Consider the following 288358-nt stretch of genomic DNA (forward strand, 5'->3'; position numbering starts at 1 on the left):
CTAACCTCACAAAAACAAACACTCGTTCTAAGATAGTGTCCTTGCCATGAGTTTGACAGCTGGGCAACACGGGATGCTGATCTCTTACTGATATTCTCTGCTTTGTTCTCTCAAGACTCTCCCTCAGGAGCAATGCTTTCTTTGGGTGAAGTTATTGTCACCCTGATAATCCCACTCTGCACTCTATCTGAATTAACATATTGGCCAAAACACTCCATTGAAATACCAAAATACCCACTCTTGGGAGAAGAAAAGGAAAGACACCAAGCCTGAATGCAAGTTTTTGGTGCCTTCTTTGGGAGGCTTCTCCGAAAGCATTATTTAAATTGTGCCTTTGGTTTGATGCTCTAGAATAGCACCATCCAATAGAAACATACTGTGAGCCACATACGTAATCTAAAACCTTCAGGAATATACTAAAAAATTAAAAAGAAACAAGCGAAGTTAATAATGCATGTAATGTAATCCAGTCAGCCCTTGAACATCAAAGTTTGAACAGTACAGGGTGGGCTTATATGTGGAATTTTTTTCGTTAAATATAGTACAGTACTATGAATATATGTTCCTTATGATTTTCTTAATATTTTCTTTTCTCTGGATTACATTATTGTAAGAATATAGTACATAATACATATAGCATACAAAATATGTATTAATTGATTGTTTATGTTATTTCTAAGCTTTCTGGTCAACAGTATGTAATTAGCAGTTAAGTTTTTAGAGAGTCAAAAGTTATACTTGGATTTTTGACTGTGTGGGGGTTCGGTGCCCCTAACCTCCACGTTATTCAAGGGTCAACTGTATTTCTAAAATATGATCATTTCAACAGCCAATATAAAAAATTTAAAATGAGATACTTCACATTCTTGTTTTTTGGTCCTAAGTTCTTGAAATCCTATAGTGTTTGATACAGACAGCAAAGTTTTTTTTAATGTTTACTTATTTTATTTTGAGAGAGAGACAGGGTGCAAGTGGGGTAGAGGCAAAGAGAGAGAGAGACACACACAGAATCTGAAGGAGGCTCCAGGCTCTGAGCTGTCAGCACAGAGTCCGACGCCGGGCTCGAACTAATGAACTGTGAAATCGCGACCTGAGCCAAAGATGGATGCCTAACCCACTGAGCCACCCAGGAGCCCCCAGACAGCAAATGTTCATTCTGATCAGCTACCTTTCGGGTGCTTAATACCCACAGGCAGCTAGTATCTACTGCGTTGGACAGGGCAGCCCCTGAGGCCCACACTGTAGTAAGATTTCAGATGGATGAGAGATGTCTTCTGTTTCTGTGTAAGAAGACGGTGAACAGGAAGGAAGCAGCTGGAAAGGAGGACAAGCCTATCTGTGCCCTCATACAGCTTTGAAAGGTATCTTCGGCCCCAGGACTTTTGCAGCACAAATGCATGACATGGCCCTGATGTCCCCTGAAAATGAGAGGTACCTAAGTTAGAAGACCACCATTTTAAGGTAGATTCTAGCTGCCAAGGTCTTTGGGGATGATGCAATGATAATGAAACTACACATTTATGTCTTCTGAAGAAGGCCTAGTCAGCTATCCTTCTAAAATTCTGGACCAAGTAAAAGGAAAAATTCATGACACAGAATATTAGCAGAAGGTCCAGAAAGCGCTTGTTACTTTGTCAACGATGTGCCGGTATGAATTTTAGGGTAAGGTTCACAAGCTACCTGATCACAAGTAGAGAGTTTTTGGTAATGGTAGGGCGGCATTTTCCTCTCTTAGTGTGATGGAGATAAGATCGGGTTATATGTGAATCATTCACCCACTATCAGACTACTTGAGGAGGAGAAGCTTTCCTGTGTTACGGCATAGCAGTGACAAAGAATCTTTTCCTTACCTTAATTTTCTGGGGGAACCTCTACCGTTTGCCCCTTTGGCCATAAGTTCCAGTGTGCAATATGAATGAGGGGCTTGCTTGCCAAAGGAACCCATATTCTCGTCCTAAAAGGCAAGTATAACGAAGTAGTTTGTGATACTGTCCTAGTCTGCTTGGGCTGTCATGAGAAAATCCCACAGACTGGGTGGCTTAAACAACAGAAGTTTATTTCTCATGGTTTTAGAGGCTGGAAGTTGAAGATCAGGGTGCCAGTATGGTTCTGTTCTGGAAAGAGTTATCTTCTGGTTTGCATACTGCTGATTTCTCCTTGTATCCTCACCTGGCAGAGAGCAGCAAGGGGAAGAAAACTTTGTCATGACTCTTATAAGGGCACTAACCTCATTCATGAGCGCTCCAAGCCTCCTGACCTCATTTAATCTTAATTATCCCCCAAAGGCCCGCCTTCTAATACCATCCTATTGAGAAGTAGTGTTTCAGCATATGAATGGGAGAGGGGCACAAATATTTAGTCCATAACACCAAATATAGTCGCATTGGAGGTTAAGGGTTCAACATATGAATTTATGGGGGATACAATTCAGCCCATAGCAGATATTAAGGTATGTTAGAGTATGGAATTCCATTTCAGAAGCTCTCTAAATAAATTAAGATTCATCTGCCTGGATGATTTCTTTAGAATGAAATACTATTTAGCCGGAGGCCAATGACTAGTTTAACATCTTCCAGAATCCCAAGTCTTCATATAACATCATTCACTCTGTCATCTCCTTATGTATGAAAGTTTTATTTTCATGATAAAATAAATATCACCATAAGCCATACTTCTCCCAAGAAAAACTCTTGGGGACAGTTTTGGGGCTTTCCAGGTAAATTAATACTGCTGGAAGATATTTTTTCTAATGAACTATTTCCCCTATTTTTTTTTCTATTTAAAGTTATTTCTTCTAGTCTCAGAACTGCCAAGACACTAGTCCCCGCCCCCATCCTGTTTAAAAAAAAATGAGCTTTCCACAAACAAGGGGTGTGCTGGAAAAAAGGGGTCTTTCAAATACAACTTGGCTATTCCTAGAGTAGTTAATTTCTAAGTGAAACTAACAATACTTCCTTTCAAGACTGAGTACAGTACATAACCTATGAAACTAGAATAAACTAAAAAGTACCCTTCCTGTTAATACTTTTGAAATTGATGTACAGAATATGCTTGAAATCTATTTTTTATTGCTGTGACATTGGGAAATTCCATAGAGTAAAAATGGGGGGTGTTTTGACTTTGCTGTAAAATGTGATTTTATGGTATGGAATGGTGGGGGGCGGGGGGAATATGCCTCCAACTTGTAATAAGTTCCTTACAAATAATTAAATAATCAAACAAAGACACAAACACTCTAATGGTCCAACCCTGTTCTTCATGAACAGTTATTACGAGTAAAGGCTGTGTTTTCAAAGAAAAGGAACTTGGAGTCTTTCATGAATTAACTATTTTAGGCAAGGCAACTGAAGAAATGTTAACTGAATAGTTAACACTATTTCAAAGTGATTCCAAATGTTAGTTACCAAGTCTAAGGACTAACAAATTACAATTCCATCATATAGCTTTTCGTTGCCTAATTAGGAATGTTAGATTCTAAGGGGAAGCTGGAAACGAACTGGAATTGTGTACAGCAATGTTAATATATAGACTTTTACATAGGCTTATAGATTTTTGTTATTATTTATTCATCTCGACATAAGAATAGGCTAGTTGTAATTATATCACAGTTCATAGGCTTACTTTTCACCATTTCCTCTAAGAAACTCCAATTTAGAGGCTCCTGGGTGGCTCAGTTGGTTAAGTATCCTACTCTTGATTTCGGCTCAGGTCATGATCTCACAGTTGGTGAGTTCGACCCTCATGTCTGGCTCTTTGCTGACAGTGTGGAGCTTGCTTGGGATTCTCTCTCTTCCTGTCTCTCTGCCCCTCCCCCATTCTCTGTCTTTTTCTCAATAAAAATAAAAGAAGCTCCAATTTAATTTCTGAATTATTTAGTTTAACACACTTGCTAATCATTTAATTCTGTAACGTCAGTTAAAAAAATTTCACACATCTCCAATGTGTACATATGTATTACAAATGTATGTGTACCTCTGTGTTTATGTATATGTGCCCTATAAAACATATACAAAGTAGGAAGTTTAAAAAGGTTAAAGATGAAATTTAAACATTAAAAGTTTTCTACTGAAGTGCAAAATAAGAACAATATGACTAGATATTCTTCGCTATTTTTTTAAGTTTGTTTATTTTTGAGAGAGAGTGAGTGGGGGAGGGGCAGAGAGACAGGGGGACAGAGGACCCGAAGTGGGCCCTGCACCGACAGCAGAGAGCCCAATGAAGGGCTCAAACCCACCAACTGTGAGATCATGACATGAGCCAGTCAGATGCTTAACTGACTGATCCACCCAGGCGTACCAATATTCTTCATTATTTTGAAGATCTTGGTTTAACAGTTTGTGACATGTTGAATTTATTTTTTTCTACATAACAGACTTTATTGTTTTGAATAGTTTACAGTTACAGAAAAATGGAGGAGAAAATACAGAGTTCCTATGTACCCAAATTCCCTTACTGGTAACATCTCACATTAGTATGGCACACTTATTACAGTTAATGAACCAATATTGATAGGTTATTATTAAACGAAGGTGATAGTTTACTCAGACTTCTGTTTAAGGACACTTTTTGTTTGTTCCAGGATCCCATGCAGGATCCCACATTACGTTTAGTTGTTTGTCCGTCTCCTTAGACTCCTCTTGACTGTGATAGTCTCTCATTTTTCTTGTTTTGGGTGACCTTGACAGTTTTGAAGATTCCTAGTGAAGTATTTTGTAGGATGCTGCTCAAATGGAATTTGTCATTTGTCTGGTGTTTTTCTCATAATTAGACTGGGTATGGGTTTTTGGAAGATCACGGAAGTGCAGAGCCATTTTCATCAGATTACATTTATTAAGGTTCCAGTCTATCAACATGATTTATCATTGAGCTCAGATAACACGGTAACTTGTGACTCATGGATGGATACGCAGTCTCTAGTAAGTTCCAGTAGTAAGCCAAAAGCTGTTTCTCAAAAGGAGAATCATTTCCACAGAGGACAGCAGGGCTTTAGTCCCAAATCCTAAGGTTCGTCTTGTGATTCACTTAAACCTGCTTGCCAAAGACTTCAAACAGCATCTCTATCTGCCACTGACACTTCAAGCACCGTTGGATTTACTGGATCCTTTGACCCAAATGGCAGAGCAACTTGCACAGTAGCCTGGGAATGTGGCAGAAACTTCTCTTTTCTTACAAGGTGTTGTGCCTCTTCCTTTAATAACAACTTATCCTTCCCCTTGATACACTCCATACCACTGGACCCCTAGTGATTTCACTGAGGAAGAAAGCCCTGGAATTTTGGAGGATTTATTTCCCATCCTCTGAAGTGCAAATATCTCACCAATATGTGTACAGTAATTGCTATTTCCTGCATATGATCTTCAGTGTAATGGAACAGTGTGATTTTCTGTGGAAGGGAAAGGAGGTCTCCACAGACTAAATCATGACATAGGGCTGAAGAGTTGATATATCCTGTGGTGGGCTAATGAAGGTGAATCGCTGGCCTTGCCAGTTGAAAGTGAATTCCTTCTGGTAGTCTTTTTCAACAGGTATAGAGGCAAAAAGGATTTGCCAGATCAATAGCTACATAGCAAGTTCTAGGGAATGTGTTGATTTGCTCAAGCAATGAAACCACATCTGGAATAGCAGTACAACTAGAATCACCACATAATCTATGAAAATCCGTTGTCATTCCCAAGATCCCTCTGTCTTATACACATGCCAAATAGGCTGGTTGAAAAGGAATGTAGTGGGTATCATAACTTCTGCAACTTTCAAGTCCTTAATGGTAGTGCTAATTTTTGCAATTCTTCCAAGAATGTGGTGTTGCTTTTGGTTTACATTTTTATAGGCAGAGAGCCTATACATTTTTATAGAGAGAGAGCACAAGCAGAGGAGAGAGGTGGAGGTCGAGAGACAGAGAGACTCTTAAGCAGGCTCCGTACTCAGTGTAGAGCCCGACCCGGGGCTCGATCTCATGACCCTGGGATTATGACCTGAGCTGAAATCAAGAGTTGGATACTCAACCGACTGAGCCACCCAGGTCTCCCCATTTAGCCTTTTCTACCATAACAACCTTTGCTCTATAGCTCAGGGGATCAACTGGGAATTCTGCTAGTTGCTGAGCATGTCTATTTTGATTACACACTCTGGAACTGGGGAAGTAACCACAGGATGTGTCCAGAGACCCACTGGGCCTAATGTGAGATGAACCTGAGCTAAAACCCCATTAATCACTTCCATAAGACCCTACACTGTGCAGACACAATGATGTTTTGGGTTTCCATGAATCAGTGTCAAGTTAGAGCCATTGTCTCCTAGTCTCCCAAAGCCTGATTATTTCCTTTCCCCCAATGCGCAATCACCCTGGTAGATGGCCATAGGACCCTTTGGGGGAAGGGTAATATACATTTTTGGCAATGTAGCAAGGTCTTTCCTCAAGAGGATTTGGCCTAGAACACAACAGAGATCAAGATGAAGACTGATAAAATTTTATCAGGCTGAATTTATTGAAAAGGACCCACTAAATAGATATTCTAGATACAGCATGTTACCTCGAGGGTTAGAAAAGCCTAACAGTTTATTAATAAATAATATACATTTTTGGCAACATAGCAAGGTTGTTCAAGAGGACTTGGCCTCTCCTTCATTCAAAGAATTCTAAGTGTGTAAACTGGCTCAAGTATAGGAAATGATGGAGGGGCTGTGACTTCCTGTTTCGGTGATGCAAGTTAGGACTTCTGTTCACTAGGCCTAGAACTCTTCTGTTTATACCAAGTATGAATTTAGTAGATTGTCCATTTCTTCTTTTCCCTAGGGACACTATGATCAAGAGGGCAATGTCATAGGTCTCTACAAGTCAGACAATTCTAATTACTGCTTGGGTTCAGCTGTCCATTACAGTAACCACAGCCATCTAGCTTTTGGCAGCTAAGTGCCACCTCTTGGTTCCTGCTATCCTAGGATTCTATTATCCCCACTGCGTTTAGGAATCCCAGTTTTATGGTGGTAGTTTCTATTGTAAGATTTACCGGATTACAGAGAACAATTGCAGAGCCCTTCAAAGCTGCTGGGGCTCCCCTCATAGATTTACTTCTCACAGTCATGGTAAAGGGTAATGTCCCTTGGACCCTTCTGGGGTGGATGAGCAAGTCTTACACGGTAAGTCCGTTCTAATGTGTCAACTCCTTTACCTCCAAGCCTTTGGATACCTTCCCCGATAGTATCCTAGTCAGCTCTGTCATTTCATTTAGTGTCGGTACTTTGGGGAGGATGGAAGTCAAGAGATCAATAGGGTGTTGCTCAGGTCCTTCTCATCGTGGGCCCAGTGGGTCCCTACACCCATCTTATGATTATTTTCCCAGATTCACATGCATAATAGAAAAAGACATACTCAGCAACCATTCAAACAAACTGTTAAGCTTTTGCTAACCCTTGGAAACAACATCTTGTATCTAGAATATCTGCTTAGTGGGCCCTTTTCAATAAATTCAGCCTGATAAAATTTTAAGTCTTCAGCTTGATCTCTGTTAGTTTCCTAGCTGCCACAGCAAACTACCACAAAATGAGGGCTTGAAACAACAGAAACTTATCCCCTCACAGTTCTGGAGGACAGATGTCTGAAATAAGTTGTCAGCAGGGCCACACTTCTTCGGAAGACTCTTTGGAATCCTCTTTCCTTGCCTTTTCCTGCATTTCTTTGCATATAGTTACAACACTTCAATCTCTGCGTCCAACTTCACATGTCCTTATTTCTTCTGTGACTATATGCGGCAACCTCTCCTCTTACGTGGACACCAGTCACTGGATTTCTGGCCTACTCTAGTCTAGTAAGACCTTCCTCTTAACGGATTACATCTGCAAAGACCCTATTTCCAAGCAGGTCACACTGAGGTTCCAAGTGGACATGAATTTGGGGGGATACTATTCAGGGCACGATAATCCCACATCCTTAACAGCCATGGGAAATACAACCCGTCCCGATATATTCTTTTGTATGCTCTGAATTTTTTAAAGCATGCGGGCTTATTACTTTTTCAAAATGAAAGGAAAAAAAAAACCCACCCCATAGTTTTTCACCTCAAAGTACAATTATTGTACCCCTATTTTTCCAGCTTATTGAAAAATAATGGACACACATCACTGCATCAATTTAAAGTGTGTAACAGGGGCGCCTGGGTGGCGCAGTCGGTTAAGCGTCCGACTTCAGCCAGGTCACGATCTCGCGGTCCGTGAGTTCGAGCCCCGCGTCAGGCTCTGGGCTGATGGCTCAGAGCCTGGAGCCTGTTTCCGATTCTGTGTCTCCCTCTCTCTCTCTGCCCCTCCCCCGTTCATGCTCTGTCTCTCTCTGTCCCAAAAATAAATAAACGTTGAAAAAAAAAATTAAAGTGTGTAACACAATGGTTTGATTTACATATACCGTGAAATGTCTACCGCAGTAGGTTTAAACACTTACCATCTTATATAGATACAAGAAATAAATTCTCCTAGGATCTACTTTTAACAGCTTTCCTATATATCCTACAGCAGCGTCAGACATAGTCATCATGTTATACATTACATCCCTGGCACTTATCTTATAACTGGAAGTTTGTGCCTTTTGACCGCTCTCCTCCAATATTCTTGGAGGACAAAATATTCTCCCCATCCAGTTTCTCCCTTTGATGCCCACTACTATCTAGCCTCGCTACGCTGGACTCCCAGTTTTGCTCTTTTCCAATCTTTTCTCTAACTGCAAAGTGATCTTTTAAAATAGTCTCCACCTTCCCATCTTCCCGGAGGCTCAAGCACCAGCTCCCTCTTTAGCCTAAGGAAGCTCTTTCCCATCTGGTCCCTAGCATTCTTCTTCCAGTTTCATTTTTCAGTAAAATCTCCTGCTACCTGTTTTGTCCCCGAATAGTTGCGGGTTTCTGAAGTGCCCATGGGTTCCCTTCCTCCATACCCCGGTCCTGCACTCTGCTTTAGAAATACCCCCGTGCATTTCCCGACTGCTCATCTTTCGAGGCGACTCTATTTTCTCCCCAGAGATGAAACATTTCGCCTTCTTCTGATCTTTGAGGTCTGCTAATATTTTCCCTTTGCTCGTATTCCCTTACATCAGATTTCACTTTAATTTTTTGTTTAACGTTTATTCATTTTTGAGAGACAAAGCATGAGCGGGGAAGGGGCAGAGAGAGGGAGACAGAATGAAACAGATTAAACTTCACTTTAGAGAATACGGCCCATGAACACACTGCAGAGCTTGCTCAACTCGGGTAGAACCAGTTCAGCCTCCCGCCCTCGCAGAGAGGAGGGACCGTAACTCCCAGCCCCGGAGCAACAAGCCTGACCCCACGCCCAAGACCAAAGCTCTCCGGGCTCGGGGGCGGGTCGTGACGGAGCTGTCACTCGGGGAAGGCCAGGCGAGCCGCACATCACTCAGTCTGCCCACATCCTTCGTTTTATGGTCAAGGAAACCCCGCCCGGCTCGGAAGTCCAGAATGACACTGCAAGGCGCCCAAACACATTAGCATTCTTCACACCCCAGGCTGGCCTTCCTCGTCCTCGCGTTCCTCCGCTGGTTCAGTGTTCTTCCCCTCCTTTCACGCCCCGGAAGGGCCGCAACATCCACGGCAAACCTGACGCGCGGGGAACCCCAGCTTGGACCAGCTGTGTGGAGCATGCGCAGTGTCCACCCCATGCAGGTCTTCCACTCGACCGCGGCTCAGCCCGCGCAGCCGCAAGCTCAGGCGCCGCGTCGAAGGGCTCCCCGCCCACCCAGTCCTAGAGGGCCACGCCCCCTCATCGCGGGTCAGAGGGCTCGGGCCCGGCGGCGGTGACGCGTGCGGAAGCGTTCTGCGCAGCCTCGGAAGCCGGCGGGCGGTACAGCGGCGGCGGCGGCACGGCCGGGCGCCCCGACGGGAGGGGCCCCGGATCGTTGGGAGGCGGCCGAACCCCGGCGTCGCCGCCGCCGGCGGCGGCCCGATGAATCGGGGCACCATGCCCCAGCCCGGATCGTGGCCGGGCGCGAGCTGTGCTGAGGAGCCGGCGCGGGAGGCGGGGGCCGCGTCCCCGGGCCCCGCGAGAGCCGCGGCGCGGGAGGGCGGGAAGGCGGCGGCCGGCGGGCAGCCGCGGACCGCGGTGCGGTGCTCAGCCGAGCAGTGAGTCGCGGGGCGCAGCGGGGGCGGGCGGGGGCTCTGGGTCGGTCCCCTCGGGAACGCTGGGCGTGGGGTGGGCTGGGGAGTAGCCGGCTAAGAGCCCTTCGCAGCCTGTATTCGGGGTAAGGTCGTCGGCGACGGAGAGGAATTCGAAGACACTTGCATCCAGTGTCCGTACAGATGGTTTCCCCGCAGGGTCCGGCTCACAGTCCTGGTCACCCAGTGCCCTCTGTTTTTACATCTGCGTTGCTCCAAAGTTAAAACAGAGCTCCGGGAACTTGGGAAACAAACCGGAAAAGCGTATTGTTATAACTAACTCCCAGTGAATCTTTCCTTCGACCTAGTTGGGGAAGGAAGTAAGATTGCTTCTATCACGGCCAAGAGAAAACTGAACCATGCGACAAGTTTGTTCTTGGAAGGCAAGTTGCCGCTTGATGAACGCCCCACCTGTTGAATAGACTTTGGACCGAGTCTGACCCAATTCTCTTTTGCCCGTTAGTAGCTTAACAAGCTCTCCTCCTCCCCACCCCCACCCCCGTTACTTTTAAGCACGAGAGATAGTGCTGGTTAGAGCAGTTTTTTAGCGAACTATAAAGAAGGCAGCTTAAGTTGGAAGAGTTTATAGTTTTAGCAAGAGTCTGGGGGGAAGGTGGAAGCGAAGTGTAAACTTGAAGGCTGCAACTTTTTCTACACTTTCAGGTTCTAGGCACATATAAATGTCTTTGAATTTCAGAATTGATGAAAGCACTCAGATAACTATTTTGACAGCTTAATTGGCTGGCAAGTTGAATTGTAAGTGTTCAAATTAGATTTTTTTTTTGGCATTTCCTAAAAAGGGGTGTTTGGCAGGCCTGGTATACAGCTAGTGTATTATAATAAAACTTTCCTGTGCCTGGTTCTTTATCATGGGCGTTGACATTCTCATTTATTGAGCATCTAAACCCTCTGGGATGGTAGTATCCACACTTAATGTGTTAATGGCTATTGGGAAAGCTTTGCAATAGGCAGTCACAAACTCCCCCACCCCAGGAGCTATGCAGGTAACCTAAGTGAGTGAGGCTGGCCAGGTGTGGGCCATTGGTTCCTGGATAGCTGTGTCCATTGCTGTTGGGGTCAGAGTCCACTAGGTTCTATCCTCTGCTTGCTGGATTTTCTGTATTTAAAGAATCCCAGTACCCTGACTTTTTAATGGAATACCTTGATTTTTAAAATTGAAACTGCTCTACAGACCCACGTGTGAGCTGATGTGCTCTCTGGCTGCAGGTTTGCTCTCTGGGTTGGAGAACTACTGCAGACTCTGCAGAGGGTAAAGTAGGCTGGGGGAAGTGGGGGTGCCTTCTGCTTCTGCCCCTCCACAGCTCATGCTGGTTTCTAACTGCTCCTCCTTGCTTTTGCCCTGGTGGTCTGAGCCGTGACTCCCTGGTTAAAGACCCTGCCCCCAGAAGCTGCACCTTAGCCTTGGCCCCAGCATTCTCATGCCCCCGTGAGATGCAGGAACTTTGGAGCCAGAATCATGTTCCTGAAAGTATGCATAATTATTTGGCAAGCTTCCTGAGTCAGAACCTGGGGAAATAGGTCATGGTGAGGGGCACTCTTTCCCAAAAGGTTTTGAGGCACACCTCTTACTGCTGTCAGAATTACAGACTTGGTCTGAAAGAAATCTGGAAAAAAACCAAAAACAAAAAAACAGCCTAGGTTTGTCATTTTACACATTAGGAAACAGGTGCAGATTCCGGAGGTGCAGCTCGGCCAGGGAGACGGAAGAGGTTTGAGGGCCAGGTTCCCTGATGCCTCAGTGGGAACCTCACCCCCATCTCTTTCTGGCTTTCTCAGCAAAACCAGGCAGAGGAACATGATTTATAACGACCTCTCCTAGCTTGTTTGAGAGCTGTGGTTGTCATCCTCTGGGCAGGCCTTAAGGATGGCTCACAAGATGACTTAGGGTCTGACTTGAAGAAGTCTTAGATCAGACCAGATTTGGTTGACTTTTCTTGAAGCTTCCTCGCTGTTCCTATGAGCAGGTTGGCCGTGCTTTATCCCCTGCTCACCCTACCCCTCCATTTCAAGACTTAGGCTGTTATCGACTTCTTGCCCTTAGCTAAGGTAATCTTGAGGACCAAGATGGTCTTGGGACATGGTTGGTGGCCAGGCTAGACATGCTTAGGGAATTCAGAAGCAAGACTACTTCGAGGCTCTTCTTTGTCCGCCTGATGGTGGCACATGGTTTGAATTTAGGACTGTGTGTGGTGGAGAGCGTGTCTGTGAGCTCCTCTGAAATTGAAGGTGAAATTTTACGCGTATTTTCTGGGCTGAGCTTCTGATGGAAGCTGTGAATTTTCAAAAGGGCTGTGAACAACAAGTTGTTAAACCATCGTTCTTGGGTATTGCTATGTGTTTTCCCACCTGCCTCCTTACCTCCTGCGGGGTATGTTTGATAGGGTAACAGCTACTCCCTCCTGCGCCTTCTCCCACCTGGAGGTAAAGCTTGTTTCCAACCTCATTGTTGAGGATGTCTGGGCTGTCCCCAGATACCTCTGGAGTAGCATGAGCCAGTCATGGAAAGTCCGCTCGCAGAAGGGAGGTGGAATTTTGGCTTGGGTGCCGGTACTTTCCTGCATTTGATGTGTTGTTCACCCATCTCTACAGCCGCTAAGTGGTGGAGAGAGGCTGGGTTGAGTGGTCTTTGTTTTTCCTGTGCCTCTGTGGGAAGGTACATTGCTGTCCCATGGTTGACACCGTCTCACCAACACTGCCTGGGCCATTGGCGTTCTAGGATAGGCCAAGTTAAGCATGAACGGCAGCGTTCAAGTCCAGAGAGCCAAACAAAGTCATACTCAGTTTAGCCTTTTTAGGCAACAGAGGGGAACTTAATGCAAGTGTTCATAATGAGTGGGTAACATGCTGTCTTAGCTTTGCATAGAAGTTAGAATTGACTTTTTTTCATATAACCTGTTTACTTGTATCAGAAATTGAAAAATTGGCTTTGCAGAAATGTCTTGCTTCACTGACCGATGTATTTTTAGTTTATAGCTTTTGTTCTTGGCAATAGTATAATTTTGTCTGTTTGTAGTAAGCCTTTTTAAATTAAGTTTTCAAAAATTTATTGTTAACTCCGGTCTTTAAACAGAGCAAGAGAGATTATAATTTAGTATGCAAAGTCATGTAACTTAATCATGTATATTGCCTTAATATTAAGAATAAAATATTTCATCTCTAGCTTAGGAGAAAACGGGGGCTTGAAAATATACACTTTAAAATAACATTATGGTGATAAACTAAGAATTTCTAGGAATTTTCTAAGTGGAACTTACTAGGATTTTGGTTTTGAAATTTAACTGAGTTGTGTAATTGAGCATGATTCACGAATGCCATGGTCCCCCCAAAATCAAGTCACATTTAAGACTTTGTCTTAGTTTTCTAGCTATCGGTATATTTTCTAGAAGGAAGGCTTTTGTGGTGGTGATCATTTGAGTCGTTGGGCTTTGGTGGCCTCGTTAGTGCCAAATGGTAGTCACTCCCCATTCCTACTCCAACTTGACTCATAAACACAAAAAATTACCAAATTTCTGAAACTGACCAGCATTGACAATTTTATCTTACAACGTAATATCCTTTTTCTTTTCATTATTTCACTATCCTCCCTTCTCATAACAAAAATTCAAGCTTCTAGCTATTTAAATATAATTAATATACAACAAAAACATAAATAATAAATAATACACTTATAAATAGTACGTATGTATTTATAATAAATTGGTAAATGCTTCATTTGCCATTATTTTCAGCTTTAATATATTGAGTGAACTAATTTCTTAAAATTTTTATTTTTCTTGCTGTCACATCTCTCTCTCTTTCCAGTTGATTGTCCTTATGTTGGGGGACTATTTCATTTTGGCTGTTAAATATCTTCTTCTCTGACCATACTAATGGAACTTACTGCTTAAACTTAAAATTTATTCTGTCTCCAAGGAATTAATTAAAGGCCATATTACAATTTCCTTGGTGGCTTTGTGAAGTTAGCAAATGTCCTTGAATGCTTGTCCTTGGGGGCTAGGGACGTTAGCAAACGTTTGTGCACAGGATCTGAATGAAATCTGATTGTGGCTAAAGTAATTTGAATGTGCTCTGGCCTCCCATTTGTCAGTTTCTGCTTTGCTGGTTTTGTGTATCTTGACTCACTGCTTTTTATTTCCAATAATCTTTCCTTCTACTCTGTCTTCCCTTTGCATTTTGTTCTCATGTTGACTTCTCCTTGTTCCTTTCCTATTGGCCTTGGTGCCAATTTGTACGTGTGGCTGTCCTGAGAGATGCTCCTTTAGGGAACTTCCTCTGGGCACTGGTGTCCTGATTGCACTTTGGTTATTTTGCAGGGTAAAAAGGAAGAGGACAAAAGTAGACCCAAATGTGCCTGCGGCATAGCCACAGAATTCGCCCGAAGTACAGTTTTTTTTAACAACACATAGGTTGATAGTGTGTTAGAACTTAAGTCCTCGAAGAGGAACCATGTAGATCATGCGGATCTAGTCTACTCCTCTCGCTTTGAAGATGAGAAAACGGAGGCCAAGATTAGGGAAGTGGCTTGCCTGAAGACATGCTTCTGATGATGATCAAGAAAGTGGTTCACTTAAATGCTTGTCTTACAGGATCAAGTTCTCTCCTGTTCGATAAAGCTAGCAAGGAGGCCAGAAGTTACCACAAAATTATTGAAAGAAGAACTAACATATTTAGTCACTTTTTATTTTAGGCGTTTGATGTCTGGTCTCCGCGAATCTGGTTTCTGTTTGCTTTTACCTCTGGCGTGGGCTCCCTGGGTGACACCATACCTTTTACTTGGAATCTCACGGGGGTCAGAGCACATGGAAAGTACCTTTTCCTAATATGTCCTCTCAGCCCCACGGTGTTTTAAAAAAATAGGCACGCACACACACCATCGCCTTTATTTAGAAAGAAAAAAAGGAACAGGAAATGACCATCGGGCAAACCGTTTATTAATACTCTGCACCAGTGCCGTAGTATGAGAAGGAGAATAGCTAACTTTTTAGAGCGCTCGTGTTTTATATGTGTCTTTTTACAACAGTCTTTTGAGGAGAGTACTGTCTATTGTTCACAGGTAGTTAAATCTGGGTGCTGAGAGTTACAGCTAGTTTAGTTCCACGGTCCCACACACAGGGCTGTAAGGTGCCAAGGAGCGGCTAAACCCTGACATGACTTCCGGCCCCCACTCTAGCCATGGTGCTCTGCGGCGGGGCCGCCCGTGCTGTGTGTGTCCTGATGTGTTAAGCAGCGAGCCGTGCAAGCAGAGGGAGCGGATGGAGCCAGTCACAGGTGTAAAAGTAGAGGCTGGTGTTGGTCCCGTGTTTGGACTGAAGCGTGGCTGTGCGGAGAGGAATCGTGGCCTGCAGGCTAGATCGGCGGGTTAGGTCCACGTGTAGACCTGCCTGCTTATTGGGAGCCATCGTAGGGTTTCAGTGACGTGGGAGAAGGCGGGTTTGTTAAATTCCCCACTTCGCTCTGCTTCTCTCAGTACCCTTTCTGTCTCTTGCTCCCGCTCACCTCTTCCTTCCTCTTTCCCCTGCCATGCTGGGCCATGTGCTGGGAGCTGGGGTGCCGCGGTCACCGGGGATGGGAGTTTCTCGGGTCGGTCGCTTAATTCCTTGTTATTAACCTTATTAACCCCTTCCTGTGATTCATTGGCACCTGGAGCCTCTGTCTGGCGTGAGGACTGGGGCTGTGCTGTCACGGGGGGTGGGGGGGTAGGGGGGTGGGGGGGAGGACTGTAGGGAATTAGGGGTCTGCTTTCACCCTATGTGTACACCAGCCAGTTTCCTTGTTTTCAGCTCTGGGCGTCTCCTGCACCCTGAGAAGTACTTGGCACCTCTGGTCCCTGAGCCTTTATGGGGTCCTGCGGGTTTACTGGTCGTACCATCCACCGGCATGGAGGCTGTCCTGTCCTCTTGTCACTTACTCTTGGTCCACCTTGGGACTGTGGGGGCTTTCACATGTCTTGTGGTTTGAGCCAAGATAGAGCTGGTATTTCTGTTTCTCATCATTGTCAGGTTGTGGTTTATCTCGCGGGGCAAAGGAGGCACCCTTTTTCAATCCTCGTGCAGCACCTGTGGGGTTTTCTTCCTTCTCTAGTACATAGTAGGTTCTCGTTCAGTCACTAGATGAGACTGGAGACTCTTCAGGAACCTGTCGTGTAAGTCCCAAGTCAGTCAGATTTGCAGCAGTTCAAGTACGTGGGCCAGTAGGGATATGCGCCACAGGACGTGGGTGGCAACGTGAGCGTGGGGGTCAGGGAGCAGAGGAGCCTTGGGAGGGCTTTTAGCGTTGAGGACGTGTAATAACTGATGTTTTCCTGTCCTTGTTTTTAAAGTAGTGTTTGTAAAATTTGCTTGTGACATAAACTGTGGAGTGATAGCAACATGTGCAACCAGGATTTGAGAGCCACACTTTCTCAGTCATCATCACGTAACAGGAAAAAGTTAAACTTTTCGTGTCTTACAGATTTTTTAAGCAAGCGCATACTGTAATAAGAGGGAAAATGTCAGTGCAACAAATTTTTGAAATGTCTAATTTGGTGTGATTTCAGTGAGGAGGACATGTATCGTGACGCGGATGAAATAGAAAAGGAGAAAGAATTACTTATACATGAAAGAGGGTTATCAGGTATGTTTGGAATTGTTTTATTCATAGACTTCTTACTATTTATAGTAGAAAATGCAGTTAAATCGCTGTATCCGTTTCCATAAAATACTGAGACGTGCTTCCTAGGAAACATCCTTCTGCGTATGGCCTTAGCTGCGTCTCGTTATCCATTTTGCTGAGGTATGTTTGGGGAGTACTGGTTCCTGAGGTTTTAAAAATTTCATGCCAATATTCTCCCTGCGTTCTCTACATTCGTATCATTTTCGCAGCGTGCGGATTTGCTTAATCTCGTGACGCCACCTCCCTCATTCATGACCTCATATTCTTAGAGGGAGAGTTTGGATTTGAAATGCACGTTTCCTTTCCAGCAGAAGGACTTCTTGAGAAGCTGGCTCCATGCATCTTGGCATGCAGGTGGCCACGTGGATGCCACTGGCTTGTGAGAAAGAACGATCACGGGATCAGTAGCCCGAATCCTCTGATTGTTTCATGACTTTTTGTCCGTGTTTCTGCTCAGTTATGCCTGCTCTTCTCACCGCGCCCAGAACCCACGGGCCCGTTGCCGCTAGGGTGAGGCTTTACCCCTGGCCTCCTCCGCTGGGCGCATGGCCGGCAGGGCCTTCCCTGGCTGGTCCCCGTTGGGGCCGAGTGGGGGTGCTCCACTCGGGGGATGCTCCATAAACGATCCACCAGCGCCACCGTCTCTCTCATGACCTGTGTCATGTGAGTGTGCTGCCGGTCGGTTTTGAAAACTAACTGCTGTGTACTTTATGGTTAACAAAAATAATTGTCATGTGCGTGATTAGGAACAAATGATACAAAGCGGGGTTTTTGATCATGTTCAAGGCTTCCTTGAGTTGTCCTCACAAGGAGTTGGTGGACCTCTTTACCGTGCTAGCTCTCGAAGACGTTCTCTGTAGGCGTCCATTCAGGGGCGTTCCTTGGCCACACTGCTCCGTCCTCCGTGAAGTTTCCACAGGTGCTCTGTTTCTGCTGCTGCCGCTGCACACGATTCACTTTGGACGCAGAGGCCTTCCTGGTTACTCATATTCCTGAGGAGCAAGCGGTTCCTTCGTCATTGGGTGTCCCTGCTGCGTTTGCGGGGCCCGCTGGCTTGCTTTGCGGTGATTCGACTCTGACCGCCAGCGTAGCCCTCCACATGCTGCGGGTGTTTTAGCTTTTCAGTGAGCGGTGTCATTTCCAGCTTCAGTCCGAGGCCGGAGTGGATCCCTTTACACTCCTTCCTGCATCTCAGTCCTTCTGGGTTCGTTGCCCTTCCTGAAAGAAGATCCTTGGGAAGTGCCTCTTGAAGGGTCTGTTGGTAGGATGCTCTGTTTGCTGGAAAACTTCTCTATTTCACTTTGTTGTTGAATAACTCCAGACGATCAGGTGTTTTCTGTGACCTTTTTGAGGACTATCCCGTTGTCTTGTCGTTTCTGGGGGAGTGGCAGTACCGCGGTCACACCAACCCTTGGTAGATAATGTGTCGTGTTTTTCTGCAGTTTCTTTCTGATGTCTGTGAAGGGTGGACTTTTAAAAACGCGCTGCTTGAGGTCTTCTTCCTTTTGAATCCCTAGATGCCTAGTTTGCATCAGTTTGGGAGAATTCTCAGCCATTATCTTCTTGAATATTGTCTTCTTCTCATTCTCTCTGCTCACTCCTTCCAGAACTCTAAGTAGGTGTGTGCTGGCCTCCTTCAGTCATCCAAGCTCTTCATGACGTGCCCTTTTGTAGATTTTTTTCTTGTAGCCCCTGTTCCGTTCTGTACTATTTCTTGGGATCTCTTTTCTTTTCTTTCTTTTTTGGAGAAGTTCTGGGGGCGCCTGGCTGGCCCAGTCAGTAGAGCGTGCAACTGTTGATCTTTTGGATGTAAGTTCAAGCCCCACATTGGGTGTAGAGATTTAAAAATAAAATGTTTCTTTTTTAAAAAGTTCTGTCTTGCCTTCAGGTTTGCCTGGTCTCTTTTTGATAGTTTTTTGCCCTTTGCTCATGTTTCTTACTCCTTTTATTTCTTTAAGCATTTAAAACATAGTCTTCTGGATCTGAACAGTTCATTCCCTGAAAATCTTAGCAGGTCTAATTATGCCCTGTGCTAGTTTTGCTTGTTTCTTCGAAGTTTGAATTGCAAGCTCAGATTTTGCATTTCTGTATAGGGCTCGTGCGCCCTGCCTCGAGTGTGAGAGAGTTTGGCCTTGTTCCCGCTAGGCACCCGGGGTGCCACCAACCTTGGGCCACATTATGTTAATTTCTAAACTTGAATTTCCAGGGTCTTGGGGCTAATCTGAATTCCCGCCCTGTCCCTGTATGAGAGCCAGCCTGTGATTATGAATTCTCTGGGAGACTTCCTCTTTCCCAAGCCAGAGCCCGGACGAATGCAGAAAGTTTTCTTTTGCTCTCTCTTTATTAGTGAAAACACCTTTCATTAACAAAAGGGCCCTGGGGCTGGCAAACTATGGCTCCCTGGCCAAATCCGATGTGCCACCTAGTTTGATAAAGTTTTACTGGAATTTCTTAGTCTACATATTGTGTGTGATGGCTTTCACACATGGTAAAGTTGAGTAATTATGTCAGAAACCTTACGGCTCTCAGAGCCTACGTTATTTATTTTCTAGCCCGTTACAGAAAAAGTGTGATTCTTGCCCTAGCCTGCCCTTTGACTGAGAGTCCCAGCTTTCTGAAGTTCAGTTTTAAGTGCCCATCTTTCCAGGTTCTGACTCCTTGTCTTTGTTACCGTATGGGGGTTAGGACCAGACCTCTTGGTTATTTGAGCTCCTGGTTATCACCTAGTTTTCAGTTTCTCCTTTGGATTTTTTTTTTTTTTTTTTTGCCATTTGAAATGTTCTTTCTTGGGGCTCCTGGGTGGCTCATTTGGTTAAGCGTCTTAGACTTCGGCTTAGGTCACGATCACACGGTTTGGGAGTTCAAGCCCCACATCAGGCTCTGTGCTGTCAGCATGGAACCTGCTTTGGATCCTCCGTCTGTCTCTGCCTCTTCTCCGCTGGTGCGTGCTCTCTCTCAGAAATGAACAAACGTTTAAAAAACAATGTTCGTTCTTGGAAATAGTAACGGAGTCTGTAGTTTGCAGTTAACGAAAGAAAGAAAGAAAGCAAGCTGCTTGAGGTCAGGCACTGCCTGTCCCGTGCCTCTAGCTCCTGTCCTAGAGGAGGGCGTGCGGAGGTTGTTGGAGCCTTCCTCCCAAGAACAGCTGCAGGACGGGACTTAGAGTGTCACTTTGATGCTGGTAGCCGTGTGCGTCCTCCCTTTCCCAACCCTCATTGCCTCCCGCAGGCCTCTCGTTCAGCACAGGGTTGTGGCCTGTGACTTGTCCTCTCGATCTCGTGAGGTCTCCTCCTCCTCCTCTTGGTTTTGGGCCGGTGACCAGGCCCACCCTGCCCGGGGCCCAGGGCTTTTGCTGGTGTGGGCAGGAATGAGGAACGCGGGCTGGGAGAGCAGGAAGGCTGGACTTTGTTCCCATGATGTCCTTCCTGAGCTGGACGTGTGCTGTCCGGACAGGCTCACAACACTGCCTGGTGGAAAATTGTGGCCCAGTCAGTGTCCTCAACTCTGAATGTTTGCAGTTCCTTGTACGTTGTGGGGAGGTGAGTGAGAAGGCAGATACGAGGAACTCTTCCCTCCACTGCGTAGACGCTCAAAAAATGGTTTTTGAAGTTAAGCACCGATGGGTCTGCATTTGAGGATTGGCTGTGCAGCATCGAGAAGTGTGGTGTCTGTGTGTTATGCTTCAAGGTGTGTTTACGTTTAAGCCGGTCCTGACTTAGGCCACAGAGAATTGTATGTATGTTATCTGCAGAAAGGACTTTGTGTTCCTTACTCATGCCTCTACCCATCACACCCTGGATTGTGTCTTTTCTTCTTCCTGTGGTCTTTTCTTCTTCCGTCTACAGACCCATTCAGGACAGAGTCCGGGTCTTAACGGCCTTCGTGACCCCGGTTTCCAGCTCAGTGCTTGGCACATGTTAGACATTCAGTAAATGTTTGTTGAATTGGGCTGAGTGTGTTTTTAATTTACTCCTTCCTCAAGAGTAAATACCTTGTAAGGTACTTCTGTGTTTGTATCCTAATTTCCTCGCTGACGTTTACTTCTTCAATAATTTAAAAAGGAGATCGAGATGTGCCTGAGAATTTCCTTCACTTTCTTCCTAAAACACACACACCCATGCGTGTGCATACATGTATACTACAAATCAAACCCATACCTTATATTTTAAATAAGGCAAATCTAAAAGCCATTTTTTATTATATAATTTGTCTGATTGCAAGTCGTATTTTTAACGTATCGTTCGAGTCAAATGAGGTCTGTGGTTCAGCTAACATTGAGAGCTCCGTTAGCTTCTGGCTTATTGTCAGCAGCTTTACAGCCTTTTGGGATCAGGCAGAGTATAAATAAATAAAGACAGATACAGTTTTTGTTAAAGTAGCTGTTATCTCTTTGTATAATGGATCTAAAAACTAATTAAAAACCAGTAGATGTATTTTTTCACGGCTGAGACGTGCACATTTAATTTGATTAGAACAGTATTCTAGGACACCCTGTGGCAGTGCAATGCCAGGTGCTAAGATCACAGCTGAGACACAAAATAAGCCCTTGCCGTCAAGGAATTATGCCTTATTGTGTCTGTGGGTGCGGGTATGTGTGGGGGTTCAGGGGAGGAATGCAGAAAAAGAAATACGTCAGGTGTTAATCAGTGCCAAGAAGAACAAAACAGCGGAAGGGGAATAGAGTGAAGGTGTGCGGGGGGCGTTGGGACCTAGGGGTGTTAGGTGACATTTGAGCAGAGACTGGTAGGTAGGGAGCGACGGAGGCCCACAGGTGTGTCGGAGAAGTACAGGCGAGGCCGCAGGTGGGGTGGGAGCAGGGGCCAGAGACGCCGCGGTGGGGCGGGGGTGGGACCTAAGGGCCTTGGTAGGAAGTAAGGATATCCATTCCACTCAGGGGGTTCTGGAGCTCTCAGAACCCGGGGGTGATGGCTGTTGTCTGACTCAAGTTTGAAGTGTCTGGCTGCTGTGTGGAGAGTGAGGTATGGTGACGAGGGAGGCCCACTGGAACACCTCCAGGTTATCCAGGAGTGAGGTGATGATGGGAGGTTGGGGGGATTCTGGGTCTTTTTGGAATGAAGTGAGAGAAGAAGTAACCTCTGAGTAAAGCCGTCTGTTGTTTTGATTGTGCTTTGTTTCATTACCCACCCCTGTTTTTGATTCTTCAACAGAAGTCAGATTAAGTGTAGCTCCTGAAATGGACATCATGGACTACTGCAAAAAAGAATGGAGGGGAAATACACAAAAAGCCACGTGTATGAAAAAGGTACAGTGCCTACATGCACACAGTTCAGGCCTTTCAAATAGTCTGTCATAAGTAATTACGTAGTATGTCCTTTTATATTTTTAGACATAGTTACAACAACTGCTATTAGACGTTGTAAGTATCGCTATTCTAATTTTAGAGATGAGGAAACGGACTCCAAAGGTAAGGGACTTGTTTTGAATCATAGTATTAATACAGAGTCAGTATCAGTTATTCCGTAACTTAGTTTCTTGGAAAAACATATCTGTTAGGTGTAGATTTGTGCTGCTCAGAGTAGGGTCAGTCCTTGGGTGTCCTCTTGGGGTCATTTGGTCATTCGGGGCCAGGTCCTTCTGGCTTGTTGTGGTAAAAGCCGTAGGGAGGGGCCAGCAGATGCCATGCCTCCTGCTGTCCCCACCTGGGTTTGGTTTCATGCCTTCCTGTCTGAGGGGCTTGGGCTCTCCTGCACTCCTTATGCAAAGGGATCTGGAACTGCTCCCTTTATTTAAGGTGTCCCTGGAGCTGCCCCTCCTTGTCCCTTTGCATAGATTGATACCCCCTAGGTAGTGTCTGAGGCTGTGAGACATTTGGGATGCCCATGACGTGGTCCTGCTGTGACTGGCTGGGTTATTGTTCAGTTGGACCCTTGGCCCGCCGCAGTGCGTACTGGCCGACCACAGCACCCTGTTGGTTCTCCCCTCAAATGGACCCTGAGTCCAATATTCCTTAGTGTGTTGAACGATGTGGAATTGCTACTCTGACCGTTTCTGAGCTACTTAAAGCAGTTTCAACCTAAAACTTCCATCCCTTCTTATAACCTCTGGGTTTATCCTTTGGTCATTTTTCTCTTGGGATTATTTACATTATGACTTTGAATGTACTTTTGTACTAGAGGTATTGACCTGTCATATTTGATAGGAGTGTCTATTTTTGTTGTTGTTTAGATCTGTGTTATTTAGGGTTTAAAATTTAAAAATACTTGTATACATCTGTTCTTTTCTTTACATCTTGTTTTTATTTATTTATTTTTTATTTTAGAGAGTGCGAGTGGGGGAGAGGGGCAGAGGGAGAGAGAGAGAGAGAGTCTTAACGAGGCTCCGTGCTCACTGTGGAGCCCGGCACTGTGCCCGATGCCATGACCCTGGGATCATGACCTGAGCCGAAACCAAGAGTCAGACGTTCAACCGACTGAGCCACCCAGGCACCCCTGAGCTTGTTTGTATAGAAACGATTGTGCCTCTTCTACACGCACCTCAGCTGCTCATGCTTGCCCTGCAGTGGGCTGACCTTACTCAGAATGTAGCTGCTACTTTTAAAGCTCTGAGAGCCAAATTTAGCTCTGCTCCCTGCGAGTCTGAACTGTAGACTCCTCACGTCTCAGGCACTTGGTGGAGAGCTCACTCATGAAATATCTGGGACCATGAACATTTAAATTTGTGAGGCCATCTGCCGAATACGTGTATTGTCCGCTTAGAGGTTTTCCAAACAGCCCCATATCAAACTAGACAACCAGGAGGCTGGATACCTAACATATGTCTTCTCATCTTCCCCAGAAATGCTTTCCTTGACTTGCAATTTTATTTCATGACCTCAGACTCTTTAAAGGATCTATTCTAACAATTGGCACCTCTGGGTCCATAATTGAACGTATCTATTAAGGGTATCCACATATTCCATATTTTGCAACTCATGCTAAAATCGTTTCTTTGTGATTTTAGTTCTAGAGAAAGATTTGACCATGTAGTTGGACTCTTTCAGTGACCAAATAACCAAAGGCACATCAGTTAGAAAAGTGTCACTCTGGGACCCGTGGCAGTAATTAGAGCATCTCAGGGGCCTGGTAACAGTTGGGTGTCTCGGTTCTTTTTTTTTGCCCTTGTTTATCTTACGGTTTATTTTTGTTTTGGGTATTCTTTTGGAAGTAAGTGTGTATAAATCCAAATTTAGTTTTAGAAGTTTGAGTCACCTCTGAAATAGCACGAGTAATTGGTGCATTTGGAAAGATGCAGTTACTGCTGAGTTAGCCATCGCGAGTATTCCCGGGATAGCTGGGAGTCCACCGAAGGGAAGAGGTGCTCGGTGGGCCCTTACTGTGTTGCAGTGATTGGACCACTAAGTGAAAACGCAACTCTCAAAATTTTATTGTTGGAAAGAAATCATTTCACACCCACTTAGAACATCATCCTGTGACTTGCCCCTTGAAAACTAATAACGAGGGTCCCGTACTTGGGCACGGTCTGCATGGTGTCCACCCCACGTTAAGGGCGATGCTCCTTTTGTGTAAGTGCAGGGGAGGAAGCAGAGCTTCAGGTGACAACAGTCAAGGACGAGCGAGATGGGCAGCAGGGCCCACAGGACAAGGCCAGAGAAGTGCAGGAGGCAGCAAAGTGGATCCTGACACTCGAGCCTCAGGAGCAGCTTGGCCCGGTGCCTGTGGACCATTTTATGGGGGCTGCTTTTGGAGTAGGCTTTAAAATGGTCCATTTGGACGGCTGTGTTTGAGTGACTGAACACGTATGTCACTCATCATTTTCATTTCCTCGTTTCACTTCCAGACTGAATAAGAATGACACTTGAATCCACTTTTTAAAGAGTCTAATGGAATTATCCAGATATCTTCTAGCATGTGGACTTTTTTTAAGTATACCATGGAAGCTTGGGATTTTTATTTTATTTTATTTTATTTTATTTTAATTTAATTTAATTTAATTTAATTTAATTTAATTTTAATTTAATTTTTTGAGAGAGAGAGCATGCACGTGTGCGAGGGGGGCAGAGGGAGAGAGATTCTCTCAGAGAGAGAATCTTAAGCAGGCTCCACGCCCAGCACAGAGCCTGACACAGGGCTCGGTCTCACAACCGCGAGATCATGACCCGAGCCGAAAGCGAGTCGGACACTTAACCGACAGAGCCACCCAGGCGCCCCAAGGGATTTTTTTACTTTTTTAAAATATGGAGGTGGAAACTTAGTACGTTTCTCTCTCTATTTCTCTATAGGAAATATATCTCTCTATAGGAAATATAGGAATATATCTTTATATTTCCTATCTCTTCTTTAGAGCTAGGGTCCCTTTCAACACAGCTTAAACCCCTCAGAAGTTGGTTATCAATAAGTAAGTGTCAACAACAGTTGTGTAGAAAAGGGACGTCTAACTCCAGCTCCAGGGGCTGGAAGTGTTTTCATAATATCTGGTATATTATTTATATGTTCTCGTGTGTTGGATCTGTTACATATGCTGATGTTTTGTACAGTACTAGCATCTGTTAATTTCTTCGGATTAATAAAAACTGGAATGGGAAAAGTTCGAGGAGGCCTCTGCCAGCCTGTTCTCGTTCTTCCAGCAATGGGGTGGGGGTGGGGGGGCACGTTTTTTCCCACAGGAATAAAACTTTCCCTACCCTCCGAAGTCAATAATGCCCACTTTGAATTCTTTGATGCTTCCACCCAGGGCTACGAGGAGGTGTCGCAGAAGTTCACCTCTATACGGCGAGTCCGTGGAGACAATTACTGTGCGCTGAGGGCCACGCTGTTCCAGGCGATGAGCCAGCCGGCAGCGCTGCCGTCCTGGCTGCAGGACCCGGAGCTCACGCTGGTACGCTGCTGCTGCAGGTTTGAGTCCGCAATGTTTCCATCGTTTTCGTGAGAAAGAGCTCGCGCCTCGGCCTGGGCTCCTTGCCGGTGCTGTCCGCGGCGTGACGTCGGCGTGTGGGTTTCTCCATTCTCGTGTGGCCGGGATGATTTTGCATGCTAGAAGGACCAAGAACCGTTGCTGTTTCCCAGGAGAGAAGAGCCATCACGTTTATTTGAACAATTCAAGTAAAGAACGAAGGATTAATTGAGAATTGAGAATGAATTAAGAGAGCTGGTGTTTATAGTTTGTAAAAACTACGTACGGGCAGTTCGACTCGACGTTGGTGTCGGTAGGAGGCGGGCTGTATGTGGCACCATCTGAGAACCCGCTGGGGTTTTAGAAGGCAGGTTTCTGTGGTTCTAGCTTCAGTGCGAGAAATCAGCACCTTCTGCGGCGTTAAGAGGATCGGTGCCGCAGGTGGCCGTCAAGAGGCTTCCTGGGAGGCGAGGGTCGGGGGATGCGTCCAGTGCCTGGCCGTCTTTGGTTTAAATCTGCAGCGTGGTAGTGACACCCCAGAATGTCGTGTCATCGTGGCTTGTGCCTACAACACACAGCAGATGGAGTCACGTGATAGGTTGGATGCTAGAATGACCCAAAAAGAGTGTGATGGGCAGGAATGATTGGGCAGAACTGGTCATGAGGCATTAGTTGGAAGAAAATCAGAAGTCCCGTGCTTAAACGCCAACAGCAGTGGCAACAGACCACTAAACAAAACCCAAGAGGGCTCGCTGTGGGAGATCTGCCTTAACGGCAGCTTGGGAAGGACGTGAGGATGAATCGATCGCAAGTTCGGTCAGACCCCCCCCCCCCCCGGCCCCGCCCCGTGATGTGTGGCCGGCAGTGAGAATGAAGCCGTGTCCTCAAGGAACACTGCTGAACCACAGTCCCGTCTGGGACCGGGCTGGTCAGACCCCGTGTCGAGGGCGGTACAGCTCTGGGCCTGTGTCCCCAGTACCGAGCTGACTGCTCCCGTTCAGGAACTGTTGAGGCAGCTGGGGTATTTGCCTGGAATGAAGACGACTTAGAGGAAGCCGGGTGGCAGCCGAGCTAGAGATTAGGCGCGCGCGGGGTCACCTGGCCTCAAAGGGCACAACCTGCGGAGGCCGTTCCATTCCAGCTCTCATTCTGGCCCCTGCACCGGTCTTCCCTCGGAAAGTCCGCTCTGGCGGGAGCCTCTTTGCGGGAGCGAGGGGTGGCGCCGCGTGCCTGGAAGAAGGTGGGGTGTGACCAGGTGTGGCCTGGCCTGGTGGCCGGGGGGGGGGGGGGGGGGGCGGTGCCTGGGCCACCTCTCCTCGGAGGGGGGTTTGTCTGTCTCCACACACTGCTTGTATAACGGTGATAAGTCACCTGTTGACTGTAAAGTCCGAATGTGCGAGCACGCTTGCTTAAGAGAAGCAGATCGCGTGATATTTAAGAAGTCTGTTGCTGCAGAACAAGACAGTCTTACAGGAGTGTTGATACGAAAGTCGTTTCTCATGCATCTTCCTGATACGTCAGGATGACATGTATCCTGTCATTCTAAGCGAAACCCCGCTTGCCATTACAGCCTGGTCTGAAGTTCTTGTGTGCGAGATGGTGTGGGCTTGTGGTCGTGGACACGTGAGCAGAGCCGGTGACGAGTCTGTGTCCGTTTACCCTGCTCCTTGGTCTTTCTGACGCGCCCCAACCGCCTCTGACTGCCACCCTGTGTCCAGTGACAGTCATGTGTCCTGGTTTGTTCATGGCACCACCGCCTGTGGTTACCGTGTGTCCGTGGGGCTTTTAGGAGTGTGACAGCACTGACCACTTCTGGGGACACGGGTGAGCCGCTCTCAGCAGGCAGGTTCAAGGGACTCTCATGTCACATACTCGGCCTCTCCTGAACCGCACCGGCTCTCCCTTAACCCACCCCTTCAGCTTCTGGGATCAGAGAGGTCCTGGGACACCTAAGCTTGTGTGAGTCTGTGGACTGAGAACTGATGTCGGCCTCTGGGCCGTAGGCCGGGCACTGCGGAGCATCTCTTGACCTCATCCGGAATCCGGGCGAGCCCAGAGGAGCCATATGTTGTCACCAAGGGACATGCACCCTTTAGCTGGCTGTATCTGCCTGTTTGCAGATTGAGATCTGTTCTCTGTAGCATTTTGCCCTTTTCCCTCTTTCCTAGAACATACTCGTTTCGGAACGTAAAAGGGAGAGAGGAGAGCTGGACTGAGAGACCCTCCTCCCCTTAGTCCAAGCCCTTGCACTCTCCCCTGGCCTTGCTTTGGTCTCAGCCTGGGGTGTGAGCTTTGCCCTCACTGCCTCTCTCCCCCTACCCTGCTCAGGGCCCCTGTCTCCAGATCCCAGTCTCCGTATTTGACTACAGCTGGACCACCTGACCCTGACCCCAGTGTCGGAGGTGGCTCCGTCTGGCTGCTCTTAAACTTGGGGCGTGTCTTGGTCCCCGAGAGGGGGTTGTCCTTCAGGGCACCTTCGCTGAGTTTTAGAATGTCTCTGAACGGGTGGGACCTGTGACAGTGTTTGTACATCGGAGCTCTCTTCATGCGTTCGTTTTGGGGGTGCATCGTTGTTAACCTACAGTCCTTTTGATCATGGCAATGGTGCCAAGGACTGTGGACACTTGCTAGAGAGCGGGCAGTTGTGGAGTCACAAGTGGGACTCCTTCTCAGCGGGCCACCGACTTTATTCTGAAACGCGTCCAACCCTGGTTTCTTGTTTCGGTCTTGTTTTTTGCTTGAGTCTCCCTCATTCTAGCAGAAGTGCAGCGTCTGTGTACGTGGTAGAAAAGAATGGCTACTTCCCTGTTCCGTGACTCTGGGAAGCGTTTAGAGGTAGATCCATTTTTTCTTCTGAATAAATCGTTCCAGCTGCATTATTCTTTCCTCGTTGTTTCTTTTTCACACCTTGTCTCTCGGGCTTTCTCCAGGATCTCCACGTCTCCCAGAGGCATGCGCCCCTGAGCGAGGGCATTTCCTAGCAACAGTTCGCCCGTGCGTGGAAGGAATGAGGAAACGGACTTTTATGTCAGGGGTTCCCTGTGTGTAGTTAGAACGCTGGGGACTTTCAAGTAACTCACTTGTGTGGTGCCTGCTTTTTAGGTATGTGCACAGCGTCCTGTGCCGCTCAGATGGTCTCCTGGGCTTCTCTGTACCCCTTTTCCCAGTGTAGCGGGTATTTCCTGCTCTTTGCACTTCCTTGTGCCCCGTTGTGATTTCAACTTGTTGCCACTTGAGGGCATTTTAGGTTCTGGTGACAGATCTGAAAGCAGAACTGAAGCTTCGCAGCAAAACGGCGCACACGTTGCCCAAATGCTGGGCAGCGTGGGTGCGGAGCTGGGCTGCTTGGCGGGGTGGTCACAGGAAATGGGGAGAACACAGCCCCGCCCCGCTTAGTGAGTGAGTGTGGATCGTGGTCCCTGGGGTAACTTTACCTAAAGAGGAATTTCCCTGTGTGGTTTTGTTTTCTGCAGAAAGGAAACCACCTTTGGTTTACATGATTGCTGTAGATTGAGAAGGTAACATTGGAATGGCCCTTTGGGAAAGGGTCTTCAGGGTCTTAGATGCCTGGGGAACTGAGCCTGTGGCCTCATTTAAACCTGTGTTCAGGACCGTTAAACAGGCTCTCTCGTTCCACGTAGGATGTCATCGGAATTAATTCTCCTTTAACGATCCTTTGACTTGGAGGTGAACTGTCGTTTCCTTTCTGGGTTTTATAGCAGGGAAGCGACATGCCTGTGCCCAGCCTAATTAGGAATGTTCTTCTGACACACCCAAGACTGTTGGGAGTGTCGGGGTTCCCATGCCGTCATCGACCGGGTTGTGTCCCAGCTTGCCTCTCAGACTCCAGCTTCTGTTGATTAGGGGAAAACAAAATAAAACACCCTCCAGGAAAAAAAAAAAAAAAAAAAAAAAAAAACAGGCAAAGTAGTAGGTCAGCTGTCACTTCTTTAATGAGCTAGGCCACCGCGGCTGTTAGCTCTGCTCCTTATTCTCCATGGTGTTCTTTATCTTACGATATTGATCAGGCTTAGGTTAAACTAGATACACATTGTTTTTTTGAATATCAAAACTTTGGGGATATTTGGCAATACTGGAAATTAGGCTTTATATTTCTAATCAGGAAAGAATCTGGTTTTTACTTTATCCTGGACCATCTTGCGTGCCTGAAGCGCCTTCCTAAGTTGGGCATTAGGGACGGCAGGAGGCTGCCATTGAGCCCAGTAGCTGCCTGTGTGGTTTGTGAAGACACGATGTGGACCCTGCCTTCATGTGCCCTCACAAAGTGCTGTGGAATGTTCTGGCTGTGGTTGGAGCTGAGCAAGCTGAATGTTGCCTTTGTATCTCAACCAGAAGCACCATTTGACTCCAGCAGCCTCCTGGAGTTGGGGGAGGGGGGTGGTGCTTTCTGAGTTCACAATTCCAGATTTAGGTCCCTCCATCCCAAACCCAGACAAATGTGCAGGAATGAATTCTGGAAACAAAGGTAGGTTTTGTAGGCTTTGTGGTTTCTGCAGGATCCTGTGATGGATTTCTTGGTTCTAACACCTCTTTATCTCTCTGTTTCTTGATAATCCAGTTACCAGAAAAACTCATAAGCAAATACAATTGGATCAAGCAGTGGAAACTTGGACTGAAATTTGAGGGGAAGAGCGAGGACCTGGTTGATAAAATTAAGGAGTCCCTCACACTGCTAAGGAAGAAGGTTTGGAACATGTAGTTTTTTTCTTTTTCTCTGATAAGTGCAAAACTCTCGCTCCTGACTGCCCCAGCAGACCAATTCTCAGTCCTCGCTTAGTGGATTGCCAGATGCCCGTGGCAGGTTTTTAGGCAACATAATTTAAATGAACACAAACTCTTCCTGTGAAGTCTTTGGTAAGATGGGGAAATAACACCGATTATTATGTTTAGTGAAATGTTTAACTTTCTTCAAAGGAAACCTTAAACAAGTGTAGTCTTTGTTCTAAGTCATATTGACAAGCTTCAGGGATAGTCTGTATTTAGTCTGTATTTCTTACAGTATTATCAGTGATATAAGTGCATCTTTATTAAATTCTTCCCAATTTCATGTTTTAAGATTCTGCCCTGGGGTGCCTGGGTGGCGCAGTCGGTTAAGCGTCCGACTTCAGCCAGGTCACGATCTCGCGGTCCGTGAGTTCGAGCCCCGCGTCGGGCTTGGGCTGACGGCTCAGAGCCTGGAGCCTGTTTCCGATTCTGTGTCTCCCTCTCTCTCTGCCCCTCCCCCGTTCATGCTCTGTCTTTCTCTGTCCCAAAAATAAATAAACGTTGAAAAAAAAAATTAAAAAAAAAAAAGATTCTGCCCATATTTATTAGACTTGTTTTCATTCCTGAATGATTGTCCGGTGAGTAAATTCAATAACTTGTCTTTTGAAAACTGTCCTGAGGGTTTCTCTGAAACATAATTACAGGGAGAACTTGGTTGGCCTGATTCCCAGTGATTTGGTTAAGAAAATACTCCCGTTCTGGAGTATTCCGTGGGGTTTGGATGTCCTTGCACACTGTCCCACACTGTCCACTAGGCTGCTTGCTTGAGGCTTTCTTCACCAGGAACCCTGGCTTGAGGGCCTGCTAATGGCTCCAGGCTTTGTAGATGGGAGGGAGACTGGTTAAGGGGGTGGCAGATGTCTTTTTTTCTCTCTCTCTCTCTCTTCCTTCCTCCCTCCCTTTAAAAGTTTATTTACTTTGAGAGAGAGAGAGCGAGGGAGCTCATGCAAGCAGGGGAGGGGCAGAGAGAGAGGGGAGGGAGAATCCCAAGTAGGCTCTGACCCGTCAGCCCCGAAATCAAGAGTTGGAGGCTCAATGGACTGAACTACTCAGGCTCCGGTTTCCAGAGGCCTTTAGCTCCTCCACCAGGTGTTGATCTGTTTCCCCCAGTATAGTCTGCGGTCCGGCTAGACTTTGAGCTCCACGAGAGACTGTCCTGCTCGTTCCTTTTCACCCAGTGTCGAGTACCAAGCCCGACACATAGTAGGCATTTGGTAAATATATTGTGTAGTAAATGAGCTGAGGGCTTGACCTCCTGGAGCTTAGTTTTTATTAATAGACACAAGTGTTTAATGGAAAGTTCACTGTCAAAGGAAGTCTAGAGATAAAGAAATTGTGACAAGAGAAGGAAATAGGGATTCTGTTCTCTTTGCCTGTTAGAGTGGAGCTTGGGGTTTATAGAGCACAGCCTTTTTGGGGCAGGGAGACGTGTGCTTGCCCAGGATCTGGGTTAGGGGGAGGTCGAGAGCAGGTTTCTGGCTGTGTGAGTGAATGGGAAGGCTCTTCGGCTTGCCCACTTGTGACAATTTCCTTTTCGTCTCTTTTAAGGTCTTGTGAAATTGCAATTTTTGCTTTATCAATTGTGTCTGCTATAATTAGATCCTCATTTTTGGGAATGTTGAAGTGATTCCAGTTCACAGTGACATTAAAATTGTTCATTAATAATCTAAGCCAACATAACTGGTACCTCTCATGTGCCAGGCTGTCTGTGAAACACGGTTATTTAATTAGGTTATTAAATAGGTTATTTAATTCTCATAACTACCGAAATGTAGTTGCTGTGTTATTCCTGTTTTAAAGATGTCTGTTAATGCCACCAGCTGCTTGGTGGGAAGGCCTTCATTCCATCCTGACTCTCTGACTCTAGAGCCATGCTCTTGACTGCCAGCTTGGTTGCTTCTGGAAAATAGATGTTCCAGCTTTCAGCCACATATTCAAGAGAATCCTGTGGTACAGTCATTACCATTAAAATTTACTGTTGAATTTAGAATTTTAATGGTTTTTGAGAGGGGCAGTAGTTACCGGTTACTCATAAGGACTAGTTTCTGGGGCACCTGGGTGGTTCAGTCAGTTAAGTGTCCGACTCTTGAGTTCAGCTCAGGTCACGATCTAACTGTTCGTGGGTTCAATCCCTGCATTGGGCTCTGCATTGAAGGTGCAGAGCCTGCTTGGGATTCTGTCTCCCTCTCTCTCTGCCCCTCCTGTGTGCGCTCTCTCTCTCTCTCTCTCTGTCTCTCAAATAAATAAACATTTAAAAAAAAAAAGGACTAGTTTCACATCAGTATCTCATCTCATTTGCTTGAACTTAAAAGCACATATATTTATTGAGTTTTCTCACTCACTTAAGACTTTGCCACTGTTAGCTGAATACCTAGTACTCTGCTTTATTCTTAATCAGGAGTCAGTAAACATTTCCTGAGTGGATATATGCATTTGAAACTCCCAGGTATATTTTTAAGAAGTTAGAGGGAAGACCGTAGTAAATTAACGATCAAAAGACCTCATAGTCTTCCTTGCCCAGCTTCATTTTTGCACCTCGACTTGCTGTTTCTGGGTGGTCAGCGCTCCTGGAAACCCTTAAGGGGAGAAGTAATTTTAGCTACCCTTCACAGCTTCACATACCAGCCTCACATGCACCTTATTAGCTTCTCCAGACTATTTCTTTTTTTTTTTTCAATTAAAAAATTTTTTAAAATATTTATTCTTTTTTTTTTTTTTTTTAATTTTTTTTAACGTTTTTATTTATTTTTGAGACAGAGAGAGAGCATGAACGGGGCAGGGGCAGAGAGAGAGGGAGACACAGAATCAGAAGCAGGCTCCAGGCTCTGAGCCATCAGCCCAGAGCCCGACGCGGGGCTCGAACTCAAGGACCGCGAGATCGTGACCTGAGCTGAAGTCGGACGCTTAACCGACTGAGCCACCCAGGCGCCCCTAAAATATTTATTCTTGAGAGAGAGAGAGAGAGAGAACGCACGCGCAAGAGCGTGCAAGCTGGGAAGGGCAGAGGGAGAGGGAGACACAGCGTCTGAAGCAGGTGTCAGGCTCCAAGTGGTCAGCACAGAGCCCGATGCGGGGCTCAAACTCACAAACTGAGATCATGACCACCTGAGCTGCAGTTGGACGCTTAGCCAACTGAGCCACTGAAGTCGGACGCTTAACTGACAGAGCCACCCAGGCGCCTCCCTCCAGAAGTATCTCTGATTGGTTCAATTTCTTTCTTTCTTTTGTTTTTTTAATGCTTATTTATTTTTGAGAGAGAGCGCGCGCACGAGCAGGGGACTGGCAGAGAGAGAGGGAGACACAGAATCTGAAGCAGGCTCCAGGCTCCGAGCTGTCAGCACAGAGCCTGATGCGGGGCTTGAACCCACAAACTGTGAGATCATGACCTGAGCTGAAGTCAGGCACTTAACTGACGAAGCCATCCAGGTGCCCCTTGACTAGTTCAATTCCATTGTCTAGGATCTTAGGGGAGTTGAAAGTTCCATTCCATGGCCTTAAGCCTTCTTAGTGCCTTGTACTTTTGTTTCACATTAATGGGGGAAAAGCTGAATAAGGAATTTGTGTGGTCTAAAGAGTACCATGGTTTGAGCTAAAAACTTGAATGTTGTGAATGTTGGTGCATGATCCGTGGTTGCCTACTTGGAAAATAATTTTGTGCACATAGTATGGAAGTATACCAGGGTTTCTTAGAACAGACGTGTAATTGTTATGTACCTTTCTTGCAGTGGGCAGGCTTGGCAGAACTGAGAACTGCTGAAGCGAGGCAGATAGCTTGCGATGAACTGTTCACAAATGAGGAAGAGGAATATAGCCTCTATGAAGCTGTAAAATTTCTAATGCTAAACAGAGCCATTGAACTATACGATGACAAAGAGAAGGGAAAGGAAGTACCATTTTTCTCTGTGCTTCTGTTTGCTCGGGACACATCGAATGACCCTGGACAGCTGCTAAGGAACCACCTAAACCAGGTGGGACACACTGGTGGCCTTGAACAGGTGAGTTGTGCCTTCGGGAGTGTATTAGTCCAAAGCAGCAGCTTTCATCATCACACGGTATTTCAGAGCCTCTGTCGGTCAAGGGCTCCAGAGCAGCTTAGTTGCGTGATTCTGTCTCGGGGCCTCGGGAGGTTGCGGTCATCCGAGGGCCTGACTGGGCTAGGGGATCCACTTCCCACGTGGCGCACTCCCCCGGCTGTTGGCAGGAGGCCTCATTGGTAGCTTAGGAGGGTTTAGTTCCTCGACACATGGGCCCTTCTGTAGGGCCACTTGGGTGTCCTTGTGACATGATGGCTGGCTTCTCTGAGAAAGTGAAGTGATCCAAGAAGAGAGCAAGGAGGAAGCCACAGATGTGTTTTGTGATCTCATCTTGGAAGTTAAACGCTATTGTTTACACCGTATTCTATTTGTTAAAAACAAGTCACTAAATCCATCCCACACTCAAGGGGAGAGCATTAGTTCCACCCACCTTTTCAAGTGAGGAGTACAAGGGTACAAAAGAACTGTGGATCTGTTTTGTAACCACCACGTTGATTTCATCCGGGGCTGGCTTCTGCAGGATGCCGGACGGGATTAGTACCCTCGCGTCTGGTAGGCTACCAATACATGAAGCAAAGGGTCTTATTATTTAATCTTGGCAGCTGTAGCTGTATTAGGTAGCATCCTTTAAAAATAGAAATGGAGTCACCTTAGCCAGTAGAGACTAGCCTGCTCTTGGATCTTTTACAGAGATGCTAAGTTTGGAGTTCTACACGGAGACCCAGTGCAGTACTGTCCCCTGACTCACCATACCTTGCACTATGTTTAGTGCCCTCATTATATTATCCTGAAAAGCTTAAGTCCTTTCTGGTGGAACAGCCAGCCATTAAAGCAGCATTTAAGGCTATCCATCCAAAGGGCTCCCTTTGTGCTTATGAGACCCACTTGCCCACTTGCGCTTACCTTTTCCTGGTGTGTAAGAAAGAGCAAAGGCTGAAGGTCACTGCTGGGTCAGGCAGAATTGACTTACAAAAAGAACTGCTTACAAAAAGTATCTGCACTTGCAGTGTAGGCTGCTTACGTCTCCTGAACCGTAGCGCTTGCCTTCAGTAAAAAGTCTGGTGCAGCTGGTTTGCAAATTAGACCGAAGTTCGTTCTTTCTGAGTCCTCACAAAGTCTACTGTCATATGGCGAGTCCATTTTTAAAATATAACAGCTTTATTGAGACATAATTTACGTACCATCAAGTTTACCCTTTTGAAGTGCGTAACTCAGTGGTTTTTAGTATTTTTATAGAGTTTTGCAGCCATCATTGTAGTCTAATTTTAGGCCATTTTATCACTCCAAAAAGAAATCCTGTAATGATTGGTGCTAATTCCCCCTCCCCTCCAGCCCTAGGCAGCCACTAGTCTACTTCCTGTTGCTATAGATTTGCCTATTCTGGACATTTCCGATAAATGGAATCATACAATACGTGTTTTTTTGTGACTTGCTTCTGTCACTTAGCAAAACGTTTTCCAGATTCATCCATATTGTAGCGTGTATCACTAACAGTATTCCATCGTATGGCTGTATCACATTCATTCTTCAGTTGATGGACATTTGGGGTCTTTGTACTTTTTAGCTATTTTGAATGATCCTGTTATGAACGTTTATATGCAGGTTTTTTGTGTGGACACATATTTTCATTTCTCTTGGGTATGTACCTAAGATGTACTTCTTCTTTTTTTTTTTTTTAATTTATTTTAGAGAGAGTGAGACAGAGCGTGAGCAGGGGGAGGGCCAGAGAGAGGGAGACACAGAATCCGAAGCAGGCTCCAGGCTCTGAGCTGTCAGCACAGAGCCCAATATGGGGCTCAAACCACGAACCTGTGAGAACATGACCCGAGCCAAAGTCGGACGCCTAACCGACTGAGCCACCCACACGCCCCCCCCACCTTTTTTTTAATTGAAGTTCATATAAAATTAACCCCATTCTAAAGTATATAACTCAGTGGCTCTTGGTACATTTAAGCATTGTGTGACCACTACCTGTGTCGAGTTCCAAAACACGTTCATCACTCCACAAGAAAACCTGGTACCTGTTAAGTGGTCGTGCCTCGTTCTTACCTGTTTGATCCTAACTGTTCTGGGGGGTGTGAAGTGGTAGCTCAGTGTGGCCTCAGTCTGCGGTCCCCTGATGACTTTTCAGGTGCTCATTGCCCATTTGCATATCTTCTTCGGATTAATGTCTGTTCTTTTCACATCCTTTGCCCAATTTTTAAACCGATCGCTTGCTTTTTTAATTGTTGAATTATAAAAGTTTGTCATACATTCTGGATACAAGTCCCTGATTTACCGGACGGTGAGTCCATTTTTGATGATCTGCTGTTTGTAACGACTGTGGGGGAAAGGCCGGGGGCCGGGCCCAGGGCGGGGAAGGAGGGTTGCTGCCCGCAGCCTGGGAGGGAGCAGGTGGGACTGTGTCTTTCAGCACAGCTTCCCCCCCGCAGACCCGTTGGCTCTTTTCCCCAGGTGGAAATGTTCCTTCTTGCCTATGCCGTGCGCCACACCATCCGGGTGTACCGGCTCTCCAAGTACAGCACCGAAGAATTCATCACGGTCTACCCCACCGACCCACCCACGGACTGGCCGGTGGTGACCCTGATCGCCGAGGACGACCGGCACTACAACATCCCCGTCAGAGTGTGCGAGGAGACGAGTCTGTGAGGGACGCGTACCCGGACGGCCCGGCCACACGGCCGAGGTGCCCTGGCAGCTCCCTGCCGCGGCCCGCGGGCTTCCAGCTCTCTTCGGGTGACCCACGGGGACTGTCGGGCCGGGCGAGCCAAGCTGGACTGGGCTGTTCTGAGGACGGCTTTTGGTCGTTAGAACTAACCAGGGGTTTTCCCTCATCTTTGATGCGATATGTTTCCTCGGGGGCCTTCAGAGCACTTCTTTTGGAAGGTACAAACTACATCTTCTCCATAAAACAAACCTTTTGTATCAGAGGAGACGCCTCTCGGAGAGGAGTGTGTTCTTCACGTCTCAGAAGCAGACTCTCTAATGTAAACTGGTCTCAGTTTTTTCTCAAGGTAGTCATTTTTTGTTTTGGGGGTGATGGGTCTCCGGAGTGCCCGTCCTATGCAATTCGGCTTACGTGGCCTAACTCTGAGGCGGAGCCTGTTAGGGGCACAGTCATAACGTCCTCTGATAGTCTTCCTGAGCACTGGTTCGGGCTTACATGTTCATTAAAGCTATCCTAAGCAGACTGTCTCATAGAAGATTGAACACTGGGTCCAAAAATGAGATATTTAAAGCTGTAGGAGGGATGTGGTGGCACATCACTCCTGACTCTGAGAGCGTGACAGGTGCCTGAGGTCATGGCCGCGCCTGGCCCGGTGCTTCGTGCAGGTGGTGCGCTTTCGGCTGGGTGAGTTCGGGCGTTGGGCCGTTGGTTCTTCTCTGTTTCACAGATGCGCCATTGTATAGTCAGAACGGAGCTGAGATCCACCTGCTGTTTTAGAGAGGGAAACCGAGGCCAGACGGTGCTGGGCACTCGTCTGTGTTCGGAGGCGAGAAGGAGCGAGATCTCGACTGGCCCGTGTGCCCTTTTCATGGTGTGGTTTTGAGGCTGCCTCCGCTGCCAGAGTCGAGTACCTGGTGGGGGTGGGCGACAACAGCAAAGCGTCCGGGAGGGTCCGTGAGCAAGGTTAAGCAGAGGCGCGTACCAAAGCCGAGCGCCGGAGTGTGGCGGAGCCGCGGCTGCCTGTGGTTTGGTTTGGGAAGCCCGAGGGAGGAGGTGACGTTCCTGGCTCTCAGTGGCCGCCTGCACCGAGGCCTGGCTGGTGACCGGTGGGGCGACGGGCCTGGTTGCAGGCGGCGAGGGTCTGGATCACCCGCACGGGGCGTGGGCCGTGCACCGTGTTCGCGGGACCGGACGCCTCTAGTGCCCACCCAACGTTTGTGGGCATAGAGTTTCCCTGAGGTACTGGGCTTTATTTCATGGTAATTACCAGCTTATTTGGTTCAATTTAGCATAGTTAGCAAGCTAGCAAATACCTTTTGGGAGTGGCAAACCTTCTTTGAAGATTTAGTTTTGCTTTGTACTGAAAAATTAAAATTCTCATGAGAAAACTCAGAGGACACACAGAGCTAGGCAGACTGTTAGGTTAATAATCCCCCATTACTCCCTCAGTACTGTTCACCACACTTCGGTAAGTGTATTCATTAGAGTGTTTGAATCAAGCTCTGTTCTAAATGCGTGTGAATGTGTGGCAGAGGTTTTGTGGTCTTGGCTGTGAGACGGGATGGTTCCTTGAACAAGGAGGTACCTAGAAGCCAAATTAACAATAAGGACTTCTTAGCGGCCTCGAGGCTTCATTTTAGTATTTGTAGCTCTACAACAGGAAATGCTTACTCTTCATTCGTGAACATTTTTTAAAGCACACTTAACATGTTTAGGCACAGGGACGTGAAGGTCTCTGTCCGGGCTGCGTTGCCTCTGGCTGTTGGTTCATACCTGCTGTTGAATTTAATAATACTCATGATCCTGTGTCTTTGCATGTCAACAGTGTTTTAGTCTTCGTGAACTTGAACTGGATTTCTGGGCAACTTGTTTACATACGTCCTTTTTTCTTGTTCCTGTGTGTGATATTGTTAGAGTGCAGAAACCGTGGTCTTCACCACCACATTGATGAAAGTTTGAAACCATGTGTTTGAGTTGCTTTCTGTCCCAGCGCCTTACTGGACTCTGCCCTCAGACTGTTATCCAGGCTTAGTGGGATCCCAGCATCTGAGAAGCAAAACTTCCAAAGAAACCATATTTCAGGAAATACAGATGATCGGCCGACTTTAAAAAATAACATTCTTTGTTGCCACGTGCACCTTCAGTTGCCCAGAATCTTAATTCCATTAATCATTCCTGATCTCGTGCTGGTCGGGTGACAGCAGTAGAATAGGAATTGCGTTGAGACCAAAATAGATGCAGGATAATCTGCTTAGAGGGGTCTCTACAATGATAGAGCGTTCTAGAAGAAGAGAACTCAGTGGTGACCACACGGAGCCCACTTTCATCCCCAGAGTTTATTGAGAGACTTCAGGCGTTTTGGACCCTGTAGTCTTGGCGGGAAGATTATCTCCAGTTTAAGCAGGTGTGACTTCTACTGTTGAGCTCATTTAAGGTACATTTAAACCTGAAAGGATTTCCCTGTAACAAGTTCCCTGGAATTAACACTGCTTCCTCAGGACATTTTCTGGCTCCTCTCCTCACCTGCTTAGCAACATCTACATACACAACATACGCTGATTTCACTTGGACCCGTGGAACAGTGATTGTGGAACAGTGATTGACGACGGCCACAATGGGGGACGAGAGGCCAATGTGTGGTTTTTCACTTGTGATCTAGGCCTAGGTGGGGTTTGATCTGAAATGTTTGCAGTTCCCCTTCCTTAGAATATGGCATAGCCGGAAACGTTTTAGACATGCAGAACAGGATTGACCCGCTTTCTTTGTATAGGCCTTTACTTTTTTTTTTTTTAAGGCCTTTACTCTTTTATTAGATGTTCGCTGTCGTGTCAGGTAAGGGCTGATGAAAGTTCTCAGGCATTGCCTTTGTCTCCTTTCATTATTCTGTTCCTTCCGGTTGTAAGGATTATCAGTCAGGTAAAAATCTCAGGCCACACAAGTCTTAACACCTCCGCCAGAAGAAGCAACTTTTTGTGCTTTTTTATGTGCTTTTTTTTTTTTTTTACGAGGCTGTGTTTTCCCTCCTGCCCCGCATCTCTGCCCAAGTTGCTGGCTCCCCTCATGGTCTGCAGTCTGCTTCTGGAAGGTGTCCAGATGACACCTGTGAAATGCTCTATCTATGGCCTATAATGATTTAGCGCCCTTACTATTGCTGCCTTTGCGTAGGACTCCAGTAGACTTCCCCTGTCTCTTTCTGATGTTAAAACAACAGTTGATTATTTTTCCTCTCTTTATTAAGCAGTATTTTGCAAGGACTCCCCCCCTTGAAATCCCAGAAGTATAAACTTCCAGGGAATCTTATTTGTAGGCACAGGTAGAAATCTGTGACTACTTAAAACACCATGAAAAGGAGGCCCTCTGTGTGTGTGAAGTGAATCTGAAATGTGTGTGAAGGGCATAGAATCCCCAGACTGTTTAGCAAAAGGCAGAGCACAGTGTCACGTAACTTAAAAACAGCCCAAGGGGGGCGCCTGGGTGGCGCAGTCGGTTAGGCGTCCGACTTCAGCTCAGGTCACGATCTCGCGGTCCGTGAGTTCGAGCCCCGCGTCAGGCTCTGGGCTGATGGCTCAGAGCCTGGAGCCTGTTTCCGATTCTGTGTCTCCCTCTCTCTCTGCCCCTCCCCCGTTCATGCTCTGTCTCTCTCTGTCCCAAAAATAAATAAAGGTTGAAAAAAAAAAATTAAAAAAAAAAAACAAAACAGCCCAAGGAACTGTAAGAAGTGAATTGAAGAAGGAACTGATTTTAGGGTAAAAATGTCACTTAAAGACAAAACAATGGATGCCCGACATTCCTGGGCCTATGTTATACGTAGATAAAAATCTGAATGAGTAGAAGGACTTCTATGTATGGATTCTGCAAAGCCTTTTTCCTAAAATGTGTTAAATTTTGCTCGTGTAATATTTAATGCTTCACTCTTCTGGAAAACCTTGATGATCTCTCCTGAGGAGGTGGAGAGACCAGGGACCCAATACTGAGTTGTGCAGAGTAAAGACAGGGGCGATGGAAGATTAAAGCCTTTGTCATTCAGTTTATAACTTAGGGCCTGGAAGAGCACAAAACTAACCCTGTTTGGCTGTCTGCCAGCGCTGGTGGCCGCTAGCAGTGGGGGCGAGGTGGGCTCCTCTAGAGCCCCCCCCCCCCCCCCCCCCCCCCCCCCCGGCGGGGAGGGGCGAGTGTGCCTCGCCACAGCAGGGGACCCAGCAGCATTTGGGAGGGGGAAGGTGAGCCGTGCCACTTGTATTTTTTTCATAGAATATTGAAATTTATTACTAGGAATGGCGGAATGGGTTAGTACATATAATTAAACTATGCAGAACGGCCTTTAAGTCTGGAAATACAGATACGTTAATTGCGTTGAAATATCATATCAGCAAACCATTTATTATGGAATGTCACTGTTCCCAGGCATTATGGCCATCTGCGTATTTAAATATTTTTAATGATCATTACTAGCCAGGGCTAGAATTTCGTCTGTCATGTTGATTTCTTGGCTCTAAGTCTGGATCAGGAATGAAATCGCCAGAATGTGGTTAACACAAGGAAAGGTTACAGGGCTTGAAATATCTACGGTCTTAGCGGTCATTCTTCTAGTAACCAGGAGTGGTTGAGAGTAATTATGAACTTCAAAATAATATTTTGTACTTAAATTCTAGGAGCTTTTCTATAATAAGAAATGCCTTGATCTGTATGCCCATAAACGGTGCTAAAATCTGGTCCCCTTTACAGGAACCACAGCAGTCCACAGGAATGTTGATTACTTCTGAGTATTTCGATGGAACAACGCCAAAATGAATGTATCTAATGAGCTCCCTCCTCATTTCCGTTGTTTTATGAAAATATTTTGGTGGTGTTACCTGCACTGTAGCAGCTTCTGACTTTCAGTATTGTGAATTTGGAGAGGCTATCAGCCAACTTCTGCCTCTGGCAATGTGTGTCCTTCCCTGTGGGCTGGGCTGGGAAGGGGGCGTGGCCGGGAGCTCAGGCCCTACTCCTCTGGGCTTGTTTAGCAAAGTCTTCCTCTGTTTACACTGTAAAAATGTTAGCCTTTGTCAAAAACGTCTGCCCCAAGAAGGATGTTCCAGAGCCTTGGGTCAGTTTGGGGCTGTGCTCCGCCCCTGCCGCTGTGGCTGGAGGCCTGGGTGCTGGGGGCGGGGCGGGGGCGGGGTGGGCAGGAGCTCCTTCTGTGACTTGTTGAGTCAGGTCTTCACTGTTGGAGGCGGAGCTGACTCAGGGCTTCACTGTTGATCCCTTTAGCAAACCTGACCACTGAGGATTGTATGAATAAATAATCAGAAATAAACGTAGAAAATAAAAGATCAGAAGCCTGGCTGTGCTGCTGTGTTGCCTTTGAGGACCTGGGAGATTTGGGTCCAATACTGGAAGTTTCTAGAACCCGCCCCCCCCCCCCCCCCCCCAAGCCTGTGATGCCCAAGGACTTCACAGTGCCACGTAAATGCTGCAGAATAACGAGGTGCGTCGTTCCGGACTTGGGTCTAGATTCAGTACCAGTCCTGCCACTCCAGGTGGTGAAGTGAGGTGCACCCACTAGGGCCGCAGTCACAGTGCAGATCCGGCCTTGCCCTGTGTTTGCCGAGAGAGGTCCGTGGTGCGTGTGACATGCTAGGCATTCACGAGCCATTCAGGCCGATGGTACCTCACCCACAAGGATCACAGCAGGAACTTGTGTGCGCACCGTAGGAGTTAGACTGGCCTGAAGGAAATGAATAATCTGAAGATGGGGAAGGCCGGGCTTTCACAGGTACTCCTGGCGCCAGAGAAGGAAGTTTGAGGCCACAGAGACCTCCCTTCCTGGTGGTCGAAGAACCGAGTCTGGGGGTCTGTTTGCAAACTGATGCTGGGCTTCTGAAGAACCCTTGGTTAGGGGGCGGGCATCCATCAGAAAGCAGTGCCAGGCTGGAGATGGGCCGCAGGAGGACCTTCCTGGGATAAACCGCAACAATGAACTGTTTTCTCCTCCGCCACCCCGTTCAGTTGGCTAATCAACCAAACATCCGGTACAGATACACTTTGCCCTCCGCTTACCTGAAACACGGTGATCTCAGTTCTAAGGGCCGTGTGTCTGGCATTTCTCCATGACCTCCCCCCAGCCTGCAGGTGTAGAGAACGGGGATCTAGGCTGTGGGTCCTAGGGAAGCCCTTAGGAATATCTTTACTCCCCATCAAATGGTAAAAATACCAACTGTGCTATGTGTGTTCAAAATGAGCATGCATTTATACGGTATGCTTTCACTTCATCTCTTATCTTGCTCAAGACCTTCTGGGCATTCTTTCTGGAGGGTCTTGTAATTGTTTGTCTCCCCTCCCCCTTCCCCCTACTCCTGCCTCTTGTCTGGGCTCACGGTAGGTGGCCTAGTAATGACCTTCTGAACTCCGGGGTCTGGAGGGTTGATGATAGACCTCTAGCCCGGAAGAGGCAGAACATATTTGGCCTTTGGAGTGGAAAGCCCTGAGCGACACTACTGTCTCAGCTCCCCAGAGTGAGTGAGGATTTTTCTGTCCTTCCCCCCCGTCTGGCAGCCCAGCCCTCTGGTGTCCCAGGGTGGTTGAGAAGATAGGTGACAGTGGTGCTGGAACTTTACATACACTGTTACCAGTTTAGGTGATTTATGACCGCTTAGGACAGTGCCTTCCAAATACTCTCCTGGTGCCATCCCCCCAATCAAGAACCGGGACATAGCTTAAGGCAGATGAAATGCCACGCTGGTCATTTGGGAGATGGCACTCCTCAGAAACCTCGGAGAGAACACTGAGAATGAAAAGCTAACAGAACTGCAGTTGTCGGTTTACGTACATGAGGATTACACCCTGATTTTGCTAGGTTCGTGAGGAACATGATATACTGTTAAGGTTTTAAAAATACCTCTTAAAAACATTATATAGTTAACGCCACTGAATGTTTCCAGCTTTCATCATTACAAGTAGTGCTGTAATAAGCGTTCTCATTCACAAATCTTTTTAGGCATTTCTAGATTCAACATGTTTAAGGCTCTTGAGATGTGTTTCCAAACTGCCCTCCGAAAAAGTTGAAAGAATTTTTAGTCTCACCGGGAGGTAAGACTGCTTCGTTGTTCCCCGAGTGAGACGAGGTGTGATTTGATTTTGAACTTTGACAATGCAGCAAGGAAAAAAAAAAATGTAAAGAGAGACATCTAGTTTTAGTTGGCTTTTGATTCTGGTAATGGTGGACATTTTTCCTAGATACCTGTTGGTCATTAGGATTTCTTTCCTGCATTGCCTCGCCACGGTCACCCGTGACATTAATCTCTTTCCCTTGTTGAGTGTGTGCTTGAAACATCTTGCCAAATTGTCTGCTGAAGAGGTGCCATTAATTGACATTTCTCCTGGAGAGGAAGGGTGCCAACTTCCTCAGGCCCCTGCCAACGCTGAGCTCTATCAAAGTTTTCTTCACCTTTGCGGAGTTGGCAGTCGGATCTTCAGTTTGCGTTCCTGTACTTGAGTGAGGCTGAACCTGCTTTCATCTGTAGAAGCCGTTCACGGGTCATTCTCTGGGAGCGCGCGTCCTTTGCCCATCCGTCATACTTTCTAACTAGACTGTCATAGGTGAGGATACTTTTGGTTTTCGTTTCTGTTTCTGTATTTCCCAAAGAGACGTAGGGGAGGGAACCTCGAGAAGGGAAGCGTGACGGAGGGGTGAGCGCACGTCCGTGTTGAGCGCTTTTGGTTGCAAGTGACAGCTGGCTCAGGTTATCTGAGTTCGTGGAGGGCTTGATTTATCAACAAGAAGGGGCTGGAGGTGAGAAGGCCTCCAGAAGGGGGGCTGCTGCACAGGTGTCCTGGGGTTAGCTGTTCCAGGGAGGAAGGTGGGGAGGAAGGCGTGAATCGTTCATTCAGCAAAGAGCGCCCGCAGGCACAGTTCCAGACTCCAGATGCAAGGATGAGCCGGCCCAGTCTTCCCCTCCCTGTCCTTCCCAACTGTCCCCTCCCCGGCCCTCCCCAGCCCTCCAACTGTCCCCGACTTCGGCACAGCTCACGTGCACCGGTGACAGGTGAGCTGAATGGCATGGCTCCAGGCACACGGACTCACCAAGCGATTTTGTGGTCCACTGTTCAAGAGGTGATCAGTGGGAGAACTTCCCCTGCCCCTGGATGGAAACTCACCTGCAGGCATCCACCGCTTTCCTGCACACCCTTGGGGAGTAGAGAAACCGTGCAGTCATTTTACGTTGCCAAACGTGGTCCCCGTTCAGGAATTGGAATGCCGTGTGTCGTAGAAGAGTCAAAGCTTCGAGTGACCACTAACGGCACCGAATGCCGCCCCCCCAACCCCCGCCACCGCTCCCAGAGCTGGAGCAGGGGGAAGGAGGCCAGCGTGAGGGCGGGGGAGCAGACCTCCTACTCTTGATGGTCGCTGTCCTAAACCGGCCTCCCTCCTGGGCCTGGCCGGGGCTTAGCTCTTCTCTCATCCTGGTGGGGGACACTCGCAGGGATCCGTGGCGACCCCTCTGCCCCTCCTCCTCCCCCCAGCTCAAGGCCTCTGGTGAGCACTTCCGCATGCGCATGCTGTGGCCAATCTTCCCCCCTCCCACCCCTCCACCTTTGCAGCCCCTAGGAATCCAGTGATTCCCCCCCCCCCCCCCCCCCGCAGCTTCCTACTTCTGAGCCCTGTTCACCTGCTCAGGACCTCAGGAGGACCCCAGGTGGGCTTGTGGCCTGTGTAGCTCAGGTCTGGCTCAGGGGAGAGGCTTTGCAACTTCTGCCCTGTCAAAGTTGGCATGTGCCAGCCAGCCCCGGTGCCCCCTCCCCTCTGGCTCTCTCTTCTGGCAGATCTGACACCAGAGCTCTGAACCCCCGCCACTAGGGGCCCATTTCAGGCGCTCTCCGTGTCTCCGAAGAGCCTTATCACTAGGCTTAAGGTGTCGAGGGATCTCCCGCCACCCACCCAACACTCACACGTGATGCACACACAGCGCTGAAGAGGAGAAGGGCTCAGTACAATTCTCCAAGGAAACCATCTTTACAAATTACCTGTTTAAGTATCTGGGTTCTTTTATGCCCTTGCGGTGGGCGAGGATGAAAGAAGGAACAGGTTTTGGAATGAGGCCAGGCATGAAGACACCTGGAGCTGGGAGGCCGGCCACCTGCACGAGTTCCCATCTTGTGATGCTGCTTCTCATTGGATGCTAACGTCCTCCTTTCTGGCTGGGCCCGGTTTACTACACGTAGCCCAGGCTCGGCCTGGTGCCCACCCAGGTAAGTGTGAGGTCCTCCTTATAGCAACCCAATGCCTAGCGTGAGAGGAAGGGCTAGCCTGGAAAGGCAAGGGGGAGGTGGTCAGCCTGCTAGGAATGGTTGAGCAGGTTGTGCACTGCAAAACTCCAGAAGGAGAACTCATTCACCCCACAGTCCAGGAGGACCCATGAGCCTGAAGGCTACCTGAGGTGACCAGGAGCGTGTGAGCTAAGCCAGAGGGACTAAGGATGCAGAGGAGGGACAGATGTGACAGGTAGTAGGAGAAAGAGCTTCCAGGGTCAGTGGCTTGATTGAAGGAGGGGTGGGGCGTGGAGGAGGCTTCTGGGTGGGTGACCGTGTGACTCACCTAGATGGAAGTCAGGAGAACGCATGGGGAGGGTGGGGAGAAAGTGTGCAGGGAGGGGCCTAAGGCCAAGGCCTCTCTGGGACCCCTCTGAAAGAGGTTGGGAGGTGACTGGTCTGAAGCACAGGAGCAAGTCTGGGCTGGAAAAAGTGCTCTGGGCATCACCAGTGTGTATTTGGAACTGGAAACAGGCCCAGATTAGGTCACCCGAGAGCATGTAGAACTGGATTCTCAACTTCGGTGGGAGCAGGCTGGGGCGTGGGGGCCATTTTTAGTCTTTTCCTAAGAGGGCAGAATTCAATAGCACTGCTCAACACAGTTGTGGGGTGGGGGTGGGGGGCGGGGGCAGGCCAGAAGGTGGGCAGGGCAGTGTCTGGGGAAAGGCAGAGCCGCTGAGCTAGGATGTGGCGTGGCCCGGCACGGTGGAGGAACCACTTCTGACTTTTTGACGAATGGGCCTGTGAGCATGTGTCCTAACAGTGTCTGGGGCTGGGGGAGACCAGCTGACCGCAGCCGGCTTTCCTGGGCCACCTGCCTTCACGGCGAGAGAGCTTTTTACACGAATCAGATTGAGGGTTGGGTGGGTAGTATAATGTAAAGTCGGGCACCAGTTGTGCTCGTTCTATTTTGGTCTTTGCAAAGGTATCCGGAGTATCTGAACCAAAGACCAGATTGGCTGTCGTTCTGTTCCATGAACGCTGTGGTAGTCTGTCTCTGCTGAAAGCAGGCCGGCAGGAGTGTTTGTAGATTCCCCGGCTGAGTCAGTTCCATGCCACTTGGAAGCCTGGCCCACGAGCACCTCCGTCTGCCTGCACTGCCTTTGATCAGACTCTGCAAATCCTGATGTCGCGCTAGGCTAGAACTGGACAAGATCTCGTTCTAGAGCAGAGACGGCCAACCCACAGGCATCCAGTAACTTGCCCGACTCAAAGCTAATAAGCAGCCGAGATAGAATGAGGACTCCCAGTTCCTGGTTTTTCTTTTTCTTTTTGTGCAAAGACCTATATGTTGAGCTGGGAAATTAGCACAGTATTTATTGGCTTGTGTGGTCCAGGAAGAAGCCTGGAGCTCATTGTGGGCAGGATTAAAGACATAAGCAAAGTGAACCTTGCCCCCAACTCAAATGTTGCCTTTAAGAGTATTGAAAAGGATAGTTTGGGAGAGGGCATAGTTTTCTCCATGATATTAACCTAAAAGCCCAGTAGATCACATTTATAATTATATCCAAACCCAAAAGGGTAAACCTTTTGGAATTTTGTTACCATCGTATAAGGTGTGGGTGTGTGCGGTTTGGGATAATTAACAGTAAGAGGCAGTAACAGGGAAGCATAGTAGAAGTAGTACTGAGATCTGGGATTTTAACCCAAAGACACACGCTAAAGCTGCGCAGAAGAGAAGACAGTCTCGGGCAGGGTGGTGGGATTCTTCCAACCCTGTCGGTGACAGGTACGTAATAAAACCCTTTCTGTCTATAATCTCTCACGGGAGGTTTAAAGCATGAGAGCCATCCTTCTTCTAAGTTAAGACGTTCCATTTTAGAGAATTAGATGTGGAATTAGAATTAGCCTTAGATGTGGGCGGGAGGGGGTTTCAGGCTCTGGCCCTCTTCGTTTCCTGATGCCCATCTATGGTGGGTATCCCCATTCGAGAAGGGGTGGAGAGAAGCTGAGTACTTCAGAGAAGTACTTTCACTATTACTGCAATTATGGGAAGGAAAAATTCATTTTAATATAGAATACAATTTGAAGCAATAGGTCATATTTAAATAAGGGATTTTAAAGAAATATGCCAGTGGTTACAGATTTTAGCTACCGGGGCGAAGGGCAAAATTTTAATGCCTCGTGTACAACAGAAAAGGGAAATGTAGTTAGAATTAGGAAATCACGTAATTTGGGAGGTATAAACAGACTGATGGTTCCAATAAGAAAATCAAGAAACGAAAAGCAATCTCAGTCACATGCCAACTTTAAGCTTTACTTAAAGTAAAATTAGAGTATGAAAACTATTTGACAATACATGAGCATAAATTCTGCCCTCCCGAAAATGACCAAAAAAGAAAAGCATATGTAAATGCCCTTAACAAAAAGTTATGTCAGTGAAATACACATATAGCCATTGTTCAAGGGCAATGTGTATTTTATATTGACCTCTGCGGTCAGTTTTAATCAAAGGCTACACGGATATTTTGATGTGATCGGTTTCAATTAAACCCACAATTTTGATGTGAAATCGAAAAGCTGGTAAACTGGAAGCCACAGCACATGTGCAGCGACTCCCAGGAGACCTCATTTTGTTAAAAAAAATCCGGGATCACTGCGAACATTGAGATCTGAAAGGAAAAAGGAGGTAATTTTATCCTTTCCTTGCAGGATCCTGTACGGGGGTTCTAAATCCTAGATCATACACCGAGTATTGGCCCCAGAAGGAGCCTTAGCAGTGATGGCCCAAGCCTCTACTGTGCAGGCGACGAGTGTGAGGCCAGAAAGGGGTGAGTGATGTAGAAGGTCGTGCCATTTAAGCTGTCCTTCAACGAATGAGCACAGCCTTGTGAGTCTGGAACAGAACTCATGGGCGGCTCTGGCAAGGTTTCCAAAGTTCTCCGACTAGCTCCTTGGTCATTTCAGCTTTCGATATCTGCCCTCTCCGTACATCACTAAGCAAACCAAACACATCACAAGTTGCTGTGGATTCGCCTCTACAAGCGTGAATGTGGCACCGCTAGGGGAACGTGCCTGCTTTGTGGCAGCTGGTCCTGGCTGCGGTTGCTGGGCGACGTGTAGACGTGTACCTGGTGCCTCCTTTGTTCGACCAGGGTGGTCTGCACTTCACCTTCATAGCAGATCCATCCAGAGTGTGAGTCCCCTATGCTTGTGGCCCCATGCTTCAGGGAACGGAGTCCACCTGGCTGTGATGTGTCCCAGCTCCAAATGCACCATTTCTTGTCCCCGATTCATGGCTGTAGAACGTCTGCCTCTCAACTTTATGGTGCCAATCAATCTCCATATGCCACTGAATTTCCATGAAGACAGACAGTGAATGATATCATCTTAAGCTGGTCTGTCTCCAGCTTTCCTTAACCTGAGGAAACCACTTCCACTTCTGGACACAGGAAGGGGTAGGAACCTCTTGTGAGGTTTTGTTTTGTTTTGTTTTAATTTTAGAAAGAAAGTGCGAGGAAGGGAGAGAGGCAGAGAGAGAGAGAGAGAGAGAGACTCCCAAGCAGGATCCACACTCAGCACAGAGCCCGATGCAGGGCTCAATCCAATGACCCTGAGATCATGACCTGAGCCGAAATCAAGAGTCAGATGCCCAACCAAATGAGCCGCCCAAGCGCCCCTCTTCTGCATTTCTGTTTACATGCACGGACTGTGGAAGCTCATGGTGCACTTAAGCTTTGTAACCTAACTCAAAAAGAGGTGCAGTATAAGAAATGTGCTGAATCTATGTGTAGCCAACTGCCATCTACACAAGCACATAGATCTTACACAGACTTGGAGACCTGGCCGATTATAAATGAAGCAGGGAAAAAATCTTTCAGAACCAGTAGGACTCGGCAAAGAATGACTTAAAAAAAAAAGAATGCTCAGGGGGCGCCAGGGTGGCCCAGTCAGTTGAGCAGCCGGCTTCGGCTCAGGTCCTGATCTCACAGTTCGTGGGTTCGAGTCCCACGTCAGGCTTTGTGCTGACAGCTCAGAGCCTGGAGCCTGCTTCAGATTCTGGGCCTCCTTCTCTCTCTGCCCCTCCCCTGGCTCACACTCTGTGTCTCTCTGTCTCTCAATAATAAGCATTAAAAAAAAAAAAGAATGATGACTTAGGAGTTCCACCTTTGGTGCTCTGCTTAGCAGAGGCTAACAGTTCGAACTTTCCCTTTTGAGAAGAAAGTCAGCTCAGAACAAGCTCTCACCATCTCTTCTCCATCATTTTTCTCTTTTGAGATCAACACACACACACACACACACACACACACACCCCTCTTTTCTGACCTCTGAGCGGAGTTTGGGGTTATTTTGATTACATAATAAAATTCCGCTCATTTTGAACATTGGCGTAGTTCGCTTCAGAGGTGTAGCCTTCGAAAGGGCAGGGCCTTTTCGTACATTCGTCTTCAGATTGCTTCTACATCCTGTTTCACGTGTGGTTACATCAGCTGATGAGTCATGTGATGTTTTGCTATTTCAAATGACAGAAATAGAGACTCAACCCCACAGAGGGAGCCTTTCGAATGTTTACCAAACATGTGGCTCAAAAACATGCTTTTCTCTGGTTCAGACGCTTTTTATGAAACAGGTGTGTGAGGCTGTGCGTGAGGACAGCTGTCTACGGAAGGCAGGTGGGATCGACGGGTTTCATGGACTTGGCTGCAACGCACAGGTCTCAACACTACAAACTGCCCTGTCTCATAAAGCCCTGCCCATCGCAATGTTGGTTACAAAAAAGTGGCAGGACTTAGAACATAAAAGTCCCCTTTTTCTGGTCTGTCCGTCACTTTGAAAGCTTCATCATAAGTTCAGGGGTCAGCTGACCTGCAGAATAAGAGGCCAGAAGCTGTGGCTGGTTGAAACACAGCTGAAGTAGCAATTTTAAACATTTTATATTAGAGAGAGCGCGCGAGTGGGGGAGAGGGGCAGAGGGAGAGAGAGAGAATCTCAAGCAGGTTCCATGCTCAGCGTGGAGCCCGACGCGGGGCTTGATCCCACGATCCTGGGATCGTGACCTGAGCCGAAATCAAGAGTCAGACAACCTAACAGAGCCACCCGGGCGCCCCTGAAGTGGAAAGATTTTTTAAATAACGGGAAAATATTTCTCAAGATAATGTCACTTAAGTACAACAGCATAAATACTTCCTATTTTGCAACACTGGTTCTTGGTCTCTCCCACTTCAGTCTGAATTAAGGAAAACAACTCTAGTCAGAGAACCACTGAGTCTTTAAATTGTTTTGTTTCTAGAAACTAAGAGCACATACCGAAGCTTTACTTGGCCAATCTGATACATCTTGAACCAGCGTGGAAGCTACTCTTTCTGATGGAATCAGCCACCCGGGGACATTTCCAAAGCCAAACCACCCGCCAGGGCTAACACACAAACAAGAGGAGCCCAACACAGGCAGCGAGGGGCCGGGCCCCGGCTTGCACCCAGTGATGTCAAGCAATAGCCTCTCATGCCCAAATTAAGAATCCCAAACAGGTGAGGGGTTCTGGCCACTGAGCAGACCTGTCAGCACATCCTGAGCCTCACGGCCGACAGGTCCAACCCTATCATGACCTCCCCGGAGCCAGCCTCACCTGCTCCTTGGTGCTCAGTTCCTGGGCATCTGATGTCCAGTGCCACCAAGCTCCAAGCGGAACAGAGCACACGACACCTGCATTTTAGAATGACCCGGCATATGACCCTCAAAAAAGCAGGGAGGCCACAAAAGGAGCTGCTCTGACCTGGGTTTGCACAGAGAAAACCCTCAGTATAAAAAGGCTGCACTGAGCTGCCCTAACTCACTTCTCAGCATTCACGTTAAAAAAAGGCTTTAGATTGTATGTTTTCTACAAGTCACCCAACACGGAGAAAGTCACGGCAGGTCTTTTCATGGTCCTCGACATGGGACGTGGGCACCACACCCTTCTATAGATGTCAGCTGAGCAACTTGCAATAAAAAAGAAACCTGCGTTGGGGAACTCTTTTTTGGACGGCAGAGTCAAATGTGTGCCCCTCCTTACTCTAAAAAGCAGGAAGAAGTGTCTTCTCCTTTCTGGTTTGACCACCTTTCCTGTCTCTGTGGGTCAGCACAGAGCCAGGAAGCTGCAAGCATCAGGGTTTGCCTTACAAGTTTAAGTGCGTGTGTTAGGCCGAGAATTAAGCAGCCCGAGTGAAGGAACCATGTGAGGGATGGTGTGCTTCCAGACAGCAGTTTTTGGACACATCTTGCACAATCTCTGTCATCGTGGTCTGGGTTTGGGGCATCATCCCGTGTTCTCTGAGATGGAAGTGGCCCATTTGTGGCCGTGAATGTTCATCACCGACGAAATCTCTAAAGTTCTAAATGACACGTTCTAGGTGCTTAACGAAGGGTCTCTAGCTGATCTTTCCCCGACTTAGAAGAGGTGGCTTTTTCAATTTGATTTTTAAGCTCCAGGCCCACAAGCATGAAATAGTCACACGTGTTAAAAAATACTGTTTAATTTTCTAGTCACGTACTTTTAAAAAGCTGATACAATTAGACGTTTCCCCCGTCTTCTCAGATCTGCCCCTGAAACCACCCAAAGGCTGTGCATCTTAATTTCCAGCGCTCATATATATGGAGGAAAAGTCGCTCGGGGGAAGCACATGAAGATTTGTCCCCATGGTGGGCACACCCAAGGGTCACTTGTCCAGAAACGTGAATGCAACCCTGCGATGGTCATGGCTGACTTGCCCTTACATTCTTTCTTTCTTTTTTTTTTTTCTTTTTTTTTTTTTAATGAGGAACAATATGATTACACAGCACTGAAAACAATAAACACAAAAGGCTCACCTTTTTCCTTTTTTGCCCTTCCGGCAAAGTATTCCATTCCCACTATTGTCTATGCCAGCTGATCCCAGTTACACCCGTCACCCACCCAGAATTAAAAATAGTTCTCTTGTCATCTACTGATCCTCACATTTATATACAAGTGACTCTGTAAAACTGTAAGAAGATACAATACAATACGTTTCAACTGCAGTTACGTGGGGCACACAAGCAATCACCGTATTGTATTAGAGACGTTTTATTGAAAATGCGAAAATAGGAAATGTATTATAGCCTAAAATAAATTACATAACATATACAGTATATATTTATATCTTTAAAATATTTTTGTGTTTAGGTTCTTTCAGTCTAGAATTTTGACTAAATCAAGAATTTAGTGAACTGTGTCCATAATTTTTTAAAGAAAAAACCCGCTTTCCAAAACTTAGAAAAATATACTGCACTGAATGGATTTCAAATGTGTCATTTCAGGGAGTATCACATAGTGACTTTGCTATCGTTTATAAAATGTTTTATCGTGTGGCGTGAAATTACCTGCACCGCATGGTTATGACTAAAAGGAGCGGAGCCAGGTAATGAATCTACTTCAAAAGTTACGATACAGCAACCTGGCATTAGAATGCTAGATTATGACTTAAAGCTTCAGTTCACTGTAAAAACTAAGACCGCGAAGTTAGAATGCTCCATTTCACTTGCTCTAGCGCCATCTTCAGGAAAGGTGAGTGAGAAGCCTTCGGGGAAAGTCATGCCGGAGGACGCTGAAATTTGGAGATGCGCGTTTGTGACAACTTAAAAAAAGTTAGCTCATGTATGTACACGGCGGGGTCTGAAACGCGGGAGCTCGCTCAAACCTAGGACAATGCCGGTGAAAGGCGATCGTTCAGTCCGCGCGACTCCCCTGGCATCGCGAACCTTCCTACAGGGAGGAGGTCAGGCCCGTCCGTCTGTCCGTCCGTGCAGCGCGTTCACAGGTGCATTCCTCAGTGTGAACGGCCACTCCAGGCCGCAGCCTGTCGCGGACCCCCCGCACGCACGAGTGTGGCAGACAGCTTCGGGCTGCAGGGCGGAGGCCTCCGGGGCCACGTCTCTGTGTACAGCCGGGCTCCTGCTCCTGGGAAGCCGATCCAAGAAAGCCGAGTTGTAACCTGCTGATTCGTTAAGAGAGATGCAAAGGGACGGGGTCAAGTCTGGCCTGCTGGGCAGTGGTGGCGAGGGCGCTGATGGCACAGCCGCAGTCCTTTGGTTCCAAGTGGAGATTGTCCGAGGGAGGAGGAGACGGCCCGTTCTACGAGGCAGCCGCGTCTTCTGGATGTTCGGGAAGCGGGGGCGCGAACTCGGTTCCGTTGGTTTTTTACAAAGCGGTGGCGGAGACCGTCGTCGAGGTCCCCCCCAACCCCCCCCCCCCCCCCCCGCAGGGCGGGCATACCCAGTGTGCCCGGGAGTTTGCACGAAACCTTCCAATCAAGGCCTCTTCCGTTAAACCAAAACCAAAACCAAAACCAAAACCAAAGCCAAGAACAGAACAAAACACGACGGGAGAGGAGACGATGCTGCGGAGCCATCTCGAGCGCCCCTGCTGCGCCTGCGTCCCGGCCTTAGTCGTTCTCCTCTCGCATTTCCACGACGTCCGTCCCCTCCTCTGCTGGCGGGATGTCCGTCATCGCCGAGTCCTCCCCCTCGGCCGCAGTCTCGTTCTCCATCTTCTTTTTCTAGACCCAAGAAGACGCGTCAGTGTGGGGCTGGGACAGGGCCCCGTCGCAGCAGAGCAGGGAGGGGCCGCCAGGGTCTCCGGGGCGGGGGGGGGGGGGGGGCCCTCGCGGCAGACCTGGGTCTCGTTTATGGTTGGGGTGACCTCACCGAGGCTGCATCTCCGGGTACTGGGGCGGGGGGGAGGGAAGGGGGGGCCGCTAGGAGCTTCGGGGAACCCCGTCTGCCCCCTCCCGGCCGCGAGCGGGAGCGCACCGTCAGCTGAGTGCAGCCCCTCCCCACGCCTCCTCCTTCCACCACCTGCCGACTGCTCTCCCTTCCGATGAGCTTGGGCTCCCCTGCTCTCGGAGTAGGCCAGCCCCGGGTCTGTGTCTGTCTCCTGCCCTGCTCGTCGCCTGTCCCAGTTCCTGGTGACTGCACTGCCCGCCTTGCAGTAAATGGCCTCTCCCCATGCCCTGACCTCTTCTCCTTGGGGATCAGGTTCTCCAGAGCCACCCTCCGCCATTCTCGGCTCCCTGGAGACCCTGTCTTTATTAACACCCTCCGCACCACTGGCCCGCCAGCTTCAAGGGCCTGGTCCTCCACCTCCTGCCACTGTCTGGCCCCTCCTTCCAGGACCCTGCCCCCACAACCCATGGGCCTTCTGGTCCCTTCTCTCCTCTTTCATCAGCTCAAATGAAACGCTCAACAATTATAGTCACTTCGGTGCCTCTCTCTGCTGTAACCTCACTTGCAGGCAAAACCCCCGACCTCGGTTGGGTCCAAATCTCTGCCAATGTCCGCCTTCATCACCCAGCTGCCGTGGCTGGGGGATCATACTGGTGAGCCTGGGACATCCATTCTTGGCCCCTTTCCCTTCTCTACCCAACCTTTCCCTGGCTAATCTCACTCTCCTGCTCCCTAAGTGGTCATAATCTTAGGACTCTGCCTTCAAACAGGTAACCCTGCAGGATAAACGAATTACCTGGTAACAGAGTACGTTGTGTGTGTGTGTGTGTGTGTGTGTGTGTGTGTGTGTGTGGTGGGCAGCTAGGAAGACTTTCCTGTGGCATGTTATCTCAGGTTGAAGAGGGGAAGGGATTTGCAGAGGCAGAGAGTGGGGAGATCACCCAACATTTTCTAGACTTTCACAGTGATCAAGTCGTAGTTTGTAAGGATTCAGAGGATGGATCGGTCGCAAAGGGAATCACCTTTTCGGCATTTTCCTGTGTGGTCAAAGCATTATTTAGTTTCTACAAGGTTTAGTTCTCTAGAGGCAACACTAGGATGCAGGATTGTGTCCTCAATGTCCGTCCTGAGCAGGACGGCTGCCTTTTGAAACAAGGCAGGTTTAAGGAATCCTCTACATGATAGCATCATAAGGTATCCCCTTGTTGTTGAACCTGACCCAGGGCTGACATACTCTGGCCATGAGGTTCACCCACACGGGAGGGGCCCTGGAGTTCTGGTGAGCAGTGTGGACCCAGTGGAGGTAGGGGATGAACGTGGGGTGCCACCACCTTGCCGCCTCCTGCTGCGGGCCCTTGGGAGCCGCTCGGGTCTCCCTACACCTGGGGAGGCTTCGCGGCCAGCTCACCTGTTTCCGATAGACGTAGCACGCTGCTATGGCGACCATGGTGGATTCTCCCACAAACCCCGCCAGGAGGGAGCCCACGCCCAGGGTGGCTCCGTGTACCCTGGGGATGAGAACACAAAGGCCATCTGTCCGTTGAAGCCGTGCTGAGGCACAAATAGAGTGGAAACCCAGTGGAGAGCAGACGAGACAGGAACCAACTGCACTTGAGATCCGCCGGTAAGGGCTGCACCTAGTAAGTGGCCTGCCTGTGGGAGGGCACCTGGAGCTCTAAGGCGAGCTACCCCCCCCACCCCAAGGTCTTGGCTCCACATCTGCTGGCTGGGCCACGGGCCACGTCCCCCTTGCTCGTGAGCCCACAGCCCTTCCTGCCCTCGTCTCCACACAGAGACGGGGACTCTGAGGGTGGGGGGTGACGACTCCCTTCCTCCCTCTTGTTATTCCCCTTCTGCCTGCCACCCGCAGCAGGTGCTCAGTGAGTAGTGTGAATGGGCCTGACCCCGGAAGTATTCTTCTAGAAAGGAGCTGAGCAGCCTCCCACCTACTGGCTCGGCAGAGAAAGAGGGTATCGCTCTGCATTTCCAGCTCTAGATGTGCTCGGGGGGATGCCACGTGAAAATGCAGACGTACTTAGGTGGCAGAAGGACCCGCAGGACCCCCCCCCCCGCCGACAGCATACCCCAGGTAGGGCAGGACCACGAGGCTGGTGATGAGGACGATGATCCGCAGCACAGAGCTGGGGGCCAGGACAAAGGTCTTCTTCAGAGTCATCAGCCACCCGGTGAGATGGGCCCTCACAGTGACTGTGGGGACAGCAAAGGACTCGTCAGCAACACCCCGCTTCTCCCGGTCCTCAGACTCCCCCCCGCCCCCCCACCACCCCGCGCCTCGCCAGCCTACCCGAGGTCGCCGGGCAGCTGGTGAGGACCCAGGCCTTGCTGCTGCTGCCCTGGGCTGGCCTCCGTATCTCCCTGCCGGGGTTCCTGACCCTACTTCTGGGCCTGGGATAGCCCCGTCTGGCCTCTTCGCAGCCCTGAGCATCCAGACAGCCGGGTGCGGGCACCTGCCTTTCTCCACTCTGACTGCCGGCTGTCTTTGGCCGGGCCCGGCCTGCCCCTGGGACCCCCTGCCCACCCTGTCCCTGCCCCAACCCCCTGCCCTGCCTCCAGCCCCGATCTGATTTCTCTTCTCTAAAAAACAGAGAAAAGCGGCCACTTGCGGGGGTCAGTTTTGACTGTGGGTATGAGGGGAGCCCTGTCTTCCCAGGACACCTGTGTGGGGGATGTGGCGACCAGGGGTCAGGGAGGGAAGGATGAAGCTCTCCTGATCTCCTTCCCAGCCCTCCCGGCCCCTGGAACCCCGGTCATCTCTTCTTCTCCTTCCCTAACTGTGCCCCCTTTGTTTCGACACGTCACTGTTTCTCAAAGACCTCGGTGCATTCCCCGAATCGCCTCCCCATCCACGCTAGTGAACTGGGGCGCGGGGCAGGGCGCCCGGCCTGGGCACAAAGGAGGGATGTGTGAAGCAGGGACTGAATTTGGCCTTGGAGGCCACAGACACTCCTTGTCGGGAAGAGGTGCCCTGGATGTTTGGATCGATCTGAAAGTGCAAGCGACTGAAGGAAGCTGCGGCCTAGTCATCTGTCGCAGGGCGGGCAGCCCCGGGCTGGGGCCGAGACCTTCGTGCAGGGGGACGTGCTCACTCCTGGGGTGAAAGAAAACTCCCGTCCAGGATACATTCAAAGGGGGACTCTGCGGCCCTCCTCGTCGAACAGGGTGCCCTGCCTGCCTTCCCCGGGGGGGGGGGGGTGTTGTGTTTACACAGCACAGATGCACACTTGGGTTTGGCTGAGCGAGAGGGCAGGGGCGCACGCGGAATGCTAATGGGCTTGGCCCCCGCAGGTTGCAAAGACAGCCGGGGCCTGACAGCTGGCTGGAAGGCCTTAGACTGATAGACACAGAAGTGAGTTGAGAAATTAAAAGCCACTCCACCCCCGTCCCAGCTGGACCCCCGTCCCAGCTGGAATTCTCTGGGGCCCCCAGTCCCTCCTCCAGCTGGGCCTGGGGAAGGAGCAATATGGGCCCCAATCTCCAGCAGGGGGCAGCCTCCTCGAGGTGGGGTCGCCTGGCACAGCTTGGCTCCCCCAGGGTCCCCCCGCCCCCGACAAAGACCAGACACACCACCCCACGGCCACGATCTTCCACTCCTCCGATTTTGCCACAGCTGGGAAGGTGACACCCGAGAGACCCAGCCTCCAGGAATGCTTGGCATCTGAGAGCAGGAGTGGCTTGTGACCCGGTTCGGGGATGGCGCCATCAGTCCTGACCTCCTCTAGTTCGTGGCTCATTTCTTAACTCGGGCTTTGTCAATTCTGGCTGCCCTGCTGGATGATTCGGCGGATTATTTGGGCACTAAGTTTTTTGTTTTTTTTTTTTTTAAAGATTTTTAAGTAATCTTCACATCGAACGTCGGGCTCTAACTCACAGCCCTGAGGTCAAGAGCAGCACACTCTACCCACTGAGCCAGCCAGTCACGCCTGCACCATACATTTTTGACTAATGACATGCACTTGGTATAGAATTTAAAAGGTGCAGAAGGGAATGCAGCACAAAGTCTTCCTCCCGGTCCTGACTCCTGCCTTCCGGAGGCAACCACTGTTACCAGTTTGGTGGGTGACTTCTAGGAACAGTAAGTGGGCAGGCACACGACACGCAGACACGCAGACGTGGCGACACCTTCGTCGCGGGAGAAGCGGCACACCCACCGACCATTCTGCAGCCTGCTTCGCTCCTCTCGTAAAGAACCACCTCGCTCCCGTATAGTAAGCCTCCTCCTCCTGTATCCGCTTGGGAATTTTCAAACTGGCTTAGTGTTTAGCTGTGGACACTTGACTTTCTGGCCATACGCCATCTGGCCTCAACCCTGCCCCCAGATTTTTTTTTTTAACTTTTTTTTAATATTTATTTTTGAGAGCGAGAGCGAGACAGAGCGTGCGTGGGGGAGGGGCAGAGAGAGGGAGACACAGAATCCGAAGCTGGCTCCGGGGTCCGAGCTGTCAGCACAGAGCCCAACGCGGGGCTCGAACCCACAAGCTGTGAGATCATGACCTGAGCTGAAGTCAGATGCTCAACCGACTGAGCCACCCGGGTGCCCCTAACTCTGCCCCCAGAGTCTTAACTCCAGCACAACTCTTTCTTTGCACATCGGCAGGTTTTAGTCATCGTCCACCTTCCTATTTTTTTTTTTTTTTTTTGCGTGTTACTTTTTAAATAACATATTATAAAACTGACTTCTGAGCAGACAGTTCTAAGAATTCTAACACGTGCAAAGATCTGTGTAACCACCGCCACCATCAGGGCACGGAACAGTTCTATGGCCCCGAAGACTGCTCACGTTGTCCCTTTGGGTGTGCTGTTTACCGTGTGTGCGACCTCTGACCTTGGAGGAACAAATTAGGGCTGGGCTGTCTGATTTGTTTCTTAAACTTTCAGCCTACTGGATAAAATTGTGTTTGCACGTTTCCAATCCACTGCGAAATGTTATGTTCTGTTTCGGTTTTTTTAAGTGTCAGCTTTTTTTTTTTTTAAACATTTATTTTTGAGAGAGAGAGAGACAGAGAGACAGCAAGAGCAGGTGAGGTGCCGAGAGAGAGGGAGACAGAGAATCCCAAGCAGGCTCTGTGCTGTCACCACAGAGCCTGAACTCACAAACCACGAGATCACGACCGGAGTGGAAATCAAGAGTCGGACACTTAACCCTCTGAGCCACCCAGGCGCCCAAACTGGTTTGTTCTTGTTTGGGACGTCCTTGCAGACATTTCCCGAGAAGGAAGACTGAATCGGGTATGAGGGTAAACCGGAATGTTCCTTTCATTCTGTGTCTTTACCTGGCACCGGGAAAAAGGAGAAGATACGCAAGGGGACAACGCAGAGCTCTGCAAAGGCGAAGTCCACTCCGATGATGTCTATCAAAATCTTCTCAGAAACGTTGGGGGTCCAGAACATCACGAAACAGAGCTGGGGGCAGAGAGCACAGTCAGCGAGGTCATTAAGAGAAGGCACATGTGAGTGACGTGGCATCGGGGCAGGTGTCCCATGACCCCGAGGCGCTAGGAAAGAGGGCGAATGGTGCGCCCGTCCTCAAACCGCTGCCGTCCTGCTTTGTTCTCACCTTCAGACACGGGCCCCCGCCCATTTGCCACAAGTGCCCCAGAGGGACCCCAGCAGTGGGCAGATGTGGCATGCATCTGAGTGGGTAGCCCAGCTAGTGAGGGAGACCCGTGTGCTCTCGTGAGCGGCTTAACTACTGTGCTAAGCAGCTCGGTCAGTTCGGGGTGACCATGCTCAGTACTGTGATTTTTATAGGTTTTTAAAAAAATCTTTTTTTTTAAGTTTTAATTTATTTTTGAAACAGAGACAGAGCATGAGCAGGGGAGGGGCAGAGGGAGGGGAGACCCAGAATCCGAAGCAGGCTCCAGGCTCCGAGCTGTTAGCACAGAGCCCGATGTGGGGCTCGAACTCACAGACCGCAAGATCGTGACCTGAGCCGAAGTCGGACGCTCCACCAACTGAGCCACCCAGGAGCCCCTGTGATTTTTTATAGCTTTAACCAAAGAGTTAGAAGTGACCTGAAAGCATCTGGAATATTCTGCATGCACAGAGCCACACTGAATCAGCACACCTAATGAAAAAGGAAACAGTGACACTTAAATTAATGATAGGTTCTGGAGCTCTCCGAGGTCGAGTTGAGAGAATAAGAGACAATACCCACAAAATGTGCACCTTTGGAGAGCAGGTGGGCAAGCAGTAAACTGATTTAACAGACCCAAGAAAATGGCTTTTTTTTTTTTTTTTAAATATTACAGAGACAGCAAGAGTCGGGGAAAGGGGCTAGAGGCAGAAAGACAGAGAATCCCAAGCAGACTCCATGCTCAGCAGGGAGTCTGACACAGGGCTTGATTCCACAACCCTGGGATCATGACCTGAGCCGGGATCAAGAGTCAGCTGCTCAACTGACTGAGCCACCCAGGTGCTCTGAAAATGGCATTATCTTAAACTGATGGGGAGAAGCGAGCTGTCTGCAGCTCTTCCCTTTCCCCCCCGGGTCAGGAAATGTGGTGACAGGCCCTTCTGGAAGTGGGGGTGAAAGCGGGGCCAACAGCAGGCTGCTGAAAAGCCTAGTTAGTAAGCAACTTGTCCACAGTTGCTCTTACACAGCTCGTGACGGTGTCCCTTGAACTTGGCAGGGCCCTGGACTTTCATGTCTGGATAACGTCGGTACAGTGGAGGGCAGGTGCTGCCCAGGAAAGAGGGGGGTTAAGGGAGGACGACACTGAAGGTCCTGTCTTCTTCCTCTGCTCAGTTCCTGCAACACAGGAAACCAGCTGCATCCCTCCCACGGAGGAGACCAGGGTTCCTGACACTGGAGGCTCCTGATGAGTCCCCGCCCCCCATCCCCACCCGTCCAGCCACCAGCAAGGCCCACACAGGGGACAGGCCACCCCCACACGTGCACGGTTGTCAGTCGGCTTCTGAAGCCCACCCGTACAGATGAGGAGACAGCCAGGGATCACCAGGCTTCGAGCAAGGCCTTAGAGCTGAAGAGGCTAAAACAAAGGGAAAAAATTTTTTAAGGAAACACAGACAATGCAGAGACAGAAAGATGGACAGGTGTATGGGCATACATGCACAGGTACACAGTGCACACACACACACACACACACACACACACAGAGAGAGAGAGAGAGAGAGAGGCGGGGTGGGGGGAAGGAACTTTACCCCATTGACATTCCCAGAGTGATGGGAGAAGATACAACTACATCCATGAAACAGGGACCAAATGGAAATGTTATTTTAAAAGGACGAAGAACAAGACAGTCCTTCTGAAAAATAAAAAGATTAAATCAGAAATAAGAAATTCACACAGTCACAGTAAGAGAAAGGTGAAGAAATCTACAACAAAGATGGAGCCGGACAACGAGAATGGATTCAAAGAACAGAAATAAAGGACGAGTCTGGGACGCCGAACACTCACATAACAGGAGTTCCAGGAAGACGAACAGTGAAAGTCTGGAAGCTGAAAGCTGAGACTTTTTTTTTTTTTTTTTTTAATTTTTTTTTTTTCAACGTTTATTTATTTTTGGGACAGAGAGAGACAGAGCATGAACGGGGGAGGGGCAGAGAGAGAGGGAGACACAGAATCGGAAACAGGCTCCAGGTTCTGAGCCATCAGCCCAGAGCCCGACGCGGGGCTCGAACTCACGGACCGCGAGATCGTGACCTGGCCGAAGTCGGACGCTTAACCGACTGCGCCACCCAGGCGCCCCGAAAGCTGAGACTTTTAAGACTGTCCTGGGGTCCATCGCGAGGATGTAGCCTAGCGGATGAAGAAAGACCCACTGGGCACGGCATCAACGATGCTGGAGGCAGAGACAAGATTCTAGGAGCTTCCAGCTGTAGACTGTAGACTGTAGAAAGCTAGCACCAAGAGTTAGAAGACATAGGGCACTGAGTTAGGAGGGAAACTGGTTTCTGTCCTAGAACTCAGAATCGAACGGTCAATCCAGTGTGTTGGAAGAAAGACATCTTCATACGTTCAAGGCCTCAGAGGATTTCCTTCCCATGCATACTTTTTCAAGAAGCCTTTGGGGGTTTACTCTGCAAAGCAAGGGAGTCATGGATGAAGAAAAAGAAAGACACAGGATCGATCTTAGGAAAAAGGCACGGGGAATCCCTGAGAGGGGTAAGGAGAGATCCCGGGAGGGCCGAGACAGGCCCACGGGTCAGGTGATCTTCCCTGGAGCTGGTCGGAATAGGGTATGTAAAATGGTCTGAACACATGATGGGGTTTCTGCAATGAAGGGAAAATGGGGGAATAAGTTAGTGGCAAATACACAGAAAGCTGAGAAAAATTATAAATAGGACAGTGATGAGGTCCAGGAAAAACTACAATTTTTTTTTTCAAGAAATGGAAGGAATGAGGCTCAGCGGTCAGAGTTTGCCTTAGTCGGAGCCCATCTAAAGAGCTGCGGGGTCTGGGGCCTGGGGTTATGAAAAGTGGGGAGTGGGCAGCCTAGGGGAACGGCTATTGTCGGTGACAATCCCTAGAGAACCGACTTTTTAAAACTCTGTGTGTGTATAATTAACAAACCCTGAATTAAAAGATGTAACTATATAACTTTGGCAGAGAATGCTAAAAACCTGCCAATTCCATCCAATATTTCTCTTCCTTAAGGTGCAAGTGATTCCTCTTTAAAAGGAAGGTGAATACATTATAAAATGAATCACCATCATGTAAAAGCAGAACGCTGAGATGTCAGAATATAAGATCCTTCAGGCTTTGGGTAAATTGAGTTTCATGGAATTAGGCTGGTCCCATTAACCATGTCATGTTGAAATGTTTTCTCAAATACCCTGGAAGATCTATTCTAAAAATGTTTCACCTTATCATCATGTGCTCTCCAGCGTCTGGAAAGAATATTCCATCGCTTTTCAAAACTGACAGGTATACAATCACTTAACCCTACTGCCCGCTGTCAGCACTCACACCCCGTTTTTTGACATGAAGGGAAAAATACTTCCTTAATTCCAGTAACTCAGAGCTCAGAGACTTTATTAACCCAGCGGCCTGGACAACTGGCCATGTCATCTTTTCCCACTGCAAAGCCGCCAGCCTGAAGTGGTGAAGTTCACACCTCTAGTTCGGGGGCGAGCTCTGGGGAGGCGGTGGGGAGCAAGTGCACGCAATCACAACTTCAAAACCACACCGAGCGCGGGATGGGGACACAACTCACTTCCCTGAGGAAGAGGGGGGACATCTGCCCTTCCAAACACCTTCCGGTACAGCATCGCCCCCAAGTCTGGACTTGCTTTGTGCCTTAGGGCATATGGAGGGTAAGCCATCCTGGGTCTTGCTTAAAGGTTGGAGGGAGATAACCAGGGCATATTCTCCGAAGAACTTAAGCTTTCGGGAGAATCACCAGTATGCTGTATTTACGTGATGGTGATTATCTGAACGTGAGATAAAGCCAACCTCTCTGTTTTGTAAGTCACTGGAAGGTGGTCTTTAAGTTTCAACAAACCGAGGAGAAAGGAGGGTGTGATCGTCCGTCAGAGAGGACGGTACAAGCGAGCGTGTGCGGTAAGGGAATTCCTCTCTCTTGCTTCTCCACGTGGATAATGTCCACCTGGCAGCTTTTTACTGCCTTGGAGGAGATTATCAGTAACCTCTGAAGGAGATGACCCATCTGTGTCCGGAGGACACAGCGACAGGGACAAGTCACACGAGACACTTACGTAACTATCAAGTACTTGGACGAGTGGCCACAGTTCTGGTCCCTTGGAAATCAAACGTGCAGGTCTGGTGGATCTCTAATAGAGCCTCCCTGGAGGTGGCTTCATACTCCATTTCTAAAGTTCCGCTGCATTTACTTGGAATCACTGAACCCCTCTGGTCTCCATCCGGTATCTACCTGTGCCAAGCATATCTTACACGTCCCTATCAAGGTCACATGCCACAAGGAGGCGCCTCTTCGGGGTTTTCAGTCCCACACACGTAGAGCCTAGACTGGGTCTTCTAGAACAAGAACGCTGTTAGTCTGGTCTGGGGCTTCAGCAATCCCAGGTAACTATTCAAAGAGAAGGGACACTACGTATCTTGATGCTCACTTCTTCCCCCCTCCCCCGTCCCTGCCCAAGTTTATAAATACGGCCCTTTGTCTCTGCCCTGCTTCCAGTATGAAAATGCCCCTTGCCTTCCAGCAAGTCCCTAAAAAGGCGACTGTCTCCTGCACTGCCCAGAAGGGAATATGTGCAACTTAGAAGTAGGTATGGTGGTGGTTAAAAGCTGCAATATGCACCTGCACGTCAACTTCCCTTAAGAATACTAATCAGATCATGGGGTGCCTGCCTGGGTGGCTCAGTCGGTTGGGCGTCCCACTTCAGCGCAGGTCATGATCTCACGGTTCGTGAGTTCGAGTCCTGCATCGGGCACTGTGCGGACAGCTGGGAGCCTGGAGCCTGCTTTGCATTCTGTGTCTCCCTCTCTCTCTGCCCCTCCCCCACTCACACTCTGTCTCTCTCTCTCTCTCTCTCTCAAAAATAAAATAAAAATTAAAAAAAAAAAAGAGTACTAATCAGATCAGATCCGACTAGTCTGTTTCAGAAAACAAGAAGCTTCAGAAGTTAACCTAACAAAGACCATTTCAGGAAAAGTGTTATTCTAATGAGTTCAGCCAGAGGAGTCTTCCTTAGGAACACGCCCTCCCCGTTGACCATGGAGGCCGTGTTCCTCAAATATTTGCAGAGCCTAATGACATTGACTTTTCCAAACCAGAACACAAACCTAATAAACTACTGACAATGAACATGATTTGTTCTCCTTGGAGCAGCTGCAGGGTTGAATTGTTTTTTTTTTTTTTTTTTTTTTCCTGCAGAGCTGACTGTCAATATTATGTCATTAGGCAGCGGCCAGCAAAATAGAACAACCCACTCGGTGCCCAGATCTTGGTTTTTCTATTTATTCTCCAATAAAGGGAACCGGGCTTCTTAGAGAAGTGGCTTATTCTAAGATGAGGACAGGAAACATACGAGATGATCACCCTGGAGTAACATGTCAAAGAACATAGGAGCTCAGTGGAAAGAGCTCCCAATTGCCAAAGTTGGAACGATGTGAGCACCAAAATAATACAGTGTTGAATTATGACCCCCAGGATACCATAAATACCCATGCGTCCATACTGATATAAACAAATAAGGCTAAATCGGCCACACAGAGGTCCAAATAGTTTACATATTTGGATAAGGCCTCAGGGAGGTGACACATACCTGCTACTCCTCAAGTTGATCGCCTAAGCTTCCTTCTAAAGAGCAGCTACAGAAAGTGGGGTGAAGGACCCTTACGGTGGAGACGTGGCAAACACGACCTTGGCCAGGTGATCAAGGTCAACACCAACAGTGATTAAGTCATGTCGACAGCATGTATTCTTTTTTTTTGGTACGAAATTTATTGTCAAATTGGTTTCCATACAACACTCAGTGAATACCCTGTATTCTTGATACGACGTGAGAGAATAGGACCTCGCCTACGTCGGCTTCCTCCCCCCAGACCCGGAAGTGCGGTCTAACAGCGAAAACTCTCAGACAAACCCACGTGCAAGGACGTGCCACACAATACCTAGTGAGTATTCCTCCTCAAAACTCTCAAGGCCACAGAAACAAAGTTTGAGAAACTCTTCCAGACCAGAGGAGACTGAGGGAAAAGGAGACTAACTATAATGTGGTCACGCAGATGGGACCCAGAACACGAGAAGGAGGTGAGGACAAAGCTGGTGAAATCGGAATGAGCCGTGAGCTGAAGTCACGGTCGTGTTGGCTCCGCGACTCACAACTGCGTCAAAGGGGCCCTCGTAGAGCTAGACAGAGCGAGAGGTGGCTCTCCGAGCTATCTTTTTTTTTTTTTTTCAACATTTATTTATTTTTGGGACAGAGAGGGACAGAGCATGAACGGGGGAGGGGCAGAGAGAGAGGGAGACACAGAATCGGAAACAGGCTCCAGGCTCTGAGCCATCAGCCCAGAGCCCGACGCGGGGCTCGAACTCACGGACCGCGAGATCGTGACCTGGCTGAAGTCGGACGCTTAACCGACTGCGCCACCCAGGCGCCCCTCTCCGAGCTATCTTCACACAGCTTCTGTAAATCTAAACGAATGCTAAAAGGATATTAAAGAAGATCCATGACCCCCTCTTCTTGTATTTGACAGACGGAGTCTTCTAAGGACCAGACCATGGACTAGGACATTTCTATTATGAACTTTGAAAATACTTATTTGTGTTTCAAGGTACATTCATCTCTAGTCGAGCATAGACCACTCCAGACAAACGTTCTGTCTTAGGGGGTTACTGGCTTTTTCTTTTAATTGTATTAGCCTCTTGAGAAATGAACCACCCTTGGGCTGCAGCCCCCTTTTAAAAAAAAATCTTACTTGAGAGAGAGAGAGAGGGAGGGAGAGAACTGGGGAGAGGGGCACAGAGAATCTTAAGCAGGCTTTGTGCTCAGCAAGGAGCCTGATGTGGGGCTTGATCCCATAACCCTGGGATCATGACTTGAGCTGAAATCAAGAGTCAGACACTCAACCGATGGAGCCACTCACGTGCCCCTGGGCCACAGTCCTTTTATTCACAATTATAACATGAATGGTCATGGTTTCTAATGATGCTTTGGCTCCTTAGAGGCAACCTGTTAAGCTAAGGCTTCACCTGTATGTGGTTGTTCTGTGTTGGGGGCAGCATTTAACCTCTTGTTTCTAAGTCTGTATAACAATGATCTACATTATGACAAAGTTCTGCCATATATTAGAATCCTCAAACAGGCTGACAGCGTGCACAAAAGACGAAGGAAGCCCTAAGCCTCACAGAAATAACACCCGTGGGTCTACGATGCTATCGTCTGAGTCAACGTGACTAGAACCTTCCCAAGCCTCGCCTCGTCACGCAGAGTTAGTCCCTGCCCTGCCTGGGAACAAGGATTCGGGATTGGGATTTGAAGCAGCCAGTTGTCTCTGTCAGCATCTGAACTCGAGAACATACAAACCCAGCCACAGTGGGGCAGCCGTGTCTGCACGTCCTGGGGAGATTCCACTGTGTCCTGTGGGGATTCCGTTCCACAAAGAAATCTGTGGAGCTCCATTGCCAAGAGCTCTGGGTTTGACTTAATTTCCAGAAGCTGCTGACCATGCTTTTGAGGAACTCAAAACAAAGCTGTCTTCGTTACCCCGAAGAATCAGGATTAGTAGTAACTCTGAGATTCTTATCCTCTGCAGTTAGAAAAAGTAAAATTCATCCAGCTGTTTTTGGTTAAAATTGTCAGCCCTGGGCATTATTTTTGTTTGGAGATTTTACTTAGAAAGAAAGGGTCAATAGCCTTTTAATCGGGTTTAAGTCTCCAGTGGGTAAGCCAGTGGTTAACCCTCAACGATACCGCGTACAAGGAGGTGGTTCTGAGCTTGGCTCTGGACTGTGAGTTTGGGGAATAAGTTGATTCACAATCTGGGGCCAGCTCCTAACCGCACTGTAGACGACCAGACCACCAGAACATCTGTGGCCCCACGCTGGGGGGCCTGTGACATGCGCTAAGCGCCCCGTCAGTACTTGGCATGGTCAATGTGATCAATCAGTCTTAGCCATTGTCATCCTAAAAGGTTTCCCGGGACCTCAATAAAATATTAATAGAGGAGTCATCTGTAGGTGGTTAAGATTAGAATTGATTTTATTTTCCTCTTTGTGCTTTTCCCTGGTTTCCACAAAGAACGAGTATTCTTTTTTCTTTGTCAGAAGAGCATTTTAGCATTAAAAGGACCCCTGTATCTGTCTTCCCAGATTCAGTCGATGTGTGCCCATGATCGGGATGTGAGAAGTCCCGATTTCGAGGGAGGGCAACTTTCAGAAGGCGGCTGGCAACTCAGTTTTCATAACCAGCGTCCTGGGAAGCTGCGTCCCGTGTCCCCCCATTCGGAAGGCACACTGACACTGATTGGATTTACTTGGGGGTGGAGGGACACTGTCAGAAAAAGCGGGACACTATCAAGATAACACATGCCCATCTTGCCTGAGTTTTTAGTGAGAGCCGATGGAGACCCAAGGAACATCATTTGGGCTTTTGATTCTTAGCATCAAATAGAGTTGGCTGTATGCACATGGCAGGGGGTGGGGTGGGGAGTTCGCCAAGGGTTCTGTGGGCCATAGTCATGGCGCCGGGCCATGCCCTGGAGGTGGGGGGGGGTGGTATGGTCAGATTACCATGCTGACAGGCCCTCCAGTCTCTGATGCTGTGTGAGGACCGACTAGGGGTGGGGAACAAGAGCAGAAGCGGGGGAACTACTGTATCAGTTCAGGGGAGTCGGCCATGGGCCAGGGGGAGCGGAGGAAGGATCGATTTGGAGGAATTACAGTTAGTATTAAAGGGAAACTCTGGGGGACAGAGGTGAGGAAGGAAGAGGCAGGGATGCCGTGTGATATGAATGAGCATTAGGCCACGGCAGCCTGGAGCCCAGGTGTGCTCCACAAGCCCGTCTAGCCCGTCTGGCCCAGCTTCTCACTCCCACTTGCTGGCTGCCACCTGGGCCACACTCGGTCATTTCGAAGAGCCTTCCCAGTGCAAACCAGTTCGTGACCCAGCTTTCCATCGAGATGCCTCTTAGAAGCGGGGGAGTCCCGGTTCTGAAGGGAAACAAATAGGCCGTTTTGCTAGAGTGGAAATGCCTAAAGCAAGACATAATGTGCGAAAGTGGCCAAGAAGCCCCATTTCTGGACATCGGCGTTAAAGAGGGTGACGGGGAGCAAGCCCGGAGGAATCGCCAGAGGGGCCGGGCTGCCGTTCTGTGGGCCGGCGCTGACCGTCCTCTGACAAAGAGGGGGCCGCCGAGGAGGGAGGGGACACTTCCGTGGAGGAGACTGTCACAGGAGAGTAAGAGTCCTGAGCGTTACAGTAAGACACAGCGAGGAGACGCGGGGCGCGGTCTCCGGAAGGTCGGGCAGGTAGAAAGTTCGGTAGAAACAGGTGGGGCAAACTGCACCTGTTACACAGAGAAACACAACCTGGTTTTCCGTGCAGCTGGGGAGCTCGGAAAAGCAGATCACAGAGTGTTTCTGTCACCCCTGGTATTCCCAGCGTGGCCTGCTGACAGTCAGACTTGCTGTGACACGTCTTACCCAGAAGCACGTTCCTAAGGGAGTAGATGCACCTCTCAGAGCCGCGGTAAAAAGTTCACGTTTCTCAGACGTGGGTTTTACAGTCGGCTTTTTAAAAGAACACGAGAACTAAACCATCCCTGCTGTCACTTAGATGGAAGGAAACTGCCAAATACACCTGGTTGGACCGCTCAGGGCTTCTTTGGGAGCGAAGACTGCATTGTCAGCAAGGAGCACACACTCCCACCAGCAGGGGGCGCCGTGCACCAAGCCTGCAGAGGGCGCTGCCTCTGGCTGCACAATGTTCAATTCTCTCCTATTCTTACCCGACTTGAAGAGTGTTTAGAAAGTTCCAAACGGAGCTTCGCTCAGCCTTGACTTTCCGTTGACGGTTAACAGTCAAACCGAAACTTGCTCAGGGCCAGGGGCAGGGGGTGGGGGGGGGTGGGAAGTGTTGTTTGACAGGTGCAGAGTTTCAGTTTTGCAAGATGAAGAGATCTGGAAATGGATGGGGCGGGGCGGGGGGGGGAGGGTGGGGAACGGTTGCACAACTGAATGTACTGAACTTTAACACCTAAAACTTGAAAAGTGACTAAAAACCTTAAAACCTGAAAATTTGGAACTCCATGATGCTAAGTTTTACAGTAGGTGCATTTTACTGTGATGGAATAAAATTTTATTTTTTAAAACGTTTTTTAAATTAAAAAATTTTTTCCCCCGTGAGCCTGAGAAGAGCACGGGGCGGGGGCGGGGGGAGAATCCCAAGCTGGCTCTGTACTGTCAGTGCAGAGCCCGTCGCGGGGCTTGAACTCACGAAACCGTGACATCATGATCTGAGCCGAAACTGAGAGTCCATGCTTGACGGACTGAGCCACCCAGGCGTCCCTGAAAAATCTTTTTATACTGTCATTTTCTTATGAGGGTTTAGGTGGAGTTTCGGGGACTGGTCTTAATTGGTTTAGTCTCCTCTGAGTTCCCCCAGACAAACCAAGGAACCCCGCAAATCCGCAATGCGTGATGACTTGTTTAAAAAGCAGACGCACCAAGACGCTTATGACGCACCAGAGCTTTCCAACGGTACACGCTCCACCGACACTCTGAGAGGTGCCAAGTGAGAAAGTTCTGAATTCAGTTTCTCTACCTTCGGTCCCTTCTGTCCTCCCCATGCACGAGAGGGTCATTTTCTTCTCCCGGATAATGCAAACAATGAGCAGGCAGTGTCCGGGCGCGGGGGTGGGGCAGCCCCGCAGAACAAAGCCCCAAACAGGCCGTCCTTGTTGGCGACACAGGGTCAGCATGGTACCGTGGCCCGAATAAGGCCTGCAGTGTCCGCTGCCCCGATGGCTGAGTGACAGACAGCCCCTGGGCAAGTTCAGCAGCAGGAAGGTGAGACTGGGTCACTCGCGTGAACCAAACTTTTAACCCTGAAAACGGGACTGGTAGAGGTCCCGTGGAACGGCAGCTTTTACTATTGAGAGGCTTGGATTCTGCAGCTTTCCAGAACACAGCCGAGGGCCTCAGGACTGACACGCTCTCCTCGGAGGCGGCCCTGAGCGGGATGCATTCAGAACTGGCAATTCTTGATGTGTACGGGGGGATGCGCTCTGTTACCCCCCAGGGCAGCAAGAGGGAACAAGGGGTGCGCTGCCCAGAGCGTGACGCCCTGTCCGAGGCCCGTGGTTCTGCCAGCAGCGCCTCAGGCCCCGAGAGCAGCACGTGGCCGGGGCCTGGGTGCCGGCCGGGATTAGGGGCGCTCCCAATACCGACGGGGTGAGCAACCGGTCCCGCAGAGGGGGCTGCGGCTGGGGCCGGGGGCCGGGTGGGGGACGAGGAGGCGGAGCGGAGTTCCTGTTGCTATATTTGAGATTTGTGCTTCCTGGGGACTTATGCAGTGAGAACAGCATAAGGAGTTATTTCAGGATTATCTGAACCTCACCGAAACGGATTATCTCAGTGTGTCACAGAGAAAATAACCCGGCGGGCGGAGTGTTCTGACTGCGTCCTTCTCGCTGCTGCTGCTTCTGGCTTTCCCTCCCTCCTGGGAGGGTCCTGGAGGCCTGAAGCTCTGAAGCTTTAGAATTAAAATGCTTTAAATACCAAATACCTTCACCTTACATTCTGCAGCGGCCTCCGCCCCTCGATGGCACATATTTTCCTACCGGACTCAGGGCTCTGGAGGCATCCAGTTGTGTTGCAATGCCATCCTGATTTCTGCACACTTAGTCACTTAGTCACCTTGTCTCCTTAGCCTCCAACCTAATCCCTCCCAGACAAGGCTTATCTCAGGAAGCCGGGGGCCAAGACGAAGAAGAGCCTTCTGGATGGGACTCTGACCTGCAAGGAGAAGGAGGCTGGCTGCTCGCGTGGGAGAGGGTGACCATGTCCTCCTGGAGTCACTGGGGGGGCGCGAGGGGGGCAGGAATTCAACGCATTAAAGAAAACAGCGTTCACAATCCGTGGAAAAGTGGCGAGTCGGATCAAATAGTACTAGGAATTCGGAAAGGAGAATGGAACAGAAATTGCCCCGCACGATCAGAAAAGAGGAAGGAAACAGAAAGCCTGTGGGAAATGCGCTCCCCGGGGGGCCTTCCCTGACAGCCCGTCCAAAGCGGAGTCTCCCTCACCCTCTTTCATTTTTCTCCCAAGCACCTGTGAGTGCCTGCTGCAGGTCGCGTAATGGCCATGCAAAGACCTGTTCAGTCCCAAATCCCCGGGACACGCAAGTACCATCACTTTGTATAGTAACCGGTATGATTAGATTAAGGATCTTGAGGTATGATTATCTGGGGACGTCTGGGGGGCCCTGAACACCGTCACAGAATCCTCCTAACGTGAGAGCCCCGCAAAGGGAGACCCTGCACAGGCACAGAGAGGAGGTGGTCCTAGGAAGAGAGACAGAGGCGGGAGTGATGTGGCCGAGGAACGTGGCAGCCACCAAGGGCTGGAAAAGGCAAGGGACAGGTTCTCTGAAGCCACGGGAGGGAGCGAGGCTGGAGCACAAAGACCCTGACAGCAGCCCAGTCAACTGAATTTCTGGCCTCTGGAGACTTCTGGCCTCCAAAACTATGAGAGAGTTCATTTCTGTTTTCTTTTTTAAAAAAATTTTATTTAGTTTTGAGAGAGAGAGAGAGAGAGAGAGAGAGAGAGTAGGGGAGGGGCAGAGAGAGAGGGAGACACAGAATCGGAAGCAGGCTCCAGGCTCTGAGCTGCGAGCACACAGCCCTATGTGGGGCTCAAACTTGTGAACTGTGAGATCATGACCTGAGCCGGAGTCAGACGCTTAACTGACTGAGCCACCCAGGCGCCCCTACATTTGTTGTTCTTAAGCCATCAGGTTCGGGACAACTTCTTACAGCTGCCACAGAAAACGAACACACTGCCCAACACCACAGTATATGTTTACCGCCTGTCTGCTCTAGGAGACGATACATTCCATCGAAAAAGGCGACTTTGTGTGTTTATTTCATTGTGGTAGCCTCAGAGCCTGCTATGTAGCAGGGGCTGGAGCATCTGGTGAAGGACTGCCTGGGTAGGTATGCATGTGTCCTCCGTCTGGGTAGCTGTGCCCATCAGAAGAGAGCCCCGAGCATCCTTCTAAAGCTCAGGCTTCAGAGAATTTTTGCAGTGCACACACGTGTGGCTTCAAATCTTTCCCTGCCGGCATTTCCAACATTTGGTTGGCATCTACAAACGTATTGGACGTTCTGGGCCAGAAGGCTAAAACATGGATTTCTCTTCCTGTGCTCACTGTAGAGTGTGGGTAACTGACATTTCTGAGTTAGCAAGACGGCCGACGGACGGAGTGAGCACTGTCTGCATTTGGCACTGGAGGCCACAGACAGAAAGGTGTGACGGGGCCTCCGAAGAGCTTTCCCAAGCCTCAGGGAGAAAACCGGTGCGCATATTATATGTCTCGTGTATGCGTCCGGTCCTCCTGGAGAAGATATGTGCACATCTATCGAGACACTGATTTTTTCAAAACACCAAAAAAAAAAAAAAAAAAAAAATCCCACAGGAATTTGGAAGGATGTATAGATAGAAGTAGAAAAATTCACAGATTTATTCACTGGCATCCAATGTACCAATAGCCGCTTGTTTACATACACAGATACCTTATCTTCGCTTGGAATCCCGTGTATTTGGGGGACTTCCTGATCACGAGAGCTGGTGTTTTTTGCTTACAGCGTGCCTGGCGCTATGCTCGTAAGTCTTAGGAGGAGGGTATTCTTATCATGCCCGTCTGGCAGCTGGGGAAGCTGAGGCTTAGTTTTAGATGACCCTTCCAAAGCCACCCAGCTGGTGCACAGAGGAGCTGGGATTTGACTCCAGGCCCCAGGACCTCAGGACCACGTGCGTAAACACAGAGCTCTGGGGTACTGAATTCCAGCTTGAGGGTAAATCCCTCTCCCAGGGCCCCAGGGCCATTCAGCGCAGGCTTGCAGCCCTGCCTCTAAGCCCCTTTCCAGTTCAGAGGTGCTGGCGGTCTTGTTTTGTTTTGGCCCAATTCATTCTTCGAGCCATGCCGGTCAAGAGCCATCTCTCGGGGAGGATCAAAAGACAGGCCCTTGAAAACCATCTGGCACCTGATTCACGGCGAGCAGCTTTTCCAGGCACTGCTAATTTTTCTCACCATCACACTGTGTTTCTCTTGAGTGGTGCCCTGGGCTCAGAAGGTTAAGTATGAAGGGACCCCAAGAACAATCTCGTGGCGCAATTCAGTCATGTTTACCTCACTGTGTTGGACCCCAGAGCAGGAAACGCAGTAATAAACCCTTTAAGAGAAAATAACGTTTTGGGCAAAGGTCACCTATCATTAGCTAAAAGTGACTTTGCTCTCCAGGTCACTTTCTAAGCCCACCTGTAGGCGCAGGGGTCACCTAAGAGCTGGGAGAGGTCAACCAGTGAAATACATCCGTGACCTGAGTGGTTTCTGACTGTTCTCTTTTGTTCCTGGGTCCAACGGTCTCTGGCTTCATTAAGCACACAGGATGACCCTTTAACGGACCAAGTGGCATTTCACGTCCTCGCTGTGCTCACTTCACACACTGCTTGATGTTCATGCGTTTCTGTGGGGTTCTTTGAGATCACGGAGGTATTTTACGTGGGCTCTGCTGACCCCTTATATATCATAGCCGTGTAAATCCCACAGGGCACCGAGAGTTTCAGGCCACCAGGAACACGCTCACGTTCAGAGCCCCAAGTACCCGGGAGTGTGTGAGCACAGGCTGAGATCAGAAAGCCGACAAGCCACGGGCATCAGCCTTGCCCTGTCCACACACCTTACTGTGAACTGCCCCTGGGAGGGTCCTGCCTATGCATGTGAGCAAGCCATGTCTCAGTCCTACACACTGTAACATGCCCACCGTGTAAGAAGAAGACTGCTCTCCACGCCGGTTCTGTTTTTGAGCGGAGACTCCTAAAAACAACTAAGAAAAGAGGCACAGTCATCAAATACAATTCCTGGAAGTCTGTGACTCAGTCCCTGCCGGGTTCCTCTGCCATTGCTGGAACAACACTGTCACCTTACTCTGATAAATCTGCCCTTGCACCAGAAAAGCCTCGGGGAGCCTGGCAACCGCACCTGAGCCGGGGGGGGGTCAGCAGCCAACACTTGTCCCTGCAGGATCCACGGGCCAATCGGGACCCCCCGGCGGGCCCCGGGGAGAATGCGGTGTCTTCACCGTTCTTCTCTTCGTAGAACACACACGTTAAACCGAAACCAGTAATCTCTACACCTTGGTGCCAAATCAGATACCATTTATAAGATCGGAGTGGGAAGAAGAGAAGTGTCGAGGTTCTGAGACAACTTGGAGGAATAAATACAACTGGATAAAATACTAGCAACTTAATTCCTTCTCCGGACGTTGGGAATGTGTTTAGGCTTTTCGCTGCTGGGGACAGTGGCCTGTTCAAGGGCCTGATTCAGAGGTGTACGGGATGACTCAATTCGGGGACAGCAGCGCAAAGCCAAAACGCAAAGTAACCCACATCCCCCACCGCTGCTTCCATCGGACGCCGTGATGTCAACACCACCCCCGAGAAAAGCCCCGAAAAACCAGGCCTGCGAGGTTATAATTAATCACGAAAATTTGGGGACAGTGCCGTACCAACGAAAAGTATTTCTCAGCAAACCCGCTACTCTGATTCTTACGCAAAGAATATGGAAATAATGGAGACGCTTATGCAAACAGTAAGTGGAGAATTTAAAAAGAAACCAGGTAGTTGAATAGTCACGTGTGGCTAATCGATCCGTGGCCTTCCCTGACCACGTCGGTGTAGGAGTTTTCTGGGGCCGCCGTAGCAAAGTAGCATAAACCGGGTGGCTCAGCACAACCCAAGGTTCTTGCCCCACGGTCGTGGAGTCCAGCATCAGGGTGTGGATGGGGCCGCACCCCCTCGCAGGCCCTGGGGAAGGTCCACTCCAGGCACTCCCTGGCTTCTGGTGGCGCCCTGTGGCATGCTCCCAGGCTTGTCTGTGTCCGGATTTGCCCTCTTGTAAGACCAGCAACCATACGGATTAGGGGCCCACCTCACTCACTTCGCAGTGCCTCATCTGAACCCTGTTTCCCAGTAAGATCACATTCAGGGATGCTGGACGTCAGGGCTTCAATACGGGAATTTCTGGCGGATACAATTAGAGCCATGGCAACTCAGAGCAGAAGATTCAGGCTTGAGTGTAGATCCACACTTCCCCTTTTTCCCACCCACTGACATCAAAAAGCAAAGCTCAGGAGGATCCAGAGTAAAAGAAACTTATTTTAACTTCTGGAAAAAGAAACAGATGCTTTAGTAGTAACGGCTGCCGGCCTCAGACACACTTAGTACCCTACTGTGTGAGGTGGTGCGGTCGGCCGGCACGCAGGTGGCTTTCTCCTCTCTCTGCTTCAAGGGACAGCAACACACACACACACACACACACACACACACACACACACACACACCAAGCAGCCTCCATCTACTGAAGGTGACAGAGGTCAGTGGGATACACTCTGGAGATCCGGGCACAGTCCCATGACCTTGGCATAATCTGACTCTGGGGCCACAAACCAAGTCTGGACAAGCCTGGTGAGGATCTCACTCCATACCTGCCTCCCCGAAGTAGGCCAGTTCCCCAAGATCAGCCTACAGAATAGCTTATTTGGCCAACTGCCAATTTGCCAAAGTCACTGGTTTCTTGAAAACCTGTCTCTTTTAGCGCCTCTAAAATCTACAGCAATTTGTATTGAAAGGATTGGCGGGGCCCTGGAGGGCTGTGAGGGCTCCGGGCTCTCTGGGGCCCTCACATCCTCCCTACCTCTCTGTGTCCCCACCTCTGCCTCTGCCCATCTTTCCTGGACTCTCAACCTCTCCGTTCTTTTTCTGACCCGTGGTCTCTCCCCTTCCTCTGATCGGCACTCCTCCATCCTCCCCTCCTGACTGTCTCTGGGTTCAGCGGCCAGGGGATGCTGGGTATGACTGTGAAGGTTGTTCACTGCACAAAAGTACCCGGCTGGTTCTGCCTGCCAAGATCCATCTGGATGGATGCCCATTTCCATCTTGTGTCAAGGGGGTTGGGGAGGCCCCAGCAGCAGCCAAGCCTGGGCTCTGCGTGGATTCTTTTCCAACTCTCTTGGAGCAGAGAGGCCGCCTTCTTCGCACCAGCTCCCCAGAACCAGAGCAGAAAGGAGCTCAAGAAAATACCGAATGTTCTTAAAATGCCGTTGTGAAGTCAAAATGGAAACTGGTCTTTGGGACACCTCTTCCTCATTGAAAGGACTGTTGAAAAGACACATCGTACCCTGGCTAATGGTCTCTATTTTACCCCCAAATCTAGAATCCAGAAAGGAATCATGATAAACTCAGAGGGGCCACCAAGAGGCCGAGTTCCTGTACCTTTAGAATCACCAGCGCCTTTCCCCGGGAGGAAGGGATACTGCTCCTGCTCCCTGACCGCAAGCTCCTCGCCGCCACCCTTGGCCCGTGTTCCCCACGGTTGTCTGCTGGACAAACTGAGCCTGTCAGGACGCAGTCACCTTGCTAACACTGGTTGGCATTATGTCTCTTCCCCTTGTCGCCACCGAGGGGATCGCTTTTCATCTGACAGTTCTACCATTTTCAAGATAATCTTTCGGAGGGACTCAAGTGCCCCCCCCTTTCCTCACCCTGACTCCCATCAAATGACACCGATCAGTGCTTCTTCCCCAAGGCAGCTCGGAAGGAGGAAAAGGAAGGTGCTAAGGGAAGAGTATTTCTACTTTTTTTTTTTTTTTAATTTTTTTTTTTTTTCAACGTTTATTTATTTTAGGGACAGAGGGAGACAGAGCATGAACGGGGGAGGGGCAGAGAGAGAGGGAGACACAGAATCGGAAACAGGCTCCAGGCTCTGAGCCATCAGCCCAGAGCCTGACGCGGGGCTCGAACTCCCGGACCGCGAGATCGTGACCTGGCTGAAGTCGGACGCTTAACCGACTGCGCCACCCAGGCGCCCCTATTTCTACTTTTTAACTTGACCCACCTCCCCAGTCCATCTTCATGGGCCTTTGCTGCCCTTCTTGAAGGAAAACTCCCGGATAAAGGCATGAGGAAGAACCAGCTTTTGGAGTAGAACAGAGACTCTGAATTTAAATGGAAAGTCTACACTAGGGAATGGATGTATATGTGCGTTGTAGTGTACTGAATATGAGTCTCTTGTTAACTGTCAAAAGTGACACAGCCGTGGGGCACCTGGGTGGCTCGGTTGGTTAAGCGTCCGACTTTGGCTCAGGTCATGATGTCACGGTCGTGAGATCGAGCCCCTCGTCGGGCTCTGGGCTGACACTGCAGAGCCTGCTTGAGATTCTCTCTCTGTCCCTTCATCTCTGCCTCTCTCTCTCAAAATAAAAATAAAAAATAAAATAAAATAAAAGGGAAATATGTTAGCTCATTACAAGATATACTTTAGGGGCGCCTGGGTGGCTCAGTCAGTTAAGCGTCTGACTTTGGCTCAGGTCATGATCTCACGGTTCATGGGTTCGAGACCCACATCAGGCTCTGTGCTGACGGCTCAGGGCCTGGAGCCTGCTTCCGATTCTGTGTCTCCCTCTCTCTCCGCCCCTCCCCTGCTCACGCTCTGTCTCTCTCTCTCTCTCTCAAAAATGAATAAACACTAAACAAATTTTTTTTTTAAAGTGACACAGCCGTATTTTTCACAGGCAAAGGCAGATGTCGAACCCAAAATGTCAGGGCCTGGAGAGCGAGTCCATTCGGATAGAAAGATGGATTTTTGTTCTAGACAGTTACACATCTGCTTTTGAAAAGCAGTCAGCATCCCTGGGTCACTGAGTGTCTGCAGAATCCACGGGGTCAGCTCTTCTCAAAGACCCCAGGAGAAGAGCTAGTGTGCCCAAAGAAGCAGAGCTCCAGAAAGTGCTGTAGTTCTAGGTGTTCTAGGTGTTCTTCTTACAGAAGGCTGTAAGGCTGTTGGTGCCATCAGGAGGCTCGGAATCTATACGTCATACCATCCACTGGAATAAACACAACGTGTGCTGCTCTTGAGTGTTTTAGTGGCCGCTGCTACATTAACTTCCTGGCACTAAGTTTTCTGTTTAAGTTCATCTCTTTATTTTGAGAGAGAGGGAGAGAGACAGACAGAGAGAACACGAGCAGAGAAGGGGCAGAGAGAGAGGGAGACAGAGCATCCAAATCAGGCTCCGCACTGTAAGCATAAAGTCCGACATGGGGCTCGAACTCATGAACCATGAGATTCATGACCTGAGCTGAAGTCAGATGCCCCAACACTAAGAAGTTTTAAAATTAAAAAAAACATGGGGCGCCTGGGTGGCTCAGTCGGTTGAGCGTCTGACTTCGGCTCAGGTCGTGATCTCACGGTCCGTGAGTTCGAGCCCCGCGTCGGGCTCTGGGCTGACGGCTCGGAGCCTGGAGCCTGCTTCGGATTATGTGGCTCCCTCTCTCTCTGCCCCTCCCCCACTCATGCTCTGTCTCTTTCTCTCTCTCTCTGTGTCAAAAATAAATAAACGTTAAAGAAAAAAATTAAAAAAAAAATGATAAAAACAAAACAAAACCTGACTCGAGAGTAAAGGGTCTCTTACGAAAGCTTTAGAAGTTGCATAAACTCAGGGCGCCTGGGTGGCTCTGTGGGTTAAGCTTCTGACTCTGGATTTCAGCTCAGGACACGATCTCACAGTTGGTGGGATCGAGCCCCGCATCAGGCTCTGTGTGGACAGTGCGAAGCCTGCTTGGGACTCTCTCTCCCCACCGCCGCCCCCTTCTGCTCTCTTTCTCTCTCAAAATAAATAAATAAAAATTAAAAAAAGTAAAAGTTGGGTAAATTGAGTATAAATAAGGAGACTCTCGCCCACCAGGGATGAGTGCTATCAGTACCCTTCTGACTCACGGTTAAATCTTAATTGACGGATGTATTTATTAACGGTTCATGGTGCCCCTTCGGTGCCTGATAGGATACTCGGGCCTGAGGACAGAAGGTGGCTAAGTCACAGACCCTGCCTCGGGCACTTCAGAGCCAACAGGGAGCAACAGATACAAAGACTGAATACGGAAAGTGCTACAGGAACGTATACGCATACGTTATACATATACGTTATAGCCACAGCTTAACATTTAGGAAAGAAAAACCAAAACCAAAACCAAAACCCCGTAATTGAAACTAATGTAACGCTGTGTGCCAATTATACTTCAACTTAAAAAAATTGTTTACTTGTCCCCCATGTCTTTTAAAGACAATTCCTGTGGCCAAGATGTTGGGCCAACTGAACCGTTGTAAGGATAATGTGTGAGACGCTTGATTAGCTGCAAACTCGAATACTACTGTTTTTAGTGTGGAAGAAACCACCGTTTCAAGCATGGCGCCCACGTCTGGAGCCTCTGGGCCAGACAGCGGTTTCTACTCGCTGGACCCAGCAGGGTTTGGAGAGTGGGCTTGGAAGGCTGGCTTCTAGCTGGTTCTATTACAGGTGCTCGGGCGAGTCACACTTATCCTCTCTGAGTCATTTCCTTTTCTAAGAAATTAAGGGTTTTGATTAGCTCATCTCCAAGTTTCTTCCCAACGAAGGGCTTCGAATTTCTGTGAAAATCTACCCTGACATACTTCTAGTTACAGAGGATAGGATTGGAATAATTAAACTGAAAAAAAAAAAAGGAAAAGAAAAGAAAAGCCTTTACGCGGGCAATCAAAGCATTTTTCTAGATCATTACCATGTCAAAATAAACCAGTTGCACTTGACTTAGAGGTGCAGGTTACTGCGCGTGCACCAAAGGAGAGAAGGAACAACCTTAAGTCCGGTCGGGCATAGTTGTCTGTCGGGCTCAACTGTAGCTGGGGGGAGATGTTTAAATGGAGTGACAGGCGACAGAGGAGAGCAGACTCTGGACTGCAGAGCCAGTGACAACCCAGAGCTTCTAGCTTTCAGGGAGGGATGAGGTCTAAGTCATAGCACCTGGCATCCGACTCGACTCAACTTTTGACTTCCAATCATTTCACATAGTCTCCAAAAGCTGAGGTCTGTTCCTGGAATAGAAACCTTCCCTCTGCTTTTTCTAAAATACTCTTTTAAACAGTTTCAAGGTTGCTCACTGTTTTCCTAATATTTTAGGGAACTATGGAAAAATCTGCACGCCATAGAGAAATAATGCAAATAGGGGAGCAGGGTTGCCTGGGGTAACCTGTCCCGACTAAGCAGGCGTGCTATCAGACATACTTCCTCGGTGAGGTGGCACAGGACTATGTTTCCAACACCCCTACTCCCCACCCCCCCACTTTCATGAGGGATGAACTGGCGGGAGGGGCAGGTTGGGGTCAAGGGGCGGTAGAGGACACAAGGTCGTGATGTGTGATGGATGGGACAGGCTATTTGTCTCGTGTTGCCCTTGTTACGATCTATTCAAGTGTTGGATCAATGGATCAAATATTAAACGGTGGGCTTTGGAAAAATATCCATTGAAGGTTTTCCTTAAAGAATCTTTTCTTTTAAGTTTATTTATTTATCTTGAGAGAAAGAGAGACACAGATAGAGAGGGAGAGGAGAATCTCAAGCGGGCTCTGCACTTCAGCACAAAGCCCTATGCGAGACTCGAACTCGCGAACCTTGAGATCATGACCTGAGCCAAAATCAGGAGGAGGACGCTTAGCTGACTGAGCCACCTAGGTGCCCCTCCATTGAAGGTTTCAATTTTTTTTAATGTTTATTAATTTTTGAGAGAGAGAGCGCGAGAGAGAGACAGAGGGAGAACATGAACGTGAGCAGGGGAGGGGCAGAGAGAGAGGGAGACACAGAATCAGAAGCAGGCTCCAGGCTCTGAGCTGTCAGCACAGAGCCCGACACGGGGCTCGAGCTCACAGACCGCAAGATCATGACCTGAGCCCAAGTTGGACGCTTAACCAACTGAGCCACCCAGGAGCCCCTCCATCGAAGGTTTAAAACACGTGTAGGGCTTGAGTTTAAGGACCACTCCCAGGTTCAGCAAGCCCAATAATCCCTTTGATAACAGTTAGAAGGGCTAAAGTTACAGTGTGCCTCTCATCAGGGCAACCAAACCTTCTGCCTTAGGTCCTCATCATCAGCCACTGATGATGAGAGCTGCGTGCCCCCGGCATTTCTGGAACATACTTATATTGTACTTTATACATGGAGACTTTCTACAGGACTTAATAGGAGATGTGTAGTCACCACAACAAACAAGAAAAACTGAACTAAGTTCAAAAGCCCCACATTTCTTTTTACCTCCTTCTCATCTCCCTCTTTAGAACTCAAAGGGCACAGTCCACAATGGAAGTTTGGTTATAAATGTTTTTTTCCTTTTCTTTTCTTTTTTTTTTTTTTTTTGGCTACTACAAACTATCTTAAATTATATACCATGTGCTTAGGGTTATAGAGCATGTATATCCATGTTTTTTGAACAGTATCTTCTACACTTAAATTGCATGGCGGTTGATACAGGAAGGATGTATGTTGCTTATTTAGGCTGTGCACGATGTGTGCTGTTATCCACAGCTGTATCCTTGAAAACGGCACCGGGCTTGGGACCTCGTAGGTGCTTGGTAAGTACGCGTCGAATGATGAATAAATAGATAGGACACAGCAGTGGTATAATAAGCGTGATCAGCAAAGGATCTTTTACGGGGGTAACTGAAATAACATCAACGAGATTTGGAAGAGGGACGGGGATGTTTATACAGTTGACGGATGTTTAAAAACGGGCCAGCAGTTACTCAGGAAGACAAGAGTATTATTAAAACGAAGGGCAAAGTCTGCCCTTCTTCAGCATGTTTAGAAGTCTCTGGAAATGCCAGAAGTCTACCCCTTCTTCCTGTATACAATGACCTTCCTAAATAACTGCTGTTCATACTTGGGGACAACAACGTTTTAAAGAGGTTGTTATTTAATTCCGTATAACATCACAGTATGGAATACAAGGCGTCTCCCTTTAAAACGGCCATTTCCCCTTTCCACAAACAACAACAGGGGGGGTGGTGGTGTCGGACTCTCTCCTTACCGTGAGTGACAAGGCCATGCAGACGAACGTGAACTTCTTGATGTGGGCGGCTGTCACCGTGTTGCTGGTGCTCACCAGTTTATTGCTGGGGTTATTCTAGGGTGAAAGAAAGGGACAGTGGTTATCCTGACCACACGTGCATCTTGAAGAGCATCTTGTTTTGGTTTTATTGGATGTGTCTGAAGTATGGGTGTCACCTGACAGCTGGGAGGACGGCTGTCACTTTCTCTCTTAGACAGCTGTCAGGCTTCTGGACTTGAACGTGAACCGGAGGGGGTTCTGGACGGAACTCTGGGCAGTGTCTCCTGAGTCTGTGTTCCCTGGGCGCTGGCCACCCACCCAGCCTAGTCCAGGGCCCCGGCCCGGGTGGCCCCTCCTGGCCACCTGGCACCTCCTCGAAGCGACAGCCCAGCTCGGTGACCTTCGGGGCCCTGTCCTCCCCACCAGCGGGCATTCTCGGCCCTGCCTGCCCTGACCCAGACTCCTCCACTTGTATTCCAGACACAACCTCTTCCTCTTCCCCTATCACACTTGGTGTTTTCATGTTTCTGTGCTTCTGTTCCTCCTCGTCTCTTTGGATCTTGTGAATTTCAAAGCTACCCTCTTTGGGGCACATCACGGGCATAGCCCGTCTGCTTCTTGAAGTCTCTCTGATCTTATAGCCCGAAGTGCCCCGGGGCCCCACTTCCTGGAATGCAGGCGAGCCCAGAGCTCTCTGGAGGTGGGTACGTTGTGGAAGGTGCACGCAGGTTGCGGACACAGAACTGGGCACCTCACTCTTCCCCTTGACTCCTGCCCCTCAGCACAGTCTTTCTTGCAGAGAAGGTGCTCACCGCCGCCACACCGAGTTTTTTTTAAATTTTTTTTTCAACGTTTTTTATTTATTTTTGGGACAGAGAGAGACAAAGCATGAACGGGGGAGGGGCAGAGAGAGAGGGAGACACAGAATCAGAAACAGGCTCCAGGCTCCGAGCCATCAGCCCAGAGCCTGACGCGGGGCTCGAACTCACGGACTGCGAGATCGTGACCTGGCTGAAGTCGGACGCTTAACCGACTGCGCCACCCAGGCGCCCCATACACTGGGTTTTAAGCAACCAGTGCGGACGGCCCAAATGTCCTCTCGCCCATCCTGAGGCTTGCTCAGACCATCCCAGCGCCACTGCTAAGCAGGCCTAACACCCGATCAAACTGGTGCCTGGCCCCTCATCACGAACACCAGCGGAGAAAAAGACCCCCCGGCCTCCACCAGGGATCCAGTTAGTCCCAGGGGCGACCGACAGAAGCACACCGGGGCTCCTGGCTCGCGTCCCGCTGGATGAAAGACGCAGAAGCAGAGCGGATACGGGTTCTACTGGGAAAAGAGCTTCTGATGGTTCCTTTACTTTGGGAGCTCAGGCGGTCTCCCCGGTCCCTTCCCCCTGTACGTGCCATGCCGCCAGCACAAACCTCTGCTCGAGCCTGTGTCATCCCAGCCTCTAAGGTGGATCCGCTTTTCTGAACAACAGATTTTGCCGCCGCGGCAGAGTGCAAGTCTCTCCACCTCCCCCGCCCCGGGGATTTGCGAGAGAGGGGCCCGAGTGGGCGCGCCACAGAGAGTCAGGAAACCAACCCGGGAGCGCCATGTCGCCCGTGGGGGACAGCAGCGTGGCGCAGCGCCTTCGCGTACGCTTTGGTTTCTACGCCCGCAGTTCGTTCCGCCAGCGTGGTTGGAACGAACACACCAGCAGGGACCATTAGGTTGGCGTCCGTGTTTCGTTTTGTTTGCCCCATCTGCTGAGCAACATAGCCCTTCGCGGGTGAGAACTGAACATCGGAGAGATTCTGCACGAGTGGAAAACGCTCCCCGTTGCTGCTATTCAGTGGGAGCCACCAGAAGTTATGCAAGAAATGTTAGATGTCTTAGGCCGGAGCCCACAAAGAGGCTAAGGATCTCAATTGTCAATGCAGCAAATTCTGCAAGTCCACACAGAGGGGTCTCAGATTTGGGCGAACAGACGGCATTCACGCGAATGGCTTAGAGGACCTCCCTGCCATGCCTGGAACAATGAGCGAGGCCCCACAAGGGTTCTGAGCCACGCCAGTTGCTGGCTGGAGGTACATGCTCGTTCAAGGGATTTTTTCGTAGCACCTAACCTCTGTGATCGCGAACCAAACCGAGTTTTTCTTGGATGCGCCTGCTGAAACTGTATCGTGTTACATTGTTAAGTTTTATTATTTCGAGGTAGCCAAAAAAAGAATTCCAGATGAGACTTCCTCCCCCAGCCCGGAGGCTCTGACTCTTCAGTGCTTCCTGGTCTCATCACGTTTTCTTACATAATCTTGGTCTCCAAGAGCTAGACATTTAGCAGGAAGACTTCTATGCATTTTGGTTTTCTAGGATTTACTTTTTTTTTTTTTTTAGCTCTTGTCTTCTGTTTTTTTTTTAAGTTTATTTATTTATTTTGAGAGAGACAGAGACAGTGCAAGTGGAGAAGGGGCAGAGAGAGACAGAGAGAGAGAGAGGGAATCCCAAGCAGGCTCCTTGGTGTCAGCACAGCGCCTGACGCAGGGCTTGAACTCGTGAAACTGTGAGATCACGACCTGGGCAGAAACCAAGAGTCGGACACTAACCAACTGAGCCACCCAGGCGCCCCTGGGATTTACTTCTATATGCACGTGACTTAAAACGAAGATGACAATTTCTATCAATAGACTGGATTAAACTCACTCAAACAAGAATTACAAGGAGGAAAATCTCCCGCAAGCCACTTGTGCCTCAAGTTTGCTCTCAGAGCATTTTTAGGAGATACGCTGCTTCCTGATGTTGTGAGATGCTGATGTGTGAAACGGGGAGTGGGTCTAGCTCGTAGTCCACTGGGGAGGTTCCACACCCAGTGAAGAGATCCGGGCAGCACCACCGCCCTGTCTTGTTAGGCTGCATGGTGGGCATCCCTGAAGTGAGCTGCCATTCACGGGTGAGTATGGGGCTGGGAACAGAGGCAGGTGACACCATGGGGGATGTACAGGGTGGAAGGATGCCGTGGATGGGGACGTGTGACAGAGGGTGTGTGTGTGTGTGTGTGTGTGTGTTTGCACGAGTCTGCTGGTAGACCACAGAGAAGAAGGTGGACCCACAGTGGATACTGTCTTTCCAGACTTGAGTCTCCGCCCCTGGCTCATCCCCACTCAGAGATGCCTGGGGCGTGGGGGGTGTGCCCTGGGTCAATGAGGCAAGCTGGACAGGAACCCTTTCTGGGGCCCCACTCCACAGGTATTACTCTTTTCTAGAAGCCCACAAACAACTAAACATTTGAGAATCCGGAGGCTATGTGAAAGAAAGAGCTAAGCGTATATAGCCTGTGGCTGGGCCTTGCTCGTGTGGCCCCCCAGGATTTCCCATGTCCACGCGAGTCTGGGAGCGGGGGGCTGGGGTGAGGGGAGGAGGGAGGCCAGCTTTAGCTAGTCAGAGCCCAAACTGCCTGTGCTGCCAGAACTGATGTGCTGGGGCCCCTGGCCAAGAGGCCTCCTCTCCTCACATCCCAGGACTCTTGCTGGGGGAAGATAAAGTGGTATCGGCCGTGGCTCTGAGCTTGTCCTGGAGAAGTTCAAGGCAAAGTAGCTGCTATTAAAAGTACACGTGGCAGGTTGTGTGCTTCTTTCCCCATTTTTCGTTTTATTTTATTCATTTATTTATTTATTTATTTATTTATTTATTTCAACGTTTATTTATTTTTTTGGGGACAGAGAGAGACAGAGCATGAACGGGGGAGGGGCAGAGAGAGAGGGAGACACAGAATCGGAAACAGGCTCCAGGCTCTGAGCCATCAGCCCAGAGCCCGACGCGGGACTCGAACTCACGGACCGCAAGATGGTGACCTGGCTGAAGTCGGACGCTTAACCGACTGTGCCACCCAGGCGCCCCCCCATTTTTCATTTTAAAACATCGTATACTATCTTTTGGGGGGGGTATGTTTTGCTGTAACAGTCTATAGGTTCAAATAACTAAGCTTTAATGAAATAGACATGAATTAAATGATTGGTAGGACAGCCCCCCCCCCCCCCCCCCCCCCGGGCCACAGGCTGCAAGTCTGAAGGGTTATGTGCCTCCCTAGGGCATGACAGCAGCCGCGGAGGGGGCAGAGCTGTTGTTAACAGAGGCTTTCAGCTGGAGTAAGTCTGCTGCATCCAAACCAACCTGAACCCAGGTCGGCGGTGTGGACAACTTCAGCGCGCATGGTCCCAAGTGTTGAACGAGCTCCGTAAGCCTAGGAGCTCAAGCGCACCACCCCGTCTGTTCCTTCACATCTGCTCTGAGGTCAGTGTAGTCTTAGTTTTATTTAATAAACAAAAGACAGAGGCAAAATCCAACGTATTCAATTTTCTTGAGAGTCTATTTTCCCTTCGCAAAAAAATTAATGGTACCTCAACAGGAACAACCTAAAAGCGGATACGGTTCGGAGGGCACTGGAGAACTGGCATCAGGGTGAGCTGGACAGCCTCTGTTATTTCCTGAGGGAACTGTTTCACAATTACGTTTGACCCCCTCGACGCCACGGTAACCTTACAGAGGGAGGTGAGACGGGGAAGTATCAAAGTTTTCCTCATCAGAGATGCCTGTCCATCAAAAGCTAGTTTTAAAGAGTGTGTTTTAGGCACCACGCCGCACGGGTTCTCACCTTGTCAAAAGCAGGGTAGACGGCACGGATTTCCGTCAGCCATCCATATGGCATGTGACCCACAGGGTATGTGGCTGTCAAAATTGCCACCGCCTACAAGAGGAAAAGCCAGCAGAATTAGCGCCCACATCCCCGAGAGAATTTCCAGTAGCTGCTGTTTGCCCCGTGGCTGCATGAGCCATCTCTGGGGTGGCCGCCACAGACAGATAACCGCACACTGGGTGACAAGCATTGGCCAGCCACAGGACAGCCCCGGGGGAAGCGGGGAAGGGGCAGGTGGTCCACTGTGACCATGGATGGGAGTGGGGTACAGGAGCCCAGGTAGTGCATGGAGTCCAGGAGGATGCATCTTCTTTACATGAATCCAAAGAGAAACAGCTCTGGGTTGTGGGCTGGACAAGCTACAGTTTGAACCCAGGCCCACCAGACCAAGGATCTTTGCTCTTTCCATTGAGCCGAACGGAACCCTCCAGGCTAGCCCAGTTCTGGAGTCTCAACATGTGATTTTGAGCCCGCTCTGCTCTCTGGGTAGTCTTTGCTCAGGGTCCGCCTCTATGCCTCCATCTTGTTCCTGCGGGTGGACTGGCGGTGGCTCTGTGGCCCCCTCCTTCCAACTCAACTCACTTTTAATCTGTTCAGCCAGGATAGCCTAATTTTGATGTTTAACTTAAGAAGACTAAATATTTCTTACAGGAAACCAAACACGTTCTTCCGTGGAAATGAGACTTTCTCTTCCTATGTGAATGAAAAGGAAGGGGTATGAAAACAAAGCATTGAACCCCACATGTTGGCGAGTTCAGCTCTAGCTGGCTAGTAAAAGAGAAGTTCAGCCTTCATCTATTTTAATGAACATAACATCGATGCCTGGAACATGAAGTGAGTCCCCCGCTGGGTGAAGAAACCGCTGTGAGGGTAGAGTGGTAGACCCGAGTCAAACCTCCACTTGGTCACCTACCAGCGGCGTGAAGTGTGGACCCGCTCAGACCCCCTTTCTGTTCCTCTAGCAGAACCGTGGGAGTAACGGCATCCATCACACAGGGCTGCGGGGAGTCAACGCCATGTGCATAAAGTGCCCTCACACAGCAGATGGTCAATCACCGTGGTCCTGTACCTTCTGTGCTGGGCCTCTAGGTCATGGAGGTCACTACAGAAACGGCCCCAATACATCACTTGCCTTATTTTTTTTTTTTTTAAAGGGGATGATGGAGTTCTGGCACAGAAGTGATGGGGGTCACGTGCTTTCTTTTCCTGTGCGACTGAAACTGAAGTCGTTAACTGAAAAAGCTGCTGGGTTACAGGAGCCACCCAAGATGACGACCTTCACGATCCAAAACACAAAATCCAGGAACAAACTGAGGCAGGAGAAGGTGTCCTGCTTGGGATTTATGTGCTTCCCTTCCTAAGCCAACACGAGCTGCTTCCCAGGACATGGAAACTGGCACGAGACCCCGGGCGGGAGACATGCCGAGAACACATTCAAGGGCAACGAGCAAAACCAGAAGGCCCTCAGGGGCAGCCACCAGCCCTCCTGAAGGACCAGCACTTCCGGAGACGGAATCGATTCTCCAGAAGGCAGCAGAGGAGGGAACGAACGAAGTAGCCCTATTTGTTCATCCCATCCTTGAGAGATGGAAAAAATGATTCAACTCTTTTTTTTTTTTTTTTTTTTTTTGGAGCAGCTGCCAGTTTCCAGATATATTTCTTGAGTTGTGAGTGAGTAGATGAGGGAGGTCTTCATTCGGAGGAGGGCAGACTGCCACAGAGCACGCAGGGCCGTGACTGCTGGGCCATATGTGTAGGAAGGCGGAGCATGAACAGGCGAGAGAGGCCGGGGTCACGATGGAGGCACCGGCCCTCACAGTCCGGGCGTTTTCGTTGCTGTGCCCGGCATAGTGTCTGGTCTTCGGCAACCACAGTGAAGCAGCATCATGCCGACTCCGCGGAAAAACGGAAAGGCCATTGGGCGGGAGGCGGAAAATCTGGATTCTGAGGCCAGCCCAGCTTCTTGCTAGTTTTGTGTCCTCGCCTCTGTTTTCTCAAATGGCCAATGAGAACAATGAAGGAGCTGTCTCCTTCCATACTCATAAATAAGGAAGAAACGCTATGATTGTAAGACCCTCATGGCTTCTGAGTGTGAATGTGTCACATAATTTAATACCACAGGATTACTGAAGCTCTCAAGAGGGATCAGAGACAAGCTTGCATCCACCTTCCCGCCCCCATTCTTCATGAGGTGACTACAAGCCTCCCCCTCCCCGCCCTGGCCCCCCATCCCCAGAAAGTGCCCTACCTCTGTCGCTGCAGAACTTCCACCAAGGTCCCGGGAAACAAAGAGGTTGACGATCGGTCTACTGATTCTCTGTGTAGCCAAGATGAGAGCCAGGGGCCACCAGAAGCTCAGCATTTTCCTTATCGTTGCATCCCCCTGTGTCAAGAAATGGAGAGAAAGGGTCACTAGGCTCTAGAAGCAGAACAGGAGAAACACTTCAGAGCCAAAGCTTTTCCTTCTGATGTCAATCATGCGTCAATTCATTGTACTTAAAAAAAAATGGCATAAGGAAAGCCTCTGTAGCCAAGCCAATCTGAATGAAAACAAAACGTACAGTCTTACTCGAAATTAACTCAGACGGCTGGCAAGCTGCTGTGAAATCAAAACACACATTTAAGTATGATGGATCCACATCACTGTTTTCCAAAGAGGGAAGCTCTACACTCAGGCAGACCCCGATTCCATGGCCTGAGAAGCAGGCTGGAAATTAGTTTTTGTTTAAGTCATCAAATGGACTGGCTAGAAGCCACGTCTGTAAGAGGTAACTCTCAGAAGTAAAAAAATTACTGTAATTTATTTTGTAACCCATCAGGTCACGAATGCGCCTAATTATTTGGGCACCGTGCAAATCAACGACGAAGATTCTTATTCTCGAAGCTCTCACAGAAGTCATGTAAATGTGCAGAAGCGTAAAAATAAGAACACGGTCAAGAAAATGTGGTTTGTTAAGAATTCTACAAAGTAAAGATGTGTGCAGTCTTTAAAGCCTGGCTTTTATGATTTTATGATTTTGATTCTTCAGAGGTGAAGGGTTACATCATGGAACCAGGTCAGCCGCTCTGGTTTCCCTTTGCTGGTGGCTCAATGTTACGAGACGGATTGTTACGATCAAGACCAATTTGATGTGGTTTTCCTAGTGATGGAAACAACGAGATCAGATTTTATTGACGGCCTGCCCTCTCGGATGGAGGTAAGTGGTCAACGTCATTATTGTTCTGACATGACAGGGGTAACCTGTGGTCAAAGGCGGGATCAGGGACTTATTCCGGGCCCTTAGGGAACCAGGCATATCTACCTTACAGCTAGATGGAAACACAGCCCAGTGACACCCGATAACGAAGGTAGAACAGATGAGCATATACATAAATCAGATGCTGTTGACACTGATGATGAAAAAGTGCTTGGGCCACTGGTGTAAGATCATACCCTGTTTCTATCCGACTCAACTTCGGAGGTGCAGGCCAAGCTCTGTCTCCATCCAGGAGCGTCTCAGACCTTACCGCTATCTCCTTTCTCTCAGCTTCCGTGGCCCTTGTGTCCCGTCTGCAGGTCTATGTGCTCTCCTGGATCCACGTCTGAGTGTCGCTTCTGTGTTGGTCTTAGCTACCAAATGAGGTGTACTACGTTGCTTGAGGATAGAGACCCTGTTTAAAATGTTTCTGGGCCCCTCCACGGTACCTGTAGGCTCTGCTCACTCCACAGAAGGTACGTGAATGCACAACTGTGTTTGGCCCGTACGGAAAGTATAAACAAAGCCTGGGGCCCTGCTGTGAAATTAAAAACAACCCAAATATGAGTTTAAAGGTACTGCGGGTCCTAAAACACTTGTTGATTAATATATAAGTACCGTGCGCTATTGGATTGCCCCACTGGAGCTCCATTTTGATGAATGACTGACTTTTGACAACAGAGGGTAAGAAAAGACGAAACCGCTACACCTACTCAGCCTGACCTGACTCACTGTGCCTCAGTCTCCCTGATATGCAACGGAGGAGGCTGAACAGTGGCCTCTAAGACCTCTTCTATCTCCAGGGGCCCTTCATTCTCCAACCGTCTCCCCTGTGGCCACGACCTAGCACTTGACAGCTTGCAGCATGTGCTCCTTGTATGGATACCCCCAATTCGCAAAGGGCCGGGGCAGCACTCGGCCGCCCTCGGAGGCACAGACGGGGTGTCGGCGAGTTCTAAGGACGTACCCCCAGTTCCGGTCCGCTCCTGTCGGGGATGATGTCGTGGATGTTCTTGTAGTAGCCCAGGCACAGGGTGGTGCAGCGCACAAGGGCGCCCATGTACAAGGAAAGGATGGGGATGAGCAGAGGCTCCCTGCATTCCAGGTGACTGTGAAGCAAAATGGCTACAAAAACGACCTGAGAGACAGGAAAACGAGAGCAAGTCAGAGGGGAGAAGGTGGAGCCCGTCGACAGAAGCACGGTCCACCCTCTTGCACCCCGATGAGACACATCTCCGAGTGAAAATCCCGACGTTGAGGAGGAGAACGGAAACTTGGGCTGAGGCTCAAGGCCACTCTCAGAATTCAGGGTCGGATGCCTGGGGTTCACCGGAAGGGCACACGATCATTTTGCCGTATTCACCACGAAGGTTCTTTGAAGGTAACTGCACATCTCGTTAAGGTTATTGCTAAAAAAAAAAAAAAAATATCTGGAAACTTTGGGCTCCTAGGTTCCCAAAAGATGTGGCAGAGGTTTGCCCTTCTTGAGCCTGGATCCCGACGCGCACAGGTAACCCACACGGGAGGCCCTAAGCCCACAAGGAAAGAGTAGTGGTGATCAGTGATGTCTATGGAAAAATGCACATTTAACATTTACAAGATGCAATTCATTAAAAATGCTGCAAAAGGGGCGCCTGGGTGGCGCAGTCGGTTAAGCGTCCGACTTCAGCCAGGTCACGATCTCGCGGTCCGTGAGTTCGAGCCCCGCGTCAGGCTCTGGGCTGATGGCTCGGAGCCTGGAGCCTGTTTCCGATTCTGTGTCTCCCTCTCTCTCTGCCCCTCCCCCGTTCATGCTCTGTCTCTCTCTGTCCCAAAAAAAATAAATAAACGTTGAAAAAAAAAAATGCTGCAAAAGACACCAATGTTAATTATTATAAGGCAAGCCAGATTAAAATTTAAAATATAAACATATAGAAGTGGAATAAGTCAACAAAATAGTCAAGAGGGATTGAAAAAAATAATCAAGTATTGATCTCTACCGACTGTAGAGTCCCCACAACAAATTTAACAACGTATTTAACCTTCCCGTCTGCAAAGCTCAGACAAGAAGCCCAGTCTCTGTCCAGAGCCATCTGGGGATTCATACATTCAGGAGAGCACTGAGCACACTGAGTGCAAAAATAAAGTAATGGGGGAGGGGGACGATTCCTGGGCTACACTGACTTTATTTTTTTAATGTTTATTTATTTTTGAGAGAAAGAGAGAGAGAGAGAGAGAGAGAAAAGACAGGTGGGAGGGGCAGAGAGAGAGGGAGACACAGAATCTGAAGCAGGCTCCAGGCTCTGAGCTGTCAGCACAGAGCCCGATGTAGGGCTCGAACCCATGAACCGTGAGGTCACAAACTGAGCCCAAGTTGGACGCTTAACCGACTGAGCCACCCAGGCACCCCTCGACTTTTCTTTTTTTTTAAAGATTTTATTTTTAAGCAATCTCTACACCTAACGTGGGGCTCAAACTTACAACCCTGAGATCAAGAGTCACATACATGCTCTACCGACTGAGCCAGCCAGGCACCCCGAGCTAGAGCGACTTTAATGGCCAAATATCTGTGGAACAATAGGCATGCAAAATATACCGCCATCGAGTGATCCTGACCAGAGGAGGCTTATCCTGATCACTTCAGTGCCAAGAGATCAGTGATGACAGAAAGTTAAAAAGGAAGCTGGAGACTGAGCGTGATTAACTGGATGAGTGCCTTCCGCTGCTGTAGGGAACACACACAGAAAAGCAGGGTAATACAGAGAAGCTTCTGAACGCAGTAAAAGCATCAGATGCTAGAGGTGGTTTGTTGACGGCATCGATGAATCTCGTGCCCGGCTGTCCTTCTCAAACCCAGTAGATGAGGCTGACTGGGACAGGGAGCCTCCGGGGATGCAGGAGAGAGAGGCACTGCTTGGCCACGTGGACGCACCAGGCTGCCCGCAGCACCGACAATGTGAATGGACACAAGTCAGGCCACATTCACACTCGCACTCACGCTCTCGGAGGATACAGCAGAGCCCAGTGATAGAAGTCAAGATGCCCGGACCTGGCTCCGTGCCTGTTCCTTCCAAGTGGAACTATCAAATGTCAACTGAAAATGCGAACACCAGCTGGGGAAGCCTTGCTAAGGACGCACTGTGTTTGAAACAGAAGACCAGGGGGTTTGTGATGGGGCCAAGATGTGCAGTGATGTCTCTAAAGCATTAGATGCCTCTAAGGAGCCGCCATGCAAACTCACACTGGTGCATGTGCAACAAGCTGAACGTTTGGCAGCTAGAAAACGTACAGAGCAAACTAAGATGACCTTGTGCAGAGACTGAAAACTCACTGTACAAGAAATGAATACGTAAGGATCATCCCCCCGCTGCTAAGTCCAGGAAAGACCCCCAGGGCCGTCAGGATGGCCATGCAAGATGGAGGCCTGCCGAGCAGAGCCACGGAGGAGGATGTGGAGGTGACGGAAAAAAGAGGGACTCGGCCGAAAGAAGAGTGAGTGTGGCGATGACAGGAAACAGCCAGAGAATCATGGCAGGCTATTTGGGACCGAGGGAAGGTGGGAAGCACTGGCCCAGTGGCTCTCACAGCCTCCCTGCGCGTTTAATAGCTCGATGCCATGTGGCCCAGCACCTGTCACAGAGCTGACACCATCACTGTGGATTGTATTGTTTGCCAACTGAAAATAACACGGGGCAGGGGCGCCTGGGTGGCTAAGTCGGTTAAGCGTCCGACTCTTGATTTCGTCTCAGGTCATATCTCACAGTTCTTGAGTTTGAGCCCCGTGCTGGGCTCTGTACTGGCAACTGGGACCCTGCTTGGGATTCCCTCTCCCTGTCTCTCTAGCCGCTCCCCTGCACGCACGCTCTCTCTCTCAAAATGAAATGAAATGAAATAAAGTAAAATAACACGGGGCCTTCTGCAATTAAAGTCCAGAATTATGACTCTGAGTCTGATATAGCCACCGAAAATATTGGGTTATTTTCTGAGGGGGAACCTAGGGCCTCACTGGTGAGGATTTTTCCCAGTGAGAGCCTGTTCTGTGCTGGCCTTGTACTGGGTGCCGGGATTCAGAGATCAATGAGATCATCCCAAATTCTGTCCTGGGGAGCGGAGGGTCGAGCGGAGAAGCAGGGACCTTAATCACACAGTGGCGCTGGCGAGCGCCCGCTGACACAGGGAAGGAAGAGTGGCTGTGCTAGGACAGCCAGGCTGCTGTGAGGGAGGGCGTCTTCCTGGGTGCTGTCTGAGCTGAGACCTACAGTCTCCGCAGGAGACTAGCCAGGAATGGCAGGCGTCGGAGGCAGTTCTCCCCAGAACTGAGGCAGAACGTTTCCTCCCGGGGAAGATGGGGCTGAGGTGAAAAGCCCCAGCGGAAGGGGGCTCTGCCCTACCGAGGCCCCGAACGGAGTACCCGTGGCTGGAGTGCAGGAAGCAAGGGGACAAGAGGAGACTGCCAGGCTGGAGAGGAAGCAAGGCCAAAGGACTTCAGTACCTTGTTGGCCGTGAGCAGGATTTTGAGTTTTTTACCTCAAGAACACCAGGAAACAATTTCTTAGGTTTTTTTTTTCTTTCATGTTTATTTATTTAGTTTGAGAGAGAGAGAGAGAGAGAGAGAGAGAGAGAGAGGGAGAGAGAAGAAGGAGAGGAAGAGAGAGAATCCCAAGCAGGCTCCTTACTCAGTGTGGAGCCTGACACGGGGCTCCATCCCGTGACCGTGACCTGAGCCGAATTCAAGAGTTAGATGCTTAACCGACTGAGCCACTCAGGTGACCCCATCAGGAGCAGCTTCCAAGCAGGGGATGAGGTAAAAAGAACGGATTACAGGGGTGGCGGTGGGGAAGGGAGGAGGTGGGTCAGAGCAGAGGCAGAGGCAAGAGAGGAGACATCCGGGTGGGAGGGGAGGCAGATGGGGAGAGGAGGGCGATATTTGGTATCCAATCTGGAAGGCGGGCATGAACTAGATGTTTCTCCAACAGAACAGAACAGAGCGAGGAGAGACAGAGAAAGGTGCTGAGAAAGGTCCACATGTTCACAGCAATAGAGGAGGTGGGCCTTCAGAAGGAGGAGACAGACCAGGACTGTGGTGCTGTACCAGTGGGAAGGAACGTTTTGTGCAGTCAGGAGCAGTCAACAGAGTGAAGGGATGTCTGAGAAGTTGACAGGGAACGTCCACTGGGTTAAGTGACATGAAGGTCATTAGCAAGAACCATTTGGGTGGGCTGACGGGGGTGGAAGTCCACCTGGAGTCGGTAAAAGAATAAAAGAGAAGTGAAAAAAAAAATGGAGACAGTGGGTGAAAACCACTCTTGCAAAAAGGTCTGGCTGTGAAGTAATGAAGACGGAGGATTGTGGCTAGAGAGGTACATGGGAGCCAGAAAAATCTTCTCATTGTCCTTGTCTTCAAATGTTACACGTTAAGAGAAATGACCCAGGGGAGACAGAATGGATCACTGATAAACTGAATGAAGTTCTTGAGAAAGCACGGAATCCAAGGCACAGGTGGAAGAAGTGGTTCTGGACCACAGAGAAGGGACACCTCTTCTAAAATGGCGGAAAACGGAAGTGATGCCAGGGTGTGAAGGTAGGCTTGTAGGTTTGGTGGCCAGAAGTTGAAGAATTTGGTTGCTTCAACTTTTGCAGAGAAGTGGGGAGAGAGCTCGTCTACAGGGAGAGTGAGGAGGGTACGGAAGCCTCTGAGTTAGTTACTGGAGTCAGCTGAGGTGAGTGAGGAGACTAGGGATCCGTGGTTTGATTAGTCGGTCCCATTGTGGAACTTTCTTCATTATTATTATTATTATTGTTTTAATTTTTCTTAACGTTTATTTATTTCTGAGAGACAGAGCACCAGTGGGGGAGGGGCAGAGAGAGAGGAAGACACAGAATCCGAAGCAGGCTCCAGGCTCCGAGCCATCAGCACAGAGCCCGACGCGGGGCTCGAACCCACGCGTGGCGAGATCAAGACCTGAGCAGAGGTCAGACACCTAACCGACTGAGCCACCCAGGAGCCCCATCCGCTGTTTGAACTTCGTGCAGGAGCACTTGCTACCTGCACGCAGGTGGTGACAGGTGCATCACAGGGTGGTTCAGGAGTGGGATCTTGCCAGAAGGCTGAGATGAAAAGGCAGGAGGCAAGGGGATTTACAGTAGTGCAGCATCATTACTGAGCTAGGATCTTGGCCTCCCATCCTGGGGCCCTCGGCCAACTTCAGAAGGCAAGGGCTAGGACGGGAGGCCCGAGTAAGGTCTGACAACCCCAGGAGAATTCTCGTTTTGATACTGAGCAAATATTGACCAGGTGATTGTGAAATATAACAGAGACAGCAGTATTTTTCATAAACCCTTTGGCATTTACTAGAACATAATAGCACCATTGAGAGTAATAGTGGCACAGAAAAGCATTGCCTGCGTGAACCACACCGAGAGCTTTCTTGTACTGTGATGAGACACCAATTAGCTTAGTCAAATTTTTAAAAATGAGAGTTGCCACTGAAATTCAAGACGTTATAAACCATGTTCATTTTACCATTGGCCACTGCTTGCTATGTATCTATGCTAAGGTGGTATTTCAAAGGACTTTGCCTAAGATCTATTTACTCATTGCCAAATCCGGCAGTTAAATGCTTTCAAGGAGCAAGAAGAATAAAGCTGGGGGTGCAGGCAGGGGTAATAAAAGACTTAGGAACCAAAATTGCATTTATTCCCTCAGGCATTTAAACTACAAGGTTTAAAATAACTACTTCACCAGGAATAGCCGGGGGCCAGATGGCATCTGAATCCAGCTCCCATCTTACTAACCAGATATGTTTATTCTGCATTTGCGAGCCCTCCCAGCAGGCATCGGCCAGGACTGGGTTTCAAACAGAGAAGGAAAAGGGCCGTGGGCGTGCTCAGCAGAGCATTTTTCAGGGATATAGTGTTCTCTTCCACCCTTAGATGCCTACTATATTTATCGTAGGCAAAGTCCAGCTTTTCTATTTGTTTGTTTGCCCTTCAGAAAACACGCATCTCAAAATACTCAGGGAGCTGCTGATGCGACTTGCTGCCCGTGAGAAGTCTTTCCTTTATTTCAAATGAAGTGATTAGAGTGAATAAGGCAGTTTAGTTCATGTCTCCGAGGACGAGTTAAATAAAAGTAAGCTCCGGACAAAATTCTCCAATAACTCACAAAGAAAATTAACAAAGATACATCAAGGAATGATGTTAGCCAGCGTTCGGGCGTGCACATGTGTGCGCAAACACACACACACACACACACGCACACACACACACACACACACACAGAGTGTTCATAGGAATAACATAAATTACTTTTAATAGTGATCCACGGAGTAAACGCAATTAATCTGGAAATGGAATTGTTGGTCTTTAGGGAGGTACTCACGGTCTGACAGTAGATTATTTCACAAAGGTGGCTAAAAGACTAGCATGTATGACGGGAAGAAACCAGGCAGAGATGCCTAGAAACATTCCCAGAATGGAACTGGGAATTGGGAAAAGAGTTTAAGAAATCAGTCCAACCCTCTCCTCTGTGAAGACCTTGTTCTCCCAAACCCCTGATGGCAGGAACTATGCCTAATTTATAGATTATAGGAATTAGATCTAATTTCCTGCTGAAATGTTTTAGGCAGTATCCCCAGTGGCAGAGGAAGGGAAGGAAAATGGAAAATCAGGGTTGGTGCCAGACCCCAGGGGCCTGGATTCAACAGGAAGCGTGCAACGTGGGTCCAACGTCCTGGCTCTTTTGAAATGTGGGCGAATGACGTGTGAATGGCAGCCCTGGGTGGCATAAGAGCAATTCCTAAGAGCTCCCTCTGGGACCGAGGGACAGACCATGTACTGTTGGGCCACACAGAGGGCCAAGTGTGCGTCCGGCCAAGTGCACAGTGACCCTCTGACCACCAAACATGTACTAGCTGGGACCTGATGGCTGTTTCTCGTGCGAGCCCAACCCTCTGCCACTGACTTTAAATTCCTACCACCCTCCAGCCAGCAGGATTATACATACTTACGCTGCAAACGGCTTCGCTTTCTCTCTACTTTGACAAACCTTTGCCGAAGTCCACGTTTGATCTGAGGAAAGTCGGAATGCATGGCAGGCTGAATGAATGTGAGACATGGGTGGGTTCTGTCACTCGCCAGAGAGAGGCTCTGAGCGGCACACAGACCACACTTACCTGAGCTATGACGTCTGAGATCGAGGCACATCCCACCAGGAAACTGTATTTGTGTTTCAGGAGAATGCCGGCGTGGGTCCATGCCTGCCGGAAAGAAAAGGATTGGGCGTGAGAGACGCTGTCAGCACTGGCTCACTTCTGGTCGTTAGGATTTCCTGGGAGTTCCTGAAATAGACTTTGTACCCCCGACACCTTAGGAGCACAGGACAAATTTTCAGTTGGTCAAATGACTGGAACTTGGCCTGATGGCTAGGTGCACACAAGAGTTTTTTAAGTGGCATCCGTGACTGCACAGTATTTATTTAGGACAGATTATACGCAGGCCAGTGTACTCCTTAGGTCCCCGTGCCTGGCAGGAAAGCTGGGTGGCTACCAGGAACGGAGGAAACGCCGCCTCTCCCTCTCTGGGGCGGTCGGAGTGCCAAGGCAGAAGCGTCCTCCTTACACGAAGCATGTTATAATGAGGGCTCCAGGTTGGTTCTAAGTTATTACAGTCATTATGGGTTCTCATCAGCTGATTAGGGCTCTAATGAGGGCTCTTCTTCCTTCTTTTCAAGCCAGGGCAGGATCTGATCTGACACCTTGCTTTTGAGGGCAATTACGAGGGAGGTCCCTCTGCGGGGAGCAGACCATGGAAAGCCCGGGGAAAGGTGAGTTTGGAGGCCGGGAGTTCAAGACAGGATCTGTTGAAAGATGATCCCTCTAACCTGTAAAGGCCGATGCGGACTGACATAGAAATCACATTTCATGTGAACTAAACACAATCGGACAAATACAATTTATTCCCCTAGGTCTGTGTCGGGGCTGCACAGAGCAGCTCATCCTCCCTCAGCTCACAGGTCCCGAGGTGCCAGACGTGGAAAGAAATGCAAACCGTCGATAACGTTTGCAAATAGTGGCTTGTGGGCTATCTCTGTTGACCAAAGCCATCTGGATGGTAAGCCTTGTGGCTTTCAAATATTATCTCTCCAACCAATACAGCAGGGCCACGGTGCAGGTATGGGTGTGTAGGGGGGGAGCTTGGGGAGGGATCACCTGGCTCTTTATAAGTGCTCACCATTTTGTTCTTTTATTAGCAGTCTCCTACTGCTGGGTCTTTGGGGGCAGTTGATAAACGAAACACAGAAGTAAAGGGTGTTAATCACCAATGCTCTGGTGTCATACTGAGTTTTAGAAACTCTCTCATGGCAAATAAATACACCTGAAGGAAAATGGAACACGGGGCACGTAAGAGTCTGTGATTCGCTTTTAGTCCCGAGTCCCTGAAGTCACTGTATAACCGTGATTCTTCTACGTGTTTACAGAGTCCCCATACAGATGGTGGGTGGGCATTAGAGCAGTATCACAGATTCTGTCTGGGAAGCTGGGCTTTTACTTCGGATGTGATAAAGGTCACATCATTCAGTTCTCTGACTTCAAGCACTGTGGTGCCTCCTCAGGCCTGCGTGGCACCATGGGGAATCTGGTTTTAGGAAATCCCGCCCCTGTGCCTTTTTTCTTTCTTTCTTTTTTTTTGGGGGGGGGCAGGGGTAATGTGTCTTAAATTTCTTATTTGGGAATAAGTAAGGAAAAGAAAATCCAGGTACCAGTGCTCCAATGCCCAGATCCTCGCACCTACACTGATGTGACACCAACTGGGCATCAGGGCCTCTGTGTTGAAACTATGAGTTTAGGATTTAAGGTTACTGTGCCAACCGGTGGAAAGCCGGCAGCCATTCAGTGAGGCTGCATCAGTAACCTAACTACAGGCAGTTTGACACCGCTGATAACACTCGAGAAGAAGGACCACGGGCAATTGGCCTTGTGTCATCTCGCCAAGGATGTGGGGCGGTGGCCTCGCCTCCAGGCAGATGCCCACTCACCTCATGCGTCTACACTACATAAACCTTGGGGTGAAGGGTGGTGAAAAATTGTACAGATTAACATATACATTATTTTAGAGAGAGAAAGAAAGAGAATCCCAAGCAGGTTCCGTGCTCAGCACGGACACTGGCATGGGGCTTGACCCCACGACCTTGGGATCATGACCTGAGCCGAAATCAAGAGTGGGACGCTCAAACCACTGAGCCACCCAGGCGCCCCCATATTAACATATTTTCCCCCATATTAATATTTTTAAGTCTCCTCCTAAAAGTAATTTAAAATGGAGCCCAAAGAAGGGGTTTATTTTCCATCATTGAATATTATTGGAGCTATCTATATATAGATATAGATATATAGATTTTTTTTTTTTTTTTGGCTAAGTCTCTTTTATACCTATACTACAGAGGAATAGAAAAAAAGCATTCTCTGAGCACTCTTTAGTATCATGACAAAGGATTTAATCTATGGAAGGGAGCTGCCCTTAGTAATGTATAAAGCTGGCGATTAAAGTAATGAAATCCTACCAATATATTCAAGAGATTCTTATTCTAAAAAGATTTGGGTGGTTAAGCCACACCAATGGTAAGTTTATCAGAAAGCTGTCCTGATCCTTTGATCCTGAATATATCAGAAAAGATCTTTATAGTTAAATCAAATTTTCAAGTAGGCTCTCTGGCCTCCTGCCAGAACTTCTGACAAATACAGACAATTCTCATAATAAAACAAAGGGACAGGATGCACTGGTTAAAAGTCAACGGTCCACTGGAACCCGTCTACACGGCTGGTGGGGATGTAAAATGGTATAGCTGATATGGAAATCAGTATGAGGGTCCCTCAAAAATTAAAAATAGAATTATTACATATTACATAATCTGTCAATTTTACTTCTCACTATACACCCAAAAGGATTAAAGCAGAAAACTCAAAGAGGTACTTGTACATCCATGTTCACAACAGCACTATCAAAACAGCGACCCAGGTGTCCACTGATGGATGAATGCATGAACAAAACGTGGTCCTTGTAAAGGACACTGTGACGTGCGCTACGGCGTGGGTGAACTCTGAAGACATGAGAAGTTAGGTGAACCAGCCAGCCATACCGTCTCAGTCCACTCGTATGAAATCCCTGGAATGGTCCGATCCACACAGACGGTAGGACAGTGGTGCTAGGGGCTGAGGGGATGGGAGAATGGGAAGTTAGGGTCTGATGGGGACAGAGTCAGTTTCACGAGACAATAGGAGCTCTGGAGGTTCACGGCAATGTGAAGTTACCTCACGCCATCGGACCGTATACGTAAGAATGGCTAAAATGGTAAATTGTATGTTACGTACACCATAGTTATTTTTTAAAAAGAGCCAACGATTGATTACTCACCATGGCATCCATAAAAGGGAAGGCAGCAAGATACAGGAAGGCCCTTCTCGTTTTGTTCCCCACGGACTCGTCCACATGGTGCAGTTTATTGATAATGTAGTAACCTAAGTCACTATAAGCTGCAAGGGGCCAAAAAAGACACATGGCAATGTTAGAAAAAGTTACCTTTGCAAGCTTTTCATCTTGAAGATGCCAAACAACGTCAAATGGAACATTTGTTTTTCTGTAGAAAAATTATAAAATGCAGATGAGCCACGAGGAAAAAAACAAAACAAAAACGTCTACTATCTCATCCCCCTACCCAGAGGGGGGGGTCACGGTTAAGGCTCTGGATTCCAACTGCCCAGTTCTTTTATGGGGTGTGTGTGGTGGGCATGTGTGTGGGCTATGCATGTGTGTTTTAACATAAAAATGAGATCATACTATATATATACTCTTTTGTAAACCATGAACAGCTTTCCATGATACGCTTCCATACTAAGGTGGTTGCGATGAGTTCCTTTTTTGCAGGTTTACTTAGCATCAACTTACTCAGTCTCCTATTAGTACACATTTAGGTTGTTTCTGTTATTTTAATACTGTGTAAGCATTATATTCACCTATATTCGGATGCATGATGGATTGCTCGGAGGCTACGTGTTTATATAGAGTGTTACTTATTTACTAAGAGAAAATGCCCAGTTGTGAATATGCCTCTTCAATAAAAAATGTAAACCTAGCTTTTCACGGCTTGCCATTCTTTTTGTTTCATCCTTTGGGAGGAGCATGTGGGCACCGAGCCAATACCGGCTGAATGGATTCATAGCTGCCAAATAGACATAAAGGAAGAAAGAGAAAGGTCTTTTGAATATATTGGCTAGGCATTCTGACAGGGGTTGTTAGCAGAGATTAAATAAATTAGTGAGCTATGTTTACCTTATTGATACATGTTTAGACTATAGAGGAAGATACTAATTGTGTTTTTCATTGTATTTTACATGGAGCTTTAATAAGTCTTCCTGCTGTTTTCATTAAAAATATGAATATTAATGCATATGGATAAGTACAGAAGCTGCTGTGAAATCAGAAAGGAGATAGAATGCAGACAGAGTCTCATTTTACGTGAAATAGTAAGATCCCTCCCCCCCTTCAACGTTTGGGCGATGACTTAAAACCATATTAACTGATAATAAGAAGAAGCTGATCATTAACAAATAGCCCTCCATCCTTTTTCAGGATGAGGCTTGAATCACGGGAATTTTGAAGTCAGCCAGGTCTTTGGGACGATATCGAGGATGTTCAGATGCACAAATGGGAATCCCAGAGGGGGGAGAGGTGCGCGTAAGTGATTTTAAGGGGTAGGGGGGTGGGATGGTTAAGACATCCGGAGCACAAGGTGGGATGGGGGGGGCAGTGCAGGAGGAGAGGTTGAAACCCTCCAAGGGGGGGGGTCAGAGGTGAAAACCAACTGGTGAGCTGCCAGGTGAGCAAACACGTCAGGTGTGGAGCATGGTGGGGCCAGCAGAGACACTGAGGCAGCAAGAGGGCATTCCAAGAGGCAGGTGTCCAGGGGCAGAAAGAGAAAAGACTCGGGAAGGTGGGACAAGGAGGGAAGGAGGCGGCTATCTTCTCCAAATTGGGGTCAGAAGGCACACGGATTAGACCAGCAGGCTAGAGAGGGCTTGGTCTGACCCAGAAGGCTCAGGGGAGGGGCGGAGAGGGAGCCAGCCAGCCTGCCTTGGCGGCAGTCAGGTGAGCCTCGCACTCAGACGAGTGCGACGTCTGACGGCAAGACAGACGGAAACACAAGGCCAGGATGAAGATGTCCCTTGCTCACGGGAATGAGTGGCTTACTCGGGGCGCCGAAACTTAGAAGTTTTGTCTCGGAGTTCGTTGTTCCTGCTGTTTATCTGTATGTTTGTTTCATTCGGTCGGGAATCGACCACTGTGCTGGGACCTACCAGGAGGCGACCCAGCCCCTGCCTGCAGAGTGCCCCCTCCTGGCGGGTGAGGACAGCTGGGCTGGGTGAGCAGAGCAATGCGGTGCCAGCGGCAGGCGCCGGGCGGCTATGAATAGCTCACGGGGCTGACATTCTGGGGTAAAGGTTAGAGCCCACAGACAATGCCAGAGTGCACTTGACTGGACTCTGAGACCGGGGAAGGCCGAGATCCAGAGGGGCGGGGTGCCGGGCAGAGCTGCGTGTCCCCTTGAATTCGTATGTAGAGTCCCCTCCCCAGGACGGCAGAACGGGACCTGATTGGCGACAGGGCCACCGCAGATATAATTTGGTAAGATGAGGTCACACGGGAGCGGGGGGGGGGGGGGGGGGGGGGGTGTGGCTCCCAACGCAGTATGCCTGGGGTCCTTCTAAAAAGGGGAAATGTGGACCCAGAGGTGGACGCGCACAGGGAGAGCGCCACGCAGACATGAAGCTGGAGATGGGGGTGATGTCCCTGCAGCCGCAGGAAGCCCCAGGTCGCCCTCAAACCACGGAGGCCAGGAGAGAGTCCCAGAAGGGAGCTGCCGTACTGCCGGCTTCATCGTGCAGCCTCGTGAACTGGGAGACCGTGCGTTTCTGTGGTCTTGGCCTCCCGGTCTGTGCCGCGTTGTTAGGACGGCCCTGGCAGAGTCACACGGGCGGCCTCCAGGAAAACAGGAGCCAGAATTCTTTTCCTCCCTGGGACCTGTGAGTTTGAGCGCTTGGGAGGAGGCCCCGGGGGCAGAGATCAATATAAGTCAGCTTCTCCACCTTCTGTACGTTGATCTAAAGGTATCTATTAGGTATTTATTTATTTATTTATTTAATTTATAATGTTTATTTGTTTCTGAGAGAGAGAGAATGAGGGAGGGACAAAGAGAGGGAGTGAGAAGATCCCAAGCAGGCTCCGCGCCGTCGGCATGGAGTCAGATGCGGGGATCGAACCCATGAACTGTGAGATCATGACCTGAGCCGGGCTCGGACCCTTCACGGACTGGGCCACCCGGGCGCCCCCCTATTAGACTCCTTCAACGAAAGTATCAAAAATAGCGCCTTGATGCAGGACAATGGAGAGTGGACAGAAGGACGGCTGGGTGGTGAGCTCAGTTGCCAGGCTTTCTGCCTCTGCCAGGACCAGGCCTCTCTGCCCCTCCCACTCCCTTGCTTTTCTCAGCAGGCAGCTGGTGCTGGGCTCCTCCCTCCCGGCCTCCAGGCTCCAGGGGACTTTGGGACCTAGGGGCTGGAGGCCCCTTTGGCTTGTTTTTACTTCTCCTCCTTCAGCTACTTCTTACCTCTCCTCCTCCTCCTCCTCCCCCACACAGAGAAGAGTCTGATTGTAACTACAAAGGCTGTTGTTTCCACCCTGTGAGTTGGGAATATAAAATCCCAGCAGCTGTTTTTCACCCAATTCCCCCTCCCTCCCTCCCTCCTGTGCCCCTGAGCAGTTCCTGGCTGGAGTTGTCCGCTGGGGGTAATTTGTTTCAAGTGCTTTGCATAGAGTCCATAATTACCAGGCTGGCCGCCTTCACCTTTCCTACCCCTCAGCTTCTATAAACTGCCCTACCTGGATTGTTCTGAAACAGCTCATACTCCTGATGAAGAGCAGAACGTTAAAAGGAAGAACTCAACAAGGCTTTTGAAGAGATGTAAACAGATTTCATGGGGTGGCTGCAGCAGAAGGACTTGGCCTTGGCCCTTTTATAGGCAGGCAGCTTTTGACCCCACCCAAACAAGAAGAAACCGGAAGGGTCATTCAGATCCCTAGCTCTCCTGCCCTCGGCCCACCAGCGTGATGGACCCCTGTCGAGAATCAGTGGCTCTTCAAGCTTAGTCATCCAGGACTTAACTAGCACTTGTTGCAAAATGCCACGAAATATTAATATGAATCCAAACAAGTCTATATACCTAGATTTTCCCATGGGAACTGAGCAGACAGCCCTCCTCCCAATCAAGTAACATGACAATATGTGTATTTCCAAGAGGCAAATTTGAGAACCCTTATTCTCATTCAAATTCCCAAGTTCCCATGCTTAAAAGTCTTACTTGTACTGATTAGGTTGCTAGGTTCGCTATTTACTAGGCTTTTCACACGGCAGGTAACTTGACCCCTGTGCTTCTAATGAATCATTTCAAAGTGTGTGCTTTTATGGCCAGTATTTAAGTCACCTCAACACATGCGGGTGAATGACATCTGCATCAGGCACTATGCCAGCTAACTCCACTGTGAAGAGGCTGGTTACCTACGTGGGGGCTGGAACAGGGACATAGGACACAGCCCTCTAGAATCTGCACTGTGCAACATTTACCTGAAAGATTTGGGCGTGGGAGGTACAAACACTGCTCAGGCCTTAGAGATGTATCATAAACCCGTGCATAAAGTCAGTAAAGTAAATGTGAAATCTTAACACAAGAACATGAATTCTATCTCATCGGTATCAAGACTCCGTGGAGTGGAATTTGTAATAATTTACTGTACGATATCTTGCTTCTCTCTAAAGAACATGCCTTATTCATATCTGAATGCCCAGGATCTAGCCCACTGTAGGTGTTCAATACATGTTGACTGAATAAATGCACGAATCCACCATCTCCCAAAGAAGTGTTTGGGGGAGACTGATTGCAAAATGTCCCTGATTCTTCTCTCCTCCTTATATCCCTTATCTGCTATGTGATTTTGTAGTTCCTCCGGTGAAAAGTTGGAGTCTATATTCCCTACCCCTTTGAACGTGGGCTGGCCTGGGATTTGTCTTGGCCAGTCACGTGCAGGGGCCGTGACGGTGCCCCTTCCAATTCTTGGCCTCAAAAGGCCTTGTGGGTCTCTATCTTCTCACTTGGGTTATTGCCACAGCTGTGCACACAAGCTCAGGCTGGTGGAAGAGGGCTCAGCTGTCCCATCGGAGGCCATCTGGAGCAGCCTACTATTGGCTGACGTCCCCCAGTGAGCCCACCAAGATCAGCAGAGCCTCCCCCTGAGTCTCCACTGACCACAAAGGCATGAGCCACCAAGTCCAAAAGAACCACCCAGATGGCCCATGGTCTGGTGAGCCAAGAATAAATGCTGTTTTGAGTCACTGAGTATTGGGGTGGTTTGTTATCTCGTCATACACTTCGTGACTGTGCTGAAACTGTCCATTTCTAGCACCCTTGCTGGTTTAAATTATATCAAGTTGTACCCTTTTACCTTTACAGGGCTGGTCTATAATCCATGAATAATGGAGAAGCTTACCGAGAGGGGAAGACTGACAAATGGAACCACTCTAGAAGTTACTTCAATTGCTCCCCATAGGAGCATAGGAACTTGTTCCCCTGAGCTCTGCTGACTGCCCAGGCTGGAACACGCAAGACGCCTTCCAGGGCACTGTTGAGAATAGATGCGTAAGGAAATAAAACATCCACAGCAGTGGTGTCTCCGTCGGTGGGAATTAGGAGGTCAGGCAAATCTAACTTCACGCACGTGAAATTAACTAGGACTCCAATGAACCCACATACAGGGTCAGCAAGTTTTCCTCTCTTTTATAGATTAATTAAGAGGGGGAGGTGGAAAACACCTACACCCTGACCACTGGCCTAAATTAAGGTTTGGTGTGGCAAATCCCACGCCCTGCCATTTAAAAAAGTGATGTCTCATCCATGAGCCCAAGACAACAGTAGTGGCTACAATTTAGCTAAAATGAGACACTTATTGGCAACTTCTAACAAAGAAGCTAGAAATACTCCCAAGCCTTCTGCAACGTGGAGATGTAGAGCCAGGCTCTGGGGCACACAGAACAGACTCGAACTCCTGGGCCGGTGGATCCTCTAGACTTCGAAGTCTGTCAGTCCAACAAAATTCCAAGTGTCTACGCAAAACAATCGTTAAATACATCTGGGATGCGGAACCATTCTGATTCAAATCTAAGATTTTTATCGATTTTAAAATTGAAAATTTTAGGTTGCATTTGAAAAATGAGGCTGATTTTTATGTCAATGATCCCTTGTTCCTTGTAACAGTTTCGATAACACAGGACACTCAGCTTTTTTCTTCCATGACTACTGACGGCTAGTAATTAGCCTTCAGTACCGAAGTCTTGTTCAGCTATGACAAAAACAGGGAATGTTAGGGTTATTCCGAAACCCAAATAAAAACTGGTGGCCAAAGGGAACTGATTTACCCATTGAAACAAAAATTTATCTAGACCTATTTATTTCTCTCTGTCTTGCTTGTCTTTATTTTAGGAAGCAGAGAGGGGCAGATAGAGAGGGAGAGAATCCCAAGCAGGCTCCGCACCGTCAGCGCAGAGCCCGACGTGGGGCTCGAACTCAACTCATGAACTGTGAGATCCTAACCTGACCCGAAACCGAGAGTCGGATGCTCAGCAGACCCAGGTGCCCCTAGACCTACTCATTTCCTGTATGGAATTTTCTCAAAGGCATACGCCATCTTTGAAAATGGTCCAGATCAAATCTAGCTGCCGAAGCTTTCTTCAAAGCACAGTCCACGAGTTAGCATTCAGGGCCTGAGCTGAAGGAAAAAGAGCATCTCCTCCGCCCAACCCCAGGCCCTGAAGCCCCCAGCCCAAATTAAATGGTCAATACCAACACTTTGGCTGAACACCCGGACCCTAGCAGCACCTTCTCATTGTCTCACACTGCTCTCAGCACAAGCCTCTGGGCTACATTCAAAAGGAAAACCCAAAAGGCCTCCCACCCTTTACTTTCACAGTCATGTAAGTAAACATTAGCTGCCGTCTGAATACAAGGTGAAGGGTTTGGGTTAATCTTCTGGCTCCTTTATTCACCACTGACATTCATGATTCTCATAGAGCCAGTGCTGTTTTGAAGGCACACAATGGGTTTACGAGCTGTTATTCACGGGTTTTATGCAACTGGGCTCAATACATGTGCCACTCAGTTTTTATGCCTCCTAAGCTGAGCTGTTTTAAAAGCCGAGGAGGAGCTCAGAAGTCATGCTCTTAGAATTTTATCACCACCAAGAAGGCAGAAGCAGGACTCGGCCTCCCAAGCAAGTGCTTTTCCAAGGTCTCGGTGAAACCCGCACGCTAGTCGCTATATATATGATGCGGCCTTTTTTCACGGAAAGAATGTTATGCCACAGTATTTAGTCTTGTCTTTGAATATGATTAGAATAACGAGGTCCTCAAATAAGTTAATTTTAATATGTTAAACAATCTCATTTGTTCTCTCTGCCGATGAGCATTAATCCTACATAACAACCGTTCTATTTTTCTGTTGAAGGTTGAGTCTCTGTAGTAACGTGTCTCTCTCAGGAAGCACGGGCCATTTCGTTGAACTGACGGAAATGATCTGCTCTCTGACCCAGGGTTTGGGAGTCAAGAAATTACAATGAGGGCTTCCCAGAGAAAACACATTTTCTTTTCTTGCGCTAGGAACACAAACTCCATTCCTTTCAGCCCTTGAAACTTTTCATGACAGATGTTTGGTAATTGCCAAAGAAATCGCGAATGTTCGAATCGATGGAAAGGAACAACAGACGACAGGGCGGTCGGCAGCCTTACCTATCAGGGTGTGGAAGACGGCGGCGATGGCACCGGCCACGACCATGCACAGGACAGCCTTGGTCCTGTCTCGCTTGCTGTTCACAAACACCAGGCCCACGTTTTTAAAGTCACTCATGGGACCCGTGAAGAACTTCATGAGTGAGTACGCCAGCCCGTAGCTGGCCAGCATTTCCACCGCATCTTCCTTAACAGCAGCAATGCCCCGGTTCAAGGCCTGTGGAGGGGGAAAGACAACCCACGTGAGAGATGTGGTCCCATCTCCCAGGAATCGTACTTCCAAGACGAAACTTGGCAGATACGTTTCTATAGAAACGCTAAGCAGCTTACGGGGTAAACCTCACTGTAATTTGATCACGGTTATTAGTTTTCATTTTCATCCCTATTAGCTTTGGTTTGAAATACCTTCTTGTAGGGGAGATCCCTGCCCGGTGGGGTTAAAGTCAGAGAGAAAAACCCAATAAGCTTTTTATGTTAATATCAGAAGATGATTCTAAGAAGTTTTGGTTAAAACCTCAACAGGTTACATTTTACTTGTAGGCTGAATCTCAATGACGGCGACAGGCATTCTGGAAATGAGTCAGCCACTTTGTAGGGGGGTGGGTGATGGTTTCTTTCTTTCTTTAAGGAAGGGGTGTGTGTGCATGCCCGCGTGTGCGTGACCACGCACGCGTGCATGTGCACCCATAACCTGAAAAACCGTCTACGTGTTATGGAGGTACCCTTCCTTGAACAGAGCGAATTCTATGTTATGAACAAAAGTATTGAAGGAGCAGATTATATCCTTGACGGATGCTATTTACCCGATTCTTATTGTATTTGAGCTTGGAATGTGTTCCTGAACTCTGTGCAAACAAATATAAGAAAACCTTTAAACCAAATACCCTGGTTTTGGATATTGCTTGCTCAAGAAGTTGTGGTCACAGAATATTCTGATCATGTTAACCATCCTCCATGATGGACCCTCTGAGGTACCAGTGGCCTTGTCAGCATGGCATTTCCAAACTTACTTTCCCACCTGCTAGACAAATTACACCAGAGATTCTGGGAATGGATGTCTAGGTGGGGAGAATTTTTTATTGTTTATTTATTACTTATTTTTAAACGTGTACCTCTTTATTTTTGAGAGAGAAGAGAGAGAGAGCACGCACACAAATGGGGACGGGGCAGAGAGAGAGGGAGACACAGAATCTGAAGAAGGTTTCGGGCTCTGAGCTCTCAGCACAGGGCCCGATGTGGGGCTCAAACACACGATCCGTGAGATCATGACCTGAGCCGAAGTCCGATGCTCACCTGACTGAGGCACCCAGGCGTCCCTAGGTGGAGAGAAAATTTTTTAAAGATGTCACCAGGGCATCACCTGCTCTTTAGGAACAGGAAATGTTAAGCAGGAGAGTCAGCTGTGTAGTTTTATACATATAGAAACAGATGTAGTAAAAGCATGCACAGTAAGCTTCGATTGCCCAGCAGCTCTTTCAAAGAGGCATCGTCCACTTCCAAGAAAACTATCTTGAATAAACACATTGCCAGCCACAGGAATAGATAAAGAACCAGACCACCTTCCCCACCACTAAGGCTCTTCTGTTTCAGAGATCTTAGTTGATTTCATAACTGACCATTTGGGCCACTTGTCATTTCTCTTCCCCATGCTTTAAATTCCTGCCCTTACGTCTTAAATTCACCAATAAAGAATAAGCCCGTGAAACCCTGGATCCCCTCGCTTGACCCCAATAAAAGCAGAATCCCAGGCCCATGGATGCCGGCACGCTCCCCCTCTCCCCCCACAACATCTCGACCTCACTGGATAGCCTCAGGTGTGCCGTGCAATTTCCGGGTCTTGTAAGTAATAAACCTTTATATTTTCAAAGTTTCCTGATGGTTGTTGCTCAAGGGCGTCTGGCAATCATAATAAGATCCACAAGGGTGGGCCCAGTAGTAATGCCGATTTTGAAAGGGGGAGAGGAGGTTCACTGGGACCCAGGTGAGTGCCTTCAAGGCATTTCTAGCCCCTGGCATTACTATCGATAGGCTAGATCAGCACAAAACAATAGACTTTATTTTTTAGAGCAGTTTTTTTTAAATTTTTTTTTAACGTTTTTATTTATTTTTGAGACAGAGAGAGACAAAGCATGAACAGGGGAGGGTCAGAGAGAGGGAGACACAGAATCCGAAACAGGCTCCAGGCTCTGAGCTGTCAGCACACAGCCCGACGCGGGGCTCGAACTCACAAACCGTGAGATCACGACCTGAGCCGAAGTCGGCCGCTTAACCCACTGAGCCACCCAGGCGCCCCTAGAGCAGTTTTAAGTTCACAGCAAAATGGAGCAGAATGTGCAGTTGCTGTAGTCCCTTTGCCCCAACACACACGGCATCCCCCGCTATCATCCTGTGCCAGTGTGGTGCATTTTTACCATCCATGAACCTCCAATGATGCATCATTATCACTCAAAGCCCATAGTTTACATTAGAGTTCACACTTGGGCTGTACATGCTAGGGGTTTTGACAAATATATTTGTCTAATGCTGTGTATACACACACACACACACATATATGACACGTATCCATCATCATATAGTTGAACATTCTATGCAAAGCACTGTTAGCAAAAAAAAAAAAAAAAAAAAGTATTTATAGGAAAATACCAACGTGTAAAATAGCTTTAGAAAAATCTAGGAGAAAAATATCTATTTGCTGTAGGAATTCAGTGTCATTCTTCTGACAAGGTTGGTATCATATAAGCTAGTTTTTGAAACCTGTTTCCAATTATATGCCTAATCCTCTTTTCCTTTTTTCCCCCAATAATACCTTAAAATTTTCCATAAAAACCTTCTTAGCCTTTGTGGAACATACCTGCCATGATGCCTTCCTTAGAAAAAATTTCCCTTCTAGCAAAGCTGATGTAATACTTTAATACCCTAACGCAAAATAAAAATCAAGAAGTTCCTTGATAACAAATCCTGTGTTTAATAGCACATCTAGTCAGAGGGTCCTGTTATGTGTCACAATCTATCACTCGATGATCTCCCAAATTAAATTTTTTTTGGATTTCTGCAGTGGAAGCTGTTGTGTGTCCTACTCAGACCCTCTACTGGGTAGTGCACCTGTCCCTAGGTGCAGGAAGTTGGCCATTAATGGCTCAAAGCTGCCTCCCCCTCAGGGAAAATTGCCCCCAGCCACTTTGGGTTAGAGGAGCCACACCAGAGCCCCAGGTGGCACGCAGACAATGGCTGGCTGACACAGGGGTATGAAAAGATCAGGTCCCCTGCCGCAGGGTGGGGTTGCTCTGGATAGAAATCCAGAGCTCCCTGTGGGGTCGGGTGGAAGCTAGTCTCCAGTGGAGACAACCTCCTTGCTTACCTTCTCTCCCCTCCCTCCATGGCTCTCCTCCCCTCTCCCTGAGAGTGCTCGCCCAACAAATCACTTGCACAAGAATTCCCCAGCGTGAGTTCTGCTTCCAGAGACCCCCAACTTGGGATTGCTCTCATTATGTTTCCCTCAGACTTTGAGACCAGCGTACAGCTTATTCTTTTTTCTTCCCGTCCTTCCCAAAATCTATGGCTGGGAATTGTTCATTGTTTTATTGCTAAAAATGTTCGTTGACATTTAAACGATATATATTATTTAGCACAAGTTTAAAAAGCATACAGGAGGGCATGTAAATAATGTAGACTTAGACTTTTTTTTTAATGTGTCTTGTTGGCAAAATCTTATTCTGTTTTCAATTTTTTTTTTACCGTTTGTTTATTTTTCAGAGCGAGAGACAGTGCGCGAGTGGGAAAGGGGCAGAGAGAGGGAGACACAGACTCTGAAACAGGCTCCAGGCTCTGAGCTGTCAGCACAGAGCCAGACATGGGGCTCAAACTCAGGAACCACGAGATCATGACCTGAGCTGAAGTTGGACGCTTAACCGACTGAGCCACCCAGGCTCCCCGGCAAGGCTTCATTCTTTGCTAAAAAGACATCAGTCCTGGCTGGGGCGCCCACTGTCATGCTTTCTATTGCCACCAACAGTTCCTTGACAGAGTCCTAAATCTAGGGTTGAGGAGGTGACAGGCAGGGAGGGCACAGGGGACAACAGCTCTGTCAGCAAGACTGAGTGTGAACACCCCACTTAGGTCAACAATCACAGTAATTTGAGGAAAGTGCACAGGGTTTAGAGCCACACAGACTTCGAGCTGGACGCGCTTGTATCACTTAACTACTGAGCGGCATTGGCCAAGGTACTTACTCTCGCCGAAACAACCCGGCTGATCTTAGTTTGGATGTAAGTGGTGTAGAGGACACCAGGCAGTGACTGGCCTAGAGAAGGCACTTCACACTTGTCTATTTTGTTTACCACTCTCTACCCGCCCCCTCACGACATCATAAACTCTCAGATGGCTGTTCAATGAATGAAGCATTTTCTACTAGGAACTTTAATGTTCCTATGAATTTTTATGAACTTAAAAAAATTGCATTTTGATGATAAGATGCTATTACTTGTAAGATATACCACTGATTCAACATTTTTCATGACCGCATTAAACGTACACAGAGAATGAAGAACATTCTAATTTCAAGAAACATGAAAACACAAGGAAAAGAGAACTTTACAGTTGAGGGCATGTGCTCTATTCATATCATTAGCCTTTTTATGGTTCCCATTTATCTCAAGTATTTCCCTCAATTTGTTCACATCCTAACTTCCTGATTTTCTTTTGATACCCCAGATAATGAGTTATATGGAGTCCGTCAATCATTTCATGGAGTTTCTTCCCATACTTTTGGACTTGGCCATTCTTACCCATCCAGAGGTTGGGTAACTAACTAGAGTAACTAGAATGTTACTCTGGTTGATGGTTTCATTTGTACGCTTACCTTTTAATCCTCCTGGAACTTAGGCAGTGAGATACGGCTCAAAATTCACTTTCTCGAAAATAGTTTATTTCTTCAACACCGATTTGAACGAAGTACCCACCGCCCACTTACTTGTGATGCGTTCTTTCCAGTAATTCATCCTTCCCTATCCTTCCACCGCCTGCTGTTGGCTTCACCTGTCTCAATTTGCTTACCCCGTTTTTCTTCAGAGCACATTCCTTACCTGACATTATATAATTTATTTGCTTTTTATCTGTCTTACTGTCTATCTTCTCCATTTGAATGTAAGCTCCAGGGCACAGAGAACTTTCTCTGGCTCTCTATACATCCCCAGACATGCCACATGAGGGGATCACATGATAGGTAATCTCGGTAACTGTTTGAAAGAATGAAGTAAAACGAGGGGCTCCTGGGTGGCTCAGTTAAGCGTCCAACTCTTGCTTTTGGCTCAGATCATGATCTCACAGTTCATGAGTTCAAGTTCATGGGGCTCTGTGCTGACAGCATGGAGCCTGCTTGGGATTCTCTCTCTCTGCTCCTCCCCCACCTCCAAAATAAATAAATAAACTTAAAAAAAAGAATGAAGTAAAACATATAAAAGCAGTACAAGCATTTACTGGGCTAGGTACTGAAGAAACAAAGCATGCTAATGAACTAGGACTCCTAGGAGAAACTTATTCGGGACTAGACAAGGAAACCCCTCCAAGGAGGTGACAAATGGAGGCCGAAGAATAAGAACGAACCAGCTGGATGCAGAGCTGGAGGAAGCCCGTAGGCTGCAGGAGGGCTTGGTGTTTTAGGGAACAGAAAGGAGGCCAGTAAGAGTGGTGGGGAGGGGGATAAAGGGAGTTTGGGAAATTAGGCAACGCTGATGTCATTCCGGGTCATGGCGAGGAACAGGTGTTTTGTTCTAAGAGCAGTGGGAAGCCATTACAGGGTCTGAGCAGAGGGAGGACAGAGGCTCAGGCTGGCTATGCGGATGAGGGTGGACTGGAGAGGGAAGGGCAGAAGTTCAAAGCCAAGAGTCTGTGGTAATCCAAATAAGAGACAGCAATGGCTCAGGCCAGGGCGGGATAGTGGAAATGGGTAGAAGCAGATTGACTTGAGAGCGTTCTGGAGATAAAACAAACGGATCTAGTGAGGGACCACCTGGTGGGCATGAGGACAAGGGAGAAATCAAAGCCGACCACTGAGTTTTTTGGCTTGAGCCACTGGTCCTGTGGTGCACCTGTTTCCTGAGATGAAGAGACTGGGGAGGCGGGAAGGTTGGGGAAGGAAAAGCAAGAGCTCCATCTGGGTGTCCCCCCATTGGATTGGAGATGCCCATTAGAATTCCAAATGGACAAATCAGGTAAGGATGCTGGCTAGGTGAGTCTGGAGTCTACGGCAGACGTCTGGGCTGTGGACCCTCATTTGGAGGCCGTCAGTTACGGACGGTATTTAAAGGCAGGACCCTGAACGAAATAATCTAGATAGCCTATAGATAAAGAGGGGTCCAAGAGTCAGCCCTGGAGCACTCCAGAAATCAATTTAAACACATCCAGGAGGGGGCAAGCTCTCCATGTGCTACAGGTGCTGTAACTATACTGCAGTTCAGCATTAGTTTGCTTACAGGTACCGTTCTGGCCGGGGCATTCCGAGTGCTGCTCTTATCTCCAGCCAAGACCGGGAAGAAGAGCTAGGTGCTACGGCTGGCAAGCAGACTTCAAGATGGTCTTGCAGTTCAGCTAAAGTGGTGTCTGAGTTGGCCTTGGGATGAACTAGACCTCGAGCCAGAATTCCGTCGTAACGACAGAGGTTCACCTGCTGTTTAAAGGCAAGTTCCTAAACCTTCATGAGCTTTCCACGGCAAAGACACTTCACTTTAGATCAGGGCCAGGTCTAACAGGAGTCCAACCGTTGTAAGTACAAAGCTGCCTTTCAATCACAGCCTGGTCCTGGTCCCAGACGGCCTGGCTCGGGGCCTTCCTCACACTTTCGATCCGTGGTCTCTGCACGGTGGACGCTCAGCAACATGGAATGTGTGACTTAAAAACGGGTCTGGGTCCAAAAGGCATTCAGTGGCTCCTTGGTGTCTTAGTATCTTCCCAGGGCCTGCCAGGTTCATGGTGTTCCGTTGCCTGATTTTTTTTCCTCCCAGAAAGTTATCAAAACTACAGGATATTAAAAAGTAAAACACAAAAACAAAACAAAACAACCCCCAGGGAAATGGCTAACAAATCCCACATGTGATCTCCCTGATACCAACAGTCTTAGACCCTTAAACCCTAGAAGAGATGCTGACATTTTAAACTCAGGCTCTAGAGACCAGAAACATCTCTACACTGCAGACTGAGATTCTCAGACCGAGAGTCACCAACTCACCCCGATCCCGCGGTCATTTATTTATGGCAATCGAACAGCAAGATTCCTTGCTAAGCATCTCTGTCCTGCCTCATTTCCTCTTACTCAGCAGAGAACCTCACCTCTTACTTCAGCTGGAACATGAAATCCATCAGAAATGAGATTTCTTACTGCTTCTCTCCCTAAAACAAACCTCAACAAAACCTATCTGCCCAAACCCTTCCTCACCATTTCTGTCCTGTTACAATGGAAAGGCCAGTCTGACCAGGGTGACTATAGGACTATCGACCTGGGCTCTGCACTTAAGTCCCCCCTGACCTTGACAGGAGCCCCCATCTTCCTCTTGGGCTTGTCTGATCCTTTGCCACATGACTGGCTCTTTCCCATCAACAGTTACGCACGCATAAGTGTTTTCCATCTTAAAAATAAGCCCTCTCTTGACTCCTCGCTTCTTCGAGTTACCACCTTCTTTCTTGCCTTCCTTTCATAGACAACTCCTAAAAAGTGTTACCTGCTTTCATCATTTCTACTTTTGTTCTTCCCATTTACTCCTCAGCCTGTTAGAACACCAGCTGCAAAGGTGCAGGAACCTTATCCGTATCCCAGAACCACAGTCATAACATGGTCTGGTCATATTACAAGTGGTCAACCAACAATGGTTAGTTGAATGCACCTGCTGGGTCCTGTTTTCTGTCTTCTGCCCCCTTCCCTGCACACGCTCTTCCTGCTAAACCAAACTGGCCCTTTTCTGTCCTGACCCTTCTGACCCCTCAGCGGATCGGACCCTGGTGCCACTCCCTCTTTGAAATGCCTCCCCCACCACTTGGCTTCAAGGGCATTGTGGTTTCCGGTTTTCTTCCTCTCTCTCCTGCCTCAGCTTTTCTCTCGGTGCTTCTCCATTTGTGGTCGCTTCAATATTGGTGTCCCAGGGGTTTGTCCGGGCCCCTCACCTCTTCTCACTCTTGCTCAGTGATTCCCACCCCCTCCAGTCCCAGACACTTTCTGTCTGCTCAGGATCCTCAGATCCATCCCTCTAGACTTCTTAGACTTCTCTTCGGCTCCAAACCCACTCATCTCCACTGAATGTCTCCCTGGCACCTCACGTTCCACACTGCCAAAACTTGAGTTCAGCATCTATAGACTGTGGGCTCCTATAGACCCGCCTCCTCTCAGACTCCCCGGGTGAATGCATGCGCCCAGGGTTCCCAGCCAGGAGCCGCAGGAGCAAGCTCCCCGGGTGCCTTTTATCCCTCACTTGCACAGATTTCTTGGTCCCATCCCTACTCCTTCCCCAGCCACGCTCCCCAGTCCAGTTCTCTCCAGCCCCACTGCGATGCCTTGCGTCAAATCACCGATGGTCTTCCAGCCCCAAGCCATCCTCCCATCCTCTGTACTGCGGTCAGATCGTAAAAATCCGAGTTACTGAATGTGCACTCAACGTGCTTCAGGGCTGCCCCCTGTACTTAGACCACGATGTCCACAAACATTGCTGTAAGTGTCTGCAACCGCGTCTGGCACATGGTGAGCCAGCATCCAATAAATATCCGGGCAGTGAGTGAACAAGTACAAAGGCCATTCATGATCTGATCCCGCTTGGCATTCCCTCTCGCCCTGTGTGCTTCATGAAGCCTAAACTGATTGTAGTTTTCTGGATATACCACGCTCTCTCTCACCTAAGGGCCTCTGCTCGAGCTTTTTTTCCCTGCACAGAATCGCCTTTACCCCGTCCCACCCCACTCCCCTGGTAAACTTGTCATCAGTTGAGGAATCACATTTTCTGGGAGGCTGTCCCTGGAGCCTACCCCTCTCCTCTGTGCTCCACGGCGGCCTGCACGGCCCCTGGACCTCACGACTTCCCCCATCGGTGTGGACTGTGCTTGCCTGTTTACCAGACCACTTGTCTGTTCACCTGACTACTCGAGGCAGGGACAGGGCTCACCTGTCACCAGCCTTCCTCTATCCATTCAGCACATGCAGCACACGCTTGAAAATCCACAGGTGAACACACGAATGTTTATTTGCACGTACTTGTACGTGCATCACTTGTACGTCTAGCATGGTCACAAACAAACCCCTCCAGCTGTAGGTTTGGGTTTCTGGGTAAATAAAAACTATTTTTGGTAGAATCTACATACTTGAAAGATGCAGACTGATGACCGTGGCTTGCACACAGCCTTGTAGTTCTGACATTTCTCAAGAGATGGGCAAGGCCTTCCCGTGTTATTTCTATTATGCCTCACGGGGCACCCAGTAGGCATCGGACAGAGGCTGGCCTGCTGAACGGCAGACACACGGACATAAACAGAAGGCAACCTCGGGCCACATAATTAGCCTCTTGAGTGTCAAGTTCAAGCAAAGATCTTTTTCCGGCTCCCTTCTTTCACATCCCGTGGATGTCATCTGGGATGTAGGAGAAACTGTGCCTCTACAGAGGCAAATCCCGTAACAGAAGTTAGTTGCCATGAGGAGGAGATTAGGAGTTTAGAGTCAAAGGGCAAAAGAACCTCTGCCCGCAGCCTGGTGAAGCGGGAGAGGAACCGTGCCAAGAGCTGGGCGTGCCACAGACAGGTAACCGGAGTAGTGATCTCCAAATTTCGAACGATGGGGGCTTGAAGAGGCAGCAAGGCGTCCAGAGGGAAGGCCACACGATTCCAGAAGTGCCAAGGCCCTGTCAGAACCTGACCTGAGAAGCGACATGCATGGCCACACGGTAAACCCATGATCATGTTGCTCATAAAGAAAGAGCTTTCAAATTCTTCTACAAACGGGTGTTGAGTCAGAAACTGGTATCATTCCCTAAAATAGCAAGAGATTATTACATGAAATGCTGAAATACCTACTTCTTTTTTTTTTTTTTTTTTTCCTTTTGGTAAGGTGGATACTTCCTTCACTTGCCTCATCCTGGATTAGAAAAACAAATGGGACACGGGGCTAGGTCACAATTCTGTTTTGCTAGACTCATCGTTTTCATGAAAGACTTGGTCTATAGCTTCAACGACCCTGTTAACACCTTTTACGACCCGAAGCAAACTCACAATTGTCGCGACAGATGCAGCTTAAAAATCCTCCTCAAACCCAGGGTCCTCAGACAAGACGTGTTTGTGAAACTATGGAAAATTCAGAAGCATACGTGCAGGCAAAGCTACCTGTGGGAACAGCTTCTCTCGGTGGCATGGATGATCAGCATCCGTGGATTTCAGTCCTCTCAAAGAGTCTAGGTTCCTGTAATTTTCCACTGTTATTGTTCTGTTCGTCTGTATTTTAAAAAGTGGTTTGGGTTAAATTAGATCATTTGTCTTCCCGGTAATTTTCCAACCATGTTTTATTCTCCCAAGGATCTATACACCACTCTAAATGAGACACCCTCGCTCTGTTTAGCTGGCACTCCAGCCAAGAACCTGACACCCACACATGAGGTTGTGGTTTAAAGGGAGCTGCAGTAAAATGAAGCCTGGTCTGGTCTCTCGCTAAGCAGTCAAAGTCATTGCTCTGTGCAGTGCCCTCCACATTTAGTGCTTCCTGAAAACACACAGACAAGACGGGGCAAGTCCAAAATATGACACGGGCGTTCTCTGTCGCTTCCCATGACTGCAGGAGAGTTTCTATAAAGAACAGAGACAAACTATCAAGCAGGTATGAAGTGCGGCTAACTCAGTTTTCTCTTGTTGCTTTCTTCAAGAAAAAAGGGAGCAGAAAAAAAACATTTTACTTTTTGGCCTCTCAACTGGAAACATGTTAGCTCGTTAAAAGACATACTTCAGGGGCGCCTGGGTGGCTCAGCCGGTGAAGCGTCCCGACTTCGGCTCAGATCATCATCTCGCCGTTCACGAGTTCAAGCCCCACGCCAGGCTCTGTGCTGACAGTTCAGAGCCTGGAGCCTGCTTCGGATTCTGTGTCTCCCTCTCGCTGCCCCTCGCCCGCTGACACTCTGTCTGTCTCCCTCTCAAAAATAAATAAACATTAAAGAAAATAAAAAAAAAATAAATAAAAGATCGACTTTAGTGTCGTAGGACCCTCCTCAAATCATCTTGATCCTTCATTTAAAAACGAAGCTTCTTCACTTGGCTTAATTTAACTTCCATTCGAGATGGCGGGAGGCTGGACAAGGAAGAAATATTACTACAGGATTCTAGTGTACTTAAAAACACCAAAGTTTCCTGTGCCATTTAACTACTTATTCCTCAGCTTGACCTCACATCTTTACTATTAGTGAAATTCCTATATTTCCTCCACTTTTTTATACTTATGAAGTTACATATAGTCCCCAGATGACGATATTTCTTGATTAATACCTCAAGATTATATCCATTCCACTTCAGAGCTGAGTTTAAAATGCTTTTATATTTAAAAAAACCCCCACAACTCCATGAACAATAGGCTGGGATAGAAGGTCAACCCTGGGGTCTGGAAAGTCTGTTTGCTAGCCATCCATACTTTCTGCCTGTCTACATACATACCCTGCTGCCATGATCTTGCTCTGTCCCTGCTGGCATACACACGCTCTTCCTGCTTGATGAAAGACTGTTCCCTTGATCGTTCTAGCACCTTAAACTTGTTTGAGGACCTTTGTGCAGCTCAGAAGCTCCACTCCTTTTTCGGACTCAGCTGCAACATTCAGAAGCATCACCCATCACCTTCCATTCCCGTCCAGTTTTTTTTTTTAATTTTTTAAATGTTTTATTTATTTTTGAGAGAGAGAGAGAGAGAGAGAGAGAGAGCGAGCATGAGTGGGGGAAGGGCAGAAAGAGGGAGATACAGAATTGGAAGCAGGCTCCAGGCTCTGTGCTGGAGCTTGAACTCACAAACTGTGAGACCATGACCTGAGCCGAAGTCGGACGCTAAACCAACTGAGCCACCCAGGAAGGTGTCCCCATTCCCGTCCTTTTAAACGCATCTATACTAACAGAATAGAGAACGAGTGCCCATTTGCATTTGGACCTTATAAAACCCAATGAACATGATAATGATGATGATGGAAATATCCTAGCAGCTACCACTTACTGAGTGCTTGCTTTGTGCACATACGATTCCAAGATCGTTACTTCTCCCCACAGCTCTGTGAGAGGGGCTCTGTTATTTCCCAGCTCACTGGTGGCGAGACTGGCACACGGGGAGGCTAAGTCACTTGTCCAGGGCGACACAGGGCTGGGAGAAGAGTCCTGACAGCTTAAGCTTGGGGCTATGATGCCAATCAATACTCCATCATACTGACACCAACCCTTCTTTCGCTCTGACTTAGATATTGCAGTTGGTGCCAAGGGCTGACGTGAACATCTGGATAAAGACCATTCTTATGAGAAATCCCCAAGATCCTTAGGTAAAGGTTGATTTTTACGCGGTAATGTGTAGCAAACATTACAAGGGTACAGGCGGAGGATGAACAGAGGGAGGTTAGCGTCACCATGTATCTGGGCCACGTCAAGAAAACGAGGGTAGCATGGCGGAGGGTACCAAGGAAACCTTCAAGCCCCTAGCACACGTGCCAGATCACAACACTCAGGTGCCGGCTCGACCTTCACCAGAGTGGCAGAAATGCCAAGAGGCTCTCCACGGTGGCCTCCTAGAGACGTGGGCAAAGATGTTTATGGCTTCTTTTATACATAGGTTAATGCATCAGCCCAGGATCTTCAACCTTTCCAAGATCCTCACGCGCCTCTCAGCTGCGGGACGAACTCGTTCCGTGGGACGAACTTTCTCTGACTCGCCGTAGGTATTCATAGAGTGGCATGCGCCAAGTTTGGTGAAAGATTTCTAAGGTTCTGGGCTTTGGATCTGGTCGTTTTTAGGAGGTGAGCGAGAGAGTAAAAGCTGGTCATCAAACACGCTAGTCTATCCAGCCCCCGGGTAATTCTATGCCAGTGCCGACACCCCCACATACCCAGCGCACACACTGAGAAAGGGATCCCAACAAGGAGGCAATGTTTAATCGAGATAAAGCTGTCCTCTGTGTTTGCCTCCTGTGGGCAAGCAAGGTTGCCATCGCCTCCCCATGTCCCCACCGCTAGTGTTGGTTTCTCTTTTGAAATTTTATTTATTTTTGAGAGAGCGAGCGAGCGTACGCGGGGGGAGGGGCGGAGAGAGGGAGAGAGAGAGAGAATCCCAAGCAGGCTCCGCTCTGTCAGCACAGAGCCCAAGGCGCGGCTGGAACCCACGAACCATGAAATCACGACCTGAGCTGAAATCAAGAGTTGGACGCTTAACTGACTGAGACACTCAGGTGCCCCTTGCTGTCCTTAGTTTAAATTACTGGCCTGATTTATGGTATCCCACATGAAGTATTATCGTCTCATCTGTTTTGAACACAATGCAGGACAGGACAAAGGCTATCGCTGTAGTACAAGCAAATCAGGAAAGAGTCAAAGGGTGTCCACACGGGGAGCAGGGATTAAAGAATTATATACTACCCTGAATTTATTTTGTCTTTGCAACTATAACCACGTGTTATGCCTAGCATTTTCCACCCAATATGGTAAAGTAATGGGTTACAGAATAACGTGGATAAAAATCACAGTGTTTTGAAAATTTCGAGACTAAACTGAGAAGAACAAAATACATTTTTCTAACTTACTACTTCATACAAACAATGCATGAGAGAGTCAATGCCCATGCTCAGCTTTGTTCGATAAATCCAGATTCGCTGTAATTCAGGTTTTACACCTCTGGAAATCAGAGTAGTATGAAGAGTTGTCCCCTTCAGCCCTTTCGCCTACATGCACGAGGGGGACAAAGGGGACCCAGTGAAAGGAGACATCTGTGCCCTTCTCCACCTGGCCTTCAGAGCCCTGGAAGGATGCCGTAGACACAGAGGCATCCTTGTTGATGGCGCGTTATAATTAATGCAGGCAACACTTATGGATCACGGGAAGAAGAGCCTCTTACATATGCAGTATGGTAGGCTTGAACGCGCCTTCATACGTTATCTTATTGGCTTCTCTCACGAGTTTTTTAAACAATGTTTATTTTAGAGAGGGGGGGGAGGGACCGAGAGAGAGGGAGGGAGAATACCAAGCAGGCTCTGCACTGACAGCAGGGCTCAAACCCGCGAACCGTGAAATCATGACCTGGGCCAAAATCAAGAGTTGGACGCTCACCCGACTGAGCCACCCAGGCGCCCCCTCACAGCTGGTTTTATCCAACAATGCTGCAACAACAGGGCAAGTATTAAAACTTCCTGCTGTGTAGAAAAGGAAACCAAGGCTCAAGGAGATCCCAGGACTTGCCCAAGGTTCGTGGTTGGTGTATGATAGAGCTCAGAGGAGAAGGCAGTGAGACCATTAGCCCAGCGCTCTCTCGTCCCTCAAGGCTAGACTGAAAATGGTGCAGGGGTGGGGGTGGGACACCTCTCCACTCTCAGCAAAGCAGGGAGGGAGTGGGTATGTCCTCATACAGAAATGCGTGATTACCTGTCCAGCCAGTTAACTACTGGAAATAATTATGACTGAAGGAAATCGTTATTTTTATGTAATGGCTATTTGGTTTGGGGAGTTGGAGAGCACGCATATAAAAGGTATGTGAGGTTGAGGTAAAACTTCTTGAGGCTTTTCTCTTTGAAAGGAGTCAAGAGCAGCCTGCTGGCATCGAGGGATGCCGCTGTCGGTGGCGAAGCACAGGCCCGATCGGCAGTCTGGGCAACAGACTACAAGGGAGCTTGGGAAGCTTCCGCGGAGATCCCTGTGAGTGCCTGGGAAGGGTTATCTGTTCAAGGAGCACAGCCTCGGTCAAGGCCCCAGTGATTCCAAAGGGACAAATTTGTGATGTTGTCCCTTCGGACAGCGAGACAGTTGACTCTGGCAGCACCTGCCTCCAGAAAGTTCTACTGGTTGCCCCCAGTACTGTCAGTGGCTCTAGGGTATGGAATCTTCCGTATGTGGTGCGCTTGGGGTTTTTCCTCAATTTCTGTTCATCTTTCTGGCAGTGAAAGGGTAATGTAATTGTCCAGGTATAAACCGAGGACAGAGAGTGAAGGCTCCCCAAAGACGTGCTGCCCAAAAGGGGTTATCTAAGCCTTTGAAAATCCCCTGAGAGTTCCACTCAGAGCAGGGATTCCAAAGCCAGAAGCACTAGTATATAGGGCAACTGCTAAGTCTTAGCAGTTGAAAATGAAATTGTTTTATTTTATTAAAAATTTTTTCTAATGTCTATTTATTTTTGAAGTAGAGAGAGAGAGAGAGAGAGAGAGAGAGAGAGAGAGCATGAACAGGGGAGGGGCAGAGAGAGGGAGACACAGAATCTGAAGCAGGCTTCAGGCTCTGAGCTGGCAGTATAGAGCCCGATGCGGGGCTCGAACCCACAAACCGGTTGTGAGATCAGAGCTGAAGTCAGACGCTTAACTGACTGAGCCACCCAGGCGCCCCTGAAATTGTTGTTTTAAACCATCATTTAGGAAAATATGAACATAAATGGATAGAAGAATGAAACTGCTTACTATATATTTATTATTTAAAAGTACAGTGTTGAGAAAAAAAAAGAAAAGCCTGTTTCCTCTCTTTGTTTCTAATGGTACAGTTTTTGTCTTATTAGATTAGTAAGCTTATTAGACCAATATCAGACTAATAAACTGCCCCTCTCCCATCACAAAGAAACAAAACTATACAATTCTTGGTAATACATTCAACAAGGAGTATAGTTCCTAAATACAGAAAACCAAACAATTTTCCTGAAGTTCATAAACCAAGACCTGAATAAATGGAGAGGCAAGCTATGTTCCTTGATGACAAGACATAATGTTACAAACCTGTCAGAGGTCTTTCAGAATTCATGGGGTAAGTTTCACGGAGTTTCAGTTGAAATCCCAGTGATTTGAGGGGCGCCTTGGTGGCTCAGTTGGTTGAGCGTCCACTCTTGGTTTCGGCTCAGGTTATGATCTCACAGCTCATGGGTTCGAGCCCCATGTTGGGCTCTGTGCTGACAACGCAGAGCCTGCTTGGGATTCTCTCTGTCCCTCCCCACCCCCCCCCCCCCCCCCAGTAAATAAATAAACATTAAAAAAAATTCCAGTGATTTGGGTTTTCACTTGGACCTGGGTAAAATGATTTTCAACTTTATATAGGAGGATAACCAAGAAAATGCACTAAAGAAGGCTAGTGAGGGGATGCTTCCCTTACCTGATATTAAAAGTTCCCAGAGAGAAGGCAACTCACAGAAAAAGAAAGGCTGACGGAGCATGTACACATGACAAGATGTTCTACCACAACAGGAGTCAGGGAAATAAAAGTCAAAACAACAAGACTACTATCAGATAAAAAAATTTAAATGACTGACACAATCCAGGGCTGATGAAGATGTGGCCCGATGGGAAATCTCATACAGGACTGGCCACAATGTAAGCGGCTACAATCTTTTTTTTTTTTTATTTTAATTTTTTAAGTTTATTTATTTATTTTGAGAGAGACAGAGACTGTGTGAGCGAGAGAGGGGCAGGGGGAGTGGAGAGAGAGAGAGAGAGAGAGAGAGAAAGAATCCCAAGCAGGCTCCGCGTTGTCAGCACAGAGCCCAATGCGGGGCTCGAACTCGTGAAATCAGATCATGACCCGAGCCGAAACCGAGAGGTGGACGCTTAACCAACTGAGCCCCCCAGGCGCCCCTACACTGCTATAATCTTGTGGCCAAGGAATATGTCAACAGGTATTAAAATTAAAAGTATACCAACTCCTGATCCAGTAATCCCTCTACAGAAACCTATCTGAACAAAAGTACCAGTAAGTAATGCCACACATATGAAGGTGCTCATTAAAGCATTCTTTGCAATGACTGACAAGTGACAACAATCTGTCCATCAATATAGGAAAGACCAAATTACAGCACATGCACAGAGGGGAATGTTATCCAGCAATCATAAAGCATGAACTGGAAGCAGCTCTAGACATAATGAACTAGAAAGAGGCCCATACACAGTGTTAAGTAGAGGAAGATCGCACCTTAAGCAACATGGGATATTTTTATCCCATTAAAAAATAAAAAAGAAAGGGGCGCCTGGGTGGCTCAGTCGGTTAAGGGTCCAACTTCAGTTCAGGTCATGATCTCGTGGTTCGTGGGTTTGAGCCCCAGGTCGGGCTCTGTGCTGACGGCTCGGAGCCTGGAGCCTGTGTCGGATTCTGTGTTTCCCTTTCTCTCTGCCCCTCCCTGCCCGCCCCTCACTTTCTCTCTCTCTCTCAAAAATAACTAAACATTAAAAAAAAATTAAAAAATAAAATAAAAAAGAAAGACCCTCCAAAAGGTGTAAATACATTTGTATGAGCAGAGAGAAAGCTGGAGAGTAACGTCTCCCCAACGGTCAATACTGGTGATTTTAGAGGAGGGAGGATTGGAGGGAGGCAGGAAGGGGAACATTTGTAACGTCACACACACATCTGTACATCCGTACCGTCCTACTTATGACAAAGAGCATATGTTACTTGTATCGCTTAAAATGGAAGAAAAAAAGCAACTCCATCAATTCACACAAAATAAAGAAAATGCCGAATCCTTAGGGTGCCAAGCTGACAGTCACCCTGCAAATGTTGACATGTTTTTGTCATGCTCTTTGTGGTCACCTGTGACGATACCACGTAGAAGAATTCCCCTTGTTCATTTTGCTTGAAAAGGCCACGATTTACGATAGTTTCAAACAGGAGGCTCAGCACGAGAAGCCGTGTGCTGGCCACAAGACCGTTGCCAGTATCCAAAATCTAGACCTTTGAGCAGGAGAAAAGAGGACTCTTCTCTTGGCTCGACTCACCCTCCTGCCACGGCTTGCTTCAGCCCTTCGTGACCCTACCTCCCCCTTTTTGGACTTTCACACCTAAATCGCAATTTGTTTACAAAAAGGCACAACAACAATTAGAACCCAGTGCCAGTAGAGCAAAAGGCATTTAACCCAGTTTGCAGGGTGTCAGAAGGCTTCTTGGGGTCCTACAGACTCAAAAGGCCATCAGGGCTCCCCTGGTAAGACCCCCACCTGAATTTCCTCACTGTGCTCGCTCTTAATCCCAACTGAAATGTCAACTCTGCCTCCCACCTTCTGCCCATCCTCTGAGACCAAGGTCATGGTTTCTTCCCCGGGAACCCTCAGTAACTGTTCTCAGCCACATAACGGCTCCTGGCACAGGCTTATCTTCCACCATCTATTTATTCACGGAACTGTTTCATTCATTCAAATATACTCAGTGAGTGGGGTGTACCTGCCTGACAACTTGCTCTTTACTGACCAATGTACCTGACTCAGTGGTCACACAGGCTGTGAAGTTTTTACGGCCACCATGTCACATACACTGAACAGAAAGAGCACCGTGCCGGGCAAACACAGCACACTCACATTCGGATATTCAGGCACCTGGATCTTTCTTTCCATCCCTCAAAAAGCTTCGAATTGGGGGCTTGTAAGAATAGTTACTCGCTGATGAACTGTGGTAAGGATTCGGGTGCTTTTGCATGGCAGGGAGGAGGACAGACTCGAGGAGCCAAAGACGCAACAAGTGCTGAGGGGGACGACAGTAAAAAGGCCGTGGGGGAGAAACACAAAAGGACGATCACCGCACAAGTGCACAGGTGCAAACAAAGCACCACCGCCGTGTGAGCGGAACAGAGGGGAGAATTCAAATCGATCAAAATGAGTCAGAAAGAGAACTTTAGAACCAAGGTATTACGGAAAGTGCTTTAAACAGCTGTGCAAAAATCGAAAAAGCAAAAGACGGAGCTTGGACGCTGGGTACAACTCCATCAAACTCACTGGCATCATACAGGACAGCCTTTCTGTAAGACTTGAAGGCCTGTTCCAAGTTCAGCGTTAGAACTGTCTTAACACTCTTGAGCTTCCTCATGGCTTCAATGCAGTCTTGAAAACGCAGATTTAATATTCTCACAGCGCATTAACCCCCCCAGGTAAATGACTCGAAACTCATGATGTGCTCCCACAGTGGCAGTGATAAAAAAGAAGCTACATTCCCCTTCTAGAAAATTTTTGAGGTGCTCAGTCAGTATTGTGGCTTCAGAACCTCTCCTTAATACTAAGGAATAAACCAAAGTAAATATTTCTTCTTATTTTACTGAGAGTAAAAGGTCCTCTCCCAAGGTGATTTGTTAAGTTTCTAAATGGCAAGGTGCAGATTTTAACAATTGTGCTTCAAGGATAAAAACGACGACTTGGAATAGTAATAGATTTTTCTCACTGTGTAAAATTAATTACGCTGTATATTTTAATCTGTTTTAAAGTAAGCTTTACGATGCCTTTCAATTGCTCAATACAGAATATGCTGTTTCCTCACAAGTTCAAATGCAATCAGATTTTCCCCTTGGTCTTTCTAAAAAGACCATTTCTACAGAAGAAAAAACATATTTCTTCATAATTGCTCCCTTTTATGCGAAGACGAACATATACTATGTAGATAAAATAGGACATAAACTATGATATCACCTAATTTCTAATCCTGTCAAACGCATATGGAACTTAAGACTAATTCCATATGACTGCATTACATGTTTTCTTGGCTGACGCAAAAAAAAAAAAAAAAAAAAAAAAAAGAATTAAGAGAAAAACACTGATCAGGGAAAAACAGGAAGTCCCAACTTTGAAAAACACTCAATCCACCTTCTATGCAAACCACAAAAAGATTAGACAAACTAAGCATTTGTTGACATTGGCTGCAAATTTTGAAAAGGAATACAGCCTTAAAATATATCTGGAATGAGACACAAATCTGTTTTCACTGGTTCTTTCCTTTTCCTTTCTTTTTGTAAAATGCATTTGAAAGGAACTGCTAGGTAGAAATTCAAAATCATTTTCCTATTCATCCCTGTATAGATCAGCAGAGTCATATGAAGCTCTCTAGCTGTGGGAACAGGGGTCTGGCTGGCATTTCTCTGGAGTTACCACGTTTCATTTAAGCCTCCTGAAAAGCCAGCCAAGGTAGGGAGTCTTGGCTCTTGTAAAAGAGGGGGAGACTGAGGCTCATAGGGAAAAATAATTTACTCAAGCTCATCAAGCTCTCAGATGTGGAACTGAGACTCTGGTGTCTCCCACCCGCACGCAGAGTCATCTGGAAAGCATGGGGACCATCACTTCAGATCTGGGTTAGTGCTGTGTTATCCTGGGCATGACTTCGCTTCTCTGAGATTCAGTATCTTGAGTAAAATAGGAGTGCTCACCCCAATCTGTCTCCTGCAGGTCAGATTTTAGGGATTAACTGAGATCGTGTGTGTGGGAGTAGTGGGTATCTAAGGAGACAAATCACCAACCCTCTCTTCTTCCCCCAAATAAGAACCCTGGGCGAGACAATGGTTTGGATGTCTGCCCTGATCTAAACCCCAGCACCTGGCACATCAAGGACCTCCAAGGGCTCTGTGGGACCTCAAGATGCATTTCTGGTTCGGGGCAGACTAAAATCGGTCCTAGAGACCTGTGGCAGGTCCAAATATCTTCTGGAATTGACTTGCTTCTTACCATAGCCACAGCCCCGAGGACATTCAGGCCAACGCTCACTTCCTTGATCCACTAGGCCACATCCGCATGGCCCCTCAGCGTGGCCTGGTGGGGTTTGTGGAGGGACCTGAGCTCTGGGTGGGTTGATGAGCTCACTCTTCTAGAAGTGGCCATGCTGCCCCAAGCTGCCTGTGATCTCATGACTCTCCAGCTGGTGGGGAGGAGAGGGGCAGCAAGAAGGGTAATCCTGGTAGTTGCCTTGTGATCTCCGGGGGAAATGCAAAGATACAGATCCAGAGAAGCAGTTCCCAGAGTGCCTTTTTTACCAAGTCCCCTCGCTGCCCAGCCAGGTTCCCCAGCTCTCATGACCCACTGCTGCCTCTCAATTTCTTTTTATCAATATGGTTTCCTTGCTCAAAAAAATGAGCGGAAAGGGCACCTGGGTGGCTCAGTCGGTTAAGCGTCCGACTTCAGCTCAGGTCATGATCCCTCAGTCTGTGAGTTCGAGCCCCGTGTCGGGCTCTGTGCCGACAGCTCAGAGCCCGGAGCCTGCTTCGGATTCTGTGTCTCCCTCACTCTCTGCCCCTCCCCCGCTTGCGCTGTCTCTCTCTGTTTCTCTCAAAAAATAAGCATTAAAAAATTTTTTTTAATAAAAAAATGAGTGGAAATTAATTTTGAATAAGCTCAGCCACATGGCCAAAAGCAGCAGTAACTAAGCAAAATCAGCCAAACTTCTCATTACTCAACACTTATCTTCATTAATCTGAGTCTTCAGAAGGAAACGTACATGGCATGTGCGAGGAGGCACTGGCTTTACGTGTTCACAAGCACTTTTCAGTGATACCTGATTATACAAAATCTGCCCAGAGCTCCAGCTGGGGCCCTGGGAACTCTTTCACTCCAGTAATTCTGTGCCAGCAGGTGCTGCTTGGAGCCGGCCTGTTTGGCCATCTCCTGACTCACACGTATTTGTCCATTAGCTGTCATGTGCCTGGTGCCACGCAGCATACTAAAGGGATTTCCCAGGAGGTCCCTGCCTCCAAGGAGTTTGCAATGACAATCCGGAGCAAGCAAAGACGGGTTAAAGTTCTCAAAGGTGGTACAGCACAGACCGGTGGGGAGACAAACTTGAACAGTGGAAGAGAGCCTGCTGTGTGCTGGAGAAGACAGGGGAGGAAGGGTCTGGGGGGGTGCAGAGAGGAGGGTGGAGGGAAAATTGGGTCGGGTGGGGGGTCACGTGATCCCAGACAGGTGGCTTTAGGTTGGGTGTGACAGGCAATAGGCGAGAACGAGCCTGTGCCTGCAGAGTCTATGAGGACTGATCCGGTAGGGATGTGTGTAATGGACTGAAATGGTAAGAGAACCGCACTGGAAGCCCACCTCTTGCCACAGGGCTGCAGGGAAGGGGGTTCGAATCCAAGACTCATGGCGTTGGCGGCAGGAAAGAAGGACAGGAACCAACATTTATTTCGATGCAAGAAATAAGATGTATCTCATCTGCCTCGGCACCACATCCCCGCGTCAGTTTCCCTGGGGGTGGGGCCTCATCCAGGTTGTCCATCGATATTGGTTTGATTGCAAGGAGGGGGTGTTTCCAGCTGAGGAGCAGCAGGTGTCACTGCCGGGCACTGGCAACTGGAGGGCACAAGCTGAAAACTCTACCTGGGACCATCTGTGATGCAAGTCATGTAGAATAAAACAATACTTAATTACAATGGAGCCCCAAACAAAAGAGAATGTTCTCAAGTCTAAAGAGAAACATAACCCTGGGGCGCCTGGGGGGCTCAGTCCGTTAAGTGTCTGACTCTTGATCTCGGCTCAGGCCACGATCTCACGGTTTGTGCGTTCGAGCCCCTCATCGGACTCTGAGCTGACGGTCCAGAGCCTGCTTGGGATTCTGTCTCTCTCCCTGTCACTGCCCCTACTCTTTGTGCTCTCTCTCTCTCTCAAAAATACATACGCATAAAAAAAAATAATAATAAAGATAGGGAGAGACATGTGGTCAGAGCCAGGATCCCTTAGACTCTCTCAGCCATGGACCCAACATCTAAGGATCCTGGATCCCCACCCCTGAGGGGCCGTGTCCGCTGGCAGCCTGGTAAGGCCTGCGGGGGATCGGGGCCAGTGGGACCACCGGGCATCCAGCACCATGGTTCCCTGAAGGTAAAACAGGCTAAGTGGTCTGAGCTGCCCAGGGCGGGAGGATCACCAGGTGAAAGGCCAGGAGGCCAGATCAGATTTACAAGATGGTAGAACAGATGATGCGCAAGAAGGGACCCCAGAGCTGCTCTCCACCTTCACTGCCCCAGCTCCTCACTTGAGAAACCCAGTCCCGAGTGAGTTTCCCCTGGAAGTTTGCAGGTGACACTTGGTGGCCCGGCCAGCTGGGTGGCCTCGGGACACCAGCAAGGCATTTCCTGCCCGTTCACTCTTGAGCGGGGCAGTAAGTCCTCTCCCCTTCATCTGCTGTCACTGCTTTTCTTTGTCACTGGCTGCTGAACAATGAGTGGGGTGACTGCCCACAGGGGGAAAAATGTTCTCTAAGTGGGAGAAGGCTTGCTAACCAGTGATGCATTTGGCTCCGCAAAGCGAATGTGTTTGCTTAGCTAACACTTATCGGATGGCAAATCTCTGTAGGAATAAACAGAAATATCACCAGGATCTGTTTACACTGGTGAGAACCAAATCCCGCGGGAGGTAGATGGAGGCCACGCGGCTGCACAACTCTATTCTCTCAAGCAAAGGGTAATGTGGTGTGTGCACTTTGGGAAGTTTTAATGGTCTCAGGAAGGAAGGCCCTGTTGGAGAGGGTCCTGGGAAAACCAGCCCGTTCTGGGGCAGCAAAACCCATTTTCAAAGGACATGTATTTTACCCCCAGTAGAGACCTGGACCAAAGCGCAACGGCTCAGGCAGGAAGTGTAACCTGCAGTTTCCCGCGGGTCCAGCCCTGACCCTGAACGAAGGCAGATGCACAGAAAGGTGGAAGTGAAGCTGCAGAGAACTTTCTCTCTGAGAAAACCAGCCAGGAACTGCAGGAAGCTGACCGGCCTCAGGAGGGCGCTCACGGGGCTTTGGGGGTGTTGCAATTAAACGCCTTTTCTCTCCCTCTCCTTTCTCACCCTAATTAATCAACAGCTCTCCTTCCACAGAAAATCCTTTTGCTTACTGTGCTACATCAGTTGAAAGATCAATTTTCCCAGCTTTACTACCTGCTGTAATTTGTAAATGAGCTGTGGTTAAAAGCCGACACCCCCCCCCCCCATCGGCAGATCACTTCTTAGGGTACGGTTTGTTTCTCCCATGAAGGTGATGAACATAACACATTTGTAGAGCTTGCTACAAACCCTATAATAAACTTTTTAAAATGTAAACGGACATGGCCTGAAGATTTGGATACCAGGGTTTGGAACTGACCAGTCTTCTTTTCTTGCAATTGGGTTCAGGTTGCATTTAGCACTGCACTGTCCTAGGGCTTCGAAGAAACACACAGGGCATCTGCTTGAGCATAAGGTGAGGCGATAGAAATGGACAGAATTCCCTCGGTGCTTTAGGAGGTGTGCTCTTGTGTTCTTTGCTGTGCTTGTATTTTCTGAGGTAATGGAACTAGAGACACAGTGTATGTGCTCTGTGCTACTTGGCTGAGTAACATTGTTGTGTGCCTGGACCTAGGTCCGGTCCAAACTGTATTCACTGGGCCTCACTCATCACGCACTGCTGCAAGGAGCTGTTCCTTTTTAAAGCTGGACTCTTCCTGTTTTGCACAGAAACACTGACCGGTTTCCCTGTGGCATGCTAATGGCAACATGAAGTCTGGTCACTGATGTGGAGCTCCTCCCACCAAATAGCAAAATGCAGTGGGCAACCGGAAGGTAGGAAAAAAACCGGTCTTCAAGGACACTAAAATCTGATCACAACCTACTCAACACCGTTGTTCACTATTTGAACAGACAGCCTTTTCTGGATTTGAAAAAAAAAAAAAAAACAAAAAAAACAAAAACTAGATGCAGATTTTCTTCTACACTAGAATTCCCTTAACACTTAACCACTCTGTGGTTCTTAAACTCCTTTTAAGTGAAAATAAGTCAAGATGATGTGAAATTGATTAATGAGATATGAAAAAACCGAGAAGGAAAATGATGGATTCTTTAAGCAAACCCTCCCCCCTTTTCAAATGAGAACTGTGCAAGGGATGTTGCAAAAGCATACTGGAGCACAAATACATAAAAGCAAGTATCCTGAGATGAACCCAAAGACTGCTGGGGTTGGTTAATTATTCCTTTTGCCAGGTGACATCTTACTAGTGTTCTGTTCCTTGGAGCCTTAGGTAAAATTCTACTGCATACATTTTCCTTTTGGATTGTCTAGGTGGGTTGCATTCGAAAAAACTTTCTGGGGCACTTGAGTGGCTTAGCCAATTGAGCATCTGACTTTGGCTCAGGTCATAATCTCAGAGTTCTTGAATTTGAAGCCCCACATGGGGATCTGCACTGGTGGTGAGAAGTCCGCTTGGGATTCTCTCTCTCTCGCTTTGTCCCTCCCCACTGTGCGCTCTCTCTTTCTCTCTCTCTCTCTCCCTGAATAAACTTTAAAAAATAAATTCTTTCTATTGTGGTATTTTTTCAAAAAAATTAGTATCTGTGCCTTTGAGTATAATTAACAGAATCACTAGACTAAAAGTCTTTTCTTTTTAATTTTTTTTTAATGCTTATTTTGGAGAGAGATAGTGTGTGTGCGAGGCAGGGGAGGGGCAGGGAGAGAGGGAGACAGAGGATCTGAAGATCATGACCTGAGCTTCAGTCACGTCACCGACTGAGCCACCCAGGTGCCCCCTAAAAATCTTTTTTCAAGACCATGTTGTTTCATTTAGTTCGTACCTTTAAGACCCTATTAAACAGGGTCTTATTTTAATAGGACCCTCCTAAATGCATTAAGTCTTTCAATTCCCTATGACCCCCCTGAAAACACTCTCTCCCTAATTCCTAAACTGGTGATTACCAACTCTGAAATTTACTCTGAAATACCCTAGAGGTTTGGAGATTAAGGAACTCCTGCAATGTTTCTGAATATGTCCTAGGAACAGGGTTTCTCCCAGATGTTAATAGGTGCTATGCATAAAAAAGCTCTAGGCATGCAAATACCTTTAGGAATCAAAGTTAAACTTTTTTGTTGTTGTTCAAATGACATAGCTTCTCAAAGACTTTAAATGCCCGTGTGTCTTGTAAATCTCCAAGAGGGAAATGGTATTAGGGAGTTTCCCATATGTTTTTACCTACAGAATCTGTTTTTTGAGGCACAGGTCACACTGTTGACTTTCTCAAACAAGATACGCTTTTGCTAGGTGTGCGTGCACAGTGGAAGAGAGGAGAATAAACACTCGGGATCGATGCTCACTGATGGTTCGGACAAGGCGACACCATGAGGAGCAGGAGATGAGGAATCGGCAGGCTTTCTAGGCTCTAGTTTCTTCCTTGGCACAAATGGCTTCGGGATACTGGAGCGATCACCTGGTCACCTTGTGTGATTTGGATGGTCTCTGAGGTCCTCTGAGTGTGTGATTCTCAATATATTCATATAAGAGCCCAAAACAGTGGAGATCGTCAAGGTTCGAAACTTTTGAAAGCGAGGTGCGCATTTCTTGCTTCGGGCATTTAAGTATCCAGTTTGCAGGGAATCTTCTCAGCCTTTCTTAATTATGTATCTTGTTGCCTGCAGACGTCATCTACACATTCGTATTCTGTAGTAGACAGTAGCTCACATTGATTAGTTGACATATGTTATCATATCTGGCTGTATTAACGACTTTGTAGATGCGAAAATATCCTTCTTCTCTTCCCACACGAAGTTAAGACAACACCACCACTGGAGAGCACGTGTTTACCTAGGTAAACCCAGCTCCCTACCTAACCAGGTATCAGTCATTTGGACAGCCTTCCAGCTCCAGCTCCAACGGTCCGTGCCGCTAAGTATTTTGATGTTTATTTATTTTTGAGAGTGAGAGACAGTGTGAGCAGGGGAGGGGCAGAGAGGGAGACACAGAATCAGAAGCAGGCTCCAGGCTCCGAGCTGTCAGCACAGAGCCCCACGCAGGGCTTGAACTAATGAACTGCGAGATCACGACCTGAGCCGAAGTCGGACACTTAACCGACTGAGCCTCCCAGGTGCCCCACGTGCCTCTAAATATTTTGATTCGCACTGAGTTAGGGGTTTTAAGAAGATGCATATAAACTTAATAGGTAGTTTCTGACTTATTTAGTCTAGGTAGGGAGATTAGGTAAACGTATAAATGAAAGCGTACATAATATGCAACTTGGGTGCAATTTTGTAACCATAATTTTCAAGTATTCCACACTTTTGCCATTTCCATAGATCTATTTTGAAAATACTAAGGGTACAAGCTGCCTAACTCAACAGTTGCTGAATAAAATAGAAATATTAATCATGGGGTGCCCGGGTGGCTCAGTCAGTTAATGAGCCTGACTCTTGATCTCAGCTCAGGTCATGATCTTAAGGGTTCGTGAGTTTGAGCCCTGAGTCAGTCTCTGACAGTGCTTGAATCTGCTTCGGATTCTCTCTCTCTCTCTCTCTCTCTCTCTCTGCCCCTCCTCCACTCGTTCTCTCTTTCTCTTTCTCTCCAAGTAAATAAACTTTTAAAAAATTAATTAGGTAAAGAGAATTATCCCCCATGTAACACCTCTTCCATTTTAGCCTCCCCCCTGTAAAAAAATAATAACCACAACAAAACTCTAAACATCCCATTATAAACTATATTTGAGCGGGGGAAAACCCATTACGTAAGTTTACTGCTTGAACGGGGCTAACACAAGAAACTTAAATTTTTTTTTTAAGTTTATTCATTTTTGAGAGACAGAGAGAGCATGTGAGTCGGGGAGGGGCAGAGAGAGAGAGGGAGACACAGAATCCGAAGCAGGCCCCAGGCTCTGAGCAGTCAGCACAGAGCCCAGAGCAGGGCTCGAACCCACGAACCAGGAGATCATGACCTGAGCCGCAGTCCAACGCTTCACTGACCGAGCCACCAGTCGCCCCAACGCAAGAAACTTGAATGTTTTATATGGAGGGCTTGTCACAAGTTTAATAATTACCACGTAATGATTATCTGGGAGTCCAACAGAACACTGCCCTTAAGGTGATGTCTGTGATGAGTGCTGCTATCCTAACGTCATTCCCGGGACGATCTCCTCTGTCGGGAGGTCAGAGAAGTGTTTGCCACGTCTGCTGGCTGGGAGGGCAGAGGTGACTCTGTAGACTGTCAAGAACAGCAGGGCCAGTTCCTGTGTGTGTTGTTCTTGGAGAACCTTCTCATGGTAATGCGCAGTGGCTGTTCCTGTATCAGATGTGGTCTATCTTTGGGATCATCGGTTTTAACTGTCCTCTTGTGACCTCTTGTAAGTAGAAGAACAAAATGTGGAAGGGCAGTGGATCCCTGAACTGACCCTCCATAAAGTAACAAAGGAGAAAGAAACGTGACACGAGGTACCGTTGCACCACGGAATTCTTCGCTTCAGGGAGCCTGTGGAATAATATTCTAAACAATATTGGTTGCTGGGAACTCTGAAAATATAGTTCTACTTAAAAAAACAAACTCACTCATCTTTTAGGGGCGCCTGGGTGGCTGAGTCAGTTGAGCATCTGATTCTTGGTTTCCGCTCAGGACACGATCTCACGGTTCGTGGGTTCGGTCCCCGTGTTGGGCTCTGTGCTGACAGCTCACAGCTTGGAGCCTGCTTTGAATTCTGTGTCTCCTTCTTTCTTTGCCCCTCCATACTCAAGCTCTGTCCCTCTCTCTCTCGAAAATAAACATTAAAAAAAACTTTTAAAAAATCTCATCTTTTATTTTTTGATTCAAAGTGATGAAATGTTTCTTGGGCCTCCTTCTCACTAGCCCAGCATTAAAATAACTACCCCAGAGTTGCAGCTATGTGGTGGTTTGCCATGATATTCCTTCCTATGTTGCTGCATCAACACACTGAGTTCACAAGGGTTCAAGACTGTTGTATTTCTTTTTTTTTTTTTAATTTTTTTTTTTTAACGTTTATTTATTTTTGGGACAGAGAGAGACAGAGCATGAACGGGGGAGGAGCAGAGAGAGAGAAAGACACAGAATCAGAAGCCGGCTCCAGGCTCTGAGCTGTCAGCACAGAGCCTGATGCGGGGCTCGAACTCATGGACCGCGAGATCGTGACCTGAGCCAAAGTCGGCCGCTTAACCGAGTCACCCAGGCACCCCAAGACTGTCATATTTCTTGAACGCTGTTTCCTTAGGTACCCGTCCTTAACCTGAACCCAGTTGTGAGAAACCTATTAAAATATTTTCAATTTTTGTACGTGTGGCTTTACACACATATAACTTGCACCAGGATCATCTGTTTTAGATTATAAATCTCTAAAAAGCAGGCACCGCGTCCCTACGGGAAGTCTGTATGCTAACAAAGTGGCACAGGGGAAAGGGAGTGTTTAAATGCTTTGATGAGATGTGCACACATCACGGCAGCAAGCTCAGATTTTCTCTGCCCCCCTCCCCCCCCACGCTTTTCTATTTGTCTTTGAAATAAATCGTTCAGGGCATCATGATGCTTTCCTATAGCGACGAAATGCAGAAGTACATCCTGCAAATGTTCAAGTCTCATCGTTCTGAGTTTTCCAGATTGTTCAGGCTGAAGCCAGGGACCACCTGGATGAAAAGCCTCCAAAAGAACCTCTGGACCCACAGGAAATAGGACGGATGACTCAACAGGAGGGTTCCTTCCTGAGTCGGCCTGGTCTCGACGTGACCCCAGAGTGGGCACTGGGCTCCTGAAGCCAAAACAGAATTAAGATCTAAAACCAAGCTTTTGCTCCCAAAGGAGCCTAAACAGGAAGTTAGTTTTTGGATGCCAGCCGAATGGCGGCCACAAACATGTCCTCTGTTTTCCTTCTCTGGTGGCATTGCTGCCTGCTGTTCTGACTCCTCAGGGGCTGTGTGCCACCAACAGCTTCTGAATCCCGTCCAAGGGAGGGGAAGACACAGGACGCACTTCCGAATTTCATGGGGGAGGAGTGTAGCTATTATGAAAGCATGCCAATTTTTAACTTTGAAAACGTAAAGGTGAATCGAGGGGGGCATGTTTGTGCCCGACGGCACGGATAAGTCAGGTCAGGATTAACTTTCGTTGATTTTGAGCGCAAGGTACCTACGGGACGAGACTCATTACGTTGACCATGAATGAATTCGGTGCCCGGCCACTGATTCCAGCGTTTTCAGGTTTCAGGGATCCCTTGCAACACTAAGACACTAAAGAGACAAGTGCAGGCTTCACTTCTACTTTCTGTGCCCTTAGAAGCCACTATTCGTCCTTGGCTCCCTGACTTACTATTCCACAGGGAACTTTTTGTTTCTAAATTGAAAAGCCAGTCAAGGGGAAAAAAAAAAAAAAAAGAAGATTTAGTATGAGATCAAACCTTAGGAATCACTGTCAAGGTCATTTTTTTACCTCTTCTATACCTAGACCACCGGATGGTATACGGCATTCGTAAAATTCCAGATTCGACACTATCATTTCCATGGCTGCAAAATGTCGTTTTACAGAGACTTATGATTTCCACAGGGCACTCTGGGGTGAAGAAGGCAGGTGGGAAATAAGTGGAGGAGTATTAAAAGCAAACGATAAATCATGCTGCTCCAAGTACAGCTCATGATCCCTCTGCTGCAGGCACACAGCCTCCTATAAGGGAACCGCATTGCCCAGAGCATGGTGCGTTCTGACCCTTCGCTTTGGTAACAAAACAGTTACTTGGCTTTCCAAAGAAGAAAAAGACAGGGCTGACCAATAACTACAGCCCAGAGACAGGGAAGGGAAAAAGAGAGACCTGTGGGTGGAAGGAGCTAGGACTCCTATCTGACTGCTCCGCTGGCCACCCAGACCAGTCGCGTTACGCTTTCCAGACGAAGAAGCCCCCGCGTGCAACCGAGATCTAATTAAGATGTCAGTGTCAGGGGGGAGCTGGATTGCAGGTTTCAGCTCCTAAAAAATCCCAGTGCACTGAACGTCCTTTTCAGTTGCCCCGTGAGCGTGGACCTTTGCAACGAACAGCTTAACAGCATTCTGATTATGTTACACACCGTCCCCAAATGAGAGCAAACAATCAACCTTGTGTGATAACACAACAATTGAAAAAGATATTGACACTCTGATTTTCATTCCACTGAGTTTTCAGTTTCCTGACATTTGAACATATTTCTACTTCAGAGGAAACCCCTTTCCTTTTGTAGTCCTAGGGTCTGACTCAAAGAGGAGCTTTTACTATTTCCTGTAAGTTCCTATTTTCTGCTAAAGAAATTCTCAATGATGAACCCATTTTCAAGTTAAAGAATAAAATCAGCCATGGCAGCCAGGCCCCAGGGCTGGACTATACCATCACTTTTTCATAGAGTCTGTGCTTGGTATTATCCATTTCATTCAACTTCTTCTATCCTTAATTCTTCAAGGTCTGAAGACCAACAGGGTAAGTACATGGACCACTGTGGTCCATTAGAAACCCTTGCCAAGTCTGAATGTAGAAAATTATATATTTTTTCTAGTTCAACTCATGGTACCATCATAGTCCTTTCTTCCTTCTCCCCATATATTTCCCTCTAAAAATTCTAAGCACTTTCAAGCATTTGTTCCTGAAGGTAGTTTTTTCTGTTTAGAATATTTGCCTGTTAAAAAATAAACTGCCTGGGTGGCTCAGTGGTTGAGCGTCTGACTTCGGCTCAGGTCACGATCTAGCAGTTCATAAGTTCGAGCCCCACGTCAGGCTCCACGCTGACAGTTTAGAATCTGGGGCCTGCTTCAGATTCTGTGTCTCCCTCTCTCTGCCCCTCTCCCACTCATGCTCCCCCACTCTCAAAACTAAATAAACTTAAAAACAAATGCAAAAAAATAAACCAAATAGAAAGAACCCCGAGAAGTTTGAAAACTACTAAGGGAAAACAGATTTTTCTTTAAGGGTTAACGTTTCCTCAGGTTAAAACCAACACCAAACAGGTATTTTGTACCAAAACTTACGTAAATGTAGTAGCCAACATTTGGGCGAATGTTTCTGATTTGGACTGTGGGCTCTCAAAATCCTCCTTCCCTTTGCCTACTTAATGGGTCATCTCCTTCCCCGAGAGCCTCCTTGACTGTTACACAACATCTCTAGTGCTGTCTCTTGGTCTGGAATCAGACTGCATGGAGGCATCACGGATCTTCCCACAACACACACCTAACACTGCTTATCTTCCAGTTTTAAGACCTTGAACTCCGCATTAGGCACCTTTGAGCCCTCTTCTCGAGTAGGCATCGCTGATGTTGGGTCTTGGTTTTGGCTTGTCTGGTCCACCTGTAGCCAGTCGGTGTAGAGAGAATTCCTCCCCCGTGAGAATCTGATCAACCTCCATATTTGTTCAGTTCCTCGTCCTTGAGGTCTTTAGCAAGAATCTTGGTAGGGTGGTTTAGCAAGAATGCCCCGAGCCTGGATGCCTCCCCTTAGTGATTTCTATCCGCTGACCCCTTACTCTGCTCACTGGCTACATATAAAGCGTCACTTGTCTGTGCTGCATTCGGACTTGGGCTTGATCTGTCTCCCCTATTGTGACAGTCTTGTCACCTGTCACAATAGCCTGGAATAAGGTCTTCCTTGACATTTTAACAAGCATTAAACTAATTTTTTCTTTAACTTGGGGGACAATCAAAAGAAAAATAAAGCATAGTCCTTGCCTTCAAGCAGCTGACCGCCTCGATGGGGAAATGTCTGTTTCAATACATGCAGTACAACCAACGTGAATATAGCACGGCAAGAAAGGAGTGCTGAGAACAGGATATGCAGAGTGCTGTGGTTTACTTTGATTTGGTGTCATCATCCTTGTCATGCTTATAAATGGTTGAATAGGTCCTTATTAATATAACTCACTGTTCAGTGCATGTAAAGGTCTTAGCACGTTACAAAATGGTGTTAAAAATAGGTCCACTGATACAGAGCATGAATTTTGGCAAAAATACTATGCAGATTAGTAATGCCAATTAACACCTGAATTCTCTTAAAAAATGTTAAGTTCACGTGGCTATTAAAGAGCTATTTTGGTCAAAATGTAACTACAGGAGTCACAAGAAGAAAGAAGGATTAAATTAAATTAACATGTGTAACCATATCCTCCGCTTTGTAGGATTAGGGTGATCATAAAGTTCCAGGTCCGTCCTGAAAATGCCCAGCGCAAAGAAGGCCTGCATCTCTGCATGCCACACGACCACCGATGCCTGGATCCTCGCCAGGGACCCTGGGTGGCACATTCCCCCAGAGACTGGGCTTCACAGCTACTTATCCCCATCAGTATCTCTGCCACAGCCCATCAACTCTACTTCTACTCCCCTGGCTCTCCAACTGCTTTTCCACACTAACCCGGTCATCTTATTATTATTTTTTTTTAATTTAATTGCTTTGAGGGGGGGAGGGGAAGAGAGAGCACCTCGCGCTGTCAGCGCAGAGCCCGATGCGGGGCTTGACCCCGTGAACCATGAGCTCACGACCTGAGCTGAAATCAAGAGTCAGACTCTCAACCGACTGAGCCCCCCAGGTGCCCCTGCTCCGCAGTCATCTGAAAACACAGACAAGGTCATGCCACTGCCATCTGCAACACCCATGACTTCCACTGCCTACAACCTAAGCCTAAACTATCTGTAGGTGATCTGTGCCACCTCTTTTCCAGCCTCTTCACCCCGTCTTTCCCTGCCCCCCACGTTCCAGCCTTCCCTGACTACTCCCCAGCCCCTGAGCATCACACTTTCCCTCTACTTGGCTTGGATCGATTCCTCGGGCCAGACTCTCTTCCCTCCTACTTTCCACCTGTCCCCAGTCCCACTGAGCCTTCAAGGTGAGGCTCAGGTGCTAAGCTCCTTGAGAGGGCATTCCCTTCCCTCCCATCGGGACCACTAGTCCTTCTACAGTGTTGTTTCCATAGACAACTGTTAGTGCCTGTTTGTCATTTATGTTATCCACATATAAAGTTATATATAAATCTTTATATATAGCTTTATAAAGTTAGTTATTTATATGTTTGCCTGCTCCACTAGATTACAAGTGATACGAGAGCAAGAGACTGTGTGTGTGTGTGTGTGTGTGTGTGTGTGTGTGTGTGTGTGTGTGCGTGCATGTGATCAGTTAGTGGACTAGTCCAGCTCCTGAGCAGTATCAGGTATCTAAAAATATAAATAAATGGACCCTAAAGTAGATGAATTAAATCAGTCAGATCCTTTTTTTTTTTTTTTTTTTAACTCAATGGTCTGTTTCCAACACCAAGGTGCATTTTATGGAACTCCCTTTATGGATATACTTTGGATGTATCCGTCTAAGAATTTCTCAGAGTAGTTCATACATTGTACCCATGACACCCCCTGGGCCAGAAAGTTCACTAATTAGTCAGCCACCCTGTTCCTTCCCTTGCTCCCTCTCCTCTCGATGTAAATAAAATGTTACTTTCTTCTAACTTCACAGTGGGGAGTCCTAATTCCCCAATGCCAATGTCTACCACACAAAGCCACTTTTACTCGCCCGTATGTGAAAACAGAATGGGGATATTTAACAGAGCACTGGTCTTTCTAGTTTGAAGAGTCCCGGCCTTTGAAGTATATTCTTACATACCAGCACCCCACCTGTCCTTTGGAACACTTCATTTGGCCCTTTCTGGAAATTCTGTAATTCTATGTTGACAAGCTATGCTCGATATTCTAGTTCTGTGGCTTTCTACAAAAGTGAGGGGACATTTTCTGTTTCATTTTCAATAGCTTCTACCTGATGATTCCTATTGGGCTGAGCAGGACCTCTGGGCTGGTGTGTTCACGAGAGATTACAAGTCTCCTGTGTTGCACCACCTGTGAAGGTTTAAAACACTGGTGCCCGGTGTGCCGGGATCTCCCTCACCACCACACATTCACTAGCTCACAGTGCCCAGGCTGAAGCTATTCTGTGTGTCCGCATGTGGATGTGTGTGTGCACGCACATGCGTGTGTAACAGGAATGCAGCCACAGCCCTGACATTTCTCATTGACAGTCATTCTTGGCATCTGCAGTCTGAACTACTTTGCCATGTACTTCCTCCTATAGATCATTATAAAACTGTGAGAGATCTTGATTTTCCACATGACTCCAAATCCGTATGATTTCCAGGGAGCCCCATGGGTTCTGTATTTCCCTATGGATGTGCCCGTTCCTTGTTTCTCGTGCCTCCGTCAGTTCTCACGGATGACAAGGCGTTCATTAGCTCCTACCAGGGAGCGCTCTTTATTTATAAGATAATATCCACAGCCGGGCCATTTCCACACACACAGTAAAAGGATCGTCAAGTGTTCACACAGAGACAGGGGCTGCAAGGCAGACAGAAGTAACGATCAGAGTGCCAAAGCGCCCGGAGGCACCAAGGGCAGAGAACAAATACTACAGAACACAAGTTAGAAAGGGCTCTGAGTGTTGCCCGGTTGAGTTGAAACACTCTAAAAACCAGGCTTCTCAGGCTCTTAAGATAAAGGTCACGTGTTCCGGCCGGTTAGCCAGTTGCTGCCCAAGGTGGATGGGGTGTTGGTGCAAAGGACAGTTCAAAGTTCTGGTCCCTACATTGTCTTGTTTGCACGCCCCATGCACTAAGCTCCCTGGTCCTGGTTTCCGGCTATAGGTATTTCTGGCAACTCAGTTTAAACAAAGCACTGACACTAAAATCTTAAATAAATAAATTAAGCAATAAAGCACTGAAGATAAGCTGGTGACAAAGTATTCCTGACCTACAAAATGCCCCCGCTTGTTATTCTAACCTGGAGAGCACGTTATGCTACATTTCTTTCTTTTCCCAATCTAAAAACATTTGACTTTGTTGACCTAAAGCGGTTTAAGAAAAGAGGCGATTGTCTTTTTTTTTTTTTTTTTTTTTTTTTAAGCAAGCTCTATATCTATCTAAGGTGGGGCTTGAACCCAGGACCTCAAGATCAAGAGCCCCATGCTCTCCAGATTGAGCCAGCCAGGGGTCCCAAGAGGTGACTGTCTTAATTAAGAGAGGATATTCTACTTCTGGATTTGCCATATCTGAACGTGTCACCTTCAACAAACAACCTTTTTTGCAGAATAAAAGAGGATCGGTTTAGAAGCTCCAAAAAAGAGAAAGGAGCTACTTTATTATTTTTTGTTTAAAGATTTTTTAAAGTAATCTCTGCACCCGATGTGGGGCTCACTCTCACAACCCCAATGTCAAGAGTCACATGCTCTACCGACCGAGCCAGCCGGGCGCCCCAGAGCTACTTTAAATGGGTCTCAGTTCATTTCTTCTAAAGCTCCAATAGCCGCGCTGGTGATTTTTCTCCGCACAACGCTCACTCCCAATGGTGGGATTTAGCACCAGAGAGGGATCCGGAGCCGAAGAAAGGAACAGAGCCCAGCACGAGAGAAAGGAAACGGTTCAGATGGGAAACTGTCAAACGTAGTAGGAGTGAGACTGAATCGTGACCATCTTACAAAGGACGGAGAAGTCTTGTTGACGACTCCTCACAAAACGTTTTTATTCGCGCGTCCCTGTTTTCAAGAGGCCCGAGGGTTTTTGCCGTCTTTACTGGAACATAAGGGTCAAGTACACCTGACTGCTCCTCAGTGAAGCCTCTGTAACAGGCTGGTCTGGCACCAAGAAAAGCTTCTCAAACATTCGCCCAACCAAGAGGCAGGCCAGTCCAACTGCAAGCCACGAGCTCTGGCCGGTATGCAACGTGATGGAAAACAAACTCTCCCACAGGGAAGAGAAAAACACTCATTTGGGATGTGAAGAAAGGGAAGACCACGGGCCGGGAACACGTGCTCCTATCTGAGTCTCTGGCTCTTGGCCTCCCTGCACGTCTGCCACGCTCTTCTGTTGCAAACGTTTTTTAAACTAAAAACAAAACAAAACAAAACAAAAAACCCTGCTTTGACGATCCCATGGCCTGGTATTTTCTCAATTCAAATATTTCACTGGATAAAATGCTCCAGTTCCTTTAGACACGGGCTCTCGTTTTTCTGTTGTTTTTGCCAAATAGACAGATGGAAAGGATGTATCGTGTTAAGAATCTAGGATGGGACACCGTGGGGTAGAAATGATGAATCAAAGCTTACGGACTGTGTTTGGCTCTCTGCGGTGCATTTTGGCCGCCCGTGTGACATGTGTCAGAGGCTGTCTGACTCTGCATGATGCTGGTTGAGGGTGGCAAAATTCGGTGTGGGACGCAAACTCACAAGGGAAGGAATGATGGCAACTGTGAAACCCGAGTGAGGATGCGCTGAAATGCAAGGATGCAAATAAGGAGAGCGAGACGAGGGGGTGGGGGCGGCACCTGGGTGGCTCAGGTCATGATCTCATGGTTCACGAGTTCGAGCCCCACTTTCTGCTGACAGCTCGGAGCCGGCTTGGGATATTCTCTCTCCCTCCCTCTCTGCCCCTCCCCTTCACACTCTCCCTCTCTCTCCCTCCCCCTCTCTCTCTCTCTCTAAAAATAAACTGATAAACTTAACGAAATAAGAAGAGCAAGACGGCAATGAAAGAAAAACCGAAGAGCCCATTTGATGTAGGAAAGCACACAGATCTTTCCGAACTACCACAGGATAGAATGCATTTACAGTCATGAATGAACCCCCCCCCCCAGTTTTACATCCTGCATTCATCAGAGAGTGTCCAACCGGCCTTCCTCTCCCCCCACCGACTCTCACACATTATTTATCCTGTATAGAAGTAGTCACGAGGAGAGACTTGGTTTTAGAAAGCAGGACACCTGCCATCACTTTATGTGTTTATTATCTTTTTTTTATTTAATTGTTTTAGTCTCTCCATGGATTAGCATTTTACAAATGAAATTAAGTTTTGTTTTGTTATGGAATACATATATATATATATAAAACTTAAATCCAAGTTAGTTAGCATATAGTGCAACAATGATTTCAGGAGTAGATTCCTTAATGCCCCTTAGCCATTTAGCCCATCCCCCCCCCCCCCACAACCCCTCCAGTAACCCTCTGTTCTCCATATTTAAGAGTCACTTATGTTTTGTTCCACTACCTGTTTTTATATTATTTTTGCTCCCCTTCCCTTGTGTTCATCTGTTCTGTGTCTTCAAGCCCTCATAGGAGTGAAGTCATATGATATTTGTCTTTCTCTGACTAATTTCGCTTAGCATAATACCCTCCAGTTCCATCCATGTAATGGCAAGATTTCATTCTTTTTGATTGCCAAGTAATACTTCACTGAATATATATACCACAGCTTCTTTATCCACATCCATCAATGGACATTTGGGCTCTTTCCATACTTTGGCTATTGTCGATAATGCTGCTATAAACACGGGGGTGCATGTGCCCCTTCGAAACAGCACACCTGTATCCCTTGGATAAATAAATACCTAGTAGTGCAATTGCTGGGTCGTAGGGTAGTCCTATTTTTAATTTTTTTGGAAACCTCCACACTGTTTTCCAGAGTGGCTGCACCAGTTTGCATTCCCACCAGCAGTGCAAAAGAGATCCTCTTTCTCCGCATCCTCGCCAACATCTGTTGTTGCCTGAGTTGTTAATGTTAGCCATTCTGACAGGTGTGAGGGGTATCTCATGGTGGTTTTGATTTGTATTTCCCTGATGATGAGTGATGTTGCCCTATTTTTCATGTGTCGGTTGGCCATCTGGATGTCTTCTTCGGAGAAGTGTCTATTCATGTCTTTTGCCCATTTCTTCACTGGATTATTTGTTTTTTGGGTGTTGAGTTTGAGAAGTTCTTTACAGATGTTGGATACTAACCCTTTATCTGACGTCGTTTGCAAATATCTTCTCCCATTCCGTTGGTTGCCTTTCGTTTTTGCTGATTGTTTCCTTCACCGTGCAGAAGCTTTTTATTTTGATGAGGTCCCAATAGTTCATTTTTGCTTTTGTTTCCCTTGCCTCCGGAGATGTGTTGAGTAAGAAGTTGCTGTGGCCAAGGTCAAAGAGGTTTTTTGCCTGCTTTCTCCTCTAGGATTTTGATGGCTTCCTGTCTGTCTTATATTTAGGTCTTTCATCTGTTTTGAGTTTATTTTTGTGTATGATGTAAGAAAGTGGTCCAGGTTCATTTTTCTGCATGTCGCTGTCCAGTTTTCCCAGCGCCACTTGCTGAAGAGATTGTTGTTATTCCATCGGATATTCTTTCCTGTTGTCAAAGATGAGTCGGCCACACGTTTGTGGGTCCACTTCTGGGTTCTCTATTCTGTTCCATTGATCTGAGTGTCTGTTTTTGTGCCAGTACCATACTGTCTTGATGATTACAGCTTTGTAATACAGCTTGAAGTCCGACTTTATGTGTTTGATTCACAAATGCAAAGAATCAAAAGGTTGCTTATTTCCTCAGGGTATTTCGTCCAGCGAGTCGTTCCTGGGTAGACGCCAGGTCTCAAACATGGCTACCCAACCTGTAATGCCCAAGTTCAGCCTAGATCAGCTTTGCCTGGAGAGGGGTGTCATCCACACTCCCATCACAAGGAATAAACCTTGTTATAATAACAGTAGCAAACTTTAAAATTTAAAAGCAGATGCAGGAGGAGCAAGATTTAAAGAAACCTATAGCTGGATACACTTTGTTACCTATTCCATGAGCCTGCCATCATGGTCACGATTCATTATGCATCCTGATGAAACCTTAAGCTTTTTCCCCTCAACTACTTGATTTCACCTGGAAGCCCGGGTTTGCCTGTATTCCACAGTTAAGTCAGTATTGCTCTCCAGCAGAACCACGTAGGGGAGAAAGTTGGCCCCCTCCCACCATCCACCCCTCCTTGAGCCTTTTTTTTTTTTTTTTTAAATGAGGCAGAAACAGAAAAAGGATCCCATTCGTGCAACTAGTTACATCTTAGCAAACTGGCTTCATACTCCCCCTAGTTTCATAGGTGTCCCTTTTCGAATGGGAATGGAGCGATTCTGCCCTGGTTTCTTTCACCCAGAAATAAAAAGTCTCACTGAAATGCTGTCATTCTGGTCTAGGACTTGTTGAAATATGCCCACGATAGACAGTTAGCAGAGGATCCTTCAGCAAAGGTCCTAGCAAGGAACTTGGATTTAATTGCTTCTGCAGAGATACTTTCAAAAAGAGCTGATTTTTAAAAATCCGAAGTACCTTATTCAAGTTTCTGGAGGTTTTAACATGGCGCCTGAAGGTAGTTTTACTACAAAGCTCAGCTGTGAAGAGGGAATTATCGTATTATGCGTTCTCTCTTTTGGATAACATGTGACTAAACACTGAGGAAAGACATTCTGGCAGGAAACAGACTGGTACACAAGTCAATGCGTCCACATCTTATATGGCACCATATTGCTGGAATGCAGCCAGGAATCTCTGAGGGAACAAGTGCTCCCTAGGAGGTCCAGCATTTATGCAACAAGGTCCTCCCTGCAATACAAACTATTCTAAGGTAATTCGTGGTCACCTTCATTTTAGTATGCTTATTTTTGCCATAAAGAGAGTCACTTTTCCATGTGTACTCTCAATAACTTCCTGTAAGTGGGTTAAAATAAGCTAAACCCAATCTCTAAAAACGGTCGCAACTCATTAGAGAACATCCCTGGGAGATACAGGCCCAAATATTTTGGGCCAATGTGCTATAAATTGAGAACACTTTACTCCTATAGAGACAGTTAAGACGGGGGAGATCCAGCATTCTGCAAATAAGCTTTCTGTAAAGTTTTAGGCCCGTTTTTACATTTGGTTGTAAATACGGTAAAATGTCTACACAACAGTGATAAACAACAACTCTCTAAATAAGAATGAACTTCAATTCTAACCACAGATTTTACTCTAGCCTCCTTTAAGTAGTGTTTCTTTAGTTTGGAGATGAAACAAGAATTTCCTGTGTGTCATCATATAAGGAAATTGTCCTAAAGTTTAATGGGCTTTCTGTGCAATTTGGTGATTATTTTGTTAAAGAAAAAAGTTATTCTGACACTTGTTAAAACAGTGAGGCAGATTTACTCAGGGCTATTAAAGTAGGGGGTCAACACTATACAGTGGCGATAGAACAAGTTCAACTGTGAAGACGTCAAGGACAAGTGGAGCTTCACAGCCAATGAGCAGAGTGTGGGGTGGGGGGGGGTCTGTGGATGACATCAAGGGTGGGGAGAGTCTTGCTAAAGGCAGGTCAGGCACTTACCTACAGCCAGGGTGGGGAATGAGGAATGTGACAGATTTCCTGGGTGATCACGTATCAAGGGTGGGGGATTCTCTCTAAACTGACATAGCAGAATTCTTGCAAAGGGCAGGCGAGGCAAGAACGGACATGGAAGGCCAGGGTCAAGGTCTAGGTTGCGAAGAGGGCTACCCACAATTTGGTTAAGGGGACAATCATCATCAGTTTCTACCGTGCAAAAAGTCTACGTTATTAAACTTTAAAAGCATGCAAAGACCTTATGGCAGTCAACGTCAAGAGGATAATAGATTTACGGGTTTGTAGAGACACTCCGAGTTAATTCTGAGCATATGCCTCTATTACTAATCCCTGGGGGATAATAATCCAGCAAAACCTCCATCTCCAATCAACACTAATAAACTCAAAGGTCATAGCTGCTTCAGAATGAGGCCCATCTGGTCGGAAGCACCTCTGTTAATTGGCCACAAAGACAGCATGTTATCACCTCCCTTGGAATTTCGGAAACAGCTCTTATACTCGGAAAATGCAATGGCATAAAATAGCCCATATTATAGAGGAAGCACCGAGGGTGGAAAATCACCACACATAAAAACTCTGTGACTGGTTCCGGTTATGAGTTAACACTAATCGTTTCTGGTAATTAGGGCTTACAGTTGCTATAAGCGAGGTCTTTCAAGCATTTGGAATGGCATGAATGTGTCATCTTTCCAGTGACCATACCAAATAAAAACATAAGCATTCATTAAGCAGAAATTCCACATTTTCAGGGAGAAAGGAGCCCAATACAATAAAAACTACCATTACTGAAAAGTAATGTGATAACTAAAGAAAGCATTGAGACTATAACTGGAGTCTTTAATTTCTACTGCATGGCATCCATGTAGCTATGGCAACAGCAGACCCAGATAAATGAGTGAAAAAAGAATCCTTTACATTAAGGCTCTATGATGTTGAATTTTAATTTCCTTTAGGAAATGACTAACATTAGATCAGTGGGTTTTTTTCCATCAAAACAAAGTCAAGTCTGCTACAGAGCAGCATTTGACCTGTACAAATAAACAATTCAGAAATAAAGTTATATTTTCCGCAAATTCTCGTCAACACTTTCAGGGGGTGACGTTTCGTTTTCTGCAGACGAGCAGACATTTCACACGATCCCGTTCTGCCTCCTACCTGACGTGGCAATCAAACCATTGGTGGACTTTATGAAAACACCAGACCTGGGCTGTCCAGTGCAATAACCACTGGCCATATGCGGCCACTTGAGTATTTGATACGTGACCAGTGTGAAGAGAGATGTAAGATACATACACATTGGATTTTGAAGACTTAACACCAACAAAAAGAAAAAAGAAGAGTAAACCTCTCACTGATCATCTTATTTTGATTACAAGTTGAAATGACGGCATTTTAGGTACAAGAGGTTGAGTAAAATATACAAAGATTATTTTCACTAATTTATACTTTTTACCTTTTAAATGGGGCTACGAGATAATTTCGAATTTCACACGTGGCTCATATTCTGTTTGTGTTGGGCAGTGCTGCCTTCGACAATTCTTTGGGAGAGGCTGTTTTTTGTAACCATCTGAACAAAATGAATATTTCACACTTCAGAAATAGCACACCAGCAGAATCACGTAATGACCGTACAATGGGCCCATCTGCTCTGCTACTGATTTAACTCTGTTATATAATCTTTTTACTGTATGTAAAAAGGTAGTGGCCTTCCATTTTTTCCGACACACAGCACGTATTCAGAAGCAATGCTAACCACAGTAGTCAAAACTCTGCTAATAAACAACAGAAATTTCATGCCCACGCATCTTCAAGTCCAAGAAATACACGAAGACCACTTTTGCCCTCTTCCTGTGCCTTAAGTATCTGCCATGAAATACCACTAATACTGTATTCATTCGAGGCTATCCGGGCTTAGTAATATTAAGTACATTGTTATGAAATTTTACAACACTAAATGAAACCAAATTTCCAACCACGCTTCTGACATTGACGATATTTGTTGCAAAGGGGCAAAGTATGAACTTCAGAGATTACTGCTAATAGTCGCCTGGGCAGTCAGAGAGCTGAATCTGTACTGTTTTTATGGTTTTTGTTATAAGAAAACAACTTTAGTTGACTTACTGCATTGGTCCTAAGTGCTCTGAACTGTGATTCATTCAAATGTCAGTGTGTCTATCTCCCAGAATAGCAGGAAATAACAACAACAGCAATTAAAAAATAAAATCATTTGGGGCCCCTGGGGAGCTCAGTCAGTTAAGGTCCCAACTCTTGGTTTCGGCTCGGGTCAGGATCTCATGGTTTCGTGAGTTTGAGCCCCACATCAGGCTCTGCGCTGCTGGCTTGGGATTCTCTCTCTCTCTCTCTCTCTCTCTCTCTCTCTCTCTCTGCCCCTCCCCCTCTCACGCTGTCTCTGTGTTTCTCAAAATAAATAAACTTAGAAAAAATTTTTAAATAATTCAAAAAAGAAGAGAAATGCTGTCCACGAAATGAACCGTTTCTAACATCACGTGGCAAGAAAGCAATCGTAGCATGGAGTGCAAGACCCTCCTACAAATCACTCAGTAACTGGAGGACCCGGAGAGAAAAAGTGGGTTCTTCCCAAGCCAACTAGAGATCAAAACTAACAAATGGCTTTCAAGTGCAGAGGCTCTGACGCATAAGAGGTCACTTCCACATTTAAACTTTCCTTTCTTCCTGTGGTGCCGTCGCCCAGATCAACAGGCAGCAGAACAGAAACCACTGAACAAGTAGGTGGTAGCAAGAATATCATACACTGACGAAGAGCCTGCAGGAAAACACATCTCTGTTGCATTTTCTCCACAAATACAAAGGCTAAAACCATCTATTTTCAGCAGGACCATCCTTCCTAAAAGAGAAAAAAAAAAAAAAAACCAAAAAAAACAGGTTCTGATGAAATATAAACACGAGAAAATTAAAAAGTGACAAGAAAATGATTTTTCTCCAGATTTCTTTTTGTTTTTTTAATGTTTATTTATTTTTGAGAGAGCGAGAGACAGACACAGAGACAGAGAGCGAGACAGAGTGCGAACAGGGGAGGGGTAGAGAGAGAGGGAGACACAGAATCCGAAGCAGGCTCCAGGCTCTGAGCAGTCAGCACAGAGCCCGGCTCGGGGCTCGAACTCACAGACCGTGAAATCATGACCTGAGCCGAAGTCAGACACTTAACTGACTGAGCCGCCCAGGAACCCATCAGATTTCTTACTGGGGTGGGGAGAGAATCAGAGCCGGGTAGACATAGCCTAGAGATGGTCTGCTGTTCAGCAATCCAAACCCAAACTGGACTAGAAGCCCTACGGGGCAATCATGACTGACTGGGCAGTTCATCCAAGAGTGCCAATATTAAAAATGGTCTCTTTTTAGTGTTAAAATTGAGCTGCATTTGAATTAGGAGGGGAATGATAATGCACGTCTGTGGTCATGGAATCTAAAACACAACAGCCCAGTGTGCCACAGAAACCAAAACACCCTCAATATTAGCTCATGGAATGAGAACAGCCATGTGACGTTGCCCATTATAAAAATAAACAGTCCTTTCCAAACAATGCCAGCTAATAAATATAAAGTCCTGCAGTTTGTGAGATCATGTAACCAATTAATATGAGAGATTGCTATACTCCTGGATCCTGATATGTTGCAAAAGGGTCCCCAGCTTTCAAGAATGAGGTGCCAAGTCCAAAGTCTATACTAAATTACCAATGTTACAGCCGGAGAAGGTGGCCCTGCATGCTTTCATTTTCTGCCTTGCCCCTCTCTTGAGCCCAGCCCGTCAGCTCAACTCGGTGACCCACAGCCACGGTCACACACCCTGCAAGGTGAACAATGTCATTCTCAACTCTGTGAAAATGACTTTGAAGAACAAACGTGATAACGAACAGTATACGGTTTTGCACAGTGACAAATGCTTTGAGACCTACCGATGAAAAGCATAGGAATATCACCTGTTCGTAACCGACAGATCGACGGTCGCCTAATTATTCCTGTTTTTCTAAAACCTGAACAAGGCAGCAATGAAAACAAACAAACTAATGGTCATCGAGCCAAATATTCAGGAGTAGCTGCTTTCCTCATTTGGCTTCCATACGGAGTCTTTTCAAAAGGCAGATGAGGCCACAAGCAACTGGGCCAACAGCCAACTGTCTTGTAGCTTGGCCAAAAATGTGGAAGTAGATATGCCGGGACAGACATTCTAATTACTCAGCTATTCCATGGCCTATCAAGACCCTTTGTACGATTACACATCTGCTTCTGTTTCCATCTCCACTTTTCAGGGCTCTTACAGACACATCTTAGTTCCACAGAGAAAGCTGAAATCTATGGAACTGATAAAAATGGCAATGAGCTGACTCACCTTAACCGGCCATGCAGAATCTCTTAAGGAAAGAAGCTCCCCCCTCAAAAATCACCCTCTACACTGTCCACCCACAAGGGCTCACAGAACCGTGCGTGCATCTTTTTTCTCTATGATGCTAGATCCTTAAGAGATTAAAGCGCACATACCAGTGACATCAGGTTATTTAGCCTCTATGAAGAAAATATTAACCACAGATCCAATAAATAAGGGACCTAACTGATTTTCCAAAAAATATCTAAACAGGTATCAGACGTTAAGACACCAGAGCTACTTTTCCAGACTAATGCATGGCTAACCTGATAATAAACACAGCATGTTTAGCTAAGCAAATAAAGTAAGCCAAGGGATAAAGTACACACTGATGTGTGTTTTTCCATGCTTCTGTCTATTATATCTTCTTGACAAACCACTCAGATCATGACGAATTGATAGGAGCTGTATCAGGTAGAATGAACACCCCGCACTGGATTAAGTCTGTTCTGCTGTGTATCTGGATGTGGTCTCCCTAAGTAAAAAACAAGAGTAGATGACTACAAACCCACTCTCTACCATATTTTGTCAAGTTATGGATTCACGGGCTGCTTCAGATTCTGTGCCTCTTCTCTCCCTGCCCCTCTACCGCTCATGCTCGGTCTCTCTCAAAAATAAATAAACATTAAAAATTACAAAATATAATTTCATTTTGTTAACTAAGATTAAAGAAGCATGTGAAGTGTGTAGTATTTCGGTTTACAGTAAATGCTCCATTAAGTGTTAACTTTTATTACAGTCTTATTCAGCAATGATAATGTAGCTGGAGGTCTACATGAACATTCGAATTTTTGAGTGTTGCTCATTAAGAGAGTAGATTTTCCCATTAATTCTTTAAAAAAATTTTTTTTTAATGTTTATTTTATTTTTGAGAGAGAAGGGGAGACAAAGCGTGAGCCGGGGAGGGGCAGAGAGAGAGGGAGACACAGAATCGGGAGCAGGCTCCAGGCTCTGGGCTGTCAGCATAGAGTCTGACGCGGGGCTTGAACCCATGAACCGTAAGATCATGACCCGGGCTGATGTCAAACATTAAACCGACTGAGCCACCTAGGTGCCCCGATTCTCATTATTTCTTAAAATTAAATTTAAAAATGCTTACGTTTCATGGGAAAATTGTGACATCAATCAAAATCACCCATTTGTTATCGCTTTATCTATATTCAGACCAACATCCATGTTCTTCTCTGCTTCCTGGGCACACAGCTAAACTACGTTTCTCAATCTCCTCTGAAATCGGGTGGGGCCATGTGACCAATTCTAGCCAATAAAATGTGAGAGGAGTAATGAATGTAATAAGCCGATGGAACGTGCGAGAAGGTCTGGTTCCTAAGAACTCCTGAGCAAATATTCTCTTCCCTTACCCGCCACCTGGATGCTGAAAATCAGGGAAGAACTTAGAAGCCCTAGAATAAGATGGATCTACTCTATAGGACTAGGAACCTAGATTCCTGATCTGCACGGAGCAGAGCCACCTCCCTCCTGGATATGGTCCGTGGCACAAACAAGAACGAAACTTTTACAAGCTAAGTGACTGGGATGTCATCATTGTTGTGGGCTCAGGCAGTGAGCAGACCCCAATCTGTCCTTTTTCCTTCCTGAAGATATGGCTCTAACATATTTTAGTAACAATAATAACTAATACTTTTACTGCGTGCCAAATACTACTCTAAGTGCTTTACATGTATTAGTTCTTTAAATTCTCTCAACAGCTCTATAGTCAGGTAGTTTTTCAGCTAAGGAAAGCGAAACACAAAGACTTCAATAGTTTAAGGACAGCCAAGGTAAGTTGATGAACAGGTGCAAATGGCAGTCTAGCCCTAGAGTTGGCGTTCTCAACAGATGGTCTGCACTGCCTTTTTAAAATTTTTTTTAATGTTTATTTATTTTTATTTTATTTTTGGGACAGAGAGAGACAGAGCATGAACGGGGGAGGGGCAGAGAGAGAGGGAGACACAGAATCCGAAACAGGCTCCAGGCTCCGAGCCATCAGCCCAAAGCCTGGCGCGGGGCTCGAACTCACGGACCGCGAGATCGTGACCTGGCTGAAGTCGGACGCTTAACCGACTGCGCCACCCAGGCGCCCCTGCACTGCCTTTTTAATAAAAATGCAACATAGTGCACGCACACCATGGGGATTATTCACCCGGGTGTTGTGTAAGGCCCGTCCAGGCATACGTAGTTGAGGAAGAAGGTTGGTTGTCAGTAAAGGTCCTCTCAGCTCCCTTTTGTATCTCATCCCACTTCCCAGGCCTCCCAATTGAAGGATCCCACCTGGCACGGTCCATAAATTCTTGGACCTTTATTTTAACTCTCCTTATATGAGAATGTCTCTGGGTCTAAGACCTCTTTTTCTTGGCATTCTGCTCACTGAGAGTTGATCACTGTGCAGTTTGATGCCTTACGCAAGGTCCTCCTCCTCTCAGGTTACCTTTTTATTGGGATGGATGTTTGAACAGAGGCCTTCAAGAGACAGGGCCGTCATCTGAAATGGCCATTGATTGCTGGAAGTTTCCAAATGTCTCCAGGTAGGTGAAGGAGCCATGTCTGTTTTTGTCCGGGTAACGGGCAGTCCTTGGCAAACTTCAGATCATAGCATGTGGGTACCCCCTCTAGCACAGGACAAATCACATTAACTTCAAACTATAAAATACGTCCCCCTGTTTTGGGCATGTCTGCAACACGACATTTTTAGCACTGCTATCTCTTTGATGCTATTTAGAAAAAGCAATCATGGTAATCTTACCACACAATTGGGACATAAAACTGGCCATGACACATTGGCTTGGATACTACCCAAGGATATCTTACCATTAAAAACAAGCTTGTCTTTGGGGCGCCTGGGTGGCGCAGTCGGTTAAGCGTCCGACTTCAGCCAGGTCACGATCTCGCGGTCCATGGGTTCGAGCCCCGCGTCGGGCTCTGGGCTGATGGCTCAGAGCCTGGAGCCTGTTTCCGATTCTGTGTCTCCCTCTCTCTCTGCCCCTCCCCCATTCATGCTCTGTCTCTCTCTGTCCCAAAAATGAATAAACGTTGAAAAAAAAAATGTTTAAAAACAAGCTTGTCTTTAATGCAGTTCTTTGAGCCATACTATATGGCCACCAGAAATATGCCCTCTTATAAGGATCTGATTATATGGAAAATTTACTGGTGAAAATATTTCATGACCTAATCTCCAGCCATGCTGGATATCAGTTTATCCAAATAAGGGACATCCCTGCACTGTATCCAAATCAGGGGTAAAAGAACAAGCAAATGACTCTGCCCAAGTCAAATGTCCCTGTCTTTAAGGTCTGGATTACCCAAGGGAATTCCTTGTAGGACAATCATTCAAAAGAAAGAATTTCAAAGCATGCACCTTTACTAAAGTTTTAGTTAATTGGTGACTTATTTTATTTTATTTTATTTTTTTAATTTATGTTTGAGAGAAGGAGAGACAGAGTGTCAGCCGGGGAAGAGTAGAGAGAGGGGGAGACACAGAATCCAAAGCAGGCTCCAGGCTCTGAGCTGTCAGCACAGAGCCCAACACGGGGCTCGAACCCATGAACTGTGAGATCATGACCTGAGCCTAAGTCGGATGCTTAACCGACGGAGCCACTCAGGTGCCCCTTGAGGACTCTTACTGTACATTATGAAGAAGAGAAATAGAATCTAGAAGAACTTATTTAGTATCAGGCTCTATCCTGAGCACCAACACATGTTTTATCTAGTTAAACATTCACTATGACCCTATGAAATATGTTTTACTCCCAGCCCTATACAGAGAAGTCAGGCTGGGAGAGGCCGAGCTAGTTAAACAGGGTCACATCCTTAATAAGTGGCAAAGCCAGTATTTGCACTCAGGTGAATTCTTCAGTATTTCGAACCACCACCACACTGTGTATAACACCAGAAACACCTATATTGATACGTAGCTGCCTGAAGTTCTTCTGTTCCCCTTTCTCGATCTTGGTGGTCAGATGTCTAGAAATAACCCAGTCAAACCACCCCAAACTAAACATACCATACGGTTAGAATTCAGCGTCTAACTGGAAAATGTCAAAGTTCCACAAATAATACTGCCTTCTCTCTGCGATACAAGAGAAAAGTGTCGAGTCTCTGCTTTATAAATAAACGACCAAATGCTCAGGAAGACCGTATTTGGGCATGTCGCCTGCTCTCGTGCAGCAAATCCACAGGATCGTGGTCTAGAATCCACTCCTGCCAGGCTAGGGCTGGGCAACCCTTAGGCACCACGTGTGTCTCTCGAGTCGGTCTTTGAAAGAATCTCCTCGCGAAATCGAATCGCATAAAAAAGAGTTGTTGCGCGTTTCCTCTGTTTTGGGCGGAGATCGGAGGCAAATGCAAGCTGCGTTCCTGCCCTTAGGATATATGAAAGAGGAAATACTGAAGTAAGTACTGTTGTCTTCATCAAAGTTCGTGAATTCGCTCCGAGTTAAATTAATAACTTCAGGAAAACATCCACTTAGCCTCTAAAATGACCCTTCGCGATCTCAGCAGCATGTTACATACTGCAGGAAATTATTAACGCTTATTGTCCGGTCCCAGTTTTGCAATATTTGGAAAAGGCATCTGTCGATTCTTTATCCGTAAAACGGGTGGGAGGATGAATTAACGTCAGGAAAGTAGTGTCTTAGGTTGAAAAACACCTCGTTAAATGCCACATTAAATCACCCTGCCAGACCGAAGGCATCCTTAAGAATGACTACTAAGCAAGTTTTTATTTTTTTTAATTTTTATTTTTTCAACGTTTTTTTATTTATTTTTGGGACAGAGAGAGACAGAGCATGAACGGGGGAGGGGCAGAGAGAGAGGGAGATACAGAATCGGAAACAGGCTCCAGGTTCCGAGCCATCAGCCCAGAGCCTGACGCGGGGCTCGAACTCACGGACCGCGAGATCGTGACCTGGCTGAAGTCGGACGCTTAACCGACTGCGCCACCCAGGCGCCCCATAAGCAAGTTTTTAAACACGGGTGTAGGAAGGAGCAAAACTGTCAGGCAGGAGCTCTCTGTAGGCGAGGCTGCCCTTCGAAACCCTTCGTATGTGGGCACGTAGGGCAACTGTGTGTTCCTAACAGGGTGCCATATCCCACCGAAGACACGTTACTTGTGGTTAGCCCCCCGTGTGGGCACTGCCCTGTGCCTGGTTACCCACACCCACACGGGCCGGAAAAACCAAAGGTGGGGACCACACGAATAGGAAAGTGATGAACGAACTGAGTGAAGAGGCCAAATCAAACACATCCAGGGGGCCCGTGGGGCAAGAAGTGGCCGGAAGATATTCCCTGATGGCTTGGGATATTTAAATGTTGCGGGCTAGGGAGTGCGAGTGTGTGTGCGGGGAGAGGGGCGTCTACAGCGTTAGGGATAAAAAAGCACCCTTGCTAACCTAAAACTAACTTGGTCCTAATGGACAGTTCACGGCAACGCAAATGCAAACACGTTAGCAAAGGGCTATTGAAGAGCCCAGGGTTGTGGGTCTGTTTTTCCAAACTGCTTCCCCAACTGACTGTTTTCACAGGCACGGCCCTGGAAGGAGAGCCCTTAAGCTGGCCCTGCCTATAAGACACTGAACTTGGTTCATCACTTTACCCTACATCTAGCCTGGCTCTTGGCATTGGGAAAGCACCAGTGCCCCCTCCCCACCCCGTTTGCCCAGGATCCCCCTGGTTTAGCACTGAAAGTCCTGTCCTGGATCGCTAGAAATGCCTCGGTCTTGGGCAGACTGGGTCAGTCGGCTACTCTAAAGGTATCTCACGTTGGATCTTTTTTTATGCCTTCATAGAGAGGTGGTTCAATTTGTTCTTCTTATTCTTTCCAAGGACAACACTTTTTAGGCGAAGTAACGGTTTTCTGATAAGCAGAATACTGAAACTATAGTCTTGAACATTCCACATGCTGCTCCACACGGAAAGTGACAAATCCGAATGTGTAAAACTGATTTTAAAGTCATAAAAGGCAATCTCTTGTGCATTTCTTTTATATTAAGGTACATTATTTCATAATTTATTTGACGGTGCATTTAAAAGCAATATTCTTTCAACTGAAATTTGCACAAAGCTTTACAAGTTGTAGTTTGAGAGAACTTTTAACTCTGGGAAGCCACTCAGCCGGGCTGTGGCCCCCCATGTGGCTCTGTGTCACTGGGGGGGTTGCGGGGAGGGGACAAGGCAGATACTGACAAAACCCAAGACTAACCCCCAACCTCCAGGCTCCCCTTACCAATACTTGACCCCTCCCCTTCTCCATTTTCCCTCAAGAAATGCCAACCTCCCCGAGGTGTTTCTCTTGCTCTCTTGAGGGAGAAGCAAATGCCCAAGGACAAATCAGACCACAGCTTCCTCCACAGGTCAGACCACAACCTGGCCTAACACCGGGAATGCTTCACCAGGCGTCTGTCTCTACAGGGTCGTCTGTGACCCCAGGCTGCCAGCCGGATGGTGTTCATCCACTCAGGTTACTACTTCTGGATTCTGGAGACACAATGTGAGGCTGCCTGGGTTTTTCTGGTGATAATTTGCTAACTGTGAAAAGTCACAGAACCCTATTTCTTTCAGTGGGTGTTTATATACGCTAACCGTTTACAAAATCAGGGATCCAAAAAAAAAAATTTATTTAAAAAAAATGTTTCAATCCCGAAGCAACATTCCCACTTGAACGCCGCACAGGCCTTTCCTCTAGAGCTGGGGCAGGGAGGATGGGACAAGGACAGTTCCCACTGGACAGTTCCTGGCCGGACCGCACGGAAGCCTGGCTTTCCACTATGCAGGGCTGTGACGCCCAACTCAGAGGCCTCTGAGAGTGGAGGCTCCAGAAGGAAGGGTGTGGAAACTATCTAGTTCCATTAGCCATTTTCATTATTATTATTTTCACCTCTCTTAATTAAGTCACTAAGCGTCTCACAAAAAAACGACTTTCCTTGCTTGTCACATCTCCTCACTAATAGCTGAGCTCATTTACTCCTGGCTCAAGGCGCTAGGGTGGTATACGCTAAGATGTGCCTCTAACACATTTCCAGGATCCCCTTTTCCCATGCAGAATGCAGCCACAATATTTACAGCCATGATTCCCATGTAGTAAGGAGTCCCTGGTCCAATGCCCTGCATAACTTTTAAGGAACAAAGCTTAGTCCTATGTAAAAGATAGTTTGCTTTTAAAACTTACCCTAAATTTTAAAAAAAAAAATTTTTTTTAACGTTTATTTATTTTTTGGGGACAGAGAGAGACAGAGCATGAACGGGGGAGGGGCAGAGAGAGAGGGAGACACAGAATCGGAAACAGGCTCCAGGCTCTGCGCCATCAGCCCAGAGCCTGACGCGGGGCTCAAACTCACGGACCGCGAGATCGTGACCTGGCTGAAGTCGGCCGCTTAACCGACTGCGCCACCCAGGCGCCCCAAAACTTACCCTAAATTTTGAAGGAGAAAAAAATCCTTGCCCAGCAAAGCATCCAATTCTCTACCAGAACTTCCCAACAGCTCATAATACCAACAGGGCACAGCCCTACGAAACATTACAGTGAGAGCTGCTGGCAGTTCCCTTCCAGGAAGAGTCAGTTTTAGATCAAGAACCTCCAAATACAGGTTCTTTTGAGATTTTCCGGTCTGAAAACCATACTAAGAAATCAGTCTTTAAGCAGTTACCTTTCCAAAATAGGACAGAATTAAAAAACTAAAAGTGAACAAAAACTATTTAAAAGTTATTAAAAGGGTGCTGTCACAGCTATAAATGTATTATCTCGGTGGAAATTTTGATAGCTTTCCACGTGTAAATAAATATTATTTCCACTACTGTGCTTTGTTATAAGGTCCCCAAAATAGTTGCAATGAGATAAAAACAATATTTCTAGATCATAAATGAGCCAGGGGTGCCTGGGTGGCTCAGCCAGGTAAGCAGCCACCTTCGGCTCAGGTCATGATCTCATGGTTTGTGAGTTTAAGCCCTGCACCTGGCTCTGTGCTGACAGCTCAGAGCCTGGAGCCTGTTTCGGATTCTGTGTCTTCCTCTCTCTCTGCCCCTCCCTCACTCACACTCTGGCTCTCTCTTGAAAATAAATAAACATTTAAGAAATTATTAAAAAAATAAAAAATAAACAAGCCATATCCTTTCCAAAAAATTCAATAACAAAAGCCAACTATCAAATTGCTAGTTAATGGTTCTAGGGGTAGTTCCATGCAGGGGAAAAGTCAAAATAAAAACAGATTATATTAAGTAAATAAGTGGATTTGTGGAAGTATTCTAGTCATCTAGAAAACACAGCATAAGAATGAAAAACAAATTTTAATAGATTTATTTAAAACTGGTGCAAGAGGAGCTGGAGGCAGTAAGATTCCAACAAAGGTTAAAGTGAATCTTAATTACTATTCGTGCTTTAGGTTCCCAGCTTTAAAATGAGGATAAGGTTCTACCTGGTTCTACCAGGAGAGCAATGAAAAATTTGGACTATAAGATACTGAAAACACACCGACACCTACCTAACTCTTCTGAAAGGAGAAATATAACTAGTTAAGATTACTTTCAACGGGTGCACCTGGGTGGCTCAGTTGTTAAGCACCTGAACTCAGCTCAGGTCATGATCTCTCGATTCAGGAGTTCAAGCCCGGCACTTTTAGTGAGGACCCTACTTGGGATTCTCTCTCTGCCCCACCCCTGCTTTCACTCATTCTGTCCGTCTCAAAATAAATGAAGATTACCTTCAGCCTACCTTCCAAATGACAAACTATGTCTAGCTACAACAGAATGGGTAAGTAGCCAAACAATTTCTTAATGCTTCCAACCCTGATGCAATCACACTACTGCTTTGGTGGGCCCTTAGCTGGCCATCTTGATGGAGAGGCTCCACTAACCTGCCCTCTTATTCCTGTGTCTCTGATGGATCACTCTGGCAGCAAGCAGAAAGCCCCTGAGGCCAGTGGCTTTCCTCTCACTCATGTTAAGGCTGGTGATAGATTGTATCTTCAGATGTCCTCCGGGCAGGTAAATACTCATCCATTCTTTTTTTTTTTTTTTTTTAATGCTAATTTACTTTTGAGAAAGACAGAAAGCACAGGAGAGTTGAGGAACAGACAGAAAAGGACAGAGAATCCCAAACAGACGTCACACTGTGAGCGCAGAGCCCGACGCAGGGCCTGAACCCATGAACTGTGAGATCATGACCTGAGCCGAAATCAAGAGTCAAACGCTTAACCGAATGAGCCACCAGGAGCCCCACTCATTCCGTCCTTTTTTTTCCCATTTTTTTTTTTTTTTTGAAGTTTGTTCATCTTTGAGAGAGAAAGAGAGACAGAGCGTTAGCAGGGGAGGGCAGAGAGAGAGGAAGACACAGAATCCGAAGCAGGGTCCAAGCTGTCAGCACACAGCCCGACGCAGGGCTCAAACCCACAAACCGTGAGATCATGACCTGAGCTGCGTGAGGCTGGACGCTTAACTGACTGAGCCACCCAGGCACCGCCAGTCACTACATTCTTAAATCAGAGCGTAGCCATATACGTCAGAAGTTCTACGAGAGAAGAAACATTGGCTTGACAAGCTTATTCAAAGTGAGGTCTCTGTCTTGATATTCTGATACCCTGGGCTCCCTAATTTGGCTCAGATCTTGAAGGGGGTTCATTCAAACCAAGCTCTCACCTACTAACTTGGACAGCTTTCCAAGCTGTTAGAAATACCAACCTTTAGAACCAAACTGTAGCAAGGGAGGCTGAAACAAGACTTTTGCTTCCTCCTTCCCTGGCCTGATATATACATGGTCCCAGGACTGAGCCCCAAGGCCATAGGGGTAAGAAAGGGTGAAGACTACATTGAGCATCAGGATGGAAAAGGCTGCTGCACAACTTTAAGAGAAAGAGGCTTTTCTTCAGCAGAGACTTTTCAGAGCAGCACAGATATTACCCTTTGGGGACTGGCCTGTGTTGGGCCCAAGAGGGATGAGCAGAACTGACCTGACGCCCTATCCCGTTTACGCAGGGTCTAGAGTAGCAAGCCCTCCCTACATGTCATAGACTATTATCATTACCATTGCAAATTACAGTAAAGTAAATTCTTAAAGTAAATTTACAGTAAAGTAAATTCTTAAAGCACAGAATTCCAGTGAGCTTAGGGTACAGAGAGAAAAGGACTCTGTTCAGGGAAAACCGTGTATACTGCTGACTTACTAGGGGATTTCTGGAGATTCTTAAAAAATGTAAAGGTCTATTGTGTGGTTCATGGGCAAGTCACTTCCCCTCTCTGTGCCTTAGTTTCCTCATTTGGAAAAAGTGAATCATAACAATAGCTGCTTCATAGCATCAGTTAGCAGATTAATGAGTTAATATCTGCAAAGGACTTAGGGCAGTTACCTGGAACACAATCAGGGCTATATCACTTGTTGGTTATTTTACTGTCGTTGAGACAGAGAAAAGCACTGTTCTCAAATAAGTCAGCCGAAGTAGGAAAGAAAAGCCTATTGACTTCACTAACATTAATGAATCAAGTAGTAGTAATCATTACTTTTGCTGCTGGTGCAACTGAGTGCAATTTTTATGGTCATATCTTTACAAGGTTTTTAAAAGCATAGATATAATTCTGGATTTCTACAGAGTTGGTAAAATTTTAAGATGCTTCCAGGGGCGCCTGGGTGGCGCAGTCGGTTAAGCGTCCAACTTCAGCCAGGTCACGATCTCGCGGTCCGTGAGATCGAGCCCCGCGTCAGGCTCTGGGCTGATGGCTCAGAGCCTGGAGCCTGTTTCCGATTCTGTGTCTCCCTCTCTCTCTGCCCCTCCCCCGTTCATGCTCTGTCTCTCTCTGTCCCAAAAATAAATAAACGTTGAAAAAAAAATTAAAAAAAAAAAAAAAAAGATGCTTCCATATATATACATAAATTTTTTTTGATGTTTATTTATTTTTGAGAGAGAGAGAGACATAACGTAAGAGGGGCAGGGGCAGAGAGAGAGAGACAGGGAGACACAGAATCCAAAGCAGGCTCCAGGCTCTGAGCTGTCAGCACAGAGCCCGACGCGGGTCTCGAACCCATGACCCGTGAGATCATGACCTGAGCCGAAGTCAGACACTTAACCGACTGAGCCACCCAGGCGCCCCTCCAGATATATTTTTAATTCCGTTGCGACTAAGCGACTAACGTTAAAAGAGATGACTGTGTGTCTCTGGTGAATCATTAGAATAACTTGGGCGAGTCTGTGTCACTGTAAAAAGAAACCCTAGGAAAGCCTGAGAGTAGTGCCCAGGGCCAGCTCAGCAGAGCACTCTTTGAAATGCTTCTCAAATCTGGCACTACTGGCTTTGAAAACCAATTGTACAATCAAGCTCTTGATCTTTCGGATAGCTTGGTGTGCTGGTGATAAAAAGCAGCATGGGTCTACACTCTACCCTAGCAGGCATCCCGTGCTGCTTACCATTTCATTTCAAGCCTTCGGAAGATTCAGAAACACCCATACAGTGTTACTATGAATTTTTGGCTTGTGAGACTCTGGCAGAAGCTCCTGCTGGCTGTGAATTACTTTTCCTGTTTGTCTTTCTGCTTAACCAGTCGCCCTCTTTGTCTCCTGCCGGAATTACGGAATCACGCTCCAGGCAATAGCATCCTTCTCCGGACAGCTAGGAGCACCTTCCCGCGTGCAAGCCTGGAGGTTGGGGTGGGGGGGGTGGGGGGCTGCAGCGGTTGGAGGGCCTGCCCCTGCCCGAGGCGACGGGAGAGGAAACAGAGGGGAAAGCCTCCAGCACAAAACAACTGGTCCCCGAGGGGCTGTCTGCCTCACTCCAGTGGGATTATGCTATTTGGCAGATGGCTCTTTGCACACTTTCTGATAAAGGACAGTTTATAAACAGCTTATTTTTTCAATAAATCATTTAATGAACACAACACAACCCTCCATGGTGTGAATTTTTCTGCCAGTGTATACAAAATGCAGCTGTGATCCGGCAGAAGCCTAGCCAGACCCCTCCCGGCCCCTAAGGTGGGCATGCGTTGGCCGCCGAACAGAACAGAACAGAACCACTAACCCCGGCAAGACAAAGAACACCAAAGGCCTGGCCGCTGGGGGACTCGGGTGTTTGTAAAGAGCATGAGAATCTCTTTGAACACTAATCCAAATGAAAAACGAGTCATACACATCTGAGCAAAGACCCTTCAAGTGATTTTGACCTAGCCACCCAAATATATCTTCCCTTCGCTGTTTGAGCCCATTGAGCCTGGTGCCCTGTTAGTTTCACAGAGGGGGAAAGGTCTTGAAACCAAAGCGGGAGAGGTGTCAGTGGGTTGCCATAGCAACCGCAGCACATTTTTTCCCACTTCCTGACTTCGATTTCAACCTAAGTGTTGAACTCGGGAAGATACCAACTTACTTTTCACGTCCGGAAAAGGGAAGATTTTATGCTATTTCATTCTCATCCTTAACAGAGAGAGTAGCGAAGGCAGGTGGAAAGGACGCTAACATAGACAGTCATGAACACACACACGCACACGCAGGCACACGGCTGGGGCTTGTTGTCTGACTGGGTCCTCTCAAAGCACAGAATTCCAGCGTATTCTGTAGCCTGAATTCTTGAGAGTTGGATCAGTTAAGAACAAAAACCGGAAAGATACCTTTTTAAGAAAATCTTTAGCATAAAAAAGAGTTTTTGTTTGGTTCCGTTTTCAAGGCTGGCTAGATTCGGATGCAGACTAGAAAATGCCAAGATCTAGATTCTCATTTTCTAGAAGAAACGACAAGACGCTGGACAAGAGAACGAAAGTCCCAATGGAACTCACTGCATAGCCTGCCACTCTTAATATTCTAATTTTGCACCTTAAATAGGGCACTTCACGCACGGGGTGCGTGTCTGTGGAACCCAGTATTTATTCTGACTCTGGAAGGAACGTGCCATCGAAACATCTGCCATCAGAGGGAGGAACCCCTGCCTTGACTGCCCAGGACCATGTCACCACTTGCAGGATGAACCAGAGACAATGACCAGTACGTGGCCCTTTCTGTGATCTAATGTCATAACGCCCAGGCTGGCCTCGTCCGAGATATTTAGCCAAGGCCCTCCGTGAATGTCACTAAAACCTTCAGACTAGGCAAGAGAATACATGAGAAGCTGTTAATATTTTATTAGGGGAGGCTCTTGCCATATAAGCGACGGGTGGTAACATTTTGCTTTCATCCCAATCACGCCCCCCATAAACTAGTTTGCTCGAAAAGAGATTGCAACGTTCTCTTAGTCTCACAAAGTGGAGCATCTGGCTAGAGCAAGGAATCCCCGAACACTTTTGCAAGATAGTTTATTTTTTCCTCGTCCTGCATCCAACATACACGATTTAAAGATTTCTAAGAAGGAATGCTATGTTATTCCAGGAGGGAGATGGTACCCCGTTTTCTATTTTGTCCTAGGACAGAACCACATCGAGAAGGAACCACAATTTCCTAGGAAGGCGGTGAATGTTAAACATAAACAAGTCACAAACATGGGTTATTCTTTTCTGGATTCAGACCTCAACCAAATTCTGATTTTTCTAACCGGGGTTTGAATCTAATGTTATAGTCGCAAGGTAAATTGAGCTGTGCATTTCTGATTTGTGAGTTATATTTTTATTATGTATCCTGTTATTTTCCTTTTTAAAATTTTAAATTAAAAGAATTTTAAAAATGGCTCTATTGAGGTATATTCAACATGCTTATTTAATTTTTTTAAGTTTATTTATTGAGAGAGAGAGAGAGAGAGAGAGCGCACACACATGGGGGAGGGGCAGAGAGGGAGAGAGAATCCCAAGCAGGCTCTGCACTGTCAGCACTAAGCCCAATTTGGGGCTCGAACCCATGATCCTAGGATTATGACCTGAGCCAAAATCAAGAGTTGGACGCTTAACCGACTGAGACACCCAGGCGCCCTGTGATAAGAGCTCTTTAAGGTCCAGTGTGAGCAACTTGCAAATACGTAGCACAGTGCTGTCGACTCTGGTCTTCTAATGGTTACAGTAGTTGCTACTTTCAAGGAAAAGTAGCTGCTGAGGAGTTTGCTGCCTAAGATGGTTTCTAGAAATGACAATTTGATTTAGGAAGTACTACCTTTGTTTTTGAAGTTTTCCTCAAAATTCTGAGTTATCAGGTTAAAGGAGTTCCTGCTGGCTCTCTAATGATGCCCAGGGAGCTTCATTAGAGTCTGTCCCAAAAGAAAAGGTGTTCTGACACCTCAAGACCGTGAAGGCGGGGCTCCTGGCTGGCTCAGTCGGTAGAGCAGGTGATTCTTGATCTTGGGGTGGTGAGTTCGAGCCCCGTGTTGGGGGTCGAGATTACTTAAAATAATATCCTAAGGAAAAAAAAAAAAAGAGAGACATCCAACCAAGGTGCATCCTAAAAGGTGACCCAAGGGCCTCTACAACAATAGAAGAGACAGGATCAGTTCCCACGGAGTGGAGCCTCAGAAAAAGACCTCACAGCTGCTCCAAATTAGTATGTCTTTTGGTTTTATATAACTTGACAGGTTAATACCTTAATCATGATTTTTTTCTTCTTTACCCTATAGCACGTGTCACGAACTTTCCTAAAAGTTGTAAGGGGAAATGTATATGACTGATATGTTTAATAATTGTTTCTACTGGTTTTACACTCATTAGGTAGAACGGGGCAAAAAAAATGTTTAGGGGGATGAAGAGCTAACATACAGACATTTTGTTTAAAAAAAAAAAAGGAAATATCAGGCCTCTTCCTCCTGGACAAACAAGGGATCTAAGGGGAAGTAATTAAAGCATAAGATACGTGACATTTCTTTTTTTTAAATCTTTTTTAATGTTTATTTATTTTTGAGAGAGAGAGAGGCAGACTGCAAGTGGGGGAGGAGCAGAGAGAGAGGGAGACACAGAATCCGAAGCTGACTCCAGGCTCTGAGCCATCAGCACAGAGCCCGATGCGGGGCTCGAACTCATGGACCGTGAGATCATGACCTGAGCAGAAGTCGGACACTTAACTGACCGAGCCACCCAGGCACCCCAAGATACATGATATTTCTCTTTTAAAATTTTTTTTTTTAATTGGGGTAAACTATCCATAATATAACATCGACCATTTTAACAATTTTTGAAGCGGAAAATTCAGTGACGTTAAGTACATCCACACTGTTGTACAACCACCAGCACTGTCCACGTCCAGGACTTTTTTCACGGCGCAGAACTGAAACTCTGTCCCCATCCAACACCAGCTCCTGATTCGCCCCCTCCCCTCAGCCCCTGGCCACCGTTCTCTCCGTCTCTACGGATCTGACTGCTCTAGGGACCTCCTGAGTGGAACCATGTATCATTTGTCCTTTTGTAACTGGCTGGTTCCACTTCACATAAATGACATCTCGGTTCATCCATGGTGAAGCCGGGGTCAGTACGTAACAACCTATCGTGCCCCAAATCCTAGAATTCCAGTATGAGGTGCCAATCCTGAAGCTCTAAGAAAAACGTGAGGGGCTGGCGCTTAACGAAGGGATCATAAACATGGCACATGTCTGCCCCAGGAGAGAGTAAGAGGCTAACTAGATGCTTTTGCTAAAATCGGATGAACTCCTAGCTATTGATACATAGGAAGCTATTTATAGTGAGGAAACGGAAGATTTCATTCCAGCCTGCTTTGCTTAAGGCAGGGCTGGCCAACAGCTAATCGGCGTCCCCTGTGTAATACTGACCTCGCCTGGGAGCTGTCTGAGGCTCGGCTGCTGGTCTTGCCCATCATTCCCTCACCTGCCGGTCCTGAAGGCTGCTGCTGTGTTTCAGCCACGAACGAACCGCATCCAAAGCTCAGCTCACTGGCAGGTCTGAAGGTCAAGGACAGAGACCAGTTCTGACCAAGCAGCACCCCAAGCACACCAGCCGGGGGTTGGGGGGGGGGCGGGATTCATGCCGCGTTATTACTGTTGGGCGTATAGGTCACATATGAACTGATCGTCCAGGCCTGTGGAGCATCAAAGCCGTTAGTCTGCAGCATCCTGAGAAAACACTCAGCTACGTTTCTTGGGCCGGACTGGGAACACACGGAGCTGGCTGGGGCGGGAGGGTGGGTGTTCTTCTGTCCAGGCTGATGATCAACACTGAAGTGTCTCCTCCATTCACTCAGTGCTCATGAGCCACGACTGAGAATCCTGTTACCACTGGATGGTGATCACCTTCCCTTTCCTCTCTCAGCAATAACGCCTAAGGCAGAATGTTCTGGACATGCAAGGCGGGACACTTGGAGATCCCTGGCCAGCACACCTGTTCTATCCAGTCACCTCCTGTGTTCAGCACAGCGAAGTCTTGCTGAGGGCTTCAGGGTAGGCGGGCGTCTACACTGTGGCCAGAACACGGAGTGATTAGAACATTCACACACATTACTTCCCGCATCTGGTAACTGTCTCCACCTCAGCAGCAGAGGCTCCGTCTCCTGGGCTGTTCAGCTCCCTGCCCAACGAGTCCCTGGGCTTCTCGTCTGTCCGTGACACTCGAGACCTCAGTGCGCGAGAGTCCCTCCCAGCGACCATTGGGGGTTGACCAAAAACAAACTGAGCCCATCTGAGAGTACCAGGAGAGACCACAGAGCAAGAACAGACGGGGGTCAGAAGACTGGACCCGGAGGAAGAGGCAGGCAGGAGAAAACTGAGGAGTAAGGTGGGTTCTTCCCCTACTTCCCCCACACCCCTCCACCCCTTCCCGCATGCGCCCTGGCCCCTGGTCTTGGCTTTGGGTAGGCGAGGATCCAGGCCATCACCCAAGGAAGACTAAGTAAAGGGAAGCGGTTACCGCAGTCCTGACTTCCACACCTGGCAGCCGAGACGGCACCTTTCAGACACAGCGGGCACACAGGTCACCTCCTCGGGTAAGTGAATAGAACCGCGCTCTGCTGTAGACATCTGAGCGTGACCTTGTCCTAATGGACGCGATCCTTTTCTCTTACTCCTGTGAACCCACGAAGCAGGGATGAAGGGGAACAATAGAGTGTTCTGGCATCTCCCCACCACCCTGCCCTGCAGCCAAGTTCACATTCACATCCCTCACAAGAGGGAACGAGTCTCTTGGCTGCAGAGCAGAGCAACTTTATTCGCTGGGCTGCGGGGTGTCCCCCTCTGCCTCGTGCCTTCGTTGCCCCGAATTTGGGTAGAAAAGCCTTTTTTTTTTTTTTTTTAATTTTGTAATATTCCTAAGGTCGGCAGTCTCGGGACAACCCTGCTGCCTTAGGTTTCTCTCTCTGGTCCATTCTTTCTCTGTACAATAAGCAAACAGCCCGGCTTATTTCCTAAACACGCGATTATGTTACATTTGCCAAGTTTCCCTGACCTTCCCTCTGGCCTAAGGTGTTCTGAGATACATGTGCTATCTCAGTGCTTTCGCCAGACGTCTCGGCTACCGGCTCAAAAGCAGCAAACTTCAATTTAGAAGAGGTCCTTTGGCCCGAAGAAAGACACGTTTGGTGCTTTCCAAACCACAGTCTTGCAAAATTAAGGGCCCTGCATCAAAAACCGTGCACGGCTCTCTGGGATGGAGGGAGTCACTAAACCGTAGCTGACAAGGGCAAAGTCATTATCGTCCCATTTTCATCTACACCAGGGAGGGTAAAGGAGGAAAACGCAGGCACCTCCAAGAGGACGCAGATGGGGCCCAGGAAAGAAAACAAAGATCCTTGAGGGGGAAAGAGGGCGGTTGCTGATTTTGAAACAATATTGCCCTTGCTGCCGCTGCATGCCGGCCCTGTTCCAGGATGCCCTCCCCGGGGAAGAAAGGAAAGCACCCTGCAATCCGCTGAGACCTGCACGCTTCAGCAAAGAGAACGAGTTCACAGCGCTGCTAAGGGAACAAAAAGGCTGTAATCAAGGACGGGAGATCAAGGGCTCCAGCTGTGCTCCCGGCCGCACCTCTGCACCAGGCCCACCTTTCGTGTCTGAGTCGTCTGGCTCCGCACGGCACACACACCGACTGCTCGGGGCCAGGCCACCGCTCAGGCTGCCGGATCATGTGGACCGGCCGCAGAAACGTCTATTTATTCGGTGCCGATAGATACGCACCCGGTCCTTCTGGCAATCTTGAGTCTCTCCCGCTCAGTCTGGGAGGACCTTCTGCCTTCCAACGACCCCTGCTCATTACAAGACCCCAGGAGAAACCACAGTCGAACATTCAGTAAGGATTTTTTTAAGTTTCACACTCCGTTCAACGGAGAAGAAAACCTTCAAGTGGTATTGCCGCACCTCTCTGGGACCAAGTAGTAGCAACTACTAGGAAGAAAATGATATTACGAGGAGAGGGAGGTTATAAAGTATTTTAATGAGTCGTTGCAAAGAAAAAAGGTAATTTATCTCCCTCGACTTTCCCCCTTCTCCCATCCCCCTCCCCACCAAAACCTCAAAAAGCAAGCCAATAAACAAAAATACCTCAAAGACAGGATAAAAGAAGAAAAATGCTTTTATGCCCAGGAGCTGTCCACCCCTGGAAAAACACAATTAACACACGCATAAGAAGAAGGCCCCTGCTACATTTCGGGAAACCACATGAGCCTCGAGTCCCTACAAGATTAATCGTACGGTACTCTCATCCAGCCTGGCTGCAGGCTGTAGTTTCAAAGCCCCACTATGAGCTTCATGGCAAATCCATGCTTTACTTTTCTAAGATTTTCTCCCCCTTTCTCTTAAAAACGGAACGCGGTCCCATTAAAAGAAGAAAAACAAACTGGCTTATTTCAAACAACCTATAAATATTTTATATGATGCTAAGGGAAACCTCAAACAACACAAAACTATCAAAATGTTGCCACGGTTATGTAATCAATGATTAACAAGCTCGAAGGGGAGACCGTTGCACACAACTACACATCACAGTTCTGGGTTAAGAGGGACAGGGTTTTAGTTTACAATACAGCGCTGTGTTTTAAAAATCCACTGCTCTTATTTCCATGCTCCCCCCTTCGGGGCCTGTCAACCTCAGTTGCTAAGGAACTGGCACAAACTCGAGACTGGATTCCTTCTTTGTAAACTTGGTCCGGCAGGTACGTCTGTCCCAAGTGCGTTTTCTTTTTCACCTTCTCATTTGGATTTTGCTGGGGGCGGGGGGGGGGGGGAAGCATTCTAATTCTATTTTTTTACCATAGTCTCTCATTTTGTGTCATGGTAAGTGATGTGACACATTCAGAATCCTTAAAGCAAAGGACTTTCCCCTCTTACAATGTTACGTATATAGACACAGTTCGTAAAACTATTTATTAAAGAAAATCATTTGCACAGAAATTACAGGTGATCAGACTATACATCAGAGGGAGGGAGGGCAGATAGGCTTACCAGCAATATTGTTTGGGATTAGATTAATATTACTTCAGCGTTACCTTCTGCTCAGGTCCCCTGCTAGGTCACGTAATATAATATTGTTACTGCTGTGACATAATATGATGCATTAAAAACTCTTTGGTTTGATTGCAGCCCAGCACGGAGCCCAGTGCAGGGCTCGATCTCATGAACTGTGAGATCATGACCTGGGCCAAAATCAAGAGTCAGACGCTTAACCGACTGAGCCACCCAAGTGCCCGATTGCAGCCCATTCTAACGATGAAACGTCCGCAGCACATAAAGCTCTTTGCTAGGAGGCCACCGCTAATATGGCAATGGCGTCTCAACACCGTTCCTCTGCACGTCCGAGGCTCCTCAGTCTAACCCAACCACAGTTGTGCAGGGTGCTTCCTCTGCCCCAGATGGAGACGCGTACTCGCCGATCAGACAAGACTGCCATTCGGTAAGATACTACTTCAACGGTCCTTAGATCGTGTACCCCCTAAAGGAAGCCTGGTCTTTGGGAACTTCCAGGGCTGAAGGTGAAGGCCGTTAACCAGGAGTGGTCGGGGGAGGGGTGCTCCCCGGCACCCTTTCCCACCTGCCGGGGGTTAAGACCTCCTTACCAGGCCGCACCTTGTAGTACTCGAGTCACCCCGACTTTTTCCCTCAGGTGAAAACATCTCACCCGAAAGGGCATATTTTTGCATGTTTTTCTCTCACCAGAAAATGCAAGAATAATTGTTTCTCAAGGTAGTCGGTCTCATTGGGATCCACGTTAGGACCAGTGGGTGGATCCGAGAGTCAAGTCCACGCAGCTAGTAATTCCCTCCCTGACACGGTGCCAGATTTCAACATTTGAGAGGAGCGGCTTTCCCTCTGGGTGGGGAAGGGGGGCCCTGAGCTAGCTGTGTGAGAGGCAGTGTGCTTAGGGTGAAACGAAGTGAGCTCACTTTGCTGTCCCTCCGACTTAGAGGGACGGATGCACTTTGGCTGATAAGAGATGGGACAGATGCTCTGACCTTGAGCTGATCCCATGTGTTGGGCAGGCAGGCAATCTCAGCTCTCTTCCCCCATGCCCGCCTGAGGCTCCCCCTGTGCTGAGTGCCAAGGGGAAGGGCGTCGGGGACAGCCACCACAGGGGGATCACATCCCAGGCCTGCCTCCGGGGCTCCAGGTAAGGTGGGGAGACCTGTGCAGGCCCCATGGGGGGGGGGGGGGATATGGGGAGGGTAGGGGCCTGGGGCCTCCAGGAAGGGCGGAATGAGCTCGACCCTCTGCCTCTTCTGGAGCCCGCTGCCATGAAAAGGCGAGCGACTCAGGACCGTGGCAATCCAGACAACCCAATCTGAAATTAATGAGTGCTTGGAAAGGAAAAATAATCTTTTAAAAAAAGACACCTGATTTATGAAAAGGTGCTGAAAAGCGAAGGAAACTGCGATGTCTGCCAGAAGGTGTGGCCAATTAAAGCTCAGAGAGTCCACACTGAGGGTTTTGGGGTTTTTTTTGTTTTATCTTGTTTTACTTGATGATTAGATTGTAAGAAAGTAATACTCGGCAGCAGAGAGGCGGGGAGGCTGGGGTGAAAGGCGGGGGGGGGGGTGCTGAAAAGGAAGGACCCATCTTCACTAGGACCCTCAGACAGGGACCGGGGAGGAGGCTGGAGACTCAGAAACCCCCAGAGCACGGAAGGCAGGCCTCTGGCTACGGTGCCTGTAAACCACAGGCTCTCAGCAGCTCTGAGCTTTGCCACCTCTCTGCCCCAATATTGGACTCCATACTCCCTGGTGCTCGAGAGGACCCAGGACTCACAGGGAAAGTGGAGCTCACCTCTGAGGAGGGGAAAGAGGGTGGCCGGGGCCAGTGGGCTCTCATGGCCAGGCATGGCCTCTACAGATGTCCACTGATGACAGATAACCTCCTTCCGGGCAAGGTGAGCCTACGTGCCCCTGGGTGGTGGAACAGCTCTCCCATATAATGAGAATATATTTTATAAATTAAAATTTTTTAATGTTTATTTATTTTTGACAGAGAGAGAGAGAGAGAGACAGAGACAGAGCATGAGCGGGGGAGGGGCAGAGAGAGAGAGGGAGCCACAGAATCCGAAGCAGGCTCCAGGCTCCGAGCTGTCAGCACAGAGCCCAACGTGGGGCTCGAACTCACAGACTGCGAGATCATGACCTGAGCAGAAGTTGGATGCTCAACCGACTGAGCCACCCAGGTGCCCGCCCCCTTGATTCCTACTATTCTAACAGCACGGTTTTCTACTAGTCCTCGTTGCAGATATATAATATTTTAAGAACATTAAGGGTTAAATAGCTTTGGTAGAGAGGCCTGGAAACCTAGCCACAATTTATAATATTTCTATAGCAAAATGTATTCTAAATGCGTTTTATGAATTATAACCACACAGGAAGCTCAGACAATACTAAAAGACACATAAACAAACATAAAGCCATTACAGGAACCCCTCTAGGTTAGTCCACTCGCTACTGTTTACTCAGCAAATGTTTAGTATACAGAAAGAGCAAACCAGGGAGCCTCATCAAATTTAATTCCAGATGGCATCTCTCTGCTGTCACCAGGCACCTGGTGCAAGGGTAATCTTATCCTTAGCACAGCACCATGATGATGCAGATAAATTTCCTTCCCCCAAAGTCCTCAGGCATTCCAGGGCCAAATATGCAGAAATGTTTTTTGAATTTTCCACATCACTATTTCATTAAGGCAAATGGCTGAGAACTGACTGCATTCTAATAAAGCATTTTTACATGTTGAAAGAAAAATGAATATTCATAGTATTTGCATTTAGGTAAAAATGTAAGAAGCTCTCCTTTACAAAGAATGTGACCAACTTGTCCCAGGAAGGGAAGGAGGGAGGGAGGAAAGGAGGGAAGGAAAGGGAGAGGGAGGAAGGGGGAGAGAGAGACGGACACACAGAGGGACAAAAGACAGCTACACAGACACTATTCACGTAGCTCCCACCGTTTTGCATATTTTATATGCTCTCTGAGGCAAGCAATTTCAAACAATGCACTAAATTTATTAACAAATGAACATGAATAAAATGGAACTCCTTCTCTTCCCTTGGAACCGGCTCTCTTCAAGTTTGGTGGCAAACTTTACGCCCTCTCTCGCCCTGTGGCCAAGCCCACCTGATTCTAGAAGGTGTTTCCTTTCGGTTCTCCCTCCCCGCCCCAGCCCTATGTTAGGCCACCTCTCCTCTCTGCTGGTTTCCTTGCCACGGCTGCTCTCACCTCCCTCTAATTCATTAGCCACACTGAAACCAAAATTATCTTTCAAACATGCAAATCCAAGCACACCACACCCCCACTGGGAACCTTCAAAGTTTCCCACTGCGGTCAGGACCAAAGCCAAACTCCTTACCCGGATGAACTGGAACCTTGCCGGTCTGGGGTCTGGGTTCCACTGGTCCTGCCACCCTGCCCCGGCACCCTCCCAGTCTGGTTCCTTGATCAATTCACTCCTCACCTGGAATCCCCTGCTTTTCAGAACAGGGACATACTATCCTCTGTGGGTCTCTCAGCTGGAACAGAGAGCTTCCCGACCCTTAAAGTTAAAGGTTACTCTTATAGGATCCCAGGGGAGACTGACCCAGGGAGAGCATATTTTGTAGAAAGTGCCTGTCTGTCCCTTTCCCATATCCTATGGGATAATCGCTGTGCAGCCAAGGATCGCATCCTTTTTCTTAGTCTGTCCTTAGTGACTAGCGCTGTGCTTGGGACGTAGTGGGCGTCCAAGAAACATCTGTTGAATGAACAGATTCATGAAGACCTATTTCCTCTGTGTTCCATATTTCCCGATTATTTAACCAGCGCAAAGGCTCCGAAACAGCACAGTAAGTACCTGGAGAAGGAGGTTACAACTTTGAGCTCATTGAGCACCCACCACACTTTAACTTAGCAAAAACACCTTGGTGGGTCACTGCCATAACTGTCAACACAATTGAGAATGGCCTGGCGCCATTTGTATGTCTAAGTGAGAGAAGGGGTCAATGGTATATGCAACTGTCCTCCTTCAACTCTGTGACAGACAGCAGCCTATAATTAAAAGTAGATACAGCCTATCGTTTCAAAAAGCACATTACCTAAATCCCAGTAATTCAACTTAAAAAAAAAAACCAACAACCCAAAAGCCCCAAGGGGCGAGAAAACTGAGCCTTAAAACTCTTTTCCCCAAAGTAAAAAAAAAACAAACCAAAAAAAGCAGCAGCACTGCTGGCACCCATGCTGTAAAATCCAAGTGTTACCAGCATCTTCATTCAGCACGCTTCTGTCTGCCCCACCCTCACTGGCTCCAGTTAAAGGAATCTCCTTTCTGCAAGTCACTGTATCGATACAGAGCAAGAAAAAGGTCAGACAGTCAAGGCTAGTAATAAACAGGTGTAGCCGCAGCGTAGTGGGCTCAAAGTCTTAGCAACACTGCTTCGCACACGTGCAGCGCTCCGTGCTTTTCAAAGCACTCGAGTGTCCAGTCTCTATTTGGCCTGCACCTCCAAAAGAAGGTACGCAAGCCCTTTATCCCCATTTGACTGTTGGGAAAACTGAAGCCCGCTGAGGTCAAGTTCTTTGCTCAAGGTCACAGAGCCAGTGGGTCCAGGGATGGAGGTCAAACGCAGGGGTCCTGTCAGGAGTGGGTGGTTTTTTTGTTTTTGTTTTTTTTTTCCCCTCCAACCTCGTTGTGCTCAGCTTGGACTGCTGACAGACACTACTGGGCAGAAGGAGCGGGGAAGAACCGAGAAGCCACAGGAACTCGGTGCACCTCTGAATGAGTGCGAACCATCTGCACTCTCTCTGCTCTCCAGAGTGGAAGGGAAATAGCCCAGGAGAGCAGGTTAAACAGAAGGAGCCGTGGTCAGGGTGGCAGAAAAGCGAGAAAGCTTTCTCTTCCAGTTCCCCTCAACATCACTGGCTCTGCATTTCCCTACAACACAGTCAACGCAAACACTCTCCGACGAGACTCCAAGCATGCGCCATCCGTCCCAGGAGCCAGGCTGCTCCGCTGAGGCTGAACCACGCAAGGCACAGCTATTCAATGCCCTCACCTCTGAAGTGGGAAGGTGACCCTCCACAGTGCATGCCCCGTGTCTAGGGCAGGGCCTGGCATCCAGGAAGGTCAGTAACTTTTTTCTCCTCTCCCAAGTATTCACCTGGGACGTTTTAGGAAGCACATTTCTTGAGCATCACCGAACTCATCGAAAAGCACTTTTCTCCGCCTTGAAAGCTTTAGGAGCAGGTATTTTCCAGACGTATGCAAGTGAAGCCAACACAATGCTTTCTTTCCTGTGCTTATGCCTAGCCCCATGCAGAGTAGGGATTTGGTCCAAAACGTGCCTACTGAAAAGAATGGACGTCCTGAAACAGTTTAAAAGCGTTACCTTCTGTAACACTGATCTGTCAGCATTTAAAAAAAAATGCTTTTAATAAAAGAAATCATTTGAAGGAGCTGAGCACCATGTGGCTTTGAGAGAACTCGCATGCAAATTCCTGGGGGCGGAAGTCACTGGACTGTGAAATAGCATCCAGGCAAGGAATGCCTGTGGCACACTCCCACAAGGCACCTGCAGGGTAGACTGGAACTTTCTGCAGGAGTGTGGTGCCGTGCCGAAGCCTTGAAGAGGGGCGCACGTATGTCAGTACTTCGAGTATTAATCCAAGGAAATAATCAGATGTGTGCAAAGATTTCTGTACAAAAACATTCCCAAACATTATTCAAGATAGAATGAAGCAGAACCAACTTGCACATCTAACCACAAGAGAATAAGTTATGGCGTATCTATGCAAGAGAATGCTAGGAAGCCATTAATCATCACATGCTAGATGAATACTTAACGTCAAGGGCATCTGCCTACATATAAAATGGAAAGAGGTTACGATATTGTTTTAAATGACATGCGGGGGCACCTGGGTGGCTCAGTCAGTTAAGCATCCCACCCTCGATGGTGGCTCGGGCCGGGATCTCGCGGCTTGTGGGATGGAGCCCTGGATTGAGCTCATGGTCGTGAGCACACAGCCTGCTTGGGGTTCTCTCTCTCCCTCTCTCTCTGCCCCTCCCCCTACTCTCTCTCTCAAACTCAATAAATAAACATTTAAAAAAAGATAAAATACATGCCAAAAAACAACCAAAAAACAAAAAAAGAGGCGAGAAGCACACCGGTGGTAAGAGACAGCTGTTCTGTCTAGGTGATTAGGTTTGCACGTGGTTCTTATTCTTGATACTTTTACTTAATTTCCTCCCCTTTATAATGAAAATGAACATCTGTAATTACAATAGATTATCTTCAAAAGCCACAGGCATTCCCAGTAGCTTATGACGTCACTTAAAACTTCTCCCTTCTGATAAAATATACCTAACAGAGAATTTAGCATTTTTTTTTAAATTTTTTTTTTCAACGTTTATTTATTTTTGGGACAGAGAGAGACAGAGCATGAACGGGGGAGGGGCAGAGAGAGAGGGAGACACAGAATCGGAAACAGGCTCCAGGCTCCGAGCCATCAGCCCAGAGCCCGACGCGGGGCTCGAACTCACGGACCGCGAGATCGTGACCTGGCTGAAGTCGGACGCTTAACCGACTGCGCCACCCAGGCGCCCCGAGAATTTAGCATTTTTACCCCTCTTAAGCATGCGGTCCAAGCGGCATGAAGGGCATTCACGTTATGGTGCAGCCACTGCCACCGCCCATCTCCAGAACACTGTCCTTCCCAGCTGAAACTGCACCCGCTGAACAGGATCCCCCCTAAGCCCCGCCAGCCACTGTTCCCCTTCCTGTCTAGGGCTCTATTCCCCGGACCTCATCGAAGTGGAATCATGCCACAGCTGTCCTTCTGTGTCTGGCTTCTTGCATTTAGTGGCATATCTTCAAGGTTCATCTGTGTGGTAGTATACACCACCACTCCATTCCTCTGGAAGGCGGAGGAATAATTCATAGTAGGCATATACCGCATTGTTTTCTATGGTGTTAGTTAGTTTACTTATTTATTTATTTACTTATTTTTATGTTTTATTTCTTTTTGAGAGTAAGAGAGACCGAGCACAAGCGGGGGGAGGGGCCGAGAGAGAGGGAGTCACAGAGTCCGAAACAGGCTCCCGGCTCTGAGCTGTCAGCACAGAGCCCGACGCAGGGCTCGAACTCACGGACGGGGAGATCATGACCTGAGCCGAAGTCGGACGCTGAACCGGCGGAGCCACCCAGACACCCCACGTGGTGTTAGTTTTTAAATCAGACTTTAATTTTTATCATGGCTGAACAGCAAAATCATCAGCAGTTCATACACGTGAAGGATCAGAATTGAAAACACCAGAGAGTACAAGGAACAAAGTTATGTTACACGGAAAGCCAAAGTCTCCACCTAGCTAGAATCCACTAAAATCTACAATATCAAGCCATAGCTGGCCACCGGAATAGTGGTTACCTCTGGGGGACTGGCACTGGGGAACCTTCCGGGCTGACGGAAACGATCCATATCTGGGCTGCGGTCTGGGTCACACAGCTATGCATTGGTCGTCTGTCAAAACTCATGGGACGGTACACGTGAGTCCTGTGCATTTCACCGGATGTAAACCGTACCTCCATTTTTAAAAAGAAATGAAACACAGGCCTGCCAGGACCCCCTCTGAAAGAAGATGCGTTGGCCTAAAAGAAATCTGAGTAAATAATAGTTCTAGAAAAACAAGGCGGTTCAGCCCACGCCCTTCGGTGGCTGTCCACCGTCCCTGCACGTGAGTCCAAGCCCATTCCCCTTCACTGCTGAAACACTGGTTTGTCTAGGGAAGTCTGGTAAACACAGGGTTTACGAACCACCCGTGCCAGGGAACCTGCCCAAATTTGGTCAACGGCCCGACAGGTGTGCGGCCCGGGGGGTGTAATACCTAAAGGTATGTGCCTTTGTGTGGGAGTAGAAAGGAGGTGCATCTTGAGCACCTGTCAGGCTCCGGGTGATGTGATGCTGCATCTGGAAAGGGAGGAGATAAAGCCCCAGAACCGATTTTGAAGAAAAACCAGGTCTCCAAGAGTATGCTAGGGAACCGCATTCGCGCGTGACATCTGGGGCTGAGAAGAGACACTCTGACTGCCTCATTTCAGATCGGGCTGGCTGTGAGGTGCCTTTCTAGTTGTTTCTTCACTGGGCTCGGCTAGAATCCCCAAGAGGTGAACGTTACCTCTTTCTTATTAAGCACGGTTATTTGTTACTCTCCTCCGCCCAGTTTGTCTTTATAAAATGTCAACTTCAGGCCGCACATGGTGGGAGGCCTCAGTGTCCCAGCCACAGTGAGTTTCCTGCCAAGCCATTTAAAGCCCTCAGATGTCAGACAATTTTTTTTTTTTTTTTTTTGTAATCTGCTGTTCTAGATTCTCTACACTACTAGTCCCCTCTATTAAAATGCACGGCCCGGCGGCCAGCAGATCTCCAGATTCAAGAGCGCCCAAACTTTTTATTGTCTTAAAAGCAGCTTTGGAAACAGAACAGGCACACCTAAGCCAGATGGCAAAATAGAAACTGACAGAGAGTCAAATACTTCCTTAGACTTAACGTTATATTTTTAAGAAACTAAGCAGGGATCTTGAAAAGCTTATTGACGTGGACTCATTGTCACTTAGTTGAGACAATGACCTGGAGTGACCAACTCTCAGAGCCTGGGACTGCTGAGCCTCAAAGCTTCCTGACCCAGACCGGACCTCTTCGGGTCTCTCACAAAATAGGCCACCGTAACTTCTCACGGCCTAGGAAGTCACAGCTACAACGTCTGCCCCCTCCCATCCCTGGCTCATCTGGCTCCCTAGAAAATGTCGCATTAACCTGCCGGCAGACATCCCTCTTTTCAGCCACGTCATTCCAACTCAATGTCCCGGGGGGCCTCAGCGTCTCCTCACCAGTCACCTCTGCAACTGCTTATCCAAGGGTTTCCACTTTTGCTCTTGATTTCCTCCCAGCCTCGAGTCTCCCCTACCAGCTGTGGTCTCTGTCCAGGCAGGGACCAATGAGGCACGGGAAGCGTGTGTCGGTGAATGTGGGCTCGGAGGTATGACAAGGAGTCACACACAGCCCTTCCCCCGCCCCCCGAGGTTGGGGACAGCGATGTCTACACACATCAGGAAAATGGTTGCACATTTATACCGCCAAACCCACGCTTCCAGAAAGGTAATCCTCAAACAACACTGAAGGTGTCAGACTCTTCCAGAGCCTTGCCCATCTACGGATACCAAAATACCATAAAAAGTGCAAAAGCCAGCAAGGACCTGAGAGCAAACTTAGACCACAGTGTACTCCCCCAACTAGAAACAAGTCCGGTCCGTCTGTCCTGGGACCGTGTGACATTTCCTGAACCAGAGGTACAGGCTGTTTCTGGTAACTCCTCATCTAGGGGAGAAATTACCCCCTTTGTCCTGACAAATAACCGAGGTATCTCCCTTCCCAGGATGGGCTTTGAAAACATCTTTTGGTGTGACGGAGCAATCACAGAGAAGCAGCAGAAACGTTGTGATGCACACGTCTGCTGAGAGAATGTCCTCTCTGTCACTTTCAGCTCATGGGTCCTCAGCACTGTCGGTGGAATCTGGTTGGAACAGCAGGTGAACGGTTCCCAAACCATGAGAGTAATACAAAACCTACAAAAGCAAACCCTGAATGTGTAGGGCTTGCTGTGAAGTCTGCTTTTACCTCTACCGTGCCTCTGTTTTCACCTCTGCAGATGGGGCGCTTCCTACTCTGATGACAAGGGCACCTAGAGAGAAGGAGGCAGGGGGTGACCACGGCCAGATGAGAGCTATCACGTCACAGCTGGCACAGCCTTCCCGCTCTGTTACAATTACTGAGCGCCTCGCTGTGTTATCATAAACTGCACTGTGCAATTTACACATTTTGGTCCGTGCCCTTCTGATTGCAAAAGTGTTTCATGTCTGTTTTCTCAACCAGGATCTAAGCAATTTGAGGGCAGGGAAAACAACCGTCATAAGGTGTATATGCTTTTTCCCAAAGGAGGCCTCCGAAATGATTTATTCTTCACTTTTCACGGAATTCTACTGTTTTAGTTTCTGAGACCCAGGGGAGATCTGAAGCAAGAAATTAAAAAGTACTCATCATGTATTAACTATTTTTACTAATTATTATTTTATTATTTTTATCATCTTGGTTAGTGCCAAACTCTTTAAGTGTTTTGAGTATCACCTGTCAGCATATATCCCGGATTGCCTAGCATATATCCCGGATTCCAGATATTTACAAGACACCAAAAAATGTTACATTATGTCCTGCATATATACTATATTTATTTAATATGCTAGACAAATGTGCAACACCTATTTCCAGCAACAATAATTCCCATACTAAAAAAGAAAAAGAAAACCAATGACCTGCATTTTAAAGGATAAGCTTCAGTAAGCAAAAAAACGCACTTAGGTCGGGAGCTCATAGCCCGATAATAGTGCATAAAACAGGGTTTTCTGTATTTCTATTGTACCTCCACAGAAACTCTTCGAATTGTAGGTGCTGAAAAATACCAGATTGCCTTCTTAAAATGTAGGCATCACCCAAGTCACTCTGGTATGAATTTCACAAGGTTTATTTATCCCAACTCACACAGCCATTGAAAAAGAATGATTTTCCATCTAGGGACTCTCATCTTCCCATCCCAACATAACCCGTCCAAGTCAGACAAGGGAGAGTGAAAAGACACAGAAACCAGATTACCGACCCCTGGCATACACTCGGCGTTTTGCATCGAAAAGGTGAGATGGTACCATAAACGGTTAATTCTTAGGGCTCACTGCTTTAAAAAAATGTGACGTACTCCTAGAAAGAGAGTTAGATACTATCTTCATATATGAAGTGTTTATCTTTTGAAGGATATGCTTGGGAAGAAGTATTCTGACAAAGTAGTAGTTAGGCTAGTCATCAAACCACTCAATAAATAAATATGTGAAGAAACCCGCCGCAGGATTATACCTCCGTGGCTTTAGAGATAATCTACTTACTTAAGTGCATCGAAAGGCAGGTACTTTAAATGCAGATGTTCATCTAAAGAGAACTGGGAAACACCATGGAGAACTGAGTATCAATTGGACTAAGGAGGTCACGGTGTCCTTGACTAAATATGGACTGCCAGAGAAGAGTGACCTCATTTTCTGTGTATGAATGAGAAACAGAAAAAGGCACTAAATTATGCCAGGCATAAAGCCCAAGGCAGTCAGAAAAAAACACATTATCTACTTATTATACAAAGATGCTCTCTGAAACCTTCTACTGCAGGAAACAAAAAACCTCAGCATTGAAACAAATCGGGGAAGAAATAGGCGAAGGGGATCATGAGGTACAGACTTCCAGTTACCAAATAAATAAGTCACGGAGGTGGAAAGGACAGCATAGGGATTACAGTCAATAATACTATGGGGCGCCTGGGTGGCTCAGTCGGTTAAGCGTCTGACTCCGGCTCAGGTCATGATCTCGTGGTCCGTGAGCTCGAGCCCCGTGTCGGGCTCTGTGCTGACAGCTCAGAGCTTGGAGCCTGCTTCAGATTCTGTGTCTCCTCCTCTCTCTGTCTCTCCCTCCCATGCTCATGTCTCTCAATAATAAATAAATGTTAAAAAAAAAATACTGTAACAACCTTGTATAGTAACAAGTGGTGACCACACTTACCGGAGTGAGCACTGTGTAAGGTACAGGATTGTGAAATCACTGTGTTGCAGTATGTCAACTATTCTTCAATAATAAAAAGTAATAAAAAATTAATAATACCATTGCAAAAAACGTAGGTACTCGATAAATACTAAAGGAACGAAAAATAAACAACGGAATATACAGCAAAGGCAATTGTCGCATGCTTGTATCATCAAATACTGGGCTACTATTAAAATCGTACTTGGGGAGTCCGGGGGGGGGGCTCGGTTGGGTAAGTGCTCAGCATCACGAGGTCGAACCCTGCGTTGGGCTCTGAGCTGACCATGAAGCCTGCTTGAGATTCTCTCTCTCTCCCTCTGCCCCTCCCGAGCTTACACTTGCACGCATGCGCGCGCTCTCTCAACTATAAATAAATAAAACTTTAAAACCATACTTAAATACTTCCAAGTGACATGGGGAAGAGGCCTCCGTGTGAAACATATATCTCGGTTATGGGGAACAAAATTGGCAGGAGATATGCAAAATGTTGAAGGAGCTTTTTTTCTTCAGAGTGGAATCAGGGGTATTTTTTACTTTTTCCTCCATTTTAAAATCCTTATCCAACTTTTAAACAGCCAGCATACACTATTTTTATAATTAGAAAACAATTAATGTCATTTTGAAATGTATTCTATTAGTACAGAATAGGTGGGAAAAAAAGTCTCCCCCACCCCGCCCCCCATGATTACTAGGAAACCTAGCCTGAGATAGCCATTTCCGGCTTCACGTACTTTGCGCAGTGGAACATACATAGGTCAGTTTCAGTATCACTTAAGGCAAGCTGCCTGGGGAGTCCCTTCCATCACTTAGGGACCTCAGATGGACACACACTCCCTTCCCAACAGTGGCCAGTGTCAGATACTCACCCTTTTCCATTCCTGTACCTCCTGGTCTGGGTGGGTGGGGGTATGTATTTCTCTACTTAGAAGACAGAAAGGACATGTATACAACTATTTTTCCTGGGCCTCCCTTTTTTTCCATTTTGTGATATTAGCAACTTGAGACTCTTATACTGTGAAAGCCTAACGCTAGGTTTCCTAAGTTAGGAAGGGCTCTTAGCATTCCTACTGCCCATCTTATGCTACTAATTGTAACACTCCATATACAAAACTCTTCGTTCACAGATAAAAACTTTAGGTCTTTGAATTATCATACTGGACCCAACCAAATTCAGTGAATCAATCATTCAGGGCAACTGGAAATACCCACAATTATCATTTTGGTGTGAAAAAGGGAATTGCCTGACACTTGGAGGAACACATTTCTTCTTTTATTTATTTATTATTATTATTATTATTATTATTATTATTATTATTATTATTGAAAGCGAGAACGTGAGCATAGGGGAGGGGCAGAGGGAGAGAGAGAGAATCCTAAGCAGGCTCCACACTCAGTGCAGAGCCTGACACGGGGCTTGATCCCACGACCCTGGGATTGTGACCTGAGGGGAAATCAAGAGTCAGATGCTCAACCCACAGAGCCCCCCGGGTGCCCAGAACACATTCCTTCTGAATTGAGAACAATTTCAACCTTCTTGTCTCCTTCAAAGTCTTCAGAACAAACTTGTACTTAACGCTTTAAGTGTCGTTAAGTAGCTTGTAACAAAGTTCACTGATTTATCCAACATAATTTGGTGAACTTGGCTTTTAAGGAATTCGAAGACTTTGTACCAAGTTTAGTTTTAAGCAGAAATAACAGTCCTTTAAACATAGTGACAACATGGGCATCTGTAGATATTTTAAAGAAATACATTGTTCAAAATCTATTTTAGCAATCTGTAGTGCTCCAGTGATAAAGACTAAGTAATTTCTAAACAATTTTATTGTGAAGTATCAGTTGCTTATCTTTTTGTTCCCTTTTAACAAAAGACAAAATAAGATACACTGTTGATTTATCAATATGAATTATCTGTATAACTTGGTTCTTCCGTGAACCTCTTGGATCATGGAATTTTATGATTGTCTTACATCATAAATTCAAAATCTGACAGCTAAGATCAAGTTTAAGCCCAGGTTGGGAATCAGAAAAGCCAGAACTTATCCTAAATTTCTAAGAACTCCTGGGTGGATTTCAGTGGATGAGCCTGACTGGAGAAGGCAGACAGCAGAATGACTAAGGGCCCAGCAGATGTGGGCTTGAATCCTGGTTCTGCCCAGTAATACCTGTGTGATTTTGGACAAGTGACTTAACACGTCTAAGCCTCTCAGTCCTTCCTCATTGACAACATGTGCTGAGATGCTTTAAGCACATACTGAGTGGTCTGTGAATGGAAGCAATTAACACTTTTGATTTTCAGTGTATAAAAATAGAGATAAAATTATAATTCTAGATATACTGCCATTATTATAAAGTGTTCTATGCATCAACAGGGTTCTACAAACATTATTTTAGTTTCTGCAATAATGGATTTATTCTCATTCTTTCCTATGGTGCTTCTGTTTAATATTACAAAGCAGGTCATTTATTCCATATAGTTTTGTTCCCCAGTGTAGATTTCAACCCTCCCTCACCCCCTCCCCCAAAGTACCACCACCACCAAAATTTAAAATGTGATAATAGCTTTTGCTAGTCTTGTTAGAATACTCCATAATATTTGGGTTTCCTCCCTGACTGACCTATAAAATTATAGGGAACTGTATACAACAGAATGTTCATGGAGAATCTCAGGACGCACTGAATGAATCATTACAGGCTTCTTCCTCGCCCCTCCCCCACATGCACTAACAGCTCTGAGATAATTTATGACTACATAATTCCTTTACACGGTCACATCTGCGTTGTTTATTCAAATTGCAATGGAATCTTGTATACAGCTGGAATCCCATTTTTTGTCCATATATTCTGTCCATAAAAGTTCTGTCCATATATTCTACAGGAACAACAGAGATGTTTATAACCATTTTAAAAAAAAAACCCATCTAAGAAACATTTTAAGTCATTTTACTATCTTTTTGCTGTTGACAAGTCAGAGACTTAAAAGCCAATGAGACGTTTTCCTTTCAATTTTGCATTTCTCCATCATCTCCACAGCATGCAACCCAAAGGCTGCTTTGACCTTTGACCTTTGCACTCCCTTGTTACATTTCTTCTTTAGCATTAGTCAGTTACTGAAATATGAAGCACTGTTCGCTCAAGGGAAGGTGTAATATACCTGCCCACTCTCACAGAAGATTGGTAGAGATCTGCATGTGTCCATCTGTCTAAACTATGATTAAAAACTCAAGTCAAGAGCTGCATATTTTCTGAAGTCTAAAGTAGACCTACTTTTGCAACCAGGTTCATTCTTCCTCTTCGCTGTTGTGTTTCCGAGTAATTGGGGTAAAACGCTCCTCTGTTCTTACCACATGTGACCAGGTCACTCTTCAACTCCTACTGTTGATTCTCTTCCTTCAGTTTAAAACTAAGAAAAAGTAAGTTCCATCCCTCTAACCTTGTCATATTTTGCAAAAACAATTATCAAACAATACTGGCAAAACAAGGTTTGGCAAACCTGTCGATTTCTTTCCCCCATCCCTTCACCCCTAACTCGGACAAGCTATCTCGACCACCAGACAGCCTGCAACCTCATAAATGCACTGGCGCTTAAGGGATAAGGACCTCAAACAACACTTGTTGATAAACCTTCTGTGCAAAAAGACAACGCTTCTGGCACTTTGCTTGTGTCAGCTATGATAATTAGGTTAGCAATGTTTTAAGAAGGCACTTGAATTATTAGACCCACAAGGATAAACCATCTGTATAACTGTTTATATGTCTAGCGTCCCTTTTGTGACCTCAGGAGAGATCCTTTCCCTTACACTGAAATCAAATCCTTAGGGATATCAGCCTGGAATTAAATCAAGGCAAATGTGAGGCAATACTATGTTATATTTCAAGTCATTTAGTTACGACAAAGAATACTCTTATCTTCACCAGTTATCCCATATAATCCTCCCTCCCCACCCCACCACACACACACACACACACACACACACACACACACACACACACACACACACACACCAGTTCAGGGAGAAGTGATCAAGTAAGCTGGTGAGTAGCCCGGGCTTTCTGACCACCTTTGGGGTGGCTCCAAGAAAATAAGCCTTAAAATAGTAAAAGGTTCGGGTGTCTATATAGCACTTGACTCATCTAAAATGTGAAGTGTAGTAAATTCAGGTCCTAAAACCTTTCCATAGATGATAGGAAATGCCCGAAGTCACCAGTTAACTAGGAAAGAAGAGATGGTGAGCAGGAAGGAGATGGAGAGCAGAGAAGCCCTTGGGGGACCCTGGAAAGCAACTGTCAGAGCAAAGTGGCAACAGAAAAAATGTAAGATTTCACCAAGGGAAATTAGTTGGCTTACTAGACAAAGGTCTCTAGAGACTATACTACGTTGCAAACACTTATTGGCAAGAAAATTTGCAGAAAAAAAGCAGCTTACAATGTGGGCTAAGTATTAGTGAGCCTGTAGAGTTGCAATCAGTCAAAAGTTCTGAGTACAGAAAGACCAATCCAAGCCAATACTCATCTACTAGAGGAGTCAAACAAACCCCCTTCTGAAAAACTGGATTTGGAAAACTAAAAGTGCATTAACATAGGTGCATTTTCTATATAAACATCCCTCGAAGTCTCTTGACTTACAGAAAAAAGAAATAAGGTACTACAATACCAGGAGTGTGGCTCATCACACGCCGGGCCGGTTTCCACACCTGCCCATCAAGGAACTGACCCCCTCCCCGCCCCCCATCCTCTTCCTGGCCTTGAGATGTAGCTGCATCCCACCCGAGGCCCTGCAAAAACGGTCCCCACAGGCAAAGTGCAGAGTACCAGTGCCCCTCTGCTGAAGAGTCTGCAGCGCTACATTTGCAATGACGCCACATGGAGAGAAATGGGGAAAAGCACGAAAAAGAAGCAAGGATGAGAAGGCAACAAACAAAAATGTGCTCCCCTCCTTTAGTGGTCCAAGAGAGAAAAAAATAAACAAACGCCAAACTAGAGATGGCCAACGGTCGGCTTATCATTTGGGCACCCGTAATCCATACCTGGGCAAAAAAAAAAAAACACCCAAAAAATTAGAAGTACCTGGAAACCAACTTGGACACACTGTAATGCAAAATCTCCCCATCATCGCCATCACCATCACCACCAACACCGGATAAATAAAAACCAAGCACTTGAGCTATATATATGCAACTACTTACAGACCTGAGGTTTACATAATAACAAATTACATAATACTCCTGCTGTGCACTAAAAACCCTTCTATAGGTGAAGCTCTAATCCCTCTGGTCTTTTAACATTTTCCGGAGAGAGCTGGAAAAGTCTGCTGAATAATTGGGGGCAGGGGGGATGGAGTGCTGGAAAAGTCATCCTTGACAAGCTGCAAGCCCAACCAAATGTTCTAGGATAAAAAAGGCACTCGGAGCAGGTGACTCCCCGCTGCTCTCATCCCCTGGCGCCCGGGTGTCTAAGGCCAAGAAGTGCGAGCCGGGCGCGGGGCGCGGGGTTCAGGGCGCAACTGCCCGGGCCGGGCGGGGGGCGCGGCCGGGGCTTACCTGCTCCCCGAAGTCGATGGCTATGTTGGTGATGCCCAGGGGCACCAGGAACCGGATCAGGGGCCAGTAGTGCGTGAGCGCCGGGAATTTCACCATAGTCCCCGCCGTGGGCTGACCCCACACACATCTGCCGCCGCGAGGGGACTCTGCCGGGAGGCGCGGGGCGAGTGGGCCGAGCGGGGGCGCGGGCGGACGGAGGCCGGGTCCGGCGGGGCCTCGGGGCGGCGGCGGCTCCTCCTCGCGGCTGCGGCGCCCTCTCCAAGCGCGGCTGCTCTAGCAGGAGATCCGCAAGCTCAAGTCCATCCCCGCTGCCCTCCCACACAACAAAGATCTGCCGGGAAAAAAAAGAGGAGGGACAGCGGCGGCAGCGGCGGCGGCGGCGGCAGCAGAAGGTTCTGCTGACAGCGGCTCCATTATAAGCGCTCTGGGGCCCGGAAATAAATAAATAACCGCGCGCACGAGGCGCCGCCGCCGCCGCCGCCGCCGCCGTGCGGAGGAAATCAGGGGCGGGCGCGGAGGCGCGGACACCGCCGGCGGCCCCGGGGGCGGGCGGGCGGCGGGCTGGGGAGGGGCCGGGCCGGGCGGGAGGGCGGGCGGCGCCCTCCTTCCCTCCGCCGCCGCCTGCGCTAGGCGCGGCCGCGGGGGGCGCTGCGCACGCACAGGCCGTGGGGCCGCCGCCGCCGCCTCGGCTGCGCCCGGGGGCGCGCGGGGTGGGACTCGCTGCGGTTCCCCGGGCGGCCAGGGGCGGCGGCGCGAGCCGGCGGCGAAGCGGGGCTGGGGCGGCGCGCGGCCCGGGGCGCCCCCCCCCCCCCGGCTGCGGAGGACGCCGCGGGGGAAGCCGTGGGACGGAGCGCCGAGCCGCTGGAGGCCCCGGGGCCGCCGGGGCCGGCGACGGGGCTCTTACCGCCCGCGCGGTCCCGGGAACGGCTGGGGCGTGTGGCAGACTGGCAGGCGGGGCAGGGGACGCGACTGCGGACGCGCCGGGAGGGATCGGGGCGCTCGGGGCTGTGAAGGAAGGAACGGGTTTGGGCAGCCCTCCCCGGCGGGCGCCGCGATGGCTTTGGTGCCCGCCTCGGGCGGGCGGGGACCGGGAGAGCCGGCAGCTCCCGGCGGGGCTGGGGGCCTGCTTCGGGCCCACCTGGGAACTAGGGGCCGGGAGAGATGGAGTTGCCGCTCTGGACGGGCGCGGAGACCGAGGAGAGGTCGCAGCGAAGGGTGCATCACACTCAGGGTGTCCCCGGGGGAGATGCGCGGAGGGCCGCGGGGACCGCTCCCTGCGTGCGCCCTGGCCGGGCCGGCGGTCCTCTGGAGCGCGCAGAGCTGCGTCCAGCACGCTTGGCGAACAGTGAGACGAGATTCTCCTCTGTGCACCGCTCTTGTAAAACAACAACAAACTCGGGAAGCCTGTCTCTTTTAGGTAAACAACGGAAAGAGGACAGAAGAAACTGTTTTTATTATACTGGGCCCCGGTGATTTTAGAGTAAATAATAGTTGTGCTAGATGTTTTACCTAAAACTTCGTAATAGCTCGGACAGCAAAGCCGGCATCCATCTCGGGCAGCGCCCTCTGACAGCAGGGTTGAGGCCCCAGTGAGCGAAAAGAGCCTCAAGGAGGCGGGGGTGGGGTGGGGGGTGGGGGTGTGGGGTATTTCTGACCCTTTTGCTGAATTGTGCCCTGAACCAAAAACTCTTAGCAAATAGCCTTAGTGAAAGGAGACGTGAAAAGAGTCTCCTGTTTAGGTCAGCTTCATGGGCTCGTGACCTGCAAAAGTCCCACCACTTAGAAGGACCTGCCTTTGGTTTATCCAATACTGTTGCCCTCTGGCAAGTCATAATTTTTGAAGGACGGCCCGTCCTGCTCAGGTTATTTTGCACACCCCCCCTCGCCCGCGCTTCTTTTAAAGTGTAATTAGCACGGTGAATTAATTTGTTATTAAAAGTGATAAAGCAGTTTTGCACGTAGGAATGAGCCTGTGACGTCACATGTAGCTTTGTAAAGCTTGTGTTAATAGGGAGCCAGAGACCTCAACGTCCCGGTTTCAGCATTTCACAATCCATTTGAAAGTATTAAATGTTTTCCATATTTTATGCCCTTTTAAGAGACCTTTTTAAATTCCACAGTCTACCAAGACCTTGAGAAAGAGGATGACAATTTACCTTGTAGCTCTGATGTAACCTCAAACGACATCCCCTATAATTACAATGAAAATTTGGTAATTATTTGTGTTATATGTGCCAGATAATATTATTTAAAAGACTTCCCAGCAAAACAGGAAGTACCTGTGTACAGGACTCTCCTCAATGGCAAGTTCCTGAAAGACGTAGTGTAGTCAAATCTTATTTAAGATATAGTAAGAGAGCTTGTTATTTAAAGCAATTCTCTGGGAAGTAGTTCTTTTCTAAAGCAAATATCACCTTATGGTTTACCCATTCTGTTAGTCTAGGTTGCCATGGGCTCATTTTACTCAAAGCAATCTAATTACACTGACCTTTGTCTAGAACGGCGGGGTTGATGAGGTCCTCGATCAATACTCATCAAGCCGGGTTTGCTTTGGCTGGTCTCTGGACAAGGACCTGCCACATTCCTGCTAGTGCTGCTGCTGACCCATGCAAACGCTCACAGTCCTTCTTAAGGAGGAATGGTCAGAAAATAACAGTGAGTCAGTGAAAGGCCGTTTGAGTATTAAAACAAGGATTGAGGGGCACCTGGGTGGCTCAGTCGGTTAAGCGGCCGACATCGGCTCAGGTCATGATCTCGCACTCCGTGAGTTCAAGCCCCGCGTCGGGCTCTGTGCTGACAGCTCAGAGCCTGGAGCCTGCTTCGGATTCTGTGTCTCCCTCTCTCTGACCCTCCCCAGTTCATGCTCTGTCTCTCCCTGTCTCAAAAATAAATAAGCGTTAAAAAAAAATAAAAAATAAATAAAAAAAAAACAAGGATTGAATACTCAATCCTTATTTGAGTACCCCCAAAAAGTGTTTAATGTTTGTTTATATTTGAAAGAGAGAGAGACAGAGCGTGAGCAGGGGAGGAACAGAGAGAGAGGGAAACACGGAATCCGAAGCAGGCTCCAGGTTCTGAGCTGTCAACACAGAGCCCCACGTGGGGCTTGAACTCATGAACTGTGAGATCAGGACCTGAATGGAAGTCGGACGCTTTAACGACGGAGCCACCCAGGCGCCCCTTGAGTATTCTAAAAGTGTATTTTTTAAATGAGTGATTTAATAGTGTCATCTTTGATTATGGCATGGAGCGCTTTTTAGATTTGAAAAGCCTCTGAATTTCAATCACACTATGGCAATGTGGAAGTTAATGGGACATTTAATTGTTTTTTTTTTTTTCCTGTCAAAGACTCCAAATCAGATAACTGATTTCAAAGGGAGTGATTGACCTCTCTTTTTCTTCCTCATTTTAACTTAGTAGCTGTTGGAAAAGATAACTCCAGAAAATAAGTGATGATAATGAATGGGAAATTTTCTAAATTACCCCAAACCCAAGAAGAGATCACAAAGGCATTTAAATTGGATTCAGAGAGTGTTAGGAGGGTACAGCTTTATCTTCAATTTACAAAGTCTTTGGCCGAAGGACACTGCAAGATGCACAGTCTCTACCTTCAAAAGTATAAAGAAAAAATGTGTACATATAGGAAACATGCTGGAAGAAAATGTGGTCAACTATTAACAGTGGTTAGATCTAGACTTTCCCTTTTTCCTTTTCTGTATTTAGCACAACGGGCAAATAGAAGGTGATAAAAAGAAAACATTTTGAAAAATATTTACAAAACATCACCAGAGGTGCAAGGTAGCATTAATTTCGGAGGGTGGAAAAAGTCACTTTTCACAGAAACAATTTCATAAATGACCAGCCATATGCTATTGTTTTGATGTTTAAAATTATTAACCCCTATTTTTTAAAGTTTATTTATTTTGAGAGCGCACGTGCATGGGGGAGGGGCGGGAAGAGATGGAGAGAGAAAATCCCAAGCGGAGTCCCCGCTGTCAGCACAGAGCCCGATGTGGGACTCAATCTCACGAACCCAGAGATCATGACCTGAGCCAAAGTCAAGAGTCAGACACACCACAACTTAACCGATTGAACCAGCCAGGTGCGCCAACTTCTTTAATATTTTTAAAGGGACCGCACAGATGCTTCCAAAATGTTGAACTGCAAAAAGGAATGGGGAAAATTTCTAACATGCTGATATGGAATGTTCTGTAGAATAGTTTGGTAAGTGAAAAAAAAAAACAAAAAACAAAAAAACAAGGTGCCAAACCGTGAAATCATACGCTCTTTTGGTGGGAAAGGGGGTAAAATGGGAGAGAAACATGAACATGGTTGCGTATGCATATGTGTTTTGCTTATATTTGTGAAAAAGTCACACAGGAAGTGTAAACCAAAAACTATTCGAAAGTTTATCTATGGGGAAAGAAAGAGCACAGGGTCGAATAGGAATGGAAGAAGGAATTCTCTTGAGTGTATTTTGTTATCTAATTTTGGCTTTGGAAACATTCAATGTTGTGTTTAAAAAATTTTTTTCAATGTTTGTTTATTTCTGAGAGAGAGACACACACAGAGTGCGAGTGGAGGAGGGGCAGAGAGAGAGGGAGACAGAATCTGAAGCAGGTTCCAGGCTCTGAGCCCAACGCGGGCCTCGAACTCACCAACCATGAGATCCTGACGGGAGCTGAAGTCAGACACTTAACCGACTGAGCCACCCAGGTGCCCTGGAAGCATTCAATGTTTTAAATGTTGAAGACATAAAATTAAATCAGAAAAAAAAAAACAATTATGGACAGCAGACATATAAATGTCATGCATAATTTTTTTTCTTGTTAATTCTTCTTTTATTCTGAGGAAGGGATTTGAGACAGCTTTACTCAGAGCGTAGATCCATTTATTTACACAGAGCCTTATCCATATGTAATGCCTTTTATAAATTTGGTTTTTCTATAATTGCTAGAGGATAAAGCATTTGGGGAGCCTCTTGCCAGGTCACTCATGTAACCTGATGGCATTCTGTACTGGTAACTAGTAACTTACTTCTATGTCTGCAAAGTGATGAAAAACACAAAGTAAATTTTGGAATGGATTCTGCTCATGCCATTCAAAAACCCCACACCATTAGCACCTGACTGCCTAGATTTTGGAAGCAATGTACTTTATATAGGTGAGTGTTTCATGATCGGCTGACTCACCCTTGCTCGTTATGATAACACACAAAGGGTATGTGTGTAGGTAATTCATCCTGGTTCTGCAAACCTTAGGTCAGGTCATTTTTTAAAAAATTATTTTTAATGTTTATTTATTTTTGAGAGAGAGAGAGTCGAGCAGGGGAGGGGTAGAGAGAGAGGGAGACAGAATCTGAAGCAGGCTCCAGGCTCCGAGCTGTCAGCACAGAGTCCGATGTGGGGCTCAAACTCATGAACCTTGAGATCATGATCTGAGCCGAAGTCAGACACTTAACCGCCTGAGCCACCCAGGCGCCCCAGTCTGGTGATTCTTTTTTTTTTTTTTTTTTTTAATTTTTTTTTCAACGTTTATTTATTTGTGGGACAGAGAGACAGAGCATGAACGGGGGAGGGGCAGAGAGAGAGGGAGACACAGAATCGGAAACAGGCTCCAGGCTCTGAGCCATCAGCCCAGAGCCCGACGCGGGGCTCGAACTCACGGACCGCGAGATCGTGACCTGGCTGAAGTCGGACGCTTAACCGACTGCGCCACCCAGGCGCCCCCCAGTCTGGTGATTCTTAACAAATTAAATGGAATGGAGATGTAACTGAGATTAATATATAGCTGCTTTTTGTTCCCCCTTTTCCTCTCTTTCTTCAACTTCTGCTTTTGCTTATATTTAAGGGACCTCTACGCCCAATGTGGGGCTCGAACTCACAACCCCAAGGTCAAAAGTTGTGTGCTCTACTGATTGAGGCAGGCAGGTGCCCCTGCTTTTGCTTGTTTTTTAAAAATGACCAGACGAACATAAAATGCATACAAGTTAAAAATATTTAATAAAGCTTAAATTTTTATTCTTGCTACCTATCCAAGGTCTAAGGTCTATTTTTTTAAAGCCCTTTTAAAATATCATGCATTTCACCAAGTTTTCCTGTGTAATTCTAGCTCACTTTGATATTTTTTTCCCTCTGTTTATTATTTTGGCAATCAGAGGGAAAGCTGCATTAGTCTCAATTTCTAATACCTAAGTCTGGTGTCTACCACAAAATATTGAATTTCCTGAGATTAGGAACCATTTAAAATACTACCATTTTCTCTGGCCCCCTACTTCTCACCGGCACTCCTAGGACAATACTAGACAATAAATAATATGTTTTGAATTGAGCTTTCTGAAAGTGTTTTATGTTTAACCCCCGAGTTGACAAGGGTATTATCCTTTCCATTATGTAGTTAGTACCACAGTACTATGTAGACATCCTTAGCATTTTGATAGTATGTAGAAATCAGATTTTGTAGCTTCTCAGACTTTACGATCCCAGAGAAGAGGGAGACAAACCAGAGTTCTGTTGTTACTGCATTTTGATTGAACTTATCGATTAATTAAGGTTTTAATTCATCGGGCAAATTTGCAGTACAGTGTCACCTTCACATTAAGCGTGTAGCTTATCCCTGAATTCCTACATTCCCCCCAGAGCATTGTTATATTTGAAGATGTTCCCGATTTCAAAATGCTATCCTGGAGCACATCACATAGTTTTACTCGTGACTCAATAGAATGAGCGGTGGGATAAGATGTTGATGGAACCCGTGTTACTTTAGTCTCTGTGTAGATAAGCTAACTTTGTTCTAATTCATTCAACAAATTCTTTTGAGTGCCTACTGTGTGCCAGGCATGGTGCAAGGCGCTGGGCATGTAGTATTGAACGAAGCAAATATAATCCCCCTAGGACGGAGAACAATGCGTGGCATTTTCTCTCACTGCTTCCACTCAAAACAATATTGAAGGCTCCAGCCAATGCAATCCAGCAAGTAAAAGAAAGAAAAGGTATGCACATTGGAAAGAAAAAAAGTTTTTTTATTCACAGATGATGAAATAGTTTAAACAGAAAGCCTCAGAGATTCTATAAGAAAACGACTAGAACTAATATTTGAGCTTAGCGAGGTCACAGGATACAGAGGCATTCGCAATACTCCTTTGTGCTTATAGGTACTAGCACTGAAAAATCGGAAATTGAAATTTAAAAACCATAATTGGCAACAGTTTTACAATTCATGAACTCCTTGGGGATAGATCTAATAAAAAATGTTGAAAACTATAAAACATTAGGAGTTCAAAGAAGACCTAAATAAATGGAGAGGTGTGATACATTAATGGACCAGAAGGCATTATTAAAATATCAGTTCTCCCCAAGTTGGTCTACAGATTAAACAGAATCCCACTAAAAATCCTTTGGAGAAAGAAAGAAAAAGCACAGGACTGGGGAAAGCCAAACAATTTTGAAAAAGAACAAAACTCGAGGACTGAAACGACCTGATTTCAAGACTTACTATAAAGCTACCGTAATCACCACCGTGTGGTTCTGGTGAGACAGACATAGAAATCAATGGAAGAGAATAAAGAATCAGAAATAGAACCTTGAATCTATGGGCAATTGATTTTTCACACAAATGGCAAGGTAATTAACTGGAGATGGAATAATATTTGCGGCCAACGTTGCTGGGGCAAAATAATGGCCTGTGAGCCATACTTCATGCCATGTGTACAAATTAAGTAAGAATAGATCTTGAATTCAATGCAGTAATTACAATACTTCCAGATGAATACACAGGAGAAAGTCTTTGTGACTATAGGTTAGACAAAGATTTCTTAGACACAACATCCAAAGCACCAACCACACACAAAAACATTCATAACTTGAACTTCACAATGAAAAACTTCTGCTCTCCCAAAGTTTTTGTTAAGGAAGTTAAAGACTAGCCAGGGGTTGGGAAGAAATATTTACAAAACTCGTATCTGATGAAGGGCTTGTATCAGGAATATAGATATGTTCTCAAAACATAAACATAGAAGTACAAGTAACTCAAACCCATGTGTTTAATGACCATACAAAAGGACTCTGGCCTTCATTACTTGTTGGGGGAATGTGAATTAAAAGTACTAAACTAGAAGGGCTAAAATTTAAAAATGTGGCAAAAACGGCTGAGTGCTGGGGAGAGTACAGAGTAGACAGAGCTCTCATACATCATTCTGGGAATGCAAAATGGTGCAATCACTCTGGAAAATGGTTTGACAGTTTCTTATAAATTTAAATCCCCACTTACCAAATAGCCCAATGGTTCTACTCCGAGGTATTTACCCAAGAGAAGCGAAAACTGATGTCCACAAAGACCTGCATGCAGCTGCTCTTAGCAACTTTATTCGTGATGACCCCATGCTGGAAACTACCCAAAAAGCCGTGAACTGATGAATGAACAAGCAAGCTGTGGTGCATCCATGGTTTGGAATACTACTCACTATAAAACAAACAAACAAACAACAAACTACAGATAAATGCCACAATATGAATGAATCTCAGGTGCATTATTCTGAGCAAAATGAGCCTGCAAAAAGAGCCTGAGTAGTGACTCAGTATGCTACTCTTACATGACACTGTGGAAAATACAAAATCGGACCAGGGGTTGCCAGTGACTGGGGGTGGGGTGGGAGAGCAGGCAGGACGGACTACGAAGAAGTGCAAGGAAATTTTCCGAGGCAATAGAAATAGTCTATATTGTGACCGTGGTTGTGGTTATATAACTCCTAGAACTGTCTGCCTAAAAAGGGCGACTCTTACTATGTGTAAACTATACCTTCACAAACGTACTTTAAATAAAACGTACGTGTACGTTAAAGCAAAATAAAACATAATCCCTTCCTTGGTGGAGCAGCCATTAAACAAACGAGCACACAAATCAAGGTACATTTGCACGCTGCCTTTAATGATAACAGCTGCCCCTCTCCTATTCTAGAAAGGGGCTGGATAAGGAAGTTTCCAATTTATGTTTGAATATTAAATCAACCCAGTCGATTTGCTTTAGAATTTGTACAGAGTCTTCTATTTGCTATATTACTAACAACAGCTAAAATTTATTGCAACTTTTGGAGCATGCTTCAAGTGCAGCGTCTCAACACTCCCCCACAGACTGTGATTCAAGCTGAAAAATGGGGTAATCCTGTGGGGGGGGGGCGCTGCATTCTCACCAGCCCCCAGGACCCTCTGATGCACCTACCCCTAGTCTACAGTCTGAGTGGTCAGTGGAGTTTTGAGGATCATGAAAGAAATTCAGAATTTCAACACAGCAAAGCTGCAAGGAATTTTAGAGATTATTTAGTCCAATTGTGTGTCTAGTACTTTAGTTTAGAAAAGACAGGAGAGGGCAATGGGCTCCTGGAGGAAGAGCAGATTCTGGGAGTTTCTCAGATGTGGGGAAATGCAGGATGACTCGGGAGAAGAGACAGTGGGAAGTCAGGGGATCCCAAAGTGGAGTCCAGGTCACCAGCTGGAGCACTGACGGGAGAGGGGGGTCTGCCTTGATAATAAGTACAGCACTAGCCTTCCTATGGCACTGTGCCGTTTGCAGAGCACTTTTTACATAAATGACATTTGTTTCTCACAACTGATCTGTGATAAGGTGTATTAGTTGAATTCCTTTGGTTGGATGTAAGAGAAATCAACCTAGTCTAAAACTACCATCGGGACTCTCTCTGCATCTCTAATTGCAACTTCTCTCTCTTCTTCCCTCTCCTTCCCCCTCCCTTCCCTATCCCTTCCTTCCTTTCTTTCCTCTGTCCTCCTCTGCCTTTCTGGTCCAGATTGTCAGTAGAAAATGCCCATCCATAGCTCCTGAGCTTAGATATTAGGTCCCTTTTGCTCTCAGGTCAATATTTCAACCAAAGGGACGCTAAGTCGACCATGTTGGGACAGGTGCCCATCCTGGTTCAATTAGATGAGGCAGGGGATGAGGTCCTGTTGTCCACAATGACTTCTGGGAGCCCCGGAGAGGAGGGACTGGCAGACAAGTCAACAGGTATCTAGGACACGTCCCATTGCCCCTTGGTTATGTAACATACATGCATACATCACCCATATGTCCAAGGATGCCTGTGCCTTACAAGGCCTAACTACTCCACTTACAACTGCAAATGTACATTCTCTTTCCTCAACAGAAGACAACTCAAGGTTATGATCAGCCACTCTCTAGAATTGAGGTTCATGGTTCATAGACAGTCTCACCTTTTCCGTATAAAGTGATGCTTTTGGGTTCCCGGGGTCCTTGGATGCTATTACTTAGCCCATCACAAGTAACTTGATTAAAAGGGCAAAGCAAAGCAGCGAAATTAATTTTAATAATATATGTTTTTTAATTTTTTTAATGTTTATTCTTGAGAGAGAGACAGAGCTCGAGTAGGGGAGGGGCAGAGAGAAAGGGAGACACAGAATCCGAAGCAGGCGCCAGGCTCTGAGCCATCAGCACAGAGCCCGATGCAGGGCTCAAACTCACAAATCGTGAGATCATAACCTGAGCCCAAGTCAGACGCTTAGCCAACTGAGCCACCCAGGCATCCCTTTAATACTATATTTTAAAATAATGTATCCAAAAATATTACTACTAGATGTGTAATCAATGTAAAAATATCAATGATTTATTTTACATTCTTTTTTTCCTGCTCAGCCTTCCAAATTCAGTGCCTATGCCCAAGTTCCTGTTCTCTCTGCATCCTGTGGGGAGAAGTTTTGGGCTGGGGTGCAGCCACACACATCAAGGGGTCATGCTCCAGCACAGGGACCCTGCTGGGCTCTCCTTTAATAGTGGAAGAGTGGTTTTGGGGAACAAACATCCCTGGATCCCCGAGCCAAGCTGCCGGCTGTCTAGGGGAGGTTTTGGGAAAGGCCCTCTGTCTGGCATCTGGAGACCTTGTGTGGCCTCGTCCCATGAGAAGTTGCATCCGGGTGCCACCCTTTTTTCTGCACGGAGGGTGGGGACGGCCTGGTAGGACTGAGTCCTTAGACGTACTACGTCACTGCCAGGAAGTGGAAATGCAGGAAGGCACCCCTAATTGTTCACTGGGCAGCCGTGCTGTCTGCACAGCTGAAAATGGTGACGTAGGCCAGTACTCCTGGCCACTGTCCACTTCTGTTCCTGCTGGCTTGACCTATCCACGCAGGGTTTGAGCCAGGGTCACCGCCCAAGGTGGACCGAGCTCAGGGTGGCTTATGAAGGCAACCCCAAACTGAGCCGAGCTAGGGCAGCATGGAGGCAGGGCCGGGATCCCCAGCAGGTCAGGAACTGGGACACACCAGGGTGTGGTCCCCACGGCCGAGGTAAAGACTGGTGTTCAGGAGACGCCCGAGTAGCCTGGCCCGAGGTGGAGGCAGTGGCTAGGGCAGCTCACAGAGAAACTTGTTTTGGATGAAGGCGAACTGCGAAGTTGTTTGTTTTTTGATGAACTGTCCCACCCAAGAATGTTCCAGCCACGTCTTAAAAGACTTCAGCCCTCCAGAGAGGGCCTGGTTTTCCTGAGTCAGTGATTTTGTCTCATTCTGTCTAAGAATCCTGCCAGTTTGTCTCCAAAAGAGTGTTTTGTCGGGGGATCGGGGGTCAAGTGGCTCTGGACCGAGACTGAGTCTCCTTAGCCTTTGGGTTAGTAATTTTCCAAATCCTTCCCGGCGCTGGGGCCACGGGTGGGCATTTGACCCGAGCACGACACTCACAAAGCCCACCAGCTGCAATCGCCAGGGTGTGTGTGTGGGGAACAGGTACCCACGACAGACCTTATCTCACGGTGGCTTGGCTGCCTACCAGGCCAGGGTAGCTGTTTGCCAGAGACCCCACCCCAGCATCTGTCCTTGCCCCTCTGGTTTCCAAGGACTCTGCCCAGCATTCTTACGTTTACAATGACATGCTGTGCGTGTGTGTACTCACCTCTTCTTAACACATCTGTGCACACCCTGTGGCCCAAAGCTGAAAAGCTGTGCAGATGAAAAAGTCCTATCTGCTGTTGATCTGCTGGGTAACAGTTCCCAAGGCACGCTGTGGGACAAGTTTCTTTGGTTTGCTTTCCGGGGGCTCGCCTAACTCTTCCCTACAAAATTCACATATTTACGCTTGTATGGCCATCAGGTAAGTCCATCAGGTAAGATCGGTTGTGTTTTCGGAACCCCAAATACTGTTTTGGGCTACGTTTCAAAGCCAGTCTGGGAGGTATAATTTGGAGGCAGGAACATTTTTTTAAAATGTTTACTTATGGGGGCTCCTGGGTGGGTGGTTCAGTCCGTTGAGTGTCAGACTCTTGATTCTGGCTCAGGTCATGACCTCACGGTCATGGGACTGAGCCCTGTGATGGGCTCTCATGCTGAGTGTGGAGCTTGCCTGGGATTCTCACCCTCTCTGCCTCTGCCCCTTTCCCCTGCTTGTGCCCTACCCTCTCTCTCTCCCCCCAAAATGTTTATTTATGCATTTTGAGACAGAGTGTGTGCATGTGCAAATCGGGGAGGGGCAGAGAGAGAATCCCAAGCAGGCTCCATGCTGTCAGTGCAGAGCCTGCTGTGGGGCCTGAACTCACAGAGACATCATGACCTGAGCCGAAATCAGGTGCCTAACCGACCGAGCCACCTAGTTGCCCCTGGAGGCAGAAATATTTACATGTTAGCTGGTCTATAAAAATGACAGAACACATGATTGGAATTCAGGCTGTCCAAAGCCACATTCAGGGCATCCAATGGCTATTCCTGAAGACAGTATAGTCCTACCTTCCTCCTTATGTATGTATGTGAGAGCACCAAACTCAGAGCCAATAGAAGACGGGTAGCCAATGACATTCTTCCTGGCCAGCATAATCTCCATGACTTCCTTCCGACAGTGGAGAGGCTTGGGCATGGCAGTGACAGATCTAAAAAAATGAAGGGCCAGGAGGAAGGGCGGGGCGTATAAAGGACCTAGACAAATAATAATTAGTAATGAAACAGCAGGCACAGTAGCAGATAGTATTTATCAATTACATATTTGTGCCAGAATGTACTTGGTGATTTACATGTAGCACCTCATTCATTCATTCACTCACTCACGCATTCATCCATCCATTCCTTCATTCAATCGTTCAACGGTTATTAATGTGTCAAGCAGAATTCTGGGTGCCACGGATACAGCAACGAATGCACCAAATTCATTGCTCTCATGAAGCTTACATTCTAGCAGGGAGAAAGACAGCAAACAAATATATAACGCCAAAGAGACAAGTGCTAACAAGGAAATAATAAATTTGAGCACAGGACAGAGGGGAACAGGGGGTGGTAAGGGGAGTTCTTTCTGTTGAGTAGGTGTCTATCTGCTTTGCAGGCAGAGGGAAGAGTTACCTCGAGTCTGGGAATGGTTCGGAATGTTGGAGGAAAGAACAAGGAGGGAGATCTACTGGGGGTGAGGCCCATGGGAGTTGCTGGAGATCCAAGTGAAATGGGGAGCCATTGGAGACTTCTGAGCCGGGACATGTCTGATGCAGGTTTTCAAGGAATTGCACTGCTTGCCTAGCAGAGAAAAGGCTGGGTTGGGGGTAAGTGTGGGAGCAAGGAGACCAGTACAGGGGCCATTGCAATTGCCTTGGAGGGAGAGGGTGATGGCTTGGAGCCATGAGCTGAGATGCGAGGAGGGAAGACGTGGTGGATTCTGGAAATACTCAGAAGTTATGGTGGCAGTATTTGCTGATGGATTTGAATGTGAAAGCAAGAGAAGAGGCATGCCTTGACTTGCTCGCCCAAACTAGCATTGCGACTTACTGACATGGGAAGCACGGGAGACTGAGCAGTTCTGGAGATGAAAATCAAGAGTCTGGTGTGGACACGCTTACTTTGTGAGGCTTATTAGATATCAGCTGGGGAGCTGCTACAGACAGCGTTGAGTGACTACATCAGTCTAGAGCTCAGACGGGAGGCTGGGATTGAGATTCAGGCGTCCTCAGCAAAAAGGTGCTATTTGAAGTCACAGCTCTGGATGAGGCCAGCCACGGAGTGAGAAAATAAGAGTTTCGGGGTCCTCCTGCGGGAGGAGGGAAGGGACCCGTGCTAAGGGAGCTCAGAGAAGCAGGAGGAAACGCCAGGGGGGAGGGTTTATTTTGCTAGTAAATCAACAAAGTGACCAGTCATGTCAAATGGGCCAATAAGTTGAGTACAATGAAGACAGAGTTGACCACAGGGTTTAGCAACATGTCTTTCATCACAAAAGCTCATGGGGTGGACACTACGAGGATCCACACTTTACCCACAAAGCAGCCGCAACTCAAGAGAGGCTCACCCAGTCAGTGATGGAGGCAGGATCCCACCCAGGCTAAGCCCCAAGGCTCCCTGCTCCACGCCTGGGGCTACTTTGGAAACACACCTTCCCCTTGTTTCTTCCAATGTGGGAGTCCTAGGCTTTTTAGCTCACCTCCCAGGTAAACAGTGACAGTGCTCCAGGAAAGAAGCCTCTGTCAGCTCCATTTGGAGGATGACAGATTACTGCAGAATCTTCACGAAGAGGACAGAGGGAGGATAATGTGGGGCATTTTAGAGAAGCCCGCCTTACCACTTATCTTCAGTTGGAGCTTGTGATTGCTTTAAAAATTTCTTATTAGCATGAGAGAGAGAAGAAAGAGGCTCAGAATAAAAACTATTTATACCAAAAAATGGAATGGAGGGTTTGCAGGCTTTCCTGACGGATTGCAGGCTGCAAAACAGATTTGTGGGTGAAATCGAAGCTCTTTGTGTTTGTTCTTTTCCATTTCCTCTCTTTGATGCTTAATGCCCATTAAAGAAAAGCTAATTAAGACACTATAGGAATAACATAAGTAACCTTCATCCCTAAATAATGTTATCTATTGGACTGCAAAATATTTTGCAGGAAAAGCATTTTCTTTTTCTTTTTTCTTTTTTCTTTTTTTTTTTTTGAGAAAGTAGCTAATGTATTGCCCTACTTTGTACATATTATTTTCTGACTGTATATTCTTTTTTTTAATGTTTATTTATTTTTGAGAGAGAGAGAGCACGAGAGGAGGAGGGATGGAGAGAGAGGGAGACATAGAATCTGAAGCGGGCTCCAGGCTCTGTGCTGTCAGCTCAGAGCCTGAGGCAGGGCTCGAACTCAGGAAGCGTGAGATCATGACCTGAGCTGAAGTCAGATGCTTAACAGACTGAGCCACCCACATGCCCCTTCTGACTGTATATTCTTACAATTAGTAATTCTCTGAATGCAGATTTTCAAATCTGAGTTCCCAATCCAAAATCAAATGGATTTACAGTAAACGCATTTCATAGGCTCCAGATGCCAGTGCAGTTTTTTAAATGATAGTTGCAAAAGGAAAGATTCTTAATTTCAGCGTGAATTAGTTTCCTAGAGCTGCCGAAACAAATTACCACCGACTGTGTGCCTTCAAACAACAGGAATTTATTCCCTCGCGGTTCTGGACGCCTGAAATCTGCAGGCTCTAGGAGAGAACTCTCCTTCCTTCCTCCTGCTCCTGGCGGCTGCAGGCATTCACTGGCTTGTGGCTGCTTAAACCTAATCTCTGCCTTGTCTTCCTCCCTGAGTCTCCGTGTCTCAAACCTCTCTCTGCCTTTCTCTGATAAGGCCACCGTCATTGGATTTAGGACTCACTCTAAATCCTTGGATTTAGGACCCACTCTAAATCCAGGGTGATCTCATCTCATGATCCTTACCTTGATTACATGTGCAAAGACTCCTTTCTCCAAATAAGGTCACAATCACTGGTTCCGGATCTTGGGAGTTGGGCATATATTTGGGAAGGGGGCAGTATTCAACCGTCTCCACGGCGTTGCGCCCTAAAGCGGGGTGGGGGAAGGATTCAGAGACCTAGGGTGCACGCTTTTGTTAAGTTTGTGCACAACACCGTGCTCGAGAGAATGCATGAAATGTGTGTGAGTAATTTAGAGAAACAAAGGAGCCATAGAGGAAGAGACAGCTCACTGTGCAGTCCCTCCTTCCAGCATCTAGGTCCCACGGAAACAGAGTGCTCTGGATCAGACCATCTGGGTTGGAAGTGACTGCCAATTACTGGCTGTGTGATTTTGGCAATATATTTAGCTTGGCTCAGTCTTCATTTGTGAAATGTGAGTCATGATACTGACCTCGGAGTGTCCCTAGGAAGATCAAAGTGCCAAGTGTAAAGCCCCTAGCGTGATGCTTAGATGATTCTAGAAATACCAGCGTCCCCCTCCTCTCCATGCTGAGCTGGGAGGCCCGTGTTCCTTCCCGGACGCCAATCAGCATTCAGTGTTTACTCTTGGAGCTTCCCGGCTGTGGGAGGAAGCGGGGGCTGTGGTCTGGGTCCTTCTATCTTACCTTCACCAGCTAGTCTGTTCCTGCAGGGACATCTAAGTCACTCAGCAAGTCCTTTCTCTTTTACTGTCTTTGCCTCTCGCCTAGGGACTAGTAGCTTTTCTCACCTGATGATTAGGGACCCCTGGTGTTCAGTCTCAGCCACTCAATTCAACTCTGCATGTGAGTAGCAGTTCTGACTCACAGGCCTGGGGCCCTGGTGACTGCTTCCAGAGTTTCTGAGCTTGCTGACCCGGGGGACCCAGAGCCGTCCATGAGTTGAAAGCTGAGAATAGCAGGTTTGTCTGGCAGTTCAGAAACTGGGGGCTGAGCGGGGTTACTGGGAATGGAAATTAGGGTCTGGAGAGAAGATCACCAGACCCTTCCATTGGTCCAGCTGTGTGATTTTGGCAATACATTTAGCTGTGGCAGACCATGGGCTTCTCGGCTTCGGGAAGGGACCCTGGACTTGGAACCTCGGGCTGTGTGTGAGCCCAGCAGTTGGTCTCATGTCTCCGAGCTCCGGGTTTCTCCTGTGTAAAAATAAACCAGTAAATAAAAATAAAACAGAAGTTTTCGGTTGGTTGGGATATAAATAAGATCGCGGGCATAAAGGGCAAGTAAACGTTATTGAACTTCAGTAGATCATGTAGGTAGCGCCACAAGGTGGTTATACGTCACACACCTCTGGGGCCGAGCTCTTCTCTGTGTCCCACAACTGCTATTCTTTTAGGCAGGTGGATATTCTTTTCAGCCGGGGCACCCACGAATGCAGGTAAAGTCCATCCAAGTCGGTAGGTGGGGGTTTTGATGCTGTTCCCTGCGGTCACGGTCACATGGTGGTCTTTTGTTCTCCAGGAATTAGGCGAGGGTAGCACTTCTCAAACCGTGATATGCCTTACCAATCCCCGTGGGGATCTTGTTAAAATCATGGTGGCCTTGCATTTAGCCACTCTTGGTCTGGGGCCTGAAATTCTGCATTTCTAGTGCATTCCCAATACTGCTGATGCAGGACCACACTTGGAGCAGCAAGTAGCCAAGTGCCACCCTGGAATTCAGTCACTCAGATACCGCTGGCCCTTGAACAACGTGGAGCTTAGGGACACGGACGTCCCCACACAGTTAAAAATCTGTGTATAACTTTTGACTCACCCAAACCGTAACTACCAACAGCCTACTGTTGACTGGAAGCCTTACCAATAACATAAACAGTTGACTAACATGCATTTTGCATGTTATACGCATTGTATTCTGTATTTTTCTTTAAAAAAAATTTTTTTTTAACATTCGTTTATTTTCAAGAGACAGAGAGACAGAGTGCGAGTGGGGGAGGGGCAGAGAGAGAGGGAGACACAGAATCCGAAGCGGGCTCCAGGCTCTAAGCTGTCAGCGCAGAGCCAGATGCGGGGCTCGAACCCACCAACGGTGAGATCGTGACCTGAGCTGAAGTTGGACACTTAACCAACTGAGCCACCCAGGCGCCCCTGTAGTCTGTATTTTTTTTTTTTTTTTTAATTTTTTTTTTCAACATTTTTATTTATTTTTGGGACAGAGAGAGACAGAGCATGAACGGGGGAGGGGCAGAGAGAGAGGGAGACACAGAATCAGAAACAGGGTCCAGGCTCTGAGCCATCAGCCCAGAGCCCGACGCGGGGCTCGAACTCACGGACCGCGAGATCGTGACCTGGCTGAAGTCCGACGCTTAACCGACTGTGCCACCCAGGCGCCCCTGTAGTCTGTATTTTTTAATAAAACCTAACTTTTTCTTAAAAATTTTCAGGTGTTTCTAAGCTATGCAGTTCCACTTTGGGTTTTTCAAAGCATGTAAATCTCCCCCAGTTTTTCCAATATATTTATGAAAAAAAAATCCATGGATATGTGGACCTGCCAGTTCAAACCCATTTTAAGGGTCAAGCATACTCTGGTTTTCTTGAAAGAGCTCCCTTCGGGATTTCCCAAAAACTATGAGCTGTAACTTCTCTTTCTCTTTTCACCAAAAACTCATCTTCTTCAGGTCAGAATTGGCAGAGTAGAATTTTCTTAGGATGACCAATAGAATGGAGGCAGCAAGACAGAGGAAAATTGCTTCTTTGATGAAAGCCATTTTTTCACTCCATAGGCATGCTGAAACAAGATGACGGAGGGCCTTTTGTCTGCCAGACTTTAACCTGCACATTTTAGGTACAGCACTACAGGTTGGTCTCATTCACATCTAGAAGCCAAATTGACCCTTCTTTCTTGGTGTTGGTGGTTTTGTTTTAATTTTACGTCCCTGAAGCTTTTCCTCTGACTTCACCTCCCCGAGAAGCCTCTCATTCTGATTTCGACTCCCTAACTCTGAATCCTCCACAAGCCCCGGTAGCTTCTAGTATTTGCCTCTATCCCAACCAGTTTCAGTGTATCTGGCTGTCCTCTTATGGGTGCCCCTCTTTATTCTGGGAGTTCCTTGAGGTAAAGATGGGGACTTTCATCTCTGTGTCTTTGAGGTCTACGTATGGCATATTATTAGACACTCCAGTTCTCGCACAGTGCTGGTCACAGGTGACTAACCCGCTCAAAGATACCGGAAACAAATTGTTGGTTACCAACGGGGAGGGGGCAAAGGATGGGCAAAATAGGTGAAGGGGAGTAAGAGGCACAAGTTTCAGTTAAAAAAATAAATACATTACGGGGCTATGACACACAGCGTAGGGAATATCGTTAATGATACCATAATGACTCTGTACGGCGACAGATGGAATCTTGACTTATCACGGGATCATTTCATAATGATTGCTGTGATGTATACCAGAAACGAATAGGATGTCGTGTATCAATTATACTTCAATCAAAACAATGCCTAGTTTGCTGAGACAAGGACCCTTGGATCATCCTCATTTAATTCCCTTCTCGACTCAGTGGGTTTTGCTGCCTCTCTGTTTTGTAGATGTAGCATCAGAAGCTAAGAAAGGTTAAGAGACTTACCGAAGGTCACTTAGGTGTCGAGCGTTAGAACTGGGCTCTGGATGGAGATGCGTCTACCTCTTTGGTCCAAGTTCTTCCTAACCACTTTGGAATGATGCAAGGAATAAATACACCCACAGTCAACTTTATGCTTACCGTGATCTGCAAAGCGTAGGAGGCTAATCATTGCTTTGGTCGAACGCACGGACATCCAGAGCGACTCCCAAGTGCTGGGCCATGGGCCACTGCCAGCTCAGGATTAAAGCTTCACCAGCCTCTGATTGGAGACAACTAAGAACATAAAGCTAACTTCATTCACTTAGAGAACTGCCTTCATGGGGAGATCACGTCCATTCTTTTCTGATATTCGGGTGAGCTTCCAAAAATAATGGCGGTAATCATTGGTAGTTATAATTCTTCTTTTTCCCACCACAAGTGTAGTTACCATCTGTCACCATACAACGTTGTTACAATATTGTCGGCTATCGTCCTTATGCTGTACTTTTCATCCCCATATTTGATAACTAGAAATTTGCACCTCTTAATCTCCTTTGTCTATTTTGCCCACCTCCCTCATCCCTTCTCCCTCTGGCAACTGCCAGTTTATTCTCTGTATTTACGGGTCTGTTTGTTTGTTTTCTTTTCTTAGATTCCACACGTCAGTGAAATAATATGGTATTTGTCTCTCTGTGTCTGACTTAATTCACTTAGCATAATACCCTCTAGGTCCATCTACATTGCTGCAAATGGCAGGATCTCATTCTTTTTTATGGTCGAGTAATATTCCATTGTATATAGCTATATCCCGTTGTGTATATACCACATCTTTAGCGATTCATCTAACAATGGACCCTTAGGTGGCTTCCATTATCTTGGCTATTGTAAACAATGCTGCAATAAAGGTAAAGGTGCATATATGTCATTTTGAATTAGTGTTCTCATTTCCTGTGGGTAAATACCCAGTAGTGGAATTATTGGATCATATGGTATTTCCATTTTTAATTTTTTTAGGAATCTCCATATTGTTTTCCACAGTGTCTACACCGGTTTACATTCCCATCTACAGCAGTGCAAAAGTGTTCCCCCTTCTCCACATCCTCACCAACATTTGTCATTCTTGTCTTTTTGATCCTGGCCATTCTAACTGGTGTGAGGTGATATCTCTTTGAGGTTTTGATTTGCATTTCCCTGATGTTGAGATAGTTGTCTTTTGTTATTGTTGTTGTTGTTTTTTAGATTTCTGTGAAATCCTGGTAACTGGGAATGGCGGCTGTAAAGAAGGTTAAGAAGCAATCAGCAGCAGAGCCTCTATTGGAGAAAGAAAATAGGTGGGTGTCTTTAGGGGATGATTATGATCCCTATTCATAAATACCCTCTTTCCCATCATGCCCAGCAGATCTAAGCAGCCATTGATAATAAGACCCCCAACTCCACAAAAGGAACACCCCTTGGATTTCAGCAAAATGGCTGCAGGGGTTTTCTTTTGAGGAGTTCTGTTCAGATAGGCATCGTTTCGGGTGGTTGGTGAACGTACGTTTCTAAAGACTGAGAGCAGGCAGCTAGACTTTCTGGGTAGGGAGTGAAGGAGGGGGAAGAGAAGGAGGGGAACAGAGCATTGCCCAACAAGGCCAGGGCTGTTTCGTTGAAAGAACAGAGCCTGTAAGAGGAAGTATTAAACAATGGGCTTACCCAGTGTAATGTTGATGTGCCCGGAGAGAAGAGAAAAGAATGGGGAGGTCAGATTTGACCTGTCACTCTACTTGAAAACAAAAACTCAAATCGAAATAAACACGCAAGCAAAGCTCCCAGGACGCCAGCAGAAATGCACCAGTTTCCACATGTCAGATGAACTGATGGAAATCTTATGGTTTGTCTGCCTCAGGAAGAGTAGAGTCAGGTAGAATCTCTTTCTCATTGGGTTCATATCATTGTCTGGTGATTAGCATGACTGACAGAATACAAATAGGTAATGACAATCCTTTTTTTTTTTTTTTAACCCACATTTCCTAACACTCAGCCCAACCCAACAGGATTGAGCTGGTACCCACAACTACAAAAAGAACAGCCTTGTAAAGAGAGGCAGATCACACACCAGAAGGTACAGTGAGGCATGTACCATGACCCCAGAAAGGGCTTGATATGTGGTGGACCTCATTTTTATTGTCCCCTTGGTGAATCATGAATCACCACAGCCAATAAACTCCTGCCGCACTTTCTAGGCGAGCAGAAGTCACCGTCCTGATGATAAATCTACCCCTCATTGCAAAGTAGCTCAAAAGTTAAAAAGTCACTTTTATGACGTAGCAAACATTAGAGCCACATCAGAAAGATTGTATGTGATTGGAACCACCTGGAACTATTTTGCCTTGTAAAGGATTTATTACGTCGGTTGTATAATTGCTTTTTTCTGAACCAGCTGATATTGAAATTAGTAATGGTCAAGAAACAAATCAGGTATTTCACACCGTAAGTTTTTCAGTATTTACGAGGAGACAAGGACTTCCGGCTCAGAAAGGAGAGAGTAATCCAGGGATATTTCTTCTCAGAGGCTTGACCCCACAATGAAGCCTGAATTTATATTATGTCTTTATTGATTTGTGGGTGACCATGGGATGGATGTATTCTTACATTTTGAGCATCAGTGGATCTCTCTGTTGAAAACATGAGGCAAATGCCCTCAGCCTCTGTCTCCCAGGAAATGGCTTAAGACTTGGCAGTGTAGTGATAAGTAAGAGGGAGCCTCTGTTCTTAGGATGCTTATAATCTAGACAGGATATAAGATGTGTATGTGCATGACTCTATTAGAGGCAGAAAATGATGACGTGCTGGAGAGAGACCCAGGGGAAGTGAGAAGGGACAGATTTCTCCCGGCTGGAGTGTGGAGGGCAGCTCACAGAACACATGGCATTTGCACTGAGCCTTCAGGATGGGGTCCAGGAAGAGGAACTAAAAACATTTGCTATCTTAGTAAGATTAGGGCACATCAAGATGTAGGGAAGCGCATTTCTGAAAGTCAGAAGCAGCATGAATATGAAAGCACAGGGCTTTTCCCCTGGGGGTACCTGGGGCAGGTGGGACCCAGGGGAGTGTTGGGCTGGAAGACAAGATAGGCCTAGGTCAGGGGCAGGTGGTGGCAAGTTTGGAAACCAGACCAAAGACTTTGGTTTTTATTCCATGTGTGATTATTGTAGCCAGACACGGTTGTCATCTCAGCAGGCAATACTTCTTTTTTTTTTTTTCTTTGCTAACAGAGCCATAATGATCATAAACTTTGCATTTTATAGTTTATAAAATAGTTTTGTAGGTGTTTGACCCGAGGAATGGGGCTTGAGCTCATCAGTCCTTTACATGGAAAACTCCAGAGAGCGGGTGGAGGGTGGGGAGTAGGGAGAAAGACTTGGGAGAAGCAAAAAGACAAAATGAAGGCCATGAAATATAGGTGCAATAGTCCACACTTATTGGAACCTTCTGGAATATAAAAATGTACAGAAGTCCCTTTACCTAATACTGGAAAGGCGACAACTCTCTAACCACTCTGGGTTGATAATAATACATTTAGTTTGATTCAATTCATTCTCACGGGCAGCCTAATCCCATCCCAGAACTATGAGATCTGTGCTAACGGAGGGCAGTGTCCAGCCAGAAGGCTGTCACCGTGCGCTTTGACAGGCTTCCCCACATCTTCCATGCCTTCCAGCAGTATCACTAATCATGTCAAACACAGATGGACTGAAGTGGGCTGCACTGTGTTCCCCCTAAAAGAGATGTTCAAGTCCTACCCCCCCACACACACCTCTGAAGATGACCTTATTTGTATGTAGGGTCTTTGCAGATGTTACCAAGATGAGGTCCAGGAGATTAAATCCCAAGAGTTCTCATCACCAGGAAAAGACTTTTCTTTCCCTTTCTTGCTTTCCTCTTTTTGGTTTTTCTATCTATACAAGTTGATGGATATTACCCACACTCCCTGTGGTCACCATCTCATAATACACATAAATTAATTGTGTTGTATACCTTCCACTTACACAGCACTGACCGTCAACTTTCTCTCAATGAAAGTGGGGGAAGAAATTAAGAGGAGGTCACCCAGAGTTAGGGTGGACCTTAAATCCAATGCCTTGTGTCCTTAGAAGGAGAGATTTGGCCATGGGCTGGATGCGGCACACAGAGAAGGAGGCCATGTGAGGCAGAGGCAACAGAGGCACAGGATGGCCTTATTCTGCCAGAAACCAAGAAATGCCAGGAGTTGCCATAACAATCAGACTTCAGAAGAGGTGAGAAAGGATCCTTCCCTAGAAGCTTCCAGCGAAGTGTATGTAACCCTGCTGACACCTTGATTTTGGATTTCTAGCATCCAGTCCTTTGAGAGACTATGTTCCTGTTGTTTTAAGTCATAGTTTTGTGGTCATTTGTCACAACACGGCCAGGAAACTAACACATGGTCCAAACACTGCAATTAGAAGTCAAAGATTGTCCTGCTGGATGAGAAGCAACTTATATGCTGTTTTTAAGAGACATGCCTTAAATAAAAGGACAGATTGATTGAAGGTAAAAAAAAAAAAAAAAGTAGGATAATATACCACTGAAACTAGTCACCAGAAGTCTGTGGTAGCTGTATTGCTATAAAAATGAATAGATTCTAAGGTAAGGTCTACTGGAGGAGAAGAGGGACATTTCTTACTGATAAAGTAAGCTATTCAACAGAAACAGAACAATCCTAAATTTTATAGACCTAACAACATGGCTTTAAACCACATGAAACAAAAATTAGCAGAACTAAAAGGAGAACTCACAATCCACATGATTGTTGTAGACTATCTAACATTATATATGTTACCAACACACCTCTCTCAGCAGCTGATCAAACAGGCAGGAAGAAAATCAGTAACGTCAAAAAATGTCAGAGTCCTACAATTCACCAACTTGACCCGAGTAATGATCTCAACAAGGGAAGAAACTCTATCCCAAATGACAGGTAGATGTCCACGGTATTGGGTGTCTTCCTGAGCGTGGGCAGGGTCTTGACTGATTTCCTGTTGGGAGGGAACCCCCTCGTACTCAGTATACAGACTTTCTAGAGAGAGAATGAGAGTCGCTTGCAACGTTTCCACTTTGTTCTCTCCCCAAGTGCTTTGGCAGCAAGATGTCAGTGTCTAGGGAGGAAGAAAGGGACCAGGACACCAGGATTTGAGCCCCTCAAGAAATATAAACAGTGATAAAACCAGAAGCATGATTATAAAGATTTGTTGAGGGGGGTGGTGGTGTGTGTGTGGTTAAGGAGCCAAAGCAGTGTGAGCACAGAAGCCAAGGTGGTTGATGACTAAGGAGAGGAATCAGAGTCCAGACCAGGGAGACAGGGCTGCCTTGCTTCTCTGCCTTGAAGCTCGGGTGAGGTGAGGCTGTAAAAGGGGAAATGAGATAAAGAGCGGGCCAGTGGAAAATTGTGGGAGGCCGTAGAGTACAGAGGTTAAGAGTATGGACTTTGGAGTCACATTGCCTGAGTTTCAATCCAGCTCTACCTCTCACCAGCTGTGTGACCTTGGGCAAGTTACTTAACCTCTCTGTGCCTCATTCTCCCAACTGAGAAAATGAGAATGACAATGGCGCAAGGTGACGAGGTCGTTGTGTTTCCAGCAGCTCTTCATGGCGGCCATTTCCGCCATTTCCGCGGCCAGGGAAACTGCTCCAGTTGTAGATGTTTGAGCAGTTGAAAGTATAGGTCGGGTCGGAGGGTGCCTGGTCAGGTGAGATGGGCCTTTGGCCCGTCTTCAAAGCATCAGAGAGAGCCCTGGGGCAGACTTGTCTCTGGGAAGCAGGACCTTCCCTCTCAGTAGACTCAGCGGCGTCCTCCACCATCTTTTCTGATTATAAAGGCTCCACACCACACATACTTCGTAGTAGCTGGAAACAACCAAACATCTGGAAACAACCAAAACGTCTATCAGAAAGGAATGGATTAGTTGCCATTCACTTGATGACCACTGTACAGCCATTAAAATAAATCAGTTGGTTCAACGCATAGCAACCTGAACGGCTGTCAAAAAAAGCTCCCGTGAATGAGAGGAAAGTGAGTCATAAACTTGACCAGTGTAGTCAACTATGCTAGTTTGGAAGAACTCAGAGAATACCATTATGTAAATGCTTATGAAAAGCATGCTATACGGAAAAGTATACAAACACGGACCAGATAGATGTATACCCGGGAAGAAAGGATTTAGGACTAGAAACAAAGTGGTCTCCAACTTTCATCTAGAGAGTTCTGTTCCTTCATTAAGTAGCTGAAGTAAAAACAAGTCAATTCTGGATGGAAGGCCCATCGTTTTCCTATACTTTTGCCTATTTTTTAAAATGTTTAGTTATTTATTTTGAGAGAGAGAGAGAGAGAGAGAGAGAGAGAGGCGGGGGGTGGGGAGAGAGAGAGAGAGAAAGAGAATTTTTTTTTTTAACGTTTTATTTATTTATTTTTTGGGACAGAGAGAGACAGAGCATGAACGGGGGAGGGGCAGAGAGAGAGGGAGACACAGAATCGGAAACAGGCTCCAGGCTCTGAGCCATCAGCCCAGAGCCCGACGCGGGGCTCGAACTCACGGACCGCGAGATCGTGACCTGGCTGAAGTTGGACGCTTAACCGACTGCGCCACCCAGGCGCCCCAAGAAAGAGAATTCTAAGCAGGCTGACTGCTGCCAGCACAGAGCTTGACATGGAGCTCGATCCCACAAATAGTGAGATCACGACCTAAGCCGGAATCAAGAGTCAGACGCTTAACCGACTGAGCCACCCAGGTACGCCTCTCTTACTTTTAGAACCTTTTTGTGACATTATAGAAAATTTAGAAAATAAAGTGTAGAAGGAGCAAGTGACCAGCACTCAGACATAATCGCTACTGTCATTTTAGACACTAATGTCACTAGACACGAGACACTAAACCAAGGCTTAATACCTAACCTAATTACAGTTTCAATCTCCTCCAGAAAAATAATCTTAACTGGTAAGTCAAGAATTTTTGCTCAGCATCAGTGAGGTAATCTGTCCCATAAACCCACTCCACCCCCCAATGGCAGGTGAAATAATCCCCCTGATAAGACCTCGTGTCCTTCCCCTTAACAGAAGTTGACCTTGCCTGAAACGTTTCCTCCTTTTCTTTTGTTAATTGTCTATAAAATCCTTCCATTTTGTACAGCTCCTTGGAACTTCCCTCGACTTGCTAGATGGGATACTGCCCGTTTCATAAATCACTTAGTAAAGCCAAGTAGACTTTCAGATTTACTTGGTTGAATTTTTTTTTTAGCGTATGGTTTTGAGTGGCTTCAAAATAGTTCATCTTTATGCATTACAATTTATTCTATCATTTTCCTGTAACTGGACACATAAACTATTTCTGACTTTTTGTCCCTGTTAAGTAATGGATCTGTGAACATTATGTATTTCTTTTTTAATTTTTTTTCATGTTTATTTATTTTTCACACACACACACACACACACACACACACACACACACACACACACAAAGAATGCGAGTGGGGGAGGGGCAGAGAGAGAGGGAGACCCAGAATCCGAAGCAGGCTCCAGGCTCTGAGCTGTCAGCACAGAGCCTGATGCGGGGCCCAAACTCGAGCCATGAGCTCATGACCTGAGCCAAAATCAGACGCTTAACTGACTGAGCCACCCAGGTGCCCTGAATGTTGGGTATTTCTGGTTATTCCTTTATGATCAATTTCTAGGGAGAGAACTATGGGTTCAAAGTATATGGGCATTTTTAAGGCTGTTGACACGCTGCTAGACTGGTTTTCCAAAAGGCTGCACCAGTTGTCGCTCCTGCGAGTACTGTGTGGGATACTTGCTGATTTTAAGGTCTTTTAATTGGATAATAAAACTCCTAAATTTATCTACCTCTATTACAAATTTGTTTTCCTGATCCCGCATTCCTATTTCCTTTTGGGTTTCCTCTAGGGGCCATTCAGACCTTAGGAAGGGAGTGGCTTGTGGCTAGAAGACTGCCCAGGTGGGCAGTTTTCATAATGTTTGTTCCTGTGGGAACCTTAGAGCCCCCTGCCCCAGCCCCGATGAGTTCGGTCACTTCCAGTCATTAGGATGAGGGCCAGTCTTATTACTGTTTACCACCTCCTACTCTGTGGCCAACACATACACCATACTCTTCCTTCATAGAGGAAAGACAACCTGTTATTTTGTAGTTGTTTCTGTCTTGTATCAGTCGGGATCCAGAGGCAATATTCTCAGAAAAAAACCCTGATTTAACCGAAGTGGCTGTCCCTTTCTAAATGCGATCGTCCAGCCCAGACGTTCACTACGACCAACAAAAGTCCTTCTCATATGGACACACCTCTCCGTATCTGAAATCGATTCTAGTCAACAGGCTATTTAGGAGTATTATAGGGTTCAGTTGAACCAATGGTGTAGACGTGGTCTGTTAATTGACATGTAACATATGTTAGTTGTGGCCCACATATTCACTTCTAGAATGTTTGTAGACATAAGTCCCAACTATTTTGAAAGAGCCTTCCAGTTTGTGATAAAACAAAAATTATTGGCATACCCAATTATCACCATAAGATTTTCATCCATCCAACCTTTCAAAGTAAAAAAGTAGCTGCCTCCCAGTGCTCATAGGCCAAATAGTCACATCTTCTCCATGACCCACATGCCCTTCTGGTCTTATTTCATATGCAAACTATTCCCCTCAAACCTCCTTGACCTTCTTTCTAGACCTCAAAAACAGTATGTTCCCTCTGGCCTCAGGGCCTTTGTCCATGCTATTTCCATTGCCTGGAATAGTCTGATTCCTTCTTGAAATTACTTCTGAGCCAAGAAGTTCTACACCAGCACCCTTCTTTGATCGGTCTTAGTGGAATCTTTTCGATAAACGAAAAAATCACATTTTGAGAAAAGGCTAACCCGATGGCCCAGACCACATCTTAGATCCTCTGATGTATATCATAGCATCTTGTGTTTTGCTTGTAATGTTTTGCAATTTGCAATTTAACGTTTCTCTATGTCACCATTGTTTGATGTCTGTCTCTCCCATTGGTCTTTGAGCTCCATGTGGGAAGGGCTTTTTTTTTTTTTTTTTTTTTTTTTTAACCACCGTCCGCATGGCTGCGAGCATAATGCAGGGCAGATGGGAGCTGAATCTATGCTTATTGAATGAATAGATTTAAAAAGTGACATAATACAGCTGATGTTTTGACTGGGTTAGTGGGGTAGCTGAGTATCTTTGAATGTAATTTCCTTGCAAGGGAATACATGATTTCTTGTGCCTTAGAAGAGTGTCATTCAGGGTTGCCTGGGGGGCTCAACGGGTTAACTGTCTGACTCTTGATTTCTATTCAGGTCATGATCTCATGGTTCCTGAGATGAGCCCTATGTTGGGCTCCGTGCTGATAGTGCAGAGCCTGCTTCAGATTCTCTCTCTCTGTCTTTCTCTCTCTGCCCCTTCCCACCCCACCCCTCTGTCTCAAAATATGTAAAGTAAACTTAAAAAAAGAAAAGAAAAGTATCATTCAGAGTAGAGACTTTCAGACAGCTGGGCGGGTTTTCTTACCTGATTTCTCACCTACCAGAGGTTGGAGCTTGTTACTACCTTTGCCTCAATCTCACCTAAAAATGGGCACAATATCTTTCCATTTCCTTCTTCTTAAGGCACCACTGACCATCTTGAAAAACAAACCGTATGAAAAAAATCAGCATCGCTCCCATATTAAATGTACATACCGACTGTAAAACACACCCAATTCCTAGACATATTAACATGTAAAAAATAAACATCTTAGAACTGAGGTGAAATTTGGCAGTTTCTATCACAAAGGATGGTTGTGAATATTAGAAGAGATGGATGCACGTTGAGTGAGTTGCTACGTGTCTTTTCTGTGTTTTCATGAAATAAAACGGGAGCATATTTATCCTAAGAGATCACTGTTGGGTGTTTCCGGTCTACTGCGACTCCCCAGACCCAACGTTCATTATCTCTTGCTTGTCCCATGTAGTCACCTCCCACAGAACTTCTTACTTTTCTCCCTGCAGCTGCCCCAAATGAATTCAAACAAGACAATCAAGCAAGGTGCTGTCACTGGGGTCATCCTTCTAAGTTCGTGTCTGGCAAGGCTGGAAAAACCAACAGCCGTCTATCGCATTGCTCTTCGTTAACATGCAGAGAATGAAGTCGACCCCCTTAGTCTGTTGTAATGAAGCTTTCCCACATCAAGATGCCATCCTAACTTCCCAGCCTTCCTTCTGCTCAGTCCTGCTTTGTTCCTGACTCCCTGGCAATCTCATCTATTCTGTCTCCTTTGCTTTCTGGAATGATCTCCCTCACTCTGACCTCCCTTAGCATCCTGCCTGGGCTTATCCTAAAGCACTTGATTCCATGTTTCTAGCTTGGGATGTAGTCAGACGTGCACATAGCTGTTCCCTTCTCGACTGTAAACTCCTTGGAAGTTGGGGCTCCGCCTAATTTCTCTTTGTATTGTCATTTTAATATACAGGACGCATAGAATGAGTAAATTATTTTTTGGCTACTGAAACATCAAAAGGAGCCACAATTTGGTATCCACTATGTGTCACATAAATTAAATCTGTGAAAGAGAAAAGGCGTCTAGGAAAAGGATCTTGTTTTTGTAACAGTCATTTCGTCTTCTACGTGTTCTTCCTTTGAACCAATTTGAAGGTGCAAAGGGGCTTTTCTTTTCTCTGATGGGCGGAGGAAGGACGTATATGCTGACGGATTGTGCTATTTTAGCTATGCGTCCGTTTGCGCATGTATCCAATGCTCAGACCGCAGCCTGTATACGTTGTTCAATCGCCACTGCTGCTTTGTCCTATGAAGGTGGCTTGAACGGGGATAAGAGGACCAGGACGATGATGGGGTCCGTCACCCGGATTGAGGGCACAGTTGGGTGAGGCCATGGCTCCCCGGGTCACCTTCTTCACTGTAGCTCCTGGTGCCCAGAGCACCCACTGAACATTCCCATCCCGGAGAGGTGGGCTGACTCTATCAGCTTTCAAGAAAATAGGTGGGGGCGCCTGGGTGTGGCTCAGTCCGTCAAGCATCTGACTCTTGATTTCGGCTCAGGTTGGGAACTTGCAGTTGTGAGATCGAGCCCCAGGTCAGGCTCTGTGCTGAGCACGGAGACTGCTTCGGATTTTCTCTCTCCCTCTCTCTCTCTCTCTGCCCTGCTTGCACGGTCTCAATAAATAAATAAATAAATAAATAAATAAATAAATAAATAAAAGAAAATAGGTGCCTTGGAGAATTCTTCTAAGCCAATGACCTTGTGATTTCTGGAAGTGGAAGTTCATGGTGTTTGAGGGTACCCTAACAAAACAATTCTGTGTGCCATGTGGCTTCTTGTGTTTTATGGCTCCCTCCAGCTTTAGGTGTGCTTTGGAAGTAACGATTTTTTGCGTCTTTTAAAATTGTGTGCAGATGTGATTTCTAAATCCAATCCCTTTTCTTTTTCAGGGAACTGGGCTGCATTCATATCTTTACCTACGTCTCCAGGTAGCGATGTTCCCAGGTGTGAAAAGCACAGTAAGTCCACAACGCGATTTTACTGATTGATAGATGATTTTCAGATTTCTTTTAATTACTGAAGAGGCAAAATAACAATTCTGAGTTAACAGCAAAAACAACAAAAGCCACAAAGCTCCTGTAAGCGTTACAAAAGGGGTCAGGGTTCCAACCTCAGCCTGGAGTTGTTTGAACTTGATCATCCCGAGCAAGCTTTTTTCTCCTCTTTCTGCCTGCCGCTGAAACTACAGAGCAGAGACGAAGGGGAATAGTCCCATCACACAGCAGAGATGCGAAACAAATAAAATGTGTGGAACCGTATCCCCAGACTAAAAGGCCGTATGTACATTCGAATTCAGTAGTGAGCCTGATGTTTTGAGGTGCTGTTATTTCTGGGTAGATTCCTCATAAGAAAATTCCAGTGGGAAGTGACAAGTTGCTCATCGGTCACGCACCAGTCAGTAAAAGTCATTTATCTTTCCTTCAGTCGCAGCATTATCACCTTCATTTTCAGGCGTGGCAAAAAAGGCCTTGATTCCAACCACAGACACCTGAGTGGTCATTCTGTCTGTTTGTATTCCACGTCCCCCCTGTGCCTTTGAGCCACGAGCCAGTCCCCAGTGTTGAGCTGGAGTTTCCCCGGTTGTGAGAGCCTGTCAGAGGAAGGTCAACCACAGAACTGCTCCAGGGCATGAGGCATGAGAACAAGGTATTCCTGAGTCTATTTTTTCTGCATCATTTTAACCAGATGCTAATAGAAATCAACAGGTGCCTAACCTCTCCTCAAGCTTTGAAAAGTTTCTTAGGGAGAAGCTGTTCAGCGACAAATGTCATTCTCCGCTTCTTCCCAAGTCTTGTAATTTTTATCAGAATGGAGCTATTTGCCTTAAGGATTTTCCTAAACCTATTACTTCCCTATGAAAGCCTTTCAACTGAAATAATCCATTCCTTATTACGTAGTTACTTTCATTGCTGGAGACTCAAAATACTTGAAAAATACTTTAAACTCCTATTCAAGGACCATTGTCACCGTTGTAAAATTCACATACGGTGATATACAGGGACTGTTACGATACCTTGCTGCCATATTAATAAAATCCAGCAGTAATAAGAAAAGAAAGGATCCTGTCTCTTGATAATACCTCAGTGCTCTTTTAGAAATGCTGAATCATCACACCGGCTGGAATTGGAGAGACAAGGACATTCCATTATTTGAAGAGCATCATAGGATGCCTAATGACCTAGAGAAAGTAGGATCATCCTTTCTGTCTTATCTGAAAGGTGCCCCTTCTTCAGATTGGCTTTGTGGGATAATGCTTCTTGAGGCCACATTTTTTCTCTCATTTACGTGAAAGATGCTAGCTCTGGGGTATATCCCACACAATCATTGCTGGCTACTGAATCTCAACCCCTTTCCCCTAGATTGCAAAGCCTCTCTTTGGAGGATTGCAACTCTATCTATTCACAGGTCTGCTTAATCCATTGGAATTGCCAACCTTGGCAGTGATCTGAAGGGTTATGTAGCCTTGTGCTCTGCGTGCCACCCTAGCTTGGCTGAAATGCTACCATCGTTCAAAATACTTTGTAGAATCTCAGCATCTTTTATTTAAAATATTTAAAATTGTCTTTGGAGTGGGTCAAATTTTTTTATATTTTACTTCAAATTTTTTCTTATGTTTATCTATTTTTGAGAGATGAGAGAGAGACAGAGTGCGAGTGGGGAGGGACAGAGGCAGAGGGAGATACAGAATCCAAAGCAGGCTCCAGGCTCTGAGCTGTCAGCACAGAGCCCGACGTGAGGCTTGAACTCACAAGCTACGAGATCATGAACTGAGCCAAAGTCGGACGCTTAACTGACTGAGCTACCCAGCTGCCCCTGTAAGTGGGCCAATGTTTAGTCTTTCCTGTAAAGGTGAGAAAACGATATGGTCTATGAGAATAACAGTTGTATAGCTTGAAGAAGAATCCCCACAAAGTCTTGCTCTAAAATATTAATTTTAAGGAAGATTAAAATTAAAAGCAAAAGAGGCCTTTCTAGAACTAATATATTTTTACTTAAAAATAGTTGCTAAGTCAAAGATTAGCTTTTCCCCATTCCATGCAGAAGATTTCTTGGGTACTAATAAGATTTAGGCATACACGGTTATTTTATTCCGAAGATATCGGTGGCTAGAACAAGCCATTTCGGTAGATAAGGCAAATGCCCTGTGGCTATGGCAAAAAACAGATATTTGCTTAAGACCGTAATAGTTAATGGTAATGGTGTCATGGGAATACCTCGAGTCTTTTATTTTATCATGCATTTTAGCAAAGGATTCACATTCATCGTAATATTGTTGCCCAACTGGTAGATGCTTTGCCCTGCTGACAAGGTAATTGGTTGCTAGTAGGTCAGGAGAGCATCTTAAAATTCCTTTGCAAGTCGTCTTTCAGCACATGGTGTGATAACAGTGCAGAATGCACTCACCGTCTGAGTCACGCCAGCTTTCTGGAACCGGAATGGAATGTCTGTCCGCATCCATGGCCTCATGGGTAGTTGCCACTCCCACGAATTAGTGCTCAGAGAAACACGGTGACATGTGTATAATGGAATATAGGTGAGTCACATGGAAGCAGAAAAGGTCTTTCCAGATTCCTGAGATCATACTTATATTTCTTTTTTTTGAGGCACGGGAATTAGCAGCTATTTAGTAGTATAAAAGTCGTCTTGTGAATGAATCCATTAATATGAAAGCTTGATAACCAATGGTGATAACTGCACTCGGTTTCTTCCCTTTTCTCAGATCCCCTTCCTACCAATATTCTGCATCTGTGAGACAGCAGATCTTCTAGGAGGCTGTGGCTCCTAGAAGGTGGCATTTCCCTAATGGGTTATTCTTCTTGGAACTCCGGTGTCTCACAAAATGTTAATAGTTGTTTCATGAAAAAAAGGATTTTCCTGACTGTATTAATCGGGGTTCTCCAGAGAAACAGAGCGATTGGGATGTGTGTATAAATAGAGATTTATTACAAGGAATTGGCTCATGTGGTTATGGAGGCCCACAAGACCAAATTCTGCAGCGTGAGCCAGCAGGCACAGGACCCAGGAGAGCTGGTGGTACGGATGAAGTCTGAAGGCATTCTGCTGGAAAATTCCCTCTGGCTTTGTCCTTTTGTTCCATTCAGGCCTTCGAATGATTGGATGAAGTCCACCGGCATTGTGGAGGGAATCTGATTTATTCATAATTCGCTGATTTAAATATTAACTCTCATCCAAAAACAGCCTCTGAGTTGAAAAATAAAATCGACCATCACAAGTCCACCCTTTGTCAACATGGCACCCATATGTATCTCTTTAAACCATCATGACAACCAATCATGTTGCCACCAAATAGAGACAACAAAAAGGTCGTAATTCTGCCCAACATGATACAACTATTCCATGTACAACCCCAAACACACTAACTTTTCCCCCAGAAGATGCTGTGAAGTCCTTGGAGGGTATTCACTCTTCTCCTTGATAGCCTATCACCTAAACACTATGATGTAGAGTCAACAATACCTATGTACTGTGATATAAAGTCAACGCATCCTATGGTACGTGATAAGGGGATAAGAGCGGAGAAAACAGAAATATTTGCCTAATACGCACACACACCCCTCCACAAACACACACACATACAAAACAAAATAAGGAGGAAATACTCATGAAAACTTCAGTCCCCATTTCTGCAACCGGTCATGTGGTGGTAGTTGATATTCATAACTACCTTCTTTCACCATCCATTCTTAATTCCCTTTGCCTTCAGCCAGCATCTCAACTGGTCGTGTTTTTGTTTTTGTTTTTGTTTGACCTTGTGGGGTAACCCAAACCTTCATTCCTGAAGGGTCTGGGCCATTAGTAGTCCTGCCTGGATTGGGTTGTTGTAGTTTTCCAGTGACCTTAATCACAGGGCATGGTAATAGTAAGAGGCATCCTAAAGGATCTCCTTCGAGGCATACTCTTCCTCAGCTCCACTGTGGAGGGGCAGTGCCATTTTTCCTCATTGATCCATTTCCTCAGGATCAATAACCCCAGCCAGCAATGTAAGGCCTTTTTTCACCTGTTGCTTTAAAGTCAAGAAGAGTCCAAACTGGCTGAATAGCAGTCTTAACTTCTAGTTCAACGGAATCATTGTTGGAAGCATGCCTCCCTTTGGAACTGAGACATCTAGGCTGGCAGGGCTGGAGTACAAAGTCATGGGGGCAGCAAGCAAAAGTTTTGCAAGTGAGTTACCACGGGTGACCCGGGCCTGTGAACCCTGGCTCTCAGAGAAACAGCACTGTATGTTAGAACCTGATTCAGAGCACATACAGCTTCCTGGAGAATCTTGCCCCAGCCCTGCAAAGTATTGCCACCTAGCTGGCACTGTAACTGAGTCTTCAGAAGGGCATTCTGCCATTCCAGTGAACCAGCTACTTCAGGATGATGGGGAACATGGGAAGATCAATGAATTCTTTGAGCATGGGCCCATTGTTGAACTTTGTTTGCCTTGAAATGAGTTCCTTCATCAGAAGCAATCCTGTGTGGACTATCACGATGGTGGATAAGGTGTTCTGTAAGTTCATGGATGGCAGGTTTGGAAGAAGCATTCCAGGTAGAGAAGGAAAATCTACATCCAGAGTGAGTGTCCGTTTCCGTAAGAACAAAATGCTGTCCCTTACATCCGATGTAATCAACCTGTTGCCAGGTAGCTGGCTTACTGCCTCATTGCTGGTACCAAATCTGTATTAGTCGAGGTTTTTTAGAGAAAGACAAGTGATAGGATGTGTATACATATATAGAGAAAGAGATTGATTATAAGAAATTGGTTCACACAATTACAGAGGCTGACAAGTCCAAAATCTGAGGGCTGGAAGGGTTGAGATCCAGGAGAACAGGTGATACAGTCCCCGTCTGAAGACTGGGGACTGAGGAAAGCCAGTGGTGTAGATGGAATGTGGGGCCATTCTGCTGGAGAATTCCGTCTTGCTCAGGGAGCCCGGTTATTTTGTTCCTCTCAGGCCTTCAACTGATTTGATGAGGCCCATCCACATTATGAAGGGTAACCCGCTTTACTCAGAGTTCACCAACTTAAATGAAAATCTCATCCAAAAAGTAACCTCCAAGTTAACCACTGCACTGGCAAAGATAAAAACACAAAAAATTGAGGGGATGGAACACTGAGTGTTATAGTCCTCTTACGGAGGGAGAATCATAACACATGTTAACATAATGTTCGTGAACATTAATGTCAGTCTCTAAGAGTCCGGCGGTGAAGATGCCTTTTCGTATTTGTATAACCCCGTCTTTTCTAAAATTATCTGCTTATGGGAGCGCCCGTCCCCTCCATTTCTTTTCTTCCGTGAAAAGTTATCGTCATTTTGCTGTAGGCTAGTGTTTAGAGAAACATGGATACAAAACTGGTCTATGGAATGGCGTCTGTTAAAACAACTGGCTCGCTTGGGGATTAAATGGATGACATCAACTTCATTACCCGAATCTGGTAGCCTAAGTGGGTATTTATGCCTTCGTTTTATTAGATGCTTTCCATCAGCTCTGCGGGCCAAAGCACGTTGCCAATGGATTGCCAGTGAGGTCTAGAGATGGGGGAGGGGGGCGTGTGTGACGTTAGGGTCAGGGACATAACACAGTAATGTCAAAGCAGATCAGGGTAGGGCGGCCCAACGGCCTGCTTTGCCTCATTTCCTGATGAAAAGCCTGGTGGAGCAAAAGACGGTAGCGGACAGAGCACGATGGCTGCCACTAACCCAGGGTATAAGGAGGGACCCCTGCACGGATTCCATACACTGTTGATACGATGCGAAACATGGGCACACTTACAATTATCATTGGCGCTAACACAAAACCACTATCTGAGAAAGGCACGAAAAGAACAGGACTCCTAAGTGAAAGAAGATAGCACAGCCGGTGCTGGTTTCCACTTGTGTGTTCCTAGGTTCATGATGTCTCTTTTAACTCAAGGAAATAATGAAGCAATCTTTCTTGAGATACAATGGCTCCCTGTGGCCTTTCTGGAGAGGTCCACGTGACCCGGAGGCAGGGTGTCTTTGTGAAGCCGTGGCCATCTTGGTGGCAACCTTAACTTGTCCCCTCCTTTCCGGCTTCGATTTGCCTTTTCCCTCCACCCCCGCAAGCCCTGTAACAGGTAAACTTTGCCTCAGGGCTCTGTTTTCTAGAGAGGCCGGAGAGGACAATGCCACGATGCTTCTATAGTAGAAGTCACTGTGGTTCGTTTTTGATTTTTTTCTAGAATAGATGGTGGGAATGGAATTATAGCCTTCATGAGAGAGGGGAAAAGCCTTCAAGTCAGTTGCTGTCCAAGCAGCAAGAGCCCTTTGGCTGCATTTTGAGAGAATTAGAACGAGGGCAAGTGTCTGGGGTTCCCTCCCCGGAGAGACACAGGCTGGCTGGGGTGGGGGTGGGAGAGGTCAGAGGGTGCTGCTTCCTGGGCCCATTATCATGGTAGCGCCTCCAAGCTCAGCGCACCCCTCACCACCTGCATTGCCCAGCACCCCGAAGCTCGGCTCCCACGAGGGGGTTTCTGGGCATTTGTGACAGCCCAGGGGCAGTTCCAGCCAGGCTGAACTCCCTGTCTCCCCTGTTTGATTTATCTCCCCGGGGGGCCAATTGTTGTAATTTTAGTGCCCGGGCTTTGAGAATGCGAGGTGGGTTCTGGAATGCATGTGTTGCCATCTGGCAGAGACGTCAGTGTCCCTTTTCAGGTAGACGCGAACCAAAGGCTGGTTGAATGAGCGGAACGCATGAAAAATATTTCTAGGGGTATATGGGAAGTGACTTATCCACATGATGGGATGACTGAATTTTCAACTCCTTGTGGATGTCAGGCAGGGTTTAGAGCTCTCGCGTGGCAGCGAGTTAAAAAAGACCCACTTGTCCCCCTGGCAACAAGTGTGTCACTGGATAAAGTGCTAAGCATACTGTGCCGAGTATCTTCCTGTGGCCCCTCTGAATCCACTTCTCCCTTCTCCCTTAGGCTCTGTGCCCTGAGAGGCGGTACTGGCGGGGCGATTGTGACGCTCTTGCCATCTGGCCTCCTGTTGGGTCCAGCCAGCGGGATGCAAAGAGGGACTGGGGTGCTCACATCTTAGTACTTTCCATTTGGTGGCAGTATCCTTCCTACTGTGATCCTGTGGGCTAGACCACTTTCTCTGAACATTGGTGTAATTCTCAGCCTTCGCGAGGTAGATGAGTGAGGCGGTTATTAACCCTTGCTTTACCCATCCTCAACTGATTAGAAATGCATGAAATGTGGGGAGGGGCTATTTCCCTACGTCTTCAGATGGCAGTGAAGATTATCTCTTCCTCGGCAAATTGCGCATCTTAATAAATAACACAATAAAATACATTTGAGAAAGTGCCATTTAGAACATAATTCCATCTGCTTTTAATGACTCAGAAGAGACTCTGGTAGACCAGCAGGGTCTCAAGAGTCATGGGTCAGGAGTAACAATTATAATTGTACTAAAGATGTATGGAAAGTTAATAGAAACCAGAGAGCAGAATTTTCTGCACTTTGGATCTAATAATCCTGTATGTGTTTACTATAAAAATTCCCGAGGAATAATGCTAGGTTACCAATGAAACAGAGACCCAGGAAAATGACCCCGTGGTGGGTTTCATATTTTTGAAATCAAGTCGGAAATTTTTGTTGATTGTCTTCTGTGTTCCAGACACCACTAGGCTGTGTTTATCCTATTCCTTTCGCCCTCAGGGCAACTCAACGTGTTGTTTTTGTTTGAAATCTCTGTTTTATGGACGAGGAAAAAGGCTCAGAGAAGTCAAGTAGCCAGCCCAAGATCACATACCTGTTACGGAACAAAGGCTGGAGGAAAGGCCAGGTCTGTTTGATTTCAAAGTCGCCCTTTCGCTAGACCGGTCGCCGTTCCAATGACTGTTGCATGGGGGTTCAAGAAAGCACAACTTGGCTTTTCTAAGCTTTCATGGTTTTGAGTGATCCTGAAGAGGTTCGTGCCAGCCAGCAACATCAACTAATACTGCTCTTTTTGTTTCTTTCTTCCAGGTGGAACTGACTCTTATGATGCGGGCACTGCTGTGGGTCTTTACCCGCTGCAATGGCGCAATGCACCAACATTAGTCTGCAGGACGAGCCTTCATGGTCATGGCTTGTAGTCACTCTGCCGGGGAGATCCTAGGATTGAACTTTTCACCGGAGGAAATGGTAGGAAGCCATTCTTTCAAGCAATCACTTAAAATGCTGTGCATCGAATCGAATCATAGAGTTTTAGAGCTGGAGGAGAATACTCGTAATGAAAACAATAATTTTTACTTACTCTTGAAGACCTGTCTCAAAATAGTAGACTATACTCGGCAGGCAAAAAAGGCAATCTTTATTTTTCGTGTCCCATAAACAAGGCACATTTCACCTGCTTGAGAAGGTAAAATAAAGGCGTATTTGTCAATGTTTTATGTTCCGCAGACTTATATCCAAATACATGGTAGATCCCGAAGGGTGAGCCAGACCTGGAAAGTTAATTCGGGCTCGTCTGGTGGACCCAGCAAGCGGTGGCAGGGGAGGGGGCTCTCACACCAGACCAAGGTGCGTGGGTGGCTATCCTCGTGCCCTTGACTTGGAGCCTGCTGTTGTTTGACAAGCCAGGGAAGTAGCAGGGTTTTTAAGAGGGAATGCTCTGGAGAAGGCAAGCCCGGGAGCTGCCTGGGATAGGGGGAGGGTGTGAGCGTCTCCTAACCTGGGACTTCCCAGGACACCCTGATGCTAGATCAGGGGAAACCAGGGACAGGTTTGTGTTGCCCAAAGCAAGAGTCAGGATCGAAAACCAGACGCGTGTGAGATCCCACTCGAGAGAACTCCGCAGACGTGTGGCTTCGATGCAGGCCAATTCTGAAATGTTCTTCCTTTCTGATCCCGTCATCCCCGTGTTGAAAGTGTTTAGGGATTTGCTCTGCTGAGAAACGTGTGTGGGTCAGGGCAGTGGGACGTGGGGATGAAGGCGTTCACGGTCTCTTCCGTATTTATTCGGTGTTTTACCTCCATCTCCCAGAGTCGTACCCGGACTCTTTGTTTGGTGCTTGCTGAATGTTTGTGAAACGGATGGATGAAAGGGTGGAGGGAGGGCTGAAGGGAGCGGTGAAATGATGAATCAACTTTCTGCACGATGAACGGGGGGGCAGGGAGGAGCTCTGATGAACCCCACCCGGTGTCCTCCAGGCTGGGGCCAAACGTGAGCCCCAGGGCAGCTGGCTGGAGAGACCAAAGCAGGCTGTGTGAACGATCAGGTTCTGTACAAGCCTGGGCACACTGCTACTTCTCCTCCTGCCCCCAGCGCATGTTAGCACTTGGCCGTGGGGCCACCCGCGCGGGGCCCACAGGGGCCTTCAGGACACAGAAGAACGAACGCCGGCATATCCATTTTGCACTCCCCCGGGTCACGATGGCCCCCGGAGCCTTCACAGAGAGCACACGTGGCATCCGTCTGGAGACGGGGCCGGGGGAGTGAGCCCGGCAGCGCAAGACCGGGACGCTGTCTTAGTAATTCAGGCGAGAGCTGACGAAGGCGTGCATGCAAACACAGGTGGTAAGAGGGCCTGGAGGTGATACGTGCTGGAAATATTTGTAGGGAGGATCATCAGCACTTATTGGACTCATCATGTCCTGCCCCGAGGCCTTAGATGTCCCCAAATAAAGTGACTTTATAGTTTCCAGCTGAGAATGTTGGAGCCCTACCAGCAATTGCTAGGAACTGGCTTTTTTAGAATGGCCACTCTATTCATTGTTTTCGAACTTCTGAGCCCCGTCTGTTTGGTTCTACAGTGTGTTCCTTTCCATACGTAATAGAGACCTATTGAAATGGCATTTAATTCAAAAGTTTTGCACCCATGAAGAAGCCACTGGGCCTTTTCCTGTCACCCTGACATCGTACCCCCCGCCCCCAACTTTCTTCTTAGCCGTGACTGGGTCCACACATTGCAGGAACACCCTACCCTATAACTTTGCTTCGAATCCCAGGAAGGGAAAACTTTTATGGCTCACAGGCACCCCTTAAAATGCAGTCATGCTTCCCTTGTCCCTGATCCATAGGGTTGCAGGCGATGGAGGTTGTGGCAGAGAAAGAGTGTATCTGGTATCATGGCCCCCAGTCACTTTAAAGGTAGGTTTTCACTGGTTCCTCTGCTCCTCCCATGAATTCTTTAGTTTTTTCTTTGTTTGTTTGTTTGCTTTTTTTTTTTTTTTTCCTGGAACTCGGAAGCTTCCTTCCCCAGAGATTTACTGCAGACACTAACAACTTCGGGGCCTGTCCTTGCTGTGGTGAAGAACTCCTGCCTGCCAGCCATTGCCTGCTCACACCAGGAAGGTTGCTTAGAACAAGGCAGAGGGCAGGCCATGGTCGGTCCACCTGCGAGGACCCACTTCGGGCCATGCCCCGTGGACTTGCTTTCTTGCTCTCGCCAGTTTTCTGCAGTCGGCTCCAACCTCACGACTTCTCTGATCTGTGCCCCTCGGCTTAACCTGGGCTGCTGGGCACTGTCTTCCTGACCTCAGTCAGCTTCACCCAAGCGCAGACCTATCGCTCAGGGCCCAGCCCGGGCCTCTGCATACCGTTCCGACCTGGAGCCTTCTCTGTGCTCTCTGGTTTGGTGTGAGGTCCCAGGCTGTCATCTTGCTCTCGATGATCCCATCCTGCTGTCCCCGGGTGACAGTGAAGCTACTGGCCTAGCTCTCCCCATCTGAGACTTTTTGGCTGAAAGGAGTTGTGCCCTAGTTTCTGGTATTGTTATGTATGTAGGACACCCCCTCTGGGCACCTTTCGGTCATTCCACACTTGGACCCAAGATTTCTAAGCTCTACCTCTTCCATTATTCAACAGCTTTTGCAAATTCAACCTCTTATCCAGAAATTTCGTCCAATGACCCTATCTAGTTTGATTGCTAGATTTAGATTTAACCTGTGCTCATTGGTCTGTGTTTAAGGGACGAGTGTGCTTACTGGGTACTTTCTGTTCTCTCTTTAGGAAGGCAGAAGTTACTTTTCTGCTTATATTATTTTTTAATGTAACTAATGCCACCAGATACGCTCTCAGGCAACCAAGAATAAGTTTAGAGAAAGTTGATTCTATTGATGATTACAGAAAGGTGTTTTCTTTGTGAAATGGAAGTCATATTGGAGAAAATTAATGTCCTTTCTCTTCCGCACCTTTGAGGATGTTGCCTTATCCCCGACTGTCTCATCTGTCTCCATCTGTCTCATGGGTATGACGCCGGAGTAAGTAACGGGGGATTTGCGAATAGCGAGGGAGATTTAAAAAAATTAATACTCAGATTCTGGCATTCAAAATAGGCTCTGGCTACTAAATAGGCCTGAAAGCTAGGCTGTGCTGAGAACATCCCAAATTAGCACATTCAGGTCGGAAACCCAGCCCGGCTGTTCCTGAGGTTACGGGGAGAAGAGGGAGAGAAAGGCCCAGAAAAGGGAAGGAAAAAGACGGGTGGTCTTTTGCCACCCCCAGCTTTATTGAGGAATAATTGACAATTAAAAATGGTCTGTATTTAAGGGATACTGTTGGTTATTTGACATACGTGTACGTTATGAAATGATCACCACAGGCAAGGCAATTAACGTATCCGTCCCCTCCCATGATTTCTTTTTCCTTTGTTTCATGGTGAGGGCGCTTAAAGAGTTACCCCCTTAGCAAATTTCAAGTATTCAATGCAGTATTTTTACCTAGTCACATTGTTGTACGTTCTGTCTCCAGAACTTATTCATGTTGCATGACTAATGCTTTGTACCCCTTGACCAACACTTTGACATTTCTCCCTCCTCCCAAGCATGTGGCAACCATCATTTTACTCGCCGACTCTTTTAGATTTCACGTATAAGTGAGATCATGCAGCGCTTGCCTTTCTGTGTCTGGTTCATTTCACTTAGCATAATGGCCTCTAGGTCGATCCATGTTGTTGCAAATGGCAGGATTTCCTTCTTAAAAAAAAAAAAAAAAAAAAAAAAAAAGGTTTATTTATTTATTTTGAGAGTGAGAGAGAAACAGTGCAAGCAGGGGAGGGGCAGAGAGAGAGGGAGAGAGAATCCCAAGCAGGATCGGCGCTGTCAGCACAGCCCAATGTGGGACTTGATCTCATGAACCACGAGATCATGACTTGAACTGAAATCAAGAGTTGGATGCTTACCTGACTGAGCCACAGAGATACCCCCGGAATTCCTTCTTTTTTAAAAGACCGAATAATATTCCATTGCCCATATGTACCACATTTTTTTTAACTGTTTATCTGTCGATGGATATTTGTGTTGTTTTCATATCTTGGCTGTTATGAATAACGAATGCCGCAACAAACATGGGGACGCAGACGCGTTTTCATGACAGCGATCTCGTTTCTTTCTGATGTATGCTCAGAAGTGGGGCTGCGGAATCACATGGTGGTGCCATTTTTAATTTTTTGGAGCCTTCATACTGTTTGCCATAACGAGCACATCACACCAGATTATATGCCCGCCAACTGTGCGCAAGGCTTCCCTTTTCTCCGCATCATCTTAAGTATGTATGTATGTATGTATTTATTTATTTAGAGTGAGAGAGAGAGAGAATAGGGGAATGGCAGAGAGAGAGGGGGAGAGAGGATCCCAAGCGGGCTCCACATCAGCTTGATCACGTCTTTCCGGGAGAATACAGAGAAAGGAGGGGCGTCATGGAAATTGAGGTGCTGCTGAGAGTCTGGGGCGTTTGCTTCCGTTTTACGTTTGGAGCTCTGAGAGGCGACTGTCTTGCAGGCTGCTCCCTCATGCACCTGGGGACAGTCTCCTCGAGGTCAACCGGGTAGCACAAGGTGGGCCAGGTTCATTCTCCTGAGTTGCTCTTACTTCTCACAGGGGGGCATGAATGGCGCCTAGAATTTCCATCTTGCTCCTCGTGTTGGGGAGTGGGCAGAGACATAGCAGGAGGGTGAGCTTGGAGCCTGCAGCTCAGCTCAGCCCAGGTCTCGCTGTGGTGAGAGGACAAGTGGGCTTCAGCAGAGGCCATGGAAGGTTGCTCTGGCGTAGAGCTAACGGGCGTTGTGTTGGAGCCTCAAGGCCTTCGGTACTTGTGACATAGGGAGCAGAGAGTACCTGGCTGGGTGTGACTAGGGGTGCATTCTTACCTGATTAAGGAAGGTTAGAGCATAGTGCACAGCATTGCATTTCCCTTAATAACTAAACCAGGAAGGACACGCTTCAGGAAATTGACAGTGGTTGCATTCTTGTTAGAATTAGATAATCTTGACTTTTCCTCTTCTGCGTCCCTATTTCTTCATATATTTTGTTATGAGAACGTGTTCATTAAAAAAATAAAACTATGTTTAAAAAACAAAAGAGAATCATACCAGATACATTGCTCTGCAACTTGTCTTTAATATTCCAAAGCCGTCTCTGTAAGTCTATAGACACAAGTCTCCTTTTTAAGTTCTTTAACACATCCATATACTTTTAAAAAATGTTTATTTATTTATTTTTGAGAGAGAGAGAGAGTGAGTGGGGAAGGGGCAGAACGAGGGGGGAGACAGAGAATCCCAAGCAGGCTCTCTGCTGTCAGCACAGAGCCTGATGTGGGGCTCGAAGGCGTGAACTGTGAGATCATGACCTGAGTCGAAACCAAGAGTCAGAAACTCAACCGACTGAGCCACCCAGGCGCCCCCACATATATATAATATTAAACAAATAGAATCGTACTTTCTTGGTTCGATCTTTTTTTTCCTTTTCCTTTCTACCTTTCTCCTTGCCCTGTATTGCCCTCTACCGCCCCCCCCACTCCGCCCCAATCTACTTCCCAAGGCAAAGCGTTAGCAACCTGGTATTCAAGTTTTAGTATTTTTTTCTATGTAACTATATACAAATACATATGAATATGCATATAGACACATATACGTTACGTATATACATACAGACATTTAGATGCACACATATGTAAATACATTTACAAGTTTTGTGTGCCTGTGGGTGTGATAGGATGATACTATGAACACATCTCTGCATTTTATTTTTTTAATTGAATTTTTAAATTTTTTTATTTGAGAGAGAGAGAGAGAGAGAGAGAGAGAGAGAGAGAGAGAGAGAATCTTAAGCAGTCTCCATGCCCAGCGAGGAGCCTGACGTGGGGTTCAGTCTCACCACTCTGGGATCATTACCTGAGTAGAAACCAAGAGTCACACACTCAACACTCAAACAACTGAGCCTCCAGGTGCCCCTGCATTTTATCTTTTGTACACACTACCATCTTCTGGAAAATCTTTCCTGTCAACTGGCATATCTCCAGTTCATTCTTTTGATGCTTCTGTAACATTCTATGGTGGTTCCCATATTATAATTCATTCTTCCATCTGTGAGATACTTGGACGATTTTTTTCTTGATTCTTAGAGAAGGTGTCTATCTGGCCACTGTCATGTGAAAGCTTATGGTACGTTCTATGTTGCAAAGAAGTTTAGCAATTAAGTTTATTCATTTAAGGATGTTAATGCACCTAGATTTTTATCTGGGTGTGTAGAATATTGATATTCAAAAATGTTATTCTATTTTCGGGCTAAGACAATAGTTCTTGACTAATGTCAGTGGTGTGGAGTAACATTGTAGAGCAGGTAATGAACAAATATTTGAGAATCTCCATTATGTAAGATATAAACCTCACTTTAATTAGCGTTGTGACAAAACTCTTCAATTAAATTTGTGCTGGGGATTTCTGCAGAGGGATTAAAGGTGGGTCAAGATCAAGAAGGTGGTGACTTTGATTTAATTAATCAGTTGTTGGAAAATGGGCTTGATCTCCAGAAGGCAATGAAGTTTTTGCAGTTTTGTCGAACTTTTCATTGCATGTCTATTTTGCATTCAGGTGTAGACTGTATCTGAGTTTTGGAGGTTAGTGAAATAATACTAGCTTTTTCTTACCAAACTCTCTTTGATCTTCAGCAATTAGCTTACACCCCAAAGATCTGAGTTATTTACCACCAATGTTTAACTGCGATAACACTTCATTATACACTGAGGTCCAAATTTTTGAAAGGTTATATGCATCTAAACCTTCACTTAATTTTTTTTCTTTTTTTTTTTTTTACTTTTCTGGGTGTGAATCTCATTGTTTAACAGTCAGTGAAGATTATGCTTTTTATTTTAGTGTGCCAAGAGCTTTAAATCATGCCAACTACATGTGATAAAATATTGTTTAGCTAACTCTGATGACAGTTTATAAATCACTTCCTATCATTTTAACCACAGGAAGGAGAGGTTGTCAGCCAGTTATACTTGCTTTAAATGTCTGACTGTGGCTTCTATTACAAACAAAAATTGTGAAACATACTCATCCACTGTTGTAAATTTTTGACTTTTAAAAACAAGCACATAATAAAACTTTTTTCTTAAGCTTCAGCTTAAAACCAGGTGTGAGGGCAAAGAGGTTTGCTAATGTTGAGCACAGGTCTTTAGACACACGGACGATCTGTAGCGTAGGTTGGACGAGATGGATTTTTTTATGCCAAAAATTTACTTCCTCTTTACAGAGAGTAGAAACAGAATTACTTGACAACCTGCCCCATGTACTCTTTACCGTAGTAGTCATTTGACTCTGGATGGAAGTCAGGGCACCCTTCACACGGTCAAGAGACTTAACTAAAAGGGAGATTACGATTCGGGTAAAGCTAATGGCCTGGAGAGAGTGGTAGGGTCTCCTACCGCTTAATTACCGCATTAGGGCTTCATTACCACATTTGCCTTTGCAATGTTTTTCTACTATTGTGTCTCATCTCTGCGGATGGCAAAGAAGGTGGAATACGGGCAGCTGTGGTCAGAGGTTTGTGTGAGAGAGCATTCTCCACCACCCACACATCTTTACCCAGTGTGGGCCGAGTTCCGGCTGGCCGCCCATTCCCAACCTCCAGCCTGACTCACCCTGTGCTTGGAACCTCGTCATCTCCCCTGTCTCTGCACGATGTGTCCCACGGGCAGGGCTGCCCACCCTTCCCGGCTCGCCGGCATTGGGGCAGCAGCCACAGTCCCCTTGGGGTCTATTGGTGCTAGAAATTAGAAGCGGGCAGCCAGACCTTATCTCGTCACTTTGCTGCCGATGAAATTGACCCAAGGAGATTGAGTGTCACGTGGTCACATCCTACATGGGGACACACGTCATCCTCCAGATCTGCATTCTTTCTGTTCTTTGGGAATCACTCCACTACTTAGCTGTGATTCTCCCTACTGGAGACTCACCCCTTTGGGATTGCTGGAGTCCTATTCAAGTCAGTTACACTTGGGAGAAGTGCCATCTTGACCAACCTGAGTGCAAACTTGTCAGACGTCTATCTTGCTAGGGAAGATGGTTATAAGTCAGGATGCTGTGTCTCTGGGACTCTTTTGGAACGACACGACAAGATTTTTTTCTGGGGCATGAGGCGCTGGCCTGGAGCACTGCTGGAAGAGAGAGGTCAAGCTGAGGACTGCCCTTTGTCTATATCACATATTCTTCTGTGGCCGTCCTTCCTCCAAATCCGCCCCAACACCAGGGCTCACCTTCAGCTTTTGCCACTTGAAATGTTGGTCTGTGCATCTTTAGAACGTTTAAGGGGCACCGGTATGTGGGGGGCCGGGCCCCGGTGCCAGGCTGAGACCGGGTCGAGCAACGTTCCCTGTAGACTCAGCCAACCCGGTGGTTCCCCCTCCCATTCCCCCGCTTTCAAGGGCATACGAAAGCCTTGTCAAGGCTGAGAGAGTTAATTCCTGAAGCCTGTGGTCTGCAGGTGTTGGCAGTAATGCTACCTCCCTTTATCTACCCGGAGTCAGATAGAGACAAACATGGGAACTGTGTTTTGCTAGCAATCTATCAACAAGGTCTTGTGACCCATTCAGAAAGTTCACAAGGTACACAGAGCTAAATGTTTTGGCTGGCAGTGATCATGTGAAACCTGTTTATTCTTAGAATGACCTGATCCATAAGAGTCTTATATTATAAAAGATTGTGTACAGCAACAATAAAGCCGTCACTTGGGCCATCAGCCCAGGGGACCCTCCTGTTCCCAAACTTTCTCTTCTCTCTTTTTTTCTTGCATTCCCCTACCCTCAGGACCCTGACCTCGGTGTTTGTCGCGCCGGTCGCGACACCGGTATCTCTGACTACATTCAGCTTTGAACTTCTTGATCCATAGAAAAAATAAAATATTGTTAATGGTACTTTTGGGCCAGCTGTACTAGCTGCTTAGCTCCTTTTAGCCTCTCCTGTTCTGCCACATTTTCATTACCGGAATAAAGGAAGATGGACTTCTAATTCCAGATAATATCAAACTTGTGACAGCTCCATGAGGATTCAGTTGGAATTAAATTTCTTTATACACAGTTTAAATTCTGCATGGGCCTAAGTGACTTCCCCATGCTTTTTCTGTATTTCAAAAATTAAGAAAGTGAGCTACTTTTTTACCTTCTTCTCCTGGAGCTTTTCAAAGTGAAACTCCACTAGTGTGGGCCCCCAGGTACCAGCCGTGGGATGAAATAAGGAACTTTGGGGAGAGAGAGCCATTATTGTGAGCATTAATCACTGTGTTCTCAGTGGAAGATGTGAGCAGACCTTAGTGGGAGGCACAATCTGAGCTCCCTTTCAGCCAAGTCGTGACAGCGTCTCATGCTGGTTAGACGATCCGGATCCTGAGCGCACCTTCATTCAAATTACTTTCAAAGTTTGCCTGTTGGATTCCAGGAGACGCCATAGGTCATTCTGTAAAAGGAAATGCTAACCATTCAATTTATGCACTCTAAATTGCATTTAAAAAATGAGGTGTGAGAAGATTTGCTCAACACATATGACATTCCATCCATCAGTGACACGGAGGCAGGCTTTTGTTGGCTCACTGTCAAACAGACGTGAGTGTTCTCTTTGATGACCACTGATCTATGCTATGTATCCTGTGTGTCAACTTCAATGTACATTCGTCATGTTATTCGGTGCGTTTAGGGCCCTGAATGATCACTTTCCACAAACTCACTTCCCACGATCTCTAGCTGACAGAGGCAGGTTAAATAGAAAAGTGAGATGTCGTGGCCTTATGTGTCTAGTATAAGTGAGTGGAAACAAGGATACTTTGAAGAGAACATTAATAATCAGTGTCTTTGGTTTATACAGAAAGTATTCAAGATAAACTGTACGTTTTGAGATACCCTAACTCATGATCTCCCAAATATTATAGCAGCATCAGGCCGCATCTCTCCCTTTCTGCTGCACTCTACCTGGAAGAAATCAGATTTTTCGTATTCTAACACAGCACGGAAAACAAAATATGACGGAGTGCTGCAGAGTTGTCCCTTGTATCAGATTGGATTTAACAACTTCTTTCCCCCTTCTAGCACCATATTACAAAACTAAAAATTTTTATTCTCCTATTTACTTTTTGCTCCGTTAAAAGGTTGATAAATCTCAATTAAGTTTGCAATCATCTCTTTTTTTAAAGTTTATTTATTTTGAGAGAGAGAGAGAGAGGGAGGGAGGGAGGGAGGGACAGAGAGAGAGGGGGAGAGAGAGAATCCCAAGTGCATGGAGCCCAATGCAGGTCTCGAACCCATGAACTGTGGGATCATGACTTGAACTGAAATCAAGAGTCAGACACTTACCCAACTAAGCCACCCAGGTGCAACTGTGATCATTTCTTTTTTTTTTTTTTTTAATTTTTTTTTTTCAACGTTTATTTATTTTTGGGACAGAGAGAGACAGAGCATGAACGGGGGAAGGGCAGAGAGAGAGGGAGACACAGAATCGGAAACAGGCTCCAGGCTCTGAGCCATCAGCCCAGAGCCTGACGCAGGGCTCCAACTCCCGGACCGCGAGATCGTGACCTGGCTGAAGTCGGACGCTTAACCGACTGCGCCACCCAGGCGCCCCTACTGTGATCATTTCTTATAACAATTCAAGCTAGTATTTTACCTCAACTCCTGTTAGGATTTAAGAGTGTTTCTTGGACAAATAATCTCGGGAAATGGTGAGTTAAACTATCATTTATCTATATGCAGATTAAAAGATTACTAAACACAGTACCAAGGAGATTGAAATTGACTTTCCTATGCCATTATATACCATACTTGATTTAGACAATCTAATATAGTTGGACAATTAAAAAGGTATTCTCTTCTGCTGTTTAAATAGTGCAAAATTGGTAGAAAACAAAATTTAAAAATTATGTTGTTTGAAAATCCTTTCTAACGACTCTAAAAGAGACCTTTAGATTTAAGACATAAACAGTGTGACTCAGACGTTGCTGGTAAGAATGTGAAATGGTCTGGCCACTGTGGAAAATAGTGTGGTATCTGCTCAATAGGTTAAACATAGAATTACCATATGACCCAGCACACCCACTCCCCCAGGCATATACTCCCCCAGATTGGAAACAGATGTTCACACAAAAACTAGTACGTAAATGTTCGTAACAGCCCTGTGCACAATAGCTAAAAGGTATAAACAGCCCAAGGTTCATAAGGGGATCACAAATGGTAGCCGATCCACACCGTGGAATATTATTTAGGCACAAAAAGGAACAAAGTGCTGTTATACGCTGTAACATAGATGCACCTCGAAAACATGTTGCGTGAAAGAAGACGGACGCAATAGTTCTTATCTGCTGTGATTCCATTTATAAGAAATATCCCAGATAGGTAAATCTATAGAGACAAAGCATATCAGTGGTTGCTCAGGAGCTGAGGGGAAGCAGAGGGGGCATGACTACTGAGGGAGTAGGGGGTTTCCTTTTGAGGCGATGAAAATGTTCGGGAACTTGACAGAGGCTAACTGGAGATGTGCTTCAACATAATCCTCTTTTGAAAAATTTTTTAATGTTTTATTTATTTATTTATTTATTTATTTATTTATTTATTTATTTTTTAATTTTTTTTTCAACGTTTATTTATTTTTGGGACAGAGAGAGACAGAGCATGAACGGGCGAGGGGCAGAGAGAGAGGGAGACACAGAATCGGAAACAGGCTCCAGGCTCTGAGCCATCAGCCCAGAGCCCGACGCGGGGCTCGAACTCACGGACCGCGAGATCGTGACCTGGCTGATGTCGGACGCATAACCGACTGCGCCACCCAGGCGCCCCAGTGTTTTATTTATTTTTGAGACAGAGAGAGACAGAGCATGAGCAGGGGAGGGGCAGAGAAAGAGAGGGAGACACAGAATCCGAAGCAGGCTCCAGGCTCTGAGCTGTCAGCACAGAGCCCAACGCGGGGCTTGAACTCACGAGCGATGAGATCATGGCCTGAGCTGAAGTCGGATGCTTAACCGTTTAACCGACTGAGCCACCCAAGCGCCCCAATAATTGCTCTTTTGATCCAGTGGCCATCACACCTAAATTGGTTTTCTGCCAAATTATTTTCTACTTAGCTACAAGGAGCCCTTTGCCAGCAAAGTGGGTTAGGCATTTTTGCATCAGGCTTCTGAGCTGGACATAACTGAAGGGCATTTGATCAAGACAGGAAATTTGTGATTGAGATGCGGTTGAAAAAACCCAGTTCCCAATCTACACCTATTGTTCATATTCTTCCTTCCATCCCCCCTCTTTCTTTTGTCTTTTTCCCCCTCCCTCTTTGGCTTTCCCCTTAATTGTTGCTTGTATTCTAACTCTTCAGGAACGTGGAAGAACATTCTCTTGGTGGCACTGAGAGTTTGGTGTAGTTGATGGTCTTGCTTCTTTGCTTCATCAAGACAGTCTAGTCCTTAAAAACACTCCGTAGACATCCTGAGCTCTGATAAAGAAGCTTCCAGGTTTACATTCATGCCAAAATGTGTGTTGTAAACATAACTTTCTTCTTCTTTTTTTTTTTTTAATTTTTTAATGTTTTTATTTATTTTTGCGACAGAGAGAGACAGAGCATGAGCAGGGGAGGGGCAGAGAGAGAGGGAGACACAGAATCGGAAGCAGGCTCCAGGCTCTGAGCTGTCAGCACAGAGCCCGATGCGGGGCTCGAACCTACTAACCGTGAGATCGTGACCCGAGCCGAAGTTGGACGCTTAACCGACTGAGCCACCCAGGTGCCCCCATAACTTTCCTCTTAAAACAACAGCAGGGATTGCCCCTGTTTGTCATGTGTCTTGGTCAAATCTTTTGACAATTTGTTGTCGAATAGTTTTAAGAGACAGGTTTAGGGGCACCTGGGTGGCTCCGTCGGTTAAGCACCCACTCTTGATTTCAGCTCAGGTCCTGATCTCATGGTTCATGAGTTCAAGCCTCTCAGCGCAGAGCCTGCTTCGGATTCTCTCTTTCCCTCTCTCTCTCTGCCCCTCCCCTGCTCACTCTCTCTCTCAAAAATAAATAAACATTTAAAAGAGTCTTGTTTATCATATTTTAAAACTTTTTTTAAAGTTTATGTATTTATTTTGAGAGAGAGAGTGAGAGAGAGAGAGAGAGACAGCGTGAGCAGGGGAGGGGCGGAGAAAGAGGAAGACACAAAATCCCAAGCAGGTTCCTCGCTGCCAGCACCGAGCACCACACGCGACTTGAACTCAGAAAACCAGAAGAGCATGACCTGAGCCAAAACCGAGTAGGACATTTAACTGAATGAACCACCCAGGTGCCCCCACATTTTAAAACTTTTGTCCCAGAAGGTAACTTTTCAAAAGGTCAGTGAAATTGATACTTAATGTGAGAGGATAAGAGCACTGGGAACGTTGAACTACAATTGACGAAATATGCTATTATTTACCAGTGAAGTAATGGCTTTTAAAAATGGAAGTGCAAGTTATAAACCACATAATTAACCATTGTAGGGGTTCCTGGGTGTCCCAGTGGGTTAAACATCTAACTTTGGCCCAGGTCGTGATCTCACGGATGGTGAGTTCGAGCCCGTTCAGGCTCTCTGTTGACAGCTCAGAGCCCGGAGCCTGCTTCGGATTCTATGTCTCCCTCTCTCTCTGCCCCCCCGCCCCCTCACGCTCTGTCTCTCTCTGTCTCTCAAAAATGAATAAACGTCCAAAAAAATTTTAAAAACCCATATAATTAACCATGGTAAAGCACAGAATTCGGTGGCGTTTAGTGCATTCACAGTGCCACGCACTTACCTCCACTCTCTCACTTCAAAACTTTATCATCACTCCAGAAGAATAGCGCTGACAGTTGGTAATCACCCCCCCCTTCCTCCCCTGCCCCAGCCCTAGGGAACCTCTTCCCTACTTTCTGCCCCTATGGATTTGCCTATTTTGGCTATTTCATAGAAAAGGCATCATGTAATATGTAACCTGTCGTGCCTGGCTTCTTACCATAGCATAATGTTTATAAGGTTCACCTCCATCATAGAATATGGCAGCACTTCCCTCCATTTTATGGCCAGATAATAGTCCGTTGTATGGACATACCACAATTGGTTTATCCATTTATCCCTTTAAGGACACTTGGATTGTGTTCACATTTTGGCTCTTGTGCACAGTGCTGCTATGAAATCCGTGAACAAATTTTTGTTTGAATATCTGTTTTCACTTTTTTGGGGGTATATACCTAGGAGTGAATCTCTGGATCATATGGTAATTTTGTATTTAACTTATTGAAGAGCCACCAAACTTTTTCACCGTGGCTGTAGCATTGTAAATTCCCGTCAGCAATGTATGAGAGTTGCTATTTCTCCACATCCTTGCCAACGGTGATTACTTTTCATTTATTTGATTATAGCCATCCTAGTAGATGTGAACTAGTATCTCATGGTGGTTTTGATGTGTATTTCCTTCCTCCCTCTTCCTTCCTTTCTTTCTTTCTTTCTTTCTTTCTTTCTTTCTTTCTTTCTTTCTTTCTTTCTTTCTTTCTCCCTCCTTCTCTCTCTCCCTTCCTTCTTCCTTCCTTCCTTCCCCCTTTCTTTTTTTCTTTCTTTCTTTCTTTCTTCTTTCTTTCTTTCTCTTTCTTTCTTTCTTTCTTTCTCCCTCCTTCCCCCTCTCCCTTCCTTCCTTCCTTCCTTCCTTCCTTCCTTCCTTCCTTCCTTCCTTCCTTCTCTCTTTCTATCCATATCACATACCACTAAGAACACTGAAAAAGATCTACAGAACTTTCTTGTTGAAGCAGGGACCTCTTTTTAATCTTCCTGTGGTTGAAGTCAAAGATTTCCCATTGATTTTCTTTTGGTAGTTCATCACTCCATTAATTTTCCTTGATAGGACCTTTTGTTACTGTGCCGCAGATTTGCCTCCTTTCTGTGCTTCCACTGTTAGGGATCATCCCTGATTTGCATTTTTTTAATCACCAATGATGTTGAAAATATCTTTACCTTCCTGTTGGCCATTTGTACATCTTATTTGGAGAAGGGTCTATATAAAGTCTTTCCCCAGTTTTTAATTGGTTTGTCTTTTTGTTGTTGAGTTGTAACAGTTGTATGTATTTTGGGTAGGAAATCTTTATCAGATATATGATTTGTAAATATTTTCTCCCATTCTGTAGGTTGTCTTTTTACTTTCTTGATAATTTCCTTTGATGCACAAAATGTTCTGATATGTATGAAGTCCCACTTGTCTATCTTTTCTTTTGTTGCTAATTTTTCGGTGCCAAATCTGAGAATCTACTGTCAAAATCAGAGGCCGTGAAGATTTAGGCCTGTGTTTTCTTCCAATAGTCTTATTTTTAACTCTCCTGTTTAGGTCATTGATCCGCTTCCAGTTAATTTTTGACTATGGAGTGAGGTAGAAAAGTCCAACTTCTTGCTTTCGTGTGTGTGTTTATCCATCTTTTTCCAGAGCCATTTATTGAAGAGTCCATTCTTTCTCCATTGAATGATCTTGGCACCCTTGTCAAAAAGCAATCGGTTACCTATGTTTGGGTTTATTTCTGGGCTGATACCAGTTCTATTCTCTTGTTCTATATGTCTCTCTGTATGCCAGTAGCACATTGTTTTATTTCCTGTGGCTTCGTGGTTAGTTTTTGAAATCGGGAAATGTGAGTCTTCCAATTCTTGTCCCCCCCTTTTTCAGTATTGTTTGGGTTATTCAGAGTCACTTGCAATTCCATGTAGGTTTGAGGATAGCTTTTCCATCTCTCTGAAGAAGGCCATTGGAATTGTAATTTATCTGTAGATTGCTTTGCGGCATATTGCCATCTTCACATTATTGCGTCTTCCTATTTTCTTCATTTATTTAGGTTTTCTTTAACTTCATTCAGTAATATTTTATAGCTTTCAGTGTGTAAGTCTTCTACCTCTGTGGTTAACTTTATTGCTAGGTTTTTATTCTTTTTGATACTATGGTGACAGAATTGTTTTCTTAATTTCCTTTGTGGATTGTTTATTGCTGATGTATAGAGACACAAATTATTTTGTGTTTTGGTTTTGCACCCTGCAACTTGGTTGAATTTGTTGATTAGGTCTTGTAGTTTTGGGTGGATCCGTTGGCATTTTCTGTATATAGAATCATGCCATTTGCAATAAATATAGTTTTAATTCTTCCTTTCCAATGTGGATGCCTTTTATTATTATCTTTTTCTTGCCAAATTACTCTGGCTAAGACTTCTTGTAGAATATTGAATAACAGTGTTGAAAATGGGAACGAGAAAAGGATGTCTATTTTCATCACTACTATTAACATTCTCCTGAAAATAATGGATTTTGCAGCACAGTTTTTATTTATTTCAACTCACAGACTAAAGCCAGTGGCTTAATAATGCCCCGCTTTTTCTGAGGTTAGGTATTTTGGCAAATTTTCTGTCTAGCTTATATCCAAGTACATAGAGATATTGAAATAAATCCTCTGAGGAGAAAGACTGTAACTATCATAAAGCTATGTGTCTTTCTTGACTGGATCTGCTTTTTTTTTTTTTTTTTTTTAGTTTTTATTTTGACAAAAAGAGAGATAGAGAGTGAGCAGGGGAGAGGGAGACAGAGAATCCCAAGCAGACTCAGAGCGTTCGGTGCAGAGCCCAATGTGGGGCTTGAACTCACGAACTGTGAGATCACTCCTGAGCCGAAACCAAGAGTCGGGCGCTTGACCAACTGAGCCTCCCAGGCGACCCGACTGGGTCTGTTTTTTGATAAGACCTCGTTGATTAAGAACCACTTCCAAATTTAGGGCTACTGATTTAGTAAGTTTTGTGTTTTCCTTAGAAGACTGTGTTACTTTCTAAGTTATAACATCTAACAATTTGAGTATAGCTCTCCCACTACATATTTAGAGCAACAAACAGTAGTTTCCTAAGCAGCTAAATCTTGGGGGAATCACATAATTTCTTGTCCAACCAGGACCCTTTCGAAAGAGGGATGCGCTTTTAATTCTGCCAGGGCAACAGGCATAAACCAGTACTGCTTCCGGCAAACTGAGATGGTGAACAAAACCATTGAGTTGTTATTCTCATTGTCATCACTGATTTATCATGAGAAAAATTAGTAACAAGAGAAAATTTTATTCTCAAAGCTATAAGCTAGATTTTCAAGGGAGAGGAAAATGAGGCAAAAGTCCATTATTATGGTGGTCACTTTTTCCAGTTTTCCAGTATCCCTTTAACGATGGGCTTTTTCTGGTGCTGGGACGCTAGACTGAAGTCAAATCAAATCAGTTTGATACTGAACGTGGCAAAGACCGAGCTGCCTGAAGGGTTTGGGTCCATTCAAAGACCAAGGTGAAGGAGACTTAGCTTCAGCCAAGATCTTTGGGGACAGTCTTGTGCCCCACCCCACCCACCTGCCTTCATACCAAAACAAGGCAGCCTGGGACCACACCTCAGCTTTACCAGGGCCCACACTATGCGGAAAAGCCTAGGATTGGGCTCTAACTGGACTTGTTTCCAGGGATTAACAACAACTGAGCAAGATAACTTTTCTCTTTAGGAGTAGTTTTACTCCCTGGCATTTTGGTGATAAGTAAATTTCACAGCAAGGCAATTGCCACAATAATAAAAAGCTATTATATAAATATACTTAATCATGTAACTGTCATTTATGATTCCAAGGGCTAAAGGTAAGACGGTTAGAAATCAGAAACACTTTAACTAAACATGGTAAAAGGCACTTGTCTTACTTCAGCAGGACCTTACGATTAATAATCACTCTCCCATATTTGACTGTGAGTTTGCGTATCCTTACGATGAATACATAGACAATGAGGATGGCTATTGGAATAATACAAGTAATGTGAGTCATCTGTGAGCATCTATTATGTACCAGGCATGAGCAGTTTGCCTAAAGTAAAACGTCAGTTAGTAGAAATTAAGAGCGGAGCTGCAGTTTAAAGCTTATACCCTTTCCACTCTGCTGTATTGACCCCCAATCCACAGATATTGTAGACAACAGAAAAAATACTGAGCTACAAGTCAGGGGACCTGTGTCCTAGTCACAGATGTATCTTTGATAAGGGCCAGTCACATGATCTCTCTGAATCATGATTTCCTCATTTGTTCAAGGAAGTTAACGTAGGTCCTACCCAAGTCCCAGAGGGTGGTGCACATCAAGCATGATGTATATGCAAGTACTTTGAAAATGCTTTCTGTGCTGTAAGCACTGTCGAAAGAGCATTCAAGAAGTTTCTGTCTTAATCACACTTGTATCATGACCTTTAGAAAAAATTCTTTTAGCTTTCTTTGATTCTCTCTTCTGCACTTAGATGTGCAAAAGACAGGGAGAAAAGGGATCTTTTTTCCCTCATTCATCCCAGGCATTCCTCATAAACACTTCTCCAAATGGCTATTATGAAAGAGACTTTGGCTGGTGTATGAGTCGTTGGCAGGTTCTAATTTCTACAGAGATAGGCACAATGCTGAATGCCTCCTGTGATAATGTAAGAATTCCTGAGATTTTAAATGCTAAGTGAAACTGTTAGGACATCTTAAGGTTTTTTGTTTTTTTTGTTTTTTTTTTTAATTTATTTTGAGAGAGAGAGAGTGCCAATGAGCCTGGGTGGGGGTGGCATGGGGGTGCAGAGAGAAAGGGAAAGAGAATCCCAACCAGGCTCCAGGCTCCAGGCTCCGCGCTGTTGGCGCTGAGCCCAAGGCAGGGCTCAATCTCACCAACCCTGAGATCATGACCTGAGCTGAAATCAAGACTTGGACGCTTAGCAGACTGAGGCGCCCCAGGACATCTTAGGTTTTAAGAAACAGCTATCTCCAACTCAGATTGATTTAAATATAAGGAAACGTAAGGAACTTTTTCAACTCACTTAAGGTGAGGGCATAGGTAGGCAGTTCCTACTTTGTTATCTCAGGGTTTTAACTTTGCTTTCTGGCAATTTTATTTCCTTTTACCCTCTCCTCATGGATAGACGTCATGGCTGCAATTCCAGGTATTAAAGCCTACAGGGCATCATCCAAAGGAAGAAAGGAAAACTTTTCCTGAAAGGTTTTTTTTTTTTTTCGTCAGGATTGGTTTGGATGCCACCTCTAAGCCAGTTATCAGCAAGAGGAATGGGATCACCATGGCTAACCATTTGGGGCAGGATGGCTGCTGGGGAGTCAATCCCCAAGACAATTATAATAAGACAATTTAGAAAGATTGAGCCATTTGATACTATGTAACTTCCAGGCAAACTCTTCAGAGTAGACTCTGTTGATGGAAACGGCAGAGCATCTGCCATTTTGCACATGTTGTCATCCAGGCAGGTCACGACCAGTGTGAAGAAACTGATAGTATAGTCCCGTTCCGTTGCCACACTCACTGATTTATCGTGAAGTTCCTATGTAGCTTTTCTGGAGACGTATGTGAATGGAGTGTAGTCCTTCTTTTTTCCAACTGGAGTGCCTATCCTAATGCAAACATATTCATTACACAAATTTTGCATACCAATTTTAAGGTAGGCCTTTTGGGAAATTATTTCTTCGCTTCCCAAAGTGTATGTGATACTCTAATGTGTTTCCAGGTGTTAGCATTAGCAATATTTTGTTAATGTTGGCATCCTGGAAGTTCAAGGAACATTGATAATAATAACAAGGGAGACCTCAGGAATGGCATCTTGTATGTTTCTTTGTCTCTTCGTGTATTAATTTGCTCAAAGCAGTACATCCAAACTGTTAACAAATGGGATGCTCTGAAAGTAGTCTACTTGGATTCCAATCTTAGTGTCCCTTCACTTACCAGCTGTGTGACCTCCAACAAGTTGATTAGCTTCTCCTATCTCAGTTTCCTCTTTGGAAAAAATAGGTATAATAATAATACCTACTTTATAGGGTTGTGAGGTTTCGATTAGATAATGTACTGAAAGTGCTTAGCGTGACCTTTAGGAAGCAGATGTCAATTGACATTTCTAATTGATCTTTCCAACTGATGTTCAATACTACTCCTATGACTATTACCATTACCACTACCGTAACCATCGCTATGTACCAGTGGATACATTGTCCTGAACAACAACAAAAAAGGCAGCACAATACGAGACCAACGTATCCTTATACTGTGGTTTGGTGCGGCAGAGGCTGGAGAGAGAAACGTGCTCATCGGCTCTGCCTCACTAGCAAACTTATTATTTCTTTGAGGAATGAGAGTAGGAGAGTGAAGTGAAGCCAGGGGATTTAAGCCTTATTTTCATCTATGGATAGACAAAGTACTGTAGCAATATATATATATATATTTAAAAAAAATTTTTTTTTTCAACGTTTATTTATTTTTTTTGGGACAGAGAGAGACAGAGCATGAACGGGGGAGGAGCAGATAGAGAGAGGGAGACACAGAATCAGAAACAGGCTCCAGGCTCTGAGCCATCAGCCCAGAGCCTGACGCGGGGCTCGAACTCATGGACCGCGAGATCGTGACCTGGCTGAAGTCGGACGCTTAACCGACTGCGCCACCCAGGCGCCCCTGTAGCAATATATTTTAAACCACGAATCCATTCTGTTTTCAATTAGACTGAGTCTATAATCCCAACTGAAGACACAGAGATAGAAGACCATTTCTACCCTTTTTTAGATTAGCAGGGGAAAGCCACAGCTGAAATATTCCAAGAGGAGATTGGTTAAACCTTATAATGACTTTTGCAGAATACAATGAGCCTCAAGGTCTTGGCAAGAGAGAAACGGCACCACCGAGACCCGGCATCTCTTTTCCTGGGCAATTTGTTGACTTGTTTGAGCTTCTATTCTTGGACTAGCCTGTAGTTAATCCAGACTAGTATACTGTTGCCCAGTTATTTGTCAAAAGGACAAATAACTAGTTCAAGAACATTCTTTTCTGTTCCTTGATAAAGGCAACAATTCTCATCTGATGGAAAAAAAAATAATTAGCCAGACGTTCTGTATGTTTTGATGTAATGGAAAGTGCTCTTTCCGATGAAAGCTTGCTGGAATAAGACATTAAATTCTTATTTATTTTATGTCTTCATCTACAAATTCACAATGGCAGCTGTTTATAGTGTTTATAATTAAAGCCATGCCAGTATGAAGAACTGTTTCTATTATTCAGTCCCCTGAAGGAAATATTTTGAGAATCCAAAGCTTCCAATATCAATTGAGATAATCTTTTGGTAAATTCCTGGTCTGGACAACCTACCTAAGCTGTTCTGTGACTTGTTTCTCTGGATGACCGGAATCTGTTTAAAATACCAGGTGAAGCTTGGGCTCTGTCTCTTTTACTGACTTCTGTCCCTTTTCTTACATTTGAATGAACACTCGATGTAGCAAGGACAATTCATTAGGTTCCTGACAAAGCACAAAAACTGTCTAGAAAAATATCTACTGATCATTTAGCCATGAACCATGACTAATTGTTATCTAAATGGAATTAAGGGTAATGACTCCGAGACGTTCATAGGAAAAGAGCGCTCAGTGTTTTCCAGCAAGAACAATTAACAGTTTTCCTTCTCTCTTTTATAGAACCTTTTGCCATTTAATCGCAAAATGCTTACCAAGAACCCCATACCCTGGGATAATTCCTTTTGAAAAGTCTTATAACACTGTCCTCAAAAACATTATGTTATAGAGAAAGAAAAAGAATAAGCTTCGGGTTGACCAACTTAGTCAAAAGAGATGATTTCTAAATGCTCCTAACTTGAGTCAGTGATGTCATCAACTTTCCCTGTCTGTTGGGAATAGCAGCCGTATTACATGCTTTTGTGAAAACATTTTCTGAAAGTTCAATTTCAGGGCATGTGTCTTGCCTTTTATTTTTGTTTTTTTTTTTTTAATTTTTTTTTTCAACGTTTATTTATTTTTGGGACAGAGAGAGACAGAGCATGAACGGGGGAGGGGCAGAGAGAGAGGGAGACACAGAATCGGAAACAGGCTCCAGGCTCTGAGCCATCAGCCCAGAGCCCGACGCGGGGCTCGAACTCACGGAGTGAGAGATCGTGACCTGGCTGAAGTCGGACGCTTAACCGACTGCGCCACCCAGGCGCCCCTTATTTTTGTTTTTAATATAGTTAGAGAAGGCAGAGATCTGTGATGGAGTCTGGCCTTCTACCGCGCTTTGGAACATAAAAAGATAAAAGTGGGAGATATTTCTTTCGTTGGCTGCAGTCATCTCTTGAACTTTATATTTCGTGCCAGCAGAAAATTAATTCCTCACAGAGCGCACCGCGGCAGGAAGGCACAAGGAAGTGAAATACCCGTGTAATATCCTGAAGCAGGAGCCCGCTTTTTCCAGAACATCTGTGGACAGGTAGAGATCTCATCTAGCTGACCAACCTATCCCTGCGCTTACAGGACCAAAGCCATGGAGTGAGTTTTCTTCATTTTCTCTAAGAAACAAACCTACCAAACCAAACATACTTTTTATCTTAAGCATTATTTTTGGCTTATCTTTTCCCTTCTCAGCGTATGTGACGTCTCAGCAGGTTAGAAGCGGAGACCTCAGCTTCGTGCAAAAATAGCCTTCTGAATTCATTACCCTTTCCCTCTTTAACAAGCAGGATTTGAGGAAAAGGGTGACTTGGTATATTTTTATTCTATGTTTTAATTCCACGAGGCACCAAACCAAAACAAAAGTAAACCGTACTTAAGATAAAAACCTGAATTCTCTTTGACGGTACAAATCAAAACCCCCATATTCACGAAACTCGCGCCTCCTAATTTCAGGGTCTCAGGAGAACCGCATGAGCTCTAGATATTCATAGAAGCAGGAGCTGAAGGGATTACCTGACTTCACATCCCCAACCTGACAGCTACTTACATCTGTCACGTTAAATATAGTTCAGTGTCTTTACCTTACTCACTGATGTGACATTTATCAAATCGTCACGCAGGAGCGTCGGTTGGGGAGAATGACAAGATCATATTATTTAATAGACTCCTCAAATTGACTAAACATAATGAAGTTTGACTTTAGATGTGTTTCTTTTTTCTTTTTCCTTCATTTAGAGCTCAAATGAGTGCTCACCAATGGGCACAGACACCACGTTCACGTTGCAAGATGGGGACTCTATTGTCTGAAGGGCTTGGTACTTGAAATATTGGTATGAGAAGGAATTGTGTGGATCCTCCATTTGTCACAGACGTGACAAGACACCCCACTTAACTAACTGATGAACGATGTGACTGAAGAGAGACGTTACAGCTTTAAAAACATGTGCATGAATTAGACCCTGTAACCAGTCATACGAAGCTGCATCTCGAGTTCTATAGTATGAGATGGTGTTCAAAATTCCCATTTTCACCAATCCTGCCTTATTTTACTATAGTAATGCTTCAAATGAAGAAATAGATATGTCAGGGTCATGGAAGCAAGGAGGAGTTTCTTGAGGAACATTTCTCAGGTATCTTTGATGGTTCAAGCTGCCGCCACTGTTAGCCTTCACCTGATGTCATAGGAAGCATATCTGTTATTTACACGGGATTGTTTATCAAAAACCCCCTTCTGCTTAAATGATGGCTGACTTTAAGGTACACAGTCTTGAAAGTGGTCTTACATCCCCAAAGCAAGGCTTTCCGTCCGACTTGTACACAATATTACGTCTTTATAAAAGTACAGCTGTCATTAGAGTTGTTTTTCTTTTGTTGTTTATGGTTAGAGAAATATATGACTTGAGTCATAGGATTGGTTTTAAACAATCATAACAATAAATGCATCCATCCTCAAAGTGGGCATTGTATTTGTTCAAATAATAGAACATTTTTAGAATTCCCTTGAGAGGGTTTATTGCCCACACAAGGGAATGAGTCATCACTCCACATTGAAGGTTCAGTCCCTGATTGTCTCACACTCTGTCCCTGTATCCCTCACTGGGCCTCTCCACCCAGACTTATTCTGCTTTTTCAGCTAGTTTAGTAGACTGTTCATGAGTCTGTGAGCAAGCTGACACTCTCTCTGGACCCCTCTAGAATCTGTAAACCAAAACTTCTAAGAACGAAATCACTCTTTTCCTACAAGCTCAACCCAAATCAAAGATCCAAGAAAATGGTTCTTCCTCCATCAGTCACACTATCTTCTGAACTCAGTTTTTCTAAATGTCTTAGATTTCCTAAATGTCACACATTTCTTACTGGTAGCCCCATCTTCCATGGTTTACCCACCCAGCGAGATGATACAGCCTTGGGCTTTCATTGACATTTCTTCTTGTCTTCTTCAAGAAAATATTGGAATCTCTAAATCTCAATCATCGTTACTTGTTTAACAGCCAAACTGAGAGTGCTTATGCTTTACATAGGATTGCTTTCCTGCTGTATATTGAGCTTTTTCATTGGCATCCTTCAAATTATTATGTAGCAGTCACCATTAACATACAGAACCAACCTTAAATGATAATAGTAATTTAGAGCTTTGGAATGACCGGGTGCTATCCCTTTGTATACAAAATTAATGAGATATTTTAAATCTTACTTTTTAGTTTATTTATTTATTTTGAGAGACAGAGTGAGTGCAAGTGGGGGAGGGGCAGGGAGAGAAGAGAGAGAAAGAATCCCAAGCAGACTCCTCGCTGTCAGCACAGAGTCCCGCGTGGGGCTTGAATTCACAACTGTGAGATCATGACCTGAGCTGCAACCATGAATCAGATCCTTAATGGACTCAGCCCCTCCGGCACCCCAATGAGATCTTTTTTTAAAAGAAAGCATTTGAAAGGCTTTCACGTAAGTTTCTTTTTTTTTTTTTTAAAGTTTATTTACTTATTTTGAGAGAGACAGAGACCGCGTGAGTGGGGGAGCTGCCAAAAGAGGGGGAGACAGAGAATCCCAAGCAGGCTCTGCACGGTCAGCTCAGAGCCTGATTCGGGGCTCAAACTTATGAAACCATGAGATCATGACCTGAACCGAAACCAGGAGTCAACGCTGGTTTTACTGAGCCACCTGGATGCCCCTTACGTAGCTAAATTGCATAGAGCACTTTTGATTATATTATACTTTTAAAGATTGTCCTAGAGTGTTATTTCCATAACAGTCGTGTCTCTTTTGGGTCATCATTTATTTTCTGTGCTTAGAACAGTGTTTGGCACACAGGAAGTTCTCAATAACTAGGCAGTGTGCCCTTTGGCTATTTCGAGAAGTTCAAAGATGTTGATAGTGCTGGTTTATGAACCTGAGCATGGGAGAGTAGGCATTCCATATCTGGTCCTGAGTAACTGGGAACTTTCGACCATGTTGGCCCCACCATGCTCAGAACAATTAAGGTTGGAAGTTACCTAATGTGTCTGTACAGTGAGAAGTAAATGGGGAGATTTCAGTTTCTAGAACATGTTAATTAGGTGCAGGTTTTAAATGATGCCCAGAACAATTTTTACTGACTCTGATTAGAAATCACATCCTGGCCAAACACTTAGGAAAATAGAAGTAAACATTCCCTTCTTGTTAATGACCATCTGACCAGTTGAATTAAAGGAATCTTGCTGGCTTTTGGCTTCATTTAAGAATTCTGTTTGCTACTGTGCACTATTATATTCACTGATATGGGGGGGGGGAGAACCAAAAGCTATGGGCTTAAACAGCACAGTCACCTGGTTGGGGCTCTAGCAGAGGGAATACAGCCTTAGGTTCTCAAAATACAAGTTCCCTGGAGGCGAATGTATGAAGAATGGTTCCTGTATAACATGTCCAGTTAATAGTCCAGTATGTGTAACACAGCTTTGGCACACACCATCCACCGGAGGGCACCAGGACATAGTTCTTCTTTAGTGCCCGTGGTATATATAGGGTCTTCCCTGCCCCCTTTAATTACTTTAAAGGATTTGTCAGAGTATCAAAGAACGTTCTCACTGGGAAGGGGATTAATGGCCATGCCGTCATGTATTTATTTTGCAAGGACATTATGTGCTGATAGGTTCTGTGCTCTGGCCAGCACTAAATGAAACAACTGGTTAGAAACAGAACCAGAATTTAAATTCAGTAGCATTTTCTCCACTGTACTATTACCTACTTCCTTTTTTACTCGCTCCCCTGAACATTATTTATCCAGAGGAAGAACTCATTTCTGCAGAGCAGTCTACATGAGCTATGTTGGAACAGCCAGGGCGAGGCAAAAATCCTTCCTGTTGAGGGATTTTGCCCTCGAAGCCTTGCCCTTTGTAATACCACAATGAGCCTTTGTGGGGTTCCTCAGAGGATGGTCAAGATGCTTGTTTCCATTTCTGGGCTATTGTGGTGCTTCGGGTGGCACTGATATAGTGAGAAGGGGATTGGGGTTTAAGGGTTTAACTCTTTTTTGCTCAAGGCTTGACGTGATGTCACCGGGCCAGGAACAAACAGCACAATTTGTTTATTGTACTATGTAGATTTCTTTAGGGCATTTGGAGAACGGAGTGGAAAGAATGGAATGGGACATAAAGAAACAAAAGGCCATTTGCAATGTGCAAAGAAATTGTATAATGTTTTTGGAAGTCATTTGAGCTTCTCTATCATCCTCTGGTCTTCTAGGGCTCCCAAATTAAATCTTAGGCAAGTTCAACCCCTCCCAGAGGCCTACACTTCTATATTTTTGAAGAAATAATTGCCCCTCTGCCACCCCCCATTTACTGTTGCTCTCATACAATGGTAAATGTACATTTTCGGCACATTAAAAAATAAACTTTTTATTAAAGCATAACAAAAATAGAGAAAGGTATGTGTTTGTTTCTGCAAGATGAACAGAAGTTACAAATGCCATCCAGGCCAAGATAGGGAACATTACTGGAAACTCAGAAGCCCTCTTCAGGACCCTTTCCAGTAAATTCCTTCCTCCCCGCCCAAAGTAGCCAATATCCTGACTTCAATCATGGATTGTTGGTTTTGCAAGTTTTTGAACTTTATATAAATGAAATAATAAGTAGGTACTCTTCAGCGTCTGGTTTCTTTCATTCACCAATTGTCTATGAGATTCATTTATGTTATTATATGTAGCAAGTGTGTTCATGTTCATTGCCCCAAAGCATTCCATCATAGGAACAAACCACTATCCATTTTCCGTTGATGGACTTTAGAGTCGTTTCCAGTTTCTGGTGACTATGCAGAGTGCTTCTGTGAGTATCCTTGTACATGTATTTTGGTACACATATGTACTCATTTTGTTTTGGCGATATACCCAATAGAATGGGTGGTCATAGGGGAAACATATATTCAGCTTTAGTGGATATGGCCAAACTATTTTCAACTGATTGTACTAATCTATGTTACTAACAGAAGTCTATACAGAATCCAATTGCTTAATATTCTCATCAGTTGGTGTTCCAGTGAGTATATAATGACGTTTCATTGTGGTTTTAATTTTCGTTTTCTTGATTATTAATGATGAGCGCCTTTTCATATATTTCATGGCTATGTGGATGTTCTTTTTGCAAAGTACCTGTTTGTTCAAGCCTATTGCCTATTTTTATATTGGATGGTCTTTTTTTTTTTTTCTTCATTGACTTATAAGAGTTTTTATATGTTTTGGATATGAGTCTTTCATTGGGTATTTGCGTTGCAAATCCCAGTCTGTTGATTGTCTTTTCACTTTCTTACTGGTGTCTTTTGATGAACTAGAATTCTTTTAAATGTGGTCAAATTTATCCATCATTTTACTTATGCTTATTGCTGTGTCTTCTTAATTTTTTTTTTTTTTTGCCTACCCCAAGATCATGAAGATACTATCTCTCCACCCCTGCCCCCTGAATCTTTATTTTATTCTCTACTACCTACTCTTGCAGCCACAATTCACCTGGAGTTAATTGTTCTATATGATGTGAGATCGAGATTTAAGGTTTGTTTTTCTTTACATGCAGATTTCCAGTTGCTCCAGGGCAATTTAGTAGCAAGTCCATTCTTTCCTCACCAGACTGAAACGTCACCTTTGTAAAAATCAAGTGACGGTTTCTTCACTGTTCTTAATTGTTGTAGCTTTAGGATGTATGTTGATATCTACTCATGTAAGATATCAAGTTTGTTCTTCTAGCTTGTTTTGGCTATTCTTGGACTTTTGCATTTCCACATGAATTTTATTTATTTTTTTTTTAATTTTTTTTTTTGAACGTTTATTTATTTTTGGGACAGAGAGAGACAGAGCATGAACGGGGGAGGGGCAGAGAGAGAGGGAGACACAGAATCGGAAACAGGCTCCAGGCTCCAGCCATCAGCCCAGAGCCCGACGCGGGGCTCGAACTCGCGGACCGCGAGATCGTGACCTGGCTGAAGTCGGACGCTTAACCGACTGCGCCACCCAGGCGCCCCTCCACATGAATTTTAAATCATATTTTAATTTTCACAACAGCTCTGCTGGGATGTAGATTTATTTGGGAATAGTTGACACCTTTAAACTATTGAGTCTTTCAACCCATGAACATGGCATCGTTCTAAAGATTTCTCTCAATATTTGTATTTTACAGTGTAGATATCTTATAAATCTTTGTCAGATTCACTCCTGGCTTTTTGGTTTTTGTTTTTGTTTGTTTTGTTTTTGTTTTTATTTTTGTTTGTTTGTTTTGCTTTATTACACTGGCTAAAACCTCCAGTAGTTTCAACAGAAGTGATCATAGTGACATATTAGTTTATTCTCTATCTTGGGATTTCTCTTTTGTATGGTGATTGCTGTATAGTTTTCATAGATACTCTATATTAGAACGTTTCTTTTTGGTATCTTGGCCTCTTAAGGCCACTTTCATAGCCTAAAATCCCATGTTGTTTTCCTAGCTTCATAATATTGCTTAAAGCTCTGATGGCTCCTCTGCTTCCCCCACCCCAGCCTGCCACTGATCCCAGAAATCCCTTCAATAAGGAACAGGTTCCATGGCTAACTCCGGGGGATGACAGATGTCAGATTCTTCCTTAAGAACAGGATTGGGGTACAGGAAGGGCATGGTATGACAGAGAGAAAGAGGGGGAAAACAGGAAACAGTCTGCTGACATTTTGATCATGTCTCTGGCAGAGTCTAGGAGGCAGAAGCAAGTGATCCTTCCATGGCTACAGTAACCAGAGGGACCTGGTATCTTGACTGTCTGTATCTCCTACATGGACCCAGAGTCCTACGGTAGATGGGTAAGTGAGAGGGTGTTACCCAATTCATCTTCTGATTATTTTACCCCCGTGCCACTGTTTCCCAGGCTGCAGTTGCAGCCAGGGGGATGTCGGGTGGCAGGAAAAATGACCCCACTTTATGCTCCTTTGATCGTTGTGATTTTCCCCTCACAAATAATGCATTGGGGGCACAGCCCTTCTGAAAAAAAATATGATTATTGCTGCAGCTTGCTGTGCTTTTCATGCATAAAGCCTCTCTCCTCATCTGTTGTCTGTTTGCATATGATGTTCCTTAAATACATTAATTGGAGCCAATTCTAATTTAACTGTCACTGCTGTCTCTTTTTTGGACAAGCTTATATTAAACCCTCTTATGATGGGATGAAATAAAACCACCCAGCCATAGGGGGCTATTTTGGCAAAAGAGGAATGTAACAAGAAGAAAATTCGTAGTCTCGTGGTGGGGAAAGAACTGGTAGGACTCATCAGTGACAGTTTGTGTGAAAAATTTGGAACACAGATTCTTTCTTAGATGTGGATGAAAACAAATCTTCCAGAAAACTACAGAAATAAGACAGGTAAGGGGGCATTATTAGAACAGCTGCCACTTGGGCTGTGTGCTGATGCCAATTCCAGCTTTGTTTTAGCGTTCGTCACGTCGTTCTCATTTTAGAAGACTTTTGTTGTGTAGCATTCCAGAAAGCATCTTCCACGTGTGCTCCTTTCTGCCTGAAAGGCCGCAGCCATTTAACAACAATGGAAACCCAACTGGTGTAATTGCCCATTTCAGGTATCTTTTCAACTTTATAGAAATTGGGATTCATTAGTTGTACAATAGAGAATATTCCTACTAACTCCCATCTGTGTGATATTTGAGGACATAGCAGCAAAAAATAGTACTGCTATTCTTGGCTCTAAAGTTTATAAAACCAATGTTTTGGGATTTGGCAACTGACTAACATTTAGGACACAATGAGCTCCTTCATTTCTAAAGGAACTTAGATTGACACCATCTTAGACCAGTCAACTGGTCTACCAGTCAGGATTCTACCAGAGAAACGAAACCAGTGATTGTGGGGGCTGCCGAGTCTGACATCCCTGGGACAGGCCACCAGGAAGCACTGTCCTTAAATGCTTGGTCAGGAGCTGGCATTGCAATCTACAGGTGAAATTTCTTCCTCGACCAAGAAAACTCAGTTTTGTGCCTCAGACCTTCCGTTGATTGGATGAGGGCCACTACCATTATCAAGGGTAATCGGCTTTCTTTAAAGTTAACTGACTGTAGGTGTTAGACACATCTCCGAAATACTTTCACCTAGACTAGCGTTTGATTGAAAAACTGAGTACTCTAGCCTTGTCAGATAGACACATAAGATTAACCATCCCCCTTGGTCATGCAACACTTTCCTCTGGTTTGAAAGGAATTACCTGCAAGTGCCTTTCAGTGTATCCAATGTAAGGATCATCAGCCCCGAGAGAACTGGCCTTCATGGTTTGCTCTCCAACCCCTAAATGGAGGCCTTCCTGGGGTGTGAGAGAGAAATCCTAGACAATGCTATTCTGTTCTCATGATTCCTAATGCTTTGAAAGGGATAAGTGCTCAGGACACCAGACTTTAAAATAGACCTTTTTTATTTTTCATGAAAGCTACACAAAATGAGAATCTATCTCCTTGCCTCTTTGCCTTTTCTTCTGGAGAATGGAGTGGAGGGAAAGGCCTTTGAGAATTTGTAAACTGTGTTTAGTTCTGAAGGATGTTTAATTCAAAAGATACCAAAGTGATTCAGTTTCTGCAGGTATGGATTCTTTATTTACAGGTAATGTTTCCTTTTAGAACAAAGAAAGTAAAACATGCCCTTGGACAATCAATATTTATTCCATAGAAATTTTCACTGTTGGGGTGTCTGAATGGCTCAGTTGGTTAAGTGTCTGACTCTTGATTTAAGCTCAGGTCACGATCTTGTGGTTCGGGAGATCAAGCCCCAGGGTCGGGCTCTGTGCTGATAGCGAGGAGTCTGTTTAGGATTCTCTCTTTCCCCCCTCTCTCTGCCCTTCTCCTTCTCGTGCTCTCACTTGCTGTCTCTCAAAATAAATAAACATTAAAAAAAAAAAAGAAATTTGCATTGTTGCTTCAAATTTTTTAAAGCTGGAGTAGTGTTGTAGCATATAGCTTCTTTGTTCAGTAATTTTATACTTTTAAGTATATATTATGCTAGAATGTATGAAATGAATGCCACAAGAATAAATGTAACATGCATACTATAAGAAAGAAAATTAGTTGGAAGTTAGGTCTGGACTCTGTTTAATCCAATAAAAGTGAAATATAAAGGGGAATAATGATCCAATTTATTTGTTAAGTGTAGTTTGTCAAATGAGATTATAGAAATTCTCCTTCTTCCACTCAAAGCTTTTTGATTCTCTCATCTCTTGAATAGCCTCCATGCCATCAAATGTAACTTTAAAATTCAAGTTCTGTTGACACGAACTTACAAAACACACGCTAAGATGCTGTGATATTCCCTGGAAAAACATTGGCTCCCCTCCCCCCAAGACCTCCAAATTCTATTAGAGTGCATGAAGAGGTGAAGGAAAAGTTTTAATATTTTGATTTTTATGTTCACAATAAACTTATCTTGAGAGAATTTTAAGGAAAAAAACCAGGCAACTTTGCAACATTATTTATTGCCTGGATAAAATGTAGTGTTGTCCACATTTTGTGTACATGGGAAGGGGCCAGGTGTCCCCAGGACATATTCAGCGAGTGGACAAGACCAAGCCCTGCTGGGAGAGCCATCTGGGGGTTCAAGGGCAGTCATGTGGGTAGACCAGGGTGGGTAGATCCTTTGAACTTGGGGTGGTGAAGTCCAGGGTTTGGAACCTGTTGCACGGAAAGGAAAATTTTTACCTAAGCCCTTTTCATCTTGATTGAGGATGAAATATAAATGACAGTGTTTGAGCCCCTGCAACCATTTTCTTGGAAAGTGATACTTAAGTGTTTTCTTAAAACATCGTTTGAAATTGAAAATATAAACTGTGAGGCTGGGTTCGTTTGTCCATGGGTGGCCTGCAGAGGCTGGACCGAGGCTGGGTGTTTGGGTGTTGACCTCTGTGGGGCGAGTGGGATGTGGGTAGGCCTGGACACATCGTTTCTGAGAAGCTTTGAAAATAAGCCCAGTCCATTTTCTGCTTTGACCGCCTGCCTGGCTTCCTAGGCTGGTGATGGCAGGTAAGGGGGTAGGTTTCGTGGACAGGTTGCTGCAGTTTGTGAGGCTGAGTTCTAGCTTTGTATGTGGCCTGGCTATTGGTGGTCTGTACATTCAATCTCTTATGTTTTAAATTAAAAAAAATTTTAATGTTTATCTATTGTTGAGAGACTTATGTCACTTATGTAATGTCTTTGAGGTCCCTCTGGGTGTCACAAATGGCAAGATTTCATTCTTTTCTTGTGTGTCCGAGTAATATTCCTTTGTATATATATGCCACAATTTTTTCTATCCATTCATCCACTGATGGGAGCTTAGGTTCATTCCATATCTTGGCTAATTGTCAATAATGCTACAATGGACATGGGGTTCGTATATCTTTTCCAGTGAGTGTTTTTGTTTCCTTTGGATAAGTACCCAGAAGTGGGACAGCTGGATCATATGGTAGTTCTATTTTTTATTTTTTTGAGGAGTCTCCATACATTTTTTTCCATAGTGGCTCTATCCATGTATATTTCACCAGCGGCACTCAAGTGTTCCCTTTTTTCCACATCCGCACCGACACTCATTATTTCTTTTCTTTTTGATAGTATCCACTCTAACAGGTATGAGGTGCTCTCTCACCGTGGTTTTGATTTGCATTTCCCTAACGACTAATGGTGTTGAACATCTTTTCTTGTACCTGTTGGCCATCTGCATTCTTCTCTGGAAAAATGTCTATTCAGATCTTCTGCTGATTTTTTTAGTTGGAGATATATATATTCCATATCAGTTACATGATTTGCAAATACTTTCTCCAATTCAGACAATTGCTTTTTCCTTTTTGATGGTTTCTTTTGCTGTGTAGAAGCTTTTTTGTTTGAAGTAATCACATGTGCTGAGTTTTGCTTTTGTTGCTTTGGCTGGTGGTATCAGATCCAAAACATGATTCACTGAGACTTAACGTCCGGGATGTCCTGCCTATGGTCTTCTAGGAGCTTTGCGCTTTCAGGTTTCACGTTCAAATCTTTCGTCTATTTTGCGTCCATTTTGGGGCATGGCTAAGATAACGGTCCAGGTTCTTTCTTTTGCATGTGACTGTCCCATGATCCCAACACGATTTATTGAAGAGGCTGTCCTTTCCCCATTGTGCATTCTTCCCTGCTTTGCTCTTCCCCTTTTTACTGGATTACTGACTTTCGTGACCACCATTTTAGAAGGTCTTAGTTGGCTTATTAAGGGTGCATGTGATTAGAATTCCACTCAGGGGCCTCGCTATTTTGGTGCAAATACGCATGTAACTAACTGAGGGATGCTGCTCCCGGGCAAAGAGGAGAAGCGAGGAGAGGTGTCACCCAGCTCAGAGCAGAGTGGTGAGAAGCAGCTGTGAAGGACTCGGGAAAGCAGAAAATAGGCACCTGGCCAATGCAGGAATTGCCAGCAGGGAGCCGACTGACCCAAGAAGATGGAAACAGATGATGTAGAGCTACAAGCATCCTATGCTTTCTACCACACCAAAGTCGCCTTTGTAGATGAAAAATTTAATTGGCGTTGACTTGAAAAGAAGTTCTTGACTTACACATAAAGTACATCTTGTCCATTACCAGCGGTCATACTTGTCTGCCTCTGGTAAGATATTAATTTTCTGGGACATCATTTGTGTCTTGAGCACCTTGAAACATGCATATTTATCTTTTGGCACTTTAAAATTCATTATTTTATTTATTCATTTATTTATCTACTTAAGAGAGAGAGAGTGCAAGTGGGGAAGGGGCAGAGAGAGGAGAGAGAATCCCAAGCAGGCTGCACAGTGCCAGCCGATGAGGGACTCAAACCTACGAGACTATGAGATTATGAGACCGATACCAAGAGTCAGATGCTCAACTGACTGAGCCACCCAGGAGCCCCTAAAATTCATTCCTGAAGACGCTTTTGGTCTATTCAAGTATAGGTGGAGTGAATCTGGTTTTCTCTATTTGGTCCTAAGTCTGAAGGGGGTGACTCTTTTCTGCCTCTAGCGTAATTGACAATCAAAACATCCTCATTTGGGGGTGCCTGCGTGGCTCAGTCAGTTAAGCACCCAACTCGATTTTGGCTCACGTCATGATCTGGTGGTTTGCAAGTCCAAGCCCCGTTTCGGGCTCTGTGCTGACAGTGTGGAGCCTGCTTAGGATTCTCTTTCTCTCTCTGCTCCTCTCTCTCTCAAAAATAAATAAACATTAAGAAAAAAAAAGAAAGAAAAGCTTTCTCCTCTGTGGTGATGGCACTGAAGTCAGAGAAGCTCTAATTCAGAACGATTTCAGAGCAAAAAGGGACAAGAAGTAGCGGCTTGGACAGATGACCCCACGTTCTTCAACCTGTGCTGCAGTCATAACATTGCATGGGCAGAGCGTGCTCCAAGGGAGAGACCTGAACACTTTCCGCTACATTTCTGGCACCCTTCCAGGGAGTCCTTCCCCCCCCCCCCCCAGATGTGAGGGATGCCATTTCAGCCCGGGTGCCCAGAGACCATGTAGCCCAGTGATTAGCCTGTTTCACGTTGGCCCCAAATATCCCATTTTTGTAGGAGGAGCGCCTGTCACTTCTGCTGGATTCTCATTATGAAGGTTCCTGTCCCTGGATTGTATCTTTTTGTACAGAGCGCGAGTTTTACCTGCTTCCCTTCTATCCTGAGCTACTGTCTCCCAGAAAGTAACTAAAATGTGCGAAGTCACTCTGCCACGTTCTCTATTTTCCTGCCTTTGCCCGCATTTGAAATGCTAACCCCTCTCCACCACCCTCAAGTATATGGCAGGAACAATAGCAGCTGCCTAAAATTGCTTCTGCTTCACAGATAAGACCCAGCGCCTTGGTTTCTGGCTCTGCTTATTCTCTAGCTTATGGACACATTTACTGGCCTTTCAGTGCATTTTCACATCCTTCGAGAAACAGAGGCCGATAAGAGGGAATCTTCTTTTCTCCATCGCCTTGGTTCTCACCCTAAAGGCTGTTTCTGGCAGAGTGATTGCATCGGCTGGTTTCAGGGCTCAGCTCCTAGGTTCATTTTCGTATCTCTTTGTTGCTTCGTGGCCACATTTCTTTGTTTCTTTACCTTGCAGTTCCCAAGGTGACTTTCCCTTCCCTGAAGTGGGATGGGAAAGACGAAAGCCAGTGTCCGCCGGAAGGGGACACAGTGTGGATCGGTGGGACTCTTTTTTCACCTCTCGTACCTCCTCCACGGTCCTCGCAAACAGACGTTCCTACCAGACGGGACTTTGAGTAGACTAATTGGTGATCTGGATTAATGTCTTGACGTGGCGTTAGGTTACTCTCCACAGTCAATTCGGGTAGGCCTTCTAAAAGCCCCCAGAAAGGAAATTAATTGCCCACTTTTCCTGTGATGTTAATGGTGTTCCCTTGGGCCTTCAAAAGCAACTTTCAAAGGAGAATGTGATTTGGTCCACGGTCCTATTTATTTTTGGTTTTCCGGCGTCTGGCCTTCCTTATTAAAGGCCGTCAGCCTAGGGTTATAACTACAGAGATTTAGCACCATGTTTTTTTAAAAAAGAAAGTAAAAATTGAGGTGAACGAAAGTGAAAAATCTTTGAATCTCCCTGTAGGTCTCCTGTACAGATGCTTGTCTGGCCGCTGTCTCTGGCCTGAGTGAGCCAGGTCTTTGCAGACCAGCTTGACCAGAGGTAAGACAAAGTAAACATTGCCAATGGTGGCTGTCATAACCAGCGGCCTCCCCCACCTTTTTTTCCTACCAGACAAACCTCTTTTTTTCCCCCTTTAAATTTTGTCTGTATTTGACATTTTGAATCACCCCAGAAGGTGGAATATTATGTTTGTTGAAGCCACTGGGTGACTATCCTCTGCTCACTTTGTCTGGAAAAATCCCCAGACATCTCCTTCTCGTTTGCCTGTGGCCTAGGAACATCCTGCTCCTCCTTACCCCTTTGGGTCATGACCGTGGGCCCAGTAGCTCACGTGGCCCCAGACATGGAGAAGTCCAGTGTGGGAGCAAATACCTTATCCAGGATACCTGAGCGTGGTGGGTGAGGTTGCATGTTACAACCGTGAGACCTGGTCTAGGTGGCCTGTTGACCTGCACGGGGCCTCCCTTAGCTTTAAAGTTCACACGTTGAAATACTCTAAATCCTGAAGATATTAGTCACATGGCAACTGAAAGAGATTCTTAGAGGAGGCAGTGGTTGAAGGATTAGAAGCAGACACGTCATAACAGAAGTATCTTGTCATTATTGCTTTGCCTACTGGACAGTGGGTTCCAGCGCTGGGATAGAATCCTTAGGTGTCTTCTCTGTCTTTATATCTCAAGATAGTCAGCTTCTACTTGCTGGTGCTTCTAAGACTTGGCTTCAATACTTCTCTTTTCCTATACACCCAGTCTCTTTTTTAAAATCTTCTTTTCCTCATAGCACAGAAGCATGTTTAAAATCTCCCATATTAAAAAATTGTTTTTTAGTGTTTATTTATTTTTGAGAGAGAGAGAAAGAGAGAGAGAGCGCGCGCGCGCGCGCGGGCACGAGTGGGGGAGGGGCAGACAGAGACGGACACACAGAATCCGAAGCAGGCTCCGGGCTCTGAGCTGTCAGCACAGAACCCGACGTGGGGCTCAAACTCATGAGCTGTGAGACCATGACCTAAGCCGAAGTCGGATGCTTAACTGACTGATTCACCAAGGCATCCCTAAAATCTCCCATTTTGAAAAACAAAAAAAATCCTCCCTTGACCGTCCCCTTCTTCCTCTCACTGACAATTCCTTCTCCTTCTCCAGATCGGTGCATCTCAAACTTTGGTGGCACCAGGATCGTCCAGGGGGTTTGCCAATGCATGAATTCCTGGGCTTCCTCCCCAGGGCTTCTGATTCAGTAGGTTTGGGGTAAGGTCTGAGAATGTGCGTTTCTGTCATCAGGGTGACACTGATGGCTGGGGACCCAGTCTGGGACCCACTGATCCTGCTAACAAGCCCACTGCAACCTGACTGCTGCATCCCCCGACCCCACCACGACCACTGACATCCATGTGTCCCGTCCATGGGTCAACCCAACCCAACCCAACCCAGCCTGTCTTTCCCCAACTGGCTTCCACTCTCTCCCCACTCTTTCCTTCCTCTCTGCTTGCTCTTCTGGAGTTGCCTTTCCAGCAACCTCTCCTGCTCGCCATGTGTTCCAGCCTTTCTCAGGGCACTGTCTTTACCTTCATCTCTTCTCTCTTTGTATCCTTCCTGGGAGGCCACACCCATGTTTACAGCAACGACTCGCATGCCGCCAACCCCAAATTGACTCCTCCGCCACAGGCCTCTCTTCTAGCTCCACATCGGTATATCCACAGACCCTTGAAGTTAAATATGTCCCCGGATGGACTTATTATAGTCACTCCTGCCTCTCCCTCCTGTTTCTCTTATATCCTTGAATGACACCCATTTCTCCCAGGCCAGAACTCTGTTTCATTCTTACTTCTTTCTCTCTCATCATTAGTCTTGATGTTTAATTCCTCGCCAACGTATCTCTTGTATCCCCCTGTCGTCTTTCGTTGCTAGTGTTTTAGTTCACTACTGTTTGCCAATGCTACCGAAACAGCTTCTTAACTGTCGACTCTCCTTCCAGGCTGGGTGTGGGGTGGCTCATGGAATCAAAGAAGCAAAGGCATGGAGAGTAGCTTTCTGGTGCCTCTGGGAACTTTTATATACTGGGAATATACGATTCACTCAAACGATGTGACATTTTGCTATAGCATAAGTTAGGCTCCTGCCATGTGATATCCATCATTTTATACAACAAGCATCACACGTCTGGAGCATATATAGGCAATGCTGTTCATTTGTGATGAATCTATAATTTTTCTTTAGCACAGTGTATGCAAACATTGGTCGTTGATATCCTGTATCTTTTTTCCCCACAAAGTACCACAGCTGAGAGGAAAGAGGCTAAAGGAACCACCCCCCATTTGGAATTCAGTGTTGAGAAAGGACTTTAAATACAACCATGAAGGTTCCATGTATCCTTAGCCCCATTTCACAGATGAGACTGGGGCTCTTGGGAAGGTAATGGAATTTGAAAACAGTGCGGCTAGACATGCACACTGGGTGTGCAACCAAGCACATTGTGGAAAATGAGAACTATCTGGGTCCTTCTGGGTAGAATCTGCAGAATGTGGTTTATTGGTTTGTTGAAGTGCTATAAATTTTAATGAGCTTAGACATCCGTATAATAAATCACAAGGGAAAGAAGTACTAATACCAAATATAATCTGATGACCCTTTCTTATGTACACTTTTGTTCTCTGTGTGTTTCTCTAAAAACTTAAAACCTTTTATTTAGAAATAATTGTAGATTCTCAGGAACTTGGAAAGGTAGCACAGAGATTCTGGGTACCCTCCATCCAGTATGTCCCAATGGTTACTTCTTACATAACTACAGGGCAATATCAAAGCCAGCAAAATGACACTGGTACAATATGTGTGTATAGTTCTTTGTCATTTTATCACCTGTATTGATTCGTATAACCACCACTGCAATAAAGATACAGAACGATTGCATCACCCCAAAAGTGGCTTTCAGGCTACCCTTTTGTAATCACCTCTCTCTCCCACACCATTTGTAACCCCTGGTGACCACTAATCTGTTCCTCATCTTTATACGTTTGACGTCTTGGGAATGGGTGACAGTGGAAGTCTGGGCTCTCACTTGGCCTTGGCCGATGGAAGAGAGCAGGGGCCATATTTTTTCTGTGGTGTTTGTCTGGTGTAGAGTGGCTCCTGTCTAAGCTTTTTCTATCTTTCTAGGTTGTCTCTGTCCCAGTCCTTCAAATAGAGGGAGTAAACTTTTTGGGGGGGGGTTTTGTGGTCTGTACCTGTTGTGGTTTTTGAGTTGGTCTCTCTGATACCCTCTCTGGGATATGTGAGGCAAAAAGAAAACCCAAGGGACTCAATGAAGTGTTGTCCTCAAGTCCCAAGGACCCTGGTCAGTTTGCCTTTCTCGTCTCCACCTTTTAGAGTCTTCTTTTTCTTTCTTTCTTTTTTTTTTTTTTAAATAATGTTTATTTTTGAGAGAGAGGAAGAGGGAGAGGGAGAGGGAGAGGGAGAGAGAGAGAGAGAGAGAATACGAAGCAGGCTCTGAGCTGTCAGCAGAGTGTCTGAAGTGGGGTTTGAACTCATGAACTGTGATATCATGACCCAAGCCAAAATCAAGAGTCTGATGCTTCACCGACTAAGCCATCCAGGCACCCCACATTTCAGAATCTTCTTATATTTGTTTTATATGTAATGTTTAGGGTTTTTAGCTGTACTTCAACTTCATTTCCTCAGGCAAGATGTGTTTGTACACTCTTGGCTATGTTCCCCAAAAGCGTACTAATGGTCCTCCTTAGCATCTATTCCTGAGTGTTCTACCTGAATTGAAACTCAACAACTTGCCTTCAGGTTCATTCTTGAGTTTTCACTCTTGAGCCAGGTGATACTACTTAGTCACCTGAGGCCAACATTTGGAAGTCGGTTAAGACACTTCCTCATACGCACCATCATTCATCATGTCTGACTGATTCTACTTCCTAAATGCCCTCTGACCTTAACATCTCCTGTTAATTCCCTTGTCTTTATTTGAGACTTCATCACCTCTTGCCTGGGCTATGCCACAACTTCCTCCGTGACTCTGCGTCTCTACTTTTCTCCTTCTGAGCCATTCTACCAACACTCTGAAACGCTTCTTTCTAAAATGGACATTTCTTTCAGGTCTACCCGTGGATTACCCAAGCCTGTTGGCCAGTGGGCAGGGCTCCTGTCATTAGGGCTCAGTCTTCAACCTTACCCCCAGTCATGCCCCTGTAGAATGTTCTGGTGAGTGCCGCTTGTCACTTCTCTTACCTGCTAAGTTGTCTCCTGCCTCCCACCCCTTTTTGCACACACTTTTTCTCTCTTGGGTATGCGTCCATTGACTCTTTCCTTTCTGGTCTATAATGCGATCCTTAAGATTTGGTGCAGGAATCACTTTGCGAAGTTTTTCTGGATACTGTAATCCTATAACTGTATTTAGTACAAGGTGCTGTAGTTATTTTGGTTTGCGCATCTGCCTCTCCTAGAAACTATAAATACCCTTTTGAGAAGGGCTCTTAACTGACCTTGGGCAGCATGCTGTAGCACTTAAAAACAAGGATGCTGAGTCCTGAGTTTAAATCCAGACTTCTGTGGTCTCAAGTAAGTTACTTTACCTCTTTGTTAAGAGGTTGCCTATATATATATGAAAATTTATCGTATGTGAAATAGGGATTACTATGAAGATCAACCAAGATAATACATCTAAACTGCACAGCACAGTGCCTCGCACAAAATAAGCTCTCAAAAGTTGTTAGTTACTATGATAATTATTTTTACCATAATTTACTGAACCACGGTTTTTACTGCTGAATACTTCAGTTGCTGCCATGTACATAAATAACCAGAGAAGTGTAGAACTCGGATTACAATCGACCCTTGAGCAGCACAGAGGTTAAGGATACCAATTCCCTTGCCAGTCGAAAATCTGTGTGTAATTTTTGACGTCCCCCCCGCCCCGATTTAAACTGCTAATAGCCTACTGATGATATAAATAGTTGATTAACACATATTTTGTGTGTCACGTGTTACATACCGCATTCTTACAATAAAACAAAGCTAGGGAAAAGAAAATGTTATAAGAAAGTCGTAAGGAAGGGGCGACTGGTTAAGCTTAACTGAGTGACTAAGCGTCTAACTCTTGATTTCGACTCAGGTCAGGACCTCACGGTTTGTGAGTTTGAGCCCTGAGTCAGTCTCTGCACTGATAGAGCAGAGCCTGTTTGGAATTCTCTCTCTCTCTCTCTCTCTCTGCCGCACCCCTGAGTTCTCTCTCTCTCTCTCTCAAAATAAATAAATAAACTTAAAAAAAAAAAAGAAAATCATAAGGAAGAGAAAAGACATTTATAGTACTGTATATATCAAAAATAATCTGCATATTAGTGAACTCACACAGTTCAAAACCATTGTGGTTCAAGGGTCAGCTGTACTTTTATATCTTTGTATTGAAGTCAACCAAATTGACATAATTTTCCACCTCTGTTTGAGATAGTTGCTGGAAAAATCTTGGTATTACTTGTAATCTTTGCTCTATCACACGGCTCATTGGGTCTTTTTTTTTTTTTTTAAATTTTTTTTTTTTTCAATGTTTATTTTATTTTTTTTTGGGACAGAGAGAGACAGAGCATGAACGGGGGAGGGGCAGAGAGAGAGGGAGACACAGAATCGGAAACAGGCTCCAGGCTCTGAGCCATCAGCCCAGAGCCTGACGCGGGGCTCGAACTCACAGACCGCGAGATCGTGACCTGGCTGAAGTCGGACGCTTAACCGACTGCGCCACCCAGGCGCCCCACATTGGGTCTTTTGAAATTAATTACGTTTCTATCTGGCCAAGCTATTGGAGGAGAAAAGCCTCAGAGGAAGCACGTAACAAGTGAATTTATATTTGAGTAGTGAGTATAAGCAGTTGGGTAAAAGTTTTATTACTTTGTTTCTCAGTTTGGATTTTTCTGCTCTTAAATGGCAGTAAGGAGGTTTTAAAGAATGCCTAGACCTTGTGTCCGCTATACCTCTGTCTTTCCCCCCAAAAAACCTGGTTTGTAAACATAGATCAGATGAGAGGTACAGTTTCTTCTGTGCTAAGGCGACATCCTTTTGAGGGAGGAGCTGGGACTCTCCTTTCAGCACTGAAGTGATACTGGCTATAGCTTCTGTCCCAGTATTTTCAGACAAAACATCGCAGACCGAGTGGCTTAACATTTATTTCTCACAGTTTTAGAAGCTAGAACGTCCAAGATCAAGGCGCCAGTCAATTTGATGGCTGAGAAGGCTCTCTTTCTGGTTTACAGATGGCCACTGTCTTGCTGTGTTCTCACATGGTGGGAAAAGAAATCATCTTTCTCATGTCTTGTTATAAGCACACTAATCCCATTCATGATGATTCTGTCCTTGTGACATGATTACCTCCAAGTACCTTTGCACTGGCGATTGTTTCAACGTATGAATTTTGGAGGGACACAAACATTCAGTCCAAAGTAACCTTCTTCAGGAGGTGAGGGGTGGGGAGTTTTCTGAGAGGAGATCGTGTGAAGCTGAAATGTGGCTTCCAGAAAAACCCGCATTCTTAGGATGATGCCATCTGATTTCAGTTCGTGTCACCAAGCATGGTGTATTAGCAGAGCTGAGGCTTCTCATTGTTTCCGATTTTTATTCATGAATAATCCTCCAAAGTTTTTTCATACTTCACCAAAATTCATCCTATTGTAAGTTAGTGGTTTGGGTTTATATCCTTGTTAGAGTCGGATGGGATGAAGATAAAAAACAAATGAGTCTCGGCTTTTGTAGTTCCCTTAAAACATTTTTTCCATATATTGAGAGAATTATTAGGGAATAGTTCTGTTTTCTCCAAGGTAACTAAGCACAAACTCATTTCATGCATCTCCAGAGCTTCAGTTTTAGGGCCATGTAATATGGCTTGTGACTCCCCTGTGAAGTCTACCATTTGGTCTTGGACAGTATTTTGGATTTGTCCCTTTCTAGATCAGGTTTGCAAATCAGCTCCCTAGCATGAATAACCACTTTTCAACTATATGACCATTGTAGGTGCATCTTTTTTTGGCCACAAATTATACTGGGGAAAGTTCTATTTCCCCAGAGCAAAGACCCTGAGCTGAAAGCATGCCTGCTGTTTGAGGAATCAGAAGGAGGACAGTCGTAGCTAGGGGTGAGTTGTAGGAGGAGAGGTGATGTGCCTGGGGACAGACATGGAAGGCCTTGGTGAAGGCGGTGAAGGCAGTTAGTATAAAAGTTTAACTCATCGAAATCCAAAGTGTGGAGTATATTTAATACCGTTTGAATGTGGATTGTGTTTTTTACCCCTTACTAATTCTTAATTACAGATCAGTTCATCTTGAAAAATACTTTTGATTTTGGCAATGGCCAACTCAGCCTGTATATAACTCTCCTCTTGACTGTAGAATTCATTATGCAATATTTATTGCCTCTCTTAAAAACAAACATGGGAAATGATTCCTGGTGAGTTCATCTTTAGAGGATATGCTTATGCTTTTTCAGAATTTCATACTTGGTATGAGAAGAAGTAAATAAAAATCCATTGATTTAAATAACCTGAGTGAAGTACTTACTGTTTTTTTTAAAAATTTTTAATGTTTATTTGTTTTTGAGAGAGAGAGAGGCAGAGTGTGAGTGGGGGAGGGCAGAGAGAGAGGGAGGCACAGAATTCCAAGCAGGCTACAGGCTCTGAACTGTCAGCATGGAGCCTGACACGGGGCTCGAATTCACAAACCATGAGATCACGACCTGAGCCGAAGTCGGATGCTTAGCCAACTGAGCCACCCAGGTGCCCCTCTTCAAAGCCTCTCTAAGCTGACTTCACAGCTCTTCTGATAAAGTAATTTTGCTTGCTAAATATTCGGTCCTCCTTGGTAGCAAGGGATGGTCAGGTGACCCAGTTCTAGCCAATAGAATGAGAGTGAGGTGAGTGCCTCCAGCTGTGAGCCATAAAATCTCCTGGCTCCTCGAAGGAGAAGTCAGTGGGACCACAAGAGAGAAGGGGCCATAGGTCCCTACACGACTGCTTGAAGGAGAATCTTGTAGATCAGAAACATCCACTTCAGAATTTTCATGAACAAAAATACAACCTAACTGTATTCGTCTGCAGAGTTGGGGGTTTAGCTGCTCATCAGCTGCGATTCCTTAACCTAAGTGATATCATGAGGTCTTGGCTGAGAGTCGGTTCTCATTTTAAGTTCCTAGAATAAGACAGTTGTTAAGACCATAATCTTTGGAATCAAATAGACGTAGGATGGGATCCTCTCACTAGCTATGTAGATATTTCAACTTTTCAGAACCTTGGTTTTCTTATCCATAAAATGGGGATCTAATATCTACTACCTGGGGTTATCATGACAAGTAAATAAAAGTATTTTGCACAGTGCCTGGCACATCACCAGTAGGCATCGATGGAATGGGAGTTGTACCTTACTTTTGTCCCTTTCGCTGTAATGGAAAAATCATTTTATTTTATTTTATTATTTTATTTTATTTTATTTGTTTTAAACTATTTTTTTAACATTGATTCATTTCTGAGAGACAGAGTGTGAGTGAGGGAGGGGGCAGAGAGAGAGGGAAACACCGAATCTGAAGTAGGGTCCAGGCTCTGAGCTGTCAACAAAGAGACTGACGTGGGGTTCGAACTCATGGACCATGAGATCATGACCTGAGCTGAAGTCAGACGCTTAACCACCCGGGCGCCCCTGGAAAACTCATTTAATTTAGTAAGTTTTAACTATTTTCTCTATGATTACCATGTTTTTGTGATTTCTATATTAGCATTTCCATCCATGTGGTTATGTTCTTGCTTGGTCTTCTCTCTGTCTAACCATTCCTTTCTTCACCTGGAAAAAGAAAATTATCATCCTTCAAAGTCTAGTTCAAAAATTACCTGCTGTGGAGGGGGTTGTTCAAGGTGATGGTGTGGGAAGACCCTGAACTCACCGCCTCTCATGGAAACACCAAATCTACAGGTACATAAGGAATAATTGCTGCTGAAAAGGAGCTGAAAACTAGCTGAACAGCTCCCTCCACCACAAGGGATAGAAAGACTACATGGAGACAGGGAGGAGAGACAGAGATGCAGAGTCTCCAAAAACCCTACCCGCAAGGTGGCAATACACTATAGGGAGGGATCTCATTGGTCTGGAGTATCTCCCTAAGGAGTGAGGGGTTGTGCCCCACATCTGGCACCGCAGCCCTTGAGACCTGCACTGGAGAGGTAAAGCGGTTAAAACATTTGGCTTTGGGAAACAAGGAGCTTATGCTCAAGGGGCCTGGGGGGTTGTGGGGATCAGATATACTCTTTTTGTCTTTAATGTTTATTTATTTTTAAGAGGGAGGGAGAGAAAGAGCGAGCGAGCATGAGTTGGGGAGGGGCAGAGAGAGAGGGAGACGCAGAATCTGAAGCAGGCTCCAGGCTCTGAGCTGTCAGCACAGAGCCTGACACAGGGCTTGAACTCATGAACCATGAGATCATGACCTCAACTGAATTTGGTCCCTTAACCAACTAAGCCACCCAGGTGCCCCAGATGTACTCTTTTTGTGGGGATTGTGCATAGAGTTGGTTGTCCCAGGACTTAGCACAAAGGCAGCAATGTGAGAGGTGACTGCATTACATCTGAAGGAGATTCATTTGCTAACCTTAAAGCATCTGCTAGAGGGGCAGGGAGAAGTTGGGACTTTCTTTGGAGACAGAGCTGCTGGCAAGAGCCCGCTCCTTCTCCCTTGCGAGAGTAGGCAGGTGCTCACAGACATGGCCGCCATCCACTGTCTCTACAACTCTTTCCTGGCCTGACTGAAACCGTGGATGTGCCCCTCTCTCAACACTCTTCCACAGCCTTGCTAAAGCTGGCAGGTGAGTGCAGTCCACACAAGGGATGCTTCCTGATCACCTGGCTCCCGTGGCCAGAGGGGCTTATGTTTCTGAACGGCACAGCAATAGAAAAGACAGTGCTGGGCAGGCTACCCTACCCAGGGCACTGCATAGTTAGCAGACTGAAACACTTTCCCAGTCTGTGAAAAAGGTTGATTTACTTGTCCTGAAACTTCAACCTCAGGGATAGGTTTCAGGTGTGCCACACATTCAGAGGCTAAAGAGGTGTTCTCAGGGAACCTATGCAAGGAGACACCATCTTTGTGCCCCGCCTCGGCCCTCACCACAACCCACCGGTACCTTCCAGAAAGGAACTTACACACTCATCTGAAGCCTGGGCTCCTTCAACTGTGGCTCAAGGGATACCCCCAGATCTCTTAGTCGGGATGTCATCGGGTCTATAATGGTGGTCCCACAGGACTATATGTATTGACATACATTAAAAGCTGTTGCCTGAGGATCTGGCTTCCAGTCAGCCTGGAAGTAGATACTGACTAAGGTCACTCCTTTTGAAACACCAACAGGTGCTGACACATGGTCAACAATGAGGTCCTATCAGGAATAAATCAGGCCACTTAGACAATCACAAAGGTGTGAGAGACAACAAAAGCTAGGGCAAAGTTGACTGATAAGTTTCATCTCCCACACAGGCCACTCCTTCAAGACTGGGAGGGGCAGCTGTTTCGCATACTACGTGAAAACAAACACAGAGTCAAACAAAATGAGAAAACAGAGGCATACGTTCCAAATAAAAGAACAAGATAATACCTCAGTGAAAGACCTGAATGAAATGGAGATAAGTAATTTACTTGATAAAGAGTTCAAAGTAATGGTCACTCACCAGACTTGGGAGAAGAATGGAGACTCAAAGTGCTTAGAACTTCCTGACCCATAAACAACAGTGAGGGTGTAGGAAGCACTAGAATGTTGATATTATGATTACCTTCTCAGTGGGTGTAGAAGACTAGCTTGTTCATCAGCTATTATTTTTGTGGGTTGGGATAATGCATTTTAATTGCTAAGAAGGGGTTATAGAGTGGCAGTGTTCTGAAGGGGAAATCACACGAGTGCCACTGGGGGCAAGTATTTGATGTGCCTTATCAGATGGCACTGTGTCCATTCCCTGTGCTGTTAGATTAAAGAAGTTGCTATGACCCCTTTGGAGCTAAATTCATTTCAGGTTTGTCTGTAAGAGAGACTGAGAAAGCGTTAAAAAAATCACCCTAGGTTGGCATTTTGAGAAAATAAGAATACTCAGCAATATGATGTAGATAGCAAGAGGCAAGCAGGATTGCATTTTTCCCCCCCTGGCATGTTCTTTGAAGGTATTCTAGAGTAAAACAGAATAGAAGTTGTCTATTTACAATATTTTCTCCATTTTTCTGGGAAGTCAGTAGAACATAACATTGCCAACCATCATTTTTTTCTCACCTGATCTAGGAGAGTTTTGTTTTTGTCATTTTTAATGATTTCCCTATTATGAAAGTTTTGTCATCTCCTGCATTTGGCACTTAGTAACAATAGGAAATGAACGGACAATTTGCTCATAAGCCACATGACAAGAACATCTTAACAGAATACTTGATAATTAAATACATGGCAGGTTGTGTGGCATAGGGTTGACAGTTTTGTGACCTTACATTTCAGGTTTCATCTTCTACCCTGAAAACCAGGTTGTCTTTGTCGCATTTCTGTTTCCTCATTACTCCTGTGCTCGTATATGTTTATGGAACATTCGTGTGTATTTTAGCAGCAACAAAGATTAAAACAGTTCAGGCTCCAGGGGCGCCTGGGTGGCGCAGTCGGTTGAGCGTCCGACTTCGGCCAGGTCACGATCTCGCGGTCCGGGAGTTCGAGCCCCGCGTCGGGCTCTGGGCTGATGGCTCGGCGCCTGGAGCCTGTTTCCGATTCTGTGTCTCCCTCTCTCTCTGCCCCTCCCCCGTTCATGCTCTGTCTCTCTCTGTCCCAAAAATAAATAAAAACGTTGAAAAAAAAAAAATTAAAAAAAAAAAAAAAAACAGTTCAGGCTCCAGGAACAAAGTTGAAATGATGTTTTCCAGGGCACAGAATGCCCACCTAATATTATGGTAGTGCCACCGCACAGTGAGCTCTTTTGTGCCGGGTGTCAGGGCCAGACTCATTCTGCTACTTCTCCCTTTTTTATGATCTTGTTAGGGTTGACCTCTACCTATCTTGAGGTATTATTTCAACAAAAATAAAATTCTTAACTGGGCTCATTTTCGTGAGTGACTATAAAAATTTTCCTTCCAGCCCCACCTGTTAGCAGAGGGAAACAGCCCTTCCCTCTCCTCTATACTTGGAACAAATGGAATAAAAAATAACAAACAAAATGGCTACTGGAGGTATTGGACTAACGAAAGAAAAAAAGCCTAACCTTAAATTGTGTAAGAGTCTTAAGTAGTCCGCAAGTATAATTCTTAATTCAATTTTTAAAAATGTTATACTTTTCTAAAACATTTCTCCCTCTTCCTTACCACCTCTACCACTACCATGGGGATTTCTTTACAATGGAGAACTTTCTATGGTAGAATTGTCATAGGTTTCATTTTAGACATGGGTTATTTTGGGGACAGACAGATAAATTGAGGGGAGGCTGGGGAAGTCTTTGTTATTTAGTACTTCTACCCTTAAACAGTAGATAATTTACCGGATCAGATTTGTCTATTAAACACAGTAGCTTTGATAACCATTTCAAGAGGACATAGTACCATATTAGTACTGTAATATTTTATTTGAGTGGGTTTTTTAATCCATAAAGATAACTTTGGTCCTTAGAGATGCATGAGTAATTCCCACTGATTTGTATGGAACTTGTGTATTTTTAAGAGTGATGGAGAGTTTAGTGTGGTTGTCTAGAAAAAAAAAATGCATTCCCTGACGGGATCTCACGCTGCATAGAGGTGGCACATAACGGAGGAAAGTGGTCATAGAAGTCCACGATGCCTCCTGGATGACCAAACATCCCTGATTGTTTGGCTTCTGTTTCCAGGATGAATAATCCTTCCTAGTGATTCTCTCTCACATGTTCTCTGATGTCCCTGTATCTGGTCAGGGATAAAGTTTACTGCCGTGAAACTTAATGAGTTATTATATGTAGGTGTTCAGGCTCTATATAGCACAGAATAAGCACTACATAAGTGTTAGAAATAATTATTACTGATCATTCTAAGACTGCCTCAAACGACGCACCAACTAGGTGAGATGGAAGGAAATGGAAAGCATGAATTAGGTCAGAGTCATTAGGAAAGGAGATGTATCAGTCAGTGTTTGCTGCGTAACACAGAAACCTGGAATTTAGTGCTTTAAAAGTAACAACCATTTATTTAGCTCATGATTCTGAGGGTCATCAAGTTAAACTGTGCTCAGCCTGGTAGTTTTTCTGCTTTTGGCTCTGTTCTCTCAAGCATCTGTGGTCAGCTGTTAGGTCATCTGGTGCCTGGCCAGTCTAGGCTGGGCTTATCTGGCAGGGCTTATCTTTGCTCCACAGGTGAGCCTGAGCTTGGTCTCATGGTGAAGACAGAGGAGCAAGGAACAGCCAAAGTCACAAAGACTAGTCACCTAGGCCAAAGGAAGTTACAAGTTCAACCCAGATTCATTGAGCGGGGAAATGAACTCTGTCAGTGGGAGAGGTACAGAATCCCATTGGAGAGGGTGTGGATAGAGAAGGGTGAAAGATTTGGCCATTTTTACGATCTACCACACAGGGTGAGAAGGATAATGTGAAAGACAAAGCAGAGAAGGAACGAGAGGATTTGGATGTGTGCATGTGTGTGCTTATAGGTACAAGGACTTGCGTCTTGGGGAAGGGAGTCAGGTGTAGCAGAGGAAAGAATAAAAATTAATTCCAAAGCCATGATCTCAGGTGGCTTAGGATATGGTGGCACTATATAGATAAATAGGAAACGTGGCAGGAGAAACATTCACCTTTGAATGTAGACAGTTCGATGTAGACGTGAGATGTTTAGGAGAAAGTATCCAGGAAGGGGTCCACAAATCCAAAGAAAAAGGAGACCTACAAACTTTGGATGTGAATAGATGCAAACAACAACAAAAATGTGCTGTTTGCCCCCAGCCAGCAACCACTCCCCTTCTCTGGTAACCACAGTTATGTGATTTCCTTTGGAGTTTCTTTTTTAGGACCCCCTTTCCAGCTCTTAGTTCATGTGACTTGGAGGGACTAACCTCAGCCACTTGCAGGCCTGGCCTGGCCAATCAGTATATTCCATCCCTCTGGTCATACAGATTGGGTCAGCAACGGTACCTGACCACACTGGGTCTAGCAAGACTAAATATCAGCATTTTTATTGGAATCATTGGAGCTTTTCCATTTATCAGAGCAGCTGAACTTGGAGGCCGTAGAGGTTCTGGAGGCCATCTTACCAGTGGAGGCTGCCTAAGAGCAGAGCCAACAGAAAGAAAAGCAGAACTGATTGTGTGTGTGTGTGTGTGTGTGTGTATGTGTGAGAGAGAGAGAGAGAGAGAGAGAGAGAGAGGCAGGGGGCGGGGGGGGGGATCCAGTTCAGATCCATGGATCCTGTTGTACCTTCAAGCTTTTCAATTTCAGGAACCAATAAATCCCCTTTTGAGTTGAACTAATTTGAATTGAGGCTCTGTCGTACGTTATGACTATGAAAAGGGAAAAGAATATAAACTTAGAAAACAAGTACAATCAGTGGCCTAAAGAAAAATTAAGGAGTAAGTAAGAAGAGCCCACGAGACAAGAAATCCGAGAACAGGGAGACTAACAAAAAGGAGGGGTGCACAACAGTGATGATGTCATCACATGTTGCAGAGCAAGGGCTCTGTCCAGAGCCTTGACTTAGGGGCCAGGAAAAACTCTGATGGAGCACTTTTGGCAGGAGAGGGGCGGAGAGGAAGGTGCACTGCCAGGAACTAAGGAAAGAGTGGGCGATTTCCTTTTTCCATAAATGGGACTCCTAGTCACTTGGGCTTGAAACCTTGGAATCAACTCTTCCGCCTCCCCCTGCCACAGCCCACACAGCCAAACAGTCATCTTGTCCTGTAAATCCTCCCTCCACAATTACTCTTGGACTTGTACCTTCCTCCCAGTCCCACTGCCAACAACTGGGTCCAGGTGCCCAGTATTCCTTTCCTGGAACCCGCCAAGGCCTCCTTTGCAGCTCTCGTGCCACAGTCTTTCACTTCTGTCATCTGTTTTTTTATTTCTGCTGCCAGATTATTTGTCCTAAGGCTCGGTCCTCATTGTGAAATAGCCACATGGTGAGGGGCCTCGGCATGGGAACCCAGAGCCAGCTCTGACTTGCTACGGGATCTTGGGAAAGACTTGTCATCTCACTAGGTGTGGGGCTCCACTTTTGGAAGTGAGGGTTTGAACAAGGTGCTCTGACATTCATTGTCTCTCCACTGCCTGTAAAATCAATTCTAGCCCTAATCTAACCCTTTTGGCCTTAACTCCTTTAACAAAAATACGTTGTGGCCAGAATGAAATAGTTCCTGTTCCTGAATGCCTCGCCTCTCCCACTACCTTGTACATTTCTATTCCTGTTCATTCTTATATCTATTCATTTCACCCAGAATCCCTTGTCTTTCCATTTGGAGATCCTATCTAGCCTCCAAGGCCAAGTTCAAATGCTCTCTGTGAAGCTTTCCTGAACTCCCAGCTGAGCGCGGTCTTCCCACATCTGTCAGGATGCTTTGTTATGTTCTACTATAGTTTGAACATACATCTTGCTTCCTGCCAAATTATCAACAACTTGGGGTTCAAGCCTTGGCAGTATTCATCATTGTAGCCCTCAAGGGATCCAGCACAGTAGTTAGCTCTCAGTAAATGGTTGAATGAATGAAAACGCACACTTGAATACTGTGTGACTAACTTAGCCATCTTGCTAAGTTCCCCAGAGCAGTCTGATATGGCAGGTCTGCTGAAGAGGAGGATGTAATAATAAGAAATGGGCTTATTGGTAAGAATCGCAGGAGCAAGTGCTGACCTCATTCCAACTGGGGCCAGCCACGTGTTAGCCATGTAAATGTTGGGTGAAAGTCCCATTGGAGCTTTTGCGGCAAAGTCCCTTTTGCGGCTCCACATGGAGGCCAATGTAGCCAACCTTCTCGCGAATTTCAAGATAAGGGCGCATATTCTGGCAGGACAGAATATGCACCTCTGGTTCAGCTCTCGACTGGAGACTTGGAGAGGAGTGTGGATAGGCTAGTACAGAAGAATAAAGCAGAGATGGAGAGAAGGAAGAAAAGTCTAGAAGAAAGTGGCAGATAAAGAACAATGGGTATGGAGATGACAGTTACCCCAGAATCCTTTTTATAGCAAGATTATCAACTCCAGATCTGTAAACTTGTTGACATGTTGTGGCGAGACAGAGTAGTGACAGAGCCAGTGCCCATAGCCAGTAGCTAGAATTATGTGGCTCTCTCCTACCTTCAACAGTGAACCTTGAGACCTTTCTCCGGAATGCTGTTTTTTTTCTACAGGGCTGAGGGGAAACGGGCAGCTGTACTTAGTTGAACCTTTGCTCCCTTCTTATTGGCTTCCCCTCTTCACCCACAGCAACTTAAATCATTAAAATCCTGTATAATTAAAATTTCATCCAAGTTACACCAGTTATGTTTGCTGGCCACAGAGGAGTGTATAAATATCTTAGGAAAGCATAAAGACAGAGGCTGCTTCCTGCCGTGGTTTGCCCCTTGCACAGGATGCTGTCTGCTGCTGTGTGTGTTATCGACAGCCCGGGGAAGTTTGAACTTGCGGCTCAGACTGAACCTTTGTTCTGTAGGTTTATTTACACAGCTAGGGTCTAAGGGTGACACGTTCTTGGGGGGAGGGGGGTGGATGTCTGCTTGGCTCGTTGTAGGGCTTGGGCTCTCTCTCCCTCTCTTTTCTCTCTTTCTTCCCCCTTCTTCTCACTCTTCATTTAGAATTTGATCTCTTGCTTTTAAATATACTTAGATGAAAATCTCTCTCTCTATATATATATGCCTCATTCTCTCATTTAACTGGAACACATGAATTTATCTCCCTTCGTAACCGTCTTCTATGCCAACACCAGATTAACTTCTCTGCAGCACAATTTGTATGGCTATTTCGTTGCTCAACCCCCCACAGGTTTTGCATGACTTATAAGATGATGTTAAAAGTTTACTATATGTTCATTCACCAAACAGCCAATTTTGAGCACATATCATGTGCCAGGTGCTATCAGGAACTCTCTTGTCATAGATTCTCCACTAGCTCCAAGGGGTTATGAAGCTGATTAGCTTGCTGATCAGTCCCTGGATTGGGGTTTTGGAGCCCTGTGCTAATGGTCCCTTTGTGTCATGGGTGTTGTGTGCATTTCTAAGTCATATAAATACCTTAATTGGTATGGGCTATTATCATAGTGGTAGTGACTTGGCTGTTACATCATCTCAATTGAGATGCTTTTGACAGATTTGGGATCAGTGTGTATCTTGGTTTGGGTTCCTATGTAGCAGACGTTAGACAAAAATTTGAGTAGTTTTTCTACTCAAGTAGTTCAAGCAGTTTATCTGGGAGAGGGTTACAAGTAAGTCGACAGGAAGGGAATGAAACCACTCAACACTGAATTGTCAAATCAGTTACCCTCAGGCACCTGCAGCCCAGTTCCTCCAGAGGACTCTGGAAAGCAGTGTAGCTACAACAGGCCTCAGAACTACCCCAATGGTGAGTTCAGGATGCTAGACGTAATCTGTCAGATGTCCCCAGACATCATTAGTTGAGAGCAGCTCCGGGGGCCTGAATGTGCTGTAGTACTTGCTCAATTGCATGTCTGCAGACTTCGGGGTTGCCAGTGTGGCCCTGGGCAGCCTTTCACAAGTAGAGGTGAGGGCTGTGGAGATGTGACAAGGACTGATAGGTTCACAATAGCAGGGGAGATCCCTGTTTTTGTGCTTATAGAGCTTCTTGTGGAGTTGATTTTTGTACAGTTGGTTTGTGGTAGTTATGTCCCACAAAGTCACTGAACACCAAATTGGTGAGTATTGAACCCTTGCTCCTAGAGAAAATACAGGGGTAGGTGCCTGTGAGCCTCCGATCACCACGTTTGGTCAACAGATCAATACATAACCTTGTTTTATGTGCTTCTGTTTCAAGGCAGCTTATTTAGTATATATTGTTGATTTATTAACATTGGACTCATGGCACTTTAACTCACGCCAGAATGAAGCTCGTCTAACACACGGATTTCCTCCATTAGGCACAGCACAACCTTCTTGTGCTGAGGAACACCAGACAGCACTTTGGCATTGTGCCTGGGCCATTTTAAACAATGAAATCGCCAAAATAAGAACAAAAAAGTGAAAAATGCGGCACTAAATAAACCCCGAAAAGGACACTTGTTTACAAAGGATACTTGCCTGCAATATGAGAGCTGAAATGAGAAGGCAGAGCGTTGCCTCATTCATCAGTTGGGAACACGTGTGCGAAGTCCCTCAAATTTTTGGCTGCTCTGTATGTGTCTGTGAATGACTATGAAAGTGCCTTGCCGTTTACTGATTTTGGGGTTACAAATAAATTTTATTGAGTGAATGAATTTGCAAACATGGAATCCATGAATAATGAGGATTGACTTAAGGATTCACCTTAAGGCAAACATGATGAAAGCCTACTGTAATGCTTAGTGGGGTCTAGAAAACTCAATCTCATAAAGTAGGACCTTGTGTTGATGTGAATATAGAGAAGTGATTAGGGCAGGCCATGCAGCCATGCGGAAGTCTGTTAAATAGTTATCAGTCTACAGTCATTTAAACCACCAGTAGGTTATGCTACTTAACGAACAAATCTTTCTGAACGGACTCTGGCAAACTTGGATTTTCTTGGAGACACCAGTTTATTTGCATTGACACAAAGAGGTCAGTGCCTGAATCAGTGAATATCCACAGGATTATTAAAAAAAATTTTTTAATGTTTATTTATTTTTGAGAGAGAGAGAGAGAGAGAGAGAGATGCAGACAGAGAGGGAGACACAGAATCCGAAGCAGGCTCCAGACTCTGAGCTGTCAGCACAGAGTTCGACGTGGGGCTCGAACTTATGGACCACGAGATCATGACCTGAGCTAAAGTTGGATGCTTAACCGACTGAGCCACCCGGGCAACCCTATCCACAGGATTATTTAACTGAGCATATTTTGGGTCACCTTTTAAATGTATTGCATGTGCAGGAAGGAGTTTAGGAAAAAGACCTGGTGTGGGAACAGGCAAGGGAAGCAAGAGATATCAATTTGTAAAGTAAAAGAGAAAATAAGACATAGAATTTGTGTCTGTGTATATAAAAATAAAAATGCTTATATGTATTTGTTTTTATTTATTTTTAATAAAGATATTATTTATTTATTAATATATTAATATGAAACACATATTTTAAATGTGTTTTAAACTAGTGTAAACTTAGTTTTAAACTTAGTGTAAACTAAGCCAATGAAGGCTGAATGCTATATTTTCTGGAAACAATGAGAAGCGTTGGGCAAAGGGAAGTAGGTTTTGCGGTTGACTTTGGCCATCTCCAGACGGTTGGATGAAGCTGGGTAGAAAAGTAGAGAAATGAAAATACTAAAGGTGTTTCTCTTTTCTCTTGAAAGATTTTTGGATGCTTTTGTCTACTATCTCTCTGGGTGTAATTATGACCAGTGTTCAGTGATGACATGTAAAAAATGAAGACTTATTTCTGGATAAATTTTGAGGGTTGTTAATTATCACATGATGATGACTTGTGATCTTGAACATCCCCTGTGAGTTTCTGTTCAGAAAATCCCACCAAAATGGAACTCTTCACAGTATTTCAAAATGAATGCTTGCATTCATTCATTCACCCACTCATTCACCAGTGATATACTGGGTGCTCAGGCTGTGCGAGATATCCTTCTGGGTACCGGGGATATGGCAGTGAACTAAGCCCATAATAATGCCTGACCTTGTGGAGCTTACACAGTAGCAAAAAGAGATAAACATAGACATACAACAGAATTTCGGATTCTAGAAGAGCAATGGAGAAACAGAGCAGGGAGGGGAGAGAGGGTTCTTTTCGCACACTGCTTCTTCACAGCTGTCCCCAGGATTCCAGCCGTACTGTAGAGAACATTTCTGGCGGACTTAGACCAGCTTTCACACGGAGCTGCATGGAGATCTGGAACTTCTCTGATGCTGAGCCTGGAACATCTGGGGGGGACGAGGGGGCCAACAAATGCTTCTGGTATAGTTCTGATCACATTTCCTAAGCTTCCTCAGAAGGGTCCTGGGAGGACCTATCATCTCATGGAGACAGTCAGCTGGATTGCACATCCTTGGTGGCCCTGCCTCACTGCCTTTTTCGCTCACCTGGTCCTCCCCTTCTGTTCCTGGGATCACATTTTCAACCATATCCCTGCATGTAAGCCCTTGTTCGGGCTCTGCTTCGGGGGACCTCAGGCCAGGATGGAGAATGCAGCGATTGGGATGGTGTCGCAAATATACATGGGGTTTCCAGAGAAGGTGTCACGGAGAAGGTGTATTTGAGCAAAGACCTGAAGAAAGGCGGTAGTAGCTATGCAGATAATGGGGGGGGGGGGGGCGCGGGGAGAGGGGAGGAACAGCGGTCCAGGTAGAGGAGACCACAACAAGGGTAAAAACCCTTTTATTGCTGTGGCTTGAAGAGAGAGAGTGAGGGGTAGAAGGAGGTGTAGACACAGAGGTGAGGGAGACCTGATCCCATCCCTTAGGGCCATTGTTAGGACCTCTGTTTTGTTACAAATGAGGTAACCAATTTATTCTCAGAAATTTGCATGCTTTGCCTCTTTTCCACTTTATGTTATTATTTTATATTCACAGAACACATTTGGATCCCTGTTTTATACCCTGTTTTATAGATTGGTAAGACGATTTTTGAAAAAATACTATTGACTTGATGAGAGCTGTATATTCTTATTCTCAACTTGCTTGGGTTCCTATATAGCGGAATGCTCTTTGAGAACTATACTATAGATATTGATATACTGTACTGATGGCTGTTGATCCTAGAGTATCATTCCTAACTTCATTTGTTGAACAAATCCTTACTGAGTACTACTGTGTGCATGGCACTGAGAGGCAAAGGAAGACACAAGACTCCAAGTTCCTGAGAATGTGGTAATGCATGATGGTTTCTAAATCAGGGGAACACACTTCCTGGAAACTTTGTAGTTAAATATTCCATATTCACTTTGTCTCTTGTCTGGTATTTCCTTTATTTCTGCTTTTATGGGTAGCATTTCCATACATGGAACGATATTTCTGCTTATTTCAAATCCCATAAATTCCATTGGTATGTTCAGTTGCCTTACATCTCTTCTCTAATTTATCCTTATTGACTGACCACAAATTTAATTCTCTTTGGGAGTATTTTCTTTCTTTCTTTTTTTTTTTTTTTTTTTTTTTAAGATTTTTCTTTTTTTAAGTGATTTCTACCTACACCCTGCATGGGACTCAAATTAACAATCCTGAGATCAAGAGTCTTGTGCTCTACCAGCTGAGCCAGCCGGTTGCCTCCTTGG

General features: G+C 46.3%; 2 protein-coding genes and 3 long non-coding RNA genes across 8 annotated transcripts; 3 read left to right on the forward strand and 2 right to left on the reverse strand.

The window, feature by feature from the left end:
- Nucleotides 1-9815: 9815 nt before the first annotated feature.
- On the forward strand, nt 9816-37677 carry OTULIN (OTU deubiquitinase with linear linkage specificity). Of its 3 annotated transcripts, none has more exons than XM_025924694.2 (7): nt 9816-10115; nt 16705-16781; nt 21989-22083; nt 25512-25655; nt 30250-30375; nt 34181-34450; nt 36944-37677. In XM_025924694.2, exons 1-7 carry the CDS (start codon nt 9940-9942, stop codon nt 37136-37138), a joined length of 1083 nt encoding a protein of 360 aa, XP_025780479.1. In that variant the 5' UTR covers nt 9816-9939; the 3' UTR covers nt 37139-37677. The 3 variants fall into 3 exon arrangements, with proteins under 3 accessions (XP_025780479.1, XP_086532430.1, XP_086532419.1); XM_086676293.1 differs by lacking the exon at nt 9816-10115 and adding an exon at nt 10209-10535 and having other exon boundaries at nt 16709-16781; XM_086676304.1 differs by lacking the exon at nt 16705-16781 and having other exon boundaries at nt 9957-10115.
- LOC147584024 (uncharacterized) lies at nt 25544-35588 on the reverse strand. The gene is made up of 3 exons (XR_015240545.1): nt 35393-35588; nt 34920-35046; nt 25544-26235 (listed from the first exon to the last, which is right to left on the reverse strand). It is a non-coding gene; the product is annotated as an uncharacterized LOC147584024 (long non-coding RNA).
- Nucleotides 37678-48301: 10624 nt separating the features above from the next.
- On the forward strand, nt 48302-54741 carry LOC147584025 (uncharacterized). The gene is made up of 3 exons (XR_015240553.1): nt 48302-49219; nt 51679-52328; nt 52359-54741. It is a non-coding gene; the product is annotated as an uncharacterized LOC147584025 (long non-coding RNA).
- On the reverse strand, nt 53454-192581 carry ANKH (ANKH inorganic pyrophosphate transport regulator). 2 transcript variants are annotated; one of them, XM_086676327.1, is made up of 12 exons: nt 192121-192578; nt 110482-110698; nt 103008-103126; nt 99770-99853; nt 92584-92754; nt 90629-90763; nt 88339-88431; nt 83684-83779; nt 60398-60527; nt 57191-57314; nt 56515-56614; nt 53454-54940 (listed from the first exon to the last, which is right to left on the reverse strand). In XM_086676327.1, the coding sequence occupies exons 1-12, from the start codon at nt 192214-192216 to the stop codon at nt 54827-54829; spliced, it is 1479 nt and encodes a 492-aa protein (XP_086532453.1). In that variant the 5' UTR covers nt 192217-192578; the 3' UTR covers nt 53454-54826. The 2 variants fall into 2 exon arrangements, with proteins under 2 accessions (XP_086532453.1, XP_086532455.1); XM_086676329.1 differs by lacking the exon at nt 92584-92754 and having other exon boundaries at nt 192121-192581.
- On the forward strand, nt 104794-111362 carry LOC147584026 (uncharacterized). The gene is made up of 2 exons (XR_015240552.1): nt 104794-105275; nt 108155-111362. It is a non-coding gene; the product is annotated as an uncharacterized LOC147584026 (long non-coding RNA).
- Nucleotides 192582-288358: the final 95777 nt, after the last annotated feature.

This window comes from Puma concolor, chromosome A1 (assembly GCF_028749965.1).
Source record: "Puma concolor isolate L17-30 chromosome A1, mPumCon1.1.hap2, whole genome shotgun sequence".
NCBI classification, from domain to species: domain Eukaryota; kingdom Metazoa; phylum Chordata; class Mammalia; order Carnivora; family Felidae; genus Puma; species Puma concolor.

What these genes read in the sequence shown, in the direction of transcription:
- ANKH (XM_086676327.1), bottom strand. Translation starts at nt 192,216, where the DNA reads ATGGTGAAATTCCCGGCGCTCACGCACTACTGGCCCCTGATCCGGTTC. An exon ending in GGAGCGGACCGGAACTGGGG is followed by an intron (nt 90,764 to 92,583) that starts GTACGTCCTTAG and finishes TTCTTGACACAG; the next exon opens with GGGGATGCAACGATAAGGAA. An exon ending in GTGGTCCTGCCCTACCTGGG is followed by an intron (nt 56,615 to 57,190) that starts GTATGCTGTCGG and finishes TCTCATCCCCAG; the next exon opens with GGTACACGGAGCCACCCTGG.
- OTULIN (XM_025924694.2), top strand. Translation starts at nt 9,940, where the DNA reads ATGAATCGGGGCACCATGCCCCAGCCCGGATCGTGGCCGGGCGCGAGC. An exon ending in AGGACCCGGAGCTCACGCTG is followed by an intron (nt 25,656 to 30,249) that starts GTACGCTGCTGC and finishes TTGATAATCCAG; the next exon opens with TTACCAGAAAAACTCATAAG. An exon ending in TCACACTGCTAAGGAAGAAG is followed by an intron (nt 30,376 to 34,180) that starts GTTTGGAACATG and finishes CCTTTCTTGCAG; the next exon opens with TGGGCAGGCTTGGCAGAACT.